Source organism: Bactrocera neohumeralis, chromosome 6 (genome assembly GCF_024586455.1).
Source record: "Bactrocera neohumeralis isolate Rockhampton chromosome 6, APGP_CSIRO_Bneo_wtdbg2-racon-allhic-juicebox.fasta_v2, whole genome shotgun sequence".
Classification (NCBI taxonomy): Eukaryota; Metazoa; Arthropoda; class Insecta; order Diptera; family Tephritidae; genus Bactrocera; species Bactrocera neohumeralis.
This window is the reverse complement of record NC_065923.1, coordinates 13326779-13548276: the sequence shown is the minus strand read 5'-3', so window position 1 is coordinate 13548276 and position 221498 is coordinate 13326779. Positions and strand designations below refer to the sequence as shown.

General features: G+C 34.6%; 11 protein-coding genes and 4 long non-coding RNA genes across 39 annotated transcripts; 9 read left to right on the top strand and 6 right to left on the bottom strand.

The window, feature by feature from the left end:
• Nucleotides 1–19549: 19549 nt before the first annotated feature.
• On the top strand, nucleotides 19550–49299 carry LOC126761574 (palmitoleoyl-protein carboxylesterase NOTUM). The gene is made up of 4 exons (XM_050477878.1): nucleotides 19550–20049; nucleotides 46276–46897; nucleotides 47068–47571; nucleotides 47638–49299. Exons 1-4 carry the CDS (start codon nucleotides 19921–19923, stop codon nucleotides 48744–48746), a joined length of 2364 nt encoding a protein of 787 aa, XP_050333835.1. The 5' UTR covers nucleotides 19550–19920; the 3' UTR covers nucleotides 48747–49299.
• A 4875-nt stretch (nucleotides 49300–54174) lies between these two features.
• Nucleotides 54175–56649, top strand: LOC126761859 (uncharacterized). The gene is made up of 7 exons (XM_050478285.1): nucleotides 54175–54293; nucleotides 54371–54784; nucleotides 54843–54981; nucleotides 55044–55210; nucleotides 55764–55964; nucleotides 56037–56200; nucleotides 56263–56649. Exons 1-7 carry the CDS (start codon nucleotides 54239–54241, stop codon nucleotides 56479–56481), a joined length of 1359 nt encoding a protein of 452 aa, XP_050334242.1. The 5' UTR covers nucleotides 54175–54238; the 3' UTR covers nucleotides 56482–56649.
• A 1645-nt stretch (nucleotides 56650–58294) lies between these two features.
• On the bottom strand, nucleotides 58295–59680 carry LOC126762056 (uncharacterized). Its single transcript, XR_007667414.1, has 3 exons — nucleotides 59624–59680; nucleotides 59445–59561; nucleotides 58295–59379 (listed from the first exon to the last, which is right to left on the bottom strand). It is a non-coding gene; the product is annotated as an uncharacterized LOC126762056 (long non-coding RNA).
• Nucleotides 59681–59700: 20 nt separating this feature from the next.
• Nucleotides 59701–60200, top strand: LOC126762055 (PI-actitoxin-Axm2b-like). The gene is made up of 2 exons (XM_050478536.1): nucleotides 59701–59854; nucleotides 59941–60200. Exons 1-2 carry the CDS (start codon nucleotides 59767–59769, stop codon nucleotides 60117–60119), a joined length of 267 nt encoding a protein of 88 aa, XP_050334493.1. The 5' UTR covers nucleotides 59701–59766; the 3' UTR covers nucleotides 60120–60200.
• Nucleotides 60201–63013: 2813 nt separating this feature from the next.
• LOC126763436 (uncharacterized) lies at nucleotides 63014–64355 on the bottom strand. The gene is made up of 3 exons (XR_007667616.1): nucleotides 64264–64355; nucleotides 63822–64190; nucleotides 63014–63766 (listed from the first exon to the last, which is right to left on the bottom strand). It is a non-coding gene; the product is annotated as an uncharacterized LOC126763436 (long non-coding RNA).
• A 4459-nt stretch (nucleotides 64356–68814) lies between these two features.
• Nucleotides 68815–96609, bottom strand: LOC126763433 (death-associated inhibitor of apoptosis 1). 6 transcript variants are annotated; one of them, XM_050480943.1, is made up of 2 exons: nucleotides 96412–96609; nucleotides 68815–70432 (listed from the first exon to the last, which is right to left on the bottom strand). In XM_050480943.1, exon 2 carries the CDS (start codon nucleotides 70330–70332, stop codon nucleotides 69028–69030), a length of 1305 nt encoding a protein of 434 aa, XP_050336900.1. In that variant the 5' UTR covers nucleotides 70333–70432; nucleotides 96412–96609; the 3' UTR covers nucleotides 68815–69027. The 6 variants fall into 6 exon arrangements, with proteins under 6 accessions (XP_050336900.1, XP_050336905.1, XP_050336901.1 ...); XM_050480948.1 differs by lacking the exon at nucleotides 96412–96609 and adding an exon at nucleotides 87223–87371; XM_050480944.1 differs by lacking the exon at nucleotides 96412–96609 and adding an exon at nucleotides 81510–81757.
• LOC126763435 (uncharacterized) lies at nucleotides 76260–78087 on the top strand. The gene is made up of 2 exons (XR_007667615.1): nucleotides 76260–76870; nucleotides 77048–78087. It is a non-coding gene; the product is annotated as an uncharacterized LOC126763435 (long non-coding RNA).
• On the top strand, nucleotides 83145–89652 carry LOC126763437 (uncharacterized). Its single transcript, XR_007667617.1, has 3 exons — nucleotides 83145–83918; nucleotides 89376–89488; nucleotides 89572–89652. It is a non-coding gene; the product is annotated as an uncharacterized LOC126763437 (long non-coding RNA).
• On the bottom strand, nucleotides 96563–98707 carry LOC126763434 (uncharacterized). Its single transcript, XM_050480949.1, has 3 exons — nucleotides 98415–98707; nucleotides 97948–98346; nucleotides 96563–97439 (listed from the first exon to the last, which is right to left on the bottom strand). The coding sequence occupies exons 1-2, from the start codon at nucleotides 98633–98635 to the stop codon at nucleotides 97998–98000; spliced, it is 570 nt and encodes a 189-aa protein (XP_050336906.1). The 5' UTR covers nucleotides 98636–98707; the 3' UTR covers nucleotides 96563–97439; nucleotides 97948–97997.
• A 324-nt stretch (nucleotides 98708–99031) lies between these two features.
• Nucleotides 99032–175518, top strand: LOC126762466 (protein phosphatase 1 regulatory subunit 12A). Of its 19 annotated transcripts, none has more exons than XM_050479218.1 (23): nucleotides 99032–99110; nucleotides 100670–102051; nucleotides 122669–122781; nucleotides 122941–123241; nucleotides 123317–123576; nucleotides 123648–123742; nucleotides 125081–125233; nucleotides 125738–125881; nucleotides 125952–126045; nucleotides 127963–128280; nucleotides 128913–129062; nucleotides 129308–129568; nucleotides 131298–131475; nucleotides 136803–138398; nucleotides 142716–142851; nucleotides 142922–143194; nucleotides 143265–143371; nucleotides 144924–144986; nucleotides 160927–161078; nucleotides 162372–162462; nucleotides 163534–163620; nucleotides 166581–167818; nucleotides 173457–173642. In XM_050479218.1, the coding sequence occupies exons 2-22, from the start codon at nucleotides 101797–101799 to the stop codon at nucleotides 166698–166700; spliced, it is 4947 nt and encodes a 1648-aa protein (XP_050335175.1). In that variant the 5' UTR covers nucleotides 99032–99110; nucleotides 100670–101796; the 3' UTR covers nucleotides 166701–167818; nucleotides 173457–173642. The 19 variants fall into 19 exon arrangements, with proteins under 19 accessions (XP_050335175.1, XP_050335179.1, XP_050335176.1 ...); XM_050479222.1 differs by having other exon boundaries at nucleotides 99059–99110; nucleotides 100826–102051; XM_050479219.1 differs by having other exon boundaries at nucleotides 99068–99130.
• A 10180-nt stretch (nucleotides 175519–185698) lies between these two features.
• On the top strand, nucleotides 185699–190402 carry LOC126762480 (uncharacterized). The gene is made up of 5 exons (XM_050479256.1): nucleotides 185699–185802; nucleotides 187345–187477; nucleotides 187551–187888; nucleotides 188131–188291; nucleotides 190148–190402. Exons 1-5 carry the CDS (start codon nucleotides 185791–185793, stop codon nucleotides 190266–190268), a joined length of 765 nt encoding a protein of 254 aa, XP_050335213.1. The 5' UTR covers nucleotides 185699–185790; the 3' UTR covers nucleotides 190269–190402.
• A 2514-nt stretch (nucleotides 190403–192916) lies between these two features.
• LOC126762485 (uncharacterized) lies at nucleotides 192917–194497 on the top strand. Its single transcript, XM_050479261.1, has 4 exons — nucleotides 192917–193057; nucleotides 193137–193254; nucleotides 193331–193608; nucleotides 194329–194497. The coding sequence occupies exons 1-4, from the start codon at nucleotides 193034–193036 to the stop codon at nucleotides 194404–194406; spliced, it is 498 nt and encodes a 165-aa protein (XP_050335218.1). The 5' UTR covers nucleotides 192917–193033; the 3' UTR covers nucleotides 194407–194497.
• On the bottom strand, nucleotides 194181–196120 carry LOC126762472 (uncharacterized). Its single transcript, XM_050479244.1, has one exon. It carries the CDS (start codon nucleotides 196013–196015, stop codon nucleotides 194495–194497), a length of 1521 nt encoding a protein of 506 aa, XP_050335201.1. The 5' UTR covers nucleotides 196016–196120; the 3' UTR covers nucleotides 194181–194494.
• Nucleotides 196121–196796: 676 nt separating this feature from the next.
• Nucleotides 196797–202642, top strand: LOC126762468 (nuclear valosin-containing protein-like). Of its 2 annotated transcripts, none has more exons than XM_050479239.1 (11): nucleotides 196797–196944; nucleotides 197097–197220; nucleotides 197334–197422; nucleotides 197492–197666; nucleotides 197745–197945; nucleotides 198021–198427; nucleotides 198525–199030; nucleotides 199088–199973; nucleotides 200055–200384; nucleotides 201243–201461; nucleotides 201532–202642. In XM_050479239.1, exons 1-11 carry the CDS (start codon nucleotides 196888–196890, stop codon nucleotides 201610–201612), a joined length of 3075 nt encoding a protein of 1024 aa, XP_050335196.1. In that variant the 5' UTR covers nucleotides 196797–196887; the 3' UTR covers nucleotides 201613–202642. The 2 variants fall into 2 exon arrangements, with proteins under 2 accessions (XP_050335196.1, XP_050335195.1); XM_050479238.1 differs by having other exon boundaries at nucleotides 197742–197945.
• A 144-nt stretch (nucleotides 202643–202786) lies between these two features.
• Nucleotides 202787–205891, bottom strand: LOC126762479 (carboxypeptidase B). The gene is made up of 3 exons (XM_050479254.1): nucleotides 204797–205891; nucleotides 203762–203866; nucleotides 202787–203701 (listed from the first exon to the last, which is right to left on the bottom strand). Exons 1-3 carry the CDS (start codon nucleotides 205579–205581, stop codon nucleotides 203335–203337), a joined length of 1257 nt encoding a protein of 418 aa, XP_050335211.1. The 5' UTR covers nucleotides 205582–205891; the 3' UTR covers nucleotides 202787–203334.
• Nucleotides 205892–221498: the final 15607 nt, after the last annotated feature.

The window sequence follows — 221498 nt, the reverse complement described above, 5'->3', positions numbered from 1 at the left end:
ACGACAGGCTGTTGTTAACTCGGCTATAGCCGCAAAAGCGATGTCTACGCCAGTAAATAAAAAGAAGGGCCCGAACTGGAACTATGGTCAGGAACTAACTTAATGCATAGAAACCGAAAGATATACTACAGACTTTAATTACCAAACAAAACTCAAGTGCTCAATGATAGTTCCCGCAAAAAAAAAAATAAATAAATAAGAGATCTCATTTCGTAAACATACGCTCTTTAGTTTACAACTCTTGAAAGATTTGAATTCTCTTTAAACAACATTGCGTTCTTCTCCAGTTTACGCGCTTTTGAAGATCACGCGCGACGAGCATTTCGTGTGTGTCTTCTCGTGCACGTGCAACTGTTGTCTTCCACCATGCAGACAATTATTTGTTTTCAAGTTATCGCAGATACAAAGAGTAGCGCTACAATAACAACAACATCGTAGAGAACAAGGTCCACCGTTGTTCTTGGCGGCTGGCGACTGGCGGCAAATCTTTAACGTCGTTCGCGTTCGCGCTGCAGCAGAAAATTTGTCGGCCCACTTTGATGTTGGCAATGGCGTGTGCCGCTTACTGCCGAGATTACTGTTTGATTGTACACATACACATGCACACCGTTGCTTGCGCCAGCCGTTAACATTGGCAGCGTCGTGGTAGTGGTGGTCACCAAAGCCGTTGGCGGCGGAACCGACATCGCCGAAAGCAAGCTTAGCTTGCATGCAACATAACCGGAGCAACAAATTATTTGTTATTTGTTTTGTTTTTGTTATTGTAATAACTCTGCATTGAGGTAAACAAATTAAAGGTGAATGATAAATAGGAGGTGAGAGGAGACACACGCGAAAATCGAGTGGCACGACTTCTTTCCTTACTACATGTATCCATGCAAGTGTTTACGAATATAATTGTTGTAATTTGTTAGTCACTACATGCGAGCGGTTACTAGCCGCTTGTGAAGCGGTGTAAACTGTTTTAGTTTTTTGAAAAAATTCATTCTTGTAATTTAGATCACTGTTGCGATGAGCAAGCTCCGGCGACTGCTTCAGTGTCCTAATACCTGCTGGAGATGAATGGATGGTGTGGAGTTTATGACGAAGAAAACAGAATGCTTCATCTCAAATGATTCGAAATTCAATAAGAAAATAAACGGGAAATTCAAAAAGTAACACAACTTTTTCCAGTTTCAGTGTCACTCACAACTGTAGCAATTTTAGAGCAGAAGCCTATAAGAAAGCTATAAATTTACTGTTTCGTAGTCACAGGACTCCGTGGGTATAAAAGCGATACCAGTTTAAGAATTCTAAAGAACTAAACTTGAAACAGGCACAGCTTTGACTCATTTTTACCGGAATGGAATCGATTAGGTAAGTTCCCCTTTTTATGCGATTTCCAGTTGGCACATAAGCTTCTTTGACAAAATGGTCCGGTGAAATATTGATTATTGATTTGAAGTGGACGTCTAATCCACAAAAGTGATGCCCCACAATCTATGCTAACAATGAGATAAGTTCTCCATAGCATATATGGTTCTATAGAGTGTACACGTCAACGATTTTCAAGCCCACCGTCAACCTGTTCACCTTATCAGTGTTCGAATATAGATGGAAAATGGGAAACTGACCAATATTTTCCATTGGTTTTCGGAAAAACGTGAAAAGAACAGCTGGACACACATCAAGAATCGTCCGTGCGCAGTTGAGAGAAAGTAGCTGCCTTTAACTCCCTACGAATTTGGTACCTCAAACTAATACGGTTGTTTAAACTGACGATCACAACAAGTGCGCGATGGGATAGTCTTTCCGCTAGAGATACTTGAAGGACAAGCGAGCCGCATTTTCAGACTTGGAGAAAAAATTCGAGGGACTATTGAAATGCGTGAGTACGAAGAGCTTGACAGCCTGGCCGACAGGGGTGATGCTCGAAAATTCTACAAAAATGCCGGTTCGATTTAAAAAAGATTTCAGTGAACGAAGCATACTCTTGTAGAATTCCAGAGGAGAGCTAGAGACTGATGCACAGAGCATACTAAAATTATGGCGAACCCGATTCTCCAATCGATCACATTGATATAGTTTAAAGAATTTAGAGACAGCGGCTGCGCTGGCTAGGTCATATCGTCCAAATGCACGAAAACACTCTTGCTCTTAAAGTATTCGGCGCAGCACCCGCCGGGGAAAGGAGAGGAAGAAGAAGACCTTCATTCCTTTGGAAATTCCACTTGGAGAAGGATCTGGCTTAGCTTGGGATCTCCAATTAGTGCTGTTGTTAACTCGGATATAACCGCGTAAGCGGTGTCTACGCCAATAAAGAAGAAGAAGAAGCATCTTTGTTCATAGGTAATCAGCATGAATAAAAACTTTTATGGACTGTCTAGCTTTGCTAAGGATAATGTTGACATGCGTTGGTTCTCACTTCTTTAGCCAGAAGAGTTATCCAGTATTGGCTTGATTGTTTAGAGACATTAAAGATTTTATTTTCTGCCAGTATCCACAGTGTGGCATGTACACAACAGGGTACAAGTCTCGATACTTTCACATTTGTAGAAAGTACCTTATTGTTAGCCCACAAAATAAAGGTCCAACAAAAAAAAACAAAGTTTTTTTAAACTTAGCCAGAATAAAGGACACTGACTCCATTTTCCCCCTTACTTCTTTAAAGCAGTATTTTCTGGTCGTTTTATTGTGATGTCTATTTAGCACCTGTTTATTTTCCCACAATTACAGCTCAAATGCGTTTCAAGGCTAAAATCAAAAGGGAGCGCCAAGGAGATCGAAGTAGCAGTTGCGGCTATATATGTATGTGTGTGTAGTCCTTCGGTATGCTTATCCTTGCGGTTCCTTTAAGACTTGAACTAATGTAATAGCTGCATACAAGAGCATACTCAAAGTCCAATTATATATAGGTATGTGTATGAGATAGAGTTGACACAGCATTTTCCATGTCCTGAATTACCAAAAGTGAGTTGCGATACAGCTGTTAAAATTGAAGACAAATTGCCAAATTTTGTAAAGTATTGAAATATAGAATATGTTGACCATAAGCGAGGGTGGATCTGTTAGACTATAATATTTCATTGGACTTGAGCTTTCTCTTTGAAATATTGCAATGATAAATATCATTCCGTAAGTCTCCCAGATATCACTACATATCATAATCACGTATCCAAATTTACTATACAGATACGACTCTAACCGCCTTTTCTGAAAAGAATACTCGCTATACAGAAATTAAGGGACAATGAGGCGATGATTGGAGAAACTGAACCCTCAATTATTGAAGCATAAGACTAATTTACTTCAAAATGATATAGAAAAGTTAACCAACCCTGACCAACGTATTGTTCTAGAAGCCCATTTCGTTGAATAAATTTACCAAACAAATTGTTATCTTTTCAATTATATTGTATGATTTTTTTCTTAAACGTATTTTCGAATATCAAAATCATTTACTGATAATCGATTTTCCCAAAATCCTCTTGAGGCCTCTTGAGGTGAAAAATTCAAAAGCAAAATCATGCTTTTGTACTTATAAGATGGCAACAAGCTCTCGAAGATTCCGGAGAGTCTTTATCGATTATAAATCGATATGAATCTGGATTTGTTCTGATGGAACACAATTTTTCCTCTTTTGGCCAAAGATGGCCACTTCTGTGCTATTGCTATCTACGAACGGTCAAATTGTTAACAATATAAATCCGAATTAAAAGTTCAGCCGTAGGTGATTAGCTCATTGTAGCTCATAGCACATTTTCCCTGCAAAGTCTTACTGACTGCGAACTCTGTCTTGGCCGTGTCTGCTAACCGAGATACAACCACGAGCATTTTCGTTTGACATCGTCATAAATGACCAGAATTTTTTACCTTAACTCTTGTGGAACGAGCTTCTTTTTATTAAATTACTCAATCAACGAAACCATAATTTTTTATAGGCTGCTAAAGTCGGTATACCTCAGATGATCGAGAGATCGTTGAAGACTTGCCTCGTTCAGGACAACTTTCGACCTCTTCAAATGATGAAGATATTAAAAAAGTGAAGAATATGGCCGTATTGAGGCGTTTGCGTGAGAACATCTGTCGAAAACGACCGGAATTGTATGTAAACAATTCAAGGATTTTACACGAAGATAATGCACCATCGCATCGAGCCACGACTGTAACCGAATTTAAAGCTAAAAACGTAATGAGTACAATCGATCAACTGCCGTGTTCACCAGATTTTGCTCCCTGTGATTTTTTTCTTATTCTTCAAACTGAAATTGATGCTCTGTGGAACACGTTTTCAATCGATCGAAGAGATAAAACAAAATTCGCTGAAGAAGCTGAAGGCCGTTCCAAAAAGTGCTTACGACAAATGTTTCGAGGACTGGAAAAATTGCTGGCTTAATGGTGCTTTGAAGGCGACAAAATAAATATTAATGAATAATTAAATATTTTACGTTTTATTTACAATTTTCGGGTACTTTTTTCTCACTTATATAACAAGAGATACAGGTTACTAAAATCATATATTGGAAAAAATAAGGTATTTCATTTTACTGCACCTTATATTTTGTAATGATACCAACAAATTTGCTCATTTCTATTATTTAAATCCAAAGAAAATCACTTACCAATTTTTCTTCATTACCTACATACAAAGGTACTTGATAAAAGTCTGTTTGCACCAACAATATTTAACATGTGTTATAATTAAGTACCTCTGGTTTAAAGTAATTATTTTTCTGCTAATTGTTTGCTATTGTTGTGGTTGCGGAGATCTTCAGGTAATTGTATTGCAATTGTGTCTGAAGTTACCCGCAAGTATTTGCCAAATATAAACAGGAGGCATATTTGTTAAGCCGACGGCGCTCGGTCAACACAAACAAGATGTGGAAGTTGTGAATAATAAAAAAGCACACAGAAATTGAGAAATTTTTCAGCAAGAAACATACACACCATGTAACCAGTAAGCGGAGAAATGAAACCTTAGGAACCACAGCGCAACAGGGAGGAAAGTCATAAGTGCAAATATTTGGAAGTCTGAACTCACTACTAGAGGTACTTAGAAAGTATAGAATGCCTAGTTAATAGCCTCTTCCATATACCAGGGTTAAACACGCCACTATGGGCTTATCCTAATGCGCAAGCGCCTTGGCGACAAAAGACAAAGATATGGCAAACACATTTGTGTTGCTGAGACTAATTAAAACAAGTAAATACACTGCTTAGTAGAATTATAAGCTTTTGATTTAAATATACATATGTGCTTTTTCCGACAAAGCAAACGCAGTTATCGGAGAAGAAGTCTCTACTTCGGCTTTATTCTGCACAGCAGCAATTCAAGTAATGACTTTTACCGAGCGTGTCGTGATTGTAATAATTTCTTTACTATTATATTCATTATGGTTTGTTGTTTTTGTTGTACGCCATCGCTGTATAAATATGGCTTTGTTTTGCCGGCGGCTACGCTAATTGTTGTTCGTGTTGAAGTTGAAACGTTAATGCCGCCACAACAACAAAGCGCCGCACAGCATCCACTCGTAAAGAGTTGTAAAAACAACTACAACAACAACATTGTTGACAAACGGCAAGCATTTGAACTTGTATGCTACACATGCGCTGCGGCCTCCAGCTTCTGGGCACTGTCCACTGGTCTCTGGTGTTCGTGGTTCGAGTCCCGTGGGTGCCCTCCACTCATAAATATTCAATTCCAGCGAACCGCTGTCCGCTTGGCGTGAGGCGGCAGAAGCTTAGCATTTGTAGCGTAGCTATTTTTCTAATTTACTAGCTAACTACTAGCTCTCGCTGACGGTGAACGCTTGCAAGCGATTTTTGCGTCTAGATCAACTCGTGCTCTTACACATATATTGACCAAAAGGCGCTATTATGGGTACCATCGCCGACAAAGGGTGCTGTTGAGCGGTGCTTTGTTGTTGTATATGGTACGTTCTACTTTCTTATGCATTCCTCACCCTAGAGAATTATGATCTTGGAATGATTAATACTATTAAGCTCTCAGCATACTATGCAAGTTGCTTATCATTTCAGCGGATTTAATATCTTCAAGCTCTCTTCAATCCCAAGTGTAAAACTGATTTCTCTAAACGAGCAAACTTTTCCGATTTTAAATTCTTCTAATGTTATTCTTGAAGGATTGAGTCATGTGTACAAGTTCATGGAAGTGAATAAAGTTCTCTAAGTGTCATTCACTTGGGAGTGGGCAAAAACGATTCTTTTACATATGGCTCAAGCAGCTCACGACTTCCGGTCTTAGACCAAGTATCCCAGGGTGGCCAACATCCGTTTGAAGGTGAGCTAAAGTTAGAAGGCGAATCATTTCTCTACAGAGTTGTGCGCCTCGGACGAGAGATCCCTCTTTTGATGACGACTATGGCAAACGCATTAAAGACTGGAATGTCCAATCCCTTAATTGAAAAGGTGCCGCTACCCATCTGGTTGATGTCCTCGTAAAAATGAAAACAAGTGCAATGGAAGGAACAAGGACTGAGATCAATAGCTCCATTTACTACAATGGCCATATAAATAACCGCAAATTCGGTGTAGGAATCGTGGTGAGAGAGAGATGCCGTCGTCGAGTACTGGCATTCAGCCCGGGGGATGAACGTCTAGCTACAATCCGCATCAAAGCGAAGTTCTTCAACATATCGGTGATTTGAAAAAAGCACGTCAACAAACACAAGGAAGGTTCGACGTCGAGAAGCTGCATTCACAACAGACAGACGAACGGTTTTCTACTATACTTGCACTCCTGCTCTCTGAGGGCACTCGTCAACAGCTCGGTACAAGGAAATTGATTAATTATGGAGGAAACAATTCTCCAGTCTGTTGATTCGCAGTGAAAGCATAACGCCATTAGATGGTGAACCGGATTACCCTATCGATGACGATGGAGCAGACGTTCCATTGCCTGACCATGAAGAAGTTCGATCTATTCAAACACGGCGCCGGAGAACTGATAAGTAGCATGCATCAGCTTCTTTGTAAAATATGGTCGGACGAAAGCATGCCCAACGATTGGAATTTAAGTGTGCTCTGCCTAATCTACAAAAAGGTAGACTCCACAATCTGCGCCAACTACCGTGGGATAAGTCTCCTCAACATCGCATATAAAGTTCTATCGAGCGTATTGTCTGAAATATTAGCCTACCGCCAACAAACTGATTGGACCTTATCAGTGTGCCTTTAGGCCTGGAAAATCAACAACCGATTTGGTATTCACCATGCGCCAAGTCTAGGAAAATACACATGGAATGAGGATCGACATTATCTGAATTTGGTAACGCCGCAAAACTAATACGGCTGTATAAAACTGATGTTGAGCAACACCAAAAGATCCGTTAGGATCAGAAAAGACCTCTCCAAGCCATTCGATACCAAACGAGGTTTTCGACAAGGCGACTCCCTAACATGCGACTTCTTCAATCTACTGGTGGAGAAAATAATTCGTGCTGCAGATCTAAATAGAGAAGGAACAATCTTCTACAAAAGTGTACAGCAGCTGACGATCGCCGATGACATTGATATCATTGGCCATAACAACCGCGCCGTTAGTTCTGCGTTCTCCAGAGTGGACAATGTAGCAAATGGGTCTGGTTGCGAACGAGGGCAAGACGAAATATCTCCTGTTATCAGACAAACAGTCGTCGCACTCGCGACTTGGCTCTCACGTCACTGTTGACAGTCATAACTTTGAAGTTGTAGATAATTTCGTTTATTTAGGAACCAGAATAAACACCACCAACAATGTCAGCCGGGAAATCCAACGCAGGATAACTCTTGCCAACAGGTGCTACTTCGGACTGAGTAGCCAATTGAAAAGTAAAAAAAGTCCTCTTTCGATGAACCCAAACCAAACTCTACAAGTCACTCATTATTCCCGTCATGCTATATGGTGCAGAGGCATGGACGTTGACTATATCTGATAAGTCGACGTTGCGAGTTTTCGAGAGAAAAGTTCTGCGAAAGATTTGTGGTCCTTTGCGCATTGACAACGGCGAATACCGCAGTCTATGGAATGATGAGCTAACGACATTGGCATAGTTCAGCGAAACCACTCCAGCTCTGCGAGTATTCTCCGCAGTATCGCCAGGGGAAGCAGAGGAAGAGGAAGAAAATCAAGTTCTCGTAAAGAAAACATTTTTGTTTGACAAGATATCTTAACGAAATTCGGCGTAGGTATGTTATTGTCCAAGCCAGTACTAGCTTCTCCGAACATATAGAATAGTTTCCAGTCGGAGCTAACATTTCCACTTGTTTGAAAATAAATTATAGTGTATTCAAAACCTCAACTCACAATCGTTTTTCTATTCCCTACATTCTCTGAGTGTAGCTCAATATATACAAAAATAACTACATACAAACATACACGTATGTGTGGCTTGAATTGTGTACCTGTGCACGCATGCGTACACATCTTCCCTTTCTAATTTAGCGTCTAATCTGCGCCAGAAGCGTTGTTGCGTTTTGCTTTCATCTCACCGCCAACGGTAGAGCGGCTCGCCATACAACAATTGCTGCGCAGCGCCGCTTCTGCAGCGGTGATTTGTCGTTTAGGACAGACAAAGATAATTCAGATCGCTGATTATTACGGGTAATCCACTCAAGGAAAAGATGAAACTGGAATTGTTTGGCTTGACGTTAAAGTACCTAAGCGCTGAGAGTGCATAAATACAAAAGTTGTTGTTGGTATGGTAGTAGCTGATATCTAAATACATGGATATAAATATATATATGTTTAAAGTACACTTGTGTTTGTGGCAACCACGCATGCAAATGAGAGCCAATAAAACGACTTGGAGTGGAGTGGGGTAAGCGAAACGTTCAAGGCCTTTTGCGCATCCTTGAACACTTAATGCCAGTGGCAGCCCTTGCAACTAGCCGACACATTTATTCAAAGTGCAGGAACCAAAACAACAACAACAATGAGTGAACTAAAACACAAACACTTTGTGACATCATTAACCACTCTTTAATAGATTTTGTGGTGCACTTTTGTCGGCTTAGCCAGCGCCTTTGAGTGGCGGCGGTGTAGAATTTACCACCTGAACCGCATGCACAGACGCCGTCAACCACCGTCAACCGCCGTCAACATGAAAGCAAGTGTGGCCAATGTGCGCCATAAGGTGGAGCGCTGGAACGTCCGTTTGCGTTGTTTGCGGTCGCCGCCGCCGCCGCCGGCCTTTGGTCACGACACGACAAGTGCTAACCTTCACGTGCGCCCGCCCCACTTTTGTCCGATCGACCCGCGAGTCGCGATCATTTGCCAATGCAGCGCCGCCCAAAGAAGCGCCCATCCAGCCAACGGCCAGCCGGAGCGAAATTGCAACGCCGCAGCACAGTAGCTGTGATGATAATAACCGCAATCAGCGGCATAAAAAACTCGCTCGTAAAATATAATAAAATCTGTTGCGCTGTATAAGACGTGGCATTGTGTGACGTAGAGTGCCATGCACGAGTCCAGCACCGAACAGTGGGACAAACTGCAAGTTGACGAGACTAAAAATTACTAAAAAACCATTGCATATCTTTGTATTTATAGGATTTGGCTTAGCCTTAACGCCTAGCAGCTTAAGTAGCCTCCGTGCTTAATCTCCGCATTTTGGTTTGGCTTAGTTTAGTGCGTCATTATCGTATTTTCTGTATTGTCATGTATGTACGTCTTTGCTTAAGCAAAATCATTTTCTTCTGTGTTTTTTTATTTAACTTTTGTGCATTCGTTTTTAATTTCAATTTTGCTTCTCGTACTCTGCTAACTGCTGATCGTCATCACCACTGCCAACGCCATCGCCAACCATCGTCATCACCATTGCGGTCTCTTTGATCCTGCCATTCTATTGTTCCGTTTCAAAGGCCACTATTATGTAAACAATCGGCACCTTTGATCTTGGCCGCTTCAAAGCGTTGCCGACAACCTTCATCTTGCCGCACTCCGCCCTTACTTCCTCGCTCGCTCTCTCCCTTGGTGCGATGTGTCTCTTTTCGTACAACAACTGGCGCGCTGAGCGCATCACTTAATCTTATTACGGAAGCACAGAGTTTACGTGCCGCAACACTCATTTTACTCACACTCAGTGACAGAAAGGTGTGCGCGCATAAAATGGGTATCACATTTCGTTTTTGATGCAAAAAAGAGATAAATTTGACAGTTGTCGAAAGGTAATAAAAATATACAGATTTTGACAGTTCGCAAAAGTGAAAAAAAGTTGCAAGCAATTGAAAAGCCAGATTTAGAATGCAAATTCCAAAATTATGGTTCATCTTATCTGAGTTTTGCGTATACAAATACTTCTAGAAGCTAAGTTATAAGCTTGCCTAATGTTGATAATCTGCAACCCATAGGTCCACTTTTCTCACCTTCACATTTTCTGTTGTAGATTCTTTTTAAAACTTTACAACATGAAGATCCCGATTTTCCAAGACGCTTTATACTTTCTTTAAATTCATCAAGTCCGTAGCCATAAATAGCACTTTGAATGTTCAAAATCTTTTACCAAATAAATAAATCCTAGAAACCACACGCATAACCCTGTATACGACTCTGCATGAGCTGAGTACACCGCTACAATTACGGCGTTTATTTGAAGGTATTCACCATTCACGGATAACATATTTGCTATTGGTCACTGGTTTGAAATATGTGGAGCATTTGCCGCATTTGGCAGTTTTGATAATAATATTTTAGTGTACTGAGTGCTAAGTTATTGCTAGTGGCGTATATTTTCGCAAGCTACATATAGCAGGAGAGCTAGCCTCAGCTATTGGATCTTTGTTTTTTTACCAAGCCAAAGGTGTGAAAATATTAAAATGTGGGCACAAAATAGTAAGACTTTTTAATTTACATATATTTCGCGCGAAACCCATTCGTCGAAATATATTTTTGCTAGGTTGGTACGACTGTCAGTGGCATCTGTGCCAAATGTAAAATCAAAATAATTATTGTTTTTTAAACGCTCGTCTTTCTGAAGCACATGCATTCGGCGATTTTTACGATAAGTAAGCTCCATTAAATTTTGTGTGCAAAATAAAATTTCTGTTGTCCAAACGTTCAGAATGTGGAAAAAGGCCGTTCGGTGATAATTTTTTGTCGCGAGCAAGCTTCTTAGGTTGGTACAAATTATTCAAATACGGTCAAGAACACGCTGACGACGAACCACATTCAGAACGGTCATCAACATTAACTGATGATGAACACGTCAATAAAATAAAGGAATCGGCTCTTGAGAAACGACGATTTTCAGTCAGAGAACTTACTGGCATCATTGGAATATCAGAAGAATCCGTGAAAACCATTTTAAAAGATCATTTGGGCCAAAGAAAAGTAAAAGCATGATTTGTTGCAAGTCACTAAATTTTTTCGAAAAGCAGCGTCGCTTTATCGTCTATGAAACAATGCTTTCCGACTACCAGGGTGTCATGAAACATATTACTAGTGCCGATGTGCCTTGGATCAATGCTTACGACTCGAGAACAGAGGATCACTCCGCCGAATATCGTGGCAAGGTGAGAAGAAGCCAAAAAGCCACGTCAAAGCACGATAATCAAGATTATCTTGACAGTTTTCTTCGATTATCGAAGTATGGTACACTCTGAATTACCTCCGACTGACCAAACTGTCAACAAGGAATACTATTTGGGTGTTAGGCGTCGCTTGCACGAAGCTATGTATCAAAATAGACCGGAATTATGGGCCGACTTGGTTTTTGCACCACTATAATGCACCGTCACAAGCTGCATTGATCCTTCGTGATATTTTCGCCCGATTTTCAACCAATATCGTTTTGCAACTACGGTATTCACGTGATTTAGCTCAGTGTGACTTCTGGCTATTCAGCAAACTCAAACGACTTTTCCAGTTAAACCGTTTGGAGTCAATTGAAGACATTAAATGTGAATCGCTAAGCCAATTGAAGGTTATTCCGGAAATTGACTTTAACAACTGTTTCGAAGATTATAATGTCGCATGACGTTTTCATTATCCAAAAGGCATTTGAATCTATCTATTAAGCAGTCAATAAGATTTTCCATTTCTTTGGTTTTCAAAGCACATACTTTTTCGGAAAGCAGCAAACTCAATGTACATACATTGAGACCCTGTTTGTTTGTCGGCCGCAAATTCTTGGTTTGGGGGTAATTTTCCCCATTTCCGCCCCCTGAATCCGCCACTGATATAACTGTAACTTGAAGTAGGTCAGGTTATACTTACCGACTGTTACTCCATATCGTCACCTGAAATACAAAATAACGTAACAACATTTTCGGAAATTTACAGAAGAAGGAATGAAACACGTAATAAAATGAAACATAAGTGAAACAAAATTTAAATATTGGTTAAAACTGGGTTAGATCTGATAGCAGAACCTTAAATATATGTATGTAATTTGAAATAGTTTATCGTAATCAATGAAGCACTCAATTTCAAAGTTTTTGATGATACATTATTTTACATTTTTGCTGACGATATGTAGACCTACTGCTCCTTAATAATTCAGAAGAAAGTTCCGTTTAATAGGAGTAAAGTATTCGTCAAAGCTTTTTTCGAACTTTAACTTGACTTGATATCTACTCCGGTATCTCCGGCAGGTTGTGACCTGTCTTTAGGCCAACTTCCATCCTTCAGTCCGTCGAGACCGTGTCAGTAAAAAGCATGCGAGATTTCTTCCGCTCCCTTGTACATGATCTTGACAATCTCGCATGTCCCTAAGGCATTCCATCTCATCTCCGATCCGTGTGTCAGTCTTTTTGAAAATTTAATTATATATAGTTTTTAGTGAATTTTGTAGTTCATGTATTGGTTCGATAGCCAGGCGGCTTGCACGTTTGGCTCATCAGTTATTTCGTGTTCTGGAATGCCCTTGAAGTTCAGAAACCTCTGCATATGCAGCCGCTATCCGGCAATCACGATACCTACTGCCTCCTTGCTTCTAACGCATTCTCTGACGCAATGCGATGTGAGATTAATGCCTTAATTGCCGCCTGCCTATGTATAGATTTCTGTTTCTGTTGCTATCCAAAATTACTCCCAGAAATTTGGTGTGCTTCATAATACAATAGCTAACTCAACTCTGTTGAACCTAAAGAGTTTCCATGGCGGATTTTATAAATTTTTGTAAAGGATATTCATCATTCATCGGGATTTTTTCTTGGTTTGGCTGATATCGCCCACCGGTCCATGTTACTGATTTTGTCTAGAAGCTTCCTCGTCACTACTAATACTATGTCGTCTACATAGGCTACCAATTTGGATACTTCCCTTTCAGATTCCGTTGAAGCCTCAAGTCTCATGCGGTCATCCACGTCCGTTAATGCCGATGTCATCGAAACAATAAAGAAACATTATTTGAGAATCATCGCGATGGCATCAAAGAGAGAGCAGAGGATCTCAACATCTCTTATGGATAGACCCAACACCTGTGTTGTCGATATCGGAGCACTATTGTATATAGCAGCCCTACACACTGAATGATCGAATACTTGTCCTGGTATAGAAAACTTTTTAATTTGAATAATTTTTCAAGGCAACAGTACAATCTTCGAAGAAATTGTTCAGATCGGATGACTTGCATATTGCTGCCATAAAAACTGACCGTTTAAATCAAGTTAAAAAATCTTTTTATACCCTTTTCTACTATAATAAATTTACCAGTGAAGGGTATTATAGCTTCAGTACGGCCGAAGTTAACTTTTGTATTGTGTTTTTTTACTAAAATACGTATGTTTTTATTAAAACCGTCACAAAACTCATCACGCTGACATAAGTCCATCCCATATCAAGTAATAAAAATCGACTCAAGCACATAAAGGTAGACACATAAAAAGCATATTAAAGCATTTTTATTGAGCGTAGCTAAATTCATATATATAGTATCTTCTCATCTATTCTTATGTGACTATTTGAAAATCAGCAACAATGTGTCGGCAAAACATTAAAGGTTAGAAAATTATTTGTTTCAACTTTAATTATCTGTCATTAATTGACATGAAATTTTATAATTTAATGACGGTTTATATGCCGCTTCATGAAGCCTAGCAAATGGTCGGCGGAACGGCTAACTAACACATAAAGGGAGACGCAAGCAACGAAAAGGTAGCGAACCTTTGCCACCGTTCACGCAAATAGCGACCTTTTCGTCTACAAATAAATCAAAATGGCCATCAAATTATTTTATAATGAGGTTAGTTGCAATTAAATTGGTTATTAAGTGCTTTAAAATTTTTAGAATTTTTAGAAAACAGAATTCAAAATTGAAGCATATTATCTGTTTTTTGGTAAATTTTAAGATGTACGATCATACTTATATTATTAATATATATACTTATATTATACTTATATATATATTATATATATTATAACCCCCAAAATTAATATATCATATATTCATATTATTTTATTATATTTTTTTAAACTTTTAAAATTTTCAATAAATTGTTTTAATTTTGTTGAATTTTATTATAAATTTTTGAAAAATTTAAATTTTTTTTTAAACAATTTTAACGAAAATTTTCAGATGTATGATCATATTTATACAAATTTTTTTACTCCCCAAAATATAATATTTTAATTTATTTTTATACTTTTATTATTGAACTTTTTTTGTAAAATTTTGAAGATTTACAAAAAAAATTTCGGAAAATATTTAAAATTTTCGACATTTTTTTTAATATTTTTTAACTAATAAAAGTTCCTCACACAATAAATAATACTTTTATTTTATTTATTTATATTTATTATTGATTTAACTTTTTTGTTTTTGTAAATTTTTTAATTTTTTTTATAGTTTTTAACTCATAAAACTCCCTACACCATAAATAATATTTTTATTTCATTTATTTATATTTATTATTGCTTTTATTAAATTTTTTCTGTAAATTTTTGAATTTTTTACAAAATAATCTTACCATAAAATTCCAAATTTATACGTTTTTTAACTTGTAAAACTTCCTCACACAGTAAATTGCAGCATTATCCTTTGACGCAACTGGCATTAGTTGCAACTGTCGCCAAGCAGCAAAAGTGACATTTATAATTACACTAAATAAAGCTTTAAGTCACACATACACACCACTACACCTCCAAAGAAAAACTCCAAGTGCTGAAATAACACACTTTTAAACGAAATAAATTTGCACGGAAATGACGTAGCTTTGGTTCTGTGCTTGCTCAACACCAAAGGGAGCGCACACACAGAGCACAGCATTAACAAAAGACTTAAGCGACGAACTCGAATTCCGCTCATGTGCTCCTAAAATCCTAAAAATGAATATGCCAGCAAACAACGGGTAAGGAAATTCAAAACTGAATACTTGTATAGCAACAACAAAAATAAACGAAATAAATTACAATAGCAAGAACAAAAAGTAAAATGTCGAAATAAAGGGCAAAGTAGCGAATAACAACAGAATTAAAGGCGGTCAGTTTTAATCGGTAAAAACCAGAAGCAATTTCGGCATTCGATTAAGAAGATCAGAGGCGCAGATAACAATGGTAATGCGATTATTATTAAGTAGCCGACGAGCGGGATTATAACATTTATTAAGAACATGATTTTATCGTTGGCTTTTCACTTTGCCGCTTTTTGGCTTTGGCCTTTGGTCTTTGTGTTTTGCCGTGTGCCGCAAATTGTTGTTATTGTGCCACTACCAACACCAGCGGTATTTTGAAGTTTTGTAAACAGTAGCCGTTATTTTTGCACATTGAAGGTTGCTGAACCAACTCGCGTGGTGTGCTTGTACGAGGGACATTGGTTAGCTCGTTGAATATTTTTGGTTCACTAAAGCGCAGATAAGCTATGTATATAGATCTCTTTGGTTCATTAGACTATGAAATATTTTATAACAGAAAATAGTTGCAAAAACCCTTATTTTCTATGAAGAATTCGCTTGAATTGAATCCACATATTTTATAGCTAGAGCTAAACTTCAAAGGACAATTGCATAGTGCCAGCACTGCGTTTGTAAGAAATTATATTTTTTGACGAAATGGATGGTATTTCGAAAAAATAGTCAAAAATAGTTTCACGTGTTAATGAAATAATATTTCTGATGACAAGGAGCGCCCGAATAGGCGAAATACCGATCCGGGAAGCTCTCGAAGGCGTCAATATTTAATAATAAAATAAAAAAAAAAACAATTTTATTTACTTTACCCTATGTCTACTTACAAGTGAGAAAAAACTCATTTCACGTAATTTTTTTTAAAGAGAAGCTTTATTTGAAGTTTGATTCAATGAATTTGCATTTACCGGATATAACTTACTTAATAATTGGTGTATCATTTTGAAAAATTTTGGATGCTCTTGATGCTGTAGACGATTTCCAGAAGGATTTTCGAAAAAGATAACTATGGCAAGGAAGATTTTTCTGATTTAATGATCATTTATCATAACTATTCTTATAATAAAATAAAAACTTTTAAATCAGAATTTTTTCCAACATTGTTTTAAATAAAATTAAAAAAAAAAAAAAACATTTTATTTTTATTTTTTAAATTTCTCACAAATTTTATCTTTCAAACATTTTTTCAAATATTTTATATTTTAAAAAAATTTCGAAATTATTTTTGAAAAATTTTGTTTTGGTATATTTTTTTCAAAAATTTAAATTTTGGTTCAAAAATTTATTTTGCTTTAAAACGATACATACTTAAAATCTCAATTGCGAAGTATTAAACCCGAAAAGTCTAGGATGTGTTATTCGAACCATATTTAATTGAATTTCGCCGTAGACGATTTCGAGAAGGATTTTCGAAAAAGATGCCTTTGGCGAGGAAGATTTTTCTGACTTTATGATCATTTATCATAACTATTCTTATAATAAAATAAAAACTTTTAATTCAGGATTTTTTTCAAAATTTTTTTAAATTAAATTTTTTCAAAAATATAACCTTTTATTTTTTAATTTTTTCACAAATTTTATCTTTCAAAAAGTTTTTCAAATATTTTATTTAAAAAAAAAATTCGAAACTATTTTTTTAAATTTTCATTTTGGCATATTTTTTTCAAAAATTTAAATTTTTCGTTCAAAAATTTATTTTGCCCTAAAGCGATATTTGGTTGAATTTCGCTTGGGTCTCAAAAAAATTGTCTTATATCAAAGTAGGTATTCAACATCTTGAGAAAGGAGAGATAATATGCGAATAAATCTGCTTTTAGAAAAGGCTTTTAAACTTACCAACACCAGATATTAAGCACCAGAGTGAAAAACTGTTGATAAAGAACTGAATTCCAGAAATTTAGAAGTATGCGTCTAAATTATGTCATTACTGTTCAATGAAAGTAGAAGTTAAAAAAATTCAAATTTTTATGACATACATGAAAAGAACAAAAGAAACATAACAATGATTTCTACCTTGGGAATACCGAAAGGTGCAACAAAGAAGGTCTTGCATCGGCCTTGGGAATTTCCAAAGAAATTCTTTCGAACAATCCGTTCGGGAGGCGTCGTTTTAACCAAGTCAACAATATATGAGAATCTTACTTTCGATTGTATGCAATGAAATTACTCATGATGCTCAGTCAACAGCTTTTCAAGGTAAAATTTCTGCATATTAGGGTGGGTAAAAAAAAAATCAATTTTACTTTATACTCTGAGAGGTTGAACTATGGTATATGGTTATATTAGGTTGTCAAAAAAGTTTTGCGGTATTTTCTCTAGTTGGCGCTGAAAGCGCGTAGTTCTAGTTTTATTCGTCGCATCGGGTCATGCTATACCTTTTTGGAAAGCTCATTTCACGCGCTAACACTTGTTTGATTGATTGTCGTTTCTTTTAAGTCGTTCGTGAGTTAAAGCGTCGCAAACATGCAGCAAAATAAAGAAAACATACGACATATTTTACAGATTTACTACGATATAGGCAAAAATGCATCTCAAGTCGCCAATAAAATTTATGCAGTTTATGGACCCGATACAGTTTCCATATCCACCGCACAACGATGGTTTCAACGTTTCCGTTCTGGTGTAGAGGTGGTCGAAGATGCACCACGCTCGGAAGGCCTGTCGTCGAAAGAGACCGGCATAGTAGCAGCCGTAGCATCGGTCAAGAGCTGGGCATGAGTCATCAAAAATTCATTTCAATTTTAATAAAAAAAAAAAAATTCAATAAAAATACCGCAAGACTTTTTTGACAACCCATTATAAAATGCACGAAAACTTAAATAGATCATTGATTAGAGGAAGTTTTATGCTTCATTTTAAGTATAGACTACCCAAAACGAAAATTCGTTCTAGAAAAAAGAGCCAAGTTCACCAAATCAAATTCCAAAAATTATTTCAGAAAGCAAAAAGGTTAACGAGATCATATTCCGAGATTGACAAAGGCCCAAAAACGTGTATAATCAACCGATCAAAAAAATTCAACCCTCATTGACTAACCAAAATTCATTTAAAAATAAAAATAAAATCTATTATTATTTATTTAAAAGTGGCAAATAAAGATTTGAAAAGTATGTACTAAATGCCAAAAAAAAAAAGATTTTTAAAGTTTACTTCTAAGTTTTCTATAAACATTAAAGACCGTTAGTCTCTGCCTAAAAGTCTAAGCTTTTTAATAACTTTTTAGTAGACATAAAAAGGATCGAACGACTCAATTGCAATGTTAGTCAAAAGCAATAAAAAAGTGTAACGGTTTTCGACAATATGTCAAAAACTCACAAATGCCGCCGCAAATCGAAATCAAAGAGTGTCAACTAAACAAACGGAAGAGCACAATTGCGATGAACGCGAGTGCGAGTACGAGCATAGATGTTTTTATGTATGCACACACACACACACACACACAGAGACACACATTCGGTTTGCATTATTTTGCCGCGTTACTTCATTCACCGATCATTATTAGTTTTGTTATTGTTTACCATATTCTAAACAAAATTGCCGCCACTTGCACACAACTGACATACTCAAACACACACACATACAGTCAAACACTTTGCACTTTACGCAAACGAATGTAAACAAAAGAGCAAACGTAAATAAGAACAAAAACCTACGCGCTCACACACACACACTCCACACAATTACCTGCACGCCGCTGCAAACTGAGCAGCGATAAGGTGGATGTGACTTTCTTTGCTTGCCGCGCGGCAAGAGCGCACAACAATCCACTGATAAGGCGACGCGCTGGCAAACAAGTTGTTTGCCGAAGAGCGCGCACCTGTGTACAGTGCGAGAGCGAGAGCGCCAGTCACTAATACAATGAAGAGCAACCAACTGCACTGCAATTCCACCGCTCGAGTTGTAAATAACAACACACGCACACACAAACGCAAGCATTCTCTGCCGCACTCACAGCTTAGTCGCTGACGAAGTCATCGCCGTCGCTGCCATCGCAAAATTGGGCCTACTGATATGCACGCTTGCTCGCCTTCGTATGCATGTTGTTGTTGTTCGTGCTGCTGCTGCTGATGTTGTTGCTTGTCGGCCAGATCACACGATCGACAGCAGAAGCAAGCAGGCAGTGGTGGCTGCGACGGCGACAGCTTCTTCCACAGCTCGGCAACTTTACAAGACACAGCCACATTTCGTTGCCGTTTATCTGCGTTCACCTTCAGCATTCCGCGACGAACGCTCAGTGCAAACGGACGTGTATTTCTCTGTCACGAAATTGTCACAAATGGTAGTCTGCAGATTTCAACTGACACCAAAAAAAGCGTAAAGTGTTTAAGCGAAAAATTATTGAGTATTTGAAAATCACAATTATCATGCTATCAAAACAACAACAACAAAGTGTAATAAAGGTGGTTTACTGTGTTTAAAATTTTTTTTAATTGCAAGTTTGTACCAGAAGTGTTATGTTTGATTAGAAAAATAAAAGAAACCATCGCAACAAAGTGTGCGCAAGCAACAAATATAAGATTGAAGATATAAAATTTATATTAATTGATAATGTCAAGTGTAAGCGCAGTGTAATTATCGCTACAAATTTATATCAATAAAATGGCAAGGCCAAATTTCAACAACAACGAACGCATGTTGACAACAACTTTTAACACAACAACAAAAAACAGAAATATGTCTTCAAGCTCTGCAACAAATCAACGGACTACGAGTAATCGGTGGATGAAGGTGAGTTCATTGAGCAAAAAAATGGAAAAAATAGCAGATAATCTGAAAATTATTGAAAAGCACAATTGAAGTTGAATAATACTTTGAAGCGGCACATCTTTACATCCAAACACATTTTTTAATTCAAATTTTCATTTTCAAGAATTCCCCAAAAAATATTTTTTAATTTAAGAAATTATTTTTTTGAAATAAAATTTAAAACAATATTAATAATCTTGAATAAATATTTTTTTTTTAAATTTTGGAAATAAATAATTTTTTTAGTATATAAAATAAAATAAAAAATATTAATCTCCTCCACTTTTCGAAGTTGTTTAGCAGTACTATTTTTAGTAAGCTAACTATAAGTGGTGAAAGTAGTAATTATTTTAAAAATTCGAATACAAAATTGATATTTTTTACCGTAAGTTTTCACGAAATATACTTTAATGCCGACATCGTTTCGAAAATACGAAAACATTATTCAAAACACCTTTATTTTTTTTAATATTAACCTTAACAAATTTTTGTTAATAGTTTTCACGATTTTCGAAAAATAAGACACAGAAGCATCCAAGCCAATTTTAGACAAATATTTTTTATATTTTTGAAAGTAAAATGATAAATAAAACTTTTTTCTTATTAAAATTTTTTTTCGAAAACGGCGTTATATGAAGGAGTTATATATTTTGAATCGATCTTTTGGCCTTTTCATGAAATAATATTTAAATCTGAATATTTTTATTCTAACGCGCAGAATTTTCATATGTATTCTAAATTTTTTCGTATGAAAACTTTCATGAATATTTTTATGAAAACCCAACTTTGAAAACGCCGCAAATATTTTGTTATTCATTAAAAAATTGTTAAATGTTATTTTTTTTTTTTCATTTAAAAATTTCATGAGAATTTTTACGAAAAACTATCTAAGAAATATACGTAAAAACTTTTTTAAAATTTTATATATTTGGTACTACCTGATCAAATTTGACTCGGACTGGTCCATTTTAATTTTTTTTTGCATTTGTTTGTGCTTAAATACTTAAAAAATTTCATGAATATTTTTATGAAAACCCAACTTTGAAATGTACGCGAAAAGTATTATTTTTATTTTATTTGTTACTACCTGATCAAATTTTACTCGGACTGGTCCATTTAAAGTTTCTTGCATGTATTTGTGCTGAAATACGTGAATATGTAATGTTTGACAGTTCGGGTCGAAGGTGACCATATAGATCATATTATATTCCCACGAAAGTCGGGTCTATGTACTCAGAATGAACCAACACAGTAACTTATTATTACTAAAAATTAATGGCGAGTACCAGAGCAGCAACAATTTAACCATCGAATACAAAAGACATAAAATTTTCAATAAAACAAAGTTTTCACCGGTAAACGAATTTCTAAGATACTGTGAAATTGTATGTTACTATTATTTCTTAAGTCTGTTTTCACACATGAACTTCATGGAAGAAAATTCAGAACATTTAAAACACAACGATCAATTTTAGATAAGGGTTGGTTGTCTGTTACTTCCCAATAGATATTTATGAATATAATATAAAATAAATTAAATATCAAATTAAAATAAAATGAACTAGAATAATTAATTTGAAGTCTCAGAAGCCTTCAACTTGTGACTTTTTCGATTTTTTTAAGGCTTTGTTCAATTTAGTCAAAGAAACCACAAATTCATATTTATATTACAATCTCGAAATCTAACATTTTGAGATCATAAAAATTTTATTTATTTGTTGACTTAACAAAATTTAAAAAAATATATATTTTTTTAGATTTCAGCTTTAATAAACTCAAAACCTTAAACTCGAGTTTAAGTAAGTGTTTAAGAAAATTACATAATATGTTGACTTAGTTAACTTATATGTATAGTAGAATTTACGTAATTTTGAAACTCAAAACCTTTAACTCGAGTTTAAGCAAAATTATAAAAATTGTATAATTTCTTGTCTTAACTCCTAATTTAAACTCGAGTTTAAGTTAAAGTTGAAAAATTGGCTTTTTCTTGACTTACTTAAAGTAAACATAAAAAGTGGTATAATTTTTTTAGGTTTCAGCTTTCATAAACCCAAAACCTTAAACTCGAGTTTAAGTAAAAGTTGAAAAACCACATTTTTGTTGCATTTCTTATATGTAAATATTACAGATTTTATAAACTCAAAACCTGAAACTCGAGTTTAAGTAAGTGTTTAAGTAAATGGCATAATATGTTGACATACTTAACTTATATATAATATATAGAATTTACGACTTTTTGAAACTCAAAATCTTATACTCGAGTTTAGGTAAAAGTTTATTTTTTTTTGTAAAAAAAAAGTATAGATACATATATCTGCTAAAAAATATTAATGCTGACCTCAGTGAATAAACTGCTAAGCATAGATAGCCTTGAAAAATATTTGTTGTCCAAAAAATACCATTTAATAGATTATTTCGAAAAATTTAAAACTAAATATTAGTAAAAAGCATTTTCTTAAAAGCAAAAGCAAAACTTAATGTTCAACCATTTTTTTATATACAACACTTTTTATTATTGTCAATTTGTGTTAAACTATTTTCCTTCCTGCATAAAACGCAGTTAATTGTAGCCATAAATTAGGATTTCTGCCAAAAAATATCAAAAACTCGTAACAAATCTATTAAGGCAAACATTCTAATCGACGCGGGCATTAAAAGGCCTTCAGCGCTTGCCGCCGCTTGTGGCACTTTCAGGTAATGCAATGATACCTACCAAAATTTCTGCGCGCATAAATCACTTGGGTGCACCCAAAATGCACACACACACACACACGCAAGCAGACTAGCTCTCCCTCTAGCACACGCGCGGTCACCGTGCTCATAGCATATACTCGAGCGCGCATGTGCATACAAATGTACATGCGAGTATGCGCGCACGACGGGATAAGCAGCACGGCAGCGTTTGATCTCTGACACCCGCTGTTGACTTGTCAAATTAATAAATTTACCGCCTTTGCATCATTGAAAGCCGAGTTTTAGCGCTTGTCCGGCCAAGTGGCCAACAGAAATTACCATATCAATAAAGCCCAATGTACACGCGCGCCGGCATGTGTATGTGCGCGCGGCGGTTGAAATGAAAGAAAAACACAGTTTTTTTTCTGTAGAAAACAATTCTTCGCATACTGGTGGCTTCCATTTACATGCAACTTCACAATAAAATACGATTAAATTCAAATGATGCGGCTTTGGGCCAAATGAAGAAGTAGCACAAGCCCGAATGCGCGCACGCGCATGCCCAACGAACGCTTTGGCGTTATGCCGTATGCCGACGCTGCCACCTTTGCCGAAAGGTAAGAATTAAAAACAAAATACCAGCGTGGAGCGCGAAACGTGAAACGGGGAGGGGAAATCAAAAATAACAATAACAAAGACGGTTTAGACGTAAATATTGCAATGCTGTTCGAAAAGCGACAGTCCCTCATCAATTTTATATGCAGCAACTCTGCCGCCAACGAGTGGGTTGCTGCGGCAGCATGTGGCATTCGTAGCGGCGCGTTCATAAAATGTAGCATTTGCCGCATGCGTTTCCACATGTCTTTTGGCTGTTGGCTGTTTGCTTGGTTGTTGGTGTGCCCCCATTGAGTGTCATATATAAAAGCCTGCTTTATAATCGCTCGGCCGTTTGCGGTCGGCATAAATTCTTTGGTTGGAAACGCGTGGCATATGCACAGTAAACCAATTAATGGAATTAGTATAAATTTTAAAGGATTTTGTACGGTTACCACGGTTATTGGGAATACAAAGATGAGCTTTTTTGTTTGTGGCCGATGTTCATGGTTTGGATATGTACCTTGATTCGACTGTTGTTGATCCGAATGAGGCTATTCAAAATTTAAAAGGTGAAGAAAGTTGCTATCAGCATTTATGTTCCCATTGAAAAGCTCAAAAGCACACTGAAAGCTCAACGAAACAGTCAGGAGCAAACTTTCAAGCTACAAAGAAGCAGGAAATTTATATTCATATTGAAAAATTTTCTAAGAGCTCCACGTTATATTTTCATGTCTCAGAACGAAACTCGTCACAAAGCTTTTGCTAAGTTCCTTCTCTGAACTTTTTGGAATTCCACAGCTAGTATGTTGTTTTAGGTTACCTAAAAAAAATGCGGCGATTAGTCCAGAGAGTGTCGCTTGTGACCATAGAATTTGCCAAAAGCTTTTGATAAATTATTTACTACACTCTCTTACGTTTTATATCCGGCGATTGGTTAGGCATGCCAACAAGCTTTGAAAGCTTTTAAATATTTTTAAGCCTTTAATCAACTTTTCGAACTTGTACCGAATAAAAAAGAACTCATTACAAAATTTCATAAGAAAAAATCACTTCCTTCATGGAAATTTTAACACCAACTAAGCCACTGTAAGACCACAATGCACCTCCATCAACGGCAACATCATCGTCATCGTCCTCGTCACAGCAGTTGCTACTGTTTTCGAAGTTAAGATCAATGCGCAACGCCGCCGCCGCCTCTACCGAGACCACTTGGACTAAATAACCCGTCCACTATGACCAAACACCGAGCAGAACAACAACAACAACGAACAGATTTTGGCCAGCGCACAGAAGCAAAATTAAACAAAAACAACAGCAAATAAGCGAAACACAACAGCAACAAGAGGAAGATGAACAGAAACAACAACAACAATGGTCATAACGAAAACCACACCAAACAAAGCTGAGTCAAACCAAACACTATATTCCAGAGCCAGTAAGCCAACAGCCAACAACGACTCGGTGAACCGAGACTGGTTGAAACGGAACGTATCGGTTCGGCGTGGATTGGTTTGGGCGACCCCTTATAAACATAACGTTTACATACAACAACAAAACACTAATTCAACAAATACAAATTAAAGAGAACTGAAAGTGGAAGAAACACAAAAACAATGAAAACAACAGCGACACTCTCTATCGGGCCGGACGATCGGTCGGTTGGTCTTTCGTTTCTTTGGGATCGGCAAGGTTTGTCGCTAAGTCACTTGGCCGTTTGGTCCGACAGTCATTATACGTACGTTCGTCTTTGCAACTTGCCGCCAAGTGTCGGCGAAGATCAAAGCGAAATCGGCACGGGCTTAGCGCGCTCAGCAGAGGTGAGCATCGTGCCACAGTTGTAGCCGCAATCGCAGCAGACAACAAATGATCGCGCACATACAAACACACAGAGTTGAGGTATGCGCAACGACGTGTATGTATGTGTGCATGCAATAAATACGAGTTGTAGTGGACAGACGTTGGCGCAGCGGCGAGCTCGACTTGGCGGTTTGGTTGAAAGTTGCGCGCAGACGGACAACTGAATGAACAATCAACAGCAGCAATGCAAGCGAACAACAATAAGAGCAACAGTATGGACAAAACACGGCGTTGATCTACTGGCGAGCGCACGAGTCCACACAAATACATATATACGCATGGTTGTACGCTACTCTCGGCTATCGGCAGCGTTGCCGCGCAACTTGTCTGCTTGGATCGTTTATTTTCCCCTTTGTGTGCTTCATCTTCTACTTACGCAAAACTGCTTCCGAATTACCTGTCGCCAGCCATCCAACCGCACAGCCAAACGACCATCCTCCGTGTGTCCGTCCGCATGCGCGCGCGTGTGTGTGTTTGTGTCTACGCTGTGGCTTGACTTCACGTTTTTACGCATTTTGTTTTGCTCTGCTTATTCTTCACAGCCACAATGCCGACACACGACGAATTATACACGCGTCAGTATATCGCATACACACACACACACATGTCGTTATATGAAGATATACTAATGCGGCTATATATCAACTTGGCTACTGTTGTGCGCAATGTCAGCGGCATAACAGCAGCGCTCGTTTCTTGTGTGTATGTGTGTGTGTTTGTCTGCATAATAACGGCGATATCAACAGTATCTTTGCATATTGAGCCGCGTTCCGCGCGCCGCCGCGTGGTAATTTCGCTTGCTGTTTGCTTAGCCTATTTCTGCAGCTTCTATGCTTGACGCGCATGCGCGCACGGTAGCGCTGTGATCGCGCAGCAACGGCTACATCAATTATAACAACAACAGCAACTACAACTGCCGCAAAGAACATGGCGATTTTTCTACCCAACTGCCAATTGCCGTTGCAGTTTTCCTTTTACCCCCAAGCGGTCGCAACACGCGCCAGCACACTTAATTGCCGGCAGAGGCATAACAACAACAACTTGTTTCGTTTTTTTTTTCTTTGCAGACGTCAAACAGGTGCAATTTCCATGCGTACGCGCGCAGCTTTTGAAAAATTGTGGCTCGTTTTTCACCGCGAGTGGCATTTATGCGCTACTGCCACCTCCAGCGGCGGCGCGCTTTCTTATGTTCCACCCCGCGCGCATGTGTGTGTGTGCGCGCGCGCCAGTTTTTGTTTACAAGCGGCGCTTGTCGCGCTTAAATGCCGGCAGTGCACCATTTGCACATCCATAATATTTGTCGCTCAAAGCCTTAATTAAACTATTAGCAAAACATTTAAATTACTTACAGCGCTGGCGGTTAAAGTAGCAGACGCTGTGCGCGCAGTTATTTGCATATTCGCTTGGAATGTTACTTTGTAGGCGTTGCTGGTAAGAGATTAGTTGTTTTGCTGCAAATTGCTCAGTTTTTGTATGCCTTACTTTTTCTTAGCTTACCACACGCTTTTAGATGTAAAGAGCGTCCCGACACTTCGGGCGTTTTGACTACTAATTATTTAAATTTTTATACTCTTGCCACATGTTGCTACAGAGTAGAATAGTTTTGTTCACCTAAAACTAAGCGAGATGGATATAAGGTTATGTATATGACCTGATCATTTTCAGGATGAGAAAACCAGTTGTTCGTCCGTCCGTGCAAGCTGTAACTTGAGTAAAAATTTAGATATATTGATGAAGCTTCGTATATGCGTTCCTTGCCAGAAAAAATACGAGTTCGCAGATTCGCATAATCGGGCCCCTGGCACGCCCACAAAATGCCCTTAACCGAAAACCTATGAAAAGGCACCAAATTAAGATATAGAACTGTAATTCGGCACAGATCGCAGCACTAAGGGGCACCTATGGGCAAAAAACTTTGAAAAAGTGGGCATGGCCCTGCCGTCTAATAATTTTAATGAATATATCTTTTAAACCACTTATAGTACAACAACCAAGTTCGCCCAGCGCAAATATTATAAGAACTCTTACCGACAGTGTGAAAACTAATGAAATTCAGTGCTATCCCCGCTCCTTATTTTTCTTATAACGGTGCATTTTTGTGCTTAAACTCGCCTTAGACCCATTTAACTAACAAGCCTTATGTCCCTGAGGGTACTTCGCTGGCTTTAATTCTTTCCAGTTTGAAATCAATGGAATGTTCGGTTATATCCGAACTGCGTTATGGTTGCGTTGTGAAAATTTCTTAACTAAGTCTAGTCTCATATTATTACTACTTATACAAATACTTCTCAGAAAGTACCGGCCCCAAATTTTTTTTGTCACGAATTAACTAAAAGCTCTACTCCAATATCATTAAACTGGGAATGGATTAGAGCTACGTTTTTTTTCATGAAATCTTGATGTGTGTTGCCCAACCAAAAGTACTTGAGCAGTTCCAAGTTTTTTTGACGTCAGTAGTTCACCAAAGGTAAAGAGGACCTTAGAAGTGTACTTTCAATCTTTATTGTCTTAGTTTATAGGGTTGTAGAGTTTTAAGTATCCACACATTGAGTCTAAAAACTTTCCAGGTGATAAATGTCGAAGTTGCCTAGAAGAAAACGAAGTATAAATATCGCTTAATTTTGGACTGTTCAGCTTTCGTCGGATTAAAGTTGAAACTACTTGGTTTGTATATATCGAAATGTCTGTGCTAGGCTTAAAGCGCACTTTAAATCAATGAGAATTTAACTAAATCTTTAGAAGTTTTTTCTGGTATCAAAAAAGACCGGATTACAACTGCCCAATTGAACTCTACGTAATCGCCGTCGTCGTCAGTCCCGATAGCTAATACCAATTCAATAAAACGCTTTATGTACATCTTTTTATACCCTGAATAGATTACATTAATTATGCCACGGAGTTTGTCACACTCAAAAGGAAACTTCCATTTCCTTGGAAGTGGCCAGAAACGATTCTGTTACATATGGCTCAAGCAGCTCACGACCTCCGGTCTAGACCAAGCATTCTCTGGATAGCCAAAAAAACATCTGTTTGAAGGCGAGCTAATGTGAGAAGGCGAAACATCCCTCTTCAGGATAGTGCGCGTCGTTTGGTACCTGCCACGTAAAAAACAACCCCAATGAAGAGAATAAAACAGCCTCGGATGTATAGATTTACTAGTACATTATCATCATTTTCTCCCAAGAAGCTGATCATTTATCGGAAGCGTTGATATCGAATCACTAAAGGATTTAGCTGTCATACAAGCTGGCCACAACAATCTCCAAATATATTTCATCATCATTTTCTCCCAAGAAGCTGATCATTTATCGGAAGCGTTGATATCGGATCACTAAGGGATTTAGCTGTCATACAAGCTGGCCAAAACAATCTCCGAATATATTTCTCAGCTCATTGGGCGATTTCGTTTTCAGTATTTCGTATTCTCGAGCATTAGTTACAAGTGTAATCGTCTAATACTTAAAAATATTGCAAACTCGTGTGAAAACAACTTAATTATTCCACTATTTGCCCAAAAGAGGCACCGCCTCACAAACCATTCATATGTCCATCACTTGAGTGGCAACAACACAAAAAACAGCTGTTTATGACAACTATCTAAAAAGTAATGTAATCGTTGCTTATAGTGAATTAATCGATCGATGTCGCCGAACGCGCGACCGTAACGCATTGACACACACAGCAAAGAACAGCAACAGCAAAAGGGGAAAAAACTAGCGTTTAATGCCAAAAATGGAGCTATAAAGCATCAATGCCGCTGGACAGGTGTAAAATGACAATTAATAACCGAGACGTGACAATTTAATGCGCATTGGACAAGAAGACTGATGCTGAAGAAGTATGGGAAAAAGTAGAAAAAAACGTAATATAAGACAAACATACAGGCAGGTTAGGTAAATGCCTGGCGAGCGCGGAAGAAAACAAAAAACGAGTGCGTGGACATTATATATGCCAGTAGCAACAACAACAGAATATGCACAGATTTAGACGCACTTAAAAGCACAACTTAGCACAATTACAACAACAACAACACAACTAAATGCAAATAACCATAAATTAGCACTTGCGAAAATTAGCAAAAATCAGCAGGCGAAACAAATCACGACGCAGCAAAGCGGCCGCGCGCTAGCGTTTGACAGTTAAACTTGGCTTTAATGAGCGCAGCCATAAAACGCTAGAAGACTCGCTGCTATTTGCATACCTGTCGCTTAAACGGCGTTAATTGGGCGGGTTAAAAGCGGCAATCACAAGCGTATATTTATTGCTGGAAGCCATGAGTGTGTGTGGAATGCGGCAAGCGCCACATGCATGTGCCTTGTTGCAGTAATAACAACAATAAAATGCATTGAAATCAAGACAAGTAAACGCTGGCAGGTGTATAAATTAATTAAAAGTGCAGTGGCGGCATAAGCGGCTTTCAATTCACTTTACATTTTCAATAATTTACAAGCGATTCCATGAAGCTGGCTTTGAACTGTGAAGTGCCGCTGGCAGCGCCGCTCGCAGCGCAATATTTTTATTGCGGCGCCATCGATTAAAGTCGATTAGCAAAAGGTTGGAACAATTAGTATTTGATGCAAACATTATTTATTTGAATTATAGTTGATTGCAAGTGCTTTGCCGCTCGCCAATAATTTATGCATTGATTTTATATGCTTGGGTGTAGATATGTGTGTAGGTGTGCATGTAGGTAGCCATGTCACTGCAATGTTAATTTATGTTTGTTTTCATTTAAAACTATATTTATTATTATTGAATTTAATGAATTTTCTGTAGTTTTTTATAATGTTATTAATTATTAATTAATGTTGTTGCGTGTTTCAATAATGGAACAAAAATTATGGTTAACTATAAGTAGCTTAATCATTTTATATAATCTTGTATATGTGAATCAAAGCATTTATTAAAACAAAATATTTTTTATAAAAAAAAAATTCTACTAAAAATTTCAAAATTGGTTAAAAAAAAGTAATATTATATAGAAACGAAAAAGGTATATTTTTGAAAAAAAAAAATATTTAAGGAAACTAGTTTATAGTTAAACCAATTTCAGATTTTTTCTCAAAACTTAAAATTAAAAAAAAAAAACACACAACAAAATAATAATAAAAGTAGTGAAACTAAAGCACAATATTATTGCAAAAAAAGTAATATTTAAAGAAAACTTTATTTAAAAAAAAGTATTTTTTGATGAAACATTTTTACATTTTCTTCTCAACACTTATGAATTAAAAAATAATAATAATAATAATAACAGTGAACGCAAATAGTATTATTGAAAAATTTAGTTACATTTTTTTCTCAAAACTTAAGAAATTTAAAAAAAACACTATAATAATAATAGTGAAACAAAAATAGTATATTAACGCAAAAAGAAATATTTTTAAAAGAAACTATTTTATAGTTAAAGAAAAATACATTTTTTGATTAAACCATTTTTAATTTATTTAATTTTATTTTTTATCATTTTATTTTTTTATTTTATTTTCTTTATTATTTCTTTTTATTATTTTTTTATTTTGTTTTGTTTTATTTTTTTTAATTACACACAAAAACAATTTTAATTTGCATGGAATTCTTTTAATTTGTTGAAATTTAAAAAATATTAAATTTACTTAATACTTTTAGTTAAAAAAAATATATTTTCTTACAAAAAAAATTTGAAAATATTTTTGCTATTAGGAAAAAAATTGAAGAAAAAAAATTAAAAAAACCATATATTTTACTAAATTACTTGTTTAAAAAAAGTTTTTTTAACTTTCGATTTTTGTAATTATATTTTGAATAATTCATTATTTAAAAAACGCCAGTATTATTGTTTTAATTTTTTTCTAATCAATATTTTAACTGAGAATATATTATTTAATTAAACTAGAAAGTATTTTTAATTGAATAAAATATTTTTCATTTGCTAAAAGTATTACATAAAAAATTTTTTTTTTTTAATTTCAGAAAAATGTAAATGTTATTTTTCCAAAAAAGTTTTATTGAAAAAATAAAATAGATTTTAGTTATAAAAAGCTTTGCATCAAAAAATATTTAGAATTTTTCTAAAACATGTTTTACATATTATATTTTTTTATAAGAAAAAATAAAAAATATTTTTTTAAAAAAATCAAAAAAAAATTTAAAAAAGAAAATAGTTTTCAGTTAATAAAAAGATTTCCTCAAAAAATATTAATTATTTTCCCAAAACATGTTTCACATATTTTTCTTTAATAAAAAAATAAAAATATTTTCTTGATAAATAAAAAAAAAAAACAATTATTAAAAAAATAAAACAGTTTTCAGTTAATAAAAAAATTTGCCTAAAAAATATTAAATATTTTTCTAAACATGTTTTCCATAAAAAAAAAAATAATGAAAAAAATATTTTCTTAAAAAATCTGACGTTTTTTGGTTTTTGTAGTAATATTTTTTATAGTTTTACTTTCTAAAAACACCCATAATAATATATTTCCAATTATCTAACTTGTTTATGTTGCCATTTTTGAAAAATATTTTTCTGAGTGTTATTATACTATTTACAATGATATTATACTATTAGTCCATAATATTTTTTATTTTTCTTAAAATTTTTTGTTATTCAGTGAACAGCAGCGAAAATGATATATTTAATAATAGCTTATTGTAATTATAAACAATTATTCAACAACTGATTTTGATAACGGAGACTTATACAGAAGTTTGCATACATCCAGGCGCATAACTAATTAGTGCAGCTGCTTTTTTAAGCATTAAGTTTGCGTTATGAACAAGCAAAGTTTAAAAATGTTACAAAATCTCAAAAGATCAAGTAGTAGCTTAGTGACATATCCGATGATTGTTGTAATGGTTTTATAAATCTTCTTATTTTTAAAAAATACTTTGAAAAATTATATACCCACTATAGTTTATACCCACAGAACTCTCATCCTCAAACTTCAACTCCATACTTCTTTCTTAGTTTCGTCTTTATCTAGTTTATCTCTGATACATACATAATTGTACATATTTACATCCCAGCCACCTTTGTCGGCATCCTAAAATGCTTGTAAAGTTAACTCAAGCACGTTTAGCTGCGCAGCCGACTTGCAAATTTCTTAAATCAATACACTGGCAAACGCAGCCAAGGCGCACCAACCCACACACCCAGCCACATACATCATTCATTGATCGAAGCTGAAGCTTTCGCTGCGCGCCGCTTGAAATGGGCTGAGCAACAGGCGCTTCGCCGAATTGAACGCTAATTGGTTTATTATTAGCCGCGGCAAGCGCGCAAGCTCACAATCACGACGGCGACGCAGCCGACGAATATTGACTTTGACTTTAGGTGTTGTGCATAAAAGCAATTAGCACGCATTAGCTACACCAAACGAACGAGAAAATAATGAGCAAAGGCACGAATTTACATATTTCACATGTGAGTGTGTGTGTGCACGCTCCAACGTATTTACAATCGTCGAATGAGACGAATTAGCAAGTCAGCTTCTAAGGCGGCGGAGCGCTCATACGCCGTGTTGAACCGCGCAATTGAAGAGTGTGTGCACAGTTAGCCGAGAGAGAGCGCAAAGTGCAAGAGAGCAAAGCTATAACAACAGCAGAAACAAGAAATTGCAAACGTTGTGGCAGCTGACAGCAACAGCAATAACAGCAGCAACAACAACAGCAACAACGTCGCATTGCATTCGGTAGTAGAAATTCAGTTTTGATTATCGCTAACATGTAAGTGGTATGCCGCGTAGCATTTGCGGCGCATGGCGGCGAACTTCAAACGCGGAATTCATAACGAGCGGTCTTGAGTGGTGTCACGGTGCCTACCCGGACAGCGCCGGCAACAACACCACGCGCGTTCGCTTAATGATAATGTTGATAAAATGTCATAGAAAGAAAATGAAAAATAAGATTAGAAAAAATTGCTGCAAAATAACTCTCGCTGCTGCCAGATGATTGGTTTTCAGTGGCGCCTGACTATCGCTGATTCTAGTTTGCACTTTGCTCAGTGTTATTGTTGTTGTACATACATATTTCTGTGCCTAGTGGGGAAACCTTGACTTTGTGTGGAAATCGCTGTATAATATTGAAGGCAAATATATGGGAAAAGGTGTTAGCGGTGTGTTTAATATTTTGTTGTTGAGATCATTGAAGTCGTCAGAGATGAGGAAGAAGATTCGATGCGAAATTATGTTAGGTTAAGTTAGGTCATAGGGTGGATCTTAGCATCAAATGTGTCTCATGACCCCACTTGAACTGCTGTAAGCCTCTAAGGCAAGCAACACCAGACTCTTGGATATCGCCGAAGCGTTTTGTACCTACCACAAATTTATTAAGCTAATATCAATCTCTAAAATTTTGACATATTCTCCGATAATATGTCAACCTCAATCTTTCAAAACCTGGACAAATCAGAAGAATATGTCTAAATGATTGTACCCCGCCTTCTTTCATACAGCTTCAGCAATTTGTATCCGACAAAATATGTAAAATCGCCGATTTTTGCCGTTCAACAGAATTCAGAAAACAGATTCCTTTAACTAAAGCTCCCTTGATTTCGATTTTAACAAAAGGAGACGAAAAGTATAGTTAACTGGAGCAGCCAGAATAAGATCATATACTCTCTTAAGAATGTTAACTCTTGAATGTTTCATCACGTGACATATAGTAATAGACCAGTTCCTAACCTCTAAATACTTTTGGTTGTTTTTACGGTTTCTACAACCCTTTCTAAGAGTTAATTTTTACCTGTGCCGATTTTCGAAAATTCTATCTCTAAACCCAATTCTAGGATCCTTTGAATTGTAAGATCCTAAAATTTAACTTAAATTTTTTTCTAAAAAAATGTCGTTAAAAGATGTTTTCTGAAAAAATATTTTTGCTCTCCGGAGACAGCTAAAGGGAGGTTCACAGATAAGGAAAAAGCTAAGTCACAAACCAGCAACGGTTTAGAAACTAACTATATGCGTCTAAATATAATTTAACTACACATTTTTTTTCAGAATGCTATGGCGCTAAGTGCTCTTCCTTTGTTATTAGAATCGGAGAAATAGCATTATTATTGTTTTTTTGTTCAAAGAAGACCCACATTTTACATCGAATGTGGTTAATTTTCAGATTAAAGTTAAAGTTAACTATCTCTCATGGAATTCCACGTCTTCTATTTATAGTTGCAAAAGTTTCTATAGTTTAAGTCCTAGACTTTAATATTGGTATACTGAGTTTTTTGATCCGATTTCTATAATACAGTAGACCACAATCTTCTATTACAATTGTCATAAAATAACTCTGTATCTTCGCTATTTAATGAATTCTTCATTAATCATTGAATATGGTTCTCTAAAAACAAAATTCTTCAAAATTTGAATTTTATTTTCAGTATATGAACGCGGAGCGGAGAGTGAAAAATTATATTTGTGAAAAACCACAACCTACATGCTTGATCTATAAGATTCATAAACATATTTCTGTATCCTATGAGCTTTCCAATAGATGCAAGATAGATCTAGATAGATAGATAGCAAAATTGCGGTTTCGCACTGCTACCTAGGTTCTATTTTGCCATCCACTATATCACAGATGGTCAACAACATCCAGCATCCTTAACAATTCCAGGAGCTTTTGGACGCGACTGAGATGATGATGTGATCCCTGTCCATGTAGATGAACCATAGGGTCTTGAGCCTGCCTTTGCAAATTGCTGGGCAATCCAGAATCAATAGAGATCTGTAATCTGACCATAGAACTATAAACAATTCTGTGAACTAAACTAAAAGCCGCTACTCTAGAACTAGCAGTAGTAACAGTATAAAAATTATTTAAAAGCTCAACAACCTAAAAGCCTAAGTAGTGAAAGCTCGTCAACAGTATGAAGATTGATCGCTAACTCTCTACGCCCCGTAAAGTCATAGCGCACACAGCCAACAAAACCGACTTCAAATCGACTCAACTGGGCAGCTATGATAATCTCATTAATATTCATAATAAATGCGCTGCTCTGGCGCCACAAAGACTAAATCTTATTTATGTAAATTGTTCGAATGTCGTCTAATCACTTAATCAGAAAGCGCTGTTAATTGAAATATGGCTGATTTGATTTGAATTTAATTAGGTATTTAAATGGTCGTAGGCTGTTTGTTTTTGTCGCCCAAACGCCGCTCATTTCACATTGAAGTCGCTTTTAATTTTTACTTTTTATTATTATTTCTGTCAGTTTTTTTGCGGTTTGTTTTAAAGTTATGCAGCAAATATTTTTTTAGATTTCTCGCTTTATTTCTTGCTTTGTTTCACCACGTCTACCGTCGTGTCTTTTGTACTTTGTTTTATATTTATTTTCTTTTCAAATTTACACGTTTATTTTTTCATTGCCTCTTTTTTTTTGTTCGCTTTGCTTTTGATTACTTTGTTTTATTGGTTTTGTTTTGCTTACGAGATTAATTTGGCGCATGCGGCCTATAAACTGTCGGCTAGTCGTCTGATCGGCTATCCAACCGGCCAAAGTGGCGGCAAAGATCAAAGCCAGCATGATTCGATTGAAGATTTGAAGCGATTTCGTCGGTTATTTACGCGCCGCTAAATGAACTAGTCAAAGTGGCAGCAACAACAATGCCGCAACGCCGTTGATGACGATTGACGACGCGGCGTTGTGCTGTGACGTCGACAGCCGCGAGCGCTGTGGAGTGCTGCTGGAAAGCGTGTTGGCGTTGAAAAGAAATTTGAAAATAAAGTTTGAAAAAAAAATTAAAATAAATAACAGAGCGTTACTTTGTAAGGTTGTTCCATCCATGGCGTTAATTTGCATTTTCTACAACAACAGCTTTCTTGCGTTTCGCCGTCGCTTTATGTTTTCCCTACTGGGTTAGCTAGACAATTAATTTGCTGTCAATTATAAGTGCATTACACGCTCAAATACATATATGTACTTGTATATTTTCGTTGTTTTTGTTGTGTGTGTAGGCAGTTCAAAGGCGCTTTGATGGATCTCTCAACAATTTATCTGCAACGCTGTGTATCCAAATATAAACGACTCGATTCGCTTTGGTCATTTTAAAATGTAATCAAAGCAGATAATTGAGGATTAATTACACCTTTCAAACAAAGTACAGATTTTAGTACCAATACATTGAATTTTATACTGCAACTTGAAAGCACTTTTAGGCATTGGCGTGTTTTAGAAGCGCTTTGCTTTATTAAATTGTATATGTTCTTTTTATAATTTTTCATTTGGAAAAGTAACAATTTGGAAAAGCGCTTGGCTTTGAAGAAAAGTCTGTTTGATTTTATTCCCGAACCAATTTCAAAATTTATACACCACAAGTGATTGTAGTAATCTGAAATCTTATAAAAAACAAGATTGCTTCACGAGTGAAGATTTCAAAAAAATTCTGAAGTCTTTCTTACAGTTTAAGCTAATTTCCAGCCCTTTCTGTTTCTATTTCTATTCCGATTTCTATCCTATTCTTATCCTTATTCATATTCATATTCCTATTTCTATTCCAATTGCCATTCTCATTCCTGTTACCATTAATATTCCTATTTCCATTCCCATTCCCATTTCTATTCCCATTCTCCTTCCTTTTCTACTCTATTATTTTCCTTTCCTTCCTTTTCTTTAATTTTCTTTTCGTTTCTTTTCTTTTCTTTACTTTTCTGGTGTTTTCTTTCCCTTCCTTTCCTCTCCTTTCATTTCCATTACTCTCCTTTCATTTCCTTTCCTTTACTTTACTTACATTTTCTCATGTCATCCTGTCATTTTCTATTTTATACTATCCTATCTTGTCATTTTCTTTTCTTCATTTCCATTTACAACTTCTTTATTGTTTTTTCTTTCTTTTCTTTTTCTTACCTTTAATTTCCTTTCATTTCTTTCCCTTCCTTTCCTTTCCTGTCTTGTCCTTTGCTTTTCTTTTCTTTTCTTACTTTTCTTTCCTCATTTCCATTTACTACTTGTTTATTGTATATCTTATCGTTTCACCTTCGTTTTTCTTCAGTGTTTGCTTATTTTTCTCTTTTAATCTATTTTTATTTCCTTTTACTTTTCTGTCTTCGCTTTATTATTTTTCCTATCTTTTTTTTTATAAGTTTTCCGTAAATAATTTATCTCATCTTTGCTTTACTCTCTTTCTATTATATTTTTCACTCCCACTCACTGTCCTCTTAACGCGCTTTTTCGTAAGGTTTACCTCTTAATACCCCCACCGTTGTTAACGACCCGTTACATAACATAACAAATCTGGAAACGTATATCTTTAAAAGAATTCTTTGTTGTTATAGAAGAAACTTTGCCATTAGCTCACCTATTACTTACTGTATCATGGTTCCCGAAGCGTAGTTGTTCATTTCGAGAAGACCAGATATAAGACTTAGGTTTACACCACTGAACTAATGTCTAGACGTAAATACTTAAACCAGACATTCAACGTACAGTTCAACGTCTGCAAACTGCGGACACAGTGAAATACCTAGGGCTCAATCTGGATAGGAAGCTTTCATGGAAGCCGAATATCGAAGAGAGAGCAAAAAAGGCATCGATTGCCTTGTACTTCATCTTCCCATCATGGTGCTTGTTATCACTACGCAGAGTCCCACCGACGAGTTGTTTAGAACTCTCTCTCTCTCTATCTCACTAGTCTTTCGGACAGTAGAAAAAGTTAATACTAAAACTTTTCTGACCATGAACACCGTTTCAAAACATCAACAATATTTATAGTACTACTAGCTACCAAGAATGAAGAAGAAGCTATCAAGAAGCGCCTTCAATTGCACTTTTGATTAGACGCAACAAAGAACAGAAGCCGAACGTAAGTAATCGATAAGTGTACAATTTCACACGAACGCAAACAGCAAAGAAGCGTCGCCTCACAGCGCAGCTGCAATGAAATGTCGCCAGCACTGCTCAAAGGAAAATAATAATCACATCCGCATTCATCCGTCAGCGAAATGTCAGCATTTAACGCTTTCAACTTTTGAGCGTCACATTGTGGCATTTATTTGCCGGCGCAATTGAAATGGAAAAAGGCGCACGGCAGCATTTTTGCTCCACTTACAAATGGAAATAAAGGAAAAATGTGTAACGAAACTATGCTAAACTGCCGACGACGAAGTTAAGTGCAAACATGAAATGATAAATAATAATAATAAAAAAAGCTGCAGCCGCTACTATACAAACCAACAGCTGCTCGCGGTGACAGCCCGCAGGCAGTGTAGCTGCGCGCCTGCGACGGCAGGATGCACTGTCAGCGTGAATGAGTTGTACTAGCACTGGCTTGGCATGGCGACTGCTCGCTGCGCCTACTTTGACGGACTGACAGTAGCTGACTGACTGACAATAATTACATCATGATTGTGCGCGAACCGTTGCATCAACAACAGCAACGCGGCGGCGCGGACGCCAACACACAGCGCGTCTGGATGCAAGCGAACATGTTAATGGAAGTGTGTGTGTCTGTGTACGAATGTGAGTACGCGGAGCCTGGTTAACTGGTTGGCGAACCGCTCATTTCGGTGGCATTTCATATACACACACACGCGTATGTATATAGTTAGTTACCTGGCGGCAAGGCAACTCCACTGTCATGTCGGCAAAACACTTTGAGGAATCCGGTAATTTATTGATGATCGCTATGATCAAAGGCATGCGCAGCGCGACAGAGCAAAGAGTTGCGGAAGACCAAAGGTAGCGCAAAACGCAAACGAGGGTATTTCATGCCGCAGCATGATCAGTCAACCGCTTGCCTTGCGCTTCTGATAACAGCGTGAAAATACAGGCAGACTACTTTTGAGTCTATAGAGCGTCAATGCGCCACAACACAAGACTGACGACGATCTGTCACGTACGCTGCCACACCACAGTTGAAGCTGCTGCTGTTCACCATTGTCAGCTGCTTCCGTGAATTGCGATGACAACGAAACAAAAATGGGATGCGCGTGTGAAACGCATGCCAAAGCGCTACGCGACACGGCGGTGCTTATAACAAAACGGCGCAGCAACGCGGCAGGATTACTTGGAATTGTTTTGCGGCGGCAAACAATGACAGTTATTGGTGCGGCGCTGCTGCTGCGCGCTGTAAGCAGATCATACATTTTGCCAGTAGCTGACAGTTCAGCTGACTGATTGACTGACAGATGACTGCTGGATGCTGCCAACTACCGGTCAGCTTTTAAAGCGCGCTGATGTGTCCGTGTCAATTGCGGCTGCGCGGCAGCAACTCAAATATGCGCAAGTATGCGTTTTTTGCCTTGAGCCAAAGATACCACTTGTTGCTTGTAATTTGTAGCGCACGTCAAACACGCGCGTTGATTGATATGCCAAACAGTGTTCAGTGTTTTTGGACTCTCTCCTTTTTTTTGAATTTTGGTCACCTGCTTGCCTTTGCTGTAAGTAGATATGTGCGTTGAGAACATATCGCAGAGCTCGCGCACAGATTTTCATTCGTTGCGCGCTCGATTCCTCACGCGATTGACGCACGTTTGCACATAACGCGCGCGCATTACATGTAGCGCAACGTGGCAGAGCACAGCTGGTTATCGATCGATGGCGGGCAGTTCGTTGACATGACACGCAGACGCGCAGTATATATGACCTCAATTGGTTACAAATTACCATGCCGACAAAGCGATCGGGTCACAATCCGCTCGCATTTGTTTTATTTCATTTTTGCGTGTGCGCGCGCGCCCAATTCTGGTTTTCGTATTATCGTTTTTCATCATGCGCATGCACGCGCATACACCTGTGTGCTGTTATCGTTGTTGTTAATGACTCTTTTGTTGTCTGGGTCACTCAAGTTGGCTGGCGCAGGCAAAAATATAAGTACTTTTGTGGCAATTTTTCGGTTTCAGTCGATTTCGATTTCAATTTCAGCTCTTTGTTGTTTCGCGCTCGCACTTTTATTTCGGAAACGCGGCGATAATTCAGCTTAACTTGTTAAGCACTCATCGCAAATATAAAATGTGGAGAGCTTATTGTTGATTTTAGTTTTTGTTTTTCTTACTGGCGGCTTTGAAGCGCTTTGTCGCAAAGATCAATTGATTTCAATATATGACTAATTGTAGTAGTCAGTATGCAATATTTGCAGAAAAGCAAATAATGTATTGATTTGTCTTTTTTGATTAAAAAATAGTATATTATATAACTATTTTTGCTGTGTTTTATTTGCAAAAATTTCTGATACGAATTTGGTTTCATATTCTTCAAAACGTTGCCTACATTTCGGCGTGCAATAAAATTGAAAACTACCCAAGTCTCCTACCAAGAAGTTTCTAGAAAAATACACAAGTCTCCTACCAATGAATTTCTACTCTACTTTTCTCACCCTTCTCGTTCCTCTGGCACATTAAAAGTTAAACTAACCCACCCTAATTTGGTTTCACTGGCGTAGTAACAGTCCAAACTCAATAATCTGAAAGTAAAATCTCGGCAAACGCTTTGCGCTATCACAAATACAATCACAATAGCAAAAAAACAATACATACAAATGCACTGTGCTTATTTTTTTCTTTTTGTTTTTGGTCTGAGAAGTCAAGCGTCGAGGAACGCGTTGGAAAATGAAATCAAAGCGTTTGTGCCGCCACTTGAACTTGGTTTATTTTTATTACAGCAAAAATACTACAGTATTTGTTAGTATTGTTGTTTATTTTTCATTGTTGCGATTGTTGTTGTTGTTTTTGGGGCATCGTACTTGATATGGTACGTGTGATGACGTTGATAGCGGTTTTTTGGGACTTTGTTTTACGCAAATTGTTTTGACTGCCCACGAAATTATTTATTAAGTACTCGCGTAAACATATATATATAAATATATATAATATATATATAATGTATTTGTATATTAGGAAGATCACGAACTAAAAATTAATCTACATATGTACAGAGAAAAAAACATCACTGAAAGCAAAAATTTTTATTTAAATTTTAAAAGACCTCTATGAGCACTCAAAGTTCCCACACTTAAAAAAATCTGTTTTCATTAAAAATACCATAACTTTGGAACAGTTTAGAGTAGAGTTTTTACATGGCGAATTCTTGGAAAACAGAAAATATTCTGAAAACGGTACCCCAGTGGTATTATTTTCATTCAAAGTTGTTGTCGTTATATGAAAATTTTTTTATTAATATTCTAGTTTTTCACTTTTCAAAGCTTTTAAATATACAAATTTATGATTGGAAAGAAATGTCCCTACTAAAGACTGATCCATTTCGAGGTTCCCTACTTTTTTAAGGAAAAAACACAGAAACTTCAACTTTTATTATCATTCGAAAAAACAATCTTTGACATTTGTTTTTTGAAGATTAACACTCTTTCAAATATTGGCTGCGACTACGTCTCAGATGGGCCATCCGTTGAGTCCAATTGTCGATGACTCCTTCGAGCATTTCGACCGGTAACTGGCGTATGACACGTGTAAGGTTTTGCTCGAAGTCCTGAATCGAAGCGGGATTGTCCGCATATACTTTAGACTTTACATATTCGCTCGTGATATCGCACGATCTTGGTGACCTTGGCGCCGTCTTGTTGAAACCAAATGTCGCCGAGATCACGAGCTTTAATTTCAGGCATCAAATAGTCGGTTATCATGGCGCGATAACGGTCGCCATTGACGGTTACGTTTTCACCGGCATCATTTTTGAAGAAATATGGACGATGATTCCACCGGCTCACAAACCACACCAAACCGTTGATTTTTCTAGATAAAATGGTAGCTCTTGAATCTCTTCAGGTTGATTTTCTCAGATCTCGACGTAAAATAAACCTAGTCGTTCCATACGTCAGCCCGAGTTGCTGTGAACGGCACCGAATCGACCCTCCACGGTCTTCGTGAACACTCTCAGCTACGGCTGCTATATTTTCTTTTCTGCGTATTGGATGTGGTCTACTCGGTCGAATTTTATCCAATAATGAATGCTAGGTCCCACGATGGGTGTTTGTGTGTGAGTAGCATGCTTAGTAGGTCTATTGTGTTGAGCACAAGTTAAGCGAAAGAAAGTTGAACGATTTTGTAATTTGTAATACTAAACAAAAAACATGATAGCTTGACACGACTCACGCGTGATCTGTCACTAAAGTGCTATTGAAAAAAGTACCTCTTCATGGGTTATCCATTAGAATACAGTCCTACAACCGACTTCTTCTATTGATATTTATGTAATGAATCTGAAGAATTTTAAAATCGCTAGATAGCACTGGATGGCAATACATATATAACAAAAACATGAATTTGACAACATAAGTAGTAAAATAGTTTAAAGTGGAACTGAAGCCAAAAATACATGAATTCTTAAAGATTCTTTAAGAACTCTTTCCTTAAGTTCCAATAAAACCGAATTTCATTTGAACTAATATAAATTAAAAACAAGAAAAAACGTTAACTTCGGCTGCACCGAAGCTAATATACCCTTCACAGGTGCATTTCTTTTAGTAACTTGTTCGGTTTGTAGGGAAGCTATATGCTATAGTCATCCGATGTGGACAATTTTTTCGGAGATTATGTTATTATCTTAAGCAGTAATCCAATGTAGTTTTCCATACAAATTTTCGGTGAAGATACCACGTCAAATATTTCGAAGAACAATAATTCATACCAAATTTTGTGAAGATATATTGTTAAATGAAAAAGTTTTCCGTATAGGAATTTGAATCTGATTATTCAGTTTGTATGGCAGCTATATGCTATAGTTAACCGATCTGAACAATGTCTTCGGGGATTACATTGTTGCCTTAGAAAATAATCTATACCAAATTTCGTGAAGATACCACGTCAAATGTGAAAGCTTTCCATACAAGAACTTGATTCCGATCGTTCAGTTTGTTTAGCAGCTATATGTTTCACTGGTCCGGTATCGGAAGTTCCGACAAATGAGCTTCTTGAAGAGAAAATGACGTTTGCAAAATTTCAAAACGATATCTTAAAAACTGAGGACTAGTTCGTATGTATATATACAGACAGACAGACAAACGGACATGACTAAATTGACTCAGCTCAACATACTGATATATGACATACTTTATTGGTTCTCCGACGCTTCCTTTTGGGTGTTACAAACTTCGTGGCAAACTTAATATACCCTGTTCAGGGTATAAAAAGAACAGTTGCTTTGCTACGCTACGTTTCGACCATTTTAGGAAAAAAACATCAACTTCTTATTACTTCAAAGGAATGCACATTTTTGCCGCGCTATTTATGGACTTTAATGTGAGACTTCCTTTAACCACCAACAACTGGGTCAGGAATCACCTGCTGTCACCTATTTTACAGCTATAAAAATTGCTGTTGCCCTTACCGAATGCGGCGAAGGCAGGAAACAAACAAACAAATTACACACACACATGCACACAAAGAGGCAAAGCAGAGAACCAAAAAGCAACGCAAAAAAATTCATAAGAGTTCGGTGCAGCAGACGGCACTCCTCAGCCAACCCACTGACCCCGCGTCCATACCCCATTCTCTGTCATTCAATAAATGACAGCGAAAAATTGCTTTCCACTCGAATGGCTGCAAAAATATTGACGGTTATTCGCAATGAATTGCACCTCAATGAATTACAGTTATTGCAGCAGTCGCTGTTGTTGCTGTTATGTTGTTGTTGCAGCTGCTGCTTTCGAAAAATATTCGCCAATACATGTGATTGTTGTTGTTGGTCACTGCGGCATATTGCTGTTGTCCGGCGCGCAGCAATAAAGCGACAACAACATTTACAACGCCAGAGCGTTATTATAATAAACAACAACAGCAACAGCAACAACAAATTCATGGCTATTGTTTTTATTTTCATTACAATTCGTTTATTGTTTGTTGTAATTGCTTTTGTAGCGATGTTTGTCTGTATGAGTATGTGTGTTTGTAGTTGTTACCGCCGCTGCTGCTGCTGCTGCTCTTCTACTTGCTGTTGTTGTTGTTGTTGTTGTTGGCTTTGTGCGAGTATCTCTTTAAGGAGGCGGTAAACCTCTTTGATCTTATCGCAGAGCTTCTTGCTCGCATTTTTGATCAAAGCAAGTTTTTCCGCCAAAGCGGAGGAAAAAACATCGTACAAGAAACAATCATATGAAAGCAATAGCAGTGAATTACAAAAAAACCAAAAGCAATAACAATAACAACAACATAAAAACAACAGCAACAACAACGACAACTTGCAGACAATACAAGTATTACCTAATAAAACGAAGAAGTTGAAGATGGCAGCAATGTTCCTACATACATATGTACTATATTGACCCGGACTGACAAAAACTATATTTTAACGCATTTTAGTCGGTATTTTAAAGCAAATCTGTTCTAACCTCATCAAAGTAGACTCCCAAGTTAATCATGCCCACGGTTAATAATGCGTAGTCGAAAAAGTATTTTCGTATTTCTAATCAAACTAATGAACTTTAATGAACCAAATATGTACCATTTTGGTCGACCACTTTTTGTCATTTTTCATCTAGAGACATTATACCATCAGTCTCAAACTTTTCTGGTTTCTCAGCGAAAAACTGCGATAAGTAATTTTCATAGGCTTCTCTTGAAGCCAACTTTACTCCATTAAGGGAGTTCTGCATTGACCGAAACAAATGGTAGTCCGATGATGCAAGGTCAGGGCTATATGGTGGATGCATCAAAACTTCCCAGCAAAGCTCTCCCAGTTTTTGCCGAGTCATCAAAGAAATGTGTGGTCTAGCGTTGTCCTGATGAAAGACGAAGCCCTTTCTGTTGATCAGTGCTGACCATTTTTTCAATTGCTTGCTTCAATCTCATCAGTTGTTGACAGTAAAATGTAGAATCAATCGTTCGACCAGGCTGGAGCAGCTCATAGTGAATGATTCCTTTCCAATCCCACTAAACATTGGCATAACCTTTCAAGGCGTCAATCCTGGCTTTGCGACCATTTGTTGAGCTTCACTACGCTTGAACCATGATCTTTTTCGCGCATTATTTTCGTATTTAATCCACTTTTCGTCTCTTGTTACCATTCGTTCCAGAAATTGTTCAATTTCATTTCGTTTCAGCAAAGAATCGCTGATGTTAATTCGATCGATTAAATTTTTCACAGACAATTTATGTGGTACCCAAACATCGAAATTCCTTTTGTAGCCAGCTATTTTTAAATAGTTCAAAACCGTTTGCTGATGAATATTAAGTTTCTTAGCGTTTTTATGGCTGCTTATGTGACGGTCCTGGTCAATCTTTTTCATAATTTCATCGGCTTTTTCAACCTACCTTCTTAGAACATTAACCAAAATGTGCTGAGTTGATCTACAATAAATTTGGAGATCTTCTGCTTTCTCTTTTCAAGCACTGTTTCTTTGACTGTTTCGATGTTATAGTCTTTAACAGAGAAGGAACGACTCACATGAGCCAAGTTTTCGATGACATCTCGACCTTCACTAAATGTACCACTCAAATACTTTACTTTACTAGACTCCCCAAAACCACTGGAAACACAAATTTCAAATAAAGACTTTTTTAAATTATTTTCCATGGCCAAAATTCAAACAAACCTAGAAGGTGTACAAATTTAGAAAAAAAAAACATATCGATTCGGTTTCGACGCGCATTTTAAATGGGCCAGTCCGGGTCAAATTTGATCTCGAAGTAAATAAAAATATACCAAAAGTATCAACAGTATTTTTGTATTTTTTTTTTTGACGAGTCAATATACATATGTTTGTATATATAAGAGTGTGTTTGTATGTATTAAAAAAGTTTTATATAAACGCTATCGCTAATACCGGTGTTGCGGAAGTGCCATGCGACAAGACAATATGAAAATAAACAACAATTGTAGACTAGCGCCTGGCATATTCATGCATATACACAACATACACATGGCATGTATGTATATACTATATGTATACGCTGTTTAATGTCAGCCGGCTTCGGAAACAATTTCATTCACTACAATCTGTTTCTGCGATTCGCGTTTGACTTTTGATGGTGTGCTCTCGCGTGTAAATATGCTAGTGTTCATCATAACAACACGTGCTCACGCTTTTGCTATAGCGCGCTCTCTCTCTGTTTTTTTCTTTTTTTGTTAGTAATCTCGCTCTCTCTCCCCTCTCATGCGCGCTCTGTATTTCTCACTGTGACTTTATAAAATTTTAATATTTTGCTTTCTCTCTCCACTTACAGCACAACAACTCAAGCTGCAACACAATTAATAAGATCAAATGCAGTCAGCGCCAACACAGTGATCATTTATGTTCCACAACAATCCACAAATGCTTGTGCCCACAGCGTAGCATTGCCTACTTAGCGGCGCACAAAGTTCAATGCATAACATTAGTGCTACAGAGCGTGTTCATCGCATTACTTTGCTTGGCGTTAATACAGCCGACATATGCGCGTTCCGCAAAGCCACATCGAGCAGCGAAAACAGCATTAGTGGCAACGCCGCCAATAGCGGAATCGCTGGTGGGCAACGCGGCCGCATCCGGTACTTTTTTGAACTCTTCGAATATTATGATGTCGGCAAACGAGAGAAATTCGCTCGATTTAGGCGCCACAACTAAACTCGCCACACCTGTGGTGGAGAACCGACGCGCGCTAAAGCTCGTACAATTCAATAATATGTCAGTCGTGTGTAATGATGGCTCGCGCGCTGGTTTCTATTTGCGCAAAAATCCCAATTCAAAGAAATGGATTGTGTTCCTGGAGGGCGGTTGGCATTGTTTTGATGCGCGCTCATGTCGTGCGCGTTGGTTGCGGCTGCGCCACTTGATGACGTCGACGCAGTGGCCCGAGAAACGTGATGGTGAGTATTTTATTAATATTTGAAGAGCGCCAACAATCCGTTCTCAGCGCTTGCTAAGAGCGTAGCTAGTTTAATATCACACCTCTTCCAATTCAAACCGCGCTCGCTGCATTCTATAATTTTTGTGATCTCTTTAAGGAATTAAAACAATTTCTGTGTTTATTTTACAGTTGGTGGCATACTCTCACCTTTACCGGAAGAGAATCCCTATTGGCATAGTGCAAATCATGTACTCGTGCCCTACTGCAGCAGCGATTCGTGGTCGGGTACACGCGACACTATCGACGAGAACGCGAAGTTTCGCTTTATGGGTGCTGTAATCTTACGCAACGTCATCGCCGAACTAATACCACTCGGCTTAGGACGTATACCGGGTGCGGAATTGTTGCTAGTCGGTTCGTCGGCAGGCGGTCTTGGTGTTATGCTGAACTTAGATCGCATAACCAATTATCTGCAACAGGAACGCAAACTCATGGTGACTGTGCGTGGTGTAAGCGACTCGGGTTGGTTTCTCGATCGTGAACCCTACACACCAGCTACAGTCGGCTCCAGTGAGGCGGTGCGTCAAGGTTGGAAGATGTGGCAAGGATCACTGCCGGAAGCTTGCGTTGAACAATATCAAGCAGAGCCTTGGCGTTGTTATTTCGGTTATCGACTGTATCCAACGCTAAAAGGTAAGAGCAAACTTAATTTTCCGCTAACTTCGCATATCATTAATGAATATTTCTCTCAATACACAGCACCACTCTTCGTCTTTCAATGGCTGTTCGATGAAGCACAAATGCGCGCCGATAATGTAGGCGCACCAGTTACGCCCCAACAGTGGAACTACATACATGAAATGGGCGGCGCGCTACGTTCCTCCTTAGACAACGTCACGGGCGTATTCGCGCCCTCTTGCATCGGCCATGCTGTGCTCTCCAAACGCGATTGGATCAATATTAAAATCGATGACATCTCTTTACCATCGGCTCTCCGTTGCTGGGAGCATTCGACACGTCCACGCCGCAGACGACACAACATCGCTAAACAAAACCATTTGGAGCACACCGAACAAAAGCGCCATCGCTCCAACAACGAACATCAAAGAATCCCGCATAAGAACCGTATACCCAAACAACACAAAGGGAAGAAAGATAACAACAACTACGAGCCACAAAATGGTACACGTCCCCGCTTAAGTAAAGCCGAGCGTGAAGAAAGACGGCGACTACGTCACGAACGTCAACAGCGGCGTCAACGTAAACTACAACAACAACGCAACAAGAACAAACAACGCAATCGTCACGAGCGTCGACGTAACGAAGCAGAACGCAAACGTAACAACAATTTGCCACCCAACGACAACGCCACCGCATTATACGAACAACATCCCAACAAAAAACAACGTCAACATAACAAACCGAAAGCAAATGGTGTTGAGCGTAAACACCGACCGGGCCACAAGTCACGTAAGGAACGTAAAGAGCAACGTCAACAACAACAACTGAAGCTACAAAACAGCGGCAAATTCGAACGACAACATGAGCTGCAGCACGACGAACAAGCCATCGAGACGACAACCCAATTTGACCTACAAAAAAGACACATGCGCCGCAATCGTGTGCCGCGCGTGCCCGAGAAATGCGCGCTACGCCTGCTCGAGCGCTGCAGTTGGCCGCAATGCAATCACTCCTGCCCGATGGTCACGAATCCGCTGACCGGCGAAGAGATGCGCTTCCTCGAGCTGCTCACCTCTTTCGGTCTGGACATCGAAGCCGTTGCCGCGGCATTGGGCATTGACATGCAGACCCTGAGCAATATGGATCGCACCGAGCTGATTAATCTGCTGACGCAACAGGCGAGCTGATCGTCGGTGTAAATACAAGTGCTTGTTTGTACGTGTGTGTATGTGTGTGTGTGTGTGGCAGTGTATGTGTGCTTGTGTATTCATAAATTATTTGTAAATATTAGTTGCTTAAGTCGTAAATAGTTCAAAGTTCAAATTAATAACGTAAGTGTTGTGTGCGTGTATGCAGCGGTTGAGGCACAGTGTTGGCAAATAAGTTGTATGAGCTCTAAAGATAGATATACATACATATGCATTTCATATATTATATATTGAAAATCGTTTTCTGCTTCCAACTGTAAGTTGTGTTTTATAGTATTTTTGTATTTTTGGTAATTACTTAAAGACAAATATTGTACCCAGTTGTTAGGAAAAGCTAATTTATTGTTTTTGTTGTAAGCGATTTTAGTTTAATTTCAGTTATATGCATAAGTTTTAAGCCAAAATGAGTAAACAGAAATATTCGCAAAAAAACATAACAAAGCAATGAGTGAGTTCGAGAGCCAGAGAGTTTATGAGCGCTTATCACGTGTATAGAGAAGAGAAAATTGTATTAAATTAATAATATGCAATATACATACAATTTAAAAAAACTAAATTTTCTAATATTTTAATTGATTAAAAAAATTTTTTTTTAATTATTTTAATTATTTTTTTTATTTATTTAAAATTAATTTTTTTATTTTTTAATACATTAATTTTCAAAAACTTTGGCCTGTTATAAAAAAATAGTAATAAATAATTTTTTTTTCCATATAAAGAAAAAAAATTGTTTCAAATATTTTAAATTATAAAATTTTTTTACTATACTAATTTTCAATTCCAAAAATTCCGCTTTTTATGAATATGTATAATCTTGTAGTAATAAATTACAAAAACAAAAATTAATAGAGAGGAAGAGAAAATTTTAAATTTATAAAATTAATAAAATGCAATATAAAAAAAATTTTATAATTTTTTTAAATTAATTAATTTTATTATTAATAATTATTTTAATTAAAATAATTAAAATTATTAAAATGATTTTGTTTAATTATTAAATTATAAATTAAAAATTTCGTTTTTTAACATATGTAATTATTTTCTATTACAAAAATTCGGCGTTTTATAAAAAAATGAATTGCTCCAAAATCTACAAAAAATTTATTCCTATTGTTATGCTCATATAATTATGGACTCATTAGTTAAATAATGCTACTCGAACTCACCCGCTAACAACGCATTTATAATAAAAATAACTCGAAATATCACATTATACTCAAAATCTAAGAAAAACAAAAAAGCAAAAAAAAAAATAATAACATTCTATATACACGAATGAATATAAACACAAAATGCAACAATGAGACTGTTACTTAATTAAATTATTATTGTTAACAATTAAAGAAATTAATTTTACAAAAAAAACATAAATGTAATAAAAAAAGCAAAAAATAAAAAAAAAATTATAATTATAATTAACAATAATTAAAAAATTAATTTCGAATTAAAAAAAATAATTAATTTTATGAGAAAAAAATACAAAAAAGCAAAAAATAACAATTATAATTAATACTTTTTAAAAAAATTAATTTCGAAATCAAAAAAATTAATTACCAACAATGTTATGATTACACAATAATTATATAGCAAATGTACTTAATTATGCAGCAGCATATGAAATCAATACTTGTTTGCAACTGACGCTCGATCATAAATCTACCTCAATAGAACTTAAAAAAATTATTAATTAAAAAATTAAAATGTTATTTAAAATTGTAATTAATTAGACTGTTATACTATATATGTCACATTTGCAATAAAAATATTAGCAGAACGCACAGGCATTGAAGGATCGAATTCGGGTACAAGAAAGAGTGTTTCTAAGCAAAGCAAAAAATTGAAAATGAAAAACCAAGCCAATTACATATATTTATGAGTATTTACAATATAAATATATACATATCACTTTTTTATGCATGAAATCACAATTCTGCTACAACCATCCATAACGTTTAGTGAAAAAATAGTTAAATATTATTTATGCTAGCATATTTATTTTGTACCTGTAAAACTCTTTCAATTATAACAATGAAGTTCATTACAACAAAAACACACACAGAAACTTAAAATATTGCATTCCTTCATTTTGTATAGTTTTTTGCTCCTATTTATTTATTTTTACATTTAAATTTAATTTTTTTTAATTTAATTTATAAACTCGAATATATTTGTAAATATTTACATTTGTAAATTATTGTTTAATATTACTTTAAAATAATAATTTCTAAAAAAATTTAAATTTTAATTAATAGGTAATTTAATACTTTTAACACAGTAATTATAAAAGTACTTAATTATTTTAGTATTTAAGTCAAATGTTATGATGAATTGTTGTGTGAGCGTGAAAAAGTACGATTAATGTTTGTTGAAATGAGCGAAAATAAACAATATAAAATTATATTTAAAAGAAAAATAAATGATAAATTAAAATAGAAATAAATATTTTTTATTATGCGTTTAATATTCACGAAAAACTATAACCGAACTCTAGAATAAAATTCTTTAGTAAGCACTGTGCCGAAATCAGTTGAGCAGGCTCTCTTCGCACTCTCCTCGTCACGATTTCAGCACTTTTTGCAAAATATTTTTATTTTCACTTGATTTGCAATGACTTTTCATTTCTCTGAAGCCTTCAAATAGTTAATTTCATAATTTCATTGTTTACCGTTATCACAGCGTTGTTTCATGCGACGCAAATCATTATCAGTTGGCGCAGATTTGATAAACGAGTTTAAATGGAATTACTGACGCTTTTGTTATTGCGTCAGACTTTAAATAAATGACGAACAAAGTTTACTGCTGACATTTAATAATAGTAGCAAAAGTCAGGCTCATCCTTAATTGATAAAACAGGGTGTTTGCCAAATGATTCGAAAAAAGTTAGCAAAAAATATTAGAACAAAATATTATTATTTTTATTGAAATCGGTCTAAAAAAGGAAGGTGTATCTTGATTTCTATTCCATTATTCCAATACCACAAATAACTGAAATATTCCCTCAAATATTTATGTCAAACTTTGCCTCTGAAAAGGTGCTTTTGCTAAAAGTTATATACAGTTAGAATTTTCAAAAAAAAATATTTTTTTATTTTATTTTCTTAATGCATGTATATATATTTAAGAATACAAACAGAAAATATCATATTGTTCCGGTGAATATTTTCGAAGTTACACGCAAATTTGAAAAGGCATTTCAGAGTGCTCGGAAGTACTCGTACAAGGCCAAACTTTAAACGCGTTTTTTCAAAATGGTGATTTCATAGTCGGTGACCAACATTACTCGAAAACGGCTCAACTGATTAGTCTCAAATTTTAACACCAGCTTTTTAAATATATTTTTTAGTAATTCAATGAAGATTTTTTCTCATCGATAAGTATTTTTTATAAACAATATTAGGCCTAAATTTTGGTCAAAATCGATTTTTTTTAAACCGTCATTTTCTTCTTTCGATTTGCGTTACTAAATTTATAAAAAGGATCCAGTTCAGAGATATATTGGTTACCGCAAAACGTCTTTTTCAAGAAGATCTGATGGAGTTGCTTTCCAAATAAATATTTTTACTAATAATAAGTTCTAAAATACAGTTAAAAGATACCATAATACGTGCACAAAATTTTTGGATCAATAAATTTAAAATTTTTTCTAATTTTTTTTCCAGTGAACTCTAGTATTTTCGATGAAGTTGATCGAACACGCTCTGGTTGAGCAAATATGTGAGAAGTGGTTTGCGTGATTTAAAAGTGGAGATTCTGACTTGAAAGACGAAGGACGTCGTGGGTGGATAGAAGTTAGATAGATAGTTTGAAGATGAGAGAACTGTAAGCATTACTCGAGGAAAATTGTTGCCAAACACAAGAAGAGCTCGTAGCATATTTGGTAGTCACTCAAACATCTCTTTCAAAGTGTTCAAAAGCAGCCGAATACATTCAAGAACAAGCAAAAAAAATTATGAATTTTAGGCAGTGAAAACATTGATGGGGAATACTGCCGACAATAAGTCATAAATTTTGAGCGAGCGATTGCTGAAAAAACAACGCTCGGCGTCATGTTGCAAGACCGGTTAAAGATCATTTGGAAAATAGAGCCTGGGAAGTTTTGTCTAAACTGTCTTAATGCCCAGTCCGGTCGATGTAGAAATTTTAAAATATTTGTCTATCTATATATTCAATAAAAATGAGGAACCCGAATTGGATGTCTCGTATACCCCTGTATAGTTTTATTATTTTATAATAGACAAATTCTAAGTTCCAAAATCCCAATCGAACTACTAGTCAAAAATATTTGAAAACAATGTAAAGTTCCTGTAAGGTTGTCACGTTTCTGTAATTTTTTTTTTAATATTTATAAGTAAAACATTACTCAGTTAGATTCCATTGAAGCCCACAGCGTACTTTATTTTCAAATATATTTTATATAAGATACTTACTAACAAAATGAATTGCAAGTGTCAAATTGTGTACCGAAAAGTGATGATTTGCGAAAATCAATAATTTTTTGTTTCCTTTAAAAAAAAAAAAAGTGCTCATGCTCTATCAGACGTAACATGTAAAAGATGGTTTCAACGGTTCAGAAATAACGATTTTGATGTGAGAAATGAAGAATCTGGAAGAGGATGAGTCAGAAGCAAATGGGAGTCATGCTAAATATTGCACAAATCGTTTCAGACCCTTTGAAAGCTATGGGAAAGATCCAAAAGTGTGTAAAATGGTTGTCACATGAATTGAATCACAGATAAATGGAAAACTGAAGACACACTTCTGAAATGTTTCTTCAAAGACACGAAAGAAAATCAGTTCTGCGAATTGTCACTGGCGATGAAAAATTAATTTTTTTTTAAGAATCCAAACCGGGAAAAATCCTAGATTAATTCGAGACAACGATCAACATCGATTGCAAAAATAGATCGATTCGGTAGGAAGGCAATACTCTGGATGGATAATTGGATGGATCAGAAGGGTGTGGTATATCATGAGCTTCTAAAACCTGGTGAAACTGTTACTACTAATCGCTACAGACAACAAATTATCATTTTGAAACATGTATTGATCGAAAAACGACCATAATGGGCCGGAGGACACGGCGAAGTAATTTTCTTACACCACAATGTACCTGCACACAAAACAAAAGCGATTCAGGATACAATCAAAGTACTTTGCTGGGAGCTGCTACCCCCTATTATGCTATATTTTTATTCTACATAGTGTTGACAACAATAACTTAATTTGCAATAGTCTTAATAATAGGTTAATTCACTTCAAATAAAATTTTAAATTCTATAAAGAGCTTAAGTCTAACTAAGGAAAATAACCATATAACCAGGCTGTATATCACAACTTATACATGTATCTTAGCGCTTAATTCGGTACATTTCCACACTTGAGCCACTCTTACTTTAGGCGACCGTATTGAGCGACATTAAGAACAATTTGAGAATAAGTTCAAGTTTAGCAGCGCGAACGTAACAAACGCCATGCATTTAAGCTTTTCTTTATTCATCTGCTACAATTTGCCGTTGCTGCTGCAAGGTAAGCACCAGGAAGAATTTACATATATACAAAATTTACATTTAAAATATATATTCAACGAATTAAATTCCTTCAAGCTTGTCCCATCTACTTGACGATTTCGCTCGATGCCAAAACTGTGCAAGATGCTAACCTCGAAGTAAATTGGGGTCCCGAATGTCATGATCATCCCGAATGGATAGGTATTTTCAGCGAAGATCCCTCAACCACATACGTACAGCCCGAGGCGCGTATAACCGACATAACCAACTCGTCCGGTAAGGTTTTGAGTGATGTGAAAATCGGTAAATTACGCTTTCCGCCCGGTTGGAATAGTAATGATGTGAATGTGGTGCCCAGCGAATATCCGAAGGGTAAATGTCTGCCATATTATGTAGCCAGCTTCAATGGTAGTGAACTGTTGACGGTGGAATGTTTAAAAATACAACCGAATTGGATGTCCAAGTTGGAGCATATAGCGCAAATGCCCTTGAAGGATCTCTTCATACCAGGTAAGCTATCTGAATTAAAGGAAATTTCGAGGTTAAATTGTGGGGTGTTTCGTTACAGGTACTCACGCTTCGGCAGCTTATGTCGCTAACTTGACTAAAACCAAATCGGTGCTGGTTAAAGACTATGTGGTAGCTCAACACTTCGATGTCTGGTCACAATTGGTCTTTGGCATGCGATATTTGGACTTTAGTATTGGGTTTGTGATGCTAGAAGTGGTATTAAGCTTAAGATTTTGGTTATACTTTTTTGCTTTTCTAGCTTTGATAAAATTGTAGATGTCTATGATTCGAACAATGCCGATAACTTCTGCATTGTCAATGAGAACAAGCTTGTCCGCCCATTGAGGAATGTTTTGAAGGATATTAAGCGTTTCGTAAAACTGTCTCATGAGGTCGTTATATTAGACTTCAGTTCGTTTCCTATTGGTAAGTTCAAAATGTATACTTTTTTGTTCGATTTATTTGTATCCGTTCTGTTGGTTCCGTCATTCGATATGTGAAAATAAGAATTGGCTAAAATATTACTAAATGAGTCAAACGGATTCCTACCTATCCAGTTTTAAACCAGCCGTAAGTTTCGAAACCGAATCGAAGGGATTAATATTCAATTGTTTTTATACAAGTATTCTGCGGAATGACGACAAATTCTGAAACCATTGCAGAAGCAATTTCGAAAATCGCGAACTTGTAGAGGTTATGAGTAATAATATGCCGATCCATGAAACTATGGATTTACCCTAGATATAAGAATCTATCTGGAATTGTCCACAGTTTTTCGAAGGGACGAGAGTAAAACTCAAACTGACTGTAAATATACGCCTTTTAAGTCCACAAAGGCTCGAAAATATATCAAGATAGCCGAAAAAAGTTAAAAATCCTGTATAAATATCGGAACAACGCGAAAAATATAACCTGACTTACTAAAGTTCTAATTTAGGAAGCATTCTTTTACTCAATTTTCTAATTTTCTTCATTACAGGGTTCTATAAGCATCCCGAACGTCATAGCAGTCTGCTGCATCTTTTGCACGAAGAAGTCGGCGATATTGTCTACACACGAAACACAAGTACACACGAGGAAGCCAAGCCATGCTATGAGCTCACTATTGACGAGATAAGGAGTAATAACAAATTTCTAATAATTTTATATCCGGTGCAGGAGTTGCCATATCCGGAAAGTGGTAAGCTCTTTAAACGTCATCTAAAATTAGTTCTACTGACCTTTAATATTTATTTTATGCTCAATTTTATAGAGTCGAAAATATTATGCCCCAACTGGAAACGTTTCTCCACCGCTTTTATGAATACCTCCGAGGCATTGGACAATATGCGTTTGTTGTTTAGCAAAAAGCATAATTCACCGGTACAGAATGAAGGTTGGATCTTTCAGGCTATACGTAGCATGGAACAGTCTTTGGTTGGTAGCTGGTTTATTCTTCTTTTCTCGTTTCTAATATTTTTCGCTAAATTCACTTGTAGAATAACAATAAATTGGAGACAGCCAAGGAACGTGCCGCCATTTTGAACCCCAAAGTTACGAGTTGGCTCAAGGGGCCTTGGAGCTTAACCGCTAATGTTGTCGCACTCGATTATTTCAGTAACACAAATATTATCGACGTGGCCATTTATGCCAATATGCATAAGGCTTTCAATATGGCCAATAAGAATTTCGTTAATTTTGAGATTGTTAGTAATTAAAGTTAAATAAAAATTCGTAGCATAGAGTTGCCACCCGGTTGCACATAGCTTGCAAGAGTATTGCACATAGTCGGCCTTCAAGCAATCTAATGTATCTAATTTTGGCTATAGTCCATAATGTATTAACATTACTTTGAAAACCAAAGAATAAAGCATATTAAAAGTTTATTGAAGCCTACTTCATTGGGTAGAGGGTCTCCTTTGTTATAACACATGCATAATTGATAAGCAATAAGTTAGGTTTTGAAGCTTGAAGTCTATTATTCTTAGGTATTAAGTGGGTTGACCCATAAAATACTTTTGTGTGGCTGTCCGCTGACTAATGAAATTTTTTTGAGCTTAGAAAAGTAGAACAGAAATGAAATTACTCTTGTGCAGCATGTTTTTTGGGTTTGTAGCAGATAATACGCCACTGTCTCTTCTCTGAGAAATACCAACCCAAAGTCAAAAAGACTCAAATCCTGGTATTATTAATTACAGACTGTAGGATATTTACAGATATCTCTTTATAGAAGTCTTACGCAGTATCAAGATCTCAATTGTAAAGAATAAAGAATGGCAACAAGATATGCACTGGAAGCTAGACAATAAAGACGACATTGATTCTCACACAAACTATTTCCAAATGATTTTTCATGTCGCAGCATAACGTATAAAGCAAAATGGACCTATATTAATAAATATACTACTGATCTAGCTTTTTGACGAAAGTATGTGCTCGCCTTGAATTTCATTGGACTTCAATCAGTTAGACACACACTCTGACAACGTCAGACAATAAGATGATTGAAATGACTCTAGCACCAGTGTTGGACTAAATTAATATTGAATCCTAAAACCACTTTTAAAGGGAAAACAAACCTAAATGAGATTCAAATACTTGCCCCGTTTGTCTTTCAGAGGGTCAGCGGCAAAATACCCAAACTTTTTATTTGAGATTTCCCTCTAAAATAAGAAAACTTTTTATTTGAGAAAAATAAGATATAAAGTAATTTTAGTTCCCAGAATGGGGAACAAGAAAAAATCACACGGATCCATATCTGGTAAATGCGGTGGTTGATCGATGGTATTCATTCCGTTTTTGGCGTTAAATTCGATCACAATCATGGCTCGATGCGATGTTGCATTATCATCGTGTAAAATCTGTAAATTGTTCTTCCACAATACGGACAAATAGAACTCACTATTGACCGTCTCTTCCTCTGGAACAAATTCATAATGCACCAAGCCACGAATATTGAAAAAAACATAAGCATCTTGATTTTTAGCATAAGCATTTCAGTGATTGATAACTTTTTTGCATGACCAACTCATAAAACCATGTCTCGTCGGCAGTTATAATGCTCTCCATGAATATGAGTACGGCATTCGCACGGTCAAGCATGTCCAACAAGACTTGTTTACGGTGCTCTTCTTAAAAAAACTTCAGCTTTATCAGAACGAGTCGAGCAAGAACGCGTTTCATACCCAAAATATCCATCAAAATCATTCGAACGGCTCGCAAGAGATGTCGAGCTCTCTTGCCATCTCTCTAACACCTGCCTGACGATTTTCAAGCACTTTTTAATTTTTCATCAGTTGAAGAGGTCGAAGGTCGTCTAGAACGAGGCATGCCTTCAACGAACTCTGGACCGTCTTTGAAGGCTTGGTACAACTCGCAGACTTATGTTTTTGATAAAACTGAATCACCATAAGCCTGTCCCAACATTCACAATGATTCCGCACACGAAATTTGGTTAGAAATGAAAAATTTGAGACAAATTCTTTGTTCGATATATAATATTTAGCCATTGTAAAAATCACAACGCGCTATTGAGGGTTCCGACTGTAGACGCTGGTGTAAACAAACAGTTTGACGAATCACGCTCATATTTGGCATAGTAATTAGGGACAGTCCTACCAACTTAAGAATATACATTTTTATTGAAATATGAAATTTCCTGGTGTTCTTTTGTCCCAATGTATATAATTTTTCCATAAGAAACCCTTAAGTTCATATTCATCATTTATACAGACGTCACATAGTATCATTAAGAAACTAATATTTCTCTATGACTAAGTTAGTTAATAAAATTTATGAATATTAATAATAAGCATTTGTATAATTGCTCTTGAATTAGTGATCCATTCAATCAACATTACAAAAAATATATATAAATTCATTTGTGCATATCCAATAAGCTTTTGATGATTGTTTACACTAGTTTACAAATTAAGATGAAAGTCATGGATTTAGTAGCGTTTTATTTTATTTTTACTTTGTTTTCCATTCTATAATAATAATAATAACTAAAACTGAGTATTATCACTAACAACAGTCAGCCTCGAAATCCAACACAGTATAACTCTTGCCAACAGGTGCTACTTCGGACTGAATAGGCAATCGAGAAGAAAAATCCTCTCTCGACGAACAAACACAAAACTCTTTAAGTCACTCATTATTCCCGGCCCGTTATATGATGCGGCCTTAGGAGTGTTCGAGAGAAAGTTTTTGCCGAAGATTTATGGTCCTTTGCGCATTGGCAACGGCGAATATCGCATTCGATGGAACGAAGAGCTGTACGAGATATAGGATGACATTTATATAGTTCAGTGAATTAAGAAACAAGGCTTTGATGGCTAGGTCATGACGTCCGAATGGATGAAAACATTGCAGCTCTGAGATTATTCGAGGCAGAGACAAGGCTTCGATGGCTAGGTTATGACGTCCGAGTGGATGAAAACGTTCCAGCTCAGAGATTATTCGAGGCAGTACCGGTGTTGAAGGTCCTGGCTCGAATGGAGCGCTGTTGTAAACTCGTCTACGTTTCATTTTCAGGTCAAAACCTTTGTAAGCTGGTGTTACCGTTAAGTTAATTAATTCAATAGCAGCTAGTATAATTTTCCGAGCATATACATCTAAATGTATATAACAGAATACATTTCATATATTTACTTATATACATTACTACATAAATACATACATTTGCATAAGTACAAATCCATACAAAGAGGCGTGTTGTTGCATTTCAGAGTTCTCAGTCAATTTGCAGCTATCAATAGCATACTATTTTCATTTAAAACAAAATAAGAATAAACAACTAAAAATAAATCAGGTTGTGCAAACCAGCTAAGGCACACACAAACATGCATACATACTTACATACTTACAGGTGCAAGTAATATTAACGATATTTTTTCATAAATTAAATATGCATTTCTTATTAAAAATCGGCCGTATAAAGGCGAAGCCACAAGAAACTCAACTGCATTTACAACCGTGTTACTCGCTTGAGAACAGTAATCATGCGATTTCTTTATATAACCACAGTCGTTTTGTTGCTGTTGACCACATTAGTGGCCGCACAAGATTCGTCTTGCCCTGGAAAACCACGTAAATGCCTGAAAATTTTAAATTAAAATTGATCAAATCAATATTTTTTAATTAAATGCGCATTTATTTCTTATTCATCTCTGCAGCAACTCAACTATGCCTGAAACCGATGAATGTGGGTACCAAAGGTCGTAGCTGTCGACCCAAGCAGATGTGGTACTTCAATGAGCGGGCGCAAAAATGCGAACGGCTTAAATATCTCGGCTGCGGTGGCAATGAGAATCGTTTCTGCACTTTGTCGGGCTGTCAGAATTCCTGTATTTGAGTGATGGACACAGTACTCTTTGTGTATGCAATTTTTATTTGATATGTAGTAATCTATGTTAAAGAAAATATTAAAAATTTAGTTTTTGTGTGGTGGTTTGTTACTTTTTGGAAATACCATACCATATAACGAGAAATAAGTTTACAACAGCGCGCCAGCCGTTCTTCCTTTTCGCTGTTTGGCGCGAATTGGAGATTCCAAGTGTAGCCAGGTCCTTTTTCACCTCGTCTTTTCAAAGAGGAGGAGGTCCACCTCTTCCTTTGCTTCCCCGGGCAGGTACTGTGTCGAATATTTTCAGAGCTGGAGAGTTTTCGTCCATTCGGACGACATGAGCTAGCCAGCGTAGCCGATTCTCTTAATTCGCTGAATTACATATGTCAATGTGGTTTGATCGAATGCGGTATTCGCCGTGGCCAATGCGCAAAGGGCCATAAATCTTCCGTAGAACCTTTCCCTCGAAAACTCATAACGCCGACTGATCAGATGTTGCCATCGTCCATGCCTCTGCATCATATAGAAGAGGACTTTACTTCTCGATTACCTCCTCAGTTCGAAGTAGCACCTGTTGACAAGAGTTACTCTGTGTTGGATTTCGAGGCTGACATTGTTGTTAGTGTTTGAAGATAGACGAAATTATCTACTAAGTTATGATTGTCAACAGCATAAAGGCAAATCCTTTTCGTGCTGTCAAAAGCGGCTTTGAAATCGACGAATAGGTGGTGTGTGCATCGATCCTCTTTTCACAGGTCTTTTCTAAGATTTTTCAAAGAAACTGATGCAGTTCTTCGCCACCATATTTGAGTAGCTCCATTGGCCCCCGACGCTTTGTTGTTCTTTAGACGGGTAATTACTTCGGGTAATTATTCGAACTTCTTCATGGTCGGGCAATGGAATGTCCGCTCCGTCGTCATCGATAGGGAAATCGGGTTCACCATTTCCTGGCGTTATGCTTTCACTGTCATTCAGCAGGCTGGAGAAGTATTCCCTCCATAATTTCAGTATGCTCTGGACATCAGTCACTAGATCACCTCTGAGGGGTCCTGATACCTTCTGTTAGTCGCTGCGTCTTTTCGTAGCATTTTCAAGCATGTTCATTCGCACGCATTTTGACCTCTCTCATTTTTTCTTCCAAAGTAAACAGGACTTTTTGAGTTCTGCATCCCCTGGTGGCGCCATCTACATATATGTCGATTGTCCAGTGAGAATTTCATGACATTTCATCGATTGGAAGTGAAGTTATTGCGTTTCAAGTGTCAGTATGTTTGTGTTATCGGTGTTTTGTTCTGTTTTTTGCTTTTAAAGTCCTGTTTACTTTGGAACGCACCTTGTATATCTAATATATGCCAAATTTCGTGAAGATATCTCGAACAATAGAATCGTGTTCCAGTCAAGGACTTGATTTTGATTAGTCAGTTTGTATAGCAGTTATATGCTATTGTGGTCCGATGTCGGCGGTTCAAACAAATGAGCAAATTCGTTGGGAGAAAATTAAGGTACTAGTTCGTTTACAAACAGACAGACGGACAGTCGTGACGATGTCAATTTACCTCGTGCTCGATATGAATATAAATTATAAACGTTTTCACACTTCTTACAGCAAATTAAAATAAATTTAGCGTTTCACATTATTCTCGTCAAATAAAATTTCTCACTAAACTGTTAACACTGTTAACTTAAATATGCTAATTACAAAACAAATGGAAATTAAATTAAAATAATGCAAAAAAAGTATAAGGGGACTTATTTTAATTTAATTTAATTCCCTTATACTTTTTTTTGCACTGAGAGCCCACAGATTGAGGTTCTTGTTTCGATATTTGTTAAAGTTAAAAGTAAATAAGATCATAACTATTGTTTTCTGTCAACTTACTCATTTCTCATATTTTACATATTTTGCATTTGATTTTGTACTCTTACAACTTTTTTACAATATTTCTGTACCATATTTGTTATAGATAAAATCGTTTTTTTTTCTGAGAGCTGTGTAGTTAAAATTATATAGATTTACCTAGTATTAGTTTCTCAGAGTAAATAATTTTTCGATCCATAGAAATGGTATATTCAATAAAGATCTGTTACTTAGTTTGATATTCGCTGAAATAACATTAAAACATAAATAACTGAACCTAACACAAAAAATATTCAGTATATAAAATCACTATTTAGGAAAGATCTATTTTTGATCTTCAACACATTTCAATAAGCTTTAATCATTTAAAAAAAATCATACGAAAGTTATAAATTAATTTTTCAAATAATTTTTGAGTACTGACATTCTCAGGTATATAAAAATCAATGAGTTTAAACGCGTTTTTCTCAAAACTACATTTTTCAAAATGGCTGTAATTGTAACCCGAAGGTCTGAAGATCGTCCAACTGCTTTGTTTTTATTGCTTATTTTGAATAATGACACTGCAAACTTTCGTGTATAAAAAATGCACTTAAGGAAGGCCCAAAATCATCTCTTTTTTAGCAATCTGTTGTTGTTTTTTTTTTTATTTTGCCGTTTTGTTAAATATGAAAGGTAATAACTTACAGTCTACTATTTTTTTCACTACGTTCATATCGTTCCGGTGAATATTTGGAAGTCACACGCAAATTTCAAAAAGCGTTTCAGAGTGCTTTTAAGTACAAGGCCGGAGAGACAGTACTCAAAATGGTGTTTTCAAATTCGGTGACCAACACTACTCGAAAACGGCTAAGCTGATTAGTCTCACCAATAAATATTTTTTTGTAAACAATTTAAGGTCGAAATTTTTGTCAAAACCCTTTTTTTTCGAGAAACCCCTATTTTGTGAAATATAAATATTTTTACTAATTCTAAGTCTTAATATACAGTTAAAAGATACAATAATAAGTGTACAAATTTTTGGATCAATAAATTTAAACGTAAAAAAAAAATTTGGAAAATTCGCTTTTTTCGGCTTTCTAACTGTATATAATGATTTCAAGTTTTATGTATTTTTTATATATATTCATTAATTATATATAAATTATGTTCAAAATTTTAAAACATTTCATTCATATTGTATTGTTTTTTTGTAATTCCGGTAAATTAGTCTTGGAGACGTGCCCTTTGGTATTTTTAGGTATTAGTAATACATATATTTTCATACAAAAATTTTTTCGCACTAAATAAATCTTAATAGATATAAAAAATATTGCTTTATACTGAACTTCGCTACTAGTTTTGCAAATATTTAAATATTTTTTGATACAAAAGGAAAGAGAAGTTATGAGCTTTTAGTCGAAAATTATTAAAAATTGCTTTTTTTTAATTTTTATTTTTGTTAATGCTTGAATTTTTACCCAAGACAAGAAATGTGTATATAATTTAGAGCTAACTGGCTTTGGTTTTATATAAAAATTAAATATAGATTAAATATAGATTAGACATAGATTTCGTTGTTAATGAATTTTTCCTGGAAATTAAAGCCTTTATAAAAGTATAACTGTAGTTGATGCATTTCAAAGCCTTCGCATATTATAAGTGATAACAGGCGTCAAAGTTCCAACTTATCCGAAAAATTTATGATTTCAGAAACGTTTTCTCACACAAAAACAAAATTTAGTGTCGTTGTTGTAATGGTTCAAACATAAAATATTTAAACATCAGTTCCAGTTGAAGAAAAAGTCTGGTTCAAGATCTGCGGTATAATGAAAAAATAATGTATATTATTTTAAACAAATTATGTCATGTACTTGCTCGGATATAAATGAGTTTACTGTCAGTTTTAACATTTTATGGGTACATTGTCCTTAGCCAAAAAGTGATCTTGCATCCACCACAGCGCACATTCTGTTCTGTACAGTTCGATCACACTGTTAACTGTGCAAATTGCAAACGCTGTGTAGATATGTACGTATGTATGGTAAGTGCAAGCGTATTCGGCAAGCTTATACAATAAGCAATTTGCATTAAATTTAGCGTTTATTTTTAACGCTGATCGTTGTTTACTTGGACGCCAGTGAAGCCGAAAGCGCAAATTCTCGCCAGTGATTCATCATAGTAATCGTTGTTGTTGCCGTATGCCGTAATCGGCAGTTGAGCTTGCCTTAAATGTTTACACACTTGAAGTAAAGAAAAATATGATCAATGTGAGATCACATAAGTGTTTTGCTTTTATTTTGTTTTATGTCTTACCATTTTAGCCATGTGTGTCTTGGCCAACAACATATCGGTTTAATACACGCAATTTGGTAGACAGCGCTGCCGCGGCAAATGCATTTTTGGATTTCTAAGGAAAAATTTAGAAATAAATTTATATATAAATATATATATTATTTGATTTAATATATTAAAAAAAAATAAAAACTTGCCAAATCCTTAAAGTATAGCAGTCGTTGGACAACAGTGCGATATATAATAGTATGTCTTTCTTTTTTGTTCTCGGAGGGGGAGTCTTCATGGATATCGTAATTTTTCCGGACGATACGACTAAAGATACACCTCCTTTCGGACCACTCCCAAGCAGGACTTCCGGCACAGTGCGCCTACGTACTAAACCCTGAATTCCGTCGCCATTGCTTGTATTCGAAACTGTCATTAAGCATTACATCGTGGTGCCAAGCTTAGCCGTTCGGTTAATCACTCTGTTTTCGCTGCATTGCCACTCTTTACTGCTTGTCTCTTATTCTGTCCCAGACCATCTTCGATTGGATCGTGTATGCCACGATATTCTCCGGCGTCACTCGATCGTTTATCACTTCGAATCTCTCTTTTTCATACTTTGATCAGACGAAGAAGATACATACATATGTTTAGTGTGTGTGGACCCGTATTTGTATGCAAAACATGACGGTAAGTTTTATGCCGTAACAATAAAATCAAAACGATCTGTGAAAGTTTTGACCTATTATCCAGACATGCAGATGCAGTCTGGATGATCTCTTATCTAATAGTTCAAAGCTTAACCATTTTGTAAATATATTATTTAATTTAAATGTTTATACTCAGTAGAGGACATATTAAGTTAGTCATGAAGTTTGAAGAGTGTACACTAAGGCCGGTGAAAGTCTTTTCGGCGCCCTTCGCAGCAACTCGGTCTGACGTACATATAGAACGACTTGGCGCATTTTACGTCGAGATCCTTAATTGAAAGCTTACAAAATACAGCTTGTGCAAGAACTGAAGCCACTCGACCTTCCCAAGCCACATCGCTTCGCTCTATGTGCTGTTGAAAAAATCCGACGTTTTCGAGCCAAATTTTGTTCAGTGATGAGACCCATTTCTGGGTTGATGGATATGTAAACAAGCAACACTGCCGTAGAGCAATATGGAATAATCGGTATATATTTCTTCAAAAAAGACGCCGGTGAGTTCGTAACCGTCCGTGATAGCCGACTATTTGGTTCCTGAAATTGAAGCTTGTGATCTCGACGACATTTGGTTTCAACAAGATGACGCCACTTCCCACACATTGCACCAATCAATGGATTTTTTGAGAGAGCACTTCGGTGAGCAGTTAATTTCACGTTTTGGGCCGATCGATCGGACACCAAGGTCGTGTGATATCACACTATTATTACCGCCAATTACCGGTCGAAATGTTCGAAGGAGTCATCGAAAATTGGACTCAACGGATGGACCATCTGAGACGTAGCCACGGCCAACATTTGAGAGATTTAATCTTCAAAAAAATTTCCCATTTCCCATTAAAAAAAAAGTGGGGAACCTCGAAATGGATCACCCTTCATGCATTGAGTTTTTAGCTTCACAAACGAACTTTGTTGTCATACGTTACAAACTTGGAGCCGCCAAATGTGCTCACATTTAAGCATTAGAAGCTACCTACACTACCTGCGGCCCACACAGTGCAGTTGAGCCGCCCCTTTGCGACTCCAAGCACACTCACACACAGACTGTAATTATTATTTAATTTCAAGCTGACAACCTTCATTGAGCTATTTCCGTATAAGGCAACAACAAGAACGATTGCATTTTCAGAACAACAAATTTTGCTGTTATTGTTACTGTTGTTGTGCACAATAGCAAGTCAATTATTTATTTATTTATGCGACAATTTTTATCTGTCTTCCCAGCATCCAAACAACAAGCTTCTGACGCATCGCGTTCTTCAAAGAAAACCCACACACAGGCACGTACACATCCCAACTACATGTATGTATGTATGCATGCCTGTAAATATTGACTATAAGCTCACCATAGCATCAGCAGTTTAGAACGAAGATTGGCTTGGGTAGAGTTGCTCTCATTGTTCCGCTGCTCTTCATTCCATCGTGGGTACAAAGTTTACGGCGCCATACAACGATGTGCTCTCTAATATATATATTTATATGTATGTATATATTTGTATGTATGTGTATGTGTGCTAAGCAAATTGATTAGATTAAAGTTCTCTTGTGTGGGCGCGATCCGTAAAGCGTTGTGCCAGCCACCGATAATATACTCAATGGGCAAGGGAATGCATGAGAAAGTATATTCACGCTTAGAATAACGTAAATACAAGCATTTTCGAGCGCAGTTATAAAAGGAAATGGAGTCCCTGCCTTGAATCACTGATTAGCCTCTTAAGTTACGATGGTTTTCCCCGGTTACAATAACATCCCGTGTGATTCATAGAGCACTGTAAAGTTGGATTCGATCCCACCCAACATTGCTAGTCACAATCGTACTATCAATATTTGCTGACTATATAGTGCTATCAGTTGCCTTTCGTAAGGGTGTTCCTTCGTGAGTTTTCAGTGCTGTTGTGCCTAGAAAAATGACATACAATCGAATGCAGTTCCAGATAACAAAACTAAATTAAACTTAATAGGTTATACCGACTTGCAAGTTAGAACAAAATTTTTGCATTTTTTTGAAGAGAAATTTTATTGTTTTTTTTTTTTTATTTTTATTTTCCAAACCTTTTACTTATTGATCACTAAATTTTTCGACAATGTTGGCAACACTTCACATGCAATGCGCACCAAAGATCCAAGTCAGTCTGTAACAGAAGTTACATTGGCTCACATTACTCATAGTATAACTGGTGTCTTCAAGAATGAAATTTCAGTTTTATGTCAGTTTTTTTTCATTTCTACCGTTTGTCACACAGCCAGTGTATTTAGTCAGTTCATTTCCGGTAGTGAAGCAATAAGTTAGACCTAGTGGTTTAAACTATTTTACATAGTGAAAAATATGAAAATTTTTGGAATAAATGCCAGAAATGTCGCAAATTTTATAATTAATGGATTTGTATTACAAACTGAAGCATCGGGTTTTAAAAATTATGTATATATACAACGAACATTTACATATTCATTTAGTATATACATACATACTTATGTACTTTGAGGCTTCCATGACTCACGTATGTAAATAATATATATTGTAGAACAGACCTTGAACAAAGTACATAAATAGATATACATATGTACATATTTATATGCATGCCTTCCTTAATTGATATGAATAGTAAGTACATATATATACACTCACATACATTTTTATACATAAATTTCACCACATCTAGACTTTTATGTCTACATATTTTTTATAAATAACACTGCTTAACAAAATGTTAACTTTTTTTGAGACATGAAAACTCATAAATTTTGAATATCCTAAGGCCACTAAAGAAGTAGTGTTAAGTTCCGTGCAGCGAGGAAACGAGAAAGGTCGAAAAAATAGCTTTTACCTTTGAACACATGCCATCGGTTCCATTGCCCGATGTCAATATCGTGCAATCATCAGCGCACGAGGTAATAGAAACTCACTCTGGTGGTTGTGGGAATTTCGAGATATAGAATTTAAACAAAGCGGGAAGAAGACAAAATGCTCGTAACCCCTTCTTTAATTCTTCTGTTTTGAGTTTTTACCTCGAAATAGTACGGATAATTGACGAGCGCTCAGGTAGTTCATGTCCCAACTCTTCAGTTTTGGAGGGAGCGTAATATTTTTGATGTCCTCCAGTACCGTTGTGTGACTGACTGTGTCAAAGGCTTTCGACAAGTCCAACGCTACGAGGTCCGTTCTCTCACAGAGCGGTTTTTGGTTAAGGCCATGAACTATCTGGACGTTTATGACGCTAAGTGCTATGGTGATATTGTGCACTTTTCGGAAGTCATGCTGGTGGTTTGCTAGACTATGGTGATGTGTGAAGGTTGGCAGTAGCAAGCCTCAAGCGTCTTCACTAATGTGGAGAGGAGTTATCGGACGATTGGACTACCCTTTGTTGGCGGGTTTCCCAGGTTTCAGTAGTGGGACAACTTTTCCGACTTTCCACACATCGGGTACTTAAAAGAGTGGTTTGTGCAGCCTCCGTGTAATACATTGCTTACCACTTTAATGATGCTTTGGTATGGTCCAAGTCCTTGTCTGGGTTCTTGTTTAGCCCAACTAAATAACAATCTCACACATGTTGTACACTGATGTAGAACCCAGGATTTATATCGATTCCACAAAGGAAATCCAAAATAGTCTAAAAAGCACTAATTCACGAAGTTAAGACGCTGAGGCTGAAAATTTGATTCGCAACACGCAACAAAAAACAAAGTTCGTGTGGCAGTGTTTACCAGTGTAATTAATGGAATATTTACGTGCGCTTTGCGCTCTTCAACAACAAGATCGTAAAATCCTGAGTATAAATTCCATATATATTTATACATATGTATGTATACTATACTTATACATACATATATACATATGTAGTATTTTCGACGAGCCCCATGAAAATAAAAGAAAACGGTATTTTTTTATTTGTTATGTTAATTTTTTATTTTATGCATATAATTAAGAATAAGTATTTAATTATATAAATATTTGTTACTTTACCGGCCAGTTGCAGAAAAACAGTTATTATTTGCTGCAAGCGCCACAACTGGCCGATTTACCGCATATTATTATTATTATTATTTACAACGCGGGTAAGTCTACACATTAATAAATAGTTTATATAGATGATCAAGGAAAAAACACACGCATCACATTTGTAAAGGGTTTCCGGCAAACCGGACACTTCGAGACCGACGACGCGCACTTGGCGCAAGCCACCACATGGCCACAGGGTAAAAACGCCGTGTTATACTCATCGGCATAGCATATCTTGCATAGCTTCTCCTCGGCAATTGTTGCCGCCACCGCTGTGGCCTTCACAGCAGTTGTCGCCGCCTCTGCGGTTTTGGACGTCGTTGGCGTCAAAGCCGCTGTTGCAATTACTGGTTGTACGACAATGTTGTCTGATGTTGGACAATATTGATCACTTTCCGCTGGCACTGCATCGGGACATTTACTGTTATTCGTTTTATATTTGGCCGCAACGCTTTCGATATAACTTTGTCCTTTCAGTAAATTCAAATATCGACATTTCGGTAACCAGAGCGCATGCTGTTCCCATGGTTCATCATCATCATCCCAATCCTTGAGACCACAACCACAGCTAAAGCACTTAACGCGATCACCAGTGCCGGTATAGAAGAAGCCAGCATCGGCTAATTCCTTTGGACGTTGCTTCATGTTGCGTGGCCACTCCGCAAACGAACGTAAGCGTGCCGCTTCGATGGCATACTCAGGATATTCGGGTCGGTACAATTGCGCTTCATTGCCACATCTACTGTTGTTAGCGCTGCTGCTGCTGCTATTCGCATTGGCATGATGATGATTAGACAAATTGTCGGCCGCTATGCTGTCGTATTGGTATGCGCCTGTCGTCAGTGGAGCCTGTGGTGTTGGTGCAATATCTGCAGACACATCGTTTGCCTCGAATTCGTATCCTTCATTGCCGCACACATCATAACTAACGGGCGGTAACACACGACTCAATGTATCATTGCTAATTGGCACATTGTTGGTGGTGCGTCGTCGCAGCAATGGGCAATTCGGTGAGAAGCGTAAATGTTCATTAATCGGTTGATCATCACGTTCCCAACGTCCGATCTCGACTTCACAAAAATAACATTTGACTTTATCATCTTCGCCCGTATAGACCAGGCCAATTTGTGCCAACTCCCTCTTATTCAGCCATTCAAGTGGCCAATTTTCGAATGAATTCAGGCGTTCATCTTCACGCTGATATTTCTCATCCATAGTAAATTGTTCACACTTCCATTGGGGTAGGTACACTTCATTCGTTTTGTTATCCGTTACGTCGTAGCTGTTTCTACTCGCTGTCCAACCACCACACTCAAAAATTAGACGCCTTGCTAATTCGGCGGCCGTATTATTAGTTGTATTGTAAGTTGACGGTTTCTCGGCAATTATTTCAGACATCTTGTTGCTGCTGTTGTCCTTTACCTTCTATACGATAAATTTGTTGCGGTATTAATGATAGTACTATATGAGTTGCGCTGCGATTATTGCGTTCGTAAGTCTGCAAGTATAATAAAAGTACACGATTCGGTTAGTCAATATATAAGGTGCTTGCAAAATCAGTAAGAATAGATAAGAAGTTGTTGCTCCTATTTTACAACTCATTGTTGACAAATGTCTACGCTTGTTGACAGAGTTCTAGGTAGGTTTCTTGTTGTAATTAAAAGCTTTTGCAAAAATTTTTAGAATTATTGTTATTGACCCAAAGCAGAAAGTTGCACTACCCGAGCTTTAATTATTTTAATTGTGTTTTACTCTCTATCGCTCTCTCTCCCTTTTCTGCTATTTTGTATTGTATTGTATTGACAACTTGTATATGTATACGATAATTTCGTATCTTTGAATGAAATATGATTAGATAAAAGCTGGCGCTAGTGTTTCGAGACAAAAATATTTTTGCAATTAAAAACAATTGTGCTATGAGTAACGAAACAGTCTGGTGTTGTTATGCCGAATCAAGCGGAATTTTCTAGCGTGAAAAAGATTTTCGTTGCAACGTTGATATTTATTTTTGTTTATATGTATTAACATGCTTCAAGTTAAATGTGTCCTTATTGTTTTGCGATTTTTTCGAATTTTCGTTAATATTTTCAAGATTAATAATCTTTTTATTTTTTCCCTGTTTGGTTTTCATACAAAATGTAGAAAATTTTCCTTTTTTATGAAAATGTTACAAAATATTATATTTAATAGTTGAAGTTTAAATAATAAAAATTTACTTTTTTGATTAAATTTAAAAAAAAAATTGTTTACATTTTTTATTTTTTACTTTTTTATATTTTTCATATTTTTTTATTTTATTTTAATTTATTTTTTTTTTATTTTTTTTTTTTTTTTTTTATTATACTTTATTTTATTTTTTATTATATTTTATTTTATTTCAATTATTATTTTTTGTTTTTCTTTTCATTTTATTTTTTATTTCATAACTTTTATTTAGTTAAATCAGTTTTCAATATTTGTATATACACACTCTCACTTCAAAGTTTGCATTATTTACCCGCTTATTATTATAAACACTGGCTTTTATAAACTAACAAAAATACGCTGTGTAAACGTCAAAGTTTCTCAGTCAACTATTGTTGTGAATGTTTGTGAACTTCGCCTGAGTCGATTGTGATACTCTTATCGAGAATTACGTATACATATAGTATACTACACCCTGTTATTAAATCAACCAGAGAAATACTTTCGTACATATTTCAAGTATGTGTACTTAAGTAGACAGTAGACTGTCTTTTATAAGTTATTATATTTTTATATTATTAGAACTGAAAACATATTGTAACTTAGGTAAGAAAAGCTCAAAGACATGAAATTTTAATATTTTTTTCTTACGATTTAGACTCTGCTGTTCGAAGAAATTCTTAGAAAAAACTCACTTCCGTTTTACAAAGAAATTTTTATGAGTTCTAATCTTATCAAAAAAATACTATACTTCACAATTTCAAAATAAATGTAATGGATATTTTTTGCACTAAACGACTTTTAACTCATACCTTCGATGAAAACTTTTTCGTATGTATACGCTAGCAGGTTTACGAAGCTATCATTCAGCAATAGACGCTTTTTACACGAAGGCAGTGAATAGCGGCGCCATTTTTATGCCCATATTCCACTTTTTTTAAGAGTTTGTGTGATTGTATTATATATATATATAAGTATTGTATGTAGTGTATCACAAAAGCAAAGCACGACCAATGTGTCCTGACGAAGTCTGTCTAATGACTGAATCCTGGAAGCGATGAGCACAAAGCGTTAGCTGCCAAGGAATACTAACAAACGAGCGAGTAAAAGTGCTGCGCAGGACATACTACAACAGCGTAAGGATATTAATTAAGGGTGGAAACATACCACATGTCTGCGTGTGCACCTTTAGCGCCAGCTAGCCAGCTGCACGACAGGATATGCTCTCAGCAGCTGCAATGCACTCATTCAAACAAGGACGATGTTGATGATGATGATGGTAAAAGTGCATAGCCACCGCGAAGTTTAAGAAATTTCGTTAAGCTTCTCCATTTATGGGCGTTACGCTACAAGCGAGTGAGTATACTACGTCAACGACGACCGTATGCTTTACAGAGCCGAATCAATGTGATACGAGTACTACACAAGAACACTCGGTTTTGGAGTACGCACACAACATTGTACTCGTCCAGCGTAGAGGCGAGCAAAATACTCATAAACGAGCAACGACCGTAAAAGCCAAAGTCAGCCAGCCAAGTCGTTAACCGACGAAAATGCACTTTTGCAATTCGTCGCCCCCGTCTAGGGGTTGATCTAGCGCTGGAAGGAAAGTGAAACATTTTTATGTGCGTGTGTGTGTTTTTTGCAAATCATAAATCACAAGCTGGGTGGCTTCCAAACACACACACAAACGACGTTGTAAGCAGTGCCTAGCTGCGCAGGACATTTCCAGTGCTGCAATGGCTGTCAAAGTACGAAGTCAACCAGCAGCTACAAGGACGACGACCGAACAGCGTGGGTTCGAATGCAGCAGGCGAAGTGAATGCCATTCGCAAAAGCATCAACATCGCCGCATCTCTAAAACACCCGTAACCATGTAGGATTTTGTAGTATTGTAGACATAATAATCAATGAACCCTGCGATGAACGACCTCGGCTCGCGCGTCAGGGCTCCGACCGAACGAAATCGTCGTCTACGAATGCATATAACCCGGCGTAGATGAATGTACAATTAAAAGTTCGGGGAAAAAGTTGCATGAAAGTTAGGTGCAATTTTGCAATAAGCTCTCTTTACTTTGGTTGTAAGGGTATAGGAGAAATTATATATTTGCAAACACACAAGCTAATGACTGCACTTAGCTCTCGGCAAATACTCCTCATATCGCGTGTTGGTAGCGTTGGAAAATGCGTTTTTTCTTTTCAACTGCAAAGCTAGTAAGTGTCGCGCAAAAAATCGTAATGGCGTCGATGTGAAATGTGGCAACGCAGTAGACAAATACGTAATACTAACGTATCGGAAAGCAGGTGTATAAAAATATTGAAAGCACAAATATTTGCATGAACGATAATATTTTTATCTATAAAGTGATAAAAATGTCGTTTTTTATCACACACATAAATTTAACACATTTTGATTCCAGTAGAAAAAAAAATATTTTATTTGCGAAAACTTTCGATACTGCTCAAAGTTAATTCAAATCTGAGAGATACTTTCGAGTCATTGACTTCTGAACTGCAAACCTTTTGCAAACTACAAATCAAAAATATCTAGACTTATCGATAAAGCTCTTAAAAATACTACTTTCAGCGCTCTATATTACCCTAATTTAATCAAGTAGTGAGCTTTCTGCACCTTCAAATGTCAAAATCTTATTCTTCCCGGAAGCGGACCTTATAGGTGCGTTCAGCTAACTTTTATATTGTATTATATTTTAGAAATATTCGCAAAGTCAAATGACTTGAAAATACTGTGAAAGCATTATTTAAAAAAATATACCACTCCGGTTCTTGGAAGTCAGCGGACGAGAAAAAATTATCGTAAAAAGACCTGGCAAGAAGCATAATGTCTGGTGGAGCTGGTGATTTATAAGTGAATTGGATTGGGTTTCATGTATGTACATACATATGTACATGAAATGTATGTACATAAGTATCCAATAGCATTGCATTTGCAACTACGAAAAATTGCTGTAAGCGAGCGAAAAGCAACTGCAACTACGAAACCAAAGCCAAACCAGTCAGTCGCTGAGCAATATTATTATTAACCAAGCGAACCGAACCAACGTGGGGGCAATTGCAGTAGACTGTGAGAAAGTTTCAATGGAATGTGGTCAAACAGCAATTTGAGTGCAACATATAAGTAAAAAAAAAAACAAGCCAGCAACAGCAAAACAATTGAAGTGGCAGCAGAAAAATCAAAAAAAAGTGGAGAAGCAAAACAACAACAGACTACTCGTTAAAGCTGTCACCATAGACAAACAAACAAACGTCTACCAAATCGCTGTTCTGGTCTCGCTTCAATCTCTACAATCGCTTCGGCGAGTTGGCTGGAAATATAAACGACGGAAAGAGGTGGCAACATTATATGCCGGAGCCATGCAGTAACCATCAATGGAAATATGAAAAAGTGTCGTCGACAGACAAACTTTTGTAGCTGTTATTGTTTGTGTGATGTGAGCATGAACAAATACCTACAACAATCACCACCCAACAATGGTATAGGGAGGAAATTTTTTTTTACCGCCACAGTGGAATGAATATAGAGTACAAAAGCATATGTATAGAGAAATGATAATTTAACTCATCATAGGCACACGGCAATAATGCAAAGCAATTGCATACATACTACGTGTGGAACTTTTGCAGGGCGAAGGCGAGCAAAAATGCACGAGTAGCCTGATGCAACGAGTAGTAAACGAATGTACGAGAAGTGTTACGAATGTTTCCAGGTTTCAAGTAATTATAGCTAGTGATAGTGACAGAGTTATATTTTTTAAACTAATTGGGATTGTTTCAAATTTCTAAAACAATAATTTATATTATTTTATGTTAATAAATTGAAGAATGATTACTGTATGGCTGTTAATATAGAATTTGCATGTTTAAGTGCAGAAGAAAATAACCATAGTAAGTGGGGGGGGCAAGTTCCAGAAACAAGTTCTCGGAAAGGAATGAAGTATAGAAATTATTATTTGATTTCTTTGGGGAAGTTGCAGACTGTAGCGACAAGTCCCATTTTGATTATGCCGAGTTACAGGCTTATAATACGGTGTTTAATGCAAAACCTTACATATCCGAAAAGGTTGTTAAACCCATGTATCACTTCCGAATATGAGAACAATGTTCACAGCGTCAATATATTGCTCGGATTACTAATTACTTAACTTTGTTAATACATTGTTGTAAACAGTTTTTATGTGCATATGTTTCTAGCTTTTCAATTTTAACCACAATGAAAACCCGATAGAAAAACAGCTGCTTTGTAAACCCCAAACTCAGCTTTCACAACAACAAACAACAGTGAACAACTGTTTTGTAATTGCATTTACTGTTTAAGGGAATAATAAATTTTATTTTTATAATTCAGAAAACTTGCTGTTATTACGAATAAGTAACCACAAAATTCGTATTAAATTGGATAATAAATTTATATAAATTAATGCAAAAGTTATTCTATAATTAACAATATGAAAAACATGTTTAAGGAAGAAAATGACCGAACAGTAAAAGTTGAACTAAAAACCAATAGCTGTAAAATCGCCCCACACAGCGCTTTTATGAAAAGTGACTTCATGACACATGTGAACACTTTTCAACTTATCCGTTTATTTCAACATTAAAAAGATATGAAATAAAATAATTTAAAATCGTAAAAAATTTTTAAACTTACATTTAATACTAACAGCTGCTACTATCCAAGTTAAATTAAATTATTAATTAAGCAAGTATTCACACTGCTGCATATAATCGCACGAATGCAGGCGAACAGTTCATACGAAAGTTTTCGTTTTTCTTTAAACTTTCAAAAAAAATTGTTTTTTTTTTCAGTCACTAACCACACTTTCAATAATATAATATCAACAAAAACAATATTTAACACAGATTATCACTAAATATTTTAAACAATTTTCAATTGCTTCGTAAGTTTTTAAAACTTTTCTTTTAATCAAAAATTTTCCACCACGTTTTCTTTATTTTCTTCTCTGACGTAGTCGTACGTGCGTGTTGGCACCAAGAGACTTAACGCACTAGTGATGCAGTCACGGGAGACAAAACTACATTCTACCATGGAACGTTCACGGAAACCGCATAGAAGACCAAAAATAAAATATCTACATTAGAGTAGTAGTGTTGTAGCCAAGTATGTGAAGCTATAGGGGTGATAGTATTGCCAGATGAGAGTGAGTGGATAAACAACTGGAGTTCAGATAAATGTTCAGAGCTACGGTGGGTAGGTAGAAGGGATTTGCTTGCTGTTTTCGTATTTTAATGGAAAACACTAGAATATTATAGTGTGTTTAAGCAAACAAAAACTAAAATACTAAAAAAATGTTTATTATTTATGAAATAAGTTATCGATTTTCAGTATTTTCCCTCTTTTCATCAATATTTTGTGTGTATTAGGTTTAGAGCCGAAATTTTAACATTTTCAAACTATTTTTGTCTCAAAAGCTTACAGTTTCAAGGTTGAGAGACTACATGTTTTATGAAAATCTACTAAGTTTGCACCAGAAGAAGTCACGAATCGTAAAAAGTAAACCATGGCCTGAAAGAATATGGGATGAGCAAAAAGTTCTTGAAGAGAACCGGGACGCCTTGAGAATTCCGGGCCCAGGAGAAATTGTTCTCAATCTAATCCTTTCTTGTGCACTGGGTACAGATCTCAAAACGAATAAACTAGGCAATCTTGCTATGTTTATATCAATTCTTAATGGACAAATTTCATGTTTGACAATAAGCTATTAGAAAACATGTAAGATTTCCTATTTTTTATGTTCTTACCACAACAATTTTTCTCATAAACGTTCAATAATACATCTGGCAACGTCAAGTGGCCTGCCGCTTGATCAACCCAACATAAATGCAATAAAATACATTGGAATGCAGCTAAACCACTTTTTCAAAGTTTTTTTTTTATTGTTTGGTTTAGTTATGTTCGAGTTACCTGGCGACTTGTGAGAGAATTACAGATGCATGTACATACATACATATGTAAATAAGTTACTGTTGTTGTATGTCGACACGCAAGCGCAGACCAACAACAAAGCTAGATACTTATTAGAAAACCAACACTGGATACAAAGAATGGAGCAAGCCAACGCACTGGGCGGCCTCTGAATGCCAGCGAGTCAGTCAAAGAACCGGAGAATGCTCACAGCAGTGCAGAAGGCGCAAAGCACAGCACCAATGTACAAAGCTACGTATGTACATAGGTAAGAGTCAGTCAGTCATCCAACCTTTGCAACCGGTCACCAGGTAATACTCGCTGCTTCAACATACCGAAGAAGTATAACGCTACATAATACAGCAACATAAAACCCACATATACACATACATACATACATACTTTGTCTATAAAAATGTGTAGTAATGTTTGTCTGTTGGAGTTGGAGTTTAGTTCGGTGGGAATAATTCAATTCTTGGTTGTCTTATTTCTGGTTTGCTTCATTCTGAGATTGGAATGTGGTACTACCAGATATCGGCGCACAAACACACACACATGTACTGCATAGGCTCCATTTACATGACCAAGAGCTACAACAATAACAAGCAACAACAACAATCGTGATTCTAGTGGGGAAAAAAATATTTTCATACTTTGCTTTTACAGTTGGGAACCAAAGAACCATTACGAGAATGCTTCAACAATCACTTAATACAAAAAAAAACACATACAAGTGTATGTGAACTAAGAAAGCTGAAGGAAGTATCTCAAGAACAGCATTAAGGCGAATGCAATGTAAAGAAAAAATCGGGAAAAAAATAAATAAAACATTCTTGAGTCGTCCTTCCAAGAAATGCAATCACGCAGCGATCACCAACGACGTTCTCGCCAACAACAAAGCAAACGCAGCAATGCTCCTAAACACACACAAAGCATAAAGAAAGCAACAACAAAAGATAAGAAAAATTCACTCAATATGCAGGCGCAGGCGCAGACCCAAATGTGATAGAGCAGCCAGCAGCGTATGAAGCAACAATCACCAAAAATGCTCTAACAAGCTGCGCTTTCAATTTGAATGTAGATATTGTAGCAAGCGGCGCAGGCGTAGCAGCATAGAATAAGTGCATAATGCCATAGAATGTTGTAAGCCGAAGATCGTGAGCCATCGATCAGTTTTCCATAGCATAACCCTGCAGGGTTCCCCGCTTTGCGGTAAAGATCAATGAAATACAAAAAATGTGCCATAACAGTTTGACTTGAAGCAACGAAATACCTAAATTGGATGGATGCTGCTGCATGGGTTGACCAACCACGACATACGAACGTTCACTCGTTCATTAATATTGCACTTCTAATTTAATGATCTATCGAAAATGCGAGAACGCATGCATGCAAGAAGAGGCAGTAGGTGGAGGAGGCTACTACCGTTGTATGGATATTACAAATTTAAATGTACCAAGTCCAGACTGTGAACAAACGTGTGTGTGTATGTACGTTTGATCGCCCTTCGATCGTTGATTGTTCAGGGCGTTTTATTGTATGGGAAAAACTCTAACAACTGAGATTCTACGAACAATAGCAGCAGGAAAATGAGAAATTATACTCGTTTGAGTTGTGATGTGTGCGTGTGATGAAAGAGAAAGACCGCCGTCGCCAGCGACACAATAGTACTCGAAAAGTTTAATAAAAAATATAGAGATTATACTGGACCAACAAATTTTTAATGCAATTCGTCTATCTATTATAGTGGGTGTTCATATATAATTACGTGTGAAAGCATGAAATTGGAAAATGGTATTTCATTACAGTTCTTACTAGATCGGCTTTAAAAATCACATTTAAGATCTGTTTTCTAAATGTCTGGTTAGGAACCATCTGTCAGTCAATTAAGTTCTGATTAACTTAACCGATACTCCTTCTTTCTGTAAAGAACCTGAACCAAATCTGACGTTGAGAAAACGAAACTAAGAGGCAAGAAATAGGCTACACTTCCGTGTTCCCACAACGTTCGGGTATGCGTAACCGGAACGTACTCGGAATTTTTCCGGCCAAGGACTGTCAACTTGGCAGCATTTCTCCAGTTCTCGTCAGAGATTATTTCTGACGACTATAATTTCTCACTGAATTACTTTAAATATTATTCGTTTTCGTACCAAATCTATCTGAAAATTAAACCCCAGTTCGAGTTGACCGATAACAATTTGACCAGAAGGATCAACGTTTATTCAACTTTATATCAGGAAAAAAGCATCAAGAAAACCTTGAGAACCAAAAGTCACATACAAAGCCGAAAGAAATACATATTTTTCATTTTAAGTACTTATTAAACAACCCTGTAATGGAAATTTACTACAACAATAATGCTTATGCGGTTTCTTGTGGTGCTACACGCTCATTATCGCCAAATAGGCATTTGAAATTCATGAGAAACAACTTCGTACCTTGCTGAATTGTTGAGGTTAGAATGTGGTAAAATCTGTATTTAAATGATAAGAATCGAGATCGTTTTTCCTTTGTGTGTATGTTCGTAGGAATGCACATATTTAAGGATTGTCTTTGTGTCATTGATTTGGTTTATCCATAATAGGGAACAGGTCAAATAACAATAAGCGCCGATATAAAACGAGTTTACTGCTGAACTGTAATTTCGTTATGATAAAAAAATGAGCATATCATGACCACCAACGTTGGGTAATGACTGAAAACGTGTGGGTGTGTGGCAAGTGTAGAAAGGCAGAAAAAATAGTTTTCAAAATTATATTTTTTCAGACAATAATAGTTCGACAATATACAATTTTTTAATATGATTTCGGAAAGGAATATTCCTTTAAAATCACGGCTTTGGACAGCTTTTCTTCAAAAATAAAAACTTTACACATGTCTTTGAGATATTTTTAAGGGTACCTAATTTTCTCCGAAACAAGAAGTCGCTTTGATTAAGATGGCACTTAAATTAATTGCAATTTCCGTAAGAAATTACTAAGCTAACTACATACTAAAATAAGCTTGCAATGTACATATGTATATCATTATTATGCGAGTGCAATCCTTCATAGTAGATTTGTATAATACTGAACTTTCTCTAAGCGAAATATTATCTATCACGAAAGACAAAAAAAGATAATACATGTTAGATCAGTAAAAATGAGACCAAAAGTGCCATCTATTGACACACTCACTCATTATTATTATTATCTTTATAAATTTATATGAATACAAACTTTTTTTTAACAATGCTGATGTCATGAAGCAATGAAAAACTTGGAAATGGGGAGATTATTCGTGCTTAAATCCGGAAATAGTTTGTATGTTACCTCAACCTATTTCCTTCTTGTGGTACCTAGTCATCCAATTAACAAAAACCCAAAAATGTAAACAAACGGAAATGAATGAGTAGTGAAAAAACTAAACGACTGTATAAATCTAAAAATAATTACGGAAATGCATTTTTTTTTTAATTCCACGAGCTTCCGACGGGTGTAAACATCGTTTCTATTAAGAAATGTGAGCAAAGGCCCGGTAGGAAATTTTAAACTTTAAATTTTTGGATATAAAATTTTATACTATTATCACTTTAACGTTTTAATTGTAAATTGAAGACATAAAATATAGTACATATTTTGCTTTCAGCAAGTAGTTCATAATTTTATTTTTTATAATAATATTTTAATTAGAAAAGGAGGCATATTTAAAACTGTTTTTAATTCAATTATTATTACATTAACTTCACAGCTATAAAATTTGCAATATACTTGTTTTATATAATTAGAAAATATCTATTAAAATAGACAAACTTTTTACGAAAAAAGCTATATTAATGTCATTTTTATAAATATCACAAATGATACAATTGAAAAAGTAAATTTTGCTCAGGCGAACTAAAATTAAAAGAAAAAAATTATATAACAGCAATTGTTCTCATTCTCAAAATCCAATTGTAAAGTTTTGTTATATTTTGTTCTAAAATACGAATTTATTTTTAAATTTAAGAAGATTTGAGAATATCGTAAATTTACGGTATGCACAAAAATTTTATTTTCAAAAATTGCAACCCTGCAAGCTTGCAGACGCCATTACTCGCTCACGTCTGTATGTTTATCAATGAAAATACGTTTGTTTATTCTCTGCCAACTCACATATCGTTTACGTTCGTATGTATAAACATACATACATATGTATTTCAATGCACACACAAATGTTTCTACATATCTTTATGAAAATTCCACTGAAGTCAGCCATTTGTACGAACAACTATGCACACACATTTCTGGTTGAACTAATTACATGTACAGAGTCCAAATACATATTTATATATATAAAGATAGTTACACTATATTCCTCAATAAATTTTACTTAGTGCACTTATTTTCACAAATCCCAATTGCGCTGTATTTTTAATATATAAATGTGCCAATCAATTTAACAAATTAATGTTGTTGGAGCTCACCTTGATAATTTTTCTCTTTTTTCGAAAAACTCAAGTCTTTGTGATACAAATATGTATATTTATTTTACGAAGTTACACAAACGGGTTCAAACAAACATCGAAAACATATGATTTTAAAGTTTTTGGTTTTATTCGCCTTTTTTATTTATTAACAATTTGGAAAAAACCAGTGAATATAATTTTGCTACTATTCTGCGCTTTAAAATTAAGTTTTACTTTGTCACACAACGAGTGATCACCGAATGCCCGATGACAAAATACGAACTCCCTCCACTCTCTCTCTCTCGCATACGTTCACTTGATGGTTGGCGTTGCCACAAATGCCAAAACATAACACTATCAAATACTTGAAACTCAAAAATTATGCCACAAGTAGCTCAATTCACAACGAACGGATTTTCTTAGAGTTATCAGACTTAGTAAATAGCAAAAGAATAATATAGACAATTAGTTTAGTTAGCTAAAACCTTAACACAAATACTGATTATGTATGCCAATATTTTTGTCAAGCGGAAGTGGCATTATCATAGAGACTGCGCATTAAGGTACTCAAATATCGTTAAATACTGAACAGAGTTGCCACTTATGATAGTTTTCTTCCAAATATTTGCGCTAAAAACTGCTAAAATGGGGATAAATGAGAATATTAAACTATATTTTTTTTGGAATGTGTTTTAAATAGTGCATAGAAAAAGAAAACTCTACTAAATGAATAACTGCATGAAGTATAGTAATTCATACTCACTGAGAGTGATAATAATTGTGTAATCATATAGTACTGATAGATTTTCAAAAATACATAAATCACGGTATATGAGATATGGATTCAAATGCTAATGGAAAGTTAAACAAAGATAGACGATGTTAAAATCCAATAACTACAATGCTGATATAACACCACCTTAAAAGAAAGATTGAGTTCTTCTACGCGAAAACTCTTTTGTATGAAACGACAAGAGTAGTAAATTAAAATAAAAAAATGATATTAATACGCAATCACAAGAACAATGTCCCATAAAATTTGGTACGATAAAGAGCGGCACATGTCAAATTTATATCTGCAATAAGCAGTGATATACAACATATGTACATATGTATGTATGTCCAGTCACAAACTCTAGCACGTGCTACGGTCACCTGCACCTGATTCTAGTTACCTACCGGTGTGATTAGGGCTCGAGATGCATATGCATGTACATACATACATACACATATTTCAATTAATTGCTTGCAAGCAAATACAGCAACAACAAAAGCAAGTGAATCAGCAGATGAAGCAAAAGCAGCTGCGGCAGATGTTTCAGTTTTCGTTTGATTCAATTGAATTTCGAAATCGTATGGTTTTGTTTGACATACATATGTACATACATAGTTCTACTTGAATTTTACCAGTCCATATGAATTTGAAATTGGTAATTATACCCTGAACATGGTATGTGTATTAAGTTTGCCACGAAATTTGGTATACCCAGAAGGAATCGTCGAAGACCCTCTAAAAGTATTCCTACATACATACTAAATGATAACCTGATGATTGATCGATTGCCCGTCTGTATATACACGATCTAGTCCTTCAGTTTTTGAAATATCTGAAATTTTGTGCAACTCGAGAAAATTTCAAGGGCCACACTGCAAATAAGAGAAACTCAAGCTGTGACCCAGGCAATAACTTTCAAGCGAAGCTGCTAAACTACAAGCGAAATATAATTTTGTATTTCTCAGTTTGTTTCTCATTTAATTGTTCTTTGGTTACTATTATATCTCGTAAATATATAGCCGGTATGGTTTTGTTTTCGAAATTCCAACACGTCTCAGTGCAATCGCTTTAATGATATGTACATACTATATAAATAAGTTATTACGCCTCTGTGTTGATATTACTATTGAGTCACATCCTGAGTCGATTTCTTTAGAAATAAAGAAATTAATAAACTTATGCTGTCATCAATTTCTATTCAGACGAATGGGTTTTATGTTGACGAACGATTTTTTAGGAAAATTATAAAAAAGAGATTACTAATCGTCTTTGAAATTTGAGGTTATCTTCTATGAACTTAAACCACAAGTGTAACAAAAGTTCTGTGAAATCTGATCTACATGGAGATTTCCTAAAACTATAAGAAAAGTGTGAGCGGATGAAACAAAAAAGTTGATAATTCAATAATCTAGAGAAGATATTTTGCACAAAAAAGAAGGGATCGCATTAATTATAAATGGATTAAAAATTATTGGAGATATTTTTCAGACATCTTCCATTTTGTATTTCTGCGATAATTCTATAAATTCATCATACAAGGGACCTGTTTCTATGTACATACATATATGCTTGCCAAATCTCTTCTCCAACTCATTTGAAACAAATGTTGAAGTTTGAAAGAAAAAGAATTCGAAGAAAAAGTTCATTAAACTGTAAGTACTTGCACATTAAAATTAACGTATTTATGTACATAAGTATGTAGGTATGTATGTATGTAGGTTTGTATGATTGTATGATTACTTTTGCAATATGTTATCCAGTGAAGATCTAATGCAAGTTGCAAGAATGTGTACGCCTTGCAAAATGCCGCATGTGGAACGAAGTGAAATGTCTGGCGTCTAGACGGAAGATCTGGGCAGTCAGCCAAAGTATATTTATAGTAATGCAATCATTGAGGAAATCGTAAACTTCAAATGACTTCAAAAGTACTATTTTAAAATGCAAAAGACATTAGTGAACGCAAGCTTCTGCATGCATAGTGTCTTCTTCGAGTCGTCCATGAACATTTAAGCCGAGAGACACATTTATTGAAATATACTGAAATAAAATAAATCGACACTTCATAAGTTGCAAGTCTGCATACTTGGGTGTTATCGTTAAAAATCGAAATCGATTTTTGTAATTTTTATAAATTGGTTTTTGTCTTATTAGCAATGTATTTTAAAGTTATTAAATGTATTATAGACTACACTACTCATTAAGGAAGAAATTGTCTACTCTGAAAAAAAAATTTGCGACTGATGTACTAAGAGGTCTGTGGGGTATTAGGAGGTGTCCTGGTTACGAATTTGAGTTTAAATGCTTGCAGTTGGAATCCCCAAATTCCAAATCCCTTGACTATAACACAAAAAAGTCTCTAACATCGCCGTTGTAAAATGACTCTAAACTAGTGTTATTGTAGATAATTTTCTACCATAAAGCACTAAAGTACGGGAATTTATTTTATTATTTATGCTTTCTATAATATACAATATATCTGTTGGCTACTGATTAAGACACATAAATTTATATTTCCGGGTTTACCGATAAAATTGAAGTATTTGTATGATTAAAATTATTTAAAGCAAGAAAATACCGTTAACAGAAGCTATAATAACAGTACACTTCACAGATTAGAAAACTTCCATATACAAACTTGACTTTGATCGTTTGTATGGCAGTTAAATATATGCTAAAGTGGTATGATTTGAACAATTTATTGGGATATTGTAGCATTGCTTTGACGAATAATTCATGCCAAATTTCGTGAAGATATTAAAGTCGATCGTCAACAAACTGATTGGAACTTATCAGTGTGGCTTTAGGCCTGGAAAATCAACAACTGACCAGATATTCACCATGCGTCAAATTTTGGAAAAGACCCGTGAAAAGAGGATCGAAAAGGAAAACTAATACGGCTGTGTAAACTGACGTTGAGTAATACCAAAAGGTCCGTCAGGATCGGGAAGGACTTCTCCGAGCCGTTCGATACCAAACATATTTTCAGACAAGGCGACTCCCTTTTCGTGTTACCTCTCTACTCCTGGAGAAAATAATTCGAGCTGCATATCTAAATAGAAAAGGTACAATCTTCTATAAGAGTGTACAGCTGCTGGCGTACGCCGACAATATTGACACCATTGGCGTCAAATTCTGCTTTCTCCAGAATGCGAAATTAACGAGTCTGGTGAACGTGAGCAAGACGAAATATCTCCTGTCTCCAAACAAACAGTCCTCGCACTCACGACTTGGCTCCCACGTATCTTGGGACCAGAATTAACACCTACAACAACTTCAGCCTGGAAATCCAATTGAGAAGTAAAGTCCTCTCTCAAGAAAGAAAGACCAAATTCTACAAGTCACTCATCATCCCCGTCTTGCTATATGGTGCGGAGGCATGGACGATGACAACAGCTGTTGAGTCGGCGTTACGAGTTTTAGAGAGAAAGGTTCTGCGAAAGATTTATGTCCCTTTGCGCGTTGACCACGGCGAATATCGCATTCGGTGGAACGATGAGCTGTACGAGATATACGATGACATTAACATAGTTCAGCGAATTAACAGACAGCGACTACACTGGTAAGGTCATGTCGTTCAAATGAATCGTATAGATCTGAGAGTGTTCGACGGAGTACCCGACGGGGCAAGCAGAGGAAAAGGGGAACTTCACCATCCGTCGGAAAGACGAGGTGGAGAAGGACCTGGGTACACTTAGAGGTACATTTAGAATTTTCAATTGGCGCCAAACAGCGAAGAGGAAAAACGACTAGTACGACTTATGGTATAAAAATATAATCGAACAAGTAACAAAGGGCATGATTCGGGCGTAAACGAACATTTTATACTCTCAAAATTTGCAAGGATCAAAGGCGGGAATTTATATTTTATAATAAAACTACATATGATTTCTATAAAAAAAGTGTTCGAAATAATTCAGTAAAACCATAAATATGAAAACAATATATCGATTTTTCTTAAGTAAAAAAAAAATTATTTTTTGTTCCAAGTGAATTTACTTACGAAACCACTGTTTGTTTACATACGTCACATACTTGTACTATATGCTACATATTATATTTCTCCTTTGTTTATATTTGTATGCTGATAAGAGCTAATTAGCTACGATGAATAAAATGATGGGGAATACAATAGATTTGCACACGCACCACTTGGAGTAAAGGTCAGTATTTACTACGCTTTGTTATGAAATTAACTAAATGCATTTTTCTTGAAACAAATCTTCCAAGTTCTTGTGAAATATGTACACATGTGTACATATATGTATGTACATATGTACATTAGAGTGGGTCGATTTTTTTCTATTATACCGCGCATGCCAAAAATATTTTAAGGATAATTTTGAAAAACTTTGCCTAAGAGACTATGTGTCTAAAAACAGTTCCCAGCGAAGTTTAAAAATCTGAAAAGTCGGTTATATGGCAGATATGTGATATAGTTGTCCAATCTGACCGATTCCGACATTTTATTGATATTCTATTGTCAAAATGCACCTATGTATTAAATTTCATTCGGATATCTCAAAAACTGATGGACCACAATACTTTGCCTCAAGAAGCGCTGGCTCGAAATCGGTTTTAGATCCATAGCCTCTTGGCCAAAGTTGTTCAGAATGATTCGTAGAACATTTCCCGCGATTTTTCCATTCCATTTTTTGGCACCCTGTAAATCGAAGCGCTCTAATGTGCGTGCGTGTATTGTTTTATAGCAAAACGGCGACAAAAAATCAAAATATTTAATTTTTACTATTAAAAAACAATCGAAAAAGTTAAAAGTTACTAAAAAAATCTAAAAAAATTTTTCACTGTTTGAGAATCTAAACTTTTCTTTGTTTTCAGATGACCAGAATGCGAAAAACACGCCCCTTTTCTCTCTAATACATCACTGACTGACTGTAAAAGCTGGCAGTGTCCGTGAAATTTATTTTCAAAGATTTTGTATATTTCATAACGATATACTTACATACATACAGACATATATGTATGTAGTACATTCATATTGAAACTATCGATAAGTAATTTGACTGGCACATGGATTTGTCTCATACTTTAGAACTTCAAAATTGTTACAGCTACTTTGAAACAAGTTATATCTTTTTAATTGCCACTAGACGGCCTTGCAAGGCCTTTCGAACTAAGTGAATGACCAGTGCAGTGTGGTTAAGTTGCTTGCATGGATTTGCCAAAGCTCTGTGACTTTTCGAAATGCAATTCGCATGAGCTCATGCTTGCCATATGCAATATATTGCTCATATATGTATGTATATGTGTGTATGTATGCGTGCATTCTTGCGTTATTAAACAATTATAGTATAACTGATCATGACATGAGCGCGTGACCAACTAAGTCTCTTACGTTATTTGAGTACTCTCCTAAGCTTACTTGCTTTAAATGTGACGGCTCTCTCGTTCTCTCGGCGGTCATTATTTGTTATTAATTATTACTGACTATAGAATAAGTCATGCTAATCTGTGAAGGCTTACGAGCGTTCTTGCTGGAGGACATTGGTCGATTAAATGATAACAAATATTTGTAATGCATTTATGGTTTTATGATTTGTACTAATTAATTAAAAACAATAAATATTCATAAGTGGTAAATGGACATACATATATACATATTTAAACAGTTGTGTGCTAAAATATGGCACAGTTATGATTTAATATACAAATACTTAGGCATTTAAAGGCAAAAGAATAAAAATATGTATTATACTGATAATTTAGTTATTTTTGCTTTCTAAACGAACGTCATTTCATATAAAATAAAAAGCTGCACCAAGTTATTGTAAGTTTTCCACGAAGTTTGTAACATTCAGAAAGCGTCGATACCCTTTAAAGTGTATTTATATGTGTACTTTGGGACAAAAAAGCACCCGGAAGTTGTGGTTAAATGCTGTTTCAAAAAAATGTATTTTGCTAAGTTGGTAGGACTGTCCTTAATTACTATTCCAAATATCAGCGCGTTACGTCAACCATTTTCACAATGGGCAAAAATATCGAAGAAAGAATTTGTCTCTTGCGAATGTTGGAAAAGGCTTATGGTGACTCAGTTTTATCAAAAACATAAGTCTGCGAGTGGTACAAAGCCTTCAAAGACGGTCGCGAGATCGTTGAATATATATAACTCCTTTTGGACGACCTTCGACCCCTTCTACTGATGAAACTATTAAAAAAGTGAAGAATATGGTGCTTGAAAATTGTCAGGCAAGTGTTAGAGAGATGGCAAGAGAGCTCGACATCTCCCGTGAGTCCGTTCGAATGATTTTGGTAGATATTTTGGGTAAGAAACGCATTCTTTCTCGAGGCGTCCCGATAAAGTTGAATTTTTTTATAAAAGAGTACCGTAAAAAGATCTCTTTGGACATGATTGATCGTGCGAATTCCGATCCCACATTCATGGAGAGAATTGTAGAAGAACAATTCACGATTGTGACTGAATTTGAAGCCAAGAAGCCAATGAAGACCTTCGATCAACACTAGATTTGGCTGCGTATAATATTTTAATGTTCTTCAAACTAAAATTGCCGCTCCGTGAATCCCATTTTCAGTCGGTTGAAGAGATAAAACAATATTCGCTGAAGGAGCTCAAGGCCATCCCAAAAAGTGCTTATGGAAAGTGTTTCGAGGACTGAAAAAATCGTTGGCATAAGTGTATTACATCCGGTGGAGATTACTTTGAAGGCGACAAAATATGTAAATATTGATGAATAATTAAATATTTTGCGTTTTATTTACAATTTCCAGGTACTTTATTATCACAATGTATATACGAGAAATAGTACTTCAAGTTTTGAGAAATCAAGCTGGAAATTTCCACACGTCCTTTTCTCCTCATGAAGCTGCTGATTTGTCGGAACCACCGATAAACTATAAAGTATATATAAAAATAAAACTTTATGTGTAAACTATATCTATATAATATGGACCAAAAAAAATTTGCGCTCGCGCCAAAAAAATCAAACACATTCATATATGTACATATACATATATAGTATTTTAAAGGGAAAATATATTTTATTATATGCATATATAAGTATGTACGTGCCTGCGCAATGGCGTTTTGTACGCATTGTTTCCACTGAATTCTTTCAAATTCTTCATATCCTTAGAGTGCGCTCATTGAAGTGTGCCCGCCAGCAGCTGCTTGTCAGCACAGCTGATGTTCGATCCCGCAGGACTCTTTCAATTCGTTGGAAACATGAAGCATGCTACACTATACAAGGTAATAAAAGAAATGTGGCAGCTGCTGGCTGATGCCAATATGTTTTATTCTCACTTTTAAATTATTTGGTTTTTGTTTTTCAGTCTTCTTTTGATATAATGGAGGCAAGCTGCCGGTGTCGTAAGCTGCACAAGGATATGGATGAGTATATATGTATGTACATAGTATATATACACGCATGCATACTCAGCTGAGAACAGCTGGAAATACAATTGATGGAGTTCGCTTTAAATTAAAACAGGAAAAAAATGTGTTAAGCAACAATTTTGAATTTAATTCGAGTAAACTAAATTGCCACTATGAATTCTTACTCTTCTTAATACATACATATGTATGTACATATGTGTACACTTCCTTATAATTTACTCAAAAAAATTGATCGGCACGGGGCAAGACTTAAATGATTTTTTGGCACGATTCCGATTACTTTGGCGGCGGGGTAAAAAAAACGAATTTCCATATAAATGGCGTATGTGCGGATAGGGTAGCTTCTCCAGAGGAGGAATATCCGAAAATAATGTAAAAATAACTAATATTTTTTGAAATATTCACGTTTAAAAATTCAAAAATTTGCACTAAGAAAACATGTTATTTCTCTATGTTTCTCTAAATTTTTTCACATTTTTCTCTTGTTATATTTAAATATACACTTTAAAGATTGAAATAAGTTCACATTTCACTTTTATTTTGTAATATTTTACCTATATTTATTAATTTAAAAATCACTTAGAACACTCATCGTTGCAAAGGCTAGATTGTTTACAATTATGAGGAAAACGAGCGTTGCCACATCTCAAACACCAAATTTGTAGGATTCTTAACGATTTTTCTTTGTTTATATACATATGTATACATATATACTATACATATGCATGTATATGTATAATATGCGATTTATGTTTAATAAAAATAAATAAGTAAAAATCTATAATAATATTGTAAAATTTATATCATATCGGGGTGACTGAAATACTTTCGCGTAGTACTCCTTTCTGCGTTGGCGGCCTTCGGCCGCGCTTTAAAAAAATAACCCTGGTCGAGCGAATACCCGGGGTGACTGAAGTACTTTCGCGTAATACTCCTTTCTGCGTTGGCGGCCTTCGGCCGCGCTTTAAAAAAATAACCCTGGTCGAGCGAATACCCGAGGTGACTGAAGTACTTTCGCGTAGTACTCCTTTCTGCGTTGGCGGCCTTCGGCCGCGCTTTAAAAAAATAACCCTGGTCGAGCGAATACCCGGGTGACTGAAGTACTTTCGCGTAGTACTCCTTTCTGCGTTGGCGGTATATTAAAAATAACCCTGGTCGAGCGTATACCCGGGCTGACTGAAATACTTTCGCGTAGTACACCTTCTGCGTTGGGGCCCTTCGGCCGCGCTTTAAAAAAATAACCCTGGTCGAGCGAATACCCGGGGTGACTGAAGTACTGTAGGACTCCTTTCTGCGTTGGCGGCCTTCGGCGGCGCTTTAAAAAAATAACTCTGGTCGAGCGAATAGCCGGGGTGACTGAAGTACTTTCGCCTAGTACTCCTTTCTGCGCTTTAAAAAAATAACCCTGGTCGAGCGAATACCCGGGGTGACTGAAGTACTTTCGCATAGTACTCCTTTCTGCGTTAAAATAAAAAAAATATATTGAGCTTCGTTATAAAGTGGTTATATTTTTTGGTTATCTTGCACTAATATTCAAACAAAGTTTGAGTTTTCCTTACAAAATGGTCAAATATTATTATATAATATTATTATATAATATTAGTATATAATATTACATATTTGTTTATTAAATTAAATCATATTGATATGAATGGATAGGCAATTTTTGCCGGTGAAAAAGGCATTTCAGCGAATTTCCTTATTATCACATGGCAGCGCTATATATCGTCGTAATTTTAGCACACACATGATGTTCACTACGAGTGTAAAATGTAATTTTTAAAATAAAGATTTATTATGTAAAAATGTAAAAAACCTGTTAAAAGTGTAAAATGTGGATTTATTTAAAAGTTTATAGTTTAATTTATTTAAGTGTGTTTAATGCGGTAAAATAGCTTGTTGAAATGCTCGAATTTTGGGAATTTTTGAACTTTAAGGTCGAATATCTCGTAAACTAAGCGTTTGCGGTACCTATAACCCTATATATTTTTTAATCAGGAGGACTTCCTCTTTCCAACGGTACCTTCAAATCGCGGCGCCAAAGAAATCGGAATTGTGCCGATTTTTTTGCTAGTGCAGGGGTTTACGAATATCAGGAGTTTACATGTATGTATGTATGTCATACTGACTCCTAGTATTCCTTCAAATCAGCAAACAAATCTGAATTAAATATATTTATATTGGACAGGAAAAGTTGATTGCCCATTTGAAATATTTAGTATACATATGTATATATATGTATGTGTATGCATGTGTGCATATAAGAAAGCGAAAAAAATGTTCCCTGGGTATCATTAAGGTACCTCACATACAATCACCAATCATATGGAGTAAGGTCAGCCGGATGATGTTCGAAAATCCTGATATTAGTTACATATATGGCGCTTAAGTTTTCGTCGAATTTAATCTACATTGTTATGAGTGCCGACATTTTCGGTCAAAAGTCAACTATAGATACTAAGCTCCACATATTCGTTACCTGGGAGCTTGAACATTTTCATAATGTCGGTACGCGTTTTTATAATATTGGGTAGTCTAAAAAGTCTTTTCGTATTTTGTCAATAGATGTCGTTGCACTCATATATATCTTCAGTGCTTCCAATCACATTGTATCATACCATTGGAAGGGCGAGATTTTAAGCTTCATTTAACCAAAAAAATTAAATTCCGGGAAGTTGATTACACTGATGCAATAATGTCTCTGTCAGAAAAATGACAAAAAGTGGTCGACCAAACTGGTATAATACATATTTGTTTATTTACTTATTATTATAAATACAGGAAAAATAAATTAAAATTTGATTAGAAATACGAAAAGACTTTTTCGATTACCCAATGGAAGTGGACCGATTACGCCCATTTACGAACTCGTATTTTTTTTTTACTAAGGAACGCGCATACCAAATTTTTATCAAGATATCTTAATTTGTACACAAGTTATATACAGACATTATTTATATACATATGTATGTATGAGTCTATATCTATCTCGATTAGTTTTAGTTTTTATTATATTCCATAGCAACATGTTGAAAGAGTATAAAAACTGGTTGCACATACTTAAGTTAGCGACATCTAGCGGAAAATATCACTTGCTGAAGTTTTAGCTTAGACACAAACCGCTAATGAAGTAGCGAGCGATCAAGAAAACATTGCCACATTTTGCTATAACAATATTTAAGTTGAAGTAACGGTATCAGTTGAGGTTATGAACCAAACATTCAAATAACTGATTTAAAAAAAAAATAAAAATACAAATAAAGCAGTTGATTAAGATTAATCTATATTTAGAGTTAATTTGAGAGAATAAATATTATAAGCAACAAAAAATAAATGAACAAAAAAAAAACTAAAGTTTGGCAATTTCTAATGAGCGTGCCCGAGTATTTGATAGAAATTCATTGGAAGCACTTTGATCTCCCAGCCTGCCGGTTAGAGACCAGACCATTAATCTATCTTGATAATTTATAAATGTCACGAAATAACAAATATACATATGTACATACATACATATGTGCAGACGAGTGTATTTACATACATATGTATGTATGAATGTAGCAATTTCAGTAAACTTAGCTCAATTATTTAGTAATTGTCTAAGCGCATTACAACAACAAATGCCATTGTTTGTAGAATTTAGTTTTAGTGCAATTTAAGTAGAAAAACGCTTAAACCACGTGCATATTAAGTGCTTATACATGCACATATATACAGGTGTACTCTGCAAAAAAAAGTCCTACCCACACTTATGTATATATGTAAATATGGCAATTCAGGCACATTGCATTACAAAAATGGTGAGATCACTTTTTTCACCCACACTTTAAATTAGACAATTACCTAAGTTTATGAAAAAATATGCATGCAAGTGCACTGAATACACTGAAAGAAATTACTTCGATAATACACTGAAAATGTTAATTCTTATAAAAATTCTAAAATATTTTAAATTTTTTGCCAATTTATCAATTTAGTGGCATTATGATCAATTTATGAATTTATCTAAATAAATATTCTGATATACCAAAAACCAATGAGAGGCTTACGTAGTGTGAAAGTAAAAAAAAAGTATATATTTTTGGCAGATTGTGATAGACTATACCTTTAAAAATATCATACTAAAATTTTCATTGAATATATCAAATATTCTTGAGAAACAGTCTCCTAAAGGGTAGCCGCTTTTCATCTTCAAATCTTTTCAAATCTGCTTGATTGATTACTCGGAGACAAATGGTCCGATTACTATCAAATTACCTCATCGTAGGACATTGTACGAACAATATTTTCTAGAGAGAATTTGTTTTTTCTGGAAGAAATTTTTTTTCTTCTGATCCACGGAGAAGGACGGAGTCAATGCAGCAGTGAAAACCCTTTTTTAGAGCATGCAACGCAAAAAATACATATTTAATTTTTTTTCTCCAACAATTTTACTGTGCATTCTTTAAATATATACAAATATAACCTTAAAATTGATACGCCGTTATTATTAAAGAAGAAAAAAATTAAAATATATTTTTTTTTTAATTCCCAAAAATCGTTTTTTTAGGGTGTCCCACTTAAACAGAAAGTGGAACAACCAGATTTCTCACAAATTTTCAATTATTGGAAACTTTATGTGAAATTTAGTTTGAGGAATGAAGGATTATGCATAAGAGAGAGAGCGCTAATAAATTAATTAATCTAAACTTGTTTTCCTCCTTTTCTTTACTGTCACAATTCACAGTGATTGTAAGCAGCTCGAATTACCTGCGGTGTACTTATGATTTGTTGCATTTAATATACATTTTGACATTGACATGGTTATTAACTGTCAGATGTGATTTTCCGAGAGAAGCTAATCTTTGTAAAGCTCTAACCAAACAAGCTTTATGGAAAAATAAATAATATCACATGTATAAAAAATAAAATAAATATTTGAGCAAAATAATAATAACAATTCATAGAAATGCGGTTTTACAGTTAAATATAAGTACATTTCGTTACCTAAAATACAAAATAACGTAACATCACTTACAAGCGAAGGAAAAACGTTATAATAGAAACCAATCATATTGAAACAAAATTTGAATTTTGGTTATTAAATGGTTATATGTATGTATATTGGTTATATCTGACAGTGAATCGTTAGCAATAAAAAATAAAAAATTTTGCATTTTAGGTGACGACATAAAGCATTTCGATGAAAGTCATTTCAAATGAAGATCATATTAAATTTCAGCAATTTTGTAATTCGTGAGAAAATATGTATGTATGTATGTACATATAAAATAGTTATTCCAGATATTTCCACTTGTTTTCCATTTTGCGCATTTTCATCATTTGCTCTATATTTAGATGGGTGAATAACAAATGACTGAGAAAATATAGAAATGCATTAGGTAAATATATACATATGTACATATAATGATGCACATATGTATGCACTTTTACATACATACATATGTATGTATGCATGCAATAAAAAGCAATGCGCAAAAATTTCACAACCTAACGCAACTATTTTGAAAACAAAAACGGTAATTATCACTATTTCTAATTCAAAACCAATTAGTAGTTAGAGTACAACAAATCGAGTCAATATTTCAGCGATAATAATAATTATGTTCATGAAAACAGCGCCTCCTACGCAAGTAACAATACAATATTTATTAATTAATTAAGACATAAGCCGCTCTCTTTCCTGTCAGATTGCCTAGATTTGTGATTGTCCACAAGGTCATCAAAGGAAATGCGCAAAAGTATGAAGATGGTAGTTAAATTATAATTTTTTGTGAGTTTATGGTTGACTGGAGCGCAATTAATGTATTTATGATTCATTAATTACAAAATCTAAAACATAATTAAGAAATTTTCAATATTTTCCCGAGCAAAATTATGATCCGTGATATCTTAATTGAATATTATACAAAAAAAACATCAAATTGACCATTCAGATATTGATTCGAAACGTACAAGCACATTTTCATTTGTACAAGTTTTTATAAAAACAAATATTCACATATACGCTAAAAAAATTATACAAAAAGAACCAGAAACCTTGCACAACATTTCGACTTGTAGACATTTTTCTTATTTTCCCACGCCCGCAAATGTATGCTAACCCGCACTAGCAGTGCAACGGACATTGTACTACGTCATGTGAAAGAATCCTGCGAGTCGCTCTCACACTCACACAAACACTTGTACATACATATGTACATGCAACCGTACTTCCTTGTATTTTGGAGCAGTAGCATGGGAAAATGTAGAAAATGTGAATGAACTCACAAACGTGATTATCAGCGAGCGCACTCGTCACTTTAGCCGCAGGATACCCACACACAACACCCTCATGTAAACAAAATGCTGTCGGCAGGATAATGTGCTGGGAATAAAGTGAAGAGTGAGAGCCAACGACGAGTAGTGACGAGTGTTGCGAATGCACTCAATTGTTGCGCAGTGAGTATTTTCCATTAATCTTGGCACATTGTTATTGTTTTTGGTTATATAAATATTACTCGTACTATTACTAGTACTATGCAACTTGGGTGCGTACTCGAAACTTCCGCTTCGGCTACTACAAAAAGCGTCACACAAGCGACTTCCTCTTGGCGAATAGCAGGCGAACTATATCCTTTGAGTGTAAAAAGACTATAGGCATGTGTGTGAATAGACAATAGATAGGGCTTGAACTGCGTTGTGAGGCAGTCATGTTTTATAAATACACACGTATGTATGTACATATGTGTATTGTATATGGTATTCAAAAGAGTTGTGAGGCAAGGAACTTTACTCACCATTTTGAAATCTTATGATGGAGCAGCAAATAAAAGTTTTGCGATATCTTTATACGATATTGCTTGCTGTTGTTGACATTTGTAAAACACCAAGGATGGTTTCGTAGTTTTTTCAGGGCTTCAGGTATAGATTAATTGGGTTATAGAAGAGTTATTTGAACAAGTCTATATAACATTTAATGACACAATTCTTTTTATAACAGTGACAAAATTCAAAGCATTATTTGCTTACAATTTTCACAAACAATACTACTTCACAAAATTATCACAAAACTCATTTAACTGTAAAAACTTATCAGTATGTCGTTTATTTTGGTTTCCTCCCTTGTTATTCGCGTTTATTTGCAGCTGACTTTCCAATAGCACACAAATATTCGATTTCCACTGATAACAAAAACATCACATTAAACGTTTGTTTGTATATGTGCACATAGGTAAGTATGTTTACACGTCCGTTATGTGCCAATTAATTGAAGCAGTAACGGTTAATTGTTCATTGTTTTTTAATAAAATTGAAATGTCACTTAACTTTACTGCCTTCCGCTACCTTTGGTATTTGTGACTTGCTGGCCTCACCATCAAATTGTGTCTGTGCCGCTTTTAGTTGGTTTTGTAGTTTTTATTATTTTCTTATTTGAATGGGTTTGCGCAGCCGACTAGAACGTACTCGTACATGTTTGTAGAGTCATACAAACGCATCGCATATATTAAGTACATATTTGAAGGCAGGAGGGGTGATTCCATCATAGGCAATAGTAATGGTGGTTGTAGAGGTAGTAGCTCACTGCTTATAATGCTCATACTGCGCAGCTACAAATGAGAATTTGCGTGGCTCTAAATGGTAGACATTTTAAATTCGTATTATGTGAGGGTAGTGTGGGCAATAGTTTCACACGTGCCGGTTCGCTAATTTTTGTTTTGGTTTTTGTTTACTTGACGCACACCATCCACCATCGAATGCTCTCATCATGCATAAGATATATTGCAAAATCGTTTCTCCATGCAAAAATTCGCTCTTTTGTATAGATCTGTGTAATATTTAAATTTTCTTTACATAATTGTACGAATTACACAAAAATATATTATTTTAGTGTTGATACATTTCAGATTAGAAAGTTAGACGCCTATTGGTAATAATAATTGGAACAAATTTCATGTGCTCTATTGCACCACATATTTACATAAAACTAATAGCAACAAATTATTTGGAATTTGAGCAAAACTAAATGCATGTTTGGTTTAATTTTAAGTTTTTCACTTCCAACCTATTTTCATAAGCGTTTAAAATGTGAATATTTAATAAGCGAGTAATTTAAAAAGGGTAGAAAATTATCATTCATTATTGCTTTGGATTAGATATGGACAAACGAACATCAGTTGTTATTAGTATTAAAAAATGTGTTATATTAAATACTAAATAAGTATGTGATTAAATATATTTATCAATAAAAACGAGAAGATTGGTTGTAATAATTACATTAATAAATTTAAAATATAAATACAAACAATAAAAAAATGTAAAATTTTGCAACATACCTCAGCTAACTTTTGCAATTTTACACATCTTTTTCCAAAAGCATACATTTTTAATTACTTCTTTTATGATTCGGAGTAAGCAGTCGAATTTTTAAATGTCTTTGAATGAGTTCCACGGCACAATCTATGTAATCTACTCTAAATATATTAATTGCTGGAAGGTACGTATCGCATAACTTCTCAATCTTTTGTTTTCTAACTACTTTATCACAATTCTTCAATTCTAACTCAACTGCGCCACGAGGTGTCATAGACAACCAGTTGTCACGGGAGCTATTGGGATTCCAAAGGACTACTTCACCACAAACTTCACAATATTGCCCAAATTTTAATTCAACGTCGGCGGTGACGAATTTAAATAGTCGCAAATTTACTGTGCCTTCCGGTAGATTGCAAGCCCTTTAAAGAAAAAATATTAAATTAATTTTATATAGCATAATTTCTTCTTGCAATTTATTATGAAAAACCTGGGTAATATTGAGGATTGGTTGATATTTTCCAGCACGGGGTAACCATTTTGGTGTTGAATCAATTTGCCGATCACAGCGCAACGTCCGTGGTGTAATTTTAAAAAGTTTTTTTGTAGTACCAGCTCTTCCACTAAAAGAAATTTGTGATAAAAGCAATATTCTAGTAAATCAATACCTTCCATGTTTTCGTTCAAATCATTTTCTTTCATTTCCATCATTATGAAGATTACTTTAACAAAACAATGTAAATATATTACTCCCAATCAGCAGCTGTATAAAAAAGTGATAAAATATACAAAATAAAAGGCGCGAGACCTCACATATGTACGCATATAGTACTGGGTGATTCAAGTAACTTGAAATTTAAATTCTGTATAATCAACTTTATTAATATGAAGAATATATAAGATGAAACTTATTGAAAATTTAAACATATTCTTAAATAATTTTTATGTTGCTATTTTCAAATAAATTGACTAAAAATAAATCTTTTGATTGTATACATTCTTAGTTTTTTTAAATGCAAAGCATAACTAAACACAGCTAGGCGGAATGTCGTCAAAAGAAGAGCGATAATCGGAGCAACCCTGACAGCAAAAATGTTGAGGAAGTGGCAGAAATTGAGAAAATTTGTACGTGAAAAGATCAAAATTGTCGCCGAGGTTGACGAAATCGAAAAAAGCGAAATTTTTGGTAACTTAACTGTGAAATTTGTGTGTTTAATAATTCGTAATATTTAAGCTTAAGAGCATTAATAAAATATTTCATTATTTAAAATCTAAATGTGAAAACGTAGACAGTTTGTGAATGTTGAAAATCGAAGAAAAGTTACCAAGTATTTCATAGAAAGAGGTGCGAACTAGCTGGAATGCAAAGTGCAGCAGAGGCAACGTTCGGCAGTGGGTCCCAAACCCCCACCTCAAATTATACGAGTAGAGATTACTTGGTCGGTCGGTTAATGTGTTGCGAAAAAGTCGAATAATTGCGAGAGGAGTGGCGGCTACTGCGTATGGATGAGCTAGTTACGCGCAAAACGCATACAATTGAAGGACAGAATGTTGGCTGCCATTCTCAAAAGAAAAGTTGCAAGAATAAGTGGTTTTAACGAATTATATCTTAAAAAAGTGTACTTGACGGTTGAAAGTGATTTGTCGTTGTGTGAATAATTATAGTTGGAAAATGAAGTAAAAATCATTTTTTCTTAAAATTAATAATGAAAACCTTAATATCCTACTAATTACTTTTAAATTGGAATGTGTACATATGTATTTAAAAACGTATATACCAAATTGAGTATATCAATATTTTTTGTATGCAATCGCGTTCCATTTTTGCTATCTTTTTCATTCTTTATTCTCTTTTGTGGTCTGTTGCGAGATTTTCACGCGGCTGTTGGATTTATGTCACATTGGAAACAACAATTATTCACAGCTATGACGGAGACGCAACAGAGCCAGCACCGACAGTGTCAACTGATTTATATTGTGATAAAAGGTTTACCCGCAAAATTAAATGTGTGTACTGCATAGGAATCCTTTCAATATTAATCACATATTCGTTATATTATCATTGTCAATTTTGTAATCGTTGAGATTTCAATATGGGAAAGCATCGCTCCTCTGCCGGCATTCCTATAAAAATCCTCCGATTGTGAACTAAGCGTACGGCCCGATAGTTGCAGCTATATTTGCAGTTCATTGTGTTGATGCAACAATCTGTTATTGATGCATTTGCTGCTAGTACATTCTACTCTTCTTGTATAGCTAGCGGAATCTTCGGGAGCGTTCGGTCTATATCATTTGACTGTGGTGCATGGCCAGGGTTACCGTATGCTTATTGGAGTTCAGTTTTAAAGATCATGATGAAAATTTTCGCCAATTGTTTGAAAGTTTTCACTTTATTTCGAAACATAAGGGGTCTTCTACTTTTTGAAAACATAAGAATAGTCGTAAAGAATGCATATAATTTTGTAGCGGAAAGCAAAAAATGTTGGCAGTACTGATTCATTGGCTTGATTTCGAGTGGTGTGGATACTGATCGTAGTGGGGCTGCGCAGTTGCTCAGTTGCCACTGTCAAAGTAGCTATTTTCCCCATCTTCACAAGTGTTCTGCTTTATATCCATTTACACGAGAATTTCTAATACATTTTTGTTGATTGTGTTTGGCTTATTGTATGTATATAGTTACAAAGAAGATCGGCGAAAATAAATAGTGTGCATTGGAAAATGTAAAACTCACTTGTATATTTTCAGAACTAATAGACTAAGGCAGGCAGCAATAATAACCGAGTAATCACGACGCAAAATAATCAATACACTAAAAGCATTATGAGCGAAAAGGAAGTTGTAAAAAAATTATTTTGATATAAAATGAAATTTGAAAAAGAATTGTATTTTTGGTTTGTAAAGGAAAGAGAAAAAATAAACGAGAAAGTGGTGGACAACATAATACAGAAAGTAGAAGTGAAATAATTAGGATACGATCAAAATTGCGGAGTGTAAATCGAAAGGTGACTATAAAGATACGTAGGAAACAAAGCAATTCGAATCACAAGTGAAAGAGAAAAACGAAAAAATAACAAACAGAAAAAGCACCGGAAAAGAGGCATATGAAAGTTTAAATACAGTGAAGTGAAAAGAAGAAATATGATAAAGCAAAATTGTGAAGAAAAGCTGTTATGTGCAATAAAGGTGCTGGCTCAGTAAACGAAGCAAAACGATAGTAGTAGATAGACTGAAGTTATTTTTTTGTTTTTATATTACATTGTGTGTGTGAGAAATTAAAGAAAGAAGCAAAGTAAATAAAAGCAAATGTGCAAGAAAGCAGAAAAGTTGATTAAATCGAGCAAATTCAACTCTAAACGACGAAAGTAACTAAAAACATATAAATATTAATGCCGACAAATACAATATACAAGATCAGAGATATTATTACAGAGTTTGAAAAGAAAACCAAAGTGTGCTTAGTGCTTGTGAACATCAATTCACATTCAATGCGCCTTAGTGCATATTTTTGATGCTTCCTGACGAGAGATATAAGTATGTATATGTAATAAAAACGAAGCAAAATATAAACATAAATTTAAAACGTAACAATCGTTAGTTTGCGCTTAAATTTATTTCACCCTTGCACTACCAGTTTGCCAATTTCTAGGCGGGTTTGTCAGAAAGACAAACTGCCTCTAATTGACTGCCAAACAGTCTAATAGGCCAGGCGGTCGGCTCAATAAATTGAGGAAGAGATTGAGGAATCAATTCATATTGTTGACAAAGTAAGGTCGATCAATTTGAAATTTAAAATATCTACTAGTAACAACAACAACGATTACAAAATTTGACTAGCTGTAATAACAAATAGTAAAAACAAAAAAATATTCAAAATGTCTTCTTTGGACGTGCGCAACAACTCGGCGGTGATGAAGCGGGCGGAGCAACTTAAGCGTTGGGAAGAGTCAGACACAAATCGTCAACCTCCAACACCACGTCCCGAACGTGGACGCAAAATAAAATTCTCTTCAGGTTGTGTCTTTCTTGCAGCCTGTATGTCTGGCGATAAGGAGGAAGTGCTAAAGCTATTGGAAAGTGGTGCTGACATAAATACAGCCAATGTTGATGGATTAACTGCCCTACATCAGGTGAGATATTTAAAAAACCTTTATTATAAAAATAAGAAAACAAGTGACAATTTAACCCATAATTATAGAAGACCTGGTAATAGATAGATTGGTTAATATTAGCTCATGTATTCTCTTTTCTAGACTTAACCCTCTTTTTCTTAAATATTTAATATTATTTTTAATATATATAATATTTAATATTTCTTTGCAAATTATTTGCATTTTGATGTACAAAATTCTATATCTACCAAGAGTATCTGTCATACAATCATAAGTAGTATCCTATTTGTATAATAAAGAACGAGAGTATTTATTAGGACACGTGAATGTTCCTATTACGTCAATACTTTCAAGTTTATTTCGAAAATTTACGCTGCCAAACAATATAATCCACCTTTATCTGAAGATTTTCCTCTCTCTTTCCTTTCGTGTAGCCATATAGGCCATAATTATCGCCGAACAACCGTTTCGTCCGACCATAGGCTTTGGCGGCGTCAGCAAGCGCACAACCAAATGCGTTTGTACGCCGCAGCCCTCAGCCACGGCAGAAAATTAACAAATTCGTTTCTAATGCAAACAGACGATTTACAAACCCACCAAAAAATAAAATCTATTTATAACTATGAAATTATTTAGCTGGTGTGTTTCTTCATATGGCGTATATAATTGTGCATGTATGTACATCTGTGTATGTACAAATACATATCTATGTACATATATATTTTTTGCAAATCATTTACGTTTGCTCTAGTGAATTGCATACACGTTTGTATGTAGTATACATATGGCTTTTCTTTGATTTTCTGCGTACTTTTATATGTTCTTTTCCACAATATGATGCGAATTCTGTTGCGTAGACAATAATAGCAGACACGAGCCTAAATTGATTCTTAGTTTTAAATTTTAATTAGTGGCATAACCTAAAGAAAAGGAAAAACTGAAAGCATTGCCACAATATCCACGAAACTTCTTTCGTCGTAACAATTGTTGGAAAATACTTGGTGTTGTTGTGACGTAACTATTGGCATATCTTGACATTTTTGTAAATAAAATCATAATTTTTGAAGAAGTATAAAAAATACCCAATCAATTATACAAACTTTTGAAAAATTATGATTTTCTAATAAATAGGATAAAAAAACCAAAAAAATATTTGGAACAAAAAGTGCATACCTACCTAAATGAAAATACATATATACGCATTTAAGCCGAAATTTTAAAACAGTTTCTTTGCACTGTGCCAGTTTATTACAACTCAATCGTCCCTATATAATATATTAGGTTATGACACTTCAATTTCAATTATTTTAAGCAACAAGCTCTCTGGTATGGAATCATTTTATTGCGAAAAGCAAAGATTACAAACAAAATGTCATATGTATGTATATACCAACATAATTATTTACAACAAAAGCCTTGAAACTCGGTCGTTGCGCGCCTCAGAGATCTAAGTGACAATAACCTTTGTTTTCAATGACATGGCCACTGTTATGCTCTGCTGTCTAGAATTTAATTTAATAAAGAAATAAAAATCTGTATTTCACGCCAGAGCGAGGATAACTAAGTAAATCACAGTTATGCCATTGGCATTGCTAGAATGAAAACAACAAGACATCCAGTGTTTTTTCAATTTAAGTGGGTGGGTGGCGGCAGCCTTCGCGCCAATGTGAGAGCAGCAGGCTTTTCAAATTGACATAGATATATATGTACATATACACAAACATGCAAGAATGCATTTTTATAAATTTAGGAAAAATCACTGAATAAATCGGCTCTTATCTTATCCTAAATTTATCACACATATCTTTTTCCTTCCAAATTAATTTTCTTTTATTTGAATGATAAACCCATTTTTCAGTATTATTTTAACATTTTCATGATAGTAGTTTTGTCTAAATTTTTCTATTCCACAAATAAATTGCCTATAAAAAAATAAATGGCAACATCAAACGTTTGTTGACGCGCTTTATAGCCTTGGCCTCGTTCTAGGCGATTTTCTATCACAAATCAAACATTTCACAGGAGGCAAACGCTGCAGCCAGCGGCAACGCAACAACAATGCTCTTGAACGCAATTACAGCTACAAAACAAATTATAAAAATAACGAAATTTCATACAAATTTAATTTGATTTGATTTGATTTTGTGTTTGTTAATTTTTTTTTGTTTTTACTTATTGTGTAATTTGTGATTTGGTAATTTCGATGCACATTAGTTGCTTTGGTTGTTGTTTTAGAATATGTATATACATTTCACTATTGCCAAATGTTGTGGTTTTGCTTTACTAATAATAATTTATGCAAATTACGAAATCGTTTGTGGTATAAGTTTTGTGTTTTTTAGTTCAATATTTTTGTTTAATTTAAGTTTTTAATTTTAAGCTTTTAATACAGTGATCGTGAGATATTGTATCATATTTCATTGTTAAAGGTGCATATTTCTTATTTTTTTACTATTGGTCCAAATGAAATACAACACAATTTAGATGACAGACAGCAACCAACTGTTTGGTGAAAGGCAAAAATGGAGCAGTGGCGTATGCGTTAGTTCTATAAAGAGGGTGAACTAATATTTTTGAAACTGTGGAACTATAGTTGGTTTATTTTCAACTTCATTCGTACTGATGCATCTGTAGAGAAAATAGGTTAGGGACGGCGTAGAACAAATTTAAAATTTTTAAAAGTGATAAGTTAACTTTTTTATAAAGAAAACTTTATAATATGCTAACGCTTGAATATCGATCTGAAGTTTTGCACACATAATTTTCTCTTCAAAAAGCTGCTATTTTGTCAGAACTGCCAATATCGGATCACTATAGCATATATGTATGTACATATGTTTGTAGCATGTAGCTACCATAAAAACTGATCGATTATCTTTTTATGTGTGAAAGTAACTTACTTTTTATACCCTGAAGAGGGTATATTAAGTTTGTCACGAAGTTTGTAACACCCAGAAGGAATCGTCGGAGACCGTATAAAGTATATATGTATATAAATAATCAGTATGTTGAGCTAAGTCGATTTAGCCATGTCCGTCTGTCTGTCTGTCCGTCTCTATAAATACGAACTAGTCGCTCAGTTTTTAAGATATCGTTTTGAAATTTTGCAAACGTCATTTTCTCCTCAAGAAGCTGCTCATTTGTCGGAACTGCCGATATCGGAGCACTGTAACTAAAACTTTCACATTTGACAATGTATCTTCACGAAATTTGGTATAGATTATTTTCTAAAGCAACAAAGTAATATCCGAAGAAATAGTTTAGATCGGTTAACTATAGCATACAGCTATCATACAAACTGAACGATCGGAATCTAGTGCTGGTATGGAAAACTTTTGCATTTGACGTGGTATCTTCACGAAATTTGGTATAGATTATTTTCTAATGCGACTATGTAATCTCCGAAGAAACGGTTCAGATCGGTTAACTATAGCATATACATACTAGCTGCCATACAAACTGAATGATCGGAATCAAATGCTTGCATGGGAAACTTTCTCATTTGACGATATATCTTCACGAAATTTGGTATGAGTTATTGTTCATAGAAATAATGTAATATCGGAAAAATTGTTCAGACCGGACATATACCAACCGACCGATCGGAATCAAGGGCTTGTATGGAAAATTTTTGCATTTGACGTGGTATCTTCACGAAATTTGACATGGATTACTACTTAAGGTAATAATATAATCTCCGAAAAAAATTTTCAGATCGGATTACTATAGCGTATATAGGGTATATTAGTTTCGGTGCAGCCGAAGTTAACGTTTTTTCTTGTTTTATCTAAAATATTTAATTTTTGGAAACAAAAAAATTTCTCATGAATAAAGTGATCAAAATTTTTTTATGTTGATGGTTTTCCAGTAACACTATTTTTTTTAAGAAAAAAAATTAAATTTGTTGAAAAATTTCTTCACCCCCTTTCTTATAACTTCAAGGTAACAGCAATGCCATATTATTTGCTAAATACAAACTATTGTATCATTATGAAAAATTTCGCAAATTTTATTTCTGAACTCAGAGAGTATAGTATAACTAAGAAAATGTGGCACAAGATTAACCGATGCCATTTAATGGTATTTGTTCGTCTTATGTATAATTTGGCGCTGAAAATGATGACGACAAGCGAACCAGGCGGCACATGCGTGTGTTATTTTTTATTTTTGAATACTAAAAATATGACAACATCTCAAAATACAAAGTTTTCAAAAAACAAACCCAATAAAAAATACATTGAAAATAATATGGAATATACATACATATATACATACATATGTATAGAGCCAGAGAAGTTGGCAACATTTGTCCAACGCGAAGTCAGCGATAGTGAAGGCAATGATGGCGGCGATGATGCGGAAGCCAAAAGAATTTCACACATTGACGCGTAAAATATGAAGTCGTTGTTTTATTCTTCCTTTTTTTTTAATTTTCCCCCTAAAACACTTGCTACAACTCACCAAGCAGTCGGTGGCTCATTGTACACACCCGCATACTCTTCTGTCCATCAGCCATGGAGAAGGACGTTCGCGCGCCATATGTACATCTGTTGAATGATTTTACTTAATCCAAAAATAAAACTCAAAATTGTTGCAAAAATTGTATTCATTTTGTGAGCATGAAAATTTGTACCAGTATACTGGAGGCTAGCTATGTAAGCACATATTCACATATAAATATATGCACACACGCTTTACTTAGTGACAGCAAGTGAGCATACGCAATGCAGAAGCGTGCTTTTGAGTTGGCGAGCGAAAAGCGGCAAAAAGCGTCGAAAAGGCCACGCCTCAACAGCATGCGATGTGCCGCAATTAATGTTAATGGCCGTCTGTGTTGTTGTTTTTTTTTTTTTTGCGTTTTTCCGACATGCGAATGAATGGATTAGTTGCCTTACATACTCGCACATGCTGGCGCAGCTCATTTGATTTTTATGTAGCTCGCTGTGCTTGAATGATATACGATTAGCTAGCCGGTGCGCCTTCATCACTTCCTCAAGCAATGAAATTAATTCTGTTCTAGATCACTATTGTTAGATATGTAGTGTATACTTGTATACGGTATATCCATGGCATATTTTTATTAAATATACCACTATATTGCACAATTATCAATTTGATATTGTAATAAATAGCTCGTATTTTTCCAACATTTCCATTTAAAAGCAAAAACCATAAATAGTAAGTTTCTTTAAGAGTAATGGTACCACCATTTTATAAGCTCCACGTGATATTCTCTATAATTTTATAATTTTCAAAACACAAACAAATATAATAAACTAGTGTGAAATGCAAAAATAATCATCCCATTTTCACCAGTGGGTATATATTTTTTATGGCTTCAGCGTAGACTAAGCAACGAGGTTTATTATTTGATTAAACTTACACGCTTTATTTTGAATATTAAAAACATTGCTGATTCATACATAAATATATGTATATCATCAGTTTCGCTTCAGTGCATTTTCCAACGAATCTTTTTTACCTCTTGAATCGATTCCGCGATTCAGTAGTGTGCAACGGGTCAAGTTACGGTTCTCCAAACTACGTGATAGTTATCGATAACAACCAAAGTCAATAAATTTATGGTGTGGTTACACATAGATTGGTTATAAGCTGAAAACAATTTTTTTAAAGTTTTCACTACTTTGCTAGCAGTGGCTCTTTTCCTACTAGAGATTTATATTATCGTAAAAATTAAAAGAAAGTATAAAAGCACCTTTGAGAATAGGCGAATTATCCACCGATAAATATGGTTTGTTCCCAGCTAAATGCCCTCAGCCAGTTACTTTTAAGGCATTTGCTGCGCGCATTTTCTTCGCAAGTTATTGTTTACATGCCTACTCGTCTATAAAAAATTTGGCTGTCTACAACAGTTTCTATTTTTATACCTCATAGCTCATTCCTTGCATTTTATTTAATTTAATTTTTCTTGGTTTTTGGAAAAAAAAATTCCCGTGACTTATTTATGTGGGCATAAATTGTTTAAAATTTTTATACTCTTGCAACATGTTGCTACAGGGTATAATAGTTTTGTTCACATAACGGGTGTACGTATCACCTAAAGCTAAGCGAGAGAGACATAATTTTATGTACATATACATATGTATGTATATATAAATGATCAAGATGACGAGAAAAGTGGAAATCCGTGTGACTGTTCGTCTGTCTGTTCGACGAATTAACCTAAAACCTGTAAAGTGCCATAAGTTTGGCACAGAGGATCGCAGTAGCAAGGGCACCTGTGGGTGAAAACTTTTGAAAAAGTCGGCGTGGTGGCTCCGCCCTCTAATACAAATTTTATGCAAACTTCCTTCCATAACTCGAAGTCTCGCTAACTCGATGTTTTTCTGTGAATTATGCTTATTCGAGTTAGGGAAGTTCAACTGTATATAAGTACGTATAAAAGCTTGGATTCCGATCCTCTGGTTGACGGTTTGCACTTTAAGATTTTTCCTTAGCTTTGATTCTTGTAAGGTCCAAGAGTATAAAATGTTCGGTTTCAACCCGAACTTAACCCTTCCTTACTTGTTATTTTTAGATTTATTAACTCAAATGATGTAAAATTTGCAGAAATCGCCTATACATTAATTCTTGAGGCAAGACGAGAAATATGTGTAAGAAAGAAAAAAATTAATTTGTATTATTTTCATACATATGTATGTATGTATGTACATATATTTGGTGCATTTTTCAAAAATGTAGAATAAGAATGGAAAATTTCTTTAAAATGGTTAATTTTGTATATATGTACATACATACATACATGCATTCCTGCAAACATATGCACTATAAATTAAATCTAGCATATACAAATCGAAACTGCGTTATTACAACCCAAAAACTGCTCCCCCAAACACCCCTCTTAAAACGCGGCAGACACACGAGTTTGTGTGCCTCTAGTTGTTGCCACCAAAAAGGGAATTGCGAAATTTCGTGCGTGCGCTGCGTTTCATTGGCGTTCTGCCGCTTCAGCTGCACACTCCTCTCCAGCGCGTGGCACTTGTTTGTGTGCATATGGTAGATATATAGCGATAGATACTTGTATGTGTGTTTAAGTAAGTTGATTGTGTCAGCAGTGCTACACAATTGTGGCAGTGGCATCATGCGTTGCCTGTGAAATTGTTTATTGCCACAAAAACTATAGAATATGCAACTTTGTCTTAGCATATTTGTTTTTGCTATAATTCTTGTTTAATTTTTTTTCTCGATTTTTTTTTTGTGCAACGCATTTTTCTATTTTTATTTTGCTAATTTTTGCTTTCGTCTCTGGTGTATTGCATGCATTTTCTCAGCCACATTCCAATGTTTGTTTTTGTTTACTTTTTCACTTTTTTTCTTGTGTGATTTTTGCCTTTTTGACAACTAGCGATCGATATTCTTGATGACGTTGACATTACGCTTCATTTGTAATTGCATTGATGACGTAAGACTTGAGAATTTTTCGAAACCGAAAAATACGCTGGTGCAATCGCTACTGATTTTTATACTACATGCTGCTTATTGGAATTAAGAAAAAAAAACAACACTTCTTACCAAAGAAACAAATTATTTAATTAAAATTTCGAGAAAGGTTTTGACAATAACGATTTTCCAACTGTACTTGTTTTTTTTTAACTTTTTCGATGTTATCGTCATTAACAGAGGTGGAGAGACAATGGAGGAAACAAATTTTTGTATCATAAATGGGCAATGTCTGAATCAAATTTGATCAGATGGTATGACTAATTAAGATGATCAAATAGCATGCGAAAATTTTGCTAAATAAATTCAATCTGTTGCACATTTCTGTCATGGCTTTTTATTTGTGTTAACTCAATATCTGATAATTGTAAAATTTTACATTTTCTGATTATCGCTATAATAAAATTCATAGCCAAAAACATCATACATTTATGATCCACTGTAATATTCAAATAATTTACATAAATGTTTGGAAAATCTTAATAAAAATAAATAAATTTTTTTAAAGACTTCTTGTTGTCCATTAAACCTGAAATATGAACTTTCAAACATACAAATGGACATATCGACATAAAATAATTTGTAAGTGGGATGAAAGCACCGGTATTTTTTCATATATAAATTATTGCTGTAATGTTTATGCCTAAAATTCAATACGTTTTTCATTTCAAATCTGGACGTCCGCCAGAGAATTCATTTTGTAGAAAAATGCTGAAGAATTGCAAAAACGGCTGGTCAAAAGGCATACGGTACATATACAAGGGTGTGTTTATATACAAGAGCAAGTAACGGGTGATCCAAGTAGACGTACTTTTACTGGGCGTACTCGGACTGACGTATGAAACGACTTGGTGCATTTTACGTCGAGATCTTAAATTGAAAGCGTAACAGTTAGTGCAAGAACTGAAGCCGCTCGACCTTCCCAAGCGACATCGCTTCGCCCTATGGGCTCTTGAAAAGTTCCAAGAAGATTCGACGCTTTCGAGCCAAATTTTGTTCAGCGAGGAGGCCCATTTCTGGCTCAATGGGTATGTAAACAAGCCAAAATTGTCGCATTTGGGACGAAGAGCTACCTGAAGAGATTCAAGAGCTGCTATTTCATTCAGAAAATCAAAGGTTTGGTGTGGTTTGTGCGCCGGTGGAATCATCGGTCCATATTCCTTTAAAAACGAATGAGTTGTCGCGCCATGATAACCGAGCAATCAATGGCTTTAATGGGAGAACACTTCGGTGAGCAGATTATTTCGTGTGATATCACAGCGTTGAACTTTTTGCTGTGAGCATATGTAAGTCTAAATTCTGTGCAGACAATCCCTCTTCGTTTCAGACCTTGAAGCAAAACATCACGCGTGTCATTCGTCAGTGGCTCGAAAGAGCCATCGAAAATTAGACTCAACAGATTAACCACCTGAGACGTAGCCGCGGCCAACACTTGAAATAGATAATATTCAAAAAATAAATGCCAAAGAATGTTCTTTCGTATATTATAAACATTGCCCATTAAATTTGAAGTTTCTGTTTTCTTTAGAAAAAGTAGGTTCACCCTTTATTTGCTTATGTATATATGTACATAAGTATGTATTGATTTTTTATTCTCTTCATACGGATATTCTGTCAAAAAAAACAAGGCTGGATCTATAAAAATTACAAATATTTTTTCTGTCTAAAATTTTTTATTTCACTTCAAAATTAACTACCCTGTTAGAGCTACTGTTCGGTTATTCTGTTCATAGGGACAGTATATGAGGTTATTGTCCTAGTTTGATTGTAAAAGCCTTATAACCTAATAGGGGTTAATGGACGATCCTCACAAAAAGAGTTTTCTGTGATCTCGAGACCTTTACGAAATGCTCCATGCATGTAAAATGCTTGCTTTTTAATGAAATAGTCTGCCTACTCCATCTTATATCTATGCTGAGCTCTTATTTTGTGAACACATAGATATTATATAATGAATAAGATTTTTGATAATACTCGTACTATGGATTTTTAAGCTATTCTGAAATGTATTTTTTTTTTTGACAAAAACGACTTTTTTTTGGGAAGTCATTACACATTTTTATATTATTTATAGATTTATTAAATAAAATACTTTTTGAAAAAAAGGAATAACACGAAATACGTTTTCTTTGTTATAACCCCTTAAGTTCCTAGTTCCTTTTCTCAAAACTCTCCAACTGCGAAATATTCGTTAAACTGCGCTAAATAATCGAAAGGCTATTCGTGGCGTATGAGTAACATGCCGTTCACTAAAATCGTTAAATTGAACACCGAAGTTTCAAACGATTCTGCTTCTGCTTTACGCTTCAGTTCATATTTACATCTTCGATTGCGTGCTTTTTTGTTGATTCGCATGTCTGACGCCTGGTTGCACCCACTTTTTTGTTTACATTCGCTTTTCAAAAATCTATAACACACACACGCGCACGCAAAGGTACACACGTGGCCACGCATATTAAACAACACACATACACACACATGTATGTGCTTAACTAAATGTAAATATAAATAGAAAAAATACAACAAATTTCTATGCGCAAACCAAAACATATTTACATAAAATACATGCTTTTTTATAAATGTCTACGTGTGTGTGTGTGCTGATTTTCTAACACTTACACTTTTACCACTTGTAAATGCAGTTGCAGTATAGCCGTGCAGCCAGCGAGTAGGTTGGCCTTTTTATTTCATTTTTAATTTCAATTTTGCTGTTGCTGTTGTTGTTGCTGCTGTTGCTGCAGTTACTCCGTCTGACGCGTTGGGTATGCGCTTGAGTAACAAATGGGGTGAATAACACTTTATTTGATTAAACTTGCGCTAATAGTTTCTATTATTATGCTGAAAGCGATGCGGCAGCGCCCGCTTGTTGCTGGCGCATGCAGCGCAACAACAACAAAAGTTAAAAAACAAAAATGCAAACAAAAAAAATATAATCAAAATTATAAAAAGAACATACAAAATACCTCACACAATAAACATTACAAGTGCAATCGCCAGTGCCAATGCGGCAACGCAACCACGAATCGAGGAAAATAAGAAAAAAAAATTAACACTCTTTCAATGCACGGCAGTACTGTAAGTATGTGTGTATGTAGATATGTATGTGTATGGTAGTTGGCTGCAGTCGTGCCGACAATGCTTAGTGCCAAGCAGATTAAGAATCAAGAATTTCTCATTGAAAGTAAGAATTTCTCTATCACTGGCGACAGCAAATACTGACACACACACATACTATATATGTATATGTATGTGTGTAAAATATACATATATATACATATATCTATATGTTCTTTGCTCATTACATGCATTTAACACAGTGTAAGGCCGTCGTTTTCGTTTTCATTTCTTAGCTTAATTTTAATTTTCGTCGAAAACTGCATTAATTGAATCAATTAATTTCAATAATCTTTGGTTAGACAATTTCAGACATTAAACGAAATTCATAAATTAAAAATTGTGTGTTTGTTGCATTTCTTGCAAGAACGCAGCATTGAAAAGTGTGTTTATGTGTGTGTGTGTGTGCATGCTTATAAATCAAAATACAGATGAGGCCTTTAAAAATAAAATTGTCAGAAAAAATTAATTTATATTTGAAATATTGAGAAATTTACGAGTCTGCTGCATTCGGTCCAACAAATATTTTTGCGTTCATAAATATTCATACATCATATGGTATTAGCATATCTCAATATATTCAGTCAAAATAGTACCTAGATAGAGTCGGGAAAATATTAATTATATTTAGTACACTTATTTAATATCTATTATACGGTATTCACATTCCAAATCGCCGTTTGTCATGCGACTTTGGGTTGTATTTGAGCTTTATATTAGGAGGCAATCCTTATGAAATTTAAAAGCATCGTACACTTATTTAATATCTATTATACAGTATTCACATTCCAAATCGCCATTTTTCATGCGACTTTAGGTTGTATTTGTAACCTTTGGCACTTGAATTTGTTACCTCTGAACATTTTGCCACCCACATTTATTTATCAAAAAGCCGAAGGCGACTTAAGAGGCAATCCAAGAGTGAAATTTAAAAGCATCGATTTTTTCTAAATTCTACCTTTAAAAACAACAACCTTTAAAACAAAATCACAAATAAAACAAGAAAAAACGTTAAATTCGGCTGCACCGTCGATCTGTCTGTCTGTAGATACAGGAACTAGTGCGCCTGAGTTATTGATATACCGATCTGATATACCGTTGGTGCAGATTGGAACCGAAAGGATGATCTTCAGACACTTTCATGATGACCAAATGATCGAAAATTAATAAAAAAAAATAAGTTTTACTAGTTAGAAAATTTGAGAGTGACTCCGAAGATTTATTCAGTAGCCTTTTAATATGAAATATTTATTTATATCTGAATTATCATATCATGCAATAACCTTTGCCACTTGAAAACAATTGTTACCCTGAACATTTTGCCACCCACATTTACAGTATGTGTCTGAAGTTTCTATCTGAAAAAGTGCAAAGCAGTCAGTATTTGCAAATAACTAGGTTAATACTGTGATAAGTAGGTATGTAAATAAGCATGCAGATGAGCAAATATGCGGCTGAGCGCCGGCAAATGAGCATGCAGACCCATTGACATACACGAGGTACGCTCCAAATGTAAGTAGTCTCTTTTGTGATAATCTGTCATTGTTTTGTCTTCTGCAAAGTATTCCATCCCAAGTATGCAATATTCAAAGGTCTATGCTTCTTCTAACGCTTAAAGCGATTCTGATTATTTCAGTTATCTTCTCAATAGCAGTAAATGTCTGATTATTGAAATCAGAAGTTTTCATTATCAATAATCTGATACATTTATACCAGCTGTCGGCTTCTTAAGCTTGGAGACATATTAAGACAAAGAAGCACCCGGAAATTGCAATTAAATTCCCCGGGCGGGTGGATATTTTGAGTATGAAACGCATCCTTACTCGACTATTCCCCATAAGGATGCGATTGTGACCGAATTTTGGAGGTTTTTGTCAAAAAGTATGTTAACAATTTTCAGAAAATTTGTCCATTTAGAATAAATTCACCGATAGATTCACCCACTAGCCAGCATTTATTTTGTTTTGGAACACTAATTCCAATTTTGCTCAAAATCGCGAGGAAACTCTTTGCCATTTTACTTTTCGGGCGCACCTCGTATATAAGACTATTCCTACGTACGTACGTGTGTATGTACGTATATTTATTGCTACAGTCTGTTCAAATACACAATACAAATGGCGCTGAATTTGCAAACATTCATATTTTTCACGATTGCACTCGTTGGCGGCGGCAGCTCATGTGTAATCCCTTACAAATATGTACATTTGTACTTTGAAATGTTCTGACATTTCACATATTTATGTTGTTATGTATTTATCCTAATCGTTTCCCCACATTCAGACACCATTTGTGCAGATTGAACAAACTTCCAAATCGTTTGCATCGCATTATGTTTTTATCTTTACTCTGGGGGCAACCTACTCATAATGATTTATGTGCAGATAACACATTTTTGTACATACATATATACAGTTATTGTACAGTTGTGGACAAAATAATGCAGTCAAATGTCAATGTTTGGCAGCAAAGTATCGTAAATATTTCGGTGTAGTTGTTAAGGCCCCGATTCTTAATAGGTCGGATATTGAAAGTAGACTTCCTTCGATAGCGATTGTCTCTTCTATATATTTCTTCAGCTTTTCGGACTTATCTTAAAATTTGTAGATCCTCTTTTTGTCGGATGGGATAGCTTCAAGGTGCGCACGACAAAAGTTAGGAAAGCTTTACTAGTTTTTTTACTTTTGAAATTGGTATATTTTTCAGACAAGGAAAGGAAATTGAACTAAAAAATACCAAATGGAATCTCCAAAAATAGTAAAAATTATGGACAAGGGCCCGAAAAACTTCAAAAAGCTGAATTATGGAATGAATTATACATTCCTCTAACATTCTTATATTAGAGTGCGAAAATGGGCGAATTTGGACTGCAACCACACCCGCTTTCCATATAACACAATTTTAAATTCCATCTGACTCTCTCCTTTCAAAATACACAAATCTTGAAGTAATTAATATAACGTAATAAAATTAATGTCTTTAGTGTATGCCACCTTATGGTGGCTGACCAAAACTGCTCAAACCTCTAGGTACCAAATATTTGGACCCCAGTGCCTACAGTTGACTTTTTACCGCAAATATCGGTCAATGTGTAAGATATATAATTGAAATCCATCGAGAGTTTTTTCCTGACAATGGTATGTCTGTGTGTCGAAAATGGGTTGAATCGTGTCAATACTTCCCTTAGCCCCCATATACCTAATATAAGGTGCATTCCAAAGTAAACAGGACTTCAAAAAAAAAACACAGAACAAATGGTTTTTTCGGCAAAAACAATTTATTTTATTCAAAATAGTCTCCTTCTGCTTCAATACAGCTTTTTGCACGGTCCAAAAGCATGTCGAACGAGTGTTTTAGCTCGTTGGCCGGTATGGCCGCCAGTATGCCGGTACAAGCCTTTTGAATGGCCTCTACGTCTGCATAACGCTTTCCTTTCATGGGCAAATGCATTTTTCCGAAAAGGAAGAAGTCGCACGGTGCCATATCAGGTGAATACGGGGAGTGGTTAATGGTTAAAATGTGATTTTTGGTCAAATAATCGTCCTTGGAATGTTGGATTCTGAGCAATTTTTGGTCGTCAGTCAATTAGTGCAGAATAAACCGTGCACACACCTTTCGTAAGCCCAAATGTTCGGTCAAAATGCGATAAATCGATGTTTTGGAGATGTTCAATTCCATTTCCATGAATTTCAATGATGATTTCGACTGATTTTTGATAAATTCACGCACATTTTCGATGGAATTTCCGGTGATCACGTATTTTAATTGGCCCACATGTTGATCGTTATTTATGTCCTAACGACCACTTTGAAAACGTTGAAACCACTCGTGCACTCAGCTACGGGATAGGCAATCATCGCCATAAACGTGTTTCATCAATTGAATGGTTTCGGTAAAAGTTTGACCAATTTTAAAACAAAATTTAATGTTGGCTCTTTGTTCGAAGCTCATTTTCGCACCGATCGAAAAAGATAGCAACGCTCCAGTCGACATATAGATGGCGCCACTAGGGAGCGCTAGATTCAAAAAGTCCTGTCTACTTTCGAATGCACCTTGTATAAAGATTTTCAAACTTCCAGGTGACTTTATTCCGCATATATCGGTCAACTTGTGAGTTATCTCAATGAATGAATGAATTTACCGATAACAGTGCATTTTAGTGCAAAAATTGATAAAACTGAGCAAAAACTTGACCTGCCCCCCATATAGCAAATTATATAACATTCGGGTATTTCATTCATGATTGGTGATTGTATATTACATACCTACGTTAATCTCAGCGGAAATTTATTAGTACGAGTATGTGTCATATTAATAGTATGAAGCATTGGCAAAAATAGATAATATCGGGTCGATATTGCCCCCAACTCCCATATACATACTACATATATATAATGATTTTCGTTTTCGAACAAACCTTTTATTTATCTATAACTCAAAATGGATGGACATAGTCAACAAAAGGTTTGTTATATGTATATAATTGCTGGGATTTCGATCCTCTTGTTGACGTTTTACACCTTAAAGTATTTCCCTGGCTTTGATTCTTGCAAGTCGCAAGTTACACCCGAACTTGTTTTTTATTCTTTTTTGCAGGTATTTTTTGTATTTAATTTTTTCTTGATTTATTACAAAAAATTTGAATAACTTTTCCATGATCTCATTCAAAATTTTATAGAAAAATAACAACAACTCATTGAATTTGGAGTGTAGGCTAGGCGCATCACTGGCGCCACGTGTACGAAATCAGCTGTTGCTATTAATACATTTTCTGTTGAATTTTCTAATTCTCACATTAGATAATCAAAGAGGAAGTGCTGCAGATGATGTGTCATTGAATTATTCAAATTTCTACCTCATAATAAGATCAAACAAAAAAATATTAAAGTTAAGGATAAAAAAATATTTTAGAAACAAAAATATGTAGAATTTAATAGTAATATTGTGCATTAGTGCATGATAAAATGTGTTTTTAGTTTTATGAATTATTTTTTTTTGGAAAATTAAACTTAAAAAATTGAATTGGCTTTTTATTATTGGACATTCAAAAAACGTTACTTTGCATAAAGTCATATGAAGTATTTTGCACCGGAGCTAAATACCCTTCACAGGTGCATTTTTGTTAATCACTATGCGTTCATTTTGTATGGAAGCTATATGCTAAGTAATCCGCTTCATTCTTCTTGTTTCTGAAAGTTTTTTCGGAGATTACATTGTTACAACTTTATTTAATATTAGGTTTTTATTTAGTTTTTGCCAATAACCTCTGCCAACTTTTGTGACAATACATTGTGAAAGATTTTTTCCATACAACTGTCTGCCCTTGATTCCGATTAAATTTCAAGTTTGTATTATGCTATATATAGTAGTCCGAATCGGCCGTTCCTACAAATGAGCAGCTTCTTGAAGAGAAAATGACGTTTGCAACATTTCAAAACGATATCTTAAAAACTCAGGGACTAGTTCGTATATATACGGACCGACGGACAGACAGACAGACGGACATAGTTAAAGAAAAATAAAACTCAGCTCAACATACTGATCATTTATATATATGTTTATAGGGTCTCCGACGCTATCCTTCAGGGTGTTACAAACTTCGCGACAAACTTAATATTTTTATTTTTTTTTTTGGAAAATTAAACTTAAAAATTGAATTCTTTATTATTCGCATTCGTGCAGAAAATAACTTTCCTAAGTCATATGAAGATTTGAGGGGTAGGATATTTTTTTATTAACTAAATTTTGAAAATAGTTGGAAGTGGAAATGAAAAATTAGGTTTCAATTAGTCATTCTTATTTATTTATGTATATTGCATACTGGCACAATATATTGTGGTTTGGTGAAAGATTTCATTTCTCATAAACTTACACCTTCAAAATACATACATACATATGTATGTATATACAACTTAAAAATTTGATTAAGCATTTAGTTTATATATTTATTTTATTTATATTTAGTTTTATTGCCACGCATCTTATTGCATCACTTCTTAGTCTTTTAAGCCGAACTTTAATCTATAATTAACTAAAGTACGTGATCAAGCTTCCGTGCACTTGAGGTTTTTCGAATATGAAAAATTATACAGAAAGTTGATTTGTAATAGCTGACGTCTCGCGGCAGGCAATATTAAAACTCCGAGTTTGAACCACAATTTTCGATTGTTTATTTAGAACAGAAATTCTTATTTCAATAAATTTCATATTTTCATTGTTCTTAGTAAAGATTGTGATGGAGAAAATATTGTTTAAGAAATATTGTTTAAGAAATATTTTCAATATTTTATAATAGATTAAGAGAAAATAAGTCATTAACCAGAAACTTGTTTTATCACATTCTTATATCTTTATTTTCTTTTGAGGAATCTACATTATTTTTATTATTAGTATTCCAAACAAAATTACTAATGTTAGGTTGATTTTAGTAAAATTATTTGATTCTTACCCGAACGTTTCAAGCTATAAACTAATAAAATAAAAATTGTTGCCTACATCAAGGCGCATATTAGCGAAGTCACCCACCTAAAGTGAAATGATCAACAAAAAAATGCTATAAAACAAAAAAAATTATATTTTTATATCAATGCCCAATAAAAATTGAGAAATTAATTATGACAACTTAAGAAAGATTTTAAAAGACAACAAAAACTTATATGTTACGCATTTACGGTGTTATATTCATCCTATTTTTAGCATAGATATCGTATGTACATGTATTTGAAAAAATTCTCCAAAAATTTGAAGGTGATCCGATTCCAAACAATTTTTTTCGCATATAAAAAATAAAATATTTTATTGCTACAAACATACAGTATTAACAAAGAAATTCTGAAATTGGAAATGGAAATGGAAAAAAAAATATATTTTAAACTCGGCCATTGCGACGCCATTTCCGGTAACCCCTCGGAAAAATGATGCGTCCGCGTTGGCAGGATAACTCCTTAGATGTTTTTATTTATTTATTTATTATATAAAATGCTCCTTCAAAAACAAATGTTCGAAAAAACGACTTCTTTCTGACTTGCTATACCTCCTTAATGCATAACAGACTTGTGGGGAAATTCCCGCAAACTTTTTCAACATTTCGAACATAAATTTTATATTATATAACCAATAAGTATTCACGTATAAACTTTACGATTTTTAAATCTTTCTAATTCAAATTCTTCGTGTATAAATTTGAATGTAGAACACACACTCGTTTGGCTTTCGAACAGTCATCGCATTCCTCATAAATAATCTAATTTCATAGATACATTTTCGATTGTGCAAACCCGAATGCTTTATGCAAATTGATAAGGCAAACAAATAATAGAAAATATAGAGAGGTAACAGTCAGCTGAGTGGCAGGCGGCGGCGCCGCTATTTTGAAGTGGCGTTTAGACATTCCTTCGAAGACACCAAAATCGGCATGACTGCTTGTTTGGCTGACCAAAATAGCATATACATATGTGTGTATAGATATATAATATATTTAATGGTTTTTTTCCTTTCCTACATCTATTCTCAATGTGCCGTTATCAGAATGTGTGCTATAATGTTTAAACAATGCGTCCAGCGCTGAGCGATAGCAAAAATATGAAACAAACCATCGACGGCGAATTCATATGGGCAATGTGGATATTTGCACCTTTTGCTAATATTACTATACTTGCTGATTTGTTATTGTTTATGCATGCATACATACATGCCAATTTGTATGCACGTGGCTGTGTGTGAATGTGTGTATGCGTGAAAGAGGCGTGAGGCGTACTATTTTTCCACCATTGCGTACCACCTTATTCCGCAATCGGTGCAGGGCATTGTCGAGCGCTGGAAGAAGCGATGATATCATCGTCATTTTTGTGCGAAGTCCATTTTACTTTTCACTTTGAATTTATCGCGGCATACGAGTTCATTTTTGTTGTTGTGTTGTAACTATTCTTTTTGTTTATCAATTTAATTCAATTTCTGTTGTTGTAATTTGGGTGTATTCTTGGGAAATTGCTGTACAACTAATATTCTTTGCATTATTACTTTGGTGTGCTAATGACGCCAATTTTTATTTTCGACTTTTTTTTATCGCTTTACGTGCTTTGTACTCAAGTGTTTTTCATTTTTCTAGGTAAAAAGTGCCTCAGTGGTTATTGGTAATGATTACTTATATTTAAATTGATTGCAATTTTTTGCATATGCTCAATTTAGACTTCTTATGAAATTCTCTGCGGGAAATTTAATATATAGCTTAGAAGTATTAACGACTGTTACCCTGAGTAGGGTATATAAAGTTTGCCACGAAGTTGGTAACAGCCAGAAGGAAACGTCGTAGAGCTTTTGAAATATAAATATACATATGTATGTATTAATAAATGATTAGCATAATGAGCTGAGTCGATTTAGGTATGTCCTCGTCTGCATATAACCCAACTAGTACCTCAGTCTTTGAGATATCGATCTGAAAATGGACTAAAATCAAGTGCATATGTACATATATGGTAAACTTGTTTATTTGCCAGAACATCTGTACGAAATTTAGGGCAAGCCCTTATGTATATGGAAAACTTTTTTTTATTTGTGAAAGATGTTCCGATTTCCTAAAAGACTGTTTTTCATAACTATACAGGATTTTATAATGTTTCTGCACTGCTTTTCTTCTTTTCATTTGAGCATATCATCTGTTTTTCTCACGTCTCTTTAGCCAAATTATTGATAATTCATTGTCAGTTTTTGGTTAACAGCTAATTACTTATATTATAAAAAGTTAGGTACAATTGTAATGAATATATACTACTGCTAGCACAGGAAAAGGGCTTGTTGTTGCTTTTCATGTGCTTGTCATTTAGACTCTTTCTGTTGTTCTCGAACTATTATTCTTAGGTGCTCTCGTAGATACATATATTTAAGTTTGGGATTCAGAACTACATTTAAGTAACTGATTTCAATGCTTTTGGAACTTTCTACCAAATTTTCAGGTATTTATCAAACGAATAAATTCAAGTAGACTGGATTATTAGTTTGTTTTTTTATTATAGGTTAAATTGTCTTCAGTAATGTATAAGAATTGAAGTGTAAATGCTTGATTGTCAAACCATCAGATTGCCAAATTTACCGATTGTAGAGGAGCATATACATCCAGCCCGAGCTGTACCCTTAGCCGCACCTTGAGAAATATCTTATGCTAGTACAACATTAACACTTTGATACACTAGATTCCAAGCTTCCTACACTTTCTATATTAATATAAATATTATTCCCAACTTATTATTAGTATATTTATTATAGGTCAGTTGGCAGCTCTATTAAAGGATTAAGCCTTTCCAAAGCAGGAAAAACTTTGACAATTTTCAATAATTGTTTTTGGACATTTTAAGTAGTTATACTGTGAAGTTGCGACTAAAATTCAATGAAAATTCAAAATCAAATTCTCTCCCAATCCATCGCCGTTAGATCCATAAAATGCAGTTCTGAGAAAAACTCGTTTAAAGTTTTACGTGCTTAAGCTGACTACAGATTGACCCAAACCCTTCTCACTCAATTATAATATTTATTTGAGTTCTCTCATTTCATTCTCATCCGATTATTTCACGCATTGAGGCAATAAGATAAAAATGTTGCCTACATCTAGGCATACATATATCAGCAAAGTCACACACCTAAGGGAATATTAAAATGATCAAAAAAGCAGCGGATTGGAATTGTTTTTCTCAATATAGTATAATGTTTTCAACACCTAAAGTGTAGTTAAAGCCAAAACAAATAGAGGCTTTGTAAATCCTAAGCTTTAACTAATACAACTTTTATAAATTCTGTTACATTTTTATTATGTCAAACAATTTTCAATAAATTTTTCGAATTTAAAATTTTTAACTATTTTTTTAAATTTAAATTATTAAATTTTAAATTTTTAACTAATTTTTCAAACTAGCAACAGAGTTCAAAGAAATATGCTATTAGGAATTTTAGATTTTATTTGAAAATTTTGTAAACTAAACATTTAATTTGTATGATTGTTTAATTTACAAATGTAAATATGTCAAGCAAAATGAAACGTTTTCACGCTTTCTTTTATTTATTTTAGGCTTGCATTGATGATAATCTAGAAATGGTTGAATTTCTAATCGAACATGGCGCTGATATAAACAGACAAGATAATGAAGGCTGGACGCCGCTGCATGCCACCGCCTCATGCGGGTGAGTAGCCAATTGGCCGAAATGCTTTTGAAAGCGAAATTGCCAGTAAAATGATAATCAAAATATAAATAATTTTTTGCACTTTCTGCCACCACTTTCGCAATATTTATTTCGTTTTCTTCTCGCTAATATTCTGTTTTATTTTTTTGCTGTGGGCAGCTTCGTGAGCATAGCCCGCTATTTGGTGGAGCATGGCGCCGATCCGGCCGCTGTAAATAGCGACGGTGACTTGGCCGTGGACTTGGCTGTCGATATACAACATTTGGCGATGATGGATTTCATGCAAAAGGTGATGACTGAACACAATATCGACTGCGAGAAGGCGCGACAGGCGGAGGAGCAGCTAATGCTGAGTGATGCCAAGAAATGGTTGCGCAGCGATGCGTCCGAAGTGGATCGGCCGCATCCGAAAACAGGTGCCACAGCGCTGCACGTAGCCGCAGCAAAGGGCTATACAAAGGTGGGCGTTTATTAAATGCATTTCAAGCGTAATTTCATTAAAAATGCAAAAACTTTTTCTTGTGGTCTTTTTTAGGTTATAAGTTTACTACTCGCCGGTCGCGCTAATGTTGATAAACAGGACAATGACGGCTGGACGCCGTTGCATGCTGCATCACATTGGGGCCAAAAGGAGGCCGCCGATATGTTGGTCAATGCCATGGCCGATATGGATATACGCAATTATGCCGGTCAGACGTGCATCGATGTGGCCGATCGTAAAATGGCGAAATTCTTGGAGGAATTGCGTAGCACCAGCAACAAACGTGTCAAACGTCGTCCTTCTAGTCAAATCAGGTTGCACGTTTCATTGAAATCTCTGTACGATGTTTTGTAATTTATTCTCTCTCTTTCTCTCCATGACACAGAATCTCAGATAAAATTGAAAATCACATTGATAATACGCCAACGAAAATCATACGAGTGGAAGTGAAATCGGATCAGTCAAAGGATCAAGCGAATGGTATGTGCGCACACATCTGTAAATACATTAGTACTTACATAGATTTGTAGTTTACGCATCAAACATAAGCTAAACATACTTTAATTATTATACCATGACCAGGGTATATTAAGTCTCTCTCCGTCCGTCCGTCTGTTCCTACGCGAACTAGGCCTTCAGTTTTTGAGCCGTTGATCTGACTTTTTGCACACGTTTTTTTCTCCTCAAAAGGCTGCGCATTTGTCGGAACCGTTGTTATCAGAGCACTACAGAATATGGCTGTCATACAAAGTGACCGCTCAAAATCAAGTACTTGTATGGAATAATTTTTATATGTCAATTATTTTAACGAAATTTGGCTTGAATTGTTGTCCGAATCAGCAGTACAATTTCTGAAAATATTGTTCAGATCTGGCAACTATAGCATACAAACTGACCAATCCGTTCCCACGACAGTCCACGATCTACGTAACCCGAACGGACCCGGATTTTTTTTATCCGGTTAAGAATTGTCAACTCGGCTGAATTATGCCGCAACAAAAACAACAAGCGATCAAAAACTTTTAAGTACGCGTTATAACAACAACAACCGAACAAACTCTAGTCTTTATATGAAAAACTTTTTTGTTTGACAAGATATCTTTACGATATGTATTTGGCATAGATTATTCTGCATATTGTTCAGATCGGAGCACTATAGCAAATATCTTTGTACGACAAATGACTAATAGATATCATCATACAGATTTTTGTATACCTTTTATACTATAAAGCACCTGTGACGGGTATTAAAGCTTCGGTGCAGCCGAAGTCAATGTTTTTTTGTGTTTAAATTAATCCTTTTATTTACTATAAACTAATATATTCTTAAATCAATTTTTTATTGTCCACTCCCGCTGTTTGTTGCCGTTTTTGTTTTGGTTTTCATTCTCATTGTTACTCTCAATTCTTTAGGTTCACATGGCCGTTAAGAAACTTCTTTCTTTGTGCACTAGCTTAACTGTCATTAGTTTAAATTTTATACATACAATTAAAAAATAAGTTCTACTGCCACACACTTGAGTTGTACACCCGCACTGCCATTTTACCGTACACAAATATTTATTGTTTTTTTTTTTTTGGGTTTTCACATTTTAACTTTGCATTCGTTGGCATTTTCTACACGAAAACTTTAAATATTCACGAGTAAATCCAAGTTATTTACATACATATGTACATTTTGTATTGCATTATTCCCAATTGTACATGAATGACTGTGAATTCTCTGGCTGCCATTTCCGTTATTACCAACCGGCTCATCGTGTCCATTGTGTGCTGTCCAAAATGCGTTTCTTGTAAATACATATGTTTGCCTAACAGCTTCCATAACCGAAAATGAACTGCCAATGATTGATAGTAGTGATCAGCTGGAGCCTCATAATCTGGCGCGTATAGCAGAGTATGATGAAACTGACTCTGAACTCACCGACTCAACAGAGAGCTCACACTCGACCAGCCTATCTGAACCTGAAGGTATCTTTGGTGAATGCGTGTGTATGTGTGTTTGTTTTTGTTTTATAGTGCTACAGCATTTCGTGACGAAGGGGGGTGGAAAGGAATTTGCTACTCCCCCTATGTTGCGGATATGCTGTAGAAGTTACATATTATATTTATTTTATATTTTGAAATGGGTTTTGTATGTTTGTATGTATGTGCGGTTGATTATATTTAGCGTTATTTAAATTTTTTTGGCCTATAACTCGTTTTGACTGTGACCATAACTGTGACTGGCGTTGGTAATACTTATTTGTGTTGTTTTTGTATTCTTTTTAATATTAATTTGACCTAAGCGTGACAGTATTTTTTCTGTAAACAAAATCTGAATATCGTTTATACCGTTGCGTTCCACTCTAAATGTTTGAAATATTATAATTTATTTTGAGTTTTTGCCATTTTTTTTAAATAAAAGTTTTCTTTTCATGGCTTTAATTTCACTTTTCAAACTCAGCATTATTATAAAATCTTGCTTTATTGCAGATGAGAAATCAAAACAATCGCATGAAACTGTCAAACCATCCGCCGTTGCTACAACAGACAACCAAACGGTTGAGGATGAAGCGCCATGGCGACGCAACAGCTTGGCAAGAGCGCGCACACAAAATGAAAGTCCAACGAAAATTCGTGAGTTATACCTTACAATGGTTTGTTAATAACATTACTCATGCTTTTGTCTATTTTTTTCATTTGCTAGAAGTTCCTGAAAAAGATGTTAGTAAAACTAACAACACCACAGAGACATCAGATGTTATTTTAAGACGCACTCAGAGCTTCGAGCATGACGAGAAGTGAGTAACAAAAGCGCCCACTTTTGGTGGCTAAATTTAAGTTATTTATTTATCCTTTTTTAAGCACAAATTATGGTTATTTGCAAATTAGCTACTTTCTTTGGCAAAATTAATTGAAAAGATTTGTTTATGCTGTGTGTTTGTGTATGTGAAGAGTCGCTTTTCATATTTTAAATTCATGCGCACAGATTATTTGGTTATGTATATTTGTATATATATATTTCTTGCTAAATTTTTACCAGAGCATATTTTCATTATCAGTCATAAATTGCTTTTCATTTATGCACTTGAGCTTTCATAAACTACATAAGCATTATAGTTAAAAAATATTTAGGAGGAGGTTGAGGAACCCAGTGCGTATAATTTCTGAAATGTTATTCACACATAATCGGACTTCATTCCTCTCTTAAAGTCGAAATATTTTAAAATTTCATTGATTTCGATTTTTGAATTTTTTTTCGAATTTTTGAATTATTGAGAAATTTATTTTCCGTATTATACACAACGGCTTGTAAACTCTCACTTTTTCGACATAAATTTGTTGCAAGCCAGGATAGCAACTTCAGTTTGACTTACTTAAGAGTCGGTTTTTCATAAAAAATTGCCGATCTAAACAGGGTCGAAATAACACCCCTTGACCGGATAAAATCCGAGTCATTTCTGATAACGTAGAACTCAATTCTGGGAATTTTTACGACATTTCAAGTGTGGACTCTGTTTCCTACACAAACGTGTCTACGTAACCAGGTTCGAACCTGGTTTTATTAACTGTAAACTCATAAATATACCTTGATTGTGTTTGCGGTCATTTGCTAAATGCTTTCTATCGCTGCAACAACAAAAACATGCGTGCTGAAAATTATGATTGCATATTCCTCTCAAGCACATATCAGACTCTTTTTATTCGCTATTACGTATCAAAGTGATTTCATTTTTACTAACACATACAACTCTACATGAGTAACAATTGCGTTCATATTTATTTTATTCTCTGGAATTCTTAGTTACCTTATTTTCTAATAAAAAATCTATACTCAAACATTTTGTCGAAATTGAGATAAGATTGCAAACAATTGTAGCGAGTAATTGAAACATTCGCGCAGATATCGCTGCTTATCGGCAATACAGTTGAGAAGCGCTATTTTCATGCGCTAACCGAAATAATTCAAGGCAGTAGTTGCAAATGTGCATTCGTGCGGGTTCAAGCAAGCGCGTTTATTGAAAACATGTAAGGTATTTTTCGCGTGTTTCTTAAATATACGTACATAACATGTGATCAAATTTGACCCGGACTGACAAAGTTGACAAAAAGGTGTTGTAACAAAGATTTAAAATTTTTTTTTATTTATCAATCGACTCGGCTTTATGTTTCAGTCTGCGTCAAATTTGTTGTATATATGGTACGTATGTATAGAAACATGTGTTTAAGACAACGTATCACATACACAAACATCATAATATCTTTTTTTTATTTTTGAAAATATTAAAATTGTAAAATATTTATTTTACCAATGATTTGTGACCAAATTACTAATATAAAAATTTAATTTGTTTATTATTTTTTGCATACTCACTTCAAACAAACAAAAAAAAATTAAAACAAAAAACATCATCAAACCACAAACCACCATTACTACTACTCTCACAACCACAACCAACACCTTCACCAATCACCATTCAACAACCACAAATCGTCCTGCTAACAAACACAACAACAACAACAAATAAACAAAATAAAATTTGTAATAAAACAAACCATTGGCGCTTGTTGTATAAATTTAAATGCAAAAAAATAACTCAAATAATGCTTTTGGTTGTTAATGAATTGGAAATGAAAACGCATACACGAATGTCTGAAATGACGCAAAATCCAAAAAAAAATAATAATAATTAACGAATGCAAACAATGTGGTGCAGATTCTATCAAAAATATCATGAGCTGCGCGCACGCATAAAAGCCAATTCATGCCCCATATTGCCGGCCAAGCAACAACAACTCAATAATAGTAACAACAGTAGTAACAGTAATAGCCAAAATAACAATAGCAACAGTAGCAATAGCAATAACAACATCAACAATAATAGCAATAACAGTAACAATATTAATAACAGTAAAAGTAACATCAACACCAACATTATCAATAATCCCACAAGCGCATTAGGCAACGTTTACACGCCCATTCCAAATTATTCGGTACAAAGATCGGCATCACTCAAAGATCATAGAAATTACAGGTTTGTTAATTTGCTTTCATTTTTATTAAAAAAAAAAAACAAAAGAAAAACATAATTGAAAAACTTTCAAAAAAATGCTGAAAATGACATTTTTTGTTTGAAAAAATTAGAAAAATATTAAAATAAATAAAACACAAAAAAATTTTTTTTCAAAAAAAAAATTTCATTGTTCAAAAAAAAACATTTTCAAAAAATTTAAAAACAAATTTTTTTAATTTAAAAAACATTTTCAAAAATTTAAATTTTTTTTATTTAATTTTATAAAATTTTTTGAAAATGTTTTTTTTGAACAATTAAATTTTTTTAATTAAAAAAAAACTTAAAATTAAGAAAAAAAAAATAAAAGAAAAATTAAAAAAAAAATAAAAAGAAATTGGTTAAAACTAAAAAAAATATTTGAAATAATTAAAGAAAAAAATTAAAAAAAAATGGTTCGCTTAATCATTCATCTGTTACGTTTGTGCTTTATTCTCAGCTATAATTTAATTCATTTTTAATAATCATCATTAAATGTATGTGTGCTGATTTTATAGTATATATGTATGTATGTTTATAGAAATGTATTTATTAACAAAATTTCTTTAAAAATTGCTTGTAACATTTCAAAACACATTTATTTACTTCTAACGCAGAACCATTTCGACGAACACGTCGTCCACATCGATAACGGCGGCGTACACAACAAGCACACCAACAACAGCTGATTCGACTACGTCAATAACGACAACCGGCAGCACCACCACCACACCGTCGACAACTACAACTACGACACCGATACGCAGGTGAGTTGATAATGCATTAAAAATATTTTTTATCACAAAAACAAAAAAATATAAATGAAAAATAGCAACCGAAGCAGCTGTCTTAGTCACCATATGAAGTCTGCTCTTCATTGTCTGTCTTTGCTCATGCAATTCTTTTACTCTTTTTTTAGTTTGTTTATAAAAATTGTCATACTTTCTTTTTTTCACAATCTGTTCATTTTCTATAATTTCTTATCAACATCATGATTTTCCCCCCTTCATAGCGCACAAAATAGTGGCAAAGGTGCCACAAGTGCTGTCAGCACCAACAGCAACAATAATAATAATAAGAACAACAACAATAATAATAATACAAATGTCAATAATACGATCACTGCCAATAACAACAATAATAACGGTAATAATAACAATAATAATGACACTAAACAGTCAACATCATCAAGTCCCGATGCAGCTGCACCAACTACTACTGTCGCCGCCAAGCAGAAAATGTCAGCTGGCACAATTTTCAAAAATTTCTTCAAGTAAATATTTTGTTTTATCGTCGTGACAGATTTTTGCGCTCTCTATTTGTTTTGCTGTTGTCTCAACCTAACTTTTTTTTCCAATTTTTTTATGCGCCGCTAATTTTGTGCTACTTATTTCTTATGTTTTTTGTTATTACTGTTTCGCGATTTTTTATTTTTAATTTTTTTTTGTACGTTGCATACTGCTGTTTCTAATCGTAGCTCTAGCTTGTGCAGAAAGTTTTAAATTAAGGAATTAATATTTTTTACAATGTAAATATGGTTTTTGCTTAAACAAAAAAAAAACTAAAAAGTTTATTTGTCAGCGCAGATTTGGTTCGTTTCAACAGCTCGGAAACTCCTCGAGTCTTAGCTGTATATAGTGGACAATTTTTTATGCAAAACAATTTGTTTTTGGAATAATCAGTTTGATGATGAGAATGTCTGCGAGCAATTCTTCATCATATCGATGAACCTCAGAGAACTCAGAGAAAACTTTTCTTGTGAAATATGAGCTACCTATGTATAAACAGTCACATTATTTGCTGAATTACCCAGAAGATAATTTTATTTGACTTAAAAATAGTAATTCCTCTCACAATTTCTTAAAATTTGCCATTAGTCCACAATGTCGTTTTCTCTTGAGGAAATTTGAAAGCCTGAATATCTCCTGAATGTTTTGATATATCGTTTTGAAATTTTGCACACCTTCTTTTCTCCCAAAGAAGCTACTCATTTGTCAGAACCGCCAATATCGGACCACTATAACATATAGCTGCCATACAAATTGATCAATCAAATTCTAGTCCTTCTATAGAAAACTTTTTTATTTAACAAGATATCTTCACAAAATTTGAATTGGATTATTGTCTAAGGCAATGCCAATAATCTCAGAAGAAATTGTTCAGATCGAACCACTATAACATATAGCTGCGATACAAACTGACCGATCAAAGTCAAGTTCTTGTATGAAAAACTTTTTTATTTAACAAGATATCTTCACGAAATTTGAGAGATTATTGTCTAAGGCAATGCCATAATCTCAGAAGAAATTGTTCAGATCGAACTACTATAGCATATAGCTCCCATACAAACTGATCGATCAAACTCAAGCATTTGTATAGAAAACTTTTTTATTTAACAAGATATCTTCACGGAATTTAGAATGTATTATTGCTCTAAGCAGCGCTACAATCTCCGAAGATATTGTGCGGATCGAACTGCTATAGCATACAGGTGCCATACAAACTGATTGATTAAAATCTAATTCTTGTATGAAAAACTTTTTGATTTAACAAGATATCTTCTCGAAATTTGTCATGTATTATTGCCCAAAGCTGCGCCATAATCTCTAGTGAAATTGTTCAGATCAGACCACTAGAGCATATAGTTGCTATACAAAATGATCGATCGGAATCAAGATAAAGATCTGTTTGTACCCTTCTATGCCATAAGAAATGCACCTGTGAGGAGTATTATAGTTTCGGTGCAGCCAACGTTTTATCCTGTTTTAACTTCCATCGTCAATTAACCCTCTTTTTTAACAAACAGGAAATATGTTCTATAATAACACTAAATTTTCATAGGAAATTGCGAGACTCACACCATTACGCGTCAATACTGCGCCCTGCATGATCGCTTTTTCTTGTTCTTCTAAACTAGCCCACTACTGACATCATCTAAAAAATATTTTTAAAAACTCTACATATAACCTTTTTAATGCAACAACTTTCCACCACACTTGCAGATCCTTTGTGCCACCCGTGCGTGACGAGGAGAGCGAAACCCAGCGCAAGGCACACGCCAAACGCGTGCGTGAGACGCGTCGCTCCACACAAGGCGTCACGTTGGACGAAATCAAGAGCGCCGAAGAGTTGGTCAAGAAGAAAAACTCAAATATGAACAACAACAATAACAGCAGCAGCGTAAGTACACAATTAAAAGAAAAACTGTCCAAATTATCACGCCAAGCTTATGATGATAGCAATTAAAAATCGATAAATTTATATTTATATATTGCTATTAATTACTAAATAGGCTATATACATATATACATACATACTTACAAACATATGCCATATAATATAATACCATTACTACACAAAATGAAAAATTACAACAAAAAGAAAAGAAAAAATATTGTAAACATTCATTATTTGTCACGCAGTTCTTTGTCAATTGTATAACTGTACTTTTGTGTGAAATTGAACAACAGTCAAAATCAACTATAAGACAACTATCATCTTGTCACGTACAATGTCCCGCCGGTGTTTGTGCCACCAGAAAATTACCACCATTTCCACCACCACCACAACAACCAACAATTTCACCATATTCACCACAAACAAATTCAGTTAACCACTGCAACCTTCAATTGCCAAAACTCATCTAAAATTAATATACTTGTTTGTACTATTATCTATCATGAGCAAACATGTTGTTGTTGCTGGTTACAGTCAATACTCCACGTATTGAAATTTAAAATCACATTAAAAATTGCTTCTGGAAGCGGTGCTGTTATACATATTTATTAATGTTATTAAAAATGAAATTTAGGTTATAATATTTTATATATAATATATATATAAATTATATCGTTTGTTGGTTTTTTGATAATCAATTAATCGTAGTACCACCAATTACAAATATATCATTACAACCACCCAATCCAACCAAGCAACCACCAAACCAAATGTAATCCACCACAATCCACTTGTACACTTCAAATCTCACTCACTATATATCTCACCCCCACTCACTACTTGGATTTGTGGCCACCCACCACCACCACCACCCAGGCTTTGGAACTACTATTATCTGACGGTGTTGCGGTATTGATTTTCGTTGTTTCAAAAAATGTAAAATCAAATAATTATCTCCAAAACAACATATATATGTACATACATATTATATAATTACATAGTATATACAAGCACAGCAGGGCAAACAGAAGAGAGCAATATGCAGGAAAGCCAACGAATTCGCATTAAATCTACAGCACATGGATACACAAACATACATATAGACATCAACTTTTTTTTATACAAAATATATTCACCTTTCTCGTGCATTTTGACGCTTTAATTATTGCGCTGTTTGTTTTAGTTTGCGCCAAGCGTGCCATTAACAAAAAAATAAAAAGTAAAAAAAAAAAATAAGAGCGCAATGTGCTTACAAGCATTCAACGTTAGTTAAACAATAATAATAATAAAAAGCAGTTTGCGTAAACGCTTGTACGAAGCAGCAGCTGACAGCAACCGCCGCCGATACTTCCTAATCGCATCCAAATATGCATTTGTGAGATCATCTGCACAGGATTACACACACTCGCGCCTTTCAAACTCTACTTCTATCTTTAACTACTTAACTGATTTGAATTAGTCACTTACTTAGGCAGCACTTTTTCGTAATCGTTTAAGGAAAATGTCGTTTTGTATTGCATAGTTGTATTTTAGTGTCTTCTTATTCAATTTACTTCTAAGTTATATGTAAAATGTTATAATAAACAGTTATTTTATGCAAGTATATTTTATATATAATGAGGAATGCCATATCTTAAATAATATTTGATATTAGATCACTTATAAAAACATTTGTAATTGTACTTTTCTAAAAAGTATTTGATATTCATTATTTAGTTGATTTACAAGTTGTCTTACAGTCTAAATTGTATATTAATTTTATACATGGTGTGACATCTTTTAAACCGTTTGAAAACTAATTGACTAATTTAAAAAAAAAAAAATTAAAATAAATGCCTTAAACCCTGAAAGGGCTTCGATTTTTTACACCTGTTTGCAAAACACGATGACTGTTAGCCGAATCGACGAACAAAGCACCTCCAGGGTTGATATCTGATGTACATATGTACATATATATAAAGGTGTATTAAGTTTGCTAGTCCTTGTATGGAAAACGAAGATTCGCATAGATTATTATCCAAGCGTTTTAGCGTTGCAATCTCCAAAAAAAGGTTTCAGAACAGACTGCTATGACAACTTCCCGATCAAAATAAATATGAAGATCTTTTTATAATATTTTATCTAATGTAATTTATTTTGTTTTTGTCGTAGAATACTTTGATGTTTTCTTCACGAATGTTTTTCTTGTAACCGCCTTTTTGTCCTAAATTTTTATACCGGAAACTGACATGGCACACCGTCTTTTTGACGCAAAAACCGCTAATATTGCAATTGACAACAGTTTGCAACCACTGTTTCAATTTATTTGAGAATATAAAGGGTGATTCATTTCGAAGTTCCCTACTTTTTAAAAGAAAAAACACAAAAGCTTCAAATTTAATGGATAATTTTTATTATCATTCGAAAGAACAATCTTTGACATTTATTTTTTGAATATTATCTCTTTCAAATGTTGGCCGCGGCTACGTCACAGATGGTCCATCCGTTGAGTCGAATTTTCGATAACTCGTTCGAGAATTTGGACTGGTAACTGGCGAATGACACGCGTGATGTTTTGCTCTAAGGCCTGCCTCGAAGCGGAATTGTCCGCATAAACTTTAGACTTTACATATCCCCACAGAAAACAGTCTAACGGTGTGATATCACAAGATCTCTCAATAAATCCATTGCTTGATCCGATGTGTGGGAAGCGGCGACACCTTGTTGAAACCAAATGTCGCCAAGATCACGAACTTTAATTTCAGGCATCAAATAGTCGTCAATAATCTCTTCAGGTTGCTCTTCGCTCTAAATGCGGCAATTTCTCTTCTTTACATACCTATTGAGACAGACATGAACGCTCATCATCGCTGAACAAAATTTAGCTTGAAAACGTCGAATCTTCTTGAAACTTTTCAAGAGCACATTGAGCGAAACAATGTCGCTTGGGAAGGTCAAGCGGTTTCAGTTCTTACAAAAGCCGTATTTTGTGCGTTTTCAATTGAAGATCTCGGCGTAAAATTTGTCAAGTCGTTCCATACATCACTCCGAGTTGCTGCGTACGGCACCGAATCGACTCTCAACGGTTTTCGTGTACAGACTCAACTACGGCTGCCATATTTTTCTTCACTGTGTGTGGTCTTTTCGGTCGTATATTATCCAATAATGAAAGCCGGGTCTCAAGATGGGTGATGGTGTTGCGAATAGTACGCTCAGTAGGCCGATTATGTTGATCATAAGTTGAGCGAAGCGTTGTTCAGGCGTAAACCTTTCCACGGTGAAATGTTAAACACTACGGAACAACAATAACATGACAGATTGACACTACTCACTCGTGATCTGTCAAAAAAAGCTACTGAAAATAGTACCTCTACTTGAATTACCCGTTATAAGTCAATGAAGTTTAGCTGGTCCGAAAAAGACTTTGTTTTCGCCAAATAAGAGAAACTTTCTTTTCACACGGCGTGACCGTAAGAATTTGAGTGATGCGTTTCATGATTAGAATTATATGAAATTGAAACAATGTCAAAATATAATGGATAAAAAATTGCAAAGTTAGGTTGTCTTTTACTAAACATGTCGCAGCCACACCACTGGAATAATACAGAGCTGTGCTTGCAAGTAGTCTTTCAAGAAAATAGAAGAACCAATCGCGGAAGAAGGATATCTCTTCACCACGACAACCTCTGAATCAACTGCATTTTTGAGCACATAAAACATCGATTTGATGAGTAAAGCACCGTAACGACCCCGTACGATTACAATAAACTAAGAAGCCAACGTTTTGCAACACAAGAAAGTGTATAGATCTTAATTGAGAATATTTTGTGAAATACAATTAAGCTATTTCGATGATTAAAATTTGTTTTTGTTCTCTAATCCCAAATTAGATTTCACCTGATTGCGAAATATGACTAACAACACGATTTTTTGAAATTTTTTGCTGATATTTTTTGAATTATACAATTAAGACTTTATCACAGCTTGTAAAATCTATGAAGTAGTCGTAAATATGTTTTATACTTACATATATGATTATTGTTATTGCTGTATTCCAAAATGAGATTTCGTTTTCAAATTGTGTGGTTTGAGATTAAGTTACGAATTAATCTGATTCCCTCGATTTTTGTTTATTTTTATCGCCACGCTCAACTAATACCTCAACATTTTGCTATTGAAAAAAAAACATTGCCTACAATTAGGCGCATGATTAAAAAGTAAATAATAAGAGTTAATAATAAGGGCAAATGTATTGAAATTTAATAAGTTTCAATAATTTCGTCAATACTTTTTTTCATTTTTAATAAAAGTTTAAACGCTTCGAATTTTTTTTTTTCACAATCACAACGTTGAAATATATATTTTTAACACGTTGAACTTTTTTCTTTAAAAGTTGAAGGAGACATTAATTTACAAAATTTTTGTAATTACTTTTATTTTTTATAATATTCGAATATAAGTTTTCGAACGTAACGATGTTTTCATAATATGAATTTGGGTTGAAAATTTTCTTCAATGCTTTAAATATAAATCAAATATATATTTTTTTCACAATGTTTTAAGCTAAAACTAGGTTGCCTTTGGTTTAGTTTGTTTTCAGTTGAAAAGATTAGTATTGAAAATTTAGAGAAATAATTTTTTGGCGTCATTTCCTTGTACAAATATATCAAAAATAGCGCGATAAATTAATTTGTATGAAAAATTTCAAATATTATCGCAATTGCAGACATTTTTGGATGCGATCTTTTGCAATTTGTGAAAAGTAACTGTTCTTTTATATAAATTTGCAATGTTTTTAGCACCAATACCGATAAAATTGAGCAAAAATCTTAAGAGTAGCAAGTTAAAAGCAACAAAACAAAACAATAGAAGTAATGAAAGTAACTACAAGTTAGCCACACCTCACGAGGTAATCGTCAAATGCAATTGCTGAAAACGAAATCTCACGAATAAGCATTGCGCAGCGTTTTTGTCTAACTATTCAGTAGTGAATATTATATTTGTGCGTTTGCATGAGTTGCAATATGGAATTTGCATGAATATTTTATCGTAAAATTATAAAAAAATATTTTGTAAAAATTACAAATTTTGCATTTATGAACTTTTTGATGAGCGCGACAAAAAACGCCTTAACAAATGCAATATTATGGCGTTTAGCAAATGCTGTAGAGCGATGTATTTCGTAATTTTGTTAAAAATGGAACTTTTTATTTAGATATACATACATACTTACTATATAAGTATGTAGCGCAAATATACCGTACTACACACTACACACATACATATAACACTTACAACAACCCAATAGCAAAATATGTTTACGTTAAACTAAAAACCAAAATTATTAACAGAATGAAACGCAAGTAGCCACAGCAATAGCAGGAACAATACCAACAACATCCGAACAACAAGAAGTTGAAGCTATTGAGCCGCCACACACGGAACCGTCAGTAGCTGCCACACAAACGCTGCCAACCACAGAAACGCCGCTCGCGTCGCAGAGCCAAATCGCGGATGGCGATGAAACAACGATCGCAGAGCAACAAGCCAGTCGTGCAGATTGCACGCCAGCAGAGGAGAGTGATAGGGAGGAGGAGGAAGAGAAAGAGTGTGATCAGCAGGATGATGAAGCTGCTGTGGACAATGATGGCGAGGATGTTTCCGCCTCTTTCACAATTGTGGCGCCAACTAGAAAGAATTCTAGTACGAAGGCAACAATGCTAGATGATACCACAACGGATGATGCCACAACCACCGATGATAACGATGAAGAGGTGAGTGCCACATACACGTTGACACCGCGTCATTCGTTTGTCGGCAGCGCTGCACCCACCGAAACTGTGGAAACGACGATAGTGGTCACGCCACCGGAAATCATAATCAATGAAAGTGATTTAGATAGCGAAACGGTACGAAAAAAAGCCGAGACATATGAAATGGAGGATGAAAATGTGCCTGAGAATGCGAACAAGCTTGAGATTGATGTCGACGTTAAGAATGAGAATGCGGATGAGTCAAGCGAGTCTGAACAGCAGAACGAGAACGAAGAGGCGACAGAAATAGCAAATTTAAGCAAGGTCGAAGATGTGCAGGCCGTGCTAGAGGCGGACGATGAAGAAGAATTGCTAGAAGAGAAGGCGGTGGACGCCGAAGAGGAGGTGGAATCAGATGATAGTGAAATTGTTGAAATTAACGAGTTTGAAAATGAAAAGACTGAAAGCTCTGCCACCAAAGAGTTGGCTACTAATGAAATAAGCGCTCCTAAATCACACATATCCACGGGCAACAGCTCAGTCGAGTTACCGTCAGTTACACAAACTGAACGTGCACGCCATAACACATTAATTCCATTGCCGCTGGTTGGCGTGGCGTCAACTAGTGTGGCGCATGCCACAGATGCTACACCGGCCACGCCCACCAGCACGAGCGCGAATACGCCCACACTCGAAAGTCCTGTGCGCTTGCGCGACAAGCGTATACCTTACGACCCGGACAGCAACAATGCCTTAACGTTAGCCGAACGCCTACGTTACGAAGCGAGCAAATACAGCGCTGTCGGCGATAGTGACGAATCGTCGTCATCGTCGACGGTCGTTAGTAAAACACGTTCACTACCACCAGCGTCGCTGGCAAGTGATGCCGATGCCATCAATGAGCTATCAACAAATTACGGTAAAATTTCACTCAGCAGTCGTCGCAGCTTGGACTCATCCTCACTGTCATTGCACGGCAACAACGAGAGCCAAGCAGCTCAGGCGTCATCTAATGACACCCAAACCTTACAAAGTGCTATCAGTAGTATTAGTAGTTGTAGTAGCGGTAGCGGTACAGCGTTTGTGGCAACTACAACAACAGCGACGGCGCCGAGCAGCAGCAACAGTAGCAATAATAGTACAATGGCTGAGCGACGTCCTTCTTGGCGTTTGAAATTCGATGCTGGCTGTAAGGTAATGCATTGTTGTACGATCCCATAGTACAAAACAAAAACCAAACAAAAATTACGATTTTTAAGAATTCAAAATACCCACCAAAATAGACCAACCCAACAGTTTGTCGACTCCTACGTTGTCGAGTTTGCAACACGCGTACGTTCGTTTGTCGTGTTCGTAGTTAAAAAAGAAAACAAAAAATTCAACTTTTTGTACAAATGTTTGGTAGAAATATACGCCACTTGTTATGAATTATTTTAGAAAGTGCAAGAGGGGAAGTAAACGCATATATTTTAACTTATATGCATTGTATATTATAGTGTTATTTTTGTTAGTAGTGCCTTCACCAACCACCAGACCATCAAAAAAGTCAAAAATCAAGTATCAACACCAGCGTTGCCAACACGAAACACAAAGCTTTTTCGATTTTCTTTATATGCATTGAAAAAGACAAAAGAAAATGCTTCAAGCCAAGCATATTTACATACAGACAGTCATGAAAACATAATTGTAAACTTTTGAATACACTTTACTTACGTAAATAACCGATTATGGCCATGAAAAAAATTATAATAATTTAAATTTAAAAAATTAATTAACATAATTTATTGGTACACGGATTAGTCGCATAACTGTGAAATATTATATAAATTTTGTATTTGTTTAAACAAGAGAAAAAAGTTTAATTTCGTTTTTTGTACATAAATTTTATAAAATTTATTTACTATAAAAAATTTTAATTTTAAAGAAAAAAATTGAATTCCTCTTTGTAAGGAAAAAAAATTAATGTGTTTTGTAAAATTTATGTACAAGAATTTTTTTAAGTGGACATTTTTATTAAAAAAAAATATTATTAAGGGGTTACATGGATTTTTTCGGATAAAAAATTTTTTGAAAAAAAATCATATTTAAAATGAAATATTTTATTAGAATTTTTTACTGTTACAAACAGCTACTTTATTAACTAAGTAATTTTGAAATTTTTGAAAACTCGGTTATTACGACGCCATTTCCGGTGACCCCTCGAAAAAAAGATTCGCTCGCGTTGGCAGGACGAAGCAAAAAAATTGAAAATTTTGATTTTTGGCAGATATTTTTACAAAAAAAATTAAAATTTCAGTGAAAATTTCGCGATATTTTTGTTTTTTAAAATAGTTGTAATCGAAAAAAAAATCCTTCGTCCAAGTCTTTAAGAATTGTATCTAAAAGACTTGTACATAATTTCATGAAGATCGCTTGAGTAGTTCTCGAGAAATCTTGCCAGCCGAGTTCAAAAACACAGTTTCGAGAAAAACTGGTTTAAAGACGGGGCACTTAGCCTAGCTAGTCTCCAGCGCACAATTTCACAAGGCTGTATCTCCGAAACTATTACTCGAATCAACTTGAAAATTTAGAACAATATACTAGAGGCGTTGTAGAATTTAATAAGCCAATAAAAAAATTCGATTTTTTGAAACCCGTAAACCCATGTAATCCCTTAAAATCCACATAAAAAAAATAAATAAACAAAAGTGAATACTTACATACGTGATTTTTGGTATATTTTTCTTTATAAAATAATGAAATTTTTTGCAAATTTTCTCAAACATCAAATAATAATAGGTATATAAAATAAAAAGTGCTCTAGATTACTTATTGTAATTCAAAATTTGTATAAATATTTCACGTTAAGTTTACTTAATACCTAATATCAAAATTACTTATTTTTAACTTTGAAACCATAATATAATTTTATATACACTTAATTAATATTATTAATTTTTACTTCATTAATTTTATATACCTTTTTGTAAAAATTAGCTATTAATTTTGTACTACCCGTATTTATTACCTAAACTGAAAAATAATTGGAAGTAGTTAGTAGCTTGTATTGTAAACCTATTTAAAAACAGTAGATACTAGTAAAGCCTATCTCTCACATCGCCTATTCTACTCATGCCTTCTTTCATCATTTTATTGTTGTTGTCACCACTAATTGTTGTTGCTTAACTCATTAATGTTTAATGTAAATAATAAACGAAAAATGTAATCCTTAACTGTTATACAATTTTATACATGTCTACATCAACCTTAACTTGTGTAGCCTACTAAGCGCCTACAACCCGCCTACTTATAGCATAACGTGTATATGTATGTATTTGTTATATTAATTTGCACCACTACACACTCACCAGTTTATGTACTCACATTTTTCTGCTTTTCCATTAAAACACCTTGCTGCTTTTTTGCCAACACACGCATCTAATCGTTGTCATCTGTGTCTAAAATTCAATTAGAAAAAGCTTCAACTAATTGCTAGTTTTCCAAATGTAAATTTTTTTTTAAATTTTTAAAGTATATAAGTGTTGGGTATAAAACAGTGATAATGTTATGTCCAGTTTCATAATTTCTGTTTGCATTTGGCACTTTGATTTGAGGGACTAGAGAGCAAGAGTCCACACCCACTTGGTTAGTGCGTTTCTGCGGGAGTGTGTTTTTTCTCAACTGGTTTAATTTTTGTGATTTTGTTTTATAAAAGTTGGTACCAAGAGCATATTTAGAGGAAAAAAGTGCCGTTAAGCCACACTGAAATAAAAGAAAGCTGAGAAAATTCTTTTTTATGTCAAAACAATTAAACAAAAGTTCCTCTAATTAACGTTTTTCGATTAATAATTTACAACTTATGAGTTCTCAATATTGTTGTTTTTGTAATAGCTTAAATACTTCATAAAATAAAATACTTATGAAAAATGATACCGGGGGAAAAGACCCACTCATCTAACACCCCTCTCCCTTTGGTCCGACCGCGTCGAAACAGCAAGTTTCTTAAGCCTTCTGCTAGATGAGTTCGACGACAACTTAGCTAATCCTATCCTTACCATCCTACAGAGACTAGGTACCCGCTAGAACAACAATAACAACAACCTTTGACGTTTTTAAATACATTGTCTTTCCGGTTGCTTGAGTCCGGCCATCACATGAGATCCCAAAATTAAACTTTTTCCCATTTATTCCGAAGTTCATACATACAACCGTTTATTATTCTTGCTGAATGCGTTAGTATCTCTGGCCTTATCAAGGAACCCCACCATACTAGCTTTATACTAAAGTATTCTGCTGCCAATGCCTACAAATTTTGCTGAACTACTAATATTGGCCTATTTTGGTTGGCTTAATGAGACCAAGATGTAAAAATAGATACGGCATTTAAGATTCTTATCTTACCATCTGATCAAATTCGCTGGGATGGCCTTCAGTGCCTCAAGTGAATTATGATTTTTTCGGATTCTGCGCATTTTTGGAGCGCCATTCGCTAGCTGTGAAGTCTTTTTCATAAATCCACGTCTCATCACCAACAATATTGCGATTGATGAATGCAAAGTCCTCAGCTAAGTTGCCAAGTATTTCTTTTGCGACCTCCAAGAACTTAACCCCACTTTCTGTTTTTGTCAGAAAGTCATGTCTGTCTGCTGTTCCAGATTTATATTTACACAAGAAAACTTCCAAATTAGTATGTTTATGTATTCAACATAATTAAAAAACAATCAAATTCTTATTTCAATAGAATTGAATGCAAAGTCCTCAGCTACGTTGCCAAGTATTTCTTTTGCGACCTCCAAGGACTTAACCCCACTTTGTGATTTTGCCAGAAAGTCAGTCCAGTTGCGATTTGAACCTCGACAAATATTTTTTTAACTTTTTTTTCAAGTACCCTATTTTATATCAGCTGTAAAAAACATTACCTGTTAAGTAAACATTTATATTTACACAAGAAAACTTCCAAATTAGTATGTTTTCTTGTATTCAACACAATCGAAAAACAATCGAATTCAAATTTCAATAGAGGCTGATTCCTATACACATGAATTACACTCAAAAAAAAGATAACTTTTAATCATTAATATGGTTTTGGTAAAAATATATATTTATACACTGAAAAGAAAACTTAACTTACAAATTTAACTTTGTAAACTAGAAAAATTCTGTTTCGAAATTTTGAAAAATAAAAAAGTAGTAGAAAAAGAACATTCCCGCAACCTGTAGTTGTGTCCTTGACACGCTTATCCGTAAATTGTTCTGTGCTTTGGTGTACCCGATTTTTATGTACCTGCAAACATACATACAACAACATACCTAATTGTGACGTAGAACGTTTACCACCCACCCCAAGTATTTGACTACTTACATAAATACCCTGTATTAACGTGCGGTTTCGAGCTATCGACACACAATCAGGACACATTTTGCTGTAGCCTTAATTTGACATATAAACATACAAACAAACATATAATGCAAGCCGATGTCATAGGCGTAATTATTAATATAAGAAAATTTTCGATAAATTTCAAAATTTAGTTCAAATTGGAAGATGCATCGAGTGGGAATACATTTCCGCCAAATAACAGCACAATTATACCGAGCGCGCCAGCTGTTATTGCCGCTGCCAATTTATCGTCAACCATATCACAACGGCGCATCAACAGTAATTCATGTAAGTTTCATTAAGTCATACTATATAATTCGTTCCCTCATAATATAATATAATTTTAATTTCTTAACAGTGAACTCGTCGAATCAGTCGTTGAACTCAATTGGACGACCTGTGTCCGCACCAGTCAATGCCACCACATCCACCACATTACTCAGCAATGATACTCACAGCGAGGGTGTTAGCATTTTCGGCCGACGACTCACCGGTGGCAGCACCAATAGCACTTATAGCAGCAGCGCCACAACCCCAGCAGCTACCACGACAACGTCTACTGCATCCACAACAACAGCTAACGTCACAGCCGCCACGGCTAATTCGGCGTCTAAAACTAACGACGATAAAGGTAATGCAATTTTGTGATTTTTTTTTTTTTGTTTTTTTTTCTTCAACTATTTCTTTGCTATTTTGTCTAGATAATGACAAAGAAAATGATAACCGCAATTTGGCTGCTCAATCGGCTATACAACGAAGAAGGAAACCAAAACGAAGATCCACCGGCGTTGTGCATATCGATATGGATGTAAGTGGCTTTTATTTAAAGTAGTTAACGGTAATTGTTTATGTGTTGCCATAAAAATGCTATTCCGCAAATATTCTTGGCAATACCAACTACTTAATAGTAGTATTTTCGATAACAGTCGCGTTTAAACACTGAAATTAGAACATTCGCGGGACATTGACGTAAATACCGTACATGTAGGGTGTTTTATAATTAATACAAAGGGTGTTTTTAGAGGTACACAATTTTTATTTCTTATAAAACTAAACAAAATTACATTGTCAACATTTTTGTTTTAAGAGAGCGTTCTATGGAAGCCACCCTGTTTCCAATTTTTCACCACTTTTTCGAGCATAAATGTTTTTTCAATTGACATTTCTTGCTCGAATATAAATTCGACTCCGTTTCGATCATAAACTAGTCCCATATAGAAGGCTGAATACACCATTGACTCGATGTAGCCTCACAAAAAGAAATTTAACGGAGTAAAAATACTTCTTGATATTCAGGTAGGAGACCAAAAGAGCTCTATCAGTTATCTACACCATGTTTAGGAGACGAGGCGCAAGTTAGTTGTCATCGAAATCTGATGGGAGGCCCAGTAAACGTGCTGTTTTTCCCCAAGAAGTTGTAGTCAGACCATAGGTAGAGAGGTGTTAGTTAAGTAGTTGTTGTTGTTGTAGCGGCAGAATTCTACTTAGTTGACAGTCCTTGGCCGGATAAAAGTCCGGGTCCGTTCCGGTTACGTAGACCCGACTGTCGTGGTTAGAGTCATGCGGGTATTCATTGCACTCTGGACATAAAAGGGACGATTCTGGATAGATAGGAGTTTAACCTTCGCGAGGCAACTCGAGTTCTTCGACTGTCTTGGGTGGTAGTTTGACTTCAAGTACGCTATTCAATGGGAGGGCGTCGTCAATCAAGGAATAATCTCTTCATGGCCTTAGGAGGTGGTTGCGCTCAAAGCAGATAACTACGAAACGCATCCGAACAGAAGTTCTTTTTTTCAATGAATAAGACAATAGAGGCATTGCTTGTCTTATTCAGAGCACAATTATTAAATTTTCTACATCGGTAACTCCTTGGAAGGTAAGTAAACTCTGACAGCTGATTTGGCTGTTTTGACTTTAGAAAATTATGTACTTCTGAAAAACACCCTGTTATATGGTGAATATTGGTTTAAACCAGGCAACATTTTGGTATTGATATTTATTCAAAATAGATTGACATTTATTCGAAATATTGATTATAAATCCATCAAACGAAAAACTTAAAAGAGATACATTTGATAATTCCGAATTTATTCTTTTTTCGAAGTACAAGTATTCCAAATATGAAATTTTGAAACGCAATTACATTTTACAAGCGCAAGTGTCGGCAAAATGTATAATTGTTTGCTTTTTATAATTTATTGTTCATTTCAATTCGTTAGGCATCTGTTGTATTTACGTACACACAACATAGACTTTGATTAATTGCGGTAATTTATGAATTTTATGCATTTTAAATACGTAAATTTACAATACGAAATTTTTAATATTTTATTTTTCTATTTTCTGGCTTGCATTTACAGGAGCTCGATCCAGAGCGGCAAGATTCAGCAAACGATGCGGAAGAGAAAGATAAGGAGAAAGAGGTGAGTGTCTTTAAAATGCATTTTTCTTATAACAATTGTAAATATTTGTGGGTAGTATGCTCATAAATATTTCTAATTGATGATGTGGTGTTTATTGCAATAATAAATAATATTTACAATAATGGCAACAACAATATACAAGCTAATTTTAGGCATACAATATTTCTACAAATAAGAAAAATAAACTTTTGACATTTTTAAAACATTTTCTGCTCATAAAGTGACACTTTATTTATGGCTAAGATAAATCTTTCAATATTTTTTTTATTATTATTATGCTATAGTGATTAGACTTTACACCTAAGAAAATTGCATCCATGTGTAATTGTCGTTTTTGAACGCGAAAAGTGTCCAATAAGTTGCAATGTGCACTTGTACCAGTGTACATATGAATATACATTTGTACATTAATAACTACACGGAAATTAAATCAGCACTTGGTTCTTTGTATTACTACAATATAAAATCGAATTTATGGAATGTATCTTTTGATTGCCTTAAAATGCTGATATTCAATGTGTTTATACACATGTCCATAACACACGAATTTCGGACAATATATACACATCCCGACGGGCGGTAAACATTAAAAGTAAAATTTATTTAATTAAAGTGTAAAAAAAGTATTTTCCTTAGCTAATTAAGTTGGAATGGCGTCACACCTTCGAGCGTTTGCTGCAATTTGCATTTATGGCTACATTTGCGTGGGTTGCTGTTCAAAAGCACTTACAACTACAGTGGTGGCGGACTAATCGGAAACGATTTTTTTTCAATAAAAAATGTTTAAATTTTCGCAGGGTTGCAAATAATGCATAATAAACTAAAATATTTGAAATTGTTTTTATTTTTGTAATATTAATTGATAATTTAACTTTTTTTAATTTGTATAATCAACAAAATCTTAGTTAACAATAATAATTTTAAAATTTCTATTCCTACCGTTTTGAAATTTTCAAAATAAAATTTTGGTTCCAAATACCGTATTAAAAAATCTCAAAATTTATGCAGAAAGCGCCTAAATGTAGGCAATATATTGTTTCCTCATTCGCTGTTTTCTCTTATTATTCAATGTATGCGTCCATTTGGAGTATCAATTTCGTTTTTATACTCTGAACAGTGTATATAATTTGCCAGGAGTTTATCACATTCCGAAGAAAACCGGGATATCTGTATATACTCGTGTTTGTACTCGTTTGCTGCTGATACAGCAACAGCAACTTATATTCATAATATAATATAATAGCGAAAAATCGTTACCGAAGTAATTTGAACCGTTCCTAATAAGTTCCCTATAGACTGTATTTGCTCTACTACAGCAAATCCAATTTTTTTCGCAAAAATCTTCCCATTCAATTATTTGCGTTTTAACCAAATCCCAGCCAGGACAAGGCTACTCGGCGGCGCTGTGTAGTGGTCACTCACTATGCAGCAGCACGTTTATTGTCTGTTGTCTGTCCATCAATCGGCCGTCTCAGTCAGCGCAGCTGTTTAGCATTAATTACCTGCCGTTCGTGGCTGCAATGACCCACTTGCTGCACGCAGTTTTGGCTTAGTTAATGTGAGATGTATATTTTTACGGTTATCTGCATGTATTATTTACAGCGCAACAGCATACACATACATACATACATACATGCGTGCAAATACATGTACAGATGTATGTATGTGGCCTACTTAGGCGCTAGGCGCACACAAACACACGCATGTGCTCACTTTACTTAAATTTTTTCTTAAAGGTGTCAAAATCAGAAGATCTCGCTCTCGATTATTTTTCGTTATTTAAAAAATTATATATTTCAAAATTTTTTGTTTAATTTTTTTTAATGTTTTTGTTTTTAACTTTTTTTTGAAATATTTTATTTTAATTTTTTTATATATTTTTTTTTAATTTTTTAATTTTTTTAATTTTTATTGTTTTAATTTTTTTTTTTTTTTTTTTTTTGTTTTTTTTTTTTTAATTTTTTTAAATATTTTTTTGTTATTTTTTTTAATATTTTTTTTTTAATTTTTTAAATCTTAAATTTGTTTTAATTTCTTAAATATTTTTTTTTTAATTTTATTAATATTTTTCTAGTTTTTAAGAATATAATGTATATTTTTTTTATTTCTTATAAATTTTTTTTATTTCTAATTTCTTAATATTTTTTTAATTTCAAAAATATATATATTTTAATATTTTTTTTATATTTTTTTAATTTTTTTAATATATATTTTTTATGTTTTTCTCTTGCCTTCGAAATCTTATAATTTTACGTATCGAGCATTGGCATTTGCATATGTATGTACATATGTATGTAGGCGCGTGTGGGACGGCGTTGTAAGTGTCTGTCGCGCCGCGCTGTCTGCCGCCGATGACACATTCACTTGTCAAATTATGTACAATTTCAAGTGTAATATTCGCTTTTATTGGCATTGAATTTATATCTAAGCCGATTGCTTAATAAAACATTAGCAAAAACCAATTAAATTCAAACGGTACACCTCATGGTTGAGGTCAACGGTATTAGAGCGCATAATTCGTCGGCAATAATTTAAAGCATTCTGCAGATATTATTGTTGTTGGGGCTTTTAAAAGCACTGTCGGTTGATTTAAATTATTATCATTTTGCTTGTAAAAGCTAATGCAAGCAACAACAACAACAACAACAACAACAACAACAACAACAATATATAAATTTCTTAAAAACATGCCTAAATAAACATTTAGCGATTGTTAATCACTGCAAATGTCCTCTAATTGCTGTTTAAAGTTGTATTTCTATTATTTCGGTTGCCTTTTTTTGTTGTAGTTATTTTCTGCTCTGCATTAGTCAACATTTTGTATTCGCCAGCTTAACATAATTCACACCTCGCCAAACAATGGCAATTGTCCGTCTAACGGCCAACCTATGATTGACGATGTCAAGTGCAAATATGTATTTCGTGTGTGTGTGTATGAGTCTGTGTGTTTGTGTGCGCTTTAGACAGAACTGATTCATCTGGCGTACTAACTAAAGCTATTAATGGAAATTGCTAAGCGATTTACATTATTTCTTGCACATCTGCTGTACATTTGTTTTATAGCAAATTTCTGTAGTCCTAACCTATACTATGTGTGCATAACTGCGGTTTATTTCATGCCTTCATAAATACCTATTAACACTACGTAGTTGTATATTTGTATGTATGTACATATGAAATATACACAAATCTCTCGGCGCGAATGCTATAAATATGTCGCTATTGACTTTTATAGTAAACATGTATGAAAGCCGTAAACGTAGTAATATAAAGGCAATTATTTATATTCAGAAATCTATAAAATAAAAATAGTGAAAAACTATTGTTGTGTTTGATATTCTGAGTTGCGCTTTAAGATTTAATGCGAGCTCGCCGAAATGTAGGCAACAAATGTTATATGCTGTTCTTTTGCATAGTTGAAGCTTCAACCTTAGCCGTTTAAAAATTGAATTGCTTGGATAACGACTAATACCATCTGATCAAATTTGACCCGGATTGACAAAAATTTGCGTTTACTCATATACAAATAAAATATAATACAAATATTTATTATTGCCTTCAAAATAGCCTCCTTCTGATAGTATATACTTGTAGCTAGTACAATCTGATCAAATTTGACCCGGAATGGCAAAAATCGGCGTTTCCACGTAAATAAATACAAATATTTATTATCGTCTTCAAAATAGGCTCCTTCTGATAGCATGTAAATAGCATGCCAACGCTTGATGATGTGACATTTGACACAGATGTCACTGACGGTCATACCTCCCTAGAAATAAATATTTCGCCGAAATTTAAATTAAAAGGTCTTACTATTTTTTGCCCATGTTACGTCTCATTCGCAGTAATGATACGTTTAATGAATGAGGGATCATCATCTATGTTGTCAAGCATCACTTTTACGAACTTTACAATGTCGTTTTAGCAGAAGAATTGTGTCTTTTGGGACAAGTTTAGCATTGACACGCTTCTTACCCAAGACATTAACCAAAATGAGTTTGAGTCGATCCATTGGATATCTTGAGATCTTCTGTTGTCTCTCTGATTTTCAAGCGCTGTTTTTTTAACTTTTTCGATACTATCGTCATTAACAAAGGAGAATAGACGATTCACATGTGGCAAGTTTTCGAATGAAAACACTTACGTGTGCGTAGTTCCATTGAAAACATTCATCCAAAGTCGTTGTTCACACACTAATTGACCAAATTCTCTAACTAAAATTTTCTTTCTAAATTTTTTTGACAAAATGGCGAAAAAAACGATTTTTGACCAAAGAAAAATTTATTATTAAAAAATATTTATCGTTGAGAAAAAAATCTTCGATTAATTACTAAAAACTATATTTAAAAAGCTCGTGTTAAAATTTGAGACTAATCGATTTAGCCGTTTTCGAGTACTTAATGTTGGTCACCGTCTTTGAAAATACCATGAAAAACGTGTTCAAAGTTTGGAATGCACTTTCAAGCACTCTGAAACGACTTTCTAAATTTTCATGTAATTTCGAAGATATAAAAAAAGAGAAAATAAAATTTAAAAAATCAATTTTTTGAAAATTTTAACTGTATATGTCTGGGCCAATTTTGATCACATGGTATATTTCGATCCAAGCTTTGTATCTTGCTACCAAACATGCCGCAGTTTCGACGAAAGAACTGTTCAGACCCCTGTTTTGTGCTTAAATGTATCATTGCTGATGTTTTGGAACCAAGCCTAATTACAATTCCATTCTTTCTATATAATTATTTACAAATAGTTAAATTATTCTTCCCGATTTTTTTTAAATCTATTGATTATCATATTATTTTAGTTCAAGGTTCTAGATATTGTCTTATGTATACTAATTCTTATATAATATCATACAATAAATATTACATACCAGACATTAATTTTCTTATTACCTAAACAAAAAATAGGATGATGAAAACTTTTGGAAAGGTTTTTAAAATCAAAAAAAATATTTATTTTAAAAAACTTGATTCTCAGTGGTTCATTATTGCACATGGTAACCTATTTAAAAATCTAGTTATTTACTATAGTTAAATTTTCAGTGCCTGTTTGTATGCTAATTTTTGCCTTAATCTACCGTATATTATAAAATATTTTAAAAAGAACTTTACCACCCACTTTGAACTTACAACAATCATAGAACACAAAAAGAATAGAAACTTGCTTCAAAATGTTGCGTCTGTAGCCCTCTAAACGACATGCATACATACATACATACATACATATATGGATTTTCTATTTTCACACTGCTCTTAGTTGACATATAAAATGTCCCGTTCATTCAACTTTTGACCATTTTTTGAAAGACATCACTAAATCCCCAAAACACATTTCTGGTGTGTTTATAAATAGCAAACGTTTAAAATTTATGTAATTTGTTGTTGTGCCCATGTGAAGCAACACACAAACACTTCATTGTCGACATGAAGTTGGGCGCGCTTCCTCATGCGCAGTGGAGTAGTGCGGCGGCGATCGCTGTCAAGTGTAGTTTGTACATACGTGCGCGTATGTTGACATAAGAGGGAGCCAAACGAACGAGCGCTCGTCAAACACATATTAGAATGTTGTTAGCATGTTAGACTTCTGGCCAAGAAACGCTCCTAAAACACTGCGACGCTATAAATAGATATATGGCAGTATCGGAAACTCATTATGTTTATGTTTTTGTTTATTTCTTTAAAGTTGATACATCAAATATGTTAGCCGAGTGTGAAATATTATATGCCGTTATTATATACATATGGAAGCACGGTTAGGATTAGGAACATTATTTTCTCTAATTTTTATATTATTTTTTATTTTATTTAACATTTTTTTTTCCCCCCATTCAAGTTCAATGTAGACATCTTTTAATTGAAAAAAAATAGATCAATTAAAATTTCCAATGCCAATAACGCTCATCACACGCTTTCCGGCCGAAAGTGTTGTCGTCAACAATGTTGCCGAAAATGTACAAATCTGTTAAAGTCGCCTTCGCCCAATACCTGACCGAATTATAATTAAAAATACTTTTCGTGTGCGGGAAAAATCAGGTGAAAAACGCTTGTCAATTGTCTTGACGTCGGCAATTTATTTTTTTACTGTGCACATGTGCAGCTATTTTTGTATGAAATCGTCGTTATTCGAGTATGTCTGTGTGTTTATTGAAGGCTTTTCCTTGTTTTTAGAAAATCTACAATTTAACCTTAAAAATTCGTTGCATCAGCTTATTTTATTTTTCCATAAAATGTAATTATTAAACAGAAAATTCTTTATATGAGGGCGATAATTACTTAGCTTCACCTATTTGCCAGATGGCGCCACTATCGCAAGTGAAATTTACTTCTAATACGAGTAGTACATCCTTGTTGACGATTACCGTCAAAATTTCAGTCTCGTACTTTTGTTTTGACCTATTGTGGTGAAATCGTGTTCAATACTGGTCATAGAAGAGAAATATCGAAATCAAAGCGTTTCCTTCGATCGTTGCACGTCGATTTTTGATAAGCCAGTTACACCGAATACGAATACCGCCAAGAATAAGACTTACCGATCTAAACGAAGTTAGGTCTCGGAAACAACAGCCCCTGTCCGGATAAAATCAACTAACTTCCGACAAGCACTGACCGCCATTCACAGTGAAGCCATGAACATCTTCATCGACTCCATTTCAGTTAATAGCGTACTTGGAGACAAATCACCACCCATTGCAGAGGTCGAGTTGCCGCGAGAAACGAGAGTGACTCTGCGCAGCTTCGTTCCGGATACTGTAGCAGGTTAAACTCCACCTCTTTGCATACCCTACTAACCCTACTCATGTCATACCCTTCTGTCCGACCCCGTCGAAGCAGCACGTTTCCTGAGCCTACCGTTAGATGACGTCGACGACAACTTATCTAATCCTTACGATCCTAACAACGATTAGGTACTCGTTACAACAACAACAAGCACGAAGAATAACGTGACAAAATTCGATGATCTCGTATTACCTGAATGATAATTGAAAGTGCGGGAGAGAGCTGAGAAAATTGGCTTAGAGGATAGAGATATACTAATATTTGGGCATAGAAAAGGTATGTTGTAGCGCCAGAATTCTGCCGAGTTGACAGACCCGACTGTCGTGGGAGCGATATAGAAAAATTATTGGTGCTAAGGGTACATAGGGTGTTTTTATGTTTCCCAAACTTGAAAAAGTCACTTGCCGGACAGAAATTATAGTCAAATCGCCGCTACAGAGACCTCAAAAGTAGTGTAAGGTAAAAAATTGGAAAACCGCTTGTTAAAGACTATCAAACTAAAGGTGACTATAAGCGAGTTAAATCGCCATTTTCCCCTGTTTTTCTAATATCTATAAGTACTTGTTGGAGCGCTGTCGTATACTGTTTTTTCAGGTGCCTTCTAAATTTCTGTGCGATAGCTCGGAGAGAAACAAAGTTCCAATTGGTTCGGAGAGAAAAAATAAAAAAAAAAATTCTCTAAGCTTTTAGCAACGCAAATCAAACCTAAAAATCTATCTTTCAAAAGATCATTTCTATTGTTTTTAATACTGTCTGTTTACTACTGAAAAATAAATAAATTTCACTTTTTAACCAAATCTCTGTGTCATTCTAAAAATGTTTGTGTGTCGCAAAATGCAACAATAACAAAGTAAAGTAATGAAAACACTTTCTTTAACGGTCAATGTGCCGCACGCGTTCCGATTTGTACCTGAATTTTCCGCATTTGCGGCATTTTTAGCTTACTTGCCCCCCATACGAGGCACATACACACACAAAGACACAACACCTAACCCCCTAAAATGTTGTTGGCGTATGTTTTGCGCTCTCTCACGTTATGGCTTACGTGAAAAACTCTCACGATCAGTTCAAAAAAGCTCACGATCGCATTTCTCTGCTCGATCGCTTTTCCGCCGCATACACACATATGTACATACGCACACATACGTGGCGTTGCTCATTTTCTTTCACGTAGTGGGTGCTTGCTTGCTCTCGGAGCAAGTATTTTCCCGTTTCGACTCTGCTATTGAAAAAGTATTGGAAAATATCACGTTAACATTTAGTTTAAAATAAAATGCTACGTTATGTTTTTATGAATTTAGTTTCATTTTAGACGTTTAGGCGTGCACAAGTCGAAAGCAAATAAATTCGAAGCAAATACAAATTTTAACATACAATAAAAAGACAATTTTTGTCAATATTGAAATTAAAAAAAAAAAATAAGTTAAACATTATTCCAACGCGTGCAGCATTTGGATTTGTTGTAAAAACTTTTTTATTCGTATACGGTGTAACCGATCTTATTGACTTTAATCGAAATATTTTTGCGGTTATCGACAGTTTACCACAAAAGTAGACTTACGAATAATGTATTTTGATAACGCTCACAACACAATGCAGCTGTCAATCGTTACTAGTGTGGATGCAACGTTGTCGGATTGGATTTCGTTGCGTGTCTCAGTTTAATTGTGATTATTTATTTAATATTAATTTTATATAATTTTGTTTTTGTTTTATTCTATATGTTATAATTTTATCTTATTGTTTTGATTATTGATGATTTTGTTTCTTTATTTCTATTATTTTCTATGCATTATTCCTTTTCTTAGTTTTCTCTTATTTGTGAAATTTTTTATTTTTATTACTTTTTTCTAGAGTGTTTTTAAATCGTTTTTTTATCTTATTATTTTTATTATTATTATTTAATACTTTTTACATTTTTTAATTATGTTATATATTTGTTAAAATATTATATTTTACTATTAATGTGTTTATGTAATTTTTTAGGATTTATTATTTTTTAAATTTTTGACATTTATTTTTTTCTATATTTTTAGTTTTTTGATTATTCTGATTGTTTTTTAGTTTTTTATTACTTAAAATTTTATTTTTACACTTACTTTATTACTATATTTTTCAAAATAGTTTTATATTTCTTGATTATAATTTTTTTAATATTTTACTTTAATTTTTATTTTTAATTTTATTTGATTTCTTAGGTTTTTAAATTTTTTTTTTGATAATTTTTTTTTGATTATTATAATATTTAAATTTTTTTTTAATAAATGATATATTTTTATACATATTTTTTTAGTTTGTAGTATTACTGTTTTTTTAATATTTTGGATTTATTATTTTTTTTGATATTAATTTATTTTTTTCCATATATTTTCATTTTCTTATAATTATTTTTTGATTATTATTTTTTATTTTTTTATTGGTTGCATTTATTATTTTTATTTATTATATATTATATTATTTATTGTATTTCTATCTCTATTTTTTTTAATTATTTAATTCAATTTATTATTATATTTTTTGTTTCTAATTTTTTATTATTTTATGCGTGTATTTTTTTATTTTGTTTTAATTATTTTTTGATTATTATATTAATTTATTATAATTTTTAAATTTTTTTACTTTAATTTATTATTTGTTAATTTTATTTTTTTTTCTAAATTTTTTTTAATGTTTTTTTTTAATAATTATTATTTTTTATTTCTTTTTTTTACTATTTTTTTGTATTTGTTTTTTTATTATTATTTTTTTTTTTTCGTTTGTAACTTAATATTATTTTATGCGTGTAATTCTATAGTCACCGTCGTCACCACCGATGGATGTCAGCGTGTCACAGTCATGACATTTGAAAAATTTATATTGCGCTGAAGTGTGTTACTACTGACTTCGTTTGCGGTGTATGTCAGCTTGTTATTGTTTTTGTTCGATTTTTAAACACCATATTTAGTGTTGGTGGTCTCGAGGCGACTCTAGAGTCGTGCATCTACTAACTGCTATAATTTCGCTACCATTTTTGTACATTTTTTGCAAAGCATTGACGACTTCGCGCTTGAAGCGAACTTTAGTGGCGGTGAACAAGCGTCTAGCAAATAGAAAACACTTACTTTTAGTTTTCTTTGTATTTGCAATTTTATTGTTTTTCGAATTTTTCCGTACAAGATTTTTGCTTGCCGCAAAATGATGTCATCCGAACGCATCAAATTTTAGTTGAGTTTCAACAGTTGCACGGCGCACAATTTGCGTGGCGTTTAATTAACGTAGAATACTTGTCTGAGTAAAGTGCGAATTCATTTCACTCAAATTGCTTTCTTTGTCCGTTTCTCACCGGCTTTTTTCTAGCGCATTGATAAAATTCGTGGTTTTTGTTGTTATTTTTTGCATATTGTTCTTATGGCTTGCAGCTGACACGATTCGTATGAAAGTGTGACGTGATAAATTATTTTTAAACGCCGGGAAGGATTAACAGCTGACATCTAGTAGTGTGGTGAAAATTCATATTCATCTATTGAAGCAGACATATTTTACTGTTACGAAAGCGTTTTAACATTTGTGCGCAGGTGTTTTCCAAAGAATTTATATTAAATTATTCAAATAACAGAGCAATTTCGTAACGGATAGTGGTGAACATAAAATACAATGATATGAAATTAGTATTTAGGCTGCACAAAGAATTTTATGCTCTTTGGCTTTATTTATGTGATTATAAGATATACATATAAAGCGCAATGAAAACAATAAAAAAAAACTGTAAAATAAACAAAGTTGTAGGCGCTCATCGAATTGAAAAATTAGCGATGAAATGAGCTTAATAGCGCTAATAAAGGAATAATAACAATAAACAAAAGAAAAAAACAATAATGTTTAGAAAAAATAATAAAAATGAAAACTTTTCAAAGAAGCATCTTAACATATGAAATTATTTTTTGTATGCTTTTTGTAGCAAAATCTATTGACTTTGTAATCAAAACAAGCATTTATTAATTAACCTAAAAGCCATTTAAATAACGATATTGGTTAGGTTTTTGCACTGGCAGAGATTTGAATAGCACAAATTGTAGAAATTGGGGTTAAAAAATTTGTTTTTAATATAACTTAACTAGAGTTCTTAATTATATTGTTTAAAAAAATAATAAATTAAATTTTAAAACTTCCTAGTTTGCTATTTAACATATTTTTTTGAGGGATCAGTCCTTCGCTCAGTCAACAACAGCGGCTTGATTTTTACTAAATTTCGTTCCAAGTAGCCTACTTTTAAGATCCAAGTTAAAAAAAAAAACTAGTTTGTTATGAATTTATTCTTCAAACATTTTGGTAACGTTTTTACTATTTTTTAGCTAGTGAGCTTCTGGTTTCGTAAGCGGCAGCTGTATATGCAGATATCTTTACAGCTGGTTCTTTTTGATTGATGATTTGTCAATTTCAGAAATACCACAGAAATCAGAATATTAAGGAAAGTCCCCTTAGGAAAAATTAAACTATATATATTAAAGGGTTGTTTTAGTCCCTTGCAAGTGAGGAAAAAATCGGTTTTTGTTTTGTGAATTTTTTTTGCAAAAGACATTTTGTTTATTAGATCTTCACCGATCTTCAGTAAAACTTGCGATTTTTTTTCTTAAAATTTGCATATGCAAAAACAAACATAAAATTATCACTACTATAGATGAGATTTGACGAGATAAAAATGATCGAAAAACTAGTCAAAATTTTTGTTTCTGATTGAATAACGGCTTCAAAAAAATTATTTATAGGGTTATATACAGTTAGAAGGCCGAAAAAAGCGAATTTTTCAGAATTTTTTCTGTGAAAACTTTTAAAAATTTTGATCCAAAAATTTGTACACATATTGTGGTATCATTTAACTGTATTTTGAGTATTAGTAAAAATATTTACATGGAAAGAAGCTACAACTGCTCTCCGGGAGCTCTTCTCAAAAAAGACGTTTTGCGGTGACCACTATATCTCTGAACTGGATCCTCTGAAAATTAAAAAATTAAACAGATTTTGTTAAAGTAATGTTAAATCTAGTAATTAATCGAAGAAATAAGCAAAATAAATTTTTTTGACAAAAGGGAGGTTTCTCAAAAAAAAAATCGATTTTAGACCAAAATTTCGGCCTTAAATTGTTTATAAAAAATATTTATGTAGAAATGTTGGTTATATAGTTTTGTTCACCTAACGGTTGTTGGAAGAATTGAAATCCGAATGGCTGTCTGTCTCTGCATTTGTTCGTCTGTGTAAGCGTTGTTCCTTGGCAAAACAGTGAGGACGAGTTCGTAGATGGGCGTAATCGGACCACGCCCACAAAACGCTTTAATGTACATATCTTCTAAAACACTTAGAGTATAATATCCAAACTGGGTCTGAACAAATCACCCAATCGACACTTTAAAATTTAATGAAACTAGGTGATAACCCCGGCCATTCCCCAGCGAAAACAAACGAAGTCGCACTACAACCACGCCTACTTCACTTATAACCCAAAATGCAAATTAATCAGAATGTACTGGAAAAAAATTAGTCAAATAGTTTGCTTCAAGTAGAGCACCTTATGACTACAAAGTCTCCCAATCGGGCCAAAATTATTCAAGTCTCCAGATAGCGAATGTGTGGAAATTTATTTATTTATTATTATTTTTTTTTATTAAAAATTATTATTTTTTCATTAAAAATTATTTATTTTTTTTTTAAACTAATTAGTTATTTTTATTTTTATTTAATAATTTTTTTTTTTATTTTTTTTTTTTTAAATTTTGTTTTTATTAAAAATTATTTGAATATAAATTTTATCTTTTAAATACCATCAATTTTTTATATTTATTATTTGTTTCATATTTTTAATAATTAAAATACTCAGCTGATCTCGGAATAATTTCCATTTTATAGGAAGCTCAAAAGTTTAGTTTAGTCTATTTTTATTTCAAACTAAAATTACAAATCCGAGAAATTATTGTAAAATAAATGCCAATGACATTTCGACCAATGCTCAACGTAACAGCCCACCCCACTTGCTCTAATTTTTCCTGCGGGCATGGCATTGGCAAGTTTTCCCCCAATTCCTTCACAATACAGCAGTTTAGTGTATTTTTAGTTTTTCTTTCCATTTGCTTAATACCGCGTGGGTGATTCAGCAGTCGGCGCGTTGTGGCTTATGGAAAATGGCAAAAGTCTTTGCTTTATCTGCTTTTATTATTTCGAAGAAAACCATTTCGCTTAAACATGTGTTGCTTTGTATTACTTTATCTGCGTGTTTCCTGGTCGAAAACGCTAGTGTGAGCATTTAGTTAGGTGTGTGTATGAGAGTGCGCTTGGATGATGTACAATTGAAAATCGGCAGCCACAACGCAAATTAAGCGAATGTGCGATTTAAGTTTAGTACGGGAAGACGTTTGCTTGCTATTCATGCCATTTGCACAACTTGTGTATGGATAATCTTTTTTCTGACGTCAAATTTTCATGGCTCTTTGGACATGTATTTCTGTTTGGCAGTTTAAATAATCTTTGAATATGTACATACATATCGGCAACTAAAATGCAAAATAACATAACATCACTTTGCATAAGTTTACAGGAGAAGGGAAAACGAGATAATAAAAAGCACTTGTACTGAAACTAAATTTTAGTTTTGGTTATAAAGTGGTTAAGTATTGGTTATAGATGGGTTATATATTGGTTATATATCGGTTATATCTGACAGCGGAAGCTGAAAATTTTATGCTACATATACATATGTAAAGGAATCTCGTAAGGAATAAAAAATTCAATTTCGATTCTTTTGATGATAGGTTGTTTTGCATTTTAGGTGACGATATGTAGTAAAATATATATTTTTTTATATTTCGTATTTCTCTTATTTTTTTTGTATTTTTTTGTTTTTTTTTTTTTTGTATTTTATATTTTTAATTATATTTTATTCGTTTTCTCTGCTTTCTACAGAATTTTTTTATTATAGTTTGTTATAATTGTTATTTGAGGCTGTGTTTTTGTATGTTTTTCCTGCTTTATGTTTTTCCTTTAGTTCTTATATTTTATTTATTTTATAATTTTTGTTTTTATTTTGTCATTTTTATTTTCCTCCCATCCAATGACTTTGTAATTTCTCAAGTTCTTCCTCTTCCTATTTGTTTTATGTTTATGTTTTTTTTTTGTTAATTTTTTTTTTTGTAATTTTTGTTGTACGACAGCGTTGTGGTTGCGCCTAATTGAATTTTTGAGTGGCATTATTAAAATTTTGCATAAACAAATGCGAAAATTTCCGAAACTCACGCTCTTAAACGCCTCATTTATTACGATTTGGTTGCGTTGTGTGCTGTGCGCGTTGCACTTCTATATACAAAGTGCTTAATTTGACGATTTTCGCTAAAATTTCTTGTAAATTTTATAGTTGAGCGCAAGCTAAAGACGCTGCGAATCCAAATTGGTTCAGTGAACTCATGTCGGTTTTTATGAAATAAAAAATAAATAAAATTAAAATTGTCTGAATATTCCCAAACACCTAAATTTCAAATTCTCAAAAAATTTGCCAACTGCGCACCCTTCATACAGTGGTCTTAACTGAAGTACCGCTGTTGCTGCAATGTCCTTTCGTTCGCGTTCACGCACCGCCCAGCCGTTAGCTGGCGCCTCACGTCGTCGTTCGCTCTCCAGTTCGCGCGCCACCTCGTCTTCGGGTATCGGTAGCGGTGGCGGCGCCTACAATTATAACGGCAGCAATTACAATAGCAATCACACAAATGGCTACGGGAGCTCCACTTCACGTCCTCTAAGCACGGGCTATTATCAGAATGGCTCGGGCGCATCATCGTCTTCCTACTACCAGAGTCCGTATGCGAGTATTTATGGTTCGCGTGATAATCTCTACAGCACAGCCGGAAGTCGTGGAACAGCGGGCGCCAGCAGCAGCTCGTATTATTCGAATGGTAAAAATGCTGGTGGTGGCGTCATTGTAATTGGCCGCTACGAATACACTTGCACATCCGCTTCGACCGCTTATCCAACCAAAGCTACTGGCACCTCAAGTACCCATCATGCTATATCGAGCGCAACCGCATTGAAAAAAGACGCCACCCATTATACACCAAGAAAAGTCAGCGCTAGTGTTGACAATCATCTTCATCATCATGAACATCATAATCATCAGCATAATCACACTCATCATCATCAGTATAATCATCATCATCAGCAGATGCCGCAATCACCACAGCAATATGCAAAATCCGCCAATCCGAAAAGTACCTCCACTTCCTGCATCATCTCCACTTCACATCACCATCATCATCCAACGCAAACGTCAAAGCTTGCAGTGCAAAGAACCTCTCGACATGCTTCGCTATCGCCAACCGGTAGCCGCCATAGGTGCAAATGCAGCTATTGCGCACCCTCCACGAGCAGTAGTATGTCGAGATCTCATAATAGCACTGCCTCATGCACTGCCGCCAATAATAGTACTAGCAGCAATATTAGTATTATCAACAATAATAATAACAAATCATATTTATACCACTCCTCCCAATCCACAGCCAATGGCGGTGGCAGCAGCGGCTATGAATCGCGTTACAGTTCGAATCCCTACAGCAGCAGCGCCAGCGCCAGTGATCGCTACATGAGTCCCTACACCAGCTATGACAATGGTGTAACCACCGCCTCCTTCAGCCTAGGCAGCAGCGCTGGCAAATCGAACTCCTTCAAGGGCACCTCCACCGGCAGTTCGTCGTACAGAAGCACGCCGAGCAGCGCGCGCTCAACGCCGTCGCTGCTCAAGACCAAGACGATCTCCAATTCAAATGGTAATTTGAATTCGTACGGCAGCAGCACAGCAGCGCCTACATCTGTTGCGGCGGCAGTGAGTAGCAGCAGCGCCGCAGCCATGGCCGCTTTGGTGGGACGTAGCAACTCGTTGCGTGAGCAGGAGCGTAAATCGCGTAATCGCTCGCGTTCACGTAGCGCAGCGCAGCGTTCGGTTAGCGCTTCGTCAGAGAAAAGTGAAGGTTACGAAGTACGTTCGTGTGTACTTTTGCACAAAAATATAATTAAATTTTATATATTGTTGTTGCCATTAATGTTAGAATTGTTTATTATGATCTTTAATTCGATTTTATGTCATTGAACTTTAGTAATGTCAGTTATCAAATGTAATGTTTTGCCTCTATTTCTTATATTTTCAGAGTGGCGGTGAGCGCGGCGCATCGCGTTCACGTTTGAGCAGCACCACTAATGCCAACACCAACGCAAACTCCACGACAGACGAGAATAAAGCACGTGATAGGTCAGAGAATGGCGAAGCCATCGACTACAAGGCTCTATGGGAGGCTGTAAAGTAAGTGCAAGATAGTGATTGAAGTTGGCTGTGGCAGAGAAGGACAGCACTTTCTTCACTGCCCTAAAAAGTCCGGAAGGTCATCTTCGTAAAAAGTGGTTATGTCGTGCATTTCCAGTTGTCAAATTGGAATTCAAAATTATTGTCAATAGTTTTGACATTATCAGCTGAGACGAACTTGATTTTCGAATAGGGTCAACAAATAAAATTCTATGTTCGATTTTTTTCCTTTAGATGATGCGGATGCCTAGAGTCTTTCCGAAAGGCTGGCCCATATCTTACTAAAATGGTGTTCGACTAACATTTCCGTTCTGTGAATGGGGGGTGGAAGCTCCAGAATCCATGACCCTCTACAGCCGAAGCTTTGGGTGCATTAGCACTTACGTGGGTGCCACTTAAAGTATTAATCCTTTCGGTTTTTGCATTTTTACCTTGCACTAAAGTTGGATGGGACTTTTCGAAGGTATTATTTCCTTCATCCTCCTACTTTCTGAGGCGCTTACTGGAAGCCGATCAGGATACCTCATCCATCTCTCCCCTGTTTTTTTTAAAGAATTCGGAGCTACGTATGGCTTAAAGCAAGTTATATATCTTAATATCTATATATCTTAAACTTTATCTTGATATTGATAGATATATGCTATAGTGGTCCGATCTGAACAACATGTTTGGATTTTGTAGTGTTACCTTAGATAAAATCTCTGCCAAGAGATTAAGAGATTTTGATTTATCAGTTGGTATGACAACTATATTCTATACTAGTCCGATATTCATCACACTTTTTGGGACCTTCAGTTCCTTCAGCGAATTTTGTTTTATCTCTTCGATCGACTGAAAACGGGTTCCACTCCGATGTTTGTTGACTTGTTTGCATGTCAAATCCATGTGGGATCGCAATTCGCACGATCAAGGATGACCTCTTTACAGTAGTATTTTTGGAAAAAATTCAGCGTTATCGGAATGAGTCGAGCAAGAACACGTTTCATACCCAAAATATCCACCAAAATCATTCGAACGAACTTGCGAGAGATGTTGAGCTCTCTTGCCATATCTCTAACACTTCCCTAACGATTTTCAAGCACCCATATCCGTCATTCTCAGCTCAAGAGGTCGAATGTCCCCCAAAACGAGGCATGTTTTTACGATCTCTTGACCGTCTTTGAAGGCCGATTTTTTATCGATCATTGATCGTTTGAGTATTTTTGAAAATATTAAAAATTTTATTAACTTTTGTTAATGTATATTTCGAAAATCGAATTTCAATGCTGACTTTTTTTATTTTCATCATTTTAGATTGGAGAACGACAAGCTCAAACAGCAGCTTAAGAAGAAAGATGATGAAATCGTACAAAGTAGAGCAACACTCGAAAGATTTACAAACGCAGTAAGTTGAAAAATACAGAAATTTACAATTTTTAGCTAAAAAAAAGATGCCGAATAATCTGCGATAGATTATTTAGCTATACATAACAATAATGAATAATTATAATAAACAAAATAGAAGCAAAAATATGAAAAAGCAAACAAATTAAAAAAATAATTGCTCTATAAAAGAACTATATTGAAAACAACAACAAAAAATATACTAAACGTGCATTGCCCGCTGACAACACACATACAGCTAATTTCGAATTATCTATACAAATAAACAATCCATGCGTTTTTAGCATAAAGCCGACAGCTACAAGCAAACAAATTTCCGCCAAATTACGCTTAAACAGAAGGCAATTAATAAAATTGACCGAAAAGCCAATAGAAACAGTAACAAAATAAACAAAAACAGAAAATATGCCAAAAACATAGGTCAAAAATAATGTAGGGATTTTAACATCAACCGTTGAGCAGGAAAAATAAACACAAACAAATACAAGTAAATGTGTAAGAACAGAAAACAAACAAAACATTGTGCTGTCTGACTCTGACTAAAAAAATATACATACATTTATGCCTGTACCAGACAAAACAATAAATAATACCAACCAATAGATCACATTTAGCGAGTTCGATCGTAGACAGCACAACTGCTTTATCGACACACGAAAAAATCACATTTCAGCTACTAACAGACGTAAAAAGCGACTTGCCAATATCACACTTGCGCTCCACTCACCAATCCACGCTGCGCTCAATGGCTAATAGCAAATATACTCTTCACTTGGTCACGCTCTTATATTACGCCTAATAAAAGACTCTTGCTAATTTCCTTTACTCCGCCAAAAAGCATACTGCACAAACACACACACATACACAGATTTACACACGCTTCCCAACCGCCCCCTACAAAAAGTAATAAGTTTCCGCTAAACGCTGCTCTCGCCTGCTATTATGATTGAATTGTATCTATATTTGTTGTACAAAAAAAAATATTAAAAAAAATGTTAATCACTAAATTTGAAAAAAAAGTAAAACAAAAGAAAATATCGAAACAAAATTTTCGCAAATTTAATTTTTGCAGACAACTAAAAACTCACTCTCAGAGCTTGAAAAACGCGAAAGGAGAGCAATGGAACGCAAACTTTCCGAAATGGAAGAAGAGTTAAAGGTAAATAATTTTCCAAGCACACACCTACACATATACCTACGACATACTTACTACACACATACACACAACTATATGCACAATACGTGCATGCACCCCCTACCGTTACCACCGCCTTAACACATTCACAGTTGTGAATATTTTGGTTTGTTAATTGTTGTTTGATACACTTAACCTGACGCTATTGTGATTTATTATAACACCCTGTATACGAATTGAATTTCCAAACAAGCGTATATTTATTATGAAAAATATAGTTTTTTTCTAATTTAATATGATTACACCAAGCAAGTGCTTTAACACCAAGCTTTCGATTGCAGATACGCTAAAATAAGCTTTCGATGCATTACGGATAACTGATTTTTTTAATTTTTCTAGAATTTTTTTATAATTTTTTTTTTCAATTTTTTTTTTATTTTTTTTTTATTTGTTTTTTTATTTTTTTTTTAATTTTTTTAAATTTTTTTTTTAATTTTTGTTATTTTTTAGAATTTTTTGTTAGTTTTAGTCTCGCTGTTTGACTAATATCTAAGTTTTTTGCAATAGATAAATTATTTAATAGTTTTTTTTTTTGAAATTTTTATAGGAATATAAGAAAACAAGCTTCCGATTGAAGATTCGCTAAAATAAGCTTCGATGCGTTACAAATAATTGTTAATTATTGTGACTTTTTTAGAATTTTATTTATATTTTCTTTAATTTAGTTTTTATTTTATTAGTTTTTTTATTTTTTTCTTAATTTATTAGTTTTTTTGTTACTGTTTTTGTATATTTTTTATTTTTTATATACATACATATATATTTTTTTATTTTTCATACATATATTTATCTATTTTTTTTCTTTTTAATTTTTAAAAAATTTTAAGGGCTTTAATATGTTATAGTCAAACAGCGAACCTAAGTTTTTTACAAACAAAAATTTCTTTTCTTGATTTTCATATTTTGATAAATTATTTAATTTTTTTTAGTTATTTAATGCGAATATAAACACCCTGTCTGTGGATACTTTTGTTTATTATACGTTTTCTTAAGCTTTTCTGTCTTTTTTGATTTTTGCTTCTGCTTCTCTCCAGCTTCGGCATTGTTGCTTTGAATTTTTGATATTTAGTCCTTAAGTTGTTTTTATTCATAATTTTTTGAAAGTCTTTCAATGCACAAATTTGAAGAGCACATAACGGTTTACTGAAGAGTTTCTTCATTATCTGCACCCTGTGTTCATTCATTTCAAACAATAACTTCAATTCGATGTGTGCATATTTTGCCAACATAAATATAATTCAAAGCACAAATTTGAAGTATTATTTTATAAAAAAACATCGAGCGACTTTACGATCTTTACAAGATTCATAATCATCTTTTGGAGAACTCATATTCACATTTTTACGCCTTTCTGTAGCTTTCAGAAATGTTTATATACTATTTTTGATTTTTAAATATCAAACACAACTAATATTATCACAGCTCAGAACTTTTGCCTTTCTGCAAGTATGAAAAATATTATGGATTGCTACTTGAGATTATGAAATTGATCGAGCAATACGAGCTTTATGAAAAATAAATGTATATTTTTTCGATTTTTGAGTAGTCAATTATCGATAACAAATGCAATTATCAAAGCTCAGAACTTTAGGCTTCCTTCAAAGTCGATAGTTATTAAAAAAAATACTGTAAAGATTTGGAAAACGTTGTGATTATGAAAATGTTTGAACAATACCAGTTTTATTAAAAAATAAATCGATTTTTGAGTGAACAGATATTACCACTTAATAAACGTATGTGAGAAAAAGAAAATTTGATGAAAGCTTTGGAGCTTTCACTTCACTTCGATTGTTTTAATTAGTGCTTTTTTCTCAAAAATCTCTAAGCCTAAGCTTGTGTAGGGGAAATTTCGATTTTTGATCAAAAATTATCACTTATGTGAGAAACTCAAATTTAACTATAGCTTTTTAGCTTTCACTTGATTTCGATTGTTAAAATTAGTGCTTTTCTCTCAAAACTTTCTATATCTTAGAATATTAAATAAATTTCCGAGTTTTGACTAGTCTAAAATTATCACTTATGTAAGAAGATGATACTTAACGAACACTTTCAAACTTTCATTTCGATATCTCGAAATCTTAATATTTGAAGGTAGTAAATTGCGATGTTTATTTAATCAAAATTATCACTTATGTGGGTATTCGAAACTTGACCAGCTTTTGAGCTTTCACTTCGTTTCGATCATTTAATAAAGTATTTCGCTTACGAAATGCGAATTGATCTAATTCTCCTTTGGTATATTTCCATTTCATTACTTAGAAAAAAATATTGTATATATTTTCATTTTTGTTCAAATTTACAATTCGCACACACATATTTGTACATATTATATAAACATATGTTTTTGTATAATAACGGTTATGTATTCACCACTTTGTTTTGTGATTTTCGCGTGTCACATCGTTGTCCCTCACGTTCACTACAACCATTAAACACATTCAATTTGTCCACAGTCTGTTCACAGCCTAAACATGCAGCATTTTTCAGCATTCATGCATACACACATACTTAGAACCATCGTTAGAACTTGTAATTATCCCTCGCATATCAAACACATATTATATATATCTCGCATTTCTCATTCATACTTGCGTCGTTGCAACTCATTAACCTTCATGACAAAACTCTGCGCACGCAGTTCACAACTTATGATTTCCGCAGTTTTATCATCAGTCCAACCATATACTCATCTTTAGTGTGAATTTTGTTTTATGTTTTTCACCTCCTTACAAGTTAACCCTGCAATTGTTAAATATCTCAGTCCTTTACATTCGCAACTTCGTCATTTTCATACCTTTGTTTTCCATGTTTTCATCAATCATCGAATCATCGAAAACGAAATCTGTTAATTACCATGCTCTTATACTTCTCGTTCTTCTCTTTTTTCTCCATCACTTTTGTTGTTTTTTGTTTTGTCATTTTAGCTATTGCAGAAGCTAAAGACTGAGAATGAGCGTTTGCGTGCGGAGAATCGCGCTCTCACGCGTGTCGTATCCAAGTTGACCACCTCAGCTCAAAGTCAACTAGCTAAAAAATCAAAATAAATTTAATAAATTCCTGAAAAAAAAATCATAAAAAAATAATTAATTGTGAATTATATACGCTATAGACTAAGGAAATGAGTAGTTGAAAATTTGTTCACGAATTGCGAAATATGTCTAAAGATAAGTGTTCATTAAAGAAAAGAGAAAAAAGCGAATGTGCTACAGTATTTAAGCTCGCATTAGACTGGAGTATTTGCACTGACACAATGCGATCAAAGCTGATGGAAATTATCTGCATTACCGTTATAATCAAAAGTAGCTAAATAGAAAATAACAAACCGCATAGTAAGCTGTAAACAGTTTGAAAATAAAGGCTCGCATGGTACCCAAAATTTTGGTTGTCGTGTAAAAGTAAAGGACAGAACAATTGCCGATCGAAAATTGAGAAATTGGTTTGAAACTTGGTTGGTTTGGAATTTGCAGCAATACATCACTGAATTACTGAGCGAATTCAGTAATGATTATTATACGCCTGGAGCACAAACGGAGTAAGCTAAGTGAGAGAGAGTAACACTTACTATCACCTAGTAAAGCAGTGAATTAGCGTTCGAAAAGTGTTAAGCGGCAGTTTGTCACGTGCCAAGCTACAGTATCGCCGCACTTTGCAGTTTTCATTGCTCAACAATTGCTCGTATACTCATAGTTTTACTACATACATACATACAATATTTAAAAGATTATAGTAATTTAATATCATAACCGCACAATAATCGAATAAAACTAGTTGAAATGATTATAAAGTGTATTTAATTAAGTGGAAGGTTATTTAAATACTAAATCGCTCAGCGCATAGCATTTGAAGTAACGTTGAATTCTTTAGCATGTAAAAAAATACTGGAAAATTAATCGAAATTCATCTCGAAGGCAAAAAAAAAAATAAAGCTTCGTCTCCAACAGACAACGCGTAGCACTTTTCAGCTTTGGTTTCATACAAAATTATTTTCATCTTTAAACAACAACAGTCTCGACGTTGACTAAATTCGAGGGTTTCCACTTACTTCAAAATACTTAATTAAAATTTATCTCAAAGGAAGAAAATCTTTAAACAACAACAGTCGCGACGTCGACTAAATTCGAAAGTTTTGACTTGTGGTTCCACCTACTTCGCATTTACGCCGGTATGAGTATTGATAATATGAATGTTTTCTTTGCAACTCTGTTCGTTTTTTGTTCGTATTAGTAAATTGACATGTTCCTTAAAAAGCAAACGATATTCAAAAGGGTTTTATTGCTGGAAGTCTTTGCAGTACGTGTATTGTCAGCGTCTTTGGTTATTGAAAGCGGGAAACTTAGGAGAGTAATTAGAATGAGAAAGTGGTAAAAATGAGCTCTTGTTGTGTTGACTGGTGTAAAATATATAACTGTATTATATTTCAAGAAATTTTCGTTCAAAAAATTTATTTCAAACAGCGCTTTTGTTCTCTAAGTACATTAAGAATAAAATGCAATAGAAGAAATCTAGTTGAGAGCGAAAAATCTGACACCCTGACGTCATATAAGCGAGCACCTGAAGAGAACTACTTTTCATTATTTATTACGTTTTCATGAGCAAAGTTTTTTAAGAGTTATTTCACTGAACGACCCTTAACTGTGAAAAACATTCTTGTATTTCTTCGTATTTTCATATTTTTCTGAAAGCTTTTATCTCTAAAGCTATTTTAAAGAGATTAAGTTTCTTTCCATATTTTTCTATAAGCTTTTATCTAAATCTCTTTTTTGGAGATTAATTTTCTTTTCATATTTTTCTGAAAGCTTTTATCTCTAAAGCTGTTTTAAGGAGTTTAATTTTTTTAAGATCCAAGAGAGCTCTATTTGTACTCCTTAAGCTACAATTATTATTTTTTTGTTGTTACCATTTTTTCCGCTCATTACGCAGTTAACCTATAAGGTCCATTTTGTAATCCTAAATTCACTGGCAAAGTTTTCCGGCAAACGTTTCTTTTGAATATCGTTGAAACCACTGTTGCAGTTTTCAAAGAATCACTGTAAGGGTAACAAAGTGTTAGTGAGAGCTGTTGATCCCTTGTTAAACTGTTTGTATGCCTAATGATTACTATTCTCTTTGGTTATACTACTCTGTGCTGAGTTTAAACTTTGTAAAAAATTAATAAAGATATTCGATAAAATATTCTTTCTTTGTTCTGTTTCGTGTTTTGTATGCGTATTTAAGAGAATTGGAAAATTGTTCATTGAAAAATTTTGCAGTTTTTGTTTCATACTTCTTATTCTATAGTTGAAGTTTGTGCGAAAGTCTCTCTTATATATTGGCTTAACTATCTTTCCATTATTTCTTTAACCACTTATATCACCCCTTTTGTTGTGCAAAATTTGTTCGGTCTTGTTTTCAAAAATTGTTCAGTTTTGTTTTCAAGTTTTGGGTATGTATCTGAAGTTATTAAACATCTTTTAATTAGGAATCTCATAGAATCTTTAATTGTGGAATTTTCTCTAGAGAAATTTATAATTTTTAGATTGTTATTGAGTTCAAAATCCCTTGTTTTTCACAATCTCCCTTAAATTCTGTGTTGTTTATGTTTTTTGGTGACACCCTATATATTGTTTCAAAAAGTATGTATTGTAGTGTCCGTTGCTTGTATATTAGGTTGCTGAATTTTCCAAAAGGGCTCATAATTCATATACGAGTTTGTGTACTGAGTTGATGAATTTTTTTTGAATTGAATTAAAGCTTATCACCATTTACTCTTATTAATAATGTTTCGCGAAGAGTAAAGTTTTTTCTATTTATATATAAATAGTGAAAATAAATGTTTGGAATTAGCACCAAGAAATATCCATCCACTTGATTAGATAATCATTATGAACTGAGTTTGACCTATGTATTCGAACATAACAATATTCATGTGTAGAAGTAAGCAGTGAATAGATCTTTACAGAAGGCTGCCTAAATACTATTCTAACAGAGCTATATAACATACCTGGTTATGATTTTCCTTCACCCATTACAACCAAAATATATAAGGATACTTCGTTGGTCTCATTTTCAACCTTTACTCATTAAATCATATAATATCTCGCGGCACTTTTCCATCAGCGTACTATTGAGCATCGTTGTTATATATTTTAAATATAATTTAGCTTAAAGCGCTCTCATACACCCGACCTATCTGCCCATTCGCCCCGGAAAATTGCTTTTTATGCACTGTTGTTGCCACAGTTGTGAACGTGTGTGAGTGTTTGCGTTCGAAAAGAAAATATTTATCATGTAAAACAATTAAAGAGTTTTTAATTTATTTTTTTCTTAAGTATATACATATGTACATACATATATTTGCATGACTTCGTTCGTTCGTTCTCGTTCATTTGCATGTCTTGTTAATTTTTTGTATGTAAATTTTTGTTTTGTGCGTTCAAATTCATATTCTATAAAGTAATTGGTTAATAATTAGCGTTGTCTGTTTGTTAATTCACGAAAGGATTTCGAAAAAATAATAATAGTAAAAATCCTATCTATGTTGGTTACGGTTACTTAATACATATCAGTTATACAATGGAGGGTATTAGGTACAAAGTCTATATGAGTATTCGTTATTCGATAACTTTAATTTCTTGGATTATTTCTTTATACTAACAGAAAAACGGAAATTAGAACTAGAATAAATGAAAATTCGTGGGGAGCTAATCCTACCTCGAACTTTAAACAAGTAATTTTAGTCTTCAGAAGCCATATCATGGAAAATATACACAAGGTTATATAGAACAAAATTTCAGGCATTAAATTAAATACCTATATAATGTTATTAACTCACTAAAAATGCTATAATTATCTTCCTAAAAGTGAGGTGAGTAATTCTTCTCATATAAATTTGCCTTTTATTATCGAATCTCTAAAGCGTTTTCTTTGTGATCTTTAGCTCTTCTAACTTCTTATCTAACTGCCAAAAAAAAATATATACCGATTGAACCGTTCACTATATAATTTAGTTTTTGATCCTTGCAAACTGGTCCTAGTGGTTTTACCGTCCTGATTTGATGTGAAGGTTCTCCCATCCAAAAACTTTTGCAGAGGCCGAAACAAGTAATAATCCGAAGGTGCCAAGTCTCTAAAATATGGTGTGTGTGGTATCACATCTCTTTCAAGCTGCATAAGCTTATGGCGAGTCATGTATGAGGTCTCGCATTACACTACACCTTTTCTATTGACCAATTCTGTTCCTCTCGGCTTCTTCTGGTTGAGTTCATCACTCAATTTGTTTAGCTGATCACAATACACTTCAAAATTAATCGTGGTATTGTCGGCAAAAGTTGAAAATGAACAAAATCTTCGAAATGCCACCAAGCAGACAACGTTAGTTAATCCTTTTTAAACAACGATCTCTTTACATTCTATTAATCGATACCTCAAAAATTGAAGGTATCGCCTTGTTTGAATTTTTACCCTTTTGATGGTAAAAATGTGACATATGCCAAAAATGCTGTTTTCGATCTTCCGTATTCATTAAGACAAAATTTTAAGAAAACCTTTGAAAACAAGCCTTACCTTTTCAGCTCTTCAAATGTGATAAAGATGTTAGGTATGAAGCTGGCTGTTGAAAAATATTCAATAAGATCGGATCATCAAAATTCATTGTTATTAAACGAAATTACTCAGTGAACGAGCCAATAATTTTATAAGATTTCGCAGCTTTTAAAAGATTACCCATTTTGAGGTACAACCAAATAGAAAAAATATTTAAGAAAAATATGAAATTTAGTCAAGTCAGAGATATTTTCGTCACTTTCTTAGATCTTGGTTTTCGTAAAAAAATAAATATGTTTCAAGCAAAAATGATAAAGAAAGAGATTGCGGAAAGTTTTTATCGTTACTTTTTTCAGTTTAGGCTATGACAGTTGTGACAGAATTACAAAAACAAAGTCGCAACAATACGTCATACGCTTTATAGATTTGTTTTTCTTTACTTGTTGCCTCTATTCATTCTATAGTGTGTGGTATGACGTTAAGACGACGCAATCTTGCTTCATTCATTCTGGGTTTAAGGCATTTCATTTCATTTCAATTTTCATTCTGAAAAATCATGACCATGAGCAAAAAATAGTAAAACTTTATCCAATATACTTGTGCCAACGTTTTTTCTAATTCTCAAAACAGTCAATTTCCGGAATAGCCTTCAATGCGCGTAGCAATTGACGTTTAATGTCTTCAATTGACTTAAAATGGTTTCTCCGGAGCGGTCGTTTGAGTTTGCTGAATAGCAAAATATCACACGGAGCTAAATCTGGCGAATATGGTGGTTGTGGCACGATATTGGTTGAAAATTTGGCAAAGAATTAATGCAGTATGCGACAATGATTTATCTTGGTGCAAAAACCAAGAGTTGTCGGCCCATAACTCCGGCCTCGACACATAACACTCAAATAGCATTCCTTGTTGACAGTTTGGCCTGTCGAAAGGAGCTCGGAGTACACTACCTCTCGATAAACGAATAAAACTTTCAACAAATATTGATTTTTGACCTGCTTTGACGCGGTTTTTCGGCTTCGGCTCACCTTTGCCACGATATCCGGCCGATTGATCCTGTTTCCGGATCGTAAGCGTAGTTGCAAGGCTTATCCGCCTGTAATAATACGTTTGATGACATCTTGGCAGTCGGATGACATTGTTTCGCAGACGATGACGCAACGCTGTTTTTCGAAAAAAATTAGGGATTTCGGAACCAATCGTGATTTCACTTTTCTTAGGTCCAAATGATCTTTCAAAATAGTTTTTATTGATCCTTTCGATATTCTAACGATGCCAGTAAGATCTCTGACTGTTAGTCGTCGATTCTCAAGAGTTAATTCCTTTATTTTATGGGCGTGTTGATCATAAGTTGATGTTGATGGCCGTCCTGGGCGTGGTTCGTTGTCAACGCCTTCTCGACCCTCTTTGGATTTTTAATTTGTACCAACCAAATGCGACAAACAATTAACACCGAAGGCTTTTTATTTTACATTCTGAGCATTTCTGACATTCACACCAACCTAGAAAAAATATGTCGATGAATGGGTTTCCTCCCTAAATTTAAATTAAAAAGTCGTACTGTTTTTTTTGTCCACATTTACGTAAAGATGTTATATTAAATATTTAGAAGACAAGCAGTTTCTAAGTGAAAAATTTAGTTTTTTTCCATAATATTAAATTTTGTTTAGTTTTTCTTACACCATATTTCAAAAAATATTCGAAATTCGAAGAATGTTTAATTGTGAAATAAATTTTTAATTTATTTTTTAATTTTGAATATTTTGTGTATTTTCAAAAACATTTTAAAATAATTCATATTTAATTATTAGCAAACCGTTATTGAGTTTATTCAATCAATCAACTCTCTTGTGAAAATAGTAGCATTTAACCGAGTTGGAGTGTTCTTTTGCAACTGGTTTACAAAAGAACCAACTTAAATATGTACATTTATTAAAATAAAAACAATTTCTTACAAATATATCTGTGTGTTAGTAGTTGAAAATATAATAAAGATTACCGCTAATTGTAAGCGCCAGGGCTGCTCAATAAATCTATCGCTCGCCGCTCGTACGCTCGCAATGCCGTTTCCTAATTACTATGCAATATTACAATATCCGTTATTTGTATTGAATTTATGGATGTTTCGTTATTTTTTTCTGAATATGGCATTACTACAATACGTTATAATTGTTTATTATATTTACTGGTATTTTAAATAACTGTACACATGCAATGTTATTGGTTAATGCTAACTAATCCATCTCCTCTCTCTCTCTCTCTCTCTCTATTTCAAATAGCAATTGGAAGTTTACAAAACGGAGAATCAACGCCTTAAAGAGGAAAACGGAGCGCTAATTAGAGTAATTAGTAAATTAAGTAAATGAAATTAATTTTAAATTAAATTTACAGAGTTACAATGCAAATTTAATGTTAATTTGAAAAGAACAAATAACAAAAAAAAAAAAAAAAAACAACAACAAAAATCCTAAAAACCAACTGACTTCGTTATGGAACGTGTAGAAAACCGTTATTATTTTCTAAAATACAAGCAAAAACAAAAAATACAAAATACTACATAAAGCAGCAGCATAGCGAAATGTTCTTACTACGTACGAGTGTATTTTAAAATGAAAACAAAAAAACACAAAAACAACAACAAATGTAGCTGCGCCTGTAGAAAAATTTGTGCTTGTGTATGTGCCGCTTTGGCTGCAGCATAATTTTGATTGTAAATTAATTAGAAGGAAAAATGCAAAAATGCAAAAACAAAAACAAAAACACTAAAATGTTTTATTACACTTTATGACTGTTTTAAGTTTTATTATTAGCCTAGTGTCCAACCACTGCGTTAAAATATTATCAAATATACATAAATATATATATATATAAAACAAAATATACGTACACATATACATACATATATATTAATTGTTTGGAGTTTTTAAGAGCGTTTAGGCGATAGTACACCACACACACATATACATGCATATATATAAAGAAAGAAACAGTTAAACATGCATACATACATAAAACAATCACACGGAACATACACTACAAAAAATATAAAAAAATTAAGAAAACATGTTTAGCATATTAATATTAAATTTACAAAACGGACCTATACAAAAACAAAAAACAAAAATAAAATAATATACATGCATACATGCATACACACTTGTTTAAAAACTATCGATATATGTGTATGTAATATTAAAAAAACAATAACTATGTTAACACTATGACTTAGCGCTTACGGTAATAACACCCACACACACACACGCATACACAAACCAATTCAAATGTAACATTATACTATATACATAAACATACTATATATATTAGATTCAGTGATCAACGGAATTTCAATATTTCAAATTAAATCATTTTTAATGTTTTCATAATAAAAAAAATAAATCAGTTGTTAATTTATTATACGCATTTGTGTGAATAATTAAAGAAAAAAAATAAAATAATTATTTATAAACACCGAAACATACATACGTGCATATTCATTGCATTATTTGCATACCACCAACATTGCTGCGTACATCAATGACTATTTAATAGCATACATAAATAAATACACACTTACACACATACAACACAGAAATAAAAAGTAAAAACAAAATATATATTTTTCATATTTATTAAAAGTCTAAATAATGAATATTAGCAATATATACACTTACATAGATGTTTACATTCGTAACTAGGTTCTTGGAAAACAAACATTTTCAACGGATCGGCAGTGAAGGGCGCAATTGTAGGGTGCGATGTTAACGGAATTTTAACAGCTCGATTGAAATGGAATTTGGAAGATCGGGTTTTTAAATTAAAAAAAAAATTATTATTTTTTTTTTGAGAATAATAAAAAAAATTTACGCTAAACGTTTAACGGTTAATTTGAATTCTAATCAGCTGAAAGCTCAGTTAGTTTTTAAATAAAAAATTAATTTAATTTTATCAGCGCGAATAAGAATGGAATATGAAAGCTCATTTTTATCAAATTATTTATACAGATTTTACTGATTAAATTAAATTTTTGCATTTTTTTTTTTAAATCAAACTAATTTTTTTTATGCCTCCGATAACTCTGAGAGCTTAAACTAATATTTTACAATTTTTTGTTTTTTCTGCAAACAGAGCTGATAAATATTTCATAATCTTGTACCCATCGCGTCTTTCATTTTCTAGTTTTGAGCATTTCACTAAAAAAAAGTAATAAGAAACTGCTCCGCATTGCCGAAACTGAAATGTTGTAGTATTAGTGTAAAGTATGAGTAGTTAAACTAAATTTTTCAAAAAAAAAAAAAAAAAAAAATCAAAATAAATAAAAATTAAATTTAAAATCAAACAAAATTGAGAATTTTTTATTTATGTACAACAAAAGTAAGGCTTATTTTCATTCATCATTATAGTTTTCGCTCACTTATGATTCGTTTGCACTATACATGCGATTTTTAACGTGGCTCAAAAATATGTACTCTGAAGTATTTTTATATTATGGTATTATGAATGTTTTTATGATTTTGGATAGTTTTAATAAGTTTATATACTTTTTTTAATTTTTAAAATTTTGTTATTTAAAATTGTTGCTTGTCTTATTTAAATTTTTTTAAGTTTAATTATTTTTTTATTTATTTTTTTTTTTAATTATATTATTTTTTTTTACTTTTTATAATTTTATTAATATTTTTTTCTTAATTTTTTTTAATTTATTGAATTTTAATTTTATTTTTTTTTTGTATTTTATATACATTGTTACATTTTCCTTATTTTTTAAATTTAAATATTTTTATTTTTAATGTTTTATTATTTTTCTCCTTTTAATTTTTTTTTATTTTTTGAATTTTATTATTTTTATTATTATATTATTGTAATATTTTTTTTTATTTTTAAAATGTTGTTAATTTCACAATATCTTATTTAAAATTTATCTATTTAATTTATTTTTTTATTTTAAAAATTTTATTTCTTTTTTTTAATGTTAAAACTTATTTTTTCTTACATTTTTTATTTTATTATTATCTTTTAAATATATTTTTATTTTTTTTATTTTTTTTTTTTTTTTTTTTTTTTTTTAATTTTTTTTTTTTTTTTTTTTTTTTTTTTTTTTTTTTTTTTTCTTTTTTTAATATATATAATTTGGATTCCATTGGTGCACAAATGTCCAGCTGCTACTTCTTCACGAAAATAAAGCAAAAGTATTACAAAATTCTCATTTATCAACCAATTGGCTTTCATAACATCTAGTAAAAACCATATTCTGATCAAAGTGTAAAATGCATAATTTAGATAAATTATGTTTGCCACTAAAACAGTTAGTTTCAGTCAATTACAATGATGTGGCAAGGATCTTTCGTATTTATTTTAGTATTGATTACAAAAAAATGTATCTAGTCTCACTAAAAACTGATAATGGTATTAAACAGGCTAAAGTCTAAATTACTTAATTTATTCTAAATTACTTAATTTACCCTTAATTAGTTGACGTAATGAAATTTTGACAATTCAGTGAACAAGTGGAATATTTCAGTATTGTAATAACGCGTTCCTTTGTTAATCATAAAATTTCGACGTAACCACATAGTTTTCGTTCCATTTTATTGTGTTACTTATAATTGAGCCATAAACAATCTTTGCTAGTGTAGTGTGAACGAGTCATAATGTTTTAACATTGATTAGTCAAAAACTGCTGGTTTAACGCATCACTTGATAAAAATATAATTCAACTTCGTATTTTGTTTCAAATATGTGTGTTTGTAAATTTGAATTAATTTTTTTTAACAACATAAATTCACAATAAATATATTTATTATTTAGTTTAATGCAACAAGTTTTTTTTTCTAATTTATTACTCGCCACTCGCTCTGAATATGTAACTAATTTATACAATATATTTTATTAAAAATCTCTTATTTTTAAGTGTGTAATGCCATGCTAAAGCTATTTCGAGTAAAAAGTAACAGTAAATATTTGTATGTATGATTTTTTAAGTTTGCTGTACTCATTGTTTTTTTCTGTTTTAATTTAATCTTTTTAAACTATATATATTTTTAAATATGTTTTCGCAATTTTATTTTTTTAGAATATTTTTCGGTACATTTTAATATAATTTTTTTTATATATTTTTGCAAAAATGGTTATTTTGGATTTTTATTAATTTTTGGATTTAATTTCAATTTTTAACATTTTAAAAACACCAAAAATAATATTTTTATTTTAGATTTTTTCTTTGTATTTAAAAGTAAATAATATTTTTTTTTTAATTTTTAATAATTTTACATTCGTAATAATTATGAATATTTTTTTGGAAAAAATACTTATTTGTACGCAAATGTACATACATATTAAAAAAAACATATTTTTCAATTATTACTATTTTTTTGCTTTTAAATTTTTTTCGTAATAATTACATACATATGTATGTATACATATTTCTTTGGAAAAAATAATTATTTAATTATATTTAAAAAAAAAATAATTTCATTTTTGTCGTATTTTGCATTTTTTAATATTTTTTGTTGACATAATTATATAATTAATCGATTAAATTAAATAATTAAAAAATTAATTTAATTTTAAAATTTATTGAATATTTGAGCCTAATTTCTACTATAGATATTTTAGTATTCATAATATTGTAAATTAACAGAATTACATAAGACAACGGTGTTTATTTTTAGAATTCAGTACACAAAGGTACTTGTACGTTTGTATATACATATGTATATATATTTATGCATACACATATGTAAGTATGTATCTATATACATATGTACATGCATACTAAGTAAATCCTATTGCTCATTCACGCAAGCAAATCCTGAGCAAACATTAAAATTGCATAGTTAAATAATTTACACATGTGTGTTTGTAATTTAATAACAACAACAAATAATATTAGTACTTTTAATAAAAAGCTAATTTTAGTTCACTTGTTTGAGCAGCAATGAAGTCCATCAAATTGAGTGCTTGCATATACAAATTAATAATACATATCCTACATACACATGTTCATTCACACACACACATGCGTTCTTACAAGTAAGCACTTTTTGTTTGCAATTAAATTTGGTTTGTAGTCAAGTGCATAGGCAAGCATAAATCAAACAATATATTGCTCATGTGCATACATATATACACACATACATGCAAAAATAAACCGATATTATATATTATACTTTGTATTGTATTGTTTTAAGAGAGATTTAGTTGTTTAAACACTATTTTGCTTTTCATATTAACTGATTTGATTATTTAATTTTGATTTTTGTTATTTATATATACATTTTAAATTATATTGCCTTCATATAATACATACAGATGTTATGTAATGCATACATACATACAAACAAACAAATACATACAAATGCAGTCGAAATGGCAGGCGAGTTAAACGTAAGCGCCGTAAACTCTGCACGAAGGCCCATTAGTTTGATTGATTGAAAAGTGTAAAAGTGTAATAATCATAGTTATTAACATTTTGTGAAAATTAAAGTACGAAACTTAAATATATGTGATCGATTAATTAATTGTTTTGTGTGTTTTTATTGTCTCTCGATATCTGTAGGGTAAATTTTAAACATACAGTGAAAAAGGCACGACAGAGGAAGGGTGGAAGAAGGGTTGCTACGATGGAATAGCTGATGTTCGACTATGCGTCTGTTCCTAATGCTGTGGCACTTCTTGATCTTGTTTGCCAAATAGTAACGTATCTAAGCTTTAAGTATACTAAAGGGTGTTCAATTTCGAGGTTTCCTACTTTTTTAAAGAAAAAACACAGTCACTTCAAATTTAATGGGGAACGTTTATTATCATTCGAACGAACATTCTTTGGAATTTGTTTTTTGTAAGATTATCCCTTTCAAATGTTGACCGCGACTACGTTTCAGGTAGTCCCACCGTTGAGTCCAATTTTTGATAACTCGTTCGAACATTTAGACTGGTAACTAGTGAAAGACACCAGTAATGTTTTCGTCCAAGGCCTGAATCGAACCGGGATTGTCCGCGCAAACTTTAGACTTTACATATTTCCACAGGAAAAAGTCTAACGATGTGATATCACACGGTCTTAGTGGCGAATCGACCGACTCAAAAAGTGAAATTATCTGATCACCGAAGTGTTGTAATAAATCCATTTATTGATGCGATGTGTGGGAAGTGGCGTCGTCTTGTTGGAAACTAATGTCGCCGAGATCACGAGCTTCAATTTCATCATGGCGCGATAGCGATCGCCATTGACGTTCTTACCTTCATCATGTTTGAAGAAATATGATTCCACCGGCTCGCAAACCACACCAAACCGTTACATTTTTTGGATGCAATGACAGCTCTTGAATATCTTAAGGTTGCTCTTCGTCCCAAATGTAGCATTTTCGCTTGTTTACATACCCATTGAGTCAGAAAAGGATTTCATAGTTGAACAAATCTCGACTCGAAAACGTCGGATCTTGGAATTATTTAAGGTCACATGGAGCAAAGCGATGCCGCTTGGGTTGGTCGAGCGGCTTGCTTATTTTGTACGTTTTTTTTTTTTTGGCACCGTAGACTCGATAAAAATACACAAATATTCGCGAAATGATATTACCAAAATAAAATTTCACAAATCGAAATCAGTAATAATCGGTTTAAATTTGTCTCAAGTCATTTAAACTCTGTTCACAAGCCGAATCGATAAACAATCTCTAATTTCACGGCCACGGAATCGTTTAAAATGTTGCAGAAGAACTTTATCACGAACACAGGTATTTGAATGGCATAAATCATTTGGTGAAGGTCGTAAAGTCATTAAAAAATTGTCTCCTGGGCGTCTTCCATCTAGCTTTGTTAATCATCGAAAAAGTTAAAGAAACAGAGCTTGAAAATTCTCATTTTGGCATCAGAGAGATTCTGGAGGAACTCAACATCTCTTATGGATCGACTAAACACATTTTGGTTAATGCTTAACAACGTTGCTGGAGACTCCACATTCATGAAACGCAACCTTAGTGGGACAAGACTTGAGTTTATGAATATGATATCGAAACTGTCCAACAATCTAGCGAATGAGGCTTAAAAAAGAGCTGAAACCACAAAAACTCTTTCCCAGCCGAAGTTTATATGAAGTCTATAAAAAATTTAATCAAACATTGGCGTACTTGCATTGACTCAGAAGTCTATTTTGAGGGCTTTTTATCGCCATCAAAAAACGTGGAAATATATGAAAATATATTTTTTAGTTCGGATAAAATTTAACCATTTTAGAAATTCACTATACTCTAATATAATTACGTCAATGCATTGTTTCTATTTCCTCGTTCATGTTGTTAAAGTCATAAGCAAATATTAAAGCTTAATGGCCCATGTTGTAGGGCTTTATTTGTCTTCAATTATGTCCAATAAAATACTGCATTGAGAAAATTTTATCATATAATAATATTATTGTATACTTATAGGGTGGCCCACAACAAACAACAGCTTAGCCCGAAAAGAGTTCATCTTCAAATAATTGAACATGTATTTTAAAGGGAGACATCTACAGCTGAAAGCTCTATTTGAGTGATAAAGGGATGCTGATGATATTTTTGAACCGGATTTCAAAATATGGATCGATAATCGAAATACACAATTGATTAAAGGACTGCCAGTTAATGATCTTGCCAGTTATCCCGGTGTGGCCAATTGACTCGCTGCCTGTGTGTCTTTTACGAAGTCATTTGCGACTCAGCTCGGTTCATAAAGAAGCAGAATATCGTTAAGCACCTTTAAATAAATGTAAACCTACGCATGAGCCACCCTGTATATTTTACCAACTATTACTTTGTTTAAACCTTGAAGTTTTTAGTCTTTTTACACGTGTGTCTGTTAAATAATTTCCACCCAAGGTTTTAAGTAAACAAGTCCGTACCTAATTAATTTATGATAAGACTATTTACTACAAAAGCACCTGCAGCAACAATGCTGATTTTCGCCAACCCGCTGCATTAACTGTAAATATTTGAATAAGATTACTCTTTTATTACTAACCAAGTGCTGATTTCATTACCGTTAGGTTATGTTGAGATTGTGTGATTTTAACACGAAAATTATCAACAGACTCCAGATTCTACGATATATTAGAATATACTTGTATTTCGGCTCACAATTGAGAGCTTTTTGGTGTAGGTCATATAATCTAATATACTTTTACTACCGGGTATAATACTATGTTCTATGCATACTCTTTGTTTGCAAAAAACAACCTTCATGTTTGAGTGTAAAAATATTTGTAGAAGATTTGTGCATTTACGGCGCCTTCTTAGAAGTGGAGGTCCGCACTTTTATGAGCGTTATAAACAAATACTGTAGTAGCGCTTATCACTGGCAAAGGGATTATTGGTTCTTATTGTCAGATGTGATATATTATCTCATTCCACAAATTTTATTCAAGGCGAATTTTGAAGTCAACTAATAAATCTTGTCAGAAAGAATAGCAAAACTTAACCAAAATTTATAAACTCTTACATGGCATGAGTCATAAATTTTTATATTTTTGTACACAGACATTCCCATTCACCAAATTATCACAAAAAAAGCTACATTTTCACTTATTTTAATGAAAATCTTTACTATCACCTTCAAATTAGACTTCTTTTGAGTCAATACAATCATGTTAAAGCTTAAATCGTTTTATTATACACTTGCTATAAGCCCCGACTGGAATGGCCTTCAGAGCATTTAGCAGATTTTGGGTTTTTCGGTTTCAGCTCATTTTTGGAGCGCTATTCGCTAGATTATTGAATAGTTTCGACGTTATATTTATAACGTCATCTGGTCAGTAATTATGCGTTTGATGAATGTACGATCCTTAGCAACGTTCTCAAGTATTTCTCTCGGGACCTCTATGTTGGGCTGGGTTAAAATGATTGATGCCTCAACTTTGCGGAGGCAAACATATGTAATTGGACTGCTATGTACAACACTTTTTGAGGATAAACGATAAAAGGTCTGTAGTTGGATACCAGCTATCAGCAAAAATATTTAATTGAGACCCCGACCTATCACAAATGTTTTATTTATATTTCCGCTTTTTACCTAGATGTCTAAAGGTAAGACATCCGAGGTGTTTTCATCTTGATCTGACAAAGGACGTTTTTATCTCATCTTCTTCCAAACAGCTGATGCAGCTGGCGTTCGGTAAGATTTTCAATCTCACTGCATGAATCCTGATCGGACAGTGTCAAAACAGAACTATTACAACCACTGAAAGGTGGTTTTTGCTGAGAATGTTCTCTGGACCTCCAGCGATTTATCTTGGGCTAGATGGTTCTTGCAACTTCACAGCTACTGGAAGTTGACCAGCGCGTGCTGTTTGATCTGAGGTCCAACAGACCATTTTCCAATCTCTACTCGATGTCGTTGTTACAAAAGATTCAGACTTTTTGATTAGTCCAAAATATGAATAGTCGACACCATAATAGGTGTTGAGATTTACCCACGTTTCTTTAACTTTTACCATGATTAACAAAGGTAGATGAACGACTTCCATGAGACAAGTTTTTAATGACTTCACGACTTTCACTGGGTGATTTGTGCCACTAAAACACTTCTGTTTGTTATAAAGTAGACTTCTCAAAACACTGCTGCATCATTTTCAATAATTCCGTAGCAGAGTTGTAATAGAAAAAAGGTTGTTCCAATAAAGAAAATTAAATTTTTATCAGTTCGGTTTACGATTGCAGTTTATATGGATTAGTTTGGCTCAGATTTGATCAGATGGTATACTTGATGTTAGGAAAGGTAGGGTGGAATAAGTGACTAGGTCTGCTTAATGGAACTGGCAAAAGTAATTGCTGATATCGCTGCGTTTCCAACTCACTTTCCGCAAATGTTAACAAAATACCAGGATTTTCAAAATCCGTCATTTACGTACGAAAATTGAATATTCTACATTAAATAGAACTATGACTCTACTAGATATTTCATTAGTATTAGCGCGACGACAATTGTGCTTTGCCTAAGTATAAAGACCTAGACGAAAAACTCTAGAAATATATATTTCTTTATCAGAGCGGGCGGTATGCCTCTAAAACGCCTTTTGGGATACTCAAGAAAAAGGTACTACTTAAATGTCGGACGAGGAGTTGTATGATCTGAAAGTAAATAAAGACAACAACGTGGTTTAACTATAAAAAATGACAACAACTTTGCTCTGGATCCACGACAGTTGTGTTTACGGAACCGTCGATGTACATGTAAGTAGGTAATCTCGTTAAAACTACGTGTAAATTTTCTCTTTGTGACGTATTTGCTAATGATCGTTTAAGATATAGTAAGTATGTGTAAGCTAACTATTAAAAATTAATGATTAACGTAGACTGTCTACCTAACTATCTTTTATGAGTCTTTCTAGGAGTCAAATACCATACATTATAATTTAATTATATTTCATGTGTTCTCTAATTAATATAACTTTAAAGCATTTACGGGATCCAACCAGACAGCGGTAAACAGTTTCGAGCAATTTGAATTATACTAGTAAGGTGCTATAATTTCGGACGACATCGAATATTGAAGTTTTTGTACATACCGTACTACCGGAAATCGATATATTCATCAGGGGATCTATTTTTATATTTTTTAGTTTGAAATCACTGATCTGATTTCATTGGGATATGTTGCACTGATAGGAAGAAAGGAGATCCTCATATTCCGTAGCCAGCAGGAAGGTATGAACCTATATCCCCACTTGGAGCAGAGTGAATAATGTGGCAATGTATGCAGTGTAAAATCTTTGTTGATGCTTGGACTATCTATTTCAGGATCAAATAAGCTGTTGGGATTATACCAGTTGAACTCGCGTGCGCTTAGCAGGCGCTGGTCGACGATCAGCTCCTGTGCCAGCATGATCCTTTGGGCATAGAGTTGAACGCAGAAGATCGACTAAACTACTTTCTCTTAGCAAAGTTCTTAGCAATCGTAGGACTGAAAGTTATTCATGCGGTAAGGCTAAAATCTGTGTCGGACACAAATTGTCAAAGTTGTATGGGTGAGGGTGGGGTGGAAACAGCCAGGCACTTTCTCTTCCACTGTCCGGTCTTTTCAGGACTGTGATGGAAACATCTCGGGAGTCTCACCTTCGGCGATTCACAGATTTTGTGAAAGGCTCAAAGCGCTTTGTTGATTTGTAAGGGTCCTATGATCTAATATATATGTATGACTTATAGCTACCAAATGGGTCTGGCAGTGAACGAGGGCAAGACGAAATATCTCCAGTCATCAAACAAACAGTCGTTGCACTCGCGACTTGGCTCTCACGTCAATGTTGACAGTCATAACTTTAAACTCTTAGATAATTTCGTCTATCTTGGAACCAGCTTAAACACCACCAACAAGGTCAGCCTGGAAATCCAACGCAGGGTAACTCTTGCTAAAAGGTGCTACTTCGGACTGAGTAGGCAATTGAGAAGCAAAGTCCTCTCTCGACGAACAAAGACCAAACTCTATAAGTCTCTGCGCGTCCTGCTATATGGTGCAGAGGCCTGGAGAGAGAAAAGTTCTGCGAAAGATTTATGGCCCTTTGCGCGTTGGACACGGCGAATATCGCATTCGATGGAACGATGAGCTGTATGAGATATATGACGACATTGAAATAGTCCAGCGAATTAAAAGACAGCGGCTATGCTGGCTAGGACATGTTGTCCAAATGGACGAAAACACTCCAGCTCTGAAAGTGTTCGACGTGGAGAAGGACCAGGAATATCCAATTGGCGCCACGTAGCGAAAAGAAGAAACGACTGGCGCGCTGTTGTTAACTCGGCTATAATCGCGTAAGCGGTGTCTACGCCAAAAAAGAAGATGAAGAAGGTACCACAGCAGACCGGAGTTCCAAGCTGTTCAAGTGATATCCCTGTTAGGATTGATACTTAGCCTACGCTGTTAAAATTGAAATTGTTGGTAGTTTTGTCCATCTTTAAGCTAAATGTTAAATTGTTGGAGTAGTTTTGAAGATGGAAAACCTCTCCTAAAGGTGGGCAGTGTCACATCAAAAAGATACATTTTGGAATAGGAATTTTTTTAAACTTTCGAAATTTTATTGTCAAACGCTAACATAATTTTATGCTCCCGACTAAATATGCAATAAAACAGGTAATATGACTTACACGAATCAACTCCACCCAATTTATTGAGACTAAGATACCTCCATGTGCCTTTTAACTTTTGCGCAAACCATTTCCGATTGATTGAAGGCGTAACAAACAATCGTTATGTGACGTAAACATGTGTGTCAGACTAGACATTTATACTTAAGTGTATATGGAACTACTTGCAGATCTTTGTATAAAGATAATACAAAATTTATTACGCAAACAACTGAAACTTTATCATTCGTAAGTGTTTTCAACTTAGAAATAAGAAATATGTGTATGAATTATAAGCAAAGCATTAATGTAATCTAAATGAATCGGCTGAATAAATACATCAGATAATAAAGATAAATGTCGAACGAAATTTTATGGATGATTTGTCAGATATAAATAGGCAGATGTTGCTATAAATCATCGCAGTTACTAGTTACTAGTGAATTTAAAACGACGAACCGCGTTTGGTCAAGTGAAAGCAATTTGAAATACGAGAAAAGTTAATAAAAGTCTAATTTGATATACGAAAATGTTTGGAAAAGTAAGTCCAGGTGGCCTAACCACACGTAACTAAGATAAGTGCAAAATTGAAACGGATGCCAGGATACAAATAGTAATGAAAAAATGTCCGAAGTTTTAAGAATTTGAATTTCAATACGGTTGTGAGAAATTGTGGAAATAGTGTACAGATCAGAGTAAGAGCTTACGACCTTTAAGGATTGGAGAAAATACAGTTTAAAACCGAATAGCAGATATGTATTCGTTTATAGATAGCTGATGGCGGATATTGCTTTTCACAACCAGTTAAGCCTTAAGGATATTTTAAGCTTCTACGGAGAAGCTCTCTCTGTATTCATATTGTCTGTCACAATGGACTAAGCTCAGCGAAAGCTTCCGGAGATTTCTCACATTAATATGAGCAATAATAAAGCAATTTAAGAATATCCTCATAATTTGTGAATGTGAGGACTGTCTGTACTAAATGGAAATATTTTCTCGCAGGCAGAGAGCACATGGTTGGTTGATTGAAAATGAAGCACTAGAGCACTTAGACCATTATTAAGACCATTGTGCTTCCGAATAGTAATCAAATTAAGCCTTATCGAGTAACTCGGTTGATTTAGTAAATGTCCACCTCTCCTCCTCAATGTCTCTTAAGTTAGAACATTGTGACCCGTCTCATACGCCTCATATCTTCCCCCGAAATATATGAGATGGTTGGATCGGCTGTGATGGGCATTCGCAAAGATAATACTCCACAACCTCAGTAACTTTGAGTAATTTTCAGCGCAGGCTCTGCACTCGGCCGAACCTACTTTTATCTGCCTTTTAGTTTCAGCTGCGCTTCATCTGCCTTTATTACTTTCATCTAATGCGGTGAAATTTGGTATTGCCGCTTGGCTATTCCCTAGAAAGTTTATGGACTTGCTGATTAGAGCAGAAGACGGCTTGATGGTCTGAATTGTAGACATTTAGTTTGAAGCTACCTTCTGCGTAGATTACATACAATAGAAGAAGCTCGTTTCTATGCCTATTTCACCTTCAGATCCGTCGGTGAAGAAATTTGGTCCTTTTTGTAAAAAGACAGAGTTCTGTTTTCTCCGCATTTACAGTAAGGCCGCGACCCTCCGCTCAGTTGGCAGAGATGTCAAATACCCTTTTCATGAGCCGGGATGGGCGATTAAGATTCATCCCTGGACAAAATGCAGCGAAGTTATCTCTGTCGAGTAGAAATAATAATTCATTGATCAAGGTTACCCAAAACAAGGGGATAAGATGCCTCCTTGTGATCTGACGAAAGCGATTTTTATAGGTTACTCATCGGATATGGTTTGTCTATTGCTTAACTTATAACTTAACCATACAAGCACGTTCTGATGAAGGTCAAAAGAAGCGATATCGGTGCAACCGTACAATCGTTGATCATTGCCACTTCCACTTAAATGAATGAGGATAGCGTAAATTCGCGTTTTTCTAAAGAACTTTCGATTGTCCCAACTAAGTAACTATTTCATACATTGGTTGGTTCTTTAGTACAAACTATTTCGGTAAAAAAGTAAGCATTAATATTCTCTCTTCACAGATAGTAACAATTTGTATGGCTTTGGTGTTGGCGTCAACATTAGTCTCGAGTCAATCCTGTGGCACCTGTATGGATAATTTCGCATTATGCGTAAATGAGACCAGCTACCAACTATGCTATGAAGCGACAACATGTGAGTACCTAAGAATTATACGCAAATATTATAACCCGGCCATGCATATTTAACCGGAAACTCGTCCTTGCAGTGGGACCGTCTGATGAAGAAATCTACACTTGCCCAAACAATCAATACTGCACGGATTCGGAAAATATATGTGAGGCGAACCCGGATGGTGTCAATATTATAGCGGTTTGTGCAGGTCAGGAAGATTCTACAGCATGTAGCAGTACATGTACTGGCAAGACAAATGGACAGCTCATTTGCTTAAGTTCAACGCAATTCGGCATATGTAGAGGTACGAGTACAACAACGTTGGTACCTACCAGTCCCCTCTCTTGTCCGACAGATCAAGTGTGTAGTGAGGAATTGGTTTCGCAATTAAGCTTGAAGAAAGTATGTGCTCCGCAAGCAGTGCTGGATTACGTAAGTACGAAAAGAAAAATAATAGATAACGGTTAGATAACTGTATGTATGTAAAATTATCCTGCACACAAATGCACTCGTTCAGAGTTGCTCCGATTCTAGTTCATTTTATGCGAGTAAGTACTTCCTGCTGGGTACATATGTATTTACATACAAGAGTCACCTGCCTGCATAGAGAATGTTATCTGTATTTAACATATGAATTTCTATATGTATATTGATTGTTTCGTTTTCATTTACAGTTTGAATTAAAGTCCACATGTTCAAATGAAAATGCGGTAACTCAAGCCACCACTACAGCATCAACATCACCAACAACACCAGTGGATACATTAAGTGCATGTGAAACCTCGGGCAAAACCGGATCTTATTTCCAAATAGCAAACCCCGACGATTGCCAATCGTAAGTATCATCTTCATACTACAGTGAATTCTCGGCCTTCGTGAAAATATCTTTATGAAAACGCGTTTGATTCAACAGACAACTAGTTTAACAAGACAAAAATGACTAGTGACACCTTACATTGTGTTTGGGTCAGCATGCCCGATACTTATCTTGACTTCGATCGGTTTAAATGAAAGTTATATGCTACAGTGGTACGATCTTGAGACTCTGTTGCTTTGCTCTGTAGAACAATCTAATACACATTTTGTGAAAATTATTTTTGATGTTCCATAAAAAAATTGCAGCTATATGCTATAGTTAGCCAATCTGAAAAATTTCTTCTGAGACCGAAGTTACCTTGGATAATGGTCTATGTCAAATTTCCTCAAGATTTCTTGTCAAATAAAAGCGGTTTCCATACAGGGGCTTGATTTTGATCGACCAGTTTGTATTGCAGCAATATGCTATATTGATCCGATATAGGCGATTTCGATAAATAAGCAGCTTCTTGGGGAGAAAAAGATGTGTGTGAAATTTAGATCGATATCTCACAAGCTGAGGGACTAGTATGCGTGTATTTAGAAAGACAGACAGCCAAGACAAGAGTGTTAACGGTAGCCTACTACTTTATTCTTGTGAAAGTACATTCGATGTCATTATGCGTGGAACTCGATTTCTTTTGCATGGCCACCACGGGCACGCTTGCAGAAGTCCAGACGCTTAACCCAGTTTCGAGGGTTTTCAAGCATAAATTGGCCGATACTGCTACAATACTGCGATTTCACGTTTGATATTCGTACGAAATTCATAAATTGTCGCTGGCTTGTTGGCATAGACCATAGACTTGTTGTAGCTTCACAGGAAATAGTCTGACGGCGTCAAATCGCACGACCAAGGCGGCCAATTGACTGGGTAATTTCATGAGATAATACGTTCACCAGACTTGGTTTTCAATAAATCGATTGTGACATTAGCTGTGTGGCTTGTGGTGTCGTCCTGTTGGAACCACATATTGCCCAAGTCCATTTCATCCAATTCGGGCCGAAAGTATTCGGTTATCATTGAGCAGTAGCGATTCCTTTTCTCTTTTCTATCAATGAAAATCCGGAAATGATTTTTTCAAGTTGTTCTTAGCCCAATTTACGAACATACGACGATTTTTGGTCAAGTGTCTTTAGTTCTTGCGTCTATTTGATCTCGTAAGGATGCAGGCCAAGATGTTTTCGAAAAATTTTCCACAACGACGCCACAGAGATTCCCAACGCTTGAGAACGATGTGTTAGAGACTTACATATTTAGGTCTTTCTCAATTGATTGCGGCAGCAATATTCACGACATTACGGGCACTACTGTGTCTCCCTGGCACACGAACATTTTGATCTGTGCCTATGGATTAAAATTTTTCCACTAGACTGTCAATTGTTGATCTGACAGGACGATTATGACGACCAAAAATTGGAAGTAACGCTCTTAAAGTTGAGACCACTGACTCCGAATTTCGGTAGTAAATTTTAATAATTTCGACTCGTTTTTTGATCGTATATCTTTCAATGATGAAATGGCAAACCTTACTGAAGAGAAATGTCAAAAGAGCGGGGAAAAAATATGGCGTCGTTTTGTAAACTTTTGTAGCGATACTTATCTATTGAAAAATCAGTTATATTTGTAGTACTTATGAAGTAGATATGATTCTGAATGTATAGTGAATTACCCTTATAATAAATAAGTGGACAAGTATCCCACTCTTACACTCTTTGTATGGGTTTTTACTGAAAAATTATCGAAATTATGCGCGCAGAAATCCACAAAAATGTATATGTTTGTAGATATAAATATATTTATTTCTAATGATTTCGATTTCTTGTCTTCCTTAGATATATATATTGTCAACGTGATGGCACCTCCTACATATCAATGGTTCTGAAATGTAAAGCCGGTCTGTTCTACAGCGTTGCGCAGAATAAATGCATTACTGGTGTACAGTGCCCACAATGATTGCGAAGAGATTATTATGATGAGCAAGCTTGAAGAATGCCAATTTAATTTTTTTAACCAAACTAGATACAATTTTTAGAAAATACACTTTTAATAAATAGCTTGTACACTCATTCATATGTACAAGGGTACATATATACAAATAAAGCTAAATGGGAAAAATGCAATTTTTTAAATATTTTATTTATTAACACTTCTTTAGATTAGGTAAATAAGGATTGTGTAAGACATTGAGGTCTCTGAAGAATAAATTCTATTGTGAAGCTTTACTTAAAATCGTAAATTGCTTAGCTGTTGCTTTCCTGAAATGAGATATAAGTGATATAAATTCAACCAAAGAGGCTAATTTAATATTGAATATGAGAAGGAAACATAAACCAGCAGAGGACCTGAAGTGAGTGCATTAATTTTGGCATTGTCTTACATATTGACCTGGCGGTGGGAAGTGGTCTCGCCGTCAACCGAAGTAAAACCAAGATTTACTAGAAGATATAAAATCCCAGTGGAATCGCTGTCGCAAATAGGAGACATCCGTCTGCAACCGGCGGATACAGTGAAATATCTAGGGCTCATCCTGGATAGGAAGCTTTCATGGAAGCCGAATATCGAAGAGAGAGCAAAAAGGCATATATTGCCTTATACTGCTGTAGAGGAGCCATAGGCAAAAGGTGGGGTCTCTCACTCAAAGTGGTCCTCTGGATCTATGACACGATGGTAAAGCCCATTTTGTTTTATGAAGTATTTATGTGGTGGAGGGCTCTAAATAAGACCACCTCAATAGCATGTGTGGGCCACTAAGGTCCACTCCAACCATGGCACTTAACGTTATCTTACACATATGGCCCGTAGATAATGACGGAAGGTGTATGGCTGCGAAAGTTGCTATCAGACTCAAAGAATTTGGGTTCTTAAAAGAACACATATCTGAACATTTGGATATCCCCACACACTTTGATTTCATACCGGATCACTTAGATCATGGAGTCGCCAAACTGAGTTCTGGCAGGTCCTTCTCTGTCATCTTTACAAATGGGTCACAGATTGGGGGAAATGCTGGTGAAGGATTTTACTGTTAGGAGCTCTCTACCAACTCCAGCTTCAGACATCCTGATTATTGCAGTGTCTTCCAAACCGAGGTTGCAGCCATTAACGTAGAAGTAGATCTGCTACTCCGGAGTGCAGCCTCCTTCAGAGAGGTAACCATTCACTCAGATAGCAGAGCGGCGATACTATCCTTGGACTCATTTACAGTTCGTTCATGTCTGGTCGAGGAGGGTTTAAATCGAGTGTCTTTCTGATAAGATTGGTAAGGGAGGAAACGCAGGAAATTGCAAAGCCGATGATCTAGCAAGAAAAGGCACCCTAGGCTACCTATCGATAGAATGGGGGCGGGTCGGTGCTCCCATATCCTCTTGTGTTCTCCTACTAGACTGGGCTTCGTGGAAGCTAGGCCAGCGCTGAGCCACCATTGGTACACAAAGGACCGCTATAAACGGAAGGTATATGGGGACTACGGGTAGTAAAGGCCCAATTTTATCCATTTTTGGCATCAAGACATACCGTTATCAGAACTCTTAGCTTCACTCAGATACCTCACATATTGACCAATAATAGGTATAAGGTCAACCGTACGAAGCGAAAAAAGGATTAGCTGTTTTTTGGCCCACTCAAATATACATAATATATAAATAACTCCATATCAATCTCGCTTAGTTTTCGATGTTCGCAAGAAAGTACCTTGTAAATTAAGAACAACAACATCTCACATAAGACAGAAGAGACTACAAAGTTGATTGAACACATTTAGCAGACATTGAAATCAAAAGTTTTTTGAACTCGAATTAGCACTTTTCACTTGGTTTCGCTTTTGCGTTACGCCTGGCTTTCTTACATTAAGAAATGTGTGTGGATGACCCAAAGAAATTTCTAAAACAATATCTATGTTATAAAAGGAAATCAACTATAACGGCTCTACAGCACGTTTCGAAGATACAAAAGCAAAATAACAACAAACATATAAGGGAAATAGATATATTCTTGTATGTATGTATGTTTTCGCTCAAGATCAAGATTATTTGCTTTCAGATATTATATCTATGTCTGCATACATGCTATATGTATATAGATTCGTACAAAATTTGTTCACTTATTTTTCTTATTTCGGCCAATGTTAGCTGGAATACTTGATAGTTTTGGTTTTGTTATAGCAGTTTGGAACCCAGCAGTAAATACGATATATGAAACCACTGGGTATTTAATAAATAGTGTTCTGTTTTTTTTGTTTTATTTTTATAACTGAAGGCTCTTTAAATAAACTTTTACTAGTCATGCAATTTTTGGATTTGGAAATTATTAATAACACTTTACTTTTAAAAATAATCAATTTCTCAAAATCAGGTTACATAATTATAATAATTAAAACTAAATTTAAATTAACTCTCTTTTTCCAAACTTATCCATTCAAACATTTTGCATAATCGCACTATATTAATATGATTCGATTCAACCGTTAAAGTAAGCAACAAAAGCATATTTAAAATGCTGCAATGTCGACCAGTGCTGTTTGAAAATGGGTACATTTGGAACTAATTCTACAGCAGCATTTATATGTAGCATACATACATACATACATAAGCCATAAACAATATTTACTTAAATCTTGGCGAATTGCGGAATTTATAAAAAGCATAGAGACAACAGCTTTCAAAGAATAGTCGCGCTGAATTTATCAACGAAAGATATTGCCAACTAAATTAGTTAACAAAATGCAAATTAAACGCGAAGTTTTGGTAAGCAGGCGCCATTGTACTCGTTTTACGGTTATAATATTTTACCTATTTTTATTTATTTTTTTCATTGCGGCCACAGCAAGCGCTTTTCATCCTTTCAATAAGTGTCTGGTATGTGAGCGGCCAGGCCTGCAATGTCTGCCAGAGCAATAGCGCAGCATGCATTAATGAAACATCGTTCTATCTGTGCTATGGAGGTACAGTGCACGCACAAACTTACAAACAAGTGATTTTTTACTAAATAAATTCTTTGTAACAAATATACATACATAGGTACCGTACCCATAAAGGATCAGATGTTTCATTGCGCTGATGGACTCATCTGCTCGAATTTACCTAATATTTGCTTTCAGAGCAATGGTGCCTCGGCAAGCTGCGGTGATACATCTAGTTGTGGTTTGTGCAATGAAAATCAAGTATTCGCATGCACGAGTCGCAACACTTTTGCATTTTGTTTTGGCGCAACAAAGCCCACTGATGTGACTGGCAGCTGTCCGACGGGGCGAATATGTGATGCATCGACGCAGAATATATGTGTTACAGAAGTGCAGGCAAGTTTTAAACCGTATATACATACATATATTAATAAATATGTATACAAACTAAAGCATATATGAACTGATAATAATAACAAGAAATTACGTTAATCTCAGTTGTACCGAAGTTATAATACATTTCACAAACAAAAAAGAGTGTATGGCAGCTAAGTGTATGCTATTGTGGTCCGATCTGAAGAAAATAGTTCGGAGATTGCAGCGTTGTCTTGTACAATAATGCACTCCCAATTTCGTGAATATAAGTATATTCTTAAATAAAAAAGTTTCCATACAATGACTATGTGCTATAAATGCCCCACATCGACAGTTCCGACAAATAAGCAGCGGGGAGAGGTTTCAGATCAATATCTCAAAATTTAACGGACTAGTGCGCGTATATACAGACAGACGAACATCACTAAATGGACTCAGCTCGGCACGCTGAAAATTTATATACATACGTACATATGTATATGTATATACGATATACTTATATTTCATATATGCAGTCTTCGACGTTTCCAACTCATTGTTACAAATTTCGTTGCGTTACTTATTATGTCTTGTTTAGGTTAAACAAAGTTAAATTTTATATGAAAATACATATTTATTATGCATTTAAAATTCATAATCATTATTTAGTAAACAATACTTTTGTACGCCTTTAATCCTAATAGATATTTTATTACGTCATCATGTTTTTCTTAAATAACAATAAATATTTATTTATTACAGAGCACGTCAATTATTTGTAATTTGGATAGTCCGGGAGCAACAAACTTCGCAGATAATGCAACAACATTTTGGAACTAATATTTAATCGTCAATGAATATTCCTATTTTATTTTATATAAAAAAATTAATCTCTTGTATACCATTAATAATAAAAACTAATTAAAAATTATAGATCCTCTTCATCATCCATTGAATTCGTAGTGTCTGCCAGCCATGTTCTGACTTCACCTAAGGCGGGTAAGCGAAAACGCCACTCATCATTTATGTATTTATACACTTCATCGCCAAGCTGCAATAAGTCCATGGCCACACGTTGCTCGTCGGGTTTCCAATTGCGATCCGCACTGCCGAACATCTCCATGCGTAGCAATGCAAGCATAGATGATGATATGTATTTTTTAATACCGTTAAATAGTTGTGCCTTTGACGGCGTATTTTGCATATTATTGTGTCCTCCTGCAGTGTAACGTCGATTGCCAATGGCGATCTCTTTGCCGATTGACGATGACGATGCCTGACTAGTAGTTACTGTTACCTTTTGCTTTAGCTGCTTTTGTTTTTCATATTCCACGCATTTTTCGCTTAAACGGGCTTTTTCTTGCTTCAGGCGTTGGCTTTCAATCGAAGTATTTTTGTTGATTTCTAACTCATTTTTGTATTTATTTTCCAATTCTTCATAGTTTTCCAACAGATTTTGGTATGCGGTGCTGGCTTTGTCCAGCTCAATTTCTGTTCTACTTAAAATTGTTGTTTTCTTCTTTAACTCATCGTTTGATTGTCCGAGCTCTTTCTCCAGCTCCCGAATTCGTGCTAACAATTCCTCTGTTTTCTTAACATATTTCTCATCTTTATCTAGTAGCTCTTTAGAGAGTTCATCACATTTTTGCTGGTTGAATATATTATCACTTTCCAGTTCAACTGAATTCTCATTTATATAATTTTCAATCTGGATGAAATCATATTCCCCTTCTTCTTCTGCTTCTATTGATATATCCTCGCCCGCCTCTTCAGATTCGAAATTTACTTCGGTATCCAGTGGTATATCCAACGTTGAGACATTCTGATCGATTTTTATGTTAATAATTGTATCAGCTGGTATTAATTCACTGGTTTTGGAAGGTAAATTGATGGCGGTTGAGTTTAAAATTTTCATTTTTTTCGCGTTAGTGGAGTTATCAAAGCTTATATGATCTTCTTCTCTTTGCCTCTTTTCAATATGTAATTGCTTAGCTTCATGAGTATTCCCTAGTACAATATTGTTTTCCTTTAAGTATTCACTTACAACCAAATTGTCATGAAAGGAGAAGGCAAACACATACCCTTCCGGTGGAATTAAATGCTTTAGTGTACACTGTGGTAATTTGATCAATTCGGGTCCACCATTCTCCTCCTCGTGCGAATAATCCAAAGCCATTTCGTCATTTAAGCGCATTAGTGTTGGCTCAGCGTCCTTATTTAGGCCGTCCCGTTTATAGTTCTTAAAGCATTCATCACGAAAGTGTCTGGCACAAATAACGCGGTTCTTTTGGTAGGCCTTGTTAAAGTCAAGGAAGTGCATTGTGTTGGCTAATTTCAACCAACGTCGGTAGCGCTCTCTGTGCTTTAGTGGAAAATGGAAGAAATGCATGCCGGGATTTTGAGACGTTCCAACAGGGCAGCCGCGAAACGAACAACGACATCCTCCCATTTTGAAATTTCACACGTTAGTTAGAAGTTTTTAAAGTTGAACACGCAACAAGTTAAGAGTTTCCTTTAAACAAATGTTTACTTCTATTTCTACATTGAATGAACAAATAGAGATGTGCAACGCTAATAATTATTATTAAAAGCTATCGATAACTTATGAGTATCAATTTTTATATACCCCTCAAGAATTAAGATTCGATTTAATAACACACAAACAAACAAAAAATTTCCACTGAGGTTCAAACAAGTCATATTTACGCGAAAAATGTATAATGCAATATATGTATATCTTATTTCATAAATATTAACTAAGAATCAAGATGAACATCTTGCTAATATTTTTTTATTTTATTTTTATTTGTTTATTGTTGTACAATTATTTTTTGTTAAATGGTATTAAACGGTTTCACCATAATTATTAATAGTGAGAAGGAAATTTATATGAAAGTTATGTGTCGTAAATTTTTGAAAGCATCTAAATTTGTAAAGTCTAGCCTCGGCCTTAATAAGTAAAAAGTTGTAATCGATAATTTCGATCGCAATGTTGATGCCATACTGATGAAAATCTTAACTGCTTGTTGAAAGTAAATGCAATATTTTAGAACAATTACAATATTTCTAGCCAAGGGCTTGCTTAATTAAAAAAACGCTATAAATTAGTTTTTGGAATATTGCTAAATATATTAGGTTTTCAAAGTCAATTATTATTTAGTTGAAAGTTTTAATAATTGTTGGCGGTTTATCTGGCATACTGTGATTAATTTTTATTGAAAGCTGGCAACGACGTTCGGTTAATGCGCTAGTAGCGGGCGTCGCGATTTTCTGAGTTTGTTCATTTTTATAGCTGCTGAACCTTGTTAAAACAAATAGAAAATGAAGAAAAATAAGCCACTATTGCATGATCCTTTAATAATTAATCGTGTTAAGCAGGTAAATATGCGTTAATAATTAAGTTCGACTGCCTGATTTTGGACACATGTTGAGGTTATGTATATGAGGCTTTAAACTTTGAATTGGAGCTACCGAAATGACTGCATGTTTATATGCCGGATTAATGAATCGGTGATAATTTTTTTTTGCAGTATTTAGAAGAAAACGTGGACAAAAAGTTTTTGGATGTAAGTGTAATGACAAGGCAGTTGATGGAGCGTTATCCCGAGTATACACGTCGCAAGCAAGCCCCCTTTCGTGCGCTTGTTGAGCAAGGTGAGTTAAATACATGTTTCCATAAATGTGTATGTACGAGTGTTAAAAAAAGCACTTTTGCTAATCGAGTATTATTTTGCGTTTTTGATTTGACTCTTTATTGTCACTTTCAGCTTATCGCATTGTTTCGCACAGTTATGGTTTGGAAAGTCAACCGTCAAGTGGAGATGATTCGGATGGTTCGGATTTGGAAGTTATGGACGTAAGTTTGTTGATTGTTTTCATAATATCTAATACCTAAGTTCCATTTCTAATCCTGTCTATTTCTCAGGATTCGGTGTCTAGTAATCTGATGAACAATTTGATGAATAATCTTTATCAAAAACCAAAGACAAATGCATCGAAACAAACAACAACTAAACAATCTGCTGGTGAAGCGATTGATATCAGCAGTGATGATGATAGCGCGGATGATACTTGTGCAAATGGCAAATCTTCAGATGGTAGTAAGTAAATACTAAAAAATGACAAGCGGGCACATAATAATTTTTAATATCGGGTAAATTTAATTTTTCGAACAGTAGCTCAGAATGCAACAAGTACAACAAAATCATTTTCCGGTGTTATACTCACTAAAAGCAATGTACCACAAGAGTCATCGTCCAAGGGCTCATCAAATTCAGCCACGACTGATTCCACAAGTGGCGTATCTGTCACGCTTGGTGCACAGAAGCGTCACGAATTTCCCGAATCGACGGAGCAACAACAACAGCCACATAAAAAGCGTAAGTTGGCGTTGAATGGAGGCATAACTTTCGAATATTCCAAGTTCAATACGAATATACCCTATATATCAATAGAGAGGAACGATAGAGCTACTCAACCGTTTGATAGGCGAGACAATGAGCAGCAGCAGCAACATATGCGTCAGCAACTGCAACAACAACAAATGCAGCGTTCAAATCGTTTATCCGGTTATCAACAAAGTAATGATGCCGCTTCTGGGGCATTTCCAACAACAGCATCAAGTCAAATTAATCAACTGCGTCAACGCAAGTTCAAGAAAGAAGTTGTTTTGCGCAAGTCTCGCGAAACTTTCCAAGATATCGGTGGTATGGAAAAGACACTGAAAGAGCTTTGTGAACTTTTAATGCATATAAAGTCACCGGATATTTATTTCGTTTTGGGCTTAATGCCACCACGTGGACTACTGTTACATGGGCCACCTGGATGTGGTAAAACCCTGCTGGCGCATGCAATTGCAGGTGTAAGTACAGATACAAGGAATACATATACATATACCTTCTTAATAATTTAATACTTGGCATACAATATTTATTGAATTAATCTAAACAATTTTTCAGCAACTAAACTTGCCACTAATCGAAGTTGCGGCCACTGAGTTGATTGCCGGCGTCTCCGGTGAGTCGGAAGAACGTATACGGGACGTATTCGAGCAGGCGACCATGTATGCACCTAGCGTTTTGTTTATAGATGAAATCGATGCAATCTCCTCGAACCGCTCGATGGCGCAAAAAGATATGGAACGTCGCATTGTTTCGCAATTGATTAGCAGCTTGGACAATTTAAAGTTAACAGAAGACGGACAAAGCGTTTTGGTCATTGGCGCAACCACCCGACCAGATGTTTTGGATCCGGCTTTACGCCGCGTTGGACGTTTCGACCATGAGGTTGCTATAGGCATACCAACGCGCAAGGATCGCAAAGACATATTGACAATAATTTGCTATGGACTCTTGATTGATTCGAATTGTGATTTCGATAAAATAGCAGAGCTAACTCCGGGTTATGTGGGTGCTGATCTGTTGGCGCTTGTGTCGCGAGCTGCAACAATTGCAGTCAAGCGGAAGTAAGTGTACAGGTTTGAAAGCAATCCACCTTATTTATTTAAAAATTTTACCAACAGGTGCTCAGAATGTATACGCGCTTTCCAGTTGGAATCACAACGCAACATAACCATAGTGGATTTGGACGATGAAGCTGATGAAAGCACCGATGCTAGTAACAAACCAGCTGAACAAGACAAAAATGGTAAAGATGAGGCATCAATTGACGCAAATGCGAAAGCAGATGACGAACAAAAAGCAGAAGAAGCACAAACTACCGCAGCCAGCAGCGTAGCAAAAGCGGATTCAGAAAATGATGAGGAAAAAGCGGAAGGACAGACAAATGGCGCCGAAACAGTAGAAGCAACGACTACGGAAAAGAAAGACGCTGAGGCAATGGACGTGGATGTAGAGGGTGAGGATGCAGCCAAAGCCGAATCAAGCAACAATGCAACAAATGTACAAATTGCCGACAGTAGCGTAAAATCAACGGAAGTAGTCGCCACCACCATTGATGACACTAAAACGGGCGAGTCCAGCAAGCCCTCGTCGAACACAACAGATGCACCCAATCTATCGGAACCATCACTGTTGGAGCTACTTAATTGGCTCGACAATCCGCCAACGGATGTGACATGCGCATCGGAATTCTGCATCACCATAGAAGATTTCATGGAGGCGGTTAAAGTCGTGCAGCCGTCTTCGAAGCGCGAAGGCTTCATAACAGTACCAGATGTGACGTGGGCCGATGTCGGCTCATTGCAAGATATACGCGAAGAATTGCAATTGGCCGTCTTGGCGCCGGTGAAATTCCCGGAAAAATTGATCACACTCGGTTTGACTGCGCCGTCGGGCGTGCTGCTTTGTGGACCGCCGGGTTGCGGTAAAACCTTACTTGCCAAAGCCATTGCCAATGAGGCGGGCATTAATTTCATATCCGTGAAGGGACCGGAGCTAATGAATATGGTGTGTACAATTTGGTCCCTCAAGCCCGTCCAACGGCTCAAACCGTTAGAACTTCATTATATTCCTTTTTTTAATTTTTAGTATGTGGGCGAAAGTGAGCGTGCTGTGCGCGCTTGTTTCCAGCGTGCGCGTAACTCGGCACCCTGTGTCATCTTCTTCGACGAATTCGATTCGCTGTGCCCGAAGCGTTCCGACACAAATGAAGGCGGTTCCGGTACGCGAGTCGTCAACCAGTTGCTTACCGAAATGGATGGCGTCGAGGATCGTAAAGGAGTGTACATTTTGGCCGCCAGTAATCGGCCGGACATAATAGATCCGGCAATACTGCGTCCCGGACGTTTGGATACCATACTTTATGTAGGACTGCCGCAAAAGGAGGAGCGCGTCGCTATTCTAGAGGCTACCACGAAGGTGAGAGACATTTACATTAAACATATTATGTAAAAAATGTATTTTGGTTAATTTGTTTTATTATAAATAATTTAATTTAATTTTTATTTAATTTGTTTTTTATAAATAAAAATATTTATGTTTAATTTTCTTTAATAATAATTTTAATTTAATTTTTTTTATAATTTTTTTTTTTAATTGTTTTAAATTTTTTGTTTATATATACATAAATATTTTTTTTAATTAAAAAAAAATTTGGTTTTAATTTTTTTTAATTTTTTTTTTTAATTTTTTTTTAAATTTTTTTTTTAATTTTTTTTTAAATTTTTTTTTAATTTTTTTAAATGTTTTTTTTTTAATTTTTTTAAATGTTTTTTTTTAATTTTTTTTAATTTTTTTTTTTTTTTTAAAATTTTTTTTGTAATTTTTTTTGTAATTTTTTAAAATTTAAATTAAAAAAAAATTTTTTTTTAAATTTTTTTAAATTTTTTTTAAATTTATTTATATATTTGTTTTTATATATTTTATTTTTTTTTTGTAATTTTTTATATATATTTGTTTTTATATATTTTATTTTTTTTTTTTTTTGTAATTTTGTATATATATTTGTTTTTATATATTTTATTTTTTTTTTTTTTTTCAATTTTTTTTTCAATTTTGTTTGTAGGTTTTTTTTTATTTTTTTATATATTTTATTAAATTTGTTTTTTTTTTTTTTACATTTTAAAAACATTTTTGTTTTACATTTTTAAATAAATTTTTTTTTTTAATTTATGATTTTTTTTTAATTTGTTTTTACATTTTTTAATTTTATTAATGCTTTTTTAGATTTTTGAATTTTTTTAAATTAATTTATTAATTTTTTTTTATATCTCACAGCAACGCACTAGACCCGAATTGGCGGACGATGTCGACTTCACAGCCGTCGCGGAGTGCACGGACGGCTATACCGGCGCTGACTTGGCTGGTCTGGTGCGGCAATCTGCCATGTTGGCCTTGAAAGAGTCCATACATAATCCGGACTCGACGGATTTGCGCGTACGCAAGTCGCACTTTGATCTCGCCCTAAAACTCATACGACCTTCCGTTAGCGCGCAGGTGAGTTGCTACTAAATTCTTATAAACACTTGAAAATCGTCTGAAATTTATTAATTCCACTCCATTTTAGGATCGTAAAACATACGAGAAATTGCGTTTGAAATATGCCGCGCCAAGAAGCCCCACAACAACAGACGATAATGCTGAATAAAATATGCTAGTTATAATTCTAAAATAGTACGTTGCAAATAACGTTGGAACGGTGAAAGTTGTAGCGCTACATTTAATCGTTTATATATACACAAACATATGTTTTTAATACAACAAACGAACCCAATTACTTTGGCGTATAACACATTAAAACACCACCCTATGTACAACAGTATCTCAAGTCCCTTCATTGTAATTGTAATTTTGAAATTTTTACATTCACTTTTTTATTTTCACTATTCAATGGATTTATTTTCGTTATATTCTTCAAGCATTGAACCATCAAGTATACTTTATAAATAAAAAGAAATCTGCGCGTTTCGAAATTGACAATTTTTCAGTCTGCGCAAACGTGCAACAATATCGACAACAACAAAATTATGTATTATTTATTCAAGCAAATCAAAAATGCGGACATGTTTTTGAAGTTATTTTCAGAATTTTTCATATGAAATAGTTCAGCGAGCACAATTTATATCAAATAATAGCAATTCCACTAATCTTAAACAAATATATAAGGCGTACATATAAATTAGGGTGACCGTTATAACGCAAGCTGATTTGTTTTTGCTGATGCCCGTTGTAGTTACAGTACACCATGTCGTATGAGCAACACAGAATTTGCAAGACGCAAGATGAATGAATCCGAAAGATCTTACTTTCACTGCATATAACTTTTAAAGGCTTGATTTTATGAAAAAAAAATTTACGAATTTCGTTTAGAGCGCGAAATTTTGTTTTAGAATATCATTTTTTCAAAGTTGTGGGTTTATTTGTTTTGGAGATAAACAATTTATTGCAAAGAAACTAAAAACCCCATATTAAACATAAGGAAAAAATGTATATAGTTTTATTTGAAAAGAAGAAAAAATGTTAGCCGAAGTTATAATACCCTACACAGATGCATTTATTATAGCATAAAAGTGTGTAAAATGATTTTTAACTTGATTTTGAACGATTAGTTTGTATGGCGGCTATATGATATAGTGCTCCAATCTGAACAATTTTTCAGAGATTATAGCGATACATTGGATAAAAATCTGTGCCAAATTTTGTGAAGATATTTTCTGAAATAAAAAAGTTTTCCATACAAGCACATGAGTATGATCGGTCAGTTTGTATGGCAACTATAAGCTATAGTTGACCGATTAAAAATTTTGTTTCGATATTGCAGGACATTTTTGGATAATACTTCGAGCAAAATTTCGTAAAGATATCTTGTCAAATGAAAAAGTTTTCCATCGAAGGATTTAATTTGGATGGACCAGTTTGTATGACAGCTATGTACATATATGCTCTCATGGTCCGATATGTGACAAATAGCAGCTTATTGAAGAGAAAAACTTTAAAGCGATATCTGAGACAACTGAGAAAATAATTTATGTTTATACAGACAGACGGACGGACGCACAGGCGAACATAGCTAAATGGACTCAGCTCGGAGGGTATGAGATGCTTCCTCTAGGGTTTTACAAACACCATGGCAAACTAAATACATCTCTTCAGCGCATAAAAATCAGCTTCGGGGAAATAACGAACGCCCTAATACTATATGTATGCCCGTGTAGTATATTAGTTACTTATGGGTATTAGTTAATAAATAAAAAAAGTATTTGAAATGCCACAGAATTTTTTTACTTATTACATAACCGAAAATGGAATATAAATTTGAGAAGAGTTTCGTATGATAAATTTATAAATATGTATGTATGTTTGAATTTATTCAACCCTTTACAGGCACTTGCGTGTTCTTCAGCGCTTGTTCGGTTTTGATGGCGGGCATCAGCGCTCTGTAGAGCGGCTGTCTATTCGACGCTGCGTCGGCTTCATGCAACGGTTGTCTAGCGTTAGTCAGCGCCTTCGCCAATAACGTCGCCTCCAATTTCAAAAAGGGCGCCTCTATGTCATACGCCATTTTGCACATCTCTCGTATGCCGAACCAACTCTCGTGCCCAATCGGGCTAATTGACTCCGCTGGCGGCTGAAAACCCAAAGCTTGCGAAGGCAATTCCATAACCAACGCCAATGGCGCGTTTATTACACCGAAAACGTAGTCCACAATTGAGCCAGATATGCGTCGTTTCGTCAATCTAAGAATTACATAAAGAACTGATAGAAAAATTCAAAATTTTTTTGTGTAAAAAACAAACTTTGCTATGCTGCCGACGCGATAGCTTCTGCCATTGTAGGCCTTAATGGCATTGCGACCGGCTAGCGCTAGTTTTTCCAATTTTTGCCATGTTTCGGGTAGGTCTCTGCAATAAGAGTTCAAAATGTAATTATTTTTATAGTAGTTGCATAGGAAAAAGAGGAGGAACATAGAGTCCAATAAAAATTTGTTTCCGAAAAAATATTATTTTCATTCATTCGAAGGAATGGCTTGCAATTCTCCATTACTTTATGAAAAATATGCTATATTTATAGTTGTTTCGAAACGGAGTTGTTTAAAAAAAGAGTGAAAAAAAGTTAAGATGAGTTCTACTGACGGTTATTATAAACCATCACAAATGTTTTCATATAAGAACTTGATTGAGATCGGTCAGTTTGTATGGCAGCTATATGCTATATTGGTCCGAACCGAACAATATATTCGTAGATTGTAGCATTGCCTTGGACAATAATTCACCGAATTTCGTGAAGATATCTCGTCAAACAAAAAAGTGTGACATACAAGGACTTAATTCGGATGGATAAATTTGTATGGCAGCTATATGCTATAGTAGTTGGTTCTGAACAATTTCTTCAGGGATTGTACTGTTGCGTTGGAGAATAGTCCATGTCAAATTTCGTGAAGATATCTCATCAAATAAAAAAGTTTCCCATACAAGGACCAGTACTTGATCGTTCAGTTTGTATGACAACTATATGCTATGGTGGCCCGATATCCGCGGTGTCGACAAATTAAGTGCTTCTTGAAGATAAAAGAACGTGTGCGAAATTTCAGCGCGATATGTCGAAAACTTAGGGATCATTTCGAGCGAATATTATAGTGGGAGTAGTTCAAGTACGTCGGCTGTAACCGCGTAAGCAGTAAAGAAGAAGAGTTTGCGTAAGTGGATCTTGTCAGTTTCCTTCAAGTATCAATATTTGGACCTTTGGAGATTATACCTTACACAATTTTTAGATTGTCCTCTAGTTAAACATTCAGAAGATGGAAATGACTTTCATTCACACTCTTAACTCACTTGCTATATCCCCAGGGGTACATAATGCTCTCCGCATACGAGTGCAGCGACAGAAAGAATAATAAATTCTCCTTATGTTTGCGCAGAATATTACGCATGGCGCGTGTCTCCGGCTCGGAGAATGGTTTCAGACCTTTAAACGTATTGCGACCGCTCTTCGAGGGTCCATCTTCCCAGTGAAAGTCATAATTGCGATTACAATCGGTACCAATGTGACGGCTATGACGAATGGGTCGACGATTCTTGCGCCAACGACGATTCTTCACGAACGTATACTCATAACCGTCGGGATTTGTGACCGGCACAATGATAAAGCGCAGCTTGCGCAGCAACTCATAATTGCGCAAATGCTTCTCCGTTAGCTGGTAGATGCAATTCAAGGCCACCGCTACGCTGATCCATTCGCGCGCATGCGTGCCGGCTTCTATGAAGATCGTATTGCGGCCCTGTACGCCGGTCTTTACATTTTGTGGCGGTGGCGTCACTGCGGTTTTATCGTAAAGCATGCGACGCGTACGTTCACGTTCGACGGCTTCCAAATTCTGCTCACTATTCCAATCGATTTCGATCGCCTTCAATTGACGACGCTCGTGTGTCAGACCGAGCACATGCAGTTGCACGAAACTGTAGCGATTCTTCAGATATTCTAAATAGCGATTGATCTCCTCGTGCCGCAGGTAGCCGTGCAGCACATCCGGCCGCGGCACAATCAGTTTCTGGAACTTCACATGCGAAATGGTCTTCTTGGTGCGTTTCTTGCTGCGCTTCTTCAAGTTCACTGGCATGCTGAGTGTGTCTGGCGTGACGGACCTTGGGTTGTGTGAATATATTTTTGGTTTTTGTGTATGCTCGCGGGAATTTCACTTAAAACAGCAGATTTGTTTAATTTAGTTTTTATATTTTTTCAACTTTTCAAACACATTTATTAAAGTTAATTTTTATCGAGCGGATTCCCTTGTACCGGATTAAGCTTTTCCTTTACTCGAGTGCTCAAAAATTTGCGAGTTGTTTTTCGAATGCGAAATTTTGAATTTGCAACGACAAAGAGACAAAATAATCGTAATTTGTAATTTTGAATTGAAAATTTTCGTTCACTTTCTCCACATCACTTTTGATAAATGAATTGCAGACACATTACAAATGTACAAATTTTACGAGCAGCGCTCTGTTTTCGGTTTCCTAAAAACAATTTTGGAAAACGGCGTTTGTAAAGTGCTTGTAAATTCTTTATCGTTTGATCCTGCCTCACTGACTGTGACTGTGCCGCCAGTCGGCTGTGTTACGAATGCAGCGAATTTGAAGCTAAACGAACGCTGCTTACTTTTTCGTGGCACACATTTGAACAAAGTTCGCAAAAGTCCACCAAAAGTGCACACACCAACAGCGGAACTTCAAGTTATGCTAGTGGCTGCCGAAAGGATATGCAAGTGAAGCAGCTTTAATAACTACTAGCCTGCCATACAGGAAATTTGTAAGAAAAGTGCTTACAGGTGCTGCAACCTCAATACTTTGGAAGGTATAACTAGAGAAATCTGCAGGAAATAGGTCCAGAAAAATATACGTTTCTAGCCAGAGGGTACAGTTCAAAAGCTTCTTGAGCATTTCTTATATCTTTAAAAAGACGATTTTGTGAGGAAATTATCGTTAAATGCTCAGAGTACTTGGACGAAGATAACATTCCCCAAGGCATCTCAACGAATGCCTTGAAAAATGAACTACTTAAAGCTTCGAACTTAAATTTATCGCAGAAATCGGTTAGGTTACTAATAAAACACGTCTGGTTCTCACCTAAAATTTTGTCTGAGTAAGACCAGCCTCGGAGGATGGAATCATGAATCATGTGTAGAAGTTCACGCAAGTGAGGACAGTTCTCTGAGCGCCATTCACTTGTAAGTGGCCAGAAATTATTCTTTTATATATATCTTTAGCAGCTCACGACTTCAGGTTTTGGGCCAAGTATCCTCTGGGTAGCTTTGAAGGTGAAAAATCCCTGGGTGCGTTGGATTTGGGATCCGCTTCGTAAAAAATACCCCTCATGAAAAGGAGAAAACAGCCTCCGCTGAGAAACCCTCTCTCCAAGCTATAACTGCCTAAACGGTATCTACTCCATAAAGAAAGACCAGCCTCATTATTTTCCACACAAAAGTTTCATCTAGACTACAACTTCATCGGTTGAATGAATGAAGAGTCGATATTGAATGGGTAGGTTAGGTTTTGTTAGGTTAGGTCAGGTTCTATTGTTGAAATCTGAGTTAAGGATCCAATTTGCACATTTTATCGTTATTGATGCCTAATAATCTTGCGATCTCATGCACTAAAACTATGTATGGAGGATCTTTTCGATTCCAGCTGGTTCTACTGGATGTTGGACAGTTAAGAAGAGATGATTTCATATACTTCACCAAGTTATGCTAGTGGTCTACTTCTAAATCACTTCAATAACTAACATCTGGCAAGAATTTTAACAATACCGCGTAGATTATTGGTTAAAATCACTTTTGGGAAAGTCAAAGCTCGCTGAGAGCGTATCAAAGATCTAGACCCTGGTTTGATAGAAGCGTGTTGAAATTTTGCAAAAATTATTTTAGCTGAGAGATACTTTTGTCTCTGATTGTCTATTAGTATTTACTCCGAACGATAAATCCGTTAAATAATCAAAAAAAAAAAAAAACTACCATATGTGAAAACGCATTACAGTTGGTGACGAGTCTTAAGGTTATGAATATGACCTCGGAATTTTAATCGAAACCAAAAATGATCCAAAACCAAAAAAAAAAGAGAAAAATTCACTGAAGACCTTGCTATTTGATGTTTACAACAAGTTTATGGAAAATCGCTCAGGAACCTATTTTGAAGGAAAGATGTAGTCTTTTTGTCAGTCCGGGTCAATTTTGATCAGTTGGTACATTGTTCAGATTTCATTTCGGTTAAAAGATTTTTTTTTGGTATATGATAACCGATACTGATTTCTCTTAACAAGAAAGGGACTATACCTTATGAAGATAAAAAAGATTAAACAACGACTTAACATGAAGCCTCTTTGGTTTACAACTGCAAGAACTCGTTAGAAGAGCTAGAAAGCCAGAAAATCTCCTTCAAAGAATTGCTTAGTCCACATGATCAACGATACTCAAACAAAGTGAGAAAGTTGCTATTAGATAATGGAAAGCTACTGGCAGTGGACTTCAATGAAATATACTATATGTAAGTAGATATCCAATTGAATATTTATTAGAAAAATTCTCACAGGGCTGACAGCATAGTCACCCACATGCACAAGCAATCAACATTAAATACCGTTAAAGTTTTTATAAGCAAAGTTAGCCGTAGATGCGAAGGCCTCGTCCTCAGTTCGGCCGGAAGTTTGCATTAGCCAAAAATGGCACAATGTCTTATTAGTTGGGTATGGTCGTTGAACACGAGATCGAGCCGCTATGCTTCGGCACTAGAAATAACGGTGCATAAAAACATAATTTATACACGCAAACAACAAGCACACGAACACAAGTAAATATGTCAGAAGCAGAAAACATTCTGTGCTGCTGTTGGAACTGGCGAATTATTATGCATAAGGACATTAACATATGTCAAGTAATTCGCTTGTCACGTATAACTGCAAATCTGTGCGCACATATCAATCCATTTATTTGTACATATTTGTTCGGCTAACCAGCTGTCACGCGGAGCATTTGTTTGCTGACGAAAGTTTTCGGTGCGTGCACAATTCAAGGCAAATAAAAATATGGTAATAATGCAAGGAAGCTTCAAATATATTCATGTCTGTGTCTGTGGGTGAGTGTGCTCTTGTTGTAAGCAGTATTCAATAATATTTTTGCTGTTGCGGTAGTCAGCTGGCTGTTGCTTTTAGTTGTTTATTATAGGAAATATTATATAAACGTTGAAGTTTATTCACTTATTTGAAATAATTCTTCGAATTTTTTCACTCAAATACATATGTACGTGTACACATCAACATATTTTAAATACATATATTTAGATTTATTAAGAAGAAATGTTATATGGACCTTATACAGAATTTTATTGTTCTGTTTTAGCCTAGTGTATTTAAGTAGTGACAGCAAATCTGCTGCTAAAGGGTTTGAGTCTTGAAAATTCCTGTGTTCATATCTACGTATAATTGTGAATCGACATGTCATTGCCAATTTGTTTTTATTCTATACTAAAAAAGTCATTATTACTCCATTTTCTTTATCCTTTTTATAAGCAAGGAGCTAAAATGTATTTGCTTGTATTGTGCCTTATTAATAGAAGTCGCTTTATTAGGTGAAAAGCGTCACGCACGTATCGGGTAGAGTTGCTAACAATTTTGCGAATGAAGCGCATCAAGGCCAGGGGCGGATCCATGGGGGGTGGGTGAAGTTGGTGGGCTTGCTTACTGCGGGAGAGTTGAAATCACCCCAAAAGCTAAAAGTTATACATTATTTCCAGTGAAATATAAGACATCAATAATTAAATATGCGTTGCGTTGAAGATAGAGCGCTGAGCTAGAGAACATAAAACAATGAGAAGTTTCAGGTACGACATCGAACATTTGAAAAATTTCAACCGCGGAACTCACCTTCTTCTTCTTAATTGGCGTAGACACCGCTTACGCGATTATAGTCGAGTTAACAACAGCGCGCCAGTCGTTTCTTCTTTCCGCTACGTGGCGCCAATTGGATATTCCAAGCGATGCCAGGTCCTTCTCCACTTGGCCCTTCCAATGGAGTGGAGGTCTTGCTCTTCCTCTGCTTCCCCCGGCGGGTACTGCGTCGAATACTGTCTTTTAATTCGCTGAACTATGTCGATGTCGTCGTATATCACGTACAGCTCATCGTTCCATCGAATGCGGTATTCGCCGTGGCTAACGCGCAAAGGACCATAAATCTTTCGCAGAACTTTTCTCTCGAAAACTCGCAACGTCGACTCATCCGTTGTTGACATCGTCCAAGACTCTGCACCATATAGCAGGACGGGAATTATGAGTGATTTATAGAGTTTGGTTTTTGTTTGTCGAGAGAGGACTTTGCTTCTCAATTGCCTACTCAGTCCGAAGTAACACCTGTTGGCAAGAGTTATTCTGCGTTGGATTTCTCACCTTACGGAACTCACCTTACAACAATGTAACTCACCCCGTGTAATATCTGAAAGGAATCTGTAAAATTACAGTTACACATTTCTCAAATCAAGTACAAAATTATGTAAAGTGCCCCCCTAAAATTCTACTCTGGACCCGCCACTGATTAAGTTATTATAGGAGTAATTATACCTTTATACATACATATGTACGTTATATTTAGTAAATAAAATTGATAAATGAGAATATAATTTTATTTAATATTCTAGAATAATTAAAATGAAGGGAATGACTGAAGCTTCAACTCGATTGCTCCTAAAGAATATTTATAATGGATGAATGACCGTAGAGCCCACACTTTCATCATCTAATGGTAGATTGTATTTAACATGATTATATATTATCACATTTCTACATTTTGTATAGGTGTATGGTATCATGTTCAAATATGGAGACGTTTCCGAAATTATGTTACTCATTCGCCGTGTCGTCTAACATTCGATGTTACACTTGGAGGTTACTTATACGTCATGGAGTTATGGCGGCATTACTGATCATTTGCTCTGACCAGGGTTGTATATGATACATTTAAAAAATAATTGAATTAATATTTGTTGTTATTTTGCAATCTCAAATACGGAAAAAAAGTTATTCATCCAAAAATAAATAAATGTTTCATCCCACACACCCGATTAAAAATAAAAAATAAATTTTTTTCCCCAAGCTTGTAAATAAAAATAAAAAAAGGAATTTGAATATTTTGAAAAATTTTTGAATTAAAAAAACATGTGTTTTCCTTTTGTGTTTAAGGGGAGAGCCTGCTTTAGAAGCTTAAATAAATCGATTTTTTTGGGAGGGAAAGAAAAACTTGATTAAAGCGAAATTTCTGGATTTGTAGTCATATATTTAAACATCATTCACAAATTTTTTGGATACGAAATCTTTGATATTCTGCCTTTGGGAAGCAATTGCCGATGCATCTCGCATGTGCATTTGTCGGACGGCGGGCAGGATGCAGGTCGCAATTTCTATCGGAAACAAAAAATTCAAAGATATTCATATTTTTTAATAATTTATCTTCCAGTTAAATTAGAAAAATCTGAAAAAAGTTTAAAATTTTACAACTTTTTTTAAATCTAAAAAAAGTGGTTTTTGACCAAAAACAATTGACTTTAAGTTGTTTAAAAATATGTTCAAACTTGACTTTTCTTAGTTTTTTTTAGTTTAATTAGAAGATAATTTAATGCAAAAGATAATAAAATTTGCCCCAATACTATACGACGTTTAGTTTTTTTCTATTCTGCCCGCCAATTAAGAAAAATCGTAAAAATGGAAAACCGAGAAATCGCGCGTCAAAGTTTTCGCTCTCGGCCCAAGCGCTAAATATATCTGCTACACGCTCGGCCACTATTTCCCTTCTAGCTTCGAAAATATTTCGCATTCCCATCTATAACTTTGGGGACATATTCTTAGATTATTTTTAAAGAGATTTAAGCAAAAAAAAAAAAAAAAATCGATTTTTTAAAGCTTCTAAAGCAGGCTCCCCCCTTAAATAGACTCAAACCTTTAGGTTTACGCCTTTTTATTTAATATATGGTGCCTATGTGTTAGAAATTGCAAATAAAATTTATAACTGATCAAATTTGACCTGGACCGACCAAATATATTTTAACGACGATTTTCCAAAAACCGACAAAGTACCAAAGAGCCAAATTTTTCAGTCACAATCATGATGGAGTTCAATATTACGTTAAAAATGCATATAATCAATGAGATATGTTGAGTCGATCCATTGTTCGAGAGCGATAACTAATTTTGATACTTTCACATTTTTCAGAATCTCTTACATTTTTTAACTGGTTCTCTCGTAGACGAAGTAGACACCTAAAAGTTGTCCATTGACGAAAATATACGAGTTCCTCATCTCACATGTTAGTGTTAAACTCTATAAAACTCTACAAATCTGAGCTGAACCGAGGTTGATTTCATCTATGTATGAGCTTTGAAGAAATAAATTATAGGGAAATAATATTTTATAAATAGTCCTTATTCAGGAATAATCTCTATTCTATATTTATAACGTTGAGAACACAGCCGTCGTACATAAAATTTTTTTCAATAAAAAAAACCGATTAGAAAGTCGTCCTTTATTATACAAAAAAACTATTTTTAACTAATTTTATTCACCTTTATTTTAGCGCATTAATAGCATTACCAAAAACGCTTTAAATTTCTTTCAACACACCTGTAAAATAACAGAAAATTGAGATTTGATTACTCTTTGTTGTATTTAACCTTAACTTCTGTATAATTCATGGTCAAGGTTGCAAAGTGGTGAACGCTAATGAATTCACACACAGTTGACAACAATCTACTTGAGATGAAAACACGATTTTGTAATTATTATGCAGCAACTGTATCTTGATGTCAACACAGAGCAACGGATCATGTGACGTTCTCATCTTATATGCAAAAAGTTAATGTTTGTTAATCAATATATAATTATACATACATATGTATACTTTCATGCGAAAACAGAAATATTGTATACAAATTAAGTTTTGGACTGTAGACGTCTGATCTCATAAATTAAGTTTCAAGGCAATGGATTGAGCAGCTGATTGTCAACTAAAGCAAATCGAATTGGATAAAGGGTTTAGCGGATGCTTCAACGCAGATTTTTTTGTCTTTGAAGTTCTTTGAGTGGTTACTTTTTGTGTGATCAAGAAATGAGCGAAAGGGAGAATTTGAAGCGTGAAAAAGGTCCAAAAAATATATTAACTCAAGGCGATGCCTATTTCTGTAAAGAGTCGTTCGTTGAGCACAGGCTTCGACGCCTTGAAAGACCTAATCAAGAAGGAAAAAAATACTGAAACTTTATAACAAATCTTCTTCGGCCAAAGTTCACAGTCAATGCACTTTAAAAAGTTATTTTTATGCTATGCTCCCGAGCACCAAACGTATCATAATCTTCAACTTAAGTTAACCGCACATACCGTTAAGTGGCAGGCACAATCACGCATATATAAATATACATATTATTAAAATATAATTTGCATTTTAGATAATTATGCTGTCACTTCGTTTGCAACTCTTCAAGTTTTTTAAATATTCAACTGAAATTAGTGCTTGATATTCTGGCTTAGTTCCAACGCATGCGCGGCCAGTTTCACTGCCAAATTCGTGCTACCAATTAATTGCCGTTAAGGCATATGCGAACATCTTAAGCAAATCAACGAAAACTTAACTTTGATTGGGCTATTCGGCGCTCTTTTGCGGTCTTCTTCAAGGCCTTGTATGGTAAGGTGAATATCCTCATTTGAATAATTGTGAGCGACTTCGATGGCAGCATCTTTACTCAACGAAGACTGGTAAACAGTTTTATTCGTTTATTTCATTCTATATTTTGTGAAAAACAGATTGTGTAGTAAAGTGTGGAGATTTCATTAAAATTTTAAGCGTTTGTTTATTTTTAGTTAAGCGGAAGTGGTCATATGGACAAGAACCCCTTCTCCAAATCCAAATTTGTTGATTCACATTTTGCGTTCATAAGTTTGTTTTGTTTTTTTACATTTTCAACATCGTCTTTCGAATTTGTGCCGGAAATGAATACTTTTGCCGCTATAAAAATATAACCCTTTTTTTTTGTACATACATATATGTATATCTGGTGTATCTATCAATTTCGTATAAAAAAAATCATCCGATGTAAATGGTGGCTTCGACTGCCAAAAGTATTGCTTCTTTAATTGCCACTTATGTTAACATATAAAGCTTCTTTTGATTTCCTCATATCACTCATTGTTGTTTTAGTGATCATCAGCGGCTATAACTAGCAATTCAAGTGTTTGCATACAATGAGTACTTCTGAGCGTTTTCAACTGAAGTAGTTTGCTTCCGCTAGCTAGTTTGATCTTCTTTGAACTACGTAAACACATAGAATAAGTCTGAAAAAACTTCTGACCATTTTTAACTTACACCTTTAATACAAAATGGCTTCAAAATCAATTCAAAGTGGTTGAGAACTGCGCTATCTCCACTCTCAATGAACGAAAACGTTTGCTTAAAAATTTTCGACGACTCAGCTAAAGTATTTCTTTTAAGTGTTTACTAGCTTTCTGTGTTCATATATGTATTTATACTATACCATCCGATCAAATTTCACCCGAACTGGCGAAAAAACAACATTTTCAATATAAGTGTAAATAATAATATTTTCCATTCAGTTTTCAGCGAAGGACTTTTAATGGCTACATTGATCTGAAGTGAAACATGGACAAGGGCTGAGACGAGTTGATCCTTGTGGCATTTACTACAGTGGCCATAGCGCAAATTCGTTGTGGGATTCGTGATGGGAGAGAGACTCACTCTCCGAACCCGTCATTCACCCCCGTGAATGAATGTCTAGTCACAATCTACTTCCAAAGCGAAGTTCTTTAATATCGCTGATTTTTGTACACGCCCCGACGGAAGAGAAAAACGATGTGAGCAAAGATGCCTTCTATGATCACTAGGAGCGCACCTATGAGAGCTGTCCCGCCACGTTGTCAATGTCGCGGTTGACGCCTTTAACGCTAGAGTGGGCAAAGGAAGTATCTTTGGCACGATGGTTGGTAAGTTCAGCCTACATGATGAAACATCCCTAAATATGGTTAACTGTAGTACTAGATTCCTGCCTAGGAAAATTTATCAAGCTACCTGGCTGTCTCCGGATCGAAAAGCCACCAACCAGATCGATCATATTATGATAGACGGAGAACACGTCTCCAGTGTTCTAGACGTGCGTACGCTTCGAGGTCCTAACATCGACACTGACCACTAGCTTCTTGCAGCCAAGATACGCACCCGCCTCTGTGCAGCAGAAAACGCACGTCAACAAACACAAGGAAGGTTCGACGTCGAAAAGCTGCAATCACAACAGACAGTCGAACGATTTTATACTCGACTTGCACTTCTACTTTCTGAGACCACTCATCAGCAACTTGGCATAAGGGAACTGTGACAGCTGCAAACGAAACCATTGGTTTTCGAAAAATGCAAAAGAACAGTCGGTACGATGAGGAATGCCGCGTCGCAGTGGAGAGAAACACGTGCGGGATGGGATAGAGTTGAAAGGGGAAGTGAGGGGAGCATTTGCAGACAAACAAAGAGAGAGGCTGAAATGCGTGAGAAAGAAGTGCTTGACAAGCTGGCCGACAAGGGTAATGCTCGAAAATTCTACGAAAAGATGCGGCGACTAACAGAAGATTTCAAGACCAGAGCATACTCTTGTAGAACCCATAAAGGTGATCTACTTAGCATACTTAAATTATGGAGGGAACATTTATCCAGCCTGCTGAATGGCAGTGAAAGTACCACGCCAGGTGAAGGCGAACCCGATTCCCCAATCTATGACGATGGTGCAGACGTTCCATTGCCCGACCATGAAGAAATGCGAATAGCAATTACCCGTGAAGAACAACAAAGTGGCGGAACCGATGGATTGCCCGCTGAGTTATTCAAATATGTCAGATAAAAGCATAACTAACGATTGGAATTGAGTGTGCTCTGCCCAATCTACAAAGAGGGAGACCCCAAAATCTGCGCTAATTACCGCGCAATAAGCCTCCTCAACATCGCATATAAGGTTCTATCGAGCGTACTTTGTGGAAGATTAAAGCCCACCGTCAAAAAACCTTATCAGTGTGGCTTGAGGATCGACACCACCTCTTCGTCGATTTCATCGCTGCTTTTGACAGCACGAAAACGACCTACTTTTATGCCGCGAAGTCTACATAGATTTGGCATCCTCGCAAAACCAATACGGCTGTGTAAACTGACGTTGAGAAATACCAAAAGCTCCATCAGGATCGAGAAGGATCTCTTCGAGCCGTTATCGTGCGACTTCTGCAATCTACTCCTAGAGAAAATAGTTCGAGCTGCAGATCTGAGTAGAGTAGGTACAATCATCTATAAGAGCGAATAGCTGCTGGCGTACGCTGATGATATTGATATCAGTGGCCTCAACTTCTGTGCCGTTAGTTCTGCTTTCTCCAGACTACATAGGAAAGCGAAGAAAGAGGGACTGGTAAAGAAGGAGGATTATCTGCTGCAACAACAATGTCAGCCTCGAAATCCAACGCAGAATAACTCTTGCCAATTGGTGCCACTTCGGATTGAGTAGGCAATTGAGAAGTAAAGTCCTCTCTTGACGAACAAAAACCAAACTCTATAAATCACTCATTATTCCCGTGCTGCTGTATGGCGCAGAGGCATGGACGATTACAACATTTGATGAGTCGACGTTACGAGTTTTCGAGAGAAAAGTTCTGTGGAAGATTTATGGTCATTTGCGCATTGGCCACGGCTTCTTGATTATCTGAGTTTGATAATAATCTTAATATTAATAGAAACACCTTTATCAATTCTCACTTTGACGGAGTATAATTACCAAGAATTGGCGATAGCGAGAACTCTTTGTTGCCAGTTGATTTCAGTGGAAAACTTGCACTATTACATTCTGGGAATTACAGTAGAGTTAATATGACCCTGAAATAAAGTTTAGAAATCCTCTTCATTTCTCGCTTATAAACATACTTTACATAATCGCCATAAAAATTCAACCAAACCGATTCATCATCGTCGCGTGTTAATGGAAAACCCATTCATTTACTTGAGTGAATATTCCAAATAGTTCAACTATGTACAAAAAGATGTTATCTGCGCTAAGAATCGACAAGTCATCCACCCGGTAAATCACTGTTATTTATTTGAAGAATCAAAATATAAATCTCGTTTTAGCTTGTTGTTTATGGTTTTACCAAAACTTTTGCGTGCAGCTAACCGAAATTTGCATAAAAACCTCATATCGACTAAAGTTCTGACTAAACCGGCCGTTGCTATGCACCACTACATGGAAACACAGCATAAATTCAGTTTGATAACTTAAAATTTGATATCTTAAAATAGAGCTGATGCTGAGCTGATGCTCTAACCAGAATTTCGCGTGGCCAAAGTCAATGAAATTAATTAAATTCTTAGAATTTACTTTCGATGAACTAAAAATAAAAGTAAATTAATGGCGGCATGTGTAATCTGCTTATGAGAATGAGCTAACAGGGAATTGAAAGCGAACAGCGTTCAGATTACACTCTCTGAAATAAATACGCAGACAAACTGAACGAGATCTCGATTGCTGTTATGACGTAAACGGCACGCGGTAGATTGTCTTTGATTGCCTCTCTATTTTGTTCCATTACTAAGGTGTCAATTTGTAAAAGAAGTCGAGCGAAACGGGCAGAGTTGTTGTTGTGCTTAAATACAATCGAACTGTACTCGTAAGCAAATAAAAATAGAAACAACACGAATATTTTTAATTCGCGCAATCGCGCCGCCGGTCGTTGTGTCAATGACTGCGACAATTTCTTATTTCGTGTTTTTATTCGAAACACTTTTTATTTTGGTTTTATTTTTATTTTAATGGACTTCAATTGATGTATGGTTTTGGCTGGATTCTGCATCTTTGGCAATTGTTACTTGCTATTAAGGGTTATTCCCACTTATAGACTTTTTTGTCTTCAGTTTGTTTTAGTTGAGATTTTCTTCTTATTGCCGGACGTAAGCGCGAAATGCGTACGATTTAGAGAACAGACGTCAATTGACAACAATTGGAAAAAAAGAGTAAAAAACAGTAAAATCACATGACCTCGTCGATCAATCGACTGATCATTTCACAAAAAGTGTATTCGAATTAAGTGATAGCTTCAGGTTCAATATGTTTTATGTCCGTCGCCTCACCTGAACAATTTAGTAGAAAATGCACACCTGACAGTAATATTTTTCTGGGTTCTAAAGAGGCTGGAATCAAATAAAATACAACTACCTTTCCTTATTCAATAACAAACATATGATGTAGGATAGTTTTTGGTTGGTGGGTCTGTATGATATTTTTTTCTAAAAATTCTGTCCACTTATGGTCTGCATTCTGTATGGTTGGCTACCATACTACTGTTGCGTCTTTCAAGTGGAGGTGTCTGCCATCAATGTATCAGTAGATGGACTATTCCGAAGTGTAATTTTCTTCGTGGATATGTGCTGCGATAGCCGACCGGTTTAGAGCTTGCTGACTGTGCGCTTAAAGCTAGTAAAGGAGTGCATGATCTCATTAGGAATAACTTCAAGTTTATTCCATACTAGATTTGTATTGATGTCCTGTCATAGTGAAATCTTCGAAAACTGCAAAGCCTATGAGCTTGCTAAGGAGGGCAGCCTTTCCCCAATTTCATCCGACTGGAAGCTAGTAGGTATTCCGATACCCTCCTTTCTTTGGACCTTTGGACGCTTAGTGAGTTCAACAAGCGCTGGTCACCGCGACTTCGAGATCTTTCTGGCCCACAGTGAACCGTAAGAGGTTTTTCGAACTTCATGCCCTCAGCAAAGGTAATCGTGCCACAATTGTAAGTGTCACTATCCAATAGGTTCACACGTGGTGCGGCTAAATACGATTTTTGCCAAAGTGTGGAGGAAGGTGATGTGGGATCATTTTGAAACTTTCTCCTTTATTTCTTGGCTTTTGCCACACTGAGATTGAAATATCTCGGTTGAAACACTTTTGGCGAAACTAGCGAAGTGGTCTTGATATATTTGTGGTAAGCTCAAGAGAACATGCTTACCCAGTTTTAGGAGTTTTTGGGTAACACAAAATTATAATAAATCATTTATTTTGGATCAACACTACGACCTAACCAAAAGTAAGTGTCTATGGATCCTCTAATTTTAAGTATCATATAAGGCCATGAAATGTCTTCTGTGAAGAAAACTATGGGATTTTCCAAGCATATGTCTATATCTGTAAGTTTTTTCTAACCTGCCATTTTAATTTTCCAAAGGAAAACGTTTCAGACATTAGTTCATTAAATCTACATAACTTAAACAAAATTGTATATTTGCTATCGCTCAGAATTTGAACGTTATCTATAGGGTAATAGTCATGTAAGCAATGTGAATATATTATATCGTCACCTAAAATGCAAAATAACGTAATATCTCTTTTTATAAGTTTACGGGCGAAGGTAAAACGGTAGGTATATTTAAAAAAAATTGAGTTTTGGTTATAAAATGATTACGTATTGGTTAAATCGTAATACGATATAGTGAATCGTTAGCAATAAAAAACTCTATTTCGGTTTTTTTGGTGATACGTTGTTTTGCATTTTAGCTGACGATAAGTATGTATTTCAAAGTAGACCAATAACTTCTTGTATTTAAATTCCTAAAATAAATATCTTCACTAGTTTAACTGAATTTGGTTTAAAAATTTAATCACTCCCTGTATTTTTTAATTTTCAACCTACTTATCCAAGTTGAAATCAGTTTCATGATTAAAATGTACCAAAAATAAAAAAAAACTATTATGCGGATGCGATTACTATTATTATGTACGCAATAAATATACAAAATAATCCAAAAAATTGTTGATAATTCCTTGCCCGAAGCGAATGATTAATCCGGTACAGGTTTCTGCACTATTTTTTACTATTTCAGTTTTTTTTTATATTGAATGTTGGTGGTCGCGCAGTTGACAGCATGATAATGGCGCTACGGTAAGGGACATTAGGGTGGTAGTTAAAAATTCCAAGAATGATTTAAGCAAGTTCAAAAGTTAAATTTCTACTTGAGCGGAAGATAACAGATAATTCAATCATGAAAGGTCAGCAATTTTAATTGCAATTTGAAAAAAAAAATTAAAAAACTATTGCATTTTTCATTATTGCAAGGTGATCTGTGGTTTGACTCTATACAAAACGTCTTGACCGACTTCACTTGAAGTATGGGAGGAGTTTCGGAAAACCGAAATTAAATTTTATTTCTACATTTGAGTATCACCGCAATGTATAGATATATAAATATATTTTCAAATTAAAACAAAAAATTTTAAGAACTTGTCTTCAATTTGTGAGCCATATACGCTGAAGTGGAAAGACAGCTCTTAAGAAAAAAGTAATAAAAAATGTTCATAAATATTTAGTGTTAATAGCACCACTACTTTTTTTTAATAAAACAAAGGCGAAAGTAGTTTAAGAAGATTATGCGAGATATGCTTAAAAATTCTCAAAATTACGCTAATGAGCTGGCACGTGGTCAGTTCGCTTAAAATTTTCGGCCAAAGTGGTTAAGCCAGAAAGCAAGTGATAAATAAAATAGATATTTTAAAAATAAAAAATTTTAAAATAGAAAAATTATAAAAAAAATGAAAATAAAAAATATAAAAAAATTTTAAAAATGATAATGATTAAAATGAAAAAAAAGTAAGAAAAAAATTAATTAAAAAATTAAATTATCTAAATTATTGCTAAAATGTAAAATAAGAAAAATATATAATCGTCACTCCGGATAAAAAACAATTATTATAAAAAAAATTTTAAGGATAAGTGTCAAAAAAATCCAAAAAATTAAAAAAAAAATTATTAAAAAAATTAAATTATAACTAAATTGTAAAATATTAAATAATTATAATTGTTAAAATGTAACAATAAAATCCAAAAAAAAATTATTTAAAAAAAATTAAATTATCTAAATTATTACTAAATTACAAAATATTTAGATAATAAAAAATTGTAAAAAAAACAAAAATTATAATTGTCAAAATGCAAAAAAAAAATTAAAAAAATATTAAATTATTACGAAATTATAAAATAAAAAACAATAACAAAAATTATAATCGTCACTCCGCCGCTCTGGTGAGCGTTTGCTTCCAGCCACATATGCATAACAATGAAGCGTAACAGTCGCACTGTCTGAGACGGCTGACAACTGGAGTCTAAGCATTTCACAGCAGCTACTCAAGTGTGACCGTTATGACGCAAGCTTGACGCCTGCGTGAAGCGGCTAGGTGACAATTTCAGCGGCAAATCTTAGGCAAAGACATTACAAAGCAACATTTGAGCAAACAAGAATTGGGTAACCGCATTTTTAACGCCCCAAAGCGCTTAGAATTTCAAGCAAAAAAGAATAGACCTCTTATAATTACGTCATCAAAAATCACACAAATATATAATATGCGGAAAAAATAGCTTTCTGACATCTAACAGTATTGATTGTTGCCGTTGTTTGCGCGCATTTCCGTCGCCCATCAGTCATTTCGGTAAACGAATGCAATGCTGCGCGAGTGTCAGGCTCAGCGCACAGTGAATGGCACCTTTTTAAACGCATATATACAATAGCAATGCCCAACAGAGCTGCTACACACATACACAAGCATAAACGCACCGACACTTGAGCGCATGCGCGACCTGTTCAAACGGCAGTTCAACGGTTCAATGGTTCAACGGTCCATCACTAGTGCTATAGATAAAATTAAAATTACAAAAAAAGTCGTTAAACATAATATTACCAACAGCATTAACAATAAAGGAAAAACATCAGCAACAACAAAGGCAGTAAACATAACACGATCAACATAATATGAAATAAATTAAATAACAAGCCATATAGTCGCTGACTTGCGGATCAATTAACCTTGACACTCACTTTTCTGCTGCCACCACTTCTATAAACAACAACAACACTTACAAAAAAAATATTGAATAGCGGCTGATCTGTTTTGCTTTGTTTTGTTTCCTTTTCTGATTATGTTTTCTTTTTTTA

Excerpts from the sequence above, each read along its gene's own strand:
- LOC126761574 (XM_050477878.1), top strand. The coding sequence starts at position 19,921 with ATGGCAAGGCCAAATTTCAACAACAACGAACGCATGTTGACAACAACT. Across the intron at positions 46,898-47,067 it reads GTGGCCCGAGAAACGTGATG|TTGGTGGCATACTCTCACCT; the intron begins GTGAGTATTTTA and ends TTTATTTTACAG. Across the intron at positions 47,572-47,637 it reads ACTGTATCCAACGCTAAAAG|CACCACTCTTCGTCTTTCAA; the intron begins GTAAGAGCAAAC and ends CTCAATACACAG.
- LOC126761859 (XM_050478285.1), top strand. The coding sequence starts at position 54,239 with ATGCATTTAAGCTTTTCTTTATTCATCTGCTACAATTTGCCGTTGCTG. Across the intron at positions 54,294-54,370 it reads TTTGCCGTTGCTGCTGCAAG|CTTGTCCCATCTACTTGACG; the intron begins GTAAGCACCAGG and ends AATTCCTTCAAG. Across the intron at positions 54,982-55,043 it reads TATTTGGACTTTAGTATTGG|CTTTGATAAAATTGTAGATG; the intron begins GTTTGTGATGCT and ends TTGCTTTTCTAG.
- LOC126762055 (XM_050478536.1), top strand. The coding sequence starts at position 59,767 with ATGCGATTTCTTTATATAACCACAGTCGTTTTGTTGCTGTTGACCACA. Across the intron at positions 59,855-59,940 it reads GTCTTGCCCTGGAAAACCAC|CAACTCAACTATGCCTGAAA; the intron begins GTAAATGCCTGA and ends TCATCTCTGCAG.
- LOC126763433 (XM_050480943.1), bottom strand. The coding sequence starts at position 70,332 with ATGTCTGAAATAATTGCCGAGAAACCGTCAACTTACAATACAACTAAT.
- LOC126763434 (XM_050480949.1), bottom strand. The coding sequence starts at position 98,635 with ATGATGGAAATGAAAGAAAATGATTTGAACGAAAACATGGAAGGTATT. Across the intron at positions 98,347-98,414 it reads CAATCCTCAATATTACCCAG|GGCTTGCAATCTACCGGAAG; the intron begins GTTTTTCATAAT and ends TTTTCTTTAAAG.
- LOC126762466 (XM_050479218.1), top strand. The coding sequence starts at position 101,797 with ATGTCTTCTTTGGACGTGCGCAACAACTCGGCGGTGATGAAGCGGGCG. Across the intron at positions 138,399-142,715 it reads AATTCGATGCTGGCTGTAAG|TTCAAATTGGAAGATGCATC; the intron begins GTAATGCATTGT and ends TTCAAAATTTAG. Across the intron at positions 142,852-142,921 it reads GCGCATCAACAGTAATTCAT|TGAACTCGTCGAATCAGTCG; the intron begins GTAAGTTTCATT and ends ATTTCTTAACAG.
- LOC126762480 (XM_050479256.1), top strand. Across the intron at positions 187,889-188,130 it reads CGCAAGCAGTGCTGGATTAC|TTTGAATTAAAGTCCACATG; the intron begins GTAAGTACGAAA and ends TTTCATTTACAG. Across the intron at positions 188,292-190,147 it reads AACCCCGACGATTGCCAATC|ATATATATATTGTCAACGTG; the intron begins GTAAGTATCATC and ends TGTCTTCCTTAG.
- LOC126762485 (XM_050479261.1), top strand. The coding sequence starts at position 193,034 with ATGCAAATTAAACGCGAAGTTTTG. Across the intron at positions 193,058-193,136 it reads AAATTAAACGCGAAGTTTTG|CAAGCGCTTTTCATCCTTTC; the intron begins GTAAGCAGGCGC and ends TTGCGGCCACAG. Across the intron at positions 193,255-193,330 it reads GTTCTATCTGTGCTATGGAG|GTACCGTACCCATAAAGGAT; the intron begins GTACAGTGCACG and ends ATACATACATAG.
- LOC126762472 (XM_050479244.1), bottom strand. The coding sequence starts at position 196,015 with ATGGGAGGATGTCGTTGTTCGTTTCGCGGCTGCCCTGTTGGAACGTCT.
- LOC126762468 (XM_050479238.1), top strand. The coding sequence starts at position 196,888 with ATGAAGAAAAATAAGCCACTATTGCATGATCCTTTAATAATTAATCGT. Across the intron at positions 198,428-198,524 it reads TGGCGCATGCAATTGCAGGT|CAACTAAACTTGCCACTAAT; the intron begins GTAAGTACAGAT and ends ACAATTTTTCAG. Across the intron at positions 199,974-200,054 it reads GACCGGAGCTAATGAATATG|TATGTGGGCGAAAGTGAGCG; the intron begins GTGTGTACAATT and ends TTTAATTTTTAG.
- LOC126762479 (XM_050479254.1), bottom strand. The coding sequence starts at position 205,581 with ATGCCAGTGAACTTGAAGAAGCGCAGCAAGAAACGCACCAAGAAGACC. Across the intron at positions 203,867-204,796 it reads TACCCCTGGGGATATAGCAA|AGACCTACCCGAAACATGGC; the intron begins GTGAGTTAAGAG and ends CTCTTATTGCAG. Across the intron at positions 203,702-203,761 it reads CGCGTCGGCAGCATAGCAAA|ATTGACGAAACGACGCATAT; the intron begins GTTTGTTTTTTA and ends TGTAATTCTTAG.